This window comes from Microcaecilia unicolor, chromosome 3, assembly GCF_901765095.1.
Source record: "Microcaecilia unicolor chromosome 3, aMicUni1.1, whole genome shotgun sequence".
In the NCBI taxonomy this organism is placed as follows: Eukaryota; Metazoa; Chordata; class Amphibia; order Gymnophiona; family Siphonopidae; genus Microcaecilia; species Microcaecilia unicolor.
The window spans coordinates 343,958,187-344,203,833 of NC_044033.1; the positions used below are offsets into that span (position 1 = coordinate 343,958,187).

The window sequence follows — 245,647 nt, forward strand, 5'->3', positions numbered from 1 at the left end:
CTCCAATCCCCCCAAAATGTGATGAAAAACATTACTTGCCAACCTAAGATATTATACTCAGGTCCATTAGAACAGCATGCAGGTCCCTGGAGTAGTCTAGTGGTGGGTGCAGTGCACTGCAGACAGGTGGACCCAGGCTCCTACCTCCCCCTAGCTGTTACACTTGTGGAGGAAACTGAGCACTCCAAAACTCCCCAGAAACCCAGTGTACCCACATATAGGTAAGCCCTTCACCTGTAAGGGCCATGGTAGTTGTGTACAGTTGGGGGTAGTGGGTTTTGGGGGGCTCAGCACACAAGGTAAGGGAGCAGTGGTGAGATGTGTACCTGGGAGCATGTTATGAAGTCCACTGCAGTGCCCCCAAGGGTGCCCTATTACTGTCCTGGGATGTCAGGGGGACCAGTCTACTAAAAATTCTGGCTCCTCCTACATCCCAATGGGTTGATTTCGTGCATTTTGCACTTGTACTTTTTTTTCAAAAATGGACCAAAAAACAAAACGTCCAAATCAGAAAATCTTGTTTGCAATAGTATTTTCGAAAATAAAAGATAGACATTTTTCTTTTTTGAAAATAACCTTCTTTCCTATTCTAATTTGGGACGTTTTTCACAAAACGTCCAAAGTCGGACTTAGATGTCATATGGAAAATGCCCCTCCACGTAAATCTAAGTGCTTTCAAAGTACACCTCCAAGTGTCATTGGACAACCTGCCATTAGACCAATTTTCAGGGACCCCTTGCATGATGATGATTTCATTCCGTATATTGGTCTGCAATACAGATAAACTTCCTGGAGAACAGACCAGAGGACACCTCAGTCCTGAATTAGTGGGATGCATTTAAAGCAGTTTTTGAGGGCATGTCATGTTTTCTTTTCATCTGAAAGCATAAATCATTTTAATTTGGAGTTACAGCAACTTGAAGATGAGATACAATCATTAGAATAGCAGCATTGTGCTGCTAGAGACCCAGCTTTGACCTTGCATCTTCAGAACTTGTGATATCGTTATAATCAACTCTTTAGCAGTAAAGCCAGATCTTCTCTGTTCATGCAAGCAGCATCATATTATAAAGGCGCTAACAGGTCAGGTCTTCTGCTTATGAAATACTTACAGAACAGGAAAGATCACAAACATATACCTCATATTGTAACAGTGAACGGAAATGCCTTAACCCTGGAAAAAGACATTATTGTGCATTTTTAGACTTATTATGCTGACTTATATCAAGATAAGGCAACAGGCTTTGCTACAGACCTGGAGTCTTTATTGCAGTGGATACTGCACTCAGTCTTTCCAGAAGTTCAGCAGGAGGTGCTGGCGAAACCTATCACTATGGAAGAAATATTGACCACCATACAGAGAATGGCCTTACAGATATTGCCATGTCCTGATGACAACCCTGTGGAGTTTTACAGGTGACTCCCTAAAGATCTATTCCAAGGTACTGACTAATAGACTACTTACTCTAATAGGTGATCTTACTGAACCTGAGCAAACAGGGTTTCTATAGGGCACTTATCAGACAATACCAGGCTATTCTGTAATGTTGTTCAGGCAGCTTTTCTGCACCAGACCCCCAAAGTGGCATTATCTGTGGATATCAAAAGAGCCTTTGATAGTGTCAAGTGGCACTGTCTTTAACAGTCCTAGAATGCTTTGGATTTGGTCCTTGTTTAGTACAACATATTATAATTCTGTACACTAAACTGGTGGCTCAACATTTTATTAATAGATTTTTCTCTAATAACATCCAGCTGTATCAGGGTATGGGACAGGGTTGCCTCCAGTCGCCACTATTCCTTGGCTTGGGATTGGAACATTTTCTCTATTATCACAACCCCATGTGCCATTGTGTTGAATGTAAGTATTACTTTTGCTCCAGTCTGAGTCTATCTTCCCCAATGCAGCTTATCTAAAGGTTTAGCGTTCATTTGGGATATGCTGTCTACTGGCAAATATCTGAGATAATGCCTTTTAATATATTTAAGCTACTGACAGATCCTGTTTTGCATCCCTTTAGTAAAGTGACTCAGGGCTTCCAATACTTAGGAGTATGGTTTTATGCCAAGCTTAGATGATACAATCTCCAGTGCCATGATGAAACTGAAGAAAGGTTTGCAGGAACATGACTAAACTTGTACACCCTTGTATCTTTCTTGGTGGGGCACCTGGAGGTGATTTGCATGGTATTACTGCACAGGGGGTTATACATTCTCCAGCTGCTCTTGATCCCCTTTCCAGGTTTCTTTTATAAATCTTTGGAGAGGATCTTGCCCACTTTCAAATAGAAGGGCAAGCCACCATGCATTGCACTCCAAATGCTGTAATTGCCCAAGTGGTGTGGTGGAGTCAACTTTCCAGATTTGCAACAATATCACATGGCCTTCCTATTGCGATAAGGTGGGCAATGGCTTTGGGATTGACTGCATATCAAGGAGCAGTTGTTGACTACACTCCTGCTTGGTCATATCCTTAATGGAATCATATCTAATCAGGTGACAGAGTGCAATATGATTTGGGCAACATTCATTGCCTTTAGGGACTGGATTCACACATTTGATCTGGAGGACAGGGTGTCATTGCCCACGATACTCTGATGTAACCGTCATATCTGGATTGATAAAAAGGTTATCAAACTGGATGATGTGAAATCTGGTTTCTCTCCTAGATACTCCTTAATGGCATGGTTAACACAAGAACATGAAAATAGCCATATGGGGGTCAGACCAATGGTCCATCTAGACCAGCATTCTGTCACGGTGGTGACTGTTTCCTTGTCTGTGCTCACCTCACCCTCTGGTGGCCGGAACCGGTGGCTGCTATGGACTGTCACACGTTACAGATTTCAGCCCAATCTGGTCCAGATCTTCCGGGCTGCCAGACTTGCTTTCCTTGTTTGTGCCGGGAGAGCACCCGTAGTTGCCTTGTGATTCCTGCAGCTGATGGGCTTTATTAACCTGCTGGAAAGTTCTGTGTTGGCCTTTGCATTGCCTAAGGTCCCTGGTTTGTGGTGTGCTTTGTTGCACTTCTGCCTAGTCTGGTTTCTTGTTTGAGGTCCTTGTCTGGTTCTAGTTAGTCTGTAGTTTAGCTTAGGTTTATTGCTTGTTTCTTAGTCTTCTTTCTGGTTTGTATTCCTGGTCTAGTTTCTGTTTGTCTGTGTCTCTCTCTTAGTGGCTGCGTGGCAGCTTTCTGTTCTTGCTCTTTTGTCTGTCTATGCTTTTTCCCTAGTGGCTGCTTGGCAGCTTTTAGTCCTGGTCCTTTAGTCTGTCCACTTTCTGTCTTGCGTTGTATTGTTTGTCTGTGAGTCCTAGCCCACTTTCCTGCCTTGCTGCCCATGTATATTCCCTTCCCCTCTGACCCTCAGTCCCTGTTCAGCCTAGTTGGTATCCAGTTCCTGCCCTGTCCGGTAGTCCTGCCGGCTGCCTGCACCCAGGGGCTCAACTCCTAGGGAAGGGCGGTCAAGTGCAGATGAAGTCTAGCTCTTCCTGTCAGAGTTTTGCCTTGTCTCTGGAGTGGGGTGGTTTGCTTGCCACTGCCGCTCCTCGGCAGTGGCCCAAGGGCTCATGAACCTAATTTCTGCCTTGAAAACCTGACAATTCTGCTTCCAAAAGTGGCCAATCCAGGTCACAAGTACATGTCAGAAACCTGATTAGTAGCAACATTCCATGCAACCAATCCTGGGGCAAGCAGTGACTTCCCCATGCCCATCTCAATAGCAGACTATGGAATTGTTCAAACCTTTTTTTAAACCCAGATATGCTAAGCGCTGTTATCACAACCTCTGGAAGAGTTCCAGAGCTTAACTATACTTGAGTAAAAAAAATATCTCTGTTTTAAAAGTATTTCCATGTAATTTTATTGAGTGTCCCCTGGTCTTTGTACTTTTTGAAAGAATGAAAAATCAATGCACTTCTACCTGTTCTACATCAGTACTACAAGAGAAATACCATCTACCCCTACACAGTATTTTCATTGGGTTCAACTGCAACATTCCCTTTTATGTAGTGGGTTGGACTTACAGAACCTAGAACAGGAATGGCCCATTTTTAATGCACTCATACAAAGCACCTCTCTCCCTCATGCTGGTTCCCAACTACACAAATATTTACATTTTCCTAAAGGATTGCACCTGCGTGGTCTGAAGTGATTGTGGAAGATCTAGGGTATTCTGATGATTCCTTTTGTTTGGATAAACTCTGAAAGTTTTCTTCCAGATCTGCATTTCTCACACAAATCATGTATTTCCTACTCCACAGAAGCTTCTGGTCACCAATTAAACAATAAATTCACTATAACAAACTTGGGTTCAAAACAATTCCTCTTTTTTTGTTTATGCAATTTCAAATTGCATAAACAAAAAAGAGGAATTGTTTTGAACCCAAGTTTGTTATAGTGAATTTATGGTTTAACTTGGTTTGTTGTCTTTGTTCTTCCTGATATATTTCACCAATTAAACAAGCCAGGTGTTAAACTGAGGCTGCAAGTCACTGTTGGACTTGTGAAACTCAGCTGGGTACATTAGCCCATTTATTATATGAATGTGATTTTCTTTAGGATTATTGTGATACTGTGCGGACCCATATTTCAAGGGTTTTAGGGATTCAAGAGTTTCTCACCTATAAGGTTATCATATAGGACTAGATAACCCTATATTTCAGGGGGATAGGAAACTGTTTGACTTTTTGTTGACTGTTGCTGTGAAGTTAATTCTTGTTCATTGGAAGGACACGTCTACCTTAATTTCACAACACTGGTGTAATATTGTTTGCTTATACCGCAGAAATGAAGGTGCTGTAATGGATAAGTACCGCACCTGTAAGAATGTTTGGGGCAAACTAGATTCTTGTTATTGGTTGGTAATCTATAATTCTGTATAAGTCTGATGCATATGCATTTTGTTTTTGTTTCTGCTATTTTTGTTTTCACAAAAGAAATTTAACAAAAACTTTTAAACTGAAAATTGTATTCTTCTTTATGGCAATTTTCAGCCACTGAACACAATTAAGGCAATTTTATAAGCTGGCAGCTAAAGTTAGATGTCAATAGTGCACACAGTTTATAGACTAATAATGTGTATGCATGTGATTAGCACCAATAAAATGAAGATACATACCTGTATTCTCCGAGGACAGCAGGCTGATTGTTCTCACGACTGGGTGATGTCCACGGCAGCCCTGAAGAACAGAATTCTTCCTAGCAACAAAAGTTTGCTAGACCCTTCGAGTGAGCGCGGGTGCGCGGCCATCTTCCCACCCGTCGCGCGAAAGTCCCGTAACAAAGCAAAGAAGAAAAGACAACTCCTAAGGGGAGGTGGGTGGGTATGTGAGAACAATCAGCCTCCTGTCCTCGGAAAATACCTGTTATAGGTATGTATCTTCATTTTCTCCGAGGACAAGCAGGCTGCTTGTTCTCACGACTGGGGTACCCCTAGCCCCCAGGCTCACTGAAAACAACAAAGAAAGGTCAATTGGGCCACGCAACAGCGAGGACATAACAAAGATTGACCTATGAAAAAACATCTGAGAGTGCAGCCTGGAACAGAACCAAATGGGCCTGGGGGGAGGGGGGAGTTGGATTCTAAACCAAAAACAGATTCTGCAGCACCGACTGCCCAAACCAACTGTCGCGTCGGCTATCCTGCTGGAGGAAGTAGTGAGATGTGAATGTGTGGACTGATGTCCACATTGCAGCCTTGCAAATCTCTTCTCTAGTTGCTGACTTCAAGTGGGCCACTGACACCACCATGGCTCGAACACTATAAGCCGTGACATGACCCTCAAGAGTCAGGCCAGCTTGGGCATAAGTGAAGGAAATGCAATCTGCTAGCCAACTGGAAATGGTGCGTTTCCCGACAGCAACTCCCCTTCTGTTGGGATCGAAAGAAACAAACATTTGGCCGGACTGTCTGAAGGGGCTTGTCCGCTCCAAATAGAAGGCCAATACTCTCTTGCAGTCCAATGTATGCAACTGATGTTCAGCAGGGTGGGTATGAGGACGAGAAAAAATGTTGGCAAGACAATTGACTGGTTCAGATGGAACTCCGACACCACCTTCGGCAAGAACTTAGGGTGAGTGTGGAGGACTACTCTATTATGATGAAACTTAGTATAGGGAGCATGAGCTACCAAGGCTTGAAGCACACTGACTCTACAAGCTGAAGAAACTGCCACCAAGAAAATGACCTTCCAGGTCAAGTAGTTCAGATGGCAGGAATTCAGTGGCTCAAAAGGAAGTTTCATCAGCTGGGTGAGAACGACGTTGAGATCCCATGACACCGGAGGAGGTCTGACAGGGGGCTTTGACAAAAGCAAACCTCTCATGAATCGAACGACTAAAGGCTGTACAGAGATAGACTTACCCTCTACACAATAATGAAAAGCACTAACCGCACTAAGGTGAACTCTTATGGAGTTGGTCTTGAGACCAGACTCTGACAGGTGTAGAAGGTATTCAAGCAGGGTCTGTGTAGGACAAGAGCGAGGATCTAGGGCCTTGCTGTCACACCAGACGGCAAACCTCCTCCATTTAAAAGAGTAACATTTCTTCGTGGAATCTTTTCTGGAAGCAAGCAAGACTCGGGACACCCTCAGGAAGACCCAAGGAAGCAAAGTCTACACCCTCAACTTCCAAGCCGTGAAAGCCAGAGACTGGAGGTTGGGATGCAGAAGCGCCTCCTCGTTCTGAGTGATGAGGGTTGGGAAACACTCCAATCTCCACGGTTCTTCAGAGGACAACTCCAGAAATAGAGGGGAACCAAATCTGACGTGGCCAAAAAGGCGCAACCAGGATCATGGTCCCACCGTCATGCTTGAGTTTCAGCAAAGTCTTCCCCACCAGAGGTATGGAAGGATACGCATACAGAAGGCCCTTCCCCCAATGCAGGAGAAAGGCATCTGACGCTAGTCTGTCATGGGCCTCAAGTCTGGAACAGAACTGAGGGACCTTGTGATTGAGCTGAGTAGCAAAAAGATCCACCGAGGGGGTGCCCCACGCTCGGAAGATCTTACGGATTACGCACGAATTGAGCGACCACTCGTGAGGCTGCATTATCCTGCTCAATCTGTCGGCCAGACTGTTGTTTACACCTGCCAGATATTTGGCTTGGAGAAGCATGCCATGCTGGCGTGCCCAAAGTCACATCCTGACGGCTTCCCGACACAGGGGGCGAGATCCGGTGCCCTCCCCCTGTTGATGTAGAACATGGCAACCTGACTGAATAGCTGATCTCTGAAAGCCTTTAGAGCATTCCAGACCACTCGCAACTCCAGGAGATTGATCTGAAGACCCGATTCCTGGAGGGACCAAACTCCTTGAGTGTGAAGCCCATCTACATGCGCTCCTCACCCCAAGAGGGATGCATCCATTGTCAGCACTTTTTGCGGCTGAGGAATTTGGAAAGGACGTTCCAAGGTCAAATTGGACCGAATTGCCCACCACTGAAGGGAACAGTGAAAATCAGTGGAGAGCTGGATCACATCCTCTAGGTTCCATGCAGCTTGATACCACTGTGAAGCTAGGGTCCATTGAGCCGATCTCAAATGAAGACTCGTCATGGGAAACACATGCACTGTGGAGGCAATATGGCCTAGAAGCCTCAACATCTGCTGAGCTGTGATCTGCTGAGACGCTCTGGCCATGGAAACGAGAGACAGAAGGTTGTCTGCCCTCACCTTGGGGAGATAGGCATGAGCCGCCTGTGAGTCTAGCAGAGCTCCTATGAATTCTAGTTTTTGAACTGGAAGAAGATGGGACTTTGGATAATTTAGGACAAACCCCAATGGCTCCAGAAGTTGGATAGTCATCTGCATGGACTGCAGAGCTCCTGCCTCTGAGGTGTTCTTCAATAACTAATTGTCGAGATAAGGGAACACATGAACTCCCAGTCTGCTTAGCGACACTGCAACTACTGCCAGGCATTTTGTAAATACTCTGGGCGCAGATGCAAGACCAAAGGGCAGCACACAATACAGGAAGTGCTGTGTTCCCAGACTAAATCGAAGATACTTCCTGTGAGCTGGAAGAATCGGCATGTGTGTATAAGCATCCTTTAAGTCCAGAGAGCATAGCCAATCGTTTTCCTGAATCATGGGAAGAAGGGTGCCCAGGGAAAGTATCCTGAACTTTTCTCGGACCAGGAATCTGTTCAGGGTCCTTAGGTCTAGGATGGGACGCATCCCCCCTGTTTTCATTTGCACAAGAAAGTACCTGGAATAGAATCTCAGCTCTTCTTGCCCTGTTGGAATGGGCTCAACTGCCTTGGCGCTGAGAAGGGCAGAGAGCTCCTCTGCAAATATCTGCCTGTGCTGGAAGCTGAAAGACTGAGCTCCCGGTGGGCAATTTGGAGGTGTGAACATCAAATTGAGGGAGTACCCTAACTGGACTATTTGAAGAACTCACTGATCGGAAGTTATGAGAGGCCACCTTTGGTGAAAAAATGTTAACCTCCCCCCGACCGGTAGATCGTCCGGCACAGGTACTTTTATGGAGGCTATGCTCATCCAGAGCCAGTCAAAAGCCCGTCCCTTGCTTTTGCTGGGGAGCTGCAGGGGCTGATCTGGGCGCACGCTGTTGACGCGAATGAGCGCGCTGGGGCAGAGCCTGAGAAGGCTGTCGGGAAGGTAGAGTGTACCTACGCTTATTGTAAGTATAGGGAACACTCCTCCTTCCCAGGAAAAAACATCTACCTGTTGAGGTAGATGCTGAAGGCACCCGGTGGGAGAGCTTGTCGAGGGCGGTTTCCCGCTGGTGGAGCTGTTCTACCACCTGCTCAACCTTCTCGCCAAAAATATTATCCCCCTAGCAAGGAACATCCGCAAGCCGCTGCTGGGTCTGATTGTCCAGGTCAGATGCACGTAGCCATGAAAGTCTACGCATCACTACACCCTGAGCACCCCTGGACAGGAATTTATGACACGCCTTCAGCTGCCTGACCACCTCCTGAAAAGGCCTGGCGTGCTCCACAGGGAGCTTGTCCACCAAGTCCACCAGCTGCTTCACATTGTTCCGCATATGAATGGTCGTGTAGAGCTGGTAAGACTGAATTTTGGACATGAGCATAGAGGACTGGTAGGCCTTCCTCCCAAAAGAGTCCAGGGTTCTAGACTCTCGTCCAGGGGGCTCCGAGGCAAAAATCCCTAGAACTCCTGGCTCTCTTGAGAGAGGAATCCACAACCATAGAGTCGTGAGGTAGCTGCGTCCTCATCAATTCAGGTTCTCCGTGAATCCGATACTGGGACTCAGCTTTTTTGGGAATGGTGGGATTAGTTAATGGTTTCATCCAGTTCCTAAGCAATGTCTCCTTAAGGACATTATGCAAAGGAGCAGTGGATGACTCCTTAGGTGGCGAAGGATAGTCAAGGACCTCAAGCATCTCAGTCCTGGGCTCATCCTCAGTTACCACAGGGAAGGGAACAGCCACAGACATCTCCTGGACAAATGAAGAGAAAGAAAGACTCTCCGGGGGAGAAAGCTTTCTTTCTGGTGAAGGAGTGGGATCAGAGGGAAGACCACAAGACTCCTCAGACGAGAAATATCTGGGATCCTCCTCTTCCCCCCACGAGGCATCCTCCTTGGTGTCGGACAAAAGTTCACGAACTGCAGTCCGAAACCGGGCCCATCTCGACTCCAAGGAACCCCGTCCTCGATGATGACATCTAGAGGTCGACTCCCATGCCGGCGGCAATGAAGATCCCTCCAACGACGTCGACAGGGAGTCGATCTGGGTGGCAGCTGAAGCTGATGCCGCAAGCGGCACCGGTGACTGAGACCTCAGCACGGGCAGAGAACCAGCCGGCGCTTCCATCAACGGTATCGAGGGTGCAAGCACTCCCGGTACTGGCACAGACTGACGCAGCAGCCCTTCCAGAAGGCCTGGAAGGATGGCTCAGATGCGCTCATTCAGAGTATCTGCCGGGAAAGGCTGTGGGATTGGTGCAGGAGTTGGAGGCAGAATCTGCAAAGGGCGAGAAGGCAGTACCGGGCTGCCCGATGACCGACACCTCTTGAACGGAGGGTGAGCGGTCCTCCTGGTGTCGTTTCTCGGGTACCAAATCTTTCGACGCCCCTGAGCTCCCGGTACCATGTCCGGAAGGAGACCGATGTCGATGCTTCTTAGCCTTCGCTCGAGGCACGGCATCGGTACTCCTCAGTACCGACGATGAGGATGTGGAATCTATATGCCTCCTCAGGGTTGGGTCCGAAAGAGGTCGGTCCCGATGGGCCTGCACAGCAGGAGTCTTCGAGGCAGGTGGAAACCCACTCGACAGCTCACTACTCCCAGCGTGCAATGGTCTGCGGACAGCCATTACCTGCACTCCCGATGTCGATGCCATTTCTGGTGCCAACATCGACGCCGCCGACCTCGGTACCTCTGTCGACGTTGAAGTGCCGGCAAAGCTCCAAACAGACGGTTCTGCTAAGCTTGTCTCGACACCTGTGTCCGCTTTTTAAGGCTGAGATACAACTTACATGTGTCTGGGCGATGGTCGGGCCCAAGGCACTGGATACACCACACATGGGGATCGGTACCTGACATTGCCCGGCTGCACCGACCACTCTTCTTCAAGCCGCTGGAAATCCTCAATGTCATGGATGGAAAAATAGCGCGGGCAAAGTCAAAGTTCTCAATGGTGCCAAAAAAGAAGGGCACAAAAATGAGAAGCGCGCACGAGCGGCCTAAGAGAGCCGCGGCAGCAATAAAATGAAACTTAAGGGACAGAAACCTAAAAATATAAGGGATACTTTTTATTTTTTTGAAAACAGCTCAACCGTGCAAAAAAGAAAGAAATGAAGAAAAAAAGGCGGAAAAACTCGCGAAAAAATGAAGGCTCTTTCACAGGGGCACATAGAGAGACCCAAGAACAGCCACTCCCTACCGCGGAAAGAAAAAGACTAAACGGGACTCTCGCATGACAGGCAGGAAGATGGTCATGCATGTGCAGTGCGTGCACCTGCGCGCGCTCGAAGGCTCTAGCAAACTTTTGTTGCTAGGAAGAATTCCGTTCTTCAGGCCTGCCGTGGACATCACCCAGTCGTGAGAACAAGCAGCCTGCTTGTCAGCGGAGAATTGGCAGTTACATGCATAAGCATTAGGCATTATTCAATAAAAAATACATCTAAATCACTCAGCATACAACTGTCAGGGGGACACACATGTGGATGGAGCATGCATGCGATGTACAGAATACTGATAGTTGCATGCATTACATGGTGCATCTAAGCGTGCCCACTTAGACCAGCCATTGACTTGTTTTAACTGATGCAGCTTTGCACTAGTATTCTACAACAGCTTAGGTACGCCCATAAACTGTTATAGAATTATTATTATTACTACAGTCTTATAACCCACAAAATACCAAAGGTTCATTGCGGGTAACAACAGACAAAAGCCGAACAAGCATCAGGAATTGCAATATTTTAAACCAAAATATACAATAACTTTTTAAAAATACACCATTTCTTAAAAATAAATGTCTTAAGAGCTTTCCTAAACTAAAGATAACCACAAATTCTTAAAAGAAAGAACTCCAAAACTATGCAGCCTGATAGGAAAAAGTAGAGTAAAACATCTTCTTTGCTTTTACATGGTGAAATGAGGGAAATTTTAGTAAAACGTTTTGTAAGAATTGTGCTAAGCTCCCTTTGCTGATGCCTAAAATGAGGAGCAAATTTATATAAACTCCACTTATCCGGGTAGAAGCTGCTCCTACCTGAATAAGTCCCACTCACCAGGGCATTACCTGGATTTTCAGCATTAGTGTCAAGGCAGTCCAGGGGTGGATCCTGTGCAGAGCTGGATTTTAACTGAATACTAGGGGTATTCAGAGCTAGTACCCAAATGACCATTCAGTTAACTTAAAACAACTTTTTTAATTGGGTGTTTCAATACCTGGATTTTCAGCTTCGCTATCTGGATAGTGGCTAGTGCTAAAAATTCAGGTATATTTTTAAATATTGCATCCAGCATTTTGTACACACGCTTCCTGCAGAGTTTAAATATTGGGCTGATAATCTATATGTTTAGGTGGCTGGCACAAATAGCACATGTAATTTGAAATATCAATTTAAATATTCAGAGACTACACTTAAATGAATAGCACTGCTGAATTTATGTATGATATCAATCCTCAGGTGTATATGTATTAGGATTAATATCATACGTAGGGTAATATTCAAAGCAAAAATATAAGTACTAGTGAAGTCCAGAATAAAGAAAGTATGTAGTTTTTTTTGCTGTGTTCTCCAATTACTTTCATAAATGAACTATCAAGCATACAATTTGATACCAATTTCAAGTATTCTTACTACTGAGACTATTTGTAAAGAAGTAGCTTACTGATATTCAGTTGCTCAAATGTACACGGATGAATAGGCTATCTTGGCGAGCATGCCTGCCTGTTTCTGCAAACAAAACTTGATCCAGAACTAAAAAAAACAGTAATCTGGAAACTAGGTGGTTGTGCTGGATGATAATTACATGCAACCGACATAATTTTCAGAATCTGGTATGTATTTTTTTTCTTCAAAGTTTCTGGGCAGCTATGATAATTCTGAGGTTTCATTACCTGTTATCACTGGGGGGCAATTCTATAACCTAGATCAGTGTTCTTTATTGCAAGACCTGGGGGCTAGTGGCAGCCCTCACTGATCCTAGGCGTAGGTCCCTAGTTCTCTTCTCTCAATACATAATTTCCTCACCTTTTCCAGAGGCTTATTACTGGCACTGTCTCCAGAATAACTGCTGTTTCTTTCAGGACTCTGTGGTTCTTGGTGAGTTTGAGTTATACAGTATACAAATTCCCATGCTATTCTTGTGAGATTGTGTGAACAATGAAAACGTTTGGACACCCTGCAGATCAAGCTCAACGAGAGCCATGTGAAGAAGAAAACAGAACAGCTGCTCCAGTGGCAGTGCCTGTGGCAAACCTCTGGAAAATGTCAGAGAGGATTAACAAATCAGGGGAAAGATCTAGCTCGCAAGGATAGGGGACAAGGATGATAATGAGTGAAGGGGCGGAAAAGCTTGTGGGAGTTGAGGATTACTGACAGAGTTGGGGAGAGAGGATGTCTACTGGGGAAGAAAGGTTTGGGGAAATGTGCATGGGTGAGACAAAATGGGCTGAGGGAGAGTGAAAATCAAACGTTTTTATTTACATATATTCCCCCAAGGGCATCCAAGTTAGTTAATAAACTTAACAACCAATTATTAATTGGCACTAATTAGGACTTATGTATGTATCTGCCTATGCTCTATTCTATAACACTGGGTGCCTAAATTGTCTTGCGTGCAACTCAAAAGGGGGTGTTGCCAGGGGAGGGGGTATAGGCAGGTCAGGGGCATTCTCAAAATTTAAGCACAGTGTTATAGAATAGAGTCAATTATGCGCCCAACTTCCATTAGTTGCATGCCAGCATTCACACCAGGTTTCAGGAGGTTCTTTATAGAGATGGCACTTAGCGTGGATCTTTGTGGCACCTGAGTGCTATTTACTGAATCTGGCCCATTGTTGTGAGTGCGCCTGAGCAGCTGGATGGCTATATCATTAGAGAGGGATGTCCTCCTCTTTATCATCCAAGACTCTGGGCACTCTCTGCTCCATCCAGCACTGGTCCAATCTCTTGCATTGAAGTCTTTTGCCATTATGGCCCTTGTTTCAAAAATATGACCTAGGTGCTCACATTTATGCGTGTCATTCATCATGGATCCTTTAGCATCATTTTAGCATTTCAATTTGAGGATGTAATTTTCTCTTTAACTCTCATAGCTTAAGAAAGTCAGTCTCATTCTTCCTCTTATATTTTCTGATTCTATTTCCTTACATGCATTGTTGTAGTACTTCTCATTATATCATCCTAAAGCACGTTGGAAATTAAGGCTAAGTTCCTCTGGCTCTAGCTTCTCTACATTTTAGAACAATTTTTAGAGTTTCTTCAATTATTCATTTTGGATGTTTTTGCTATCTCACCTTTTGTAGGGACTTTTCATTTTCTTCTACTGCAACTTTCTTGGTATCTTCCCATAATTCTTCTGTTACTCTATCGTTAGTATCCAATGTAGTGAATCAATTTTACAGGTGGGTCTTTATATTCTGATAGTATATTTTCAAGTTCATACTTTATGATCATAACCAGAATGTCCTTTTTCAGCTTTATCTTAACTTTCTACACCAATAGCTGGTGATCGGTACCACAGTCAACTACTGGTTTTGTCTTTGTTGAAGTTATTGAGCTTTTCCATTGCTGACTTCTACAGTTTTTGTGCCGTCTGTTGAGTAAAGTCCATGTATATAGTCACTGCTTGTATGCTGGAATGAGCAGATTGTTGTTCTTGCAGAATTTGTTCAAATATTACCAAGTTTCATTCCTGTTGCTGACCCATATTTCCTACCATTTGGCCTTCTTTGTTACCAATGTTTCTGTTCCAGTCACTCATGGCTATCACTATATCTTGTTTGCATGTTCTGTCAATTTCAGCTTCTATTTGTTTGTACAACAGATCAACTTTATCTTCTTCTGCATCTATTATCAGCAGATACACCTACATAATAGTAGTAATAAGCATTCCTTATAGATATTAACTAGTCACTATTTAGTTGGAAGAAGGCAGGTTTGTTTTTTTAATGGTGACCAATGCAGGTGGAATTAGGCCCTGGTATCCAGTGCTGATACCTATGCAGATACTGGGACAGAATATCAGGCTCTGGCAGCTCTGTCATGACCAGAATGCAGTAACATAGTAAAGTGATGGCAGATAAAGACCTGAATGGTCCATTCAGTCTTCCCATCACTCATGATCAATTCATGATTAAATCAACAGAGAATGTGATTTTATATATTTGATCATGGTCTTTCTTTGGTGTTACTGGGACATAGTTTCCATCAAAGTCCACTCCAGCCTATCCATGTGGTCATTTGTGGGACCCAGACTGTAAAAGTCTACCCAGCACTGTCCTTGGTTCTGGCTACTGAAGTTGTCATTGAAGTCCTTTCCAGCCCATCCTAAACTGGATTGCAATATACAGAACAAAGTCTGCCGACAAAGTCTCCTGGCACCAGCTTTAGTTCTTCAGAGCCAGAGTCGCCATCCAAGTGTCACTCATACATCCACGTACCTACATATCTGCAGCCATTTAAGGGTTTTTTGTTTGTTTTTATATCATCCATTTTCTAAATAGACATCCTCTGTATTTATCCCATGCCTTTTTGAATTCTGTCATAATTTTTGTCTCTACCACCTCCCTCAGGAGGGCATGTCAGGCATCGACCACCCTCTCCAGGAAAAAGAATTTCCTGACATTACGCCCAAGTCTACCACCATGAAACCTCAGTTCATGTCCTCTAGTTTTAACATTTCCCATACTCTGGAAAAGATTTCTTTCTATATTAATACCTTTCAGGTATTTAAACATCTGTATCATATCTCCCCTGTCTCTTCTTTCCTCTAGGTTATACATATTCAGGTCTTTCAGTCTCTTCTCATACGTCTTATGGCATAAGTCCCATATCATGTTTGTTGCCTTCCTCTGGACCGCTTTTAGTCTTTTCAAATCCTTAGCAAGATACAGCCTCAAAAACTGAACGAAATACTCCAGGTGGGGCCTCACTACCGACTTGTACAGGGTCATCAACACCTCCTTTCTTCTGCTGGCTACTCCTCTCTCTGTGCAACCTAGCATCCTTCTGGTTATGGCCACAGCCTTGTCATACTGTTTTGTCGCTTTAAGATTCTCAGACACCATCACCCCAAGGTCCCCCTCCCAGTCTGTGCATATCACCTTCTAGGACATATGACTTTCTTGGATTTCTACTCCCCAAATGCAGGTGAGTGTATGCAGTATTTATCCCACTACCTAGTTAGCTAAACAGGTAGTAGGATGAATAGTAGGTTTTGTCTGGATACGCCTCCTGAATCTTCTCACCTCCAAGAGAATTCCCCACTTCCCCCACACCCACAAGGGTTTATCTCCTCCTGACCCCCAAACATGATCAGTCCCCCCCTTCCTGAATTCCCCTCCACCAGAAAACCTTCTCCAACCCTCCTTCCCCCTAAGAAGATCATTGCAGAAATTATTCAAAACACTGCAGCCAGATTGATTTTTAAACTTGACACAAAATGTAATTATTAATTAGAATTACAATATGTTCTAAGTAAACTCAAAGTTATTTTATATGAAGATATAGTGTTGGATTTCTTTGCTGCTTTTTTTCTGGTAGAATAACTTAATAATGTGGTACCTTCCAATTAGAATGAATGTGTAGCTATAACAAGAAGACATCCGAGTAGTTTAGATTCATGAGGGTTTAAAGCTATATTTAAAGCCATTGATCCACCAACAAGAAAAACAAAAGAAAATGGTGTTGATAAATGAAAAATGTTTGAAAATGTTTGATATTTTACCCCATTAGAGTCAAACTTGCAGACAACTATGTATCATATGTTCTCAAGATCCAATAGAGGCACTACATGTCCAGCACTTATTACTAATACTCAGATTAGTTTTTGATAACTTCAGGGGAGTCCAGAATGTGCGCTGAAAGGGTATGATACATACCTGTAGCAGGTGTTCTCAGAGGACAGCAGGCTGATTGTTCTCACGACTGGGTGACGTCCGCGGCAGCCCCCACCAACCGGAAAGAAGCTTCGCGGGACGGTCGGCACGCAGGGCACGCCCACCGCGCATGCGCGGCCGTCTTCCCGCCCGTGCGCGACCGCTCCCGCCAGTTGAATGACTAGCAAAAGATGAAACACACAACTCCAAAGGGGAGGAGGGAGGGTAGGTGAGAACAATCAGCCTGCTGTCCTCGGAGAACACCTGCTACAGGTATGTATCATACCCTTTCTCCGAGGACAAGCAGGCTGCTTGTTCTCACGACTGGGGTATCCCTAGCTCTCAGGCTCACTCAAAACAAGAACCCAGGTCAATGGAACCTCGCAACGGCGAGGAAACAACAGAAATTGACCTACGAAGAACAACTAACTGAGAGTGCAGCCTGACCAGAATAAATTCGGGTCCTGGAGGGTGGAGTTGGATTTACACCCCAAACAGATTCTGCAGCACCGACTGCCCGAACCGACTGTCGCGTCGGGTATCCTGCTGGAGGCAGTAATGTGATGTGAATGTGTGGACAGATGACCACGTCGCAGCCTTGCAAATCTCTTCAATAGTGGCTGACTTCAAGTGGGCCACTGACGCTGCCATGGCTCTAACACTATGAGCCGTGACATGACCCTCAAGAGTCAGCCCAGCCTGGGCGTAAGTGAAGGAAATGCAATCTGCTAGCCAATTAGAGATGGTGCGTTTCCCGACAGCGACCCCTAGCCTGTTAGGGTCGAAAGAAATAAACAATTGGGCGGACTGTCTGTTGGGCTGTGTCCGCTCCAAGTAGAAGGCCAATGCTCTCTTGCAGTCCAATGTGTGCAACTGACGTTCAGCAGGGCGGGTATGCGGCCTGGGGAAGAATGTTGGCAAGACAATTGACTGGTTAAGATGGAACTCCGACACCACCTTCGGCAGGAACTTTGGGTGGGTGCGGAGCACTACTCTGTTGTGATGAAATTTGGTATATGGAGCATGAGCTACTAGGGCTTGAAGCTCACTGACCCTACGAGCTGAAGTAACTGCCACCAAGAACATGACCTTCCAGGTCAAGTACTTCAGATGGCAGGTATTCAGTGGCTCAAAAGGAGGTTTCATCAGCTGGGTGAGGACGACGTTGAGATCCCATGACACAGTAGGAGGCTTGATAGGGGGCTTTGACAAAAGCAAGCCTCTCATGAATCGAACGACTAAAGGCTCTCCAGAGATGGCTTTACCTTCCACACGATAATGGTAAGCACTAATCGCACTAAGGTGATTCCTTACTGAGTTGGTCTTGAGGCCAGACTCTGATAAGTGCAGAAGGTATTCAAGCAGGTTCTGTGCAGGGCAAGAACGAGGTTCTAGGGCCTTGCTCTCACACCAAACGACAAACCTCCTCCACTTGAAAAAGTAACTCTTTTTAGTGGAATCCTTCCTAGAGGCAAGCAAGACCCGGGAGACACCCTCAGACAGACCCAACGCAGCGAAGTCTACGCCCTCAACATCTAGGCCGTGAGAGCCAGGGATTGAAGGTTGGGGTGCAGCAACGCTCCGTCGTTCTGCGAAATGAGAGTCGGAAAACACTCCAATCTCCACGGTTCTTCTGAGGACAACTCCAGAAGAAGAGGGAACCAGATCTGACGGGGCCAAAAGGGCGCTATCAGAATCATGGTGCCGCGGTCTTGCTTGAGCTTCAGTAAGGTCTTCCCCACCAAAGGTATGGGAGGATAAGCATACAGGAGGCCGGTCCCCCAATGAAGGAGAAAGGCATCTGACGCTAGCCTGCCGTGTGTCTGAAGTCTGGAACAGAACAGAGGCAGCTTGTGGTTGGTCTGAGAGGCGAAAAGATCCACCGAGGGGGTGCCCCACTCTCGGAAGATCTTGCGTACCACTCTGGAATGGAGCGACCACTCGTGCGGTTGCATGACTCTGCTCAGTCTGTCGGCCAGACTGTTGTTTACGCCTGCCAGGTATGTGGCTTGGAGGAGCATGCCGAACCGGCACGCCCAACGCCACATCCCAACGGCTTCCTGACACAGGGGGCGAGATCCGGTGCCCCCCTGCTTGTTGACGTAATACATTGCAACCTGATTGTCTGTCCGAATTTGGATAATTTGGTAGGACAGCCGATCTCTGAAAGCCTTCAGTGCGTTCCAGATCGCTCGGAGCTCCAGGAGGTTGATCTGTAGATCCTTTCCTGGAGGGACCACAGACCCTGGGTGTGAAGCCCATCGACGTGAGCTCCCCACCCCAGGCGAGATGCATCCGTCGTCAGCACTTTCGAGGGCTGCGGAATTTGGAATGGACGTCCCAGGGTCAAATTGGTCCGGATGGTCCACCACAGCAGTGAAGTGCGGCAACTGGTGGAGAGGCGGATGACATCTTCTAGATTCCCGGTGGCTTGGAACCACTGGGAAGCTAGGGTCCATTGAGCAGATCTCATGTGAAGACGAGCCATGGGAGTCACATGAACTGTGGAGGCCATATGACCCAGAAGTCTCAACATCTGCCGAGCTGTGACCTGCTGAGACGCTCTGGTCTGCGAAGCCAGGGCCAGGAGATTGGTGGCCCGCGCTTCGGGAAGGTAGGCCTGAGCCGTCTGGGTATTCAGCAGCGCTCCTATGAATTCCAGAGACTGGGATGGCTGGAGATGGGACTTTGGGTAATTTATCACAAACCCCAGCAGCTCCAGAAGTTGAATAGTGCACTGCATGGACCGGAGGGCTCCTGCCTCTGAGGTGTTCTTGACCAGCCAATCGTCGAGATATGGGAACACGTGCACTCCCAGCTTGCGTAGGTAGGCCGCTACCACCACGAGGCACTTGGTAAACACTCGTGGGGCAGAGGCGAGCCCAAAGGGCAGCACACAATACTGAAAGTGCCGTGCGCCCAGGCGGAATCTGAGATACTGTCTGTGAGCTGGCAGTATCGGTATGTGAGTATATGCGTCCTTTAAATCCAGGGAACATAGCCAATCGTTTTTCTGAATCATTGGCAGAAGGGTGCCCAAGGAAAGCATCCTGAACTTTTCTTTGACCAGGAATTTGTTCAGGCCTCTCAGGTCTAGGATGGGACGCATCCCCCCTGTTTTCTTTTCCACAAGGAAGTACCTGGAATAGAATCCCTGCCCTTCCTGCCCGGGTGGTACGGGCTCGACCGCATTGGCGCTGAGAAGGGCGGAGAGTTCCTCTGCAAGTACCTGCTTGTGATGGGAGCTGAAAGACTGAGCTCCCGGGGGACAATTTGGAGGCAGGGAGGCCAAATTCAGGGCGTATCCGCACCGCACTATTTGGAGAACCCACTGGTCGGAGGTTATGAGAGGCCACCTTTGGTGAAAGAATTTTAACCTCCCTCCGACCGGCAGATCGTCCGGTACGGACACTTGTAGGGCGGCTATGTTCCCGTGGATCCAGTCAAAAGCCCGTCCCCGGCTTTTGCTGTGGAGGCGCAGGGGGCTGCTTAGGCGCACGCTGTTGACGAGAACGAGCGCGCTGGGGCTGGCCCTGTGCCTGACGAGGCCTTCGGGCCGGCTGGTTGTACCTACGCTTCGCAAAAGAATAGGGTGCAGCCTGCCGGGCCCGGGAAAAACGTCCACCTGTGGAGGTGGATGCTGAAGGCGCCCGGTGGGAGAGCTTGTCGAGAGCGGTTTCCCGCTGATGCAGTTGGTCCACCATCTGCTCGACCTTCTCACCGAAAATGTTATCCCCCCGGCAAGGGACGTCAGCCAGTCTCTGCTGGGTGCGGTTGTCCAGGTCAGAGGCACGCAGCCATGAGAGCCTGCGCATCACTATACCTTGGGCCGCAGCACGAGATGCCACGTCACAGGTGTCAAAAATACCCCTGGACAGGAACTTTCTGCACGCCTTCAGCTGCCTGACCACCTCCTGATAAGGCCTGGACTGCTCCGGCGGGAGCTTCTCGACCAGGTCCGCCAGTTGTTGCACATAGGTCCGCATGTGAATGCTCATATAGAGCAGGTATGACTGGATGCGGGTCACGAGCATGGAGGATTGGTAGGCCTTCCTCCCAAACGAGTCCAGAGTGCGAGACTCCCGCCCCGGGGGCGCCGAGGCGGTATCCCTCGAACTCCGTGCCCTCTTGAGAGCAGAATCCACGACCGCTGAGTCATGGGGCAATTGGGGCCGCATGAGCTCTGGGTCAGAGTGGATCCTGTACTGGGACTCTGCTTTCTTGGGAATGGTGGGGTTAGTTAATGGTCGCACCCAGTTCCGGAGCAGCGTCTCCTTCAGGACATTGTGCAGCGGCACCGTGGAGGACTCTCTAGGTGGTGATGGATAGTCGAGGACCTCGAGCATCTCGGCCCTCGGCTCTTCCACAGAGACCACGGGGAAGGGAATGCTTATAGACATATCCCGCACAAAGGAGGCAAAGGAGAGACTCTCAGGAGGTGAGAGCTTCCTCTCCGGTGAAGGCGTGGGGTCCGAGGGAAGGCCCGTAGACTCCTCTGAGGAGAAATATCTAGGGTCCTCCTCTTCCCCCCACGAGTCCTCATCCTCGGTATCGGACATTAGCTCATGTAGCTGAGTCCTGTACCGGGCCCGGCTCGACGTCGAGGCACCGAGGTCTCGGTGTCGTCGAGCGGTGGACTCCCGCGCCGGCGGGGACGGAGCTCCCTCCATCGACGTCGACGGGGACTCCACCTGCGTGGCGGTCGAGACCGGCACCGCAAGCGGCGGCGGTGTCGACAGCCCCGGCGCCGGGCTAGAGCTCACCGGCGCCACAGTCATCGGCGCCGAGGGCGCAAGCACCCCCGGCGCCGGCACAGCCTGGCGCATCAGCCCTTCCAGGATCCCCGGAAGGATGGCTCTGAGGCACTCGTCCTGGCCCGCTGCCGGGAAAGGCGGTGGGGCCGGTAAGGGTGTCGGTGCCGGAAGCTGCTGGGGGCCAGGAGATGGCACCGAGGTGCCGGAACCCCGACACGTCGGTACCTCCACAACCGACGGAGACCTCTCCTCACGACGATGACGCTTCGGCGTCGTCTCCTCTCCGACATCGGGATGCACCGAAGGCGACCGGTGACGACGCTTCTTGTCTTTCTTCCGATGCACGTCACCGGCGCCGGAGGGCATGGAGGAGGAGGAGGTCGATCCCCCTCGGTCTCGAGGTACCGGGTCAGACAGGGTTCGGTCCCGCGGCCCACGAGCTGAGGGCGTGACCGGGGCCGACTGCCCACGCGCCCTCTCACCCCCACTCTCACCGGAAGACCGGCGGGCCGACGGGACCTGTTCTCCTGGGGTCGCTGCCATCGGTGCCGATGTCTCGGGCATCGATACCGGTACCGAAGGGCCGGGCGTCGATACCGATGCCTTCGAGGTCGACGTCGAGGGGCCGGCGCAAGTTCCAAAAAGACGGTCCCGCAGAACTTGCCTCGCAACCTGGGTCCGTTTCCGGAGACTGAGACACAAAGAACACGACTTGAGATTGTGCTCCGGCCCGAGGCACTGGAGGCACCAAGCGTGGGTGTCGGTCTGCGAGATCGGCCGGCCGCAGCGACCACACTTTTTAAATCCACTCGGGACCTTCGAGGACATCGACGGAAAAATCGCGTCGGCGAAGTCAAAGTCGTCAATGCTGGCTAAAATCACACCACGAAAAACAAACGACCGAGCGGCCACTAGGCCGCAATGTGGCGTCCCCGCTGGAAGCGAGGGAAAAAAAGGGAGCGCGTGTCCCACACGCGCAGGGTTTCTTTTTTTTTTTTTTTTAAAAGGAAACCGGGCGGTAACTAAAACCGAAAAACAAAGTTAGAAAAAAACACGATCAGCGTATACGCGATCGAACGATCCGGCGGCTGAACAGAGAGAGCGCAAAACACGACTCTCCCCAGGCGCGGAAAAAAGGAACTGGCGGGAGCGGTCGCGCACGGGCGGGAAGACGGCCGCGCATGCGCGGTGGGCATGCCCTGCGTGCCGACCGTCCCGCGAAGCTTCTTTCCGGTTGGTGGGGGCTGCCGCGGACGTCACCCAGTCGTGAGAAGAAGCAGCCTGCTTGTCCTCGGAGAATGAGGAAATATAGTGATTGGGTAAGAGTAGCAGATCTTAAAGCTTTATGAATATTAAGTCAGATATCTTCCAGTTGATTATCTGTGAACTTATCTAGGTCTTTGTGCCAGACATCTTGTATCGCTTTGGAATATCCATATTTTTCCATTTGAATCAGTTTATACCAATTAGATGCTTCCTTTTTTTATTAATGATATGCTTATACTATTCATATAAAGTTGGTTCAGATGAAATTGTGGTAATATTATAGTTAACCATGATTAAATGTACTAATTGAAGCCAGCTGTAATAGTGAGTCATTGGAATATAAAATGAAGTTTGTAACTCCTGTAATGAAAGCCATTGAGTGCCATTCATTAACTGGGCAATGTACCAAACACCTAATTTTTAACATGCACCTAACCAGGCAGTGCTTCTAAATATCAGCACTAATGTGTCATGTCAAAACTGGGCAGTGGAGGAGTGGTGAAGGGGCAGAGTTCAGGAGGAGCCTAGTAGTTAGAGCACCGGTCTTGCAATCCAGAGGTGGCTGGTTCAAAACCTTCTGCTGCTCCTTGTGATCTTGGGCAAGTCACTTAACCCTCCATTGCCTCAGGTACAAACTTAGATTGTGAGCCCTCCTGGGACACAGTAATATCCAGTGTACCTGAATGTAACTCACCTTGAGCTACTACTGAAAAAGGTGTGAGCAAAATCTAAATAAATATATTCATATATTGGAATTAGTTTTCTCCTGAATTGTCTCTACTGAAACTCCAATATTAAGGTAGATTTCAAAACTTGCTTAGAGATACACACATGTCAATCACTAATGAGCCTGGCAGCCACTGTTTACTTGTCTCAACAGGCAACTTAATTAAACCCCTTTCAGGGATGAAGAACTCAGACTCCTCTAAGTATCATCACTGCTCCAAGTCCAATTCAATTGTTTTGTTTTTATGGTGCATAAAACCTAATTTGAGGTATCCATCTGCTCAACTGACACCCAGTTCCAACTGAGTCATGAGCTGCCTCATTAATCAGTCCAGAAGATACCCCTCTTCTCAAATGATGCTCAGTTCACCAACTGGGTCAGGGATTTCTCAGAGAGTGCAGGAGCTACATGGTTAACTCATCCCCATCTTCAGGAACAGAGAAATCCTGTGTATTCTAAAGCTACACAGTGCCTTTAAGAAGCTATCCATGCAGAACTACTTTGTATCTCTGTCTCCAACTGCTGGTCAATGGACATAACCCACATGCTCTAGCCCAACCTGGTATGGATGTTAAGGAAAGTGGGGGATTTTCCACCTTCAGTGAAGAGATGTTTGTCAAGCTCTGACAATCCTTAAAATAGGTTTGCCAAAATTGAGCGCTCTGTTGGACACATCGGGCTACATTTTGAGATGTGGCTTTTAAAACTTGATTAATTTTGGCTTAGGCTATCTACTTTGAAATATTCCTTTGACATTTATGGTGGACTAGGGACTGAAAACTAGCAGGCTCCACAAGCACATTTCATTATTTTCACATTTCGATTTAAGTGCATGTATGGGAGAACATAAATGATGTTATTGGAACCGTTTTGATCAGCCATGACTATGGCACTTTCATAAATATTGGTTCCTAGAACCATGGGAGTGGCGTATAAACCATGTTGTGGTGTCCTCTGTTGTGGTTTTCAGATAGCTTTACTTGTATCAAATTATCTTTTGTGGCAGTTCTTTCAGAATCAGATATTGATATCATATCAATACCATTACAATGCTTATAAATTGCTACAGCCCTGATATGGGTTCAAAGCGGAGTAAAATAAAATCTACAAATTAAGATATCACAGGATTTCAACATCATGAGATATTCATAAAAAAAATCAGCAGAAAAAACTCATAATAAAGAATACAGCATCCAAATTACCAAAAAGAAATGTTTTAATTTTTTTCCTAAATTTCCAGTAGGTCCCCTCAAGTCATAGTAACGTAGGAAACGAATTCCAAAGACTGATACAGATGAAAACATAGTCTTAGCCACGCTGACAAAACCCAGATTGCTACATGAAGGTGGACAAAGAATAAGCCTGTCAAGCAGGTGCGAGGATATAAAGGAATAATAAAAGCATTACTCAATAAAGCAGATGTCATACCATACGCCATCTAATAAAAATTACAGGTTACTTTAAATAAGATTCTCTCTCTAACTGGAAGCCAGTATAATTGAATATACAACATAGCAACATATAGTAAATAATGGAGGATAAAGACTTATACGATCCATCTGGTATGTCCAAAAAGATAAACTAGTTTTACATGGTATGTGATACTTTATATGTATACCCGAGTTTGATTTGTCATTGCCATTCTCAGGGCACAGACCATAGAAATCTGCCCAGCACTTTTCTTGTACTAAAAGTTCTGAAGCCAACGTCAAAGCTCCTTAAAATTTACATTCCAGCCCATCCATATCTATTCAGTCACGATCATGGCACAGACCGTAGATGTTTGCCCAGAACTGGTTTTGCTTCTCAATTACCAGTGTTGCCACCTAATCTCTGGATACACTAGGAAACCCAGAAATTCAAAAAAATCAGTTGCGCTGCAGTATTTTGTATTAATTGTAACTTCCTTAAATGTCTAGCAGATAAGCCTGCATAAAAGACATTACAATAATCTAGATGAGGTGATGGAGATGAAAACAGTAACAGAATTTAAAAGTGTGTGCGATAAACTTAAAGGAATCCTGTATAGAAGGCTTGGAACCAAACAAGCTTAGTGGTGATTAGATGCCAACACCAGTAACTGGGAAGTGAAGCCAGTGCTGAGCAGATTTCTATGGTCTGTGCCCTGAAAATGGCAAGGACTCCTGCCCAGAAAAAGGATCTAGGTATCATCGTTGATGATAAATTGAAACCTTCTTCTCAATGTGCAGCGGTGGCTAAAAAGGCAAATAGAATGTTAGGAATTATTAGGAAAGGAATGGAAAATAAAAGTGAGAATGTTATAATGCCTTTGTATCGCTCCATGGAGTGACCACACCTCAATTACTGTGTGCAGTTCTGTTATCGCATCTCAGAAAAGATACAATGGAATTAGAAAAGATACAGAGAAGGGCAACGAAAATGATACAGTGCCCTGCATGTCACAAAGGACTATATTTAGATTGTAAGCTCTTTTGAGCAGGGACTGTCTCTTTGTATCAGGTGTTCAGCGCTGCGTGCGTCTGGTAGCGCTATACAAATGCTAATAATCTATAATAGCTCCCCCTCTTATTGGAAGGAGAAACACATGGATGGTAGGGAGGGGAGTTGAAATGCTGGACATGAATGGAGAGGAGGAAAGAGAGAGGAAGTGAGATGAACATGGATGGAGGAGAGGGGGCAAGGAGAAATGCTGTACATGAATGGAGGGGAGGGAAGACAGAGGAGGAGATGCACATGGATTTAGGGGAGACGAGAAATTCTGGACATGGGAGGAGAGAATTGAAATGCTGGACATGGAGAGGGGAGAGGATCATGGATGGAGGAGAGGGAAGAGAGGAAGTGAGATGAACATGGATGGAGGGGAGGAGAGAGGAGAAATGCTGGACATGGATGGATGAGAGGGAAGAGAGAGGAGATTAATATAGATGGAGGGGAGAGGAGGGAAGAATAGGAAGGAGATGCATACTGACGGAGATGAGGGAAAGGGAACAGAGGAGAAAGCTGCACATGGATGGAGAAAATAGGCAAAAACTGGATCCACTCTATACCTCCTCCAGTCAAGGAATCCCTGGAAACGGAGTTAAGGGAACAGAGAGAGCATCAGAATTAGAGACTGGGATCGACATGATCAGAAAAACAAAGTCACCAGACAACAAAGGTAGAAAAAATCATTTTATTTTCATTTTAGTGTTTGGAATATGTCCAATTTGAGAATTTACATCTGCTATCTTATTTTGAACTGGGTATACTGGAGCTGTAACATCTTACAGAAATTATTTATAATGAAAAAATTCAAGTTATTTTTTCTCCTATACTACTACTACTTATCATTTCTAAAGCGCTACTAAACGTGCGCAGCGCTGTACACTTGAACATGAAGAGACAGTCCCTGCTCGACAGAGTTTACAATCTAATTAGGACAGACAGAACAAACAAGAGATAAGGGAATATTAAAGTGAGTATGATAAAATAATGGTTCTGAACAAAGTGGTATAATATTTTCAATCATGCCTGTTTATATGCACCATGGTTGGTATAAGGGGTGTGGCTATAAAGGGTGGAGCCATAGGTGGTGGCCCCGCCCATGAGTACCAGTACCTTTTTTTCCTACAAAAAAGCAGATCATACATGTGACACTCAGTGCAAAAGACTGGATAGCAGCACATCTCTTGCTGCTGGATTGCTATCTGCATCTTAGTATTATTGAGTTGTTTAATTACAACTTCTTAAGGTACTAGGGATATTAGATTAATATAAAAGAGCCTTAAGATTATGTGGTATATTGTGTGATTTATTGAGTGTTTGCTTCTTAGAAAGTAATTAAAGCTCTGCAAAGAAACATCCCCTCTTGTTATCCTCATTAGAATAACTGACTATAAGTTAAGACTATAAATGAGAGATGTGCTAGGAGTGGGTAGGAGTTCGGGTAGGTGGGTATGAAGACTAAACTAGGTCCTGCTGTGCCTTCTAGAAGCTAACTGTTAATGCTGTAGGCTGTGGCAGAAAACTAGACCTGTGTTTCTAATGAATAAGCCAAAAAAGCTAACCTAAATGAACAGCGTAGGCCAAAGGCAGATTAGAGCTCTGCACTCCTGTTTTCAAAAAGGCAGAAGAAGGGTGGAGCAAGATGGCAACAGATGCAAAGCAGACACTGAGGTGTGGCTCTTCTGCTTAATATTGATTTTATTTGTGAGAAAGATGGGGAAAAAATGAAAGGGTTCTTCCCATCCTGTTTTGGACTGAATCATGACTCTCAGGTGAGAGACCTGGCACTTTTGTGACTCAAACCCAAGCACCAGTTCATGCCTCAGAAGAGAAGTCACATGGGGAAATCTCTGGTAGTTGGAACACTGGCATCGCCTTTAGCTTGTGAGTTAGCATTATCTCAAAAGGAGAACAGAACCCATGATGCAGCTGGGTGTTTGACACTGGGATCTGAGCAGGATGAAAATTGAGACATAGAGAATAATCCTGGTCCTGCTGGGTTACCCATAATGGTAAGCACCAAACACACCAAGAAGTGTTCCCAATGAAGGAAGATGTTCTCCAAGAAGCAGTGAAGGGATGTGAGGCACAAATGAGGGTGGAACACCAAAAGCTGAGATCGTGGGGCAACCATAATCAGGGCCACTTTTACCAATGGTCAAAAGGGTCAGCTGCCCTGGACCCTTGCATAAAGGGGGCCCAGCCACACAATTGCCCATTGGTACATTAAAGCCCTGACTCTCTCTCTCTCTCTTCCATGGCAAGTCCTACATCTATCCCTCTCCCCTCCTCCTGACCCCCCTTCCCCATGGCCCTCTGTACTTTTTCTAGCATCTTCTGCGACTCAGCCATGGCAATGATTAAGACAGGCTCATTGCTGGCATCTGGGCCTTTCCTCTGCGAGTCCTGCCTACCTTGTTTCAACTTCCTGTTTCCATGTAGGCGGGACTCACAGAGGGAAGGCCCCGACGCCAGCAGCCTGTCTTAATCACTGCCGAGGTCAAGTCACCTAAATGTCTTTGCACAAGTTTGTGCATAATGTTTTGCAGTGGAAGATTTGTGTGTTGGCCTTATTAAGGGAACATCAAAACTTTAATATTGTTTTAGTGTGTTGTAACACCAGATGGGGTTTTAGAATATTTTGCAGGATCTGATGTGTGTTGAGGTGGTTGTCGATAACAGAATTGTGTGTGATCAGGTTTAAATTATGATACACTGCCTCTTGAGGGATCTTTAAATACAATTGAATTGTTTCCATAGATGTGTGTGTAGTTTAGTGTTAATTGCTTTAAATAATTAAGGAGCCCTTTTACAAAGGTGCGCTGTAAAATGGATTGCGGTAGTATAGACGTGTTTTGGGTGCGCACAGAATCATTTTTCAGCACACCTGTAAAAAATGTCTTTTTAAAATTTTTGCCGAAAATGGACATGATTGCTGCACATCCATTTCGGGTCTGAGACCTTACTGCCAGCCATTGACCTAGCAGTAAGGTCTCACACAGTAACCGGGCGATAAAGATCTACGTGTGTAAATTGACGATTACTGCCCGCACACCAGAAAATAAAAATATTTTCCGGCACGCGTAGCGGATGCATGTCGAAAATGAAATTACTGCAAGGGCCACGCGGTAGTCAGGTGGTAACTCAAAATTGGTGCAAGTTGGGCACGCATAGAGGCATATTTTCAAAGCACTTTGGGAGGCTAAGTTCCATAGGTTTCTATGGAACTTTGGGAGGCTAAGTGCTTTGAAAATGAGCCTCATAGGCACCTAAGCGGCTTAGTAAAAGGGCCCCTGAATTTAAAATATCTAGCATTTCACCTGTGACACAGAAACCAATTTTTATATTCACATAAAGGCATTGTTTGTCGATAAAAAAATCAAGTTAACTGTTTAGACTCTATGGAACAATGTTAATAAGCGTCTTTGGAAGTAGCTCTAACAAAAGATAATTCACTTATCCAGAGGAAATTGGAGTCTTTTGGAAACACGCCCAGGGAGAGAAATCATTGATTCATAAACTTTCCAAGATAAACTGGCTGAATGTAGAAGTTGTACTGAAGAAATATATGACTGAAATTTTGGGCATTTCTTCTGATGTCCTCCCTATTTTGCTTAGAGTTTTTATACTTATATATCATCCCAAAATGGAAAAAAATGATTTTTCTATTGGAACAGAATTATCTCAAGATAGTTTGAATGAAAGCATTTTTTGGTGGCAACATTTGTTTCAGAGTCAATAAGATCAGATTTCAGACACAGAACAAAAAGCTTTCTGGCACATCCATATGTGGCTAAGACCACACAGAAAAGATGGAGACAATAAGTGCTAAGACATAGGGTGCTCCACCTGGGAGTGTATTTTCTTTTAACATTTCCTTGTAAATGCTTTTTATGGTACAATAATTGTAAATATATGTTTGCTGAGCCATCACAGTTGGTTTCTTTTCTTAGTAATAAGGAGACATGTCATCTAGTGAAGGCAACCCATCAGCGCAGACACCTGTTTCTTCTTCATAGAAAATCTGCCAAAGATAGTACTGAGTTTGGGTGGTCTGTTTTTGCAGTTTGCTTTATTTCTTCATTTGCATTGTTTAAAAATGTTTTCCCTATTATTCCCTCCTTTATTATAGACTTAATTTTAGGCCTCTATTAGAACATGTTCTTGCTACATAATTACCTTTTTGTTATAAATGTTTATGTTAATATTGCCCTACTTTTTCCTGTACAAGTATTGAGCTTGTTTAATTTGTTGAGATAATGAATAAAAAATAAAAGTTAAAAAAATAAAAATGATTTTTTTTTAGATATGTGCAGCAAAATCACAATAACAGAACAGTGCGGGTAACAGAATATTTCAAAGCAAAACCAAATTTAGACAGAGAAAAATATAAAAGAAGCCAGAAATCTTCAGCTGTTAAATCTATCTGCTGATAGCCAAACTACATGTAAGAACAAGCTTGCTGAAATATTTTCAAAGGATATAGAGCAATTTCCCATGATGTAGTGTGTATGTGTGGGGGGGGGGGGGGGGGTCTCCATTGGAAAACAGTATGTTATTTTTATTAGGAATTATTAATAAAATGTATGTTATAAAATGCACTAATGAATAGTTCTCAAAGTTGGTGAATAGGTTCTATTAAAAGAGGACTTTGAAGTCAATAGTATAGAGCTATGACATTTCTGAGGTCTTTTCTCCTTTGAGTGAATGAGCTACTGATTTATGACAAATGACATAGTTGGAGAAGTTCATCACACATTATTTACCCATACAGTCTTGGAAAAGATTCAAAGAGCAACACAAATGATACTACTTACCTCTGGGTGTGAGAAATAAGGAATACAGCTACTCCTTGGGATCTTGCCAGGTACTCATAACCTGGATTGGTTGCTTTCTGAGATAGGATGCTGGACCTTCGGTGAGACCCAGCATGGCATGTTTTATATTCCTGCAAATCCATTTGATAACATCTATTAAACTACTACCTTCTTAACTGAAAACTCTGGTGTTTGACTGTTTTTCCCACATAAGACTATCAGAGGGTTTCTAGGCAGTCTCTATCCTGAGCATGTTATTTACATATAATACCTAACCTCGACAAGTCTAACACTAGATGCAGTTTACTTCAAAAACAGCCTCATAGTGGAGGATATCTACAGTCATTACAGATACTCTCCCACTCCTTCAGACTAAGTTAAATTTGGAAAAAAAGGATCTACCATAGTGCTGTGGATGGACCTCTTCATGGAATATATAAGGCCTGTCTTTTTCCGCTAGGACCGGTTTCATCATCTGGTTGTTCACCTCTTCTTTCTCGATGAGCCAAAGGAGCCAGTTCTGTGGATGCAAACCACCACCAATACCGAGCAAGCTCCTTCACTGTACAAGCAACCCCTTCCTTAGATACTGTGTTTGACACTTCCAATCATTTTGAAATATGGCCATGAGCAACTCACTTTGCCCTAGGGATTAACGTAAAGTTTACTTTGGGGCTTATTTCAAAACAGAAAAATGCTTTAATAGTAGTATTTGGAAGGTTTGCTTGACAAAATGTTCAAATCACTATTTTTGAAACCCATTTTCTAAACATTTTTCTATGCTGTTCATCCACAGTATATTCAAATCACAAGGGGATCTGTTAAGGGTGAGATATGGGTGTTCCTAAAACTTGGATATTATTCTGCCATAATGGAACAAAACAAAAACGTCCAGGACTAAAACGATGACGTCTTGAGTTAGACCGGTTTTAATAATGACTAAGCCACAAAAAAGTGCCTAAATGACCAGATTCCACTGGATAAATAAAAGAATGACTCTCCTTATGCCCCTAGTGGTCACTGACCCTTCCCACTCCATAAAACGAGGAAGAAACTGTACATACCAGCTTCTATGACAGAACTGGCTATAACATCTGAGGCTATCAAATCAGCAAGCAGGTCCCTGGAGTAGCATAGTGGCCGTTGCAGTGCACTGTAGAGAAGGGGACCCAGGCACATAATCCACTCTAGCTGTTTCAATTGTGATGGAAAGTATGAGACCCCCCCTACCCAAAAAAAACCCTACTGTACCCTACATAGATGACACCTACAGCCATAAGGGATATTGTAATGGTGTACAGTAGGTTTTTGGTGGGTTTTTTTTTTTGGTGTGTGTGTGTGGGGGGGGGGGGGGTCACTATACAATATAAAGGAGCAACAGTTGAGATGTATACCTGGGACATTTTATGTGCAGTCCACTGCAGTGCCCCCTATGGTGCCCCACTGCTCTGCTGGAACAGAAATATAAAAACATGATGGCAGATAAAGGCTGAATGGCCTATCCTGTCTGCCCATCCTCTGTAACCACTAACTCTTCCTTTTCCAAAGGGATCCCATGTGCTTTTCCCATGCTTTCTTAAATTTTGACACAGTCCTGATCTCCACGACCTCCATTGGGAGGCCATTCCATGCTTCCACCACCCTTTCCGTGAATGAATACTTTCTTAGATTCCTCCTAAGCCTATCTCCTCTTAACTTCATCGTATGCCCCCTCATTCCAGAGTTTTCCTTCATTTGAAAAAGGCTCACTTCCTGTACATTAATGCCCCTGAGATATTTAAATGCCTATATCACATCTCCTCTCTCCCTCCTCTCTTCCAGCGTATACATGTTGAGGTTCATAAGCCTGTACCTATATGTTTTATGTCCAAGACCGCTTACCAATTTTGTAGCTGCCCTCTGGACCAACTCTATCCTGTCTACATCTTTCTGGAGGTTTGGTCTCCAGAATTGCACACAGTACTCTAAATGGGGCCTCACCATATACAAGGGCACTATCACCTCTTTGTTCCCGCTGGCCATCCCTCTCCCTCTGCACCCAAGCATCCTTCTGGCTATGACCGTTACTTTTTCTGTTTGGAAACTTTAAGGTCATCACATACAATCACTCTCAAGACCCGCCCTTCCGTTGTACACAGAAGTACCTCACCCCCTATACAGAACACAAAATATAGGGATGTCTGTGTGGCCAGACTACTAAGAATGCTGGCTCCTCCTAAATCCCAACCAGTTGATTTTGTACATTTTTCACTTGGACTTTTTTTTTTTTTTTTTTTGAAAATGGACCAAAAAGGTAAATACACCAAGTGCAGCAATTTCTAGAAAAAGGCCATTTTTGAAACAAAAAGATAAACATTTTTGAAAATTGTTATATTTGCCACTTGAATTGTAGACATTTTGAGCAAAATGTCCAAAGTCGGATTTAAACATCATATCGAAAATGCCCTCCATGTCTTCTAAACCAGAGTTAAAACCAGGTTGAGCGTCCCTTTCTCTCGGAGGGCTCAATCTCTGATTTCCACTCACTACTACTTTAGAAGTACTGCTACTTTTTCTCTACATACCCCTTGTAACCAGGCACCTCTCTTGTGCAGCCAGGGATAGAACAATCTCCTCTAACCACAGGCTCCTGGTACAATGAAGAAACAGATATCCACCAGTAACTTCAAACTCAAGGACTTTATTCCATGCAGGTTTCTAGTACACAGTTCCAACAGCAGCATTCACCTTCAATCCTAAGCACCTATAAGCCACCTGAAAGTGTGTGGCTCGTAGTCCCCTTTAAGCAGAAGGCTCTTAGCACATGTCAGGATTCAATATAGGCTACAGTTGGCTTCAGTCTAGGCTCTTTATCCAGTGCACCATAAACATTAGTTCAATTCCAAACAGCAGCAGTCCATTCAATTCATCATCATAGTTAAATCACAAAGCAGCAGTTATACTTCTATTCTCTTCACCCTCATAATGAGCTCCATATTTTAGGGACTTCTCACACCCAAGGGATTCCCCCTGCAACAGCTTCACTAGTAAGGTCAATACTTTAGGGACTTCTTCTTACTCAAGGATTTTCAGCCTGCAAATACTTCCAAGACTTCAGTACTTTAGGGACCTCCCTGCCCAAGGGTTTTCAGCCTGCAACTGCTTCTCGCCTTCCTTGCTGCTCTCCCTGAACTGAACTGCTGAGACTCCTTCCCACCTGCCTAATCAATCCCTGGCTTCTGCCTTCACAACCAATCATTCTCCACTCATTAGCTTCTCTACACACCCATACCAGCTGAGTTGAGCATGAGCCTAATGAGGAGCTCCTGCACACAGGGTTTCCTAGCTCTCTTTCCCCCATACCAGCTGAGTTGAGCATGAGCCTAATGAGGAGCTCCTGCACACAGGGTTTCCTAGCTCTCTTTCCCCCTAGGGGCAGCCAATCTACACATCCTGTCAGCTTATTCCCTTGTCTTCCCTTATTGCAGCTAGAAGTCCAGTCTGGGTTCCTCATCTCACCCCCTGGCTCCTTGCCTGCAATGCCTTATGGGACTTGTAGTTCAGACTGAAACTGCCTTAACCCAACTATTCTGGATGTGACTTTATCACACCCTGAACCCTGTGTTTCCACAGGCTTGTGCTATTTTTAGAATACGGATTTCCCACATGCTGAGGCCACTTTTAGCATGGCAGTAAAACGGCTGCAATTTCTTTTTTTTGCATTAATGGCCACACACTAATTTCCCAATTAGGATGGGGGCACTTACCGCCACCTATTTACTAGGCAGTAAAGGCTCCCACACTAAACCCATGCTAATTGGCAGTATATGGCGATTTGACAATTAATGCAGGACATGCCAACACTCCGCACCAAAACACGTCCCCTGCGCTAAAAAAATATTTAATATTTTTTAGAGCAGGATTGGATATCAAATTTTTAAAAGGGTTCTAGGGGTAATCTGGGAAATTATAGACCGGGAAGCCTGATGTCGGTGCCGGGCAAAATAGTGGAAACTATTATAAAGAATAAAATTACAGAATACGTAGACAAACATGGTTTAATGGGACAGAGTAAGCATGGGTTCAGCCAAGGGAAATCTTGCCTCACCAATTTGCTTCATTTCTTTGAAGGCATGAATAAAGATGTGGATAAAGGTGAGCTGGTTGATGTAGTATATCTCAATTTTCAGAAAGCTTTTGATAAAATTCCTCATGAGAGATTCCTGAGAAAACTAGAGAGTCATGGGACAGGAGGCAAGGTTCTGTTGTGGATTAGGAATTGGTTATTGGACACACAAAAAAGGGAAGGGTTAAATGGTCATTTTTCTCAATGGAGGAGGGTGAACATTGGAGTGTCGAAGGGATCTGTACTGGGAAAAGTATCATTTAACATATTTATAAATGATATGGAAATTGGAACGAGTGAGATGATCAAATTTGCAGATGATACAAAACTATTCAAGGTTGTTAAAACACGTGCAGACTGTGAAATATTGCAGGAAGACTGGGCATCCAAATGGCAGATGAAATTTAATGTGGACAAATGCAAGGTGATGCACATTGGAAGGAATAATTTGAATCACAGTTACCTGATGCTAGGGTCTACCTTGGGGGGGGTCAGCGCTCAAGAAAAATATCTGGGTGTCGTTGTAGATAATATGCTTACGCTGAAATCTTCTGGTCAGTGTGCGGCGGCAGCCAAAAAAGCAAACAGGATGCTAGGAATTATTAGGAAAGGGATGGTGAATTAGACCAAAAATACTACAATGACTTTGTATCATTGCATAGTGAGTACTGAATTCAGTTCTGGTTGCCATATCTCAAAAAAGATGGTAAAATTGTGCCTTACCTCATAATTTCCTTTCCTTTAGTCGCAGCAGATGAATCCAGGAACTGGTGGGTTGTATCCACCTACCAGCAGGTGGAGATAGAGAACACTGAACACTAAACAGTGACCTTGGACGGCCAGCCCCTTACCACTTCAGTATAGGACTCATCCACAAAGCAGAAGAGAGGCAAAAAGAAGTGGAACAAAAGCCCTCCTCACAACAATGCGGCAACAGCCAAACAACAAGAAATTTCAAGGAAAACTATAATACACCTACTTCCATATCTCTTCTAGTTTCTCTTCGTAAATCTTTTCTTCCTCTTTTTTTTTTTTACGTGACAGAAATTACTGACTCAAAAAAGAAAAAGGAGCATGCGGCCACAGCAAAAATGGGTAGAGATCCTGGATTAATCCTGGATTAATCTGCTGTGACTAAAGGAAAGAAGATTATCAGGTAAGGCATAATTTTACCTTCCTTAGCCTCAGCAGCAGATGAATCCAGGAACTGGTGGGATGTATAAAAGCAATCCCCTAAACAGGGTGGGAAACTGCCTCTCCCTGAGAGAGCACCGTCACCCCAAAATGAGCTTCCGCACGTGCAGCAACATCAAACGTGTAGTGTTTAACAAAGGAATGCCACAAAGCCCAAGTCGCCGCCTGACAAATGTCATCCAAAGAAAGGAAGCCTGATTCAGCCCAAGAGGTAGCTTGTGCCCGAGTCGAATGAGCACGCAACTCAGATGGAAGAGCCCGACCTTTGACAATGTAAGCCGAGCAAATGGCTTCTTTAAGCCACCGAGCAATGGTTGCTTTGGAAGCAGCATAACCTAGTCTAGGACCAGACAGAAGCATAAAGAGATGGTCCGAGCACCGGAATTCTTTCGTCATCTGGAAATACCGAAGAAGAGCACAACGCACATCCAAACAATGAAGAAGAGAAAAGTTGTCTGGAAAATCAGACTTCTGAAAGGAACAGAGGCTGATTCAAATGAAAGGCTGACACAAGCTTAGGTAAAAAAGACGGCATCGTACGAAGAGTAACCCCCAAATCGGAAAGTTGTAGGATGGGCTCTCAACAAGACAACGCCTGGAGTTCAGTTATCCGACATGCTGAGGAAATGGCTACCAAAAACACCATCTTCAGAGTAAGATCTTTATCAGAGGCCAAACGCAGGGGCTCAAACAGAGCAGCCTGAAAGGCACTCAACATGAGGTTGAGCTTCCAAGAAGAACACGGATGCCTCACCGGAGGTCGAAGGTGAAGAGCACACTTCACAAAAACTGGGTCACACCAGAATGAACTGCAAGAGATGAGCCCGACACCTGGCCTCGGAAACAGGCCAAAGCCGCAACTTGAACTCGGAGAGAATTATATGCCAAACCCTTCTGCAAACCCTCTTGGAGGAATGTCAAAATCTGGGAAACAGAAGCCTTAAAGGGAGACCATGCTCGCTCTGCGCACCACGATTCAAAAGTGCGCCACACCCTGTCATAAGCAATAGTAGTGGAACATTTTTCCGGGCTCGAAACAAGGTTGCAATGACTGGATCAGCAAAGCCCTTCTTCCTCAGCTTCGCCCTCTCAAGAGCCAAGCCCGTAAGACCAAAGCGGGAGACGTCCTCCATCTGCACTGGCCCCTGGTGAAGAAGTCCGGGTGAGGGCGGAAGACGCAGAGGAGGCTCCACCAGCAGACGAATCAAATCTGCATACCACGGACAGCGTGGTCAGTCCATAGCAATCAATTCTACCGGACCGGGATGAAGAGAGATTCGATGCAGAAGACGTCCTATTAGGAGCCACGGCAGGAAAACTTAGAGGAGACAGCACTTTGGCCAGGGTTGTAAGAGAGCATCCAGCCTTGCAGACCCGGCCTCCTTTCTTCTGCTGAAGAACTTCAGAACTTTGGCGTTTTTTCTAGTCGCCATCAGATCTATTACTGGTGTGCCCCACCGCCGACAGATCAGATGAAACGCTTCCGATGAAAGTTCCCATTCAGCTGCATCCAGGAGATGACGGCTGAGAAAATCTGCCTGAATGTTGTCCTGGCCTGCAATGTGAGCTGCCGACAAGAAGAGAAGATGAGTCTCTGCCCAATGCAACAGGAAGCCAAGGCAGATGATAATTCTGGGACACGGGAGACCAGCGACTCAACAAGGCGTGCTGAAGTGGACGCATAAGAGCCCTCACCCATGACACCACCTCCGAGGTGGCAGTCATTGATCCTAGAACCTGAACGTAATCCCAGATTCGAGGGCGGGGAGAGCTCAACAGAGTGCGAATCTGAGAACAAAGCTTGATCCTTCTGGTCTACGGCAAGGAGATACGTCCCTGAGCCATGTCAAAAAAACACTCCCAAATATTCCAAAGACTGGGAAGGAACCAGATGGCTCTTGGGCAGGTTGAATACCCAACCCAGAGACTGCAGGAACTCTAAAACCCACGAAGTGACCAAGCGACTCTCCTGCTCCGAGTCCGCCCAAATCAACCAATCGTCGAAGTACAGATACACCTTGATCCCCTCTTTCCGGAGGAAAGCCGCAGCAACCACCATCACTTTGAAAAAGGTGCGAGGAGCCGTAGCCAGGCCAAAGGGTAGAGCTCGAAACTGAAAATGACAGCCTAGAATCGAAAACCGAAGAAACTTCTGGTGGAGGGGCCAAATGGGAACATGTAAGTATGCCTCTTTCAAGTACAAGGCAGTGAGAAACTCGCCCGGCTGGACAGATGCTATCACCAACCGCACGGTCTCCATGTGAAAATGACGCACCGGCAGACACTCATTTACTTTCCTGAGGTCGAGAATAGGCCTCAAAGAACCCCTTTTTTGAGTGACCACAAAGTAAATTGAATACCGGTCGGTGCGAACTTCGTCCGGCAGCACAGAAACTACGGCCCTGAGATCCAGTAGCATTTGTAACATGGATTCTACGGCCGCCTTTCTGGCCACCGTGGCACTGCAAGATTTTTTAAAAAACATCTGCGACGGGCCAAGCAAATTCTAACTTGTAACAGTCTCTGACGAGATCTAAGACCCACTGGTCTGAAGTAATCTTGGCCCACTCTTCGAAAAAAAGGGTCAGACGACCTCCAATCGAAATGTTTGAAGGGTGGACCTGCGCCCCATCATTGGGAGCACGACCTGGAGCCTGAGATCTGGCTGTAGCTCCTGACACCCGCTTGCCACTCCGAAACAAGGACTTTTGCTGGAATCATGGGCACTGGAAAGAAGAACCACGACCCGACAATAGCGGAGAGAGTCACGGAAATGCACTCTAGAAGAACCAAACCTCACAGAAGGTCTGGGTTTGTCTTCCGGAAGCCGCTAGGTTTTTGAATCACCCAAATCCTTCACAATCTTTTCAAGACCTTCGCCGAAATGTAACTTTCCTCTAAAAGGGAAGTCTGGTAAGTTAATGCTTGGAAGGCATGTCAGCAGACCAATTGCGTAACCACAACAGGCGGCGAGCTGACACCGCCAGGGCCATTTGCTTAGTCGACGCCCTAACCAGATCATAAAGGGCATCTGCCAAATAGGCAAGAGCTGTCTCCATAGAAGCTCCAGCCATCGGGGAGGAAGTTGACTCTCGGTCGAGTTCTTTTTTTTAAATATTCTTTATTTATACATTTTCCATTTACATCCAATGACATAAATAGCAGAAATTCAGAAATTAAAATACAAGGAAAATACAATCCTCAAAACCAAAAATGGTTTAAAAGAAAAACAATTTAGATTTGTCCACAAAGAAGATGAATCAAGCTACTAGGAAAAAAGAAAAAAAAAAAAAAAGGAAAATAAAACAAGTTATATTAACGTAAGGGTCAAAGCAGGCTTCCGCAGCCAGCGTTACAGCGTTCCTATACTTAGGTCAGTTCTTCAGGAGTTTTAACACTCTCCTTCATTTTAAGAAATTCTAACAATTTTTCAGGAGTAAAGAATATATAATTAACTGTTTCAAAAGTAACATGACACTTGCAAGGAAACTTTAAAAAAAAAGTAGCACCAATATTTAAAACTCTAGATTTATATAACAAAAATTCTTTTCTCCTTTTTTTAGTACTCCTTGCCATGTCAGGAAAAATCTTTATCTTTTGTCCAAGAAATAAATCATTTAAGTGACGGAAACAAAGTCTCATAATGTTATTTCTGTCCATTTCAAGGGCAAATGAGACAATCAATGTAGTCCTCTCTGTGATCAATTCCAAGGAACTCTCAAGGAATTCCATCAAATTCAATGTTGAAGTAGCCTGAGGTTGATCATTAATTGGTTTCCTTACTCCTGAGATGTATTGGGTCCTAGTGATAGGAGGATATCCTTCCTTAGGAATACCCAATACCTCTCCCATATATTTTCTAAACATATCTAAAGCTGGTATTAAAGATGATTTAGGAAAGTTCAATATTCTCAGGTTATTCTTTTGTCCATTGTTTTCCAGATATTCCAACTTCCTATCTTGAGTTTCTTTTTCTTTGATCAATGTTGCAGTTAAAGTTTGTAACTTATTAACCTCACTTTCCATTGTTACCATTTTCTCTTGTTGTTCATGGACACTTTGAGTCAGATTTTCACTATTTTGTTTAAGTTCCTTTATTTCGTCCTTAATAGATACATTAATCTGAAGTAGAGTGTTATTTACCTCTTGAATCGCATCCCAAAGCGAATTCATTGTCACCTGCTTAGGTTTTGTCAATCCTCCGCTCTCGAAAGTGGACCCACGGGTAGCAGGGACATCGACCAGCAATTTTCCCTGATTTGGTGTTTCTCTAACCGGGGTTGAGGTAGTCGGAGGTCCTTCCACAACCTCGGAGGATTCTGCCTCATACTGTTGCGCACCCACCGATACCAGCACATTTACAGGTTGCGGAGGAGCGGTGTGGGATGGGGGCTTAACGAAGCTCCCTCAATGCTGCGCTGTTCTCCAAGAAGGGGCGAGCCCGTTGAAGCAGGCGTCTGCTCACCAACAATCCTGATTCCGAAGCTCTCCAACGTTCCTTGGCGAGTGCCCGACAAAGACACTGGGCCCATGGAGGTAGGAACCTGTATTTTTGCCTTTCTTTTCCCCATCGAAAACGGGGACAGATATGCTCTCGCTGGTTCGCTGTCGGATCTCAGGATTGAACGACCGTTATAGGCGCCATCTTGATTCGTCCTCGGTCGAGTTCTAAACCTTGCTGAAACCAAGAAAGACACGCTCTGACTGCATAGGAGCTACATATGGAGGCCTGTAAATCCAAGGCCGCCACTTCAAAGGAACGTTTAAGGGTAGTCTCCAGACGTCTATCATGCATGTCTTTCAGCTCAACTCCCCCTTCCTCTGGTAATCTTCTTAGTGACGGCAGTAACTAAAGCGTCCACCTTAGGTAAAGAAAAGGTATCCAGTATAGAAGCAGCCACTGGATAGAGACGGGCCATAGCCCTAGCCATTTTTAAACCGCTCTCAGGATCAGACCACTGTACTGAGATGAGTTCCTGAATGGAATCATGCATAGGAAAAGCCTTAGACGGCTTCAGCGTACTAGCCATCCTAAGATTAACCAATGCCGACACTTGGTCTTCCGGGTCTGAAATATTTACCCCCTCCAAAGCCTGTGAGATGAGGGAAGGAAACTCGTCCCGATGAAAAATCCAGACGGCCGTTGGATCATCTTGCTCCGCAGGGAGCTCACTATCCTCAATGTCCTCCAGCCCAGGAGGAAGGCCCAAGTCCCCAGAACCCGCCAAAATGGAAAATTGAGAAGAATGAGGGCCCACAGAGCCTCCCTCAGGCGAGGACGCCAGTCTCCTATGCTTAACAGCAGGATCTTCAAACTGGAGCTGAGACCCAAAATTCCCCTGACCAGAAACAGCATCTCTGTTCTCCAAGCAGGCTGGCTGAGAGGTAGAGGGAGAGGGCAGAGAAGCCGATCCTTTCTTCATTAAATAAGCCTGATGCAACAGTAAAATAATCTCTGGAGAAAACTCCACATCTGACCTGACAGGAGAAACATCAGAAAGAGAAGTCGCAGCAACCCCCGCAGAAAAACCACTTACGGGAATCAAAGGAGAAAGGCAGGAAGCATCAGAGCTACAAAATGGTGCTGAATCCACAACCGCTTCAGACGCTGCAACAGTGACGTGCGTGGCACCCTCAGAAGTGAGGGAAGATTCCCCTGACCGACTCTAGGGCTGCCTCAGTGCCAGCGATGGAATCCGAACATTTTGCAATGCACACTCCCACTGCGGAACATCGGGACCCACAGCGGGAGCACCTTTTCACACCTTCCACCGCCATCGTGTGATCCGCCCCTCTGGAGCCAAACCCACACACCGCGCAAAGCATAAGTACTCACCGGAGCCTAGAAGAAGCTCCCGATAGCGGTAGCAGCTCTCAAAGGGAGTCTAAGCAGCACTCCCACTCCCTACAGCTCAGCAGTAGCAAGGCAGGCAGAGCACCACATTCTCTTTCTGGTTTTTTTTTTTTTTTTTTTTTTTGCTGGCTGTAAGCTGCAATGTTGTGAGGAAAGCACTGGCTTTTTTTTTTTTTTTTGCAGCAGAGAAGGAACCGGGAGCAGACAGCAGGGGTAGGACAGGGACCTGCCAAACAAGTATGTCCTCAAGGTGGGCACCCTCAGCCACACACCCCCAAGCTCAACTGGCTGACAGCCCAGGAGCCCCCCGAAGCAAAATCCAGGAGCTGGAAGGAATCTGTCCACCACCTGCTGGAGATAGAGATATACTGGACGTCCAAAGGTCACTGTTTAGTCTTCAGTGTTTTCTATCTCCACCTGATGGTAGGCGGATTCAAACCAACAGTTCCTGGATTCATCTGCTAATGAGGCTAACGAAAGAGTGGATTTAGAAAAGGTTCAAAGTAGAGCGACCGAAATGATAAAGGGGATGGAACTCCTTTCATATGAGGAAAGGCTAAAGCGGTTAGGGCTCTTCAGCTTGGAAAACACAATCCAGGAACCTCGAATGAGCATGGAGAAAAACAAAAGATGAACACACACAACACATGGAAACAATCACAAAGAAAATACAAATACGCAATAAGACAGACCAAAAGATCATACTATAAAACTAAAATAGGGACAGATTACAAAGACACGAAGAAATTATACCAACTTGTGAACAAACTCCTAGACACCAACTTGGTCACTACATCGAATACAGACATCCCATCTGCAGACAAACTTGATAAGTATTTCAATGAGAAAATTGCAAACCTATGCAACATGCTACCTCAGGACAACACTGACATCGAAATCTTCCTTAATGAGTTGAACCCAAACACTGGAGAATACCCGGCTGACCGGACCTGGTTAAAATTCGCCCTCCTTACCGTCGATGCAGTTGCACAGTTGATCAACAGGTTCTCCAACACTCACTGTAAACTAGATACCTGTCCCAACTACCTAATGAAATCCGCCCCGACCGCTTCATAGCAGACCTCACATCCCACCTAAACTACATGCTTCAGTAAGGTCTCTTCCCTAAGGAAAATGGCAATATCCTACTCGCTCCAATACCAAAAGACACCAAGAAAAAAAAACAAATGAAATCACTAACTACCGTCCAGTAGCATCTATTCTGTTGTCAGTCAACCTGATGGAAAGCATGGTAGCCAAACAACTTACAGATTAAATAAACAAATTCTCAATATTACACGAATCACAGTCAGGTTTTCACCCCTTCCACAGTACAGAAAGAGTACTACTCACTCTCCTAGCCAAATTCAAGCAGGAAATAGCAATAGGCAAAAACATTCTCTTCCTCCAATTCGACATGTCTAGTGCATTCGACATGGTAAACCATAATATATTAATAAGATTACTAGATAAGTTCGGGATTGGTGGAAACATACTTAGCTGGATCAAGGGTTTCCTAACCACAAGAACATATCAAGTAAAATCAAACTCAAACATATCATCACCATGGAAAGCAGACTGCGGAGTACCACAAGGATCACCACTATCACCGATCCTCTTCAACCTAATGATGACCCCACTAGCCAAGTCCTTATCCAACCAAGGCCTTAACCCTTTGATCTATGCAGACGATGTCACAATATTCATTCCTTACAAATCTATACAGGCAGAAATCAAAAACGAAATCAAGATCAGCTTGAACATCATGGACTCTTGGGCAAATGCATTTCAACTAAAACTAAACAAAGAAAAAACACACTGTCTCATCCTCTCATCCCTACACAGCGCGGATAACCCCACAATTATCAACACCCCAGATTACACCCTCCCTATCTCAGACAGCCTGAAAACCTTCGGCGTTACAATGGACCACAACTTAACACTAGAGAGCCAAGTGACATCCACAACAAAGAAAATGTTCCACTCAATGTGGAAACTCAAACGCGTGAAACAATTCTTCCTGAGGGGAACATTTCGCAACCTGATACAATCAATGGTACTAAGGCATGTAGACTACTGCAATGGAATTTATGCGGGATGCAAAGAACAAACCTTAAAGAAACTTCAGACCGCTCAAAGCACGGCAGCTAGGCTTATCTTCGGAAAAATGTTAATTTGAAAGTGCAAAACCCCTTCGCGAAAAACTATACTGGAATCAAAACGCATGGTTTTCAAAATCTGCACTCTGGTTCACAAAATTATCTATGGTGAAGCTCCGGGATACATGACAGACTTGATTGACCTACCAACTAGAAACACATCCGAATCAACACGAACGTACCTAAATCTGCACTACCCAAGCTGCAAAGGACTCAAATACAAATCAACTTACGCGTCCAGTTTTTCCTATATAAGCACACAACTGTGGGACGCATTACCAAAAGCCTTGAAAACTATGAATGACCACCTAAACTTCCAGAAAGCACTAAAATCTAACCTGTTTAAAAAGGCATACCCTACCAATCCAACATAAATGCCTGATCTCTGCAACACAACAAAACTAAAGAACATAATGGACATAACACAACTCTTCAGTTGTACAATTCCCTAGTGTGGCTGTGCCACATGAACTTTATCTTACCACAACATCACTTTGTATTTGTTTACACCAGAGTCTAACCTTCGCCGGTACTATGTCACTGAGCCTACAAATAGGTGGGGAAATGTGGGATATAAATGTAACAAATAAAAAAAAAGAGAGACGGATGAGGGGAGATATGATTGAGGTCTACAAAATCAATTTTTTGCTCGTTCCAAAAGTACAAAGACTAGGGGACACTCGAGGAAGTTACATGGAAATACTTTTCAAATAAATAGAAGGAAATATTTTTTCACTCAACGAACAGTTAAGCTCTGCAACTCTTTGCCAGAGGATGTGGTAACAGTGGTTAGTGTATCTGGGTTTAAAAGAGGTTTGGACAAATTCTTGGAAGAAAAGTCCATAGTCTGCTATTTAGACAGGAAGCAACTGCTTGCCCTGGGATTTGTAGTATGGAGTGCTGCCACGATTTGGGTTCCTGCCAGGTATTTGTGACCTGGCTTGGCTACAGTTTGAAAAACAGGCTCTGGGCTACATGGACCATTGGTCTGACCCAATATGGCTACTCTTATGCTTCTTATTTTCTTTTGTGTCCACTGATTCCAGAACTGCCGTGAGATGCCTGAGCAAGTCCTGCGGTAGCACCTTTTAGCATGCGGCAATCAAGCGACATTGCTTACCTCCACTTAATAAAAGTGCTCCTAAATCTTCCATGCCTCAGGTACGAATATAGATTGCAAACCCTCTGGGACAAAAAAAATACCTACTGACCCTGAATGTAACTCAACTTGAGCTACTACTGAAAATGTATGAGTTAAGTGTTTAAACTCCCTCCACTGGCTCAATACAAAACTGCACATTCACAACAGTGAACATGTAAAATATATATGCATCACTCACAGGGGCATTTTCGAAAGAGAAGGGCGCCCATCTTCCGACACAAATCGGGAGATGGGCGTCTTTCTCTCTGGGTCACCCAAATTGGCATAATCGAAAGCCAATTTTGGGCGGCCTCAACTGCAGTCTGTCGCTGGGATGACCAAAGTTCATGGGGGCGTGTCGGAGGTGTAGCGAAGGCGGGACTTGGGCATGCTTAAGAGATGGGCGTCCTCGGCTGATAATGGAAAAAAGAAGGGCCTCCCCGATGAGCATTTGGTCGACTTTACTTGGTCCATTTTTTTTTCACGACCAAGCCTCAAAAAGGTGTCCAAACTGACCAGATGACCACCGGAGGGAATCAGGAATGACCTCCCCTTACTCCCCCAGTGGTCACCCCCTCCCACCCTAAAAATTATTAATTTTTTTTTTTTTGCCAGCCTCAAATGTCATTCCCAGCTCTATGACAGAAGTATGCAGGTCCCTGGAGCAGTTTTAGTAGGTGCAGTGAACTTCAGGCAGGCGGACACTGGCTCATTCCCCCCCCCCCCCCCCCTACAAAATAAGTACCTGAATATATGTAAACCGCTTTGAATGTAGCTGTAAAAACCTCAGAAAGGCGGTATATCAAGTCCCATTTCCTTTTTACACTTGTGTTGGTAAATGTGAGCCCTTCAAAACCCACCCGAAACCCACTGTACCCACATGTAGGTGCCCCCCTTCACCCCTTAGGGCTATGGTAGTGGTGTACAGTTGTGGGGAGTGGGTTTTGGGGGAGGGGTTGAGGGGCTCATCCCCAAAGGTAAGGGAGCTATGCACCTGGGAGCAATTTGTGAAGTCCACTGCAGTGCCCCCTAGGGTTCCCGGTTGGTGTCCTGGCATGTCAGGAGGGACCAGTGCACTACGAATGCTGGCTCCTCCCACAACCAAATGCCTTGGATTTGGTCGTTTTTGAGATGGGCGTCATCGGTTTCCATTATTGCCAAAAACCGGGGACGACCATCTCAAAGGTTGACCTAAATGTTGAGATTTGGGCGTCCCCGACCGTATTATCAAACGAAAGATGGACACCCATCTTGTTTTGATAATAGCGGTTTCCCCGCCCCTTCACTGGGCCATCCTGCGGGGATGCCCTCAGGAAAACTTGGGTTCGATTATGCCCCTCTCAGTGTACTGTCACTTTGTGCTTATATACTTATTTCTTGGTCCACACAATTCAAGATGGTTTAAAAGTACTACAATCATTAGTAGTTTTCAATAACTAAACAATAGAACAAATAAATAATTATATATTAAGCAAACACAACAAAACGTAACAATACTTCTGGAAGCCTAAATTGACCATACCTAAATTATTATTGGCGCTCCAAATAGTTTCTGTTCCATTAAAGTCACACTCAAGAGCCAGGAGCAGCAGACCATCTTTTCGAATGGAGGGTAAAAAAAATCTCTGGCTCACCCTCAAGATCTATTTTTTGTTGCTGTGTTGGCCAAAATAATGTTTAGGATGTGACCCTAGGGCTCATCCCATTCTGTTGTGGATGATCACAGGGTTAATCTAGAAAAAAAACGGGGGAGGGGGAGAGAAAAGTCTTAAGCTCCCCAAATATTAAATTAAGGAAATTAAAAAATGAATACAAACGTCTGACAAGGGGTGGAGGGTACATTATTGGTGAAGGAAGAGTTGTAGTTTCCTAACAGGGAGGAAAAGTTAAAAATTGGTAAAATAAAACGTGAAAAACAAACAAACCTGAAGTAGCATTTCCAAGAGGTGGAGGGAGGGGGAAGAAGAAAACATTCACTAATAAAGGATACTTTCCACAGAAACACAACGTATCTCCTAGCTACCGTCCCTTTTCTTTCGATCACTTTCCGGCCTTTGAGCCCTAAGACCACATGTGAACTAAACATGCTGACCACGGAGGTGCGGGAATCGATTAATTTCTGAGCCATGGATTTGTTCCAGACAGGTTTGTGGAAGAAGGTAATAAACGGGCAAGCAGCCTGTTACCATCCATTTCCCGCATGCACTCCCTCGCGTCCCGCGCCTCCCTGACACAGAGGTGCGCGACACGTTGGTCAGCCAGGTGCCTCCAGCAGCGCGAGCCCCAAACAGGGGGGTCCTCACCGAGCGCGCTGCTTTCTAGCGCCTGTCCCGCACAGCGGTGCGCATGCTTACACTTGTTCCCGCCTCCACTCCATCTCCCCCCCCCCCTATTTCTCGCCTGCCGAAAGTTGGGCGGATGGCTGGTCTGCGGTTCCGCTAGAAACACCAGCGCAGGCTTTCCCGGACCCGTGTAACCCGGGTGAGTAACACAGAATGCTTTTACTTTGCTGCGCGTGAATAGCATCAATATGTCAGCCGATTTTTTTTTCTATTTTTGAACCCGATGATTCTAAGTATAGGGTAGGGGAATAAGGAGGGAGTGGAGTATTATTGCAAATGTGTCCTCACGTAATCTGCTTTCTTGTTAGGGAAAAAAAAGGGGGGGGGGGGGCTGGGGAGTGAGGTTGTTGGGGATTAAAATGCCGTTGTGCATTCTATATATCTGTATCTCCACTCCGATTGGTTTTATAAACAGATACATTTGGGATAGGTGTTGGGTTTACTGTTGTAGATGTGCCTGATGACATTTCCTCAAAATTCTTCAGTACTATGTGTGTAGGTAAATACAATGAGATGATGTTTAATTGGGAGCTGAAGAACAACTCCCCTTCGCTTTATTAATTAATTAAAGAATCGGGAAGCTTGGTAAAACGTGATGGGAGGTAGATGAGGCTAAAAGGGCTCATGAAAATGACAAGCGATATAGCAATGATTTACAAGTCTAAGTTTTATGATGTGAAATATTTATTGATAAGATTTTGTTTTGGGGCTGGGGGACAAGGTGGCTAAAGGCTCATTCATTAATGTTTTGTAATGGTAAAATTAAATAATCAGGTCGTTTGTATCAGTATTCAGTTAAAGGGAAACGAGTTGGGTTACAACAGCCTGCAGTTGCTTTTAGTAACAGTATTATACGATTAAGGAACGCCCACTAAATCCATATTGACAGATTATGTCCAACTATGCTTTACATCTTATGTACGCTATTATCTTCCTTAAAGTACAGGTTTTCTAGCATCTATGGACCATCATCGTTCATTGTCAGGTATTTCCAGTTCATTCTCCCCACTCGATCTCTTAAAATGTCGGAGGAATTGATGTTAGAAATACAAAGTAATGCTGCAGATTACTGTATTGCAGTTGAAAACCAGCGATTGCAAGATCCCACTATTAAAATAAATAGCATATCGCCCATCGGAGACTGTGCCAGATTTATTTAGACTTGTCATAATTGCAGCTCGTCTCCCCTGGTGGCTGTCCTTTATCCAGAGGCCAGGGGCAGAGTATACGGCGGAGAAATTTTCGGTTTGTTCTTTCTTGTGGGGGGGAGGATGAACTAGTTTTTAATGCTGATAGATTTTAAAAATTATGAGTGAGAAAGATATTAAGACATTTTTTCCTACCTAAGAAGTTCATTTTTCTTAAAAAAAAAAAAAAAAAAAGCAAGCCTGATTTATGCCATTTGAGAGAAGAAAATGACAAATTAAACCTGTTAGGGAATATTGTTGCACAAATTGAACACCTGGGGCTGTATTTACTAAGCCCCTCCCCACACCCCATAGATACTGAATGGGAAAAAGCCTTTAAAAAAACCAATTTATCAGTTCATCTCCTATGCCCAAATGAGGAAAACATGTTTCAAAAATGACACTTTCTAAGATAGATACATGTGTTATCATGTGGGACACCAAAGGGACAAAACTCCCTACTTTTTAGTACTACTTTGGTTTCCTTTTTGCAGTTTTATTTGAATGTTTTACCACATACTTGACGAATTAAAATTAGAAAAGTAGCAAGCAGATGTGAAGGAATAATTACTTTTTTTTTCTAGGAACATTTAATTGTATTAATGGAATACTTTATTCAGATGCCTGTGGAGATAGTAGTACTGTTTACCTCAGGGATGTCAACCTCTATACACAGAGGGCCATATGAATTTCAGTAATATCCTTGGTGGTCTACAATTTTATGTAATGTCAGAACCGGAAATGCATAGGGCTCCACAGACCTTTATAATTTAAAAATAAGTCAAAAGTGAACTAAAAACAATGGAAAGAAACTGCTAGAATGGCTATTTTAAAAATACACTTTTAAAATTCACTAATGTAGTTAATAGCATTTTCTGTGTATATTTCTCATGGACCATATAAAATTAAATGATAAGCTGGATTTGGGCTGCAGGTTGCCCACCCCTAGTTTACCTGAATGTAAAATTAATTGTGTAGCTTCTTTTATAGGAGATGTACTACAGAAATTGTTGCAGTTTCTTTTGAAACCAAATAGATATTAGGTACCAAATTCTATAAATAGCACTGAAAAATCAGTGCTGAAAAAAGCATTAAGTGCTATTCTATAAAGTACACTGAAATTAAGCGTCATTTATAGAATACGCTTAGCTCTGGGATTGGTTCCTAATTTCAACATGAGGATTTACATCAAGTAAATCCTTCATCTAAATTAGGTGCAGATCCCCCTTATTCTATAACTGCGTGCATAATTTGTAGGGACGCCCCTGACCTCCCCATGACCCTCCCATAGTTGCACTCTCTTCATGCGCAGATCTACACAACCAAAAAAAGTTTGTAAATTTCAGTTCATACCAATTAGTGCTGATAATTGTTGGTGCTAATTGGCTTGTTTAATCAAATTGCTCACACAATTTTAAAGTGCCATTTATACAATTTCAGGGCAAATGGTTAAACAAGTTCTTATTCCCATAGTTTGCAAGTTAAAGAAGGGTTGCCTTGATTCTATGCAGTTGTCTTTTGCGCTTACTGCGCCGTATTTTTGCCTGGAAAAGGCTTTCTGAGTTAGTATGTCACTCTGTCTCTGGCCATATTCCAATCTAGGCTAATTGAAGCTGCTTTATACTCTTGACCCCTATTCACCTGTTCAGTACCCATATCTGTTTTATCATTCCCAGATAACTCACCAATCCCTGTAGGTCTTGAATAGATTGTAAGTTCTGTTGAGCAGGGCTGTTTCATACATGTTTTGTGTACAGCACTGCGTACGTCTAGGACAGGGGTGAGCAACCTCGGTCCTTGAGGGCCACAACCCAGTTGGAGTTTCAGGATTTTCTCAATGAATATGCATAAGATCTATTTGAATGCACTGCCTCCATTGTATGCAAATAGATCTCGTGCATATCCATTGAGGAAATCATGAAAACCCAACTGGGTTGCAGCCCTTTAGGACTGAGGTTGTCCACCCCCTGGTCTAGTAGCACTATAGAAATTAGTAGTGGTCAAGAACATTAAGGGGCATGTTAAAGTAAGGTGCAGTAAGTGCAAAATCCTACCACAAGTGCAACGCCTATGTGGAGAATGCAAAGGTTATGTTTGGCATCTGCCCTGCATTTTGCTGCGCAAGTCAGATAGCTATTACATGGTGCTGTTATATACCCCAGTAAATAAACATGAGTGTGCCCACCACATGTAATACAGGCTCCAGCACTGGCCCAACTGTACAAAAATTGAGAAAGATGCAGTGGCAGCAGATCAACATCCAGCAACAGGTTCTAACACCCCCCCCCCCCCCCAAGACACCCCTGGGGCTTCATAGTAGTCTAGTGGCACAGGATGTTAGTGGTTCCCCTCTGCTCTTGCCCTGTCTTGCGCCAGAATTCAAAATGGCACCAATAACCTTTACTGCTAGGGGTCATCCTTCCATATAATGTTACAAAGCTACTTTTAGGGGTCATATGGCACCATTTTGAAACTGTGAGCCAGACAGGACAAGAGTAGAGGGGAGCTGCTATTGCCCATTGCCATTGGACCACCAGAGAATCCCCAGGTGAGTGAGGGGAGGGTCAGGGTCTGCTTTGGAGGAGTTTTGCTGTTTTGGGGTGCTGATGATAGGGGGCATGTGTTGGGAGAGGTTGTGGCACCAGGTGGGATTGGGAATGGGTTGACCTACTACCACTGCTGTAGCAGTATGGCTTTCTCCGAGGACAAGCAGGCTGCTTGTTTTCACGAATGGTGGCGTCCACGGCAGCCCCCGAGATCGGAAATCTCCCTAGCAACAAAAGTTTGCTTGAGCCTTCGATTGCGCGTGGGCATGGCCATTAGCTTCCCGCCCGTTGCGCGAGAGTCCCGTCGAGTGGATCTCCACCTGTCTCGAAGGCTCCTACTGCAAAGGCCCATCGGGACCAACCACTTTCGGACCCGACCCCGAGGAGGCGTGTGGATTCCACGTCCTCCTCGTCGGTACCGAGGAGTACCGATGCCATGCATCGAGCGAAGGCTAAGAAGCATCGGCATCGATCTCCTTCTACACACGGTACCGGGAGCTCCGGGGCATCGAGGGACTCGGCACCCGAGAAGCGTTGACGCCGGGAGGTCCGCTCACCCTCCATCCAAGAGGTGTCGGTGCGTCGGTCTTTGGACAGTCCGGTACCGCCTCCTTCCTCTGCACAGGTTCTGTCTCTGGCTCCTGCACCCACAGCCTTTCTTGGCAGACACTCTTGACGAGCGCCTCAGGGCCATTCTTCCAGGTCTCCTGGAGGGGCTGCTGCACCAGTCTGTTCCAGTACCGGGGGTGTTTGTGCCTTCGGTACCATTGATGGAAGCGGCAGTGAACTCTGTGCCTGTGGTGCGGTCACTGACGCCGATGCCACTTGCGGCCTCGGCTGCCACCCAGGTCGACTCCCCATCGACATAGCTGAAGGGAGCTTCATCGCCGCTGGGACGGGAGTCGACTTCTCGACGTCGTCATCGAGGACATGGTTCCTCAGAGTCGAGACGGGCCCGGTTTTGGACTGCAGTTGGTGAACTCTTGTCCGACATCAAGGAGGATGCTTCGTGGGGAGAAGAGGAGGATCCAAGATATTTCTCTTCTGAGGAGTCTTGTGGTCTTCCCTCTGTTCCCACTCCTTCGCCTGAAAGGAAGCTTTCTCCCTCGGAGAGTCTTTCTTTCTTCTCTTTTTTTGTGCAGGAAATGTCTGTGGCTATTCCCTTCCCCGTGGTATCTGAGGATGTTCGAGGTCCTTGACTATCCTTCACCACCTAAGGAGTCATCCACTGTTCCTCTGCATAATGGCCTTTATCAGACATTGCTGAAGAACTGGACGAAACCACTATCTAATCCCATCATCCCCCAAAAAGCTGAGTCCCAGTATCGAAACCATGGGGAGCCTGAGTTGATGAAGTCGCAGTTACCTCACGACTCTATGGTTGTGGATTCTGCTCTCAAGAGAGCCAAATTTCTAGAGATTTTGCCTCGGCGCCCCCAGGGCGGGAATCTAGAACTCTTGGACTCTTTTGGGAGGAAGGCCTATCAGTCCTCCATGCTCGTGTCCAAGATTCAGTCCTACCAGCTCTACACGAGCATCCACTTGCGGAACAATGTCAAGCAACTGGCGGACTTGGTGGATAAGCTCCCTCCAGAGCACACCAGGCCTTTTCAGGAGGTGGTCAGGCAGCTGAAGGCGTGTCGCAAATTCCTATCTAGGGGTGCTTATGACTCTTTTGATGTTGCATCCAGAGCCGCTGCACAAGGTATAGTGATGCGCAGACTCTCATGGCTGCGTGCCTCTGACCTGAACAATAGGGTCCAGCAGCGGCTGGCGGATGTCCCTTGCCGGGGGATAATATTTTTGGTAAGAAAGTCGAGCAAGTGGTTGAACAGCTCAACCAGCGGGAAACCGCTATGGACAATCTCTCCCACCGGGCGCCTTCAGCATCTACCTCATCAGGTAGACGTTTTTTCCGGGGAAGGCGGAATGCTCCCTATGCTTACAATAAGCATAGGTACAATCCACCTTCTTGACAGCCTTCTCAGGCTCAACCCCAGCGCGCTCGTTCTCGTCAACAGCATGCGCCTAGACAGGCCCCCGCAGCTCCCCAGCAAAAGCAAGGGACGGGCTTTTGACTGGCTCCTGCTGAGCATAGCCACTGTAAAAGTGTCCGTGCCGGACGATCTGCCGGTCGGATGGAGGTTTAAAATTTTTTCACCAAAGGTGGCCTCTATTAACCTCCGATCGGTGGGTTCTCCAAATAGTTCGGTTAGGATACTCCCTAAATTTGATCTCTATACCTCCAAATTGCCCACCGGGAGCGCAGTCCTTCAGCTTCCAGCACAGGCAGGTACTTGCAGAGGAACTCTCCGCCCTTCTCAGCGCCAGTGCGGTCGAGCCCGTTCCACCAGGGCAAGAAGGGCTGGGATTCTATTCCAGGTACTTCCTTGTGCAAAAGAAAAGAGGGGGGATGCGTCCCATCCTAGACCTAAGGGCCCTGAACAAATACCTGGTCCGAGAAAAGTTCAGTATGCTTTCCCTGGGCACCCTTCTTCCCATGATTCAGAAAAACGACTGGCTATGCTGTCTGGACTTAAAGGATGCTTATATGCACATCCCGATACTACCAGCTCACAGGCAGTATCTACGATTCCGTCTGGGAACACAGCATGTTCAGTATTGTGTGCTGCCCTTTGGGCTCGCGTCTGTGCCCAGGGTGTTTACCAAATGCCTGGCAGTAGTTGCAGCATCGCTACGCAGACTAGGAGTGCATGTGTTCCCTTATCTCGACGATTGGCTGGTGAAGAACACTTCAGAGGCAGGAGCTCTGCGGTCCTTGCAGATGACTAGTCAACTCCTGGAGCTACTGGGGTTTGTCATAAATTATCCAAAGTCCCATCTTCTTCCAGTTCAGAAACTAGAATTCATAGGAGCGCTGCTGGATTCACGGACTGCTCATGCCTATCTTCCAGAGGCAAGGGCGGACAATCTTCTGTCTCTTGTTTCCTTGGCCAGAGCATCTCAGCAGGTCACAGCTCGGCAGATGTTAAGACTACTAGGCCATATGGCCTCCACAGTCCATGTGACTCCCATGGCCCGTCTTCACATGCGATCAGCTCAATGGACCCTAGCTTCCCAGTGGTTTCAGGCCACAGGGGATTTAGAGGATGCAATCCAGCTACCCACCGAATTTCGCAATTCCCTTCAATGGTGGGCAGTTCGATCCAATTTGACTTTGGGACATCCCTTCCAAATTCCTCAGCCGCAAAAAGTGCTGACCACGGATGCATCTCTCCTGGGGTGGGTAGCCCATGTAGACAGGCTTCACACTCAATGAGCTTGGTCCCTCCAGGAATTAGGTCTTCAGATCAATCTCCTGGAGTTGCGAGCGATCTGGAACGCTCTAGAGGCTGTTTGTCTGAATTTGAATAATTTGATTGGACAGCTGATCTCTGAAAATCAGGTTGCCATGTATTACGTCAACAAGCAGGGGGACACCGGATCTCACTGCCTGTGTCGGGAAGCCGTCCAGATGTGGCTATGGGATCGTGCTCACGGTATGCTTCTCCAAGACATGAATCTGGCAGGCGTAAACAACAGTCTGGCCGACAGCTTGAGCAGGATAATGCAACCTCACAAGTGGTCGCTCAACTCGGGCATAGTATGCAAGATCTTCCGAGCGTGGGGCACCCCCTCGGTGGATCTTTTTGCCACTCAGACCAATCACAAGGTCCCTCAGTTCTGTTCCAGACTTTAGGCCCATGGCAGGCTAATCTCGGATGCTTTTCTCCTTCATTGGGGGAGAGGCCTCCTGTATGCATATGCTCCCATACCTCTGGTGGGGAAGACTTTGCTGAAACTCAAGCAAGAGTGCGGAACCATGATTCTGATAGCTCCTTTCTGGCCGCATCAGATCTGGTTCCCTCTTCTTCTGGAGTTGTCCTCCGAAGAACCGTGGAGATTGGAGTGTTTTCCAATCCTCATTACTCAGAACGAGGGGGTGCTTCTGCATCCCAACCTTCAGTCTCTGGCTCTCACGGCCTTGATGTTGAGGGCGTAGAGTTTGCCTCCTTGGGTCTTTCTGAGGGTGTCTCCCAAGTTTTGCTTGCTTCCAGGAAAGATTCCACTAAGAGGAGTTATTCTTTCAAATGGAGGAGGTTTGCCATCTGGTGTGACAACAAGGCCCTAGATCCTCGCTCTTGTCCTATACAGACCCTGCTTGAATACCTTCTACACTTCGTAAGGGTTCACCTTAGTGTGATTAGTGCTTATTATCAATGTGTAGAGGATAAGCCAATCTCTGGACAGGCTTTAGTTGTTCGCTTCATGAGAGGTTTGCTTTTGTCAAAGCCCCCTGTCAAACCTCCGCCAGTGTCATGGGATCTCAACGTCGTTCTCACCCAGCTGAAGAAACCTCCTTTTGAGCCACTGAATTCCTGCCATCTGAAGTATTTTTGACCTGGAAGGTTATTTTCTTGGTGGCTGTCACTTCAGCTCGTAGAGTCAGTGAGCTTCAAGCCTTGGTAGCGCATGCTCCTTTATACTAATTTCATAACAGAGTAGTTCTCTGTTCTCACCCTAAGTTCTTGCCAAAGGTGGTGTCAGAGTTCCATCTGAACCAGTCAGTTGTCTTGCCAACATTTTTTCCCCGTCCTCATACCTGCCCTGCTGAACGTCAGTTGCATACATTGGACAGCAAGAGATCATTGGCCTTCTATGCTAAAATCTGTCATTTCTTTCTCTATAATATCATCAAAATTTGCCCTTTCCTTGCTGAGCACACTACCAGAACCCTCATCCACACTCTTATCACCTCTCGCTTAGACTATTGCAACTTGCTTCTTACAGGTCTCCCACTTAGCCATCTCTCTCCTCTTTAATCTGTTCAAAATTCTGCTGCACGACTAATATTCTGCCAGTGTCGTTATGCTCATATTAGCCCTCTCCTCAAGTCACTTCACTTGCTGCATCATATGCCTGGAATAGACTTCCTGAGCCGGTACGTCAAGCTCCATCTCTGGCCATCTTCAAATCTAAGCTAAAAGCCCACCTTTTTGATGCTGCTTTTAACTCCTAACCCTTATTCACTTTGTTCAGAACCCTTATTTTATCATCTTCACTTTAATATTTCCTTATCTCTTCTGTCTGTCTGTCCTAAGTAAATTGTAAGCTCTGTCGAGCAGGGACTGTCTCTTCATGTTCAAGTGTACAGCGCTGCGTACTTCTAGTAGCACTTTAGAAATAAGTAGTAATAGTAGTACTATGTGGAGCGGACAAGCCCCTTCAGACAGTCCGCCCAAATGTTTGTTTCGACCCCAACAGAAAGGAAGTTGCTGTCGGGGAAACGCAGCATTTCAAATTGGTTAGCAGATTGCATTTCCTTCACTTACGCCCAAGCTGGGCTGACTCTTGAGGGTCATGTCAAGGCTCATAGTGTTAGAGCCATGGCAGCGTCGGTGGCCCACTTGAAGTCAGCCACTATTGAAGAGATTTGCAAGGCTGCGACGTGGTCTTCAGTCCACATATTCACACCTCATTACTGCCTTCAGCAGGACACCCAGCGCGACAGTTGGTTTGGGCAGTCGGTGCTGCAGAATCTGTTCCGGGTTTAGAATCCAACTCCACCCCCCTAGGCCCATTTTTGTTCTGTTCCAGTCTGCACTCTGTTAGTTTTCTTCGTAGGTCAATCCTTGTTATGTCCTCACCGTTGCGAGGCCCAATTGTCCTTTCTTTGTTGTTTTGAGTGAGCCTGGGAGCTAGGGATACCCCATTCGTGAGAACAAGCAGCCTGCTTGTCCTCGGAGAAAATGAAGCTACATACCTGTAGCAGGTATTCTCAGAGGACAGCAGGCTGATTGTGTTCAATTGTGGTCGCCGCATCTCAGGAAAGATATAGTGGAATTGGAGAGGGTGCAGCGGAGGGCGACTAAAATTATAGCGGGGATGGGATGACTTCCCTATGAAGAAAGACTAAGGAGGTTAGGGCTTTTCAGCTTGGAGATGAGACGGCTGAGGGGAGACGTGATAGAGGTATATAAAATAATGAGTGGAGTGGAATGGGTGGATGTGACACGTCTGTTCACGCTTTCCAAAAATACTAGGAGTAGGGGGCATGCGATGAAACTACAGTGTAGTAAATTTGGAACAAATTGGAGAAAAGGTTTCTTCACCCAATGCATAATTAAACTCTGGAATTTGTTGCCCGAGAACGTGGTGAAGGCGGTTAGCTTAGCGGAGTTTAAAAAGGGGTTAGACGGTTTCCCAAAGGACAAGTCCATAAACCACTACTAAATGGACTTGGGGAAAAATCCACAATTCTAGGAATAACATGTATAGAATATTTGTACGTTTGGGAAGCTTGCCAGGTGCCCTTGGCCTGGATTGGCCGCTGTCATGGACAGGATGCTGGGCTCGATTGACCCTTGGTCTTTTCCCAGTGTGGCATTACTTATGTACTTATCCAGCTTATAATCGAAAGTGATCGCCGGCCATCTTCCGACACAAATCGGGAGATGACCGGTGATCTTAAAAGCGGCGAAATCGGTATAATCGAAAGCGGCATTTTTGACAGCATAGCTGCTTTCCAGTCGCTTCGCTGGCAAAATTTCAAGGGGGCGTGTCAGTAGATTAGCGAAGGCGGGACATGGGCGGGCATGGACGTGGCTACCAGATGGCCAGCTTTCGCTGAAAATAGAAAAAAAAAGCGGCGTTAAGCAGTATTTCGCCGGGTTTACTTGGTCCTTTTATTTTCACGACCAAGCCTCAAAAAGGTGCCCCAACTGACCAGATGACCCCTGGAGGGAATGGGGGATGACCTCCCCATACTCCCCCAGTGGTCACCAACCCCCTTCCATACTAAAAAATTAAAACTAAAAATCTTTTTTGCCAGTCTGTATGCCAGCCTCAAATGCCGTACCCACCTCCATGACAGCAGAATGTGTTGTATCCTCCGACAGCCTTTCCCTGGTTGCGATGTGGCTCTCGGGTGAGTGTGACACCTTTTCTGTTAGGTGCCCTGCAGAGTCACATTAGCAATGCATTGTGGTGGGTGTAGGGTACTGGGCTCTATTCCCATGGTGCTTTTCCCCCCTGCTAACTGAGTCAGAGTGTACCCTGTTTTGTTTCCTGTTGTAGTCCATGCGGTAGTGGCCATTTTTGTAAGCCAGTTTTAGTTCCCTTTCCTGTGTTACCCACATTAGAGAATGTAGTTCTTACCTTGAATGGTGCTGAAAGAGGGCATTGTACACCATTGTGCCAGCTCTGACCTACTGCTAATCTTAGTACCAGGGGACTCTTTGCCAGTGGGGCACAACTTCTGATCAGCAGTTAACTGTGAGTAAACGTGCTTATTTCAAGAAAGGACTTTTTCAGAGAGATTAGTCTTCAGGTGTGAACTGGTGTGCCAAAGTTATACAGCAGTAATAAGTCCTAGAGGCTGTATGCAGGTCCTTGGAGCAAGTTTAGTGGGTGCAGTACATTTGTGGGTAGTGGGTTTGGGGGGCTCAGCTCCCAAAGTCAGGGAGCTATGCACATGGGAGCTTTTCTGAAGTCCACCGCAGTGACCCCTAGGGTGTCTGGTTGGTGTCCTGGCATGTCAGGGGGGCCAGTGCACTAAAAATGCTGGCTCCTCCCACGGCCAAATGCCTTGAATTTGGCCGGGGTTTGAGATGGCTGACATAACTTTCCATTATCGCTGAAAAACAAACCTGGCCATCTCAAACCCGGCGAACTCCAGGGCATTTGGCCGGGCTAAACCATATTATCGACAAAAAAGATGGCCGGCCATCTTTTTCGATAATACGGTTCCGGCCAGCTGTAGCACCGCTGCCAACATAGATCGCCGGTGATCTATTTGGCCGGCAACGTTCAATTATGCCCCTCTATGTGAACTATTCAGTAACTAGTAAAAAAAGGCTCGTTTCTGAGACCAATGAAACGGGCGCTAGTAAGGTGATGACTTTCTGCCATTAATGTTGTAAATGGAAGTGTTTTGATCTTACCACACTGCAAATACAGGAAAATGAGTACACTGGAAATACAGAGAAATAAACCAGTCAATCTTGTATTTCCAGTGATGTTCCTGTCCTGCGTGGTACACATAAAATGACCCCTTCTCCGTCCTGACACTCCTCACTTCCTTCTGATAGGTCCCTCAACGTCGCATACCAATGCGTGGCAACTATGCACCATTGACTTGACTCAGAGAAATTGAGCCTTTCTCTTGACGCTACGCCCTTCTTCCCATACACGTCCCTCTGATTGGTCCCTGGACATCGTGTACTGTTGCCTGAGGCTCCTCCCTTCTTCCCATACATTTCCCTCTGATAGGTCCGTCGACGTTGCGTACCGTTGCCTGGCAACTGTGCACCGTTGCCTTCGCTAACTGAAAATGAACCCTTCTCCTGACGCTCCCCCCTTCTTTCCATACAGTTCCATGTGATACGTCCCTCGACATTGTAAGTGTGCACCGTTTCCTTCACTCTAACTGTTCCGCCCTCGACGTCATCATGTTTTTACGCGAGGGCGGGGCAGAGAGAGATGTGACAGACTTACGAATGTTACGATGTTACAAACCCTGTAACGCTGTTACGAACCCTTCACTGAAGCCACGGAGTCAGCTTCAGAACGTTGGAGGTGTGCCCCCGGGAACTTTGGTCATCCCCGCGACGGAAAGCAGTTGGGGATGTCCAAAATCGGCTTGCCGATTTGGCCGACCCTGGAAAAAGGACGCCCATCTCCCGATTTGTGTCGAAAGATGGGTGCCCTTCTCTTTCGAAAATAAGCCTGATAATATACTGCCACAACTATGAATTATTCCAAAATCTTTATTACATCAAAATGTATATTAAATACTATGAGGGTATAAAATTACATCCTTATAGTGCTGCTTTCCACACAACATAAACATATACCACCATTGTCCTATATATTATACCAAATACTACCCGCAACCCTATATCTGTACTTTAATTGAAAGTCTGGCAAAAGCAGCTGAATAAATATAACATGCATATAGGGTGTATTTTGAAGGAATCTCTCTTCATAAAGAGCGTAATTCTATAATGTCACTGTGCACATGTGGCACAACATCCATGTAAAATGACTTTTATAAAATAGCTCTAACTAACAGCTGTATTGCAGAAAATGCAGTGAGCTTAACAATGCAATCATTAATCCCAGCAAACGTTTTCTTCTATAGGCACCAAAACCATAGATTAATTATTTCAAACAATAGCAAGTCATAAAAGATTGTGGACCTTCAGAAAACAGCATCTTTTTTTTCAACTGATATCAGTTAAGCAGATCAGCGCTTTCAGTTGTGATTGGTTACATTATCTCTGGGATTCTATAAATCACGCCTTAATTTCCACATGGAAATGAAGTGTGTTCTATAACATTGCATATAACTTCGTTAACTAGCTAATTAGTGTGGACAATTGAATATTAACATGCAATTGTCAGCACTAATTGGCATTAAGATTTATGCACACAGCTCGCTAAACATATTCTGTATGTGGTAGGCTTAAATTGTAAGTCACGTGGAGGGGCATAATCGAACGCGAATGCCCATCTCCATGGGTGCCTATCTCAGAGGATGGATATGCGAAGGGGCGGGACAGACCGTATTTTCGAAAAAGATGGGCGTCCATCTTTTGTTTCGATAATACGGTTTGTGCCGGGCAAATGCATCGCATTTGGGCAGATTTGAGCTGGGTGGTATCGGTTTTCAGCGATAATGGAAACCGAAGGCGCCCAGCTCAAAAACGAACAAATCCAAAGCATTTGGTCGTGGGAGGGGCCAGGATTCGTAGTGCATTGGTCCCCCTCACATGCCAGGACACCAACCGGGTACCCTAGGGGGCACTTGTAACAATTAAAAATTAAAATACTTCCCAAGTCCATAGCTCCCTTACCTTGGGTGCTGAGCCCCCCAAATCCCCCCCAAAACCCACTGCTCACAACTCTACACCATTACCATAGCAGTTATGGCTGAAGGGGGGCACCTAGATGTGGGTACAGTGGGTTTTGGGGGCGGTTTGGAGCACTTCCATTTAGTAGCACAAGTGTAACAGGTAGGGGGGGGATGGGCCTGGGTCCACCTGCCTGAAGTCCACTGCACCCACTAACAACTGCTCCAGGGACCTGCATACTGCTGTGATGGAGCTGGGTATGACATTTGAGGGTGGCATAGAGGTTGGAAAAAAGTTTTTAAAGTTCTTTTTTTTTTTTTTTGGTGGGAGGGGGTTAGTGACCACTGGGGGAGTCAGGGGAGGTCATCCCCGATTCCCTCCGGTGGTCATCTGGGCAGTTGGGGCACTTTTTGGGGACTTTGGGGAAAAAAGTGTCCAAAAAAAGTGACCCAAATTCTCGCTTGGTGCAGGGCTCTTGGTCTCCAAGGAGAGCATTGGCCCTCTATCCTTTGGAGCTGCGTGCAGTGAGCCAAGCTCTGGAGGCCTTGCCCCACTGTTGGGAATGCCGCCTTTTGGTCTTGCCTGCGGCGGTTGCCTTTTTTTTCGCCTCGCAGGGGGACTCCTAGCAGTCTGCTGACGGGGGAGTCCAGCTTGTTAATGGATGAGGCAGTGAGACTTCAGTTGTGCCTTCGGCTGGTTTGCGGGGTCCCTCAGTATGGAGACTGACTTGCTCAGTCGATACACTCGGGTTTCCAGCAGAGGGAGCGGTTGGTCGAGCCGTTTTCAAGTGGTGGCCTAGTCCTATGTCTAGGTTCCTCGGTGCTTCAGCCACCGCCGGGCATAGGACTCTAGGGATCTATTCACTCTGTGACGGTTGTGTCTGAGCGAGAGGCCACCATATACCTTCCTCCATGCCGATTTTAGGCCGGCTATGGGGGAGAGTGGCAGACCTTTTGGGCAGGGTGATCCTGGTCTCCAGCCTGGCCATGGCTTCCATGGTATGCAGATCTCGTGAGGCTCCTGGTTAGGGAGCCATTGTGATTTCCTCAGTGTCGAGGTCTTTCTGTCGGGGCCTAGTGGCCATGGAGGTTCCCTCCCCGCTTTCCTTTGGTCCTGCGGCCTGGCCCTGGAGAGGGCTCGGCTGAGGAAGAAAGGTTATTTGCTTTCAGTGGTGGCTTCCCTGCTTCGGGCCAGGAAGCACTCATCGGCGTCTGCCAGAGTGTGTTTAAGTCTGGCATGCTGTGAGGTTTTGGGTCGCCATTGTGTCCTCTCTGGGCCACTTTCTGGCTTTTTGGCAGGAGGGAAATTCAAGGGGCTAGTGCTGTAGGTCTAGTGGAGGTCCTGGCTTGCTTTCAGGGCTGCTTGCAGGAGTCTTCTTTAGCTGCTCCTTCTGGACTGAGTTATTTTTCTGGTCCTTCGGGTGCTTCAACACTCCCCCCGTTTGAGCCTGTTGTTAGGTGGCTCTCGTTCTATGGCACCATGGCTTAGTTGGCTAAAGCACCTGTCTATTGCTCTCTTTATCCGTTTTTCGGAGGCAGGGGTCTCACTTGGGTCAGTACCTTGCTTCTTGCCGTAGTGTTTGTTGGTCTTTTTCCGTAGTTAGCAGTCTGTTTTTTGGAAGCTTCTGATCTTAGCAGGGCGTTCTTGCATTTCATGGTTCCTGATGTTTTTTCGCCATTCGTTTGGTCCTATTGAGCTGTTTGGTAAACAGCAGGGGGGTCTCATGTTGCTCAAGGCTTTCTTTGCCCAGTGGGTGAAGGTGGCTGTGGTCTCAGCCTGTATCCTGGGAAGCGCTTCTCAGGTTGAAGGCTCTCCTGGACGTGTGGCTATGTCTTGGGCGGAGGCTTCTTTGTCTTCTCTGATGGCTACCTGTAGGTCAGCGGCGTACACTTCGCTGCATACCTTCAGTAAGTATGGTAGAATGGCTGGTGCCACTCAGGCAGCAGCTACATTTGGGGCGTCTGTTCTGCGTATGGCAGATTCGGCTTCCCACCCTCATAGGGATAGCTTTTTAACATCCCACTTGTCCTGGAATAGTGGGAATGAACATAATGGGAGGAGAAATTAGGTCTTACCTGATAATTTTCTTTCCATTAATTCTTCACGCTATTCCAGGAGCCCTCCCGTGGTGTGACACCTTTGTTGGTGGCTTTATGTACTGTCTGTTTTCCAGGGGCCTTATCTTTGAATGGTTCTTGGGACTGGATATGTTGATTTCTGACCATGCTCCTGATTGGGTGCGTTTTCTTCCTTGCTTGAGGATGGATACTGAGGAGCTGAGCTGCTAGCCTCAGCTAGCAGGGAGCTATGTAGTGGTGCTCAGTTCTGTATTCTCTATCTCCACCTGCTGGTCGATGGCCATAACTACCCACTTGTCCTGGAATAGTGTGAAGAACTAATGAAAAGAAAATTATCAGGTAAGACCTAATTTCTCCTTTAAAGTGTGTGTGTGTTGTATGTTTTTTTTCCCCCAAAACATTTTCATAATATATCAGTTAGTGCAGTGGACTTTGATCCTGGGGAACTGAGTTTGATTCCCACTGCAGTTCCTTGTGACTCTGGGCAAGTCGCTTAACTCTCCATTGCCCCTGGTACAAAATAAGTACCTGAATATATGTAAACCGCTTTGAATATAGTTGCAAAAGCCTCAGAAAGGCGGTATATCAAGTCCCATTTCCCTTTTCATAAACTTTAGCTTTTTCACATCATAATTCCATCACAATAGTATAAATAACCAAGGTACTTAACTTTTCTGACGGACTCACTGCCAACAACATGGCCAGTGTTTTGGAGCCTTCCTCAGGGTAGCGGTCCATGCATAATTAAAGAATTATCACATAATGTGCCTCTTTAACATATGAAGAGACACATTGTGAGAGAATTCAAATTATGAAAAGGCTGTGTAAAATGGCCCCTTGGTTATTTACACTATTGTGATTTTGAAAATATGAATTATGATTTGTGAAATTTTTTTTTACAAAAGACTGATTATAAAGAAAATTTTTGAAAAAACACTTTAAAAAGTATATAATGGGACCCATGATGATTGAAAGCGCTGAACTGCTCAACTGATAGAGGTTGGGTAAAAAAGACTCTTGTTTTCTGAAGGTTCACAAAAATCTTTTATGTGACTTGTTGTTGGTAGTTATTTCTATGGTTTTGGTGCCTAGAGAAGAAAGAGGTTGCTGGGATTAATGACTGCATTTTATAAAATAGTACCAGGTGTAAAAATACATGCAATAACCTGAACATGCATACCTTTTCAGTTCCAAAATGAATCTTTATTAGATCTAAATGTACAGAGAGCGACAAGCAAGCAGTAATGTGTATGGAATATGCAGTACAATGCAACACAATTAGTATGAAGTGAAATTCATGAATTCTTCACTGGAACCCGTAGCTTTTTCTTTTTTTGAAGAGCCCCTCTCCCCCTATTTCTCTGCCATTCCTCATTCATATTTGAAGGGTGTTGTACAAAAACCTGAAGTCCATTTACAGACAAACTGACATTTTCTTACTGATGTATTCTTTCATATGGTTGTTCATCTATTTACTGATTTATTTATTTTTCCTGAGAAACATGTCAAGTTCTTGTAGCCATTGAAAAAGTTTGTGTGTTTGGCTTTGTGCAAAATCCTGTTACGTCTTTAAGATGTAGTCCCACAGGAAAACTAAAACAAAGGTTAATTTCCTGATAATTACTTTGCATGCAAAATATATATTTTTATATCTGCTAACCACTGCTACAATTAACTATAAGAGCTAATTTAGGTCAATTTAATTAATTTGTAGTGATAATTTTGCATAGTATTTGGCCCTTGCTTTATTAAGCATGCTTGTGTAGCCTAGCTGATCATTCAGTGCTGAGAGGCAAAGAAATCCTTCATGTCTTCAAGCATGGTGGCCGTAAGTAAAATTTTTGAATTATCCTTTTAAGAACCCCTAAAGTATAATGACATAACTAGAAACAAATGATGTAAGTATTGCCATACTGGGACAAACTGAAGGTCCATCAAGCCCAGCATCCTGTTTCCAACAGTAGCCAATCCAGGTTACAAGTACCTGGCAAGATACATTTTATGCTGCTTATCTTAGAAATAAGCAGTGGATTTTCCCCAAGTCCATTTTAATAATTGCTTATGCACTTTTCTTTTAGGAAGCTATTCAAACCTTTTTTTAAACCCCGCTCAGCTAAGTGTTTTTACTACATTCTCTGGCAACGAATTCCAGAGTTTAGTTACACCTTGAGTGAAGAAATATTTTCTTTGATTCATTTTAAAATTACTACTTTATAGCTTCATTGAGTGCTCCAGAATCCTAGTATTTTTGGAAAGGGTAAATGAGTGATTCACGTCTACCCGTTCCAATCCATTCATTATTTTATAGACCTCTTATATTTCCCCTCAGCCATCTTTTCTCCAAGCTGAAGAGCCCTAGCAGTTTTAGCCTTTCCTCATAGGGAAGTCATCCATTCCCATTTATCATTTTCCTCGCCCTTCTCTGTACCTTTTCTAATTCCACTATCCAGCTTATAATTGAAAAAGAAAAACGCCTATATTGCGACCATAGGAGCCGACTCTGTGGGTGCTGTGGGTGCTTGAGCACCCCCAATATAGAGAATATTCATTGAATGTGTCCAGGGAGAGGTTATTTCCACTGGGCTTAGCACCCCCAATAATTTTGAAACGTTGGCTCCTATGATTGCAACCCAAATCGGGAGATAGACGTTTATCTCACAAAAACGAATAAAGCGGTATAATCGAAAGCCGAATTTGGACGTTTTCAACTGCACTCCGTCGCGGATGCGGACAAAGTTGATGGGGGCATGTCGAAGGCGTGGTGAAGGCGGAACTGGGGCGTGGTTATCGGGCGATCAGAGATGGGCGCCTTTCGCCGATAATGGAAGAAAAATATGCTTTTTTAGCGAGAATTTAGGGCACTTTTCTTGGACCCTGTTTTTCCACGAATAAGGCCCCAAAAAGTACCCTAAATGACCAGATGACCACTGGAGGGAATCGGGGATGACCTCCCCTGACTCCCCCAGTGGTCACAAACCCCCTCCCACCACAAAATATGCCGTTTCACAACTTTTTATTTTCACCCTCAAATGTCATACCCACCTCCCTGGCAGCAGTATGCAGGTCACTGGAGCAGTTATTAGGGGGTGCAGTGGACTTCAGGCAGGTGGACCCAGGCCCATCCCCCCCCCACCTGTTACACTTGTGCTGGTAAATGGGAGCCCTCCAAACCGCCCCCAAACCCACTGTACCCACATGTAGGTGCCCCCCTTCACCCCTTAGGGCTATAGTAATGGTGTAGACTTGTGGGCGGTGGGTTTTGAGGGGGATTTGGGGGGCTCAACACCCAAGGGAAGGGTGCTATGCACCTGGGAGCTCTTTTACCTTTTTTTTTGTTTTTGTAAAAGTGCCCCCTAGGGTGCCCGGTTGGTGTCCTGGCATGTGAGGGGGACCAGTGCACTATGACTCCTGGCCCCTCCCACGAACAAATGCCTTGGAGTTATTCGTTTTTGAGCTGGGCGCTTTCATTTTCCATTATCACTGAAAAACAAAAACGCCCAGCTCACCAATTGTCGAATAAAACATGGACGTCTATTTTTTTCGAAAATATGGTTCGGTCCACCCCTTCACGGACCCGTTCTCGGAGATAAACGCCCATGGAGATAGACGTTTTTGTTCAATTATGCCCCTCCACATCTTTTTTGAGATGCATTAACCAGAATTGCACACTATTTCGGGTGTGGTCACACCATGAAGCAATACAAAAGCATTATAATGTCTTCATTTTTGTTTTCCATTCTTTCTTAATAATACCTAACATTCTATTTGCTTTATTAGCTGCTGCCACACAGTAAGCAGAGGGTTTCAATGTATCATCAACGATGACGCCTAGATTCCTTTCCTGGTCGGTGACTCCTAATGTGGAACCTTGCATTATGTAGCTATATTTCAGGTTCCTCTTTCCCACATGCATCACTTTGCACTTGCTCTCATTAAACGTCATCTTCCATTTGGATGCTCAGTTTCCCAGTCTCGTAAGGTAATTTTTCACAATCCTCTAGCGATTTTAACAACTTTGAAAAGCTTTGTGTTGTCAGGAAATTTAATTACCTCACTAGTTACTCCCATCTCTAGATCATTTATAAATATGTTTAAAAGCAGCAGTCCTAGCACAGACCCCTGGGAACCCCACTATCTACCCTTCTCCATTGAGAATACTGACAATTTAACCCTACTTTCTGTTTTCTTTTTAACCAGTTTTTAATCCACAATAGAACACTTCCGCCTATCCAATGACTCTCCAATTTCCTCTGGAGTCTTTTATGAGGGACTTTGTCAAATGCCTTTTGAAAATCCAGATACATAATTCGACTGGCTCACCTTTATTCACATGTTTGTTCACCCCTTCAAAAAATGTAATAGATTGGGAGGCAAGATTTCCTTTCACTAAATTCATGTTGCCTTTGTTTCAATAATCCATGCTTTTGAATATGCTATGTAATTTTGTTCTTTATAGTAGTCTCTACCATTTTGCCCAGCACCGATGTCAGGCTTACCGGCCTATAATTTCCCAGATCACCTCTGGAACCTTTTTAAAATATTGGCGTTACATTAGCCACCCTCCAATCTTCCAGTACCATGTTTGATTTTAAAGATAAATTACATCTTACTACATGACCATTTTTGTTTTGTTTTGTTTTGTTTTTTTTTTTGGGGGGGGGGGGGGGGGGAGAGGTTTTTTTTACCCACTGCAGTAAAAAGGGCCCTGGTGCATGGGAAAAACATTTCCCTGCAACTACAGCGGGGCCATTTTTACCGAAGCTTGGTAAAAGGACCCCCTAATTAACTAAGTATATCCCACACATGGGAGTATCTTTCTAAAATTGATGCTCCCTCTAAAAGGCCCCAATCCCTCCCAAGGCATGTTACTCTCAACTGCACCAACCTTCCCCCCCCCCCCCCCCCCCCATAGTTGCAACCAAACCATTGGCTGCCACTCTGGTCATACCTTTCCCCCACAGCAGCCCCCATGCCATTCCTACCCCTCATGGTGCCTCCTTGCATTACACTTTCTCCCTTGAGAGTGATATTACTATAGGTCTCAGTGGCCATAATAAGGGAGCTTATCATTGCAGTGAGTGGACCTCATTGCTACCCACTAGACCCTAGGGATCCCTGATAAATCTGGGGATTGGTTTGGGGGTGGGGGTAGACTGAGAAGATCTTCCTGAGGATATATTTTTCTCTGTTTTGACTCTTGGAAGGGGAATCAACTTCAGGGCAGAGTACAACATGGTGGATGATTAATTATGGGATGGGAATTTGCCATGGTGTGATAACATTGTGGGGGGGTCTGATATGGGGTGGAAAACATGTGAAATTGGAGAGCTGCTATGGTGGAGAGATGTGATGTGGGGAGGCTGCCATCAGGGTGGTTGTGGCCGTGGGGGGGGGGGGGAGGGGAGGCAAGCTGGTGCCCAACCCACTGCCTGATTACTGCCAAGTTAGTGACATGGTAAAAATTCCAAAAATATTTCCAGCATGCCAGAAATGGTGTACACTTGAGCCAGAAATCTTATCGGTGCTTGCGTTGAGCCAGCAGTAATTCCGAGTTGCCATGCAACAACCCTTTTGTAAAATGGCCCCTTAGTTTGTTGTTAGGATTTATGTACCATCTTTTTGAAGGAATTCACTTAAGATGGTGTACAACAAGAATATGTCAGACATGGGCAATAGACAATTACAGCAGTAAATTATTCAAACAACAATACAAGATATGGCATGAAGGAGCATTTTTAATATGATGTCTAAGTCCAACTTTGGACGTTTTGCTCAAAACATTCAGAATCCAAGTGCAAAACATCTTATTTTCCCCCCGTAAATGGACACTTGCTAGATGTTTTTGTGCTATGTGCCTTTATCTTTTTTTGATCCATTAAAAAAAAAGTCCAATTGAAAAATGCACAAAATGAAACCATTGGGATGTAGGAGGACACAGCTTTCTTAGTAGACTGGCCACACAGGCATCCCAGTAGAGCAGTGGGATACCCTGAGGGCACTGCAGTATATTTCACATAAAAGCTCCCAGGTACTGTCGAGGGCAACCCAAATGATTAAGGGGATGGAGTGACTCCCCTATAAAGAAAGGCTAAAAAGGCTAGGGCTCTTCAACTTGTAGAAGAGAGATATGATAGAGGACTATAAAATCATGTGTGTAGTAGAACTGATAGATGTGAATCGCTTGTTTACTCTTTCCGAAAGTATGAAGGCTAGGGGGGCACACAATAGAGTTACCAAGTAGTATGTTTACAACAAATCAGAGAAAATATTTATTCACTCGATGTGTAATTAAGCTCTGGAATTTGTTGCCAGAGGATGTGGTAAAAAAAAAAAACAGTTAGTATAAGAGGGTTTGAAAAGGTTTGGACAATTTCCTAAAATAAGTCCATAAACCATAATTAATGTGGACTTGGGAAGATCCACTACTTATCTATTTTACTCTTTTTGGGATCATTCCAGGTACTTGTGACCTGGATTGGCCACTGTTGGAAATAGGTTACTGAGCTTGATGGACCTTTGGTCTGTCCTAGTATGGCGATGCTTATGTGGTAGCAGCACATTCTAATTCTTGCATTAACTGCTTAATGCACTTTAGAAAAAGGGACAACGTAATGCCCCCAGTCCGAAAATATTGAAGATAAGTACTTTGAACGTATTAATATAAAAGTATTTATACCGATGAAGAAGTTAGTGCTGTTAGTATTGCCCAAAAATTATTGTGGGACAATTATGCACTACTGAGGCAAGAGTTTAATAATTATTTTTGACAATTGTGAAGTTTTTGGAAAATTGTGATGATTGAAGTAGTGGAGAAAATCTGGGACTGATAAAGTGGATGTGATTTTGATGTGTGGTCCTCAGCAAGAGATATGTATAATAATGCCTGTAAAAGAACTGGCTTTAGAAAAAGGTGTCATGTAATATCATTTGTTGTCATTATTTTTACTCGGTAATCTTGTTTATCTGGTTAGTGTGCAGTACATGTGTCTCACTTAAAAGACAATCTTCTTATATGAAATTATTATTCAAATACACTCTTCCTTAGCGTCCCTCCGGACCGGACCAGGATTGGACTGATGGGTTGTGCTCGCCTACCAGCAGGTGGAGACTGAGAAAAAACTCTGACTCTAGAGAGCCAACAGGAGCCCTGGCCATGTGACCTTAGCCTCAGTATTTTCTCAGTCTCCCAGCAGGTAGGAAGTGAGCCCATTAGTCTCTCTCCTTTTCTCTTTAGATATTACAGATATTTGTGATAATTCTTCTGTGCCTGGAATCTTATTTAGAGGCTTGACAGGGTTTCCTTTCTCTTCTTTCTTTGACAGCCTCGGGGGTGTTAAACTCGGGTGTCTCGAGTCCACCCCCCTTCTTCCCCATCTCCCTGGCTTAGCAGGGAAGGGCCGTCCCTTTCTCTGGAAAGGTGTACCGTCTTTGGGAGAGGCAGCCACTTTTAACAGGCAGCTGCTTTAAAAGAATTAAATCAAATAAAAGGAAATTCAAAGAAGCAGCCTTTCTTTCCCCAGACTTCTAACGAGCAGGCAGCTCCAGTGTTTTATTATGATTGAGGGGTTATAAAAAAAAAAAAAAAAAAACAGAAGAAAATAATTCAGTGTCTGTGACTTTAAACAGCGATTTTTCTCGTCAGATTTAATTTCCTCCATTTTCTTGCGTTTTGGCGGCGGCAGTTTAAACAAATGAAAAAAAAAAAAAAAAAGAAAGTTGCAAACCGCGTAAGCGCGGCCACCTGTTTTTTCCGATATGGCTTAAAAGTTCAAACAGCTGCATTCGGTCAGCGTCGCGCAGTTCACGCAGCCGGAACGTGTAAATTTTGCTCTCCCTTCAAGGTTTCTTCGGGTCCGGTGCTGCCTCCGGTTTTTTCGGGGCCTTTTTCGCCGGCTGTTGTTTCTTCGCCATTCCACTGGGCTCCGCTTGTTCGGAGGTGTCGGGCGCGCTGTCGACGATCGCCACGGGGCCAGTGGTGCGAACGGCGGCCATTTTGTTTCTCCCTCCATCTTATCAGTCAGGGATCTCTCTGCTGAAGGTAAGGCTGCAGTTCATAGAGCAGTTCGGCTCCAAGATGTGTACACTTTTGTATGTGCTGAACGGCGTATTCTAAAATGCTCTTCACATCAGCAGGCAATATTTGGTTGAAAGGGGGCTCCTTTCATATATGGATATATAACAAGCTTTTCTTCTTTTAAATTTCTATGTATCACGGGGCTGTTAACACTAGTTTTTTCTGGTGTTCAGTCATTTTTCATTGCCTGGTGGAAAATCTACATCTTATCATAATATCATAATTCATTTCAAGCATTTTCCTCAATAGCTGTAGTATTATACAGTGTTTTAAGAACTTTAGAAACTTTCTCTATAGGCATAGAGTAAATTTCTGTCTGTCTCATTCCCTGGTGAATAGGACTACATTGTCTAAGAGTCAATTGATTGATACTTTGCAATTCTGACCATAATATCTTAGTTCCTTTCAAGCATTTTACTCCATGCCTATGATGTTATATAGTGTTTTAAGAACTTAACAGACAATCACTCTCAATGGCTGTAGTGTTATACAGTGCTTTCTTTTTCCGACTTTAAGAAGCCTTCTCTAGAGGCATACAGTATATTGTTCAGATGCCATAGGGATATATCAGCTCTTTCATATTCTCTGAGGGACAGTCCTGTCTACCAAGCTCCCAATCACTCAGCTGCCTTAGCAGGCATGCTTTATTCATGTCTTCCCTTCTTTTCCAACTGCCTTGAAGCCTCTCATATTTCATTTTAGCTTTCTTCTGGTTTTTACAGGACATATGGTCACTTAGAGAATAAAGTCATCCTTTCACTTAAAGATAGTGGACGGTCCTCAAACCATCTACTCGTGTTTGTCTCTACTCTATCAGTTCAGCATTGGCAGATTATAAACATCCTGGTTTGGTCCAGTATGCCTATACATACCATCTGCTATTTCTTCCTCTTCCTTAGAGACCTGATGTTACATCAAGCTTTCTTGAATTCAGATACAGTCTTGTCTACACTGCCTTCACCAAGTGGCTGTGGCACAACTTCACTTTTTTCGTTACAGGTAATTTCCAAGTTTGTCCTTTTTCATTTTCATTCTATGCGCCTTCACTCCAGAGTGTTCTTTCAATTGGAAGGGGATTCACTCACTTCCTGTGTATTTATGCCATAGGTACATAAGTATGGTTATGCTGGGTAAGGCCTAAAGTCCATCAAGTCCAGCATTCATATCTAATGGGCATAGGTACATAAGTTTTGCCATTCTGGGGAAGCTCAAATGTCCACCTTTCTACAGCCAGAACAGCATTAAAGGAAAAAAAAAAAAAACCTCTCACGAGAGTATCGAACAGAAATCTCTGCTCCAAAAGCAAGGCTTTGCAGTAATTCTGCAAACTAACGCATACAATATTTGCCATGGCTGTTCACCACTAGGAACACTGGGGACCCTGGGCCTAGGTTCGGTGTTTTAACCTTAAAAACATGCTCAACATTCATATCTATTGGGTGTGAGTCTGGTACTACTACTACTACTTAACATTTCTAGAGCGCTACTAGGGTTACGCAGCGCTGTACAAATTAACAAAGAAGGACGTTCCCTGCTCAAAGGAGCTTACAATCTACATCTCAGTGAGGGAGGACGCATGACCGTGGTACGTGGATTAGTGGTATGTGGATTAGGGAGATCCAAGAAATTACAGGCCGGTGAATCAGACGTTCATACTGGGACAATTTTTTTCTGTTCGGAGCGTACTACCATAGCTGGTGGACTCCTATATTCAGAACTTTCTATATTCAGAACTTACCCAACTATGGAACGCCATAGAGAGAGGGTTGGAGTTTGTAGCCCTATTTAACTGGTGTCCTTGGTCACCCTTCCTCTTCTCCTCAGGATCCAGAGAATGGCTAGTTTTTTGCTTATGCATTAACCGGTCATTTTCAGCAGTACTCTCTCTTCCGTTCTTTTATAGATCTAAGAGGATGTTCATTGCGCTCTTAGGGTCATTTCATTCTTACCTAGACGACTGCCTAATTGGAGAAAGTCTTATCAGCAGAGTTCTCAGGTCACGCACCGGGTGTTGCATTTCTTACAGTCTCTAGGTTGGGTGGTGATTGTAGCCAGGCCTCTCATTTGATCTCTCATTTGATCTCTCATCAGATATCTCTGATTTTCTCTTTGTTTAGTCAGGTTGGCGCACAGTCTTTTGTCTCCTCTGCAAACATCCCAGTTTATATTTTTCTTGGTGACCTTGGGCCTTCGGCCATTTCCTCGCTCTATTCTGCAGAATGCAATTTTACTTTCTAATGCCCAAGAAGGAATTTTCCTTCATCCTATTGCGAATCTCAGGGTCATCAATCGCGCTATTTAAGTGTCATCTAGTTATCTCAAGAACCTTAGTTCTGTCATTGGGATGCTTCGTGCAGTACACTTTTTGGCAGAAGCTTGTTTGTATATATTTTTTTTCTGGGGGACCTCAGCAATTCGTTTTACCTTCGGGTGAATTTTGTTTTCCCTACTGACAAACAAGGCGGAGAGAGCTATGTTGGTCCTTGCCATGGCAATGGGTTATGTCATCCGCCAAGGAGGAGTTAAGAGTATACTCTTGAGTTTGTACTCATTTTTTCTTAGTTGTGTCACCCTGCATTTAGGTGAATGGACTCTCATTTTTTCAGCCTTACTTCCTCACTGCGACACTTCAGGGCTATCTCTTTTTGCCTTCAGGCTCACGAACATTTCTTGCTTCTTCCGTTCAGCAGCAGTCTTGACGGAGACAGGGACAGATGCCAACGTCCAGCAGGGGTTTTTCAACCTTCTTTATGCGTTTCTTCCGTTATCTCACTAGGTGTTTACGCAGAACCAAGGCATCCTTCTACATCCGGACCCCCAGTCACTCAAACTTATGGCGTGGTTACTGGGTCCGCAACATCTTTGATATTTTCGCAGGAAGTACTTCAAGTTTTAATTGCTTCCAGACAGAAATCTACATTAAAGTCCTATGAATCAAAGTGGCGACAGTTCACTCTGTGGTGCTCCTCTCGCCACTTCATTCCACAAACAGTATCCATTTTGCATGTTTTGGAATGTCTTCTGCATCTTGCGAAATCTTGTCTGTCTTGCTTATCCATTAGAGTTCATTTGGCAGCTCTATCAGTGATGCATGATACTGTTGACAACCACACGCTTATGCAGCATCCACTGTCAAAGCGGTTTCTTAAAGGAGTCCTGCACCTGTACCCCCCGCTTCGTCCACCAGCTAGGTGAACTAGGTGAACAGACTCTTAAAGTTCTGTTTTCTAGTAGCCATAACTTTTTCTATAAAGTTTTCCTCTTCAAGCAGTGTTTCCTAGTAACCATTGCAGCAAGTAGATCTATGTGTGGAATACTTCTACGGTTGGTAACTTCTTTTCGGTCTGCTGTAGTTTAAAGTTTTCACCTTTCCCAATCGGTTTTTTCTTATTGGTTTTGTCCTTCTAGCCAGTAGGCGGAAAAGTTTTTCATTGTTTCTAACCCGCTATATCGCGAAGGATCAAGGAAATGAGAATGTCTATTTCTCTTCTCGCTGAGAGGGCAGTTCCACAGCGTATTACAACATATTCCACAACTTCAGAAGCGGGCTCTATTCTTACTACGGCGATTTTTGGTGCTCTCGGTGCACATTGGTAAGTTGGCAACTTAGTCCTAGTTTCATTTTATTTTGCTCATTGGGACACACTACATGTTAGTTGTCGCCAGGTGGCCTATGCAGCATGAACATTTCTCTGCAGTTTTCATAGGGTCCCTCCCTTCAGATTACTGCTTTGGTACTTCCCATCAGTCCAATCCTGGTCCGGTCCGGAGGGACGCTAAGGAAGGAGAAATTAGATCTTACCTGCTAATTTGCTTTCCTTTAGTCCCTCCGGACCGGACCAGGCCCCTCCCACGTTCTCTCTACTCTTTAGCTTCTTTTATTAAGTAGGAAGTGTATTCAGTAGGAAGTGTATTCATTCCTTTACGATTCGTGGAACAATACTATATATATACAGAACTTTACGTGGTCTATATCACTTCTCTGGTGGTTGCTGGTGAGCTCAATTGCTGGAATCTATCTATAAAACCTTAAATACGCCATACCACTTCTCTGGTGAGAGTTGTGGCTGAGCTCAGTTGCTGAAATATCTATAAAACCTTAAATATGATTTACCACTTTTCTGGTGAGAGTTGCTGGTAAGCTCAGTTGATGGAATATATATAAAATCTTAAGTGGGCCATACCACTTCTCTGGTGAGAGTTGCTGGTGAGCTATAAGACAAGTGAGCCATACCACTTCTCTGGTGAGAGTTGCGGGTGAGCCATACCACTTCTCTGGGGAGAGTTGCTGGTGAGCTATATTACATGTGAGCCATATCGCTTCTCTGGTGAGAGTTGCTGGTGAGCTATAGTACAAGTGAGCCATACCACTTCTCTGGTGAGAGTTGCTGGTGAGCTGTAATACATATCGGGCCATACCACTTCTCTGGTGAGAGTTGCTGGTGAGCTCTGATACTTGGCATTGCCGAGTGCTTTGTGGCTGCTAGGATTCCATACGGCACAGAAGGTCTTTCTTTCTTTCCTGCTTTGTTATTCAAATACTGAGGCTAAGGTCACATGGCCAGGGCTCCTATTGGCTCTCTAGAGTCAGAGTTTTTTCTCAGTCTCCACCTGCTGGTAGGCGAGCACAACCCATCAGTCCAATCCTGGTCCGGTCCGGAGGGACTAAAGGAAAGCAAATTAGCAGGTAAGATCTAATTTCTCCTTATCCACTCACATTGACTCACCACATGAGAGGAGGGAAAGACCTCAATGACTGAATTGGCTTATATAGCAATAATTGCCAAATAGCCTCATACCTGACACATTCTTAGTCTGATAAACCTTCCTTCATTTAGTTTGAAACCCCCAACGTTTTCTTTTTCTTTCTGTTCTTTACATTCCGAATATTATAGAGTTCAATGACTCAATTCATATACAATGTCCACAGAAGTGTATATTACTTAGTTCAAGAGGTTTTCAGTGCTAAATAATGTAGTGCCAAGGTTTCTCAATGATTATCTTTGAAGCTATTCTCATCTGCTGTGCTCATAAGACAATTGTGTCTGAGCATCTTGAGGCATTGTCCTTCCAATATTCTAGAAGAGGTTGTTTGAATGAAGGTCATGCATTCTATATATTGAGTGGAGAACAAAACTAATTATTTAGGTTGTGTTTATAAGAACTTGCTTTCATGCTCCTATATTGTGACTATTAGAGCATAATTTAATAACAAGGTGCTTAGGTTTAGTGGGCAAAAAGGCATCTATTTTGGCACTATTTTTTTAAAATACATTGGAGACCTGTTACTAAAATTTGCTAGATTCTGGGCTTAATGAGCAGTAATCTGGGACTTTACTGCCTGCTAAGCCCATATTTAGCACAGCACTTTTGGGGGATTTAAAAAATATATTTTATTGCAGGTCAATCATAGATTTATACAGGTGCATTTACTACCTCCTATTTAGGAGGCACTAACTGCTCCCATATTAACTCTGCATTAGCCAGTTAGAGCGTGTTAAGTATAACGTGGTAGCTGCAGGGCTGCTGAGAGACAGAGCTTGGCCCAGGACAGGGTCATTGCAGCTGCCCCCCCCCCATTTGGGATGAAGCAGCTGCCGCCACCCCTCACTCGCCGCAATGCCTCCCACCCTCTGTTTGCTTCTCACCAGCCTCCAAGGGGGGCCCGGTGCCAGGGTCTGTCTCTTTCCCCAGCCTCCAAGGGGAGCCCGGGGCCAGGGTCTGTCTCTTTCCCCAGCCTCCAAGGGGGGCCAGGGTCTGTCTCTTTCCCCAGCCTCCAAGGGGGGCCAGGGTCTGTCTCTTTCCCCAGCCTCCAAGGGGGGCCCGGGGCCAGGGTCTATCTCTTTCCTATTCCTGTGTGCTGAGTCCAAGTCATCGCATTAATTCAATCATCTGGGTCCCAACAGGAGCAGGAAAGAGACAGACCCTGGAGCCGGGCCCCCCCATGGAGACCGGGCCCGGGGAATATTGCTCCCCCCTCTTGGGTGGCCCTGGCTAACTAACTCTCCTCCCATGATATGCCCTGTCCTAAAAATAATCTGCAAAAGAAGAAAATCTGAAAACTTGTGGGTTAGCACACGCAAACAGGCAAAACACTGCAAAATGCTTTAATGCATTCCTGTGGTAGACTGTTTGATGAACTTAAGTGTTAAGGGCTTTGGGCTAGATTCTATATTTGGCACCTGGAGAAAAAAATATACCTAGGCTTATTCTCTAAAGTACATCTAAATTTTATAGAGGAGGCTTAAATTTCCACGCAGAATATAGAATACACCGAGTGCCTCTTCACATGACTATAGATTCTATATATGGCACCTAAATATTATAGAGGAGGCTGATTTAACAAGTTAACCAATTAAGTTACATTGTTATAGAATATGATTCAATTTCCACGTGGAAATTAAGGCGTGATGTATTAGAATTTGGGGGTTAATGCCTACAGACTTGATTCAGTAAATGGCACCACAAAGTAAGCGACGGTAAAAATTCACGGTCATTGCTATTCTGTAAAGGGCATTCCAGGTTGAGTTCGCTCTGTAGAATACAGCATAGTGCATATTCTAGCTCCCAACTTTGGCTGAGAGCTTACACCAACTGAAACCTGGTATAAATCCTGGCGGGCAACCCCTTAATTCTATAACACTGCACATAATTCTTTGCAACACCCTAACCCACCCATTCCCTTCCCATAGCAAATCTTTATAGAATCACCCACACTCAGATCCATGCACAAATCAAAGAAGAGCCAAATACTATCAATAATTGATTAACAACAAATTATTGATTATTAATGGTTCATTGACTTATTTGCATGCAAACCTCAGGATCATGTGCAATTTTGGGTGCCCAAATTTGGGCGTCGTCATAGGATCCAGGGTTATGTGACTTCATAAAATACTAACACAAATCCAGCAGCAGTTGTTCCTACATGGAAGGCACAGACATTAGTATATTTTTACCATTTTACTTGTCAATTTTAACGTTTGCTTTGCATTTAACAAAGTTGTGTTAGGCTGAACATAATACTCTCTTCTTGGAAACATACCTGAAATATATAATCTTAAAACAATTGGTTCACCACATGTCATTCAGAAAGAGTTCTGTTTTGCATGGTTTGGGTTTTTTTTTGTATTTCCAACTGAAAATTATTTTTTGTTGCCTTCTCTGAATCAAAAGTAGTGAAAACCTGTGTGTATAGAATGCAGTTCAATAGCCCTTCATATCACTCGAAAAAAAATGCAACATTTTAAAATGGAGCCTGCTCAAACTAGTGTAATCCATTATCAACTTTATTTATAAAAACTTATTATACCATTTTTAGATATGAATATATACCTTTATGAACGTAGCCATCTGGAGTAAGATGAGTGAATCCCAGGCATCCACATATCAGCTAACGCAATTCAGCTCTTTTTGATTTCTTCTGTCTAGAAATTTCAGAATGCTCTTCTATCTCTATTCTTCTTATAGCCACGTGAGTACTGAAGCAGCTGAAATGAGAAAGAGGCAGCAGTCACAAAATGAAGAAACATCTGCTGTGTCTCAAGCGCCTGAAAACCAAAGGCCCAACACATGTTGCTTTTGCTGGTGTTGTTGTTGCAGCTGCTCATGGTATGTCTTTTGGTCATTTCCAATTATATCATCAGGGCCAACTTAAGAGGCGAGCCAGTGAGGCACTACTTCAGGGTGCCAAAGCCTGCCGCAGTAGATTGCCCCATCTTTCACTCCTCATATCTGTGCTCTGTAGTTGCTGCCAAACATCACGCCATTTTCAAAAAGCAAAACCAAGACCAGTTCAGAGCTATGAGTTATATCCTCTTACTAGCAGAGACTTGAGGATTCTGATAACACCACTGATATAAGGAGTGGTGTAGCTAGGAACCATGCAGTATTTCACTGTCTCTAGTGAATGATACAGGTAGAATGGTGCAGCAAAATCTGTATTGTAGATTTTTTTTTCCATCTGTGTTTGGGCCAGTCTCCCTGATCATTGGGCTATGGCCCTTGGCTCGGTAGTAGAAGTCTTCTACTGGAGGACACCTTCCAGGGTTTGAGCTATGACCAGATTAGTGATTGAGGTAAAGTAGAGTTTTGGCTCCATGTGCTGAGCTGCTTCAGGGCCTAGAGGGCCAAGCAGCATGGGTAAGTCCCACTCCCCACCTCAACCTTATCTCCAGGCCTCTGAAAAAAATGTTTTGGCTGTGAGAGCTGGTGCTGTTCCTCCCCTCACAGGGAAGATGGCTAAAAAAAAAAAATGCAAGGAGGGCAGAGTGACAGGCTATGGCTCATCAATCTTGTCTACCCTTGCTCAGGCTGGTAGCAGGCCTTTTGTAATCAGACCCAGGGCAGAAATAACTACTCTTTCAGGGGTGGAGGAGGGTCTGCATGTACAATCGCACTAGAGCAGCGTAATCCAGAATTTCTTTGATGTCATTTGGCTGGTGCTGTGAGGCCTGTGGGTCATGGTGCACAAGCTGATAGTTCTGTTGCCCGTGCCTGATGGGCATAACATTGCATTGAATGGGAAAGCTGCAGGAAGTCCTCGGATCTCATTCTTTGGGTCAGAGCACACTCTTGAAAAGGGTTCCGTCCCACTATGAGTTAATTTTGCCAGGAACAGCAGTCATTTTATCCCTTGGACTGCGAGGTCCAAGATAAGTAAGCTTACCCAGTTCCAGGGGTGGGGGGCCGCAGGGGAGGCGAGCTGGCTGAGGAACCTCACTCTCTGCTTGACTTGGCAAAATAGAGGGACTCCAGTTATCAGTCCTTCTGAATTAGTTCCTTAGGCAAGCATTCTTGGAGCTCTAGAGGCATGGCCAATGGGGAGCTGTCCCAAGGATGGGGGGGGGGGTCAACGGGGGTCGCTAGTCCCAACACAAAGTGGCCACAGTCCCTATAGTGGCCTGTTGTGGTTAGTCTGCCCAGGATTCTTCTGTTCTCTTTGTTGAGGATATTTGGAGGCGGTTCCTCTCTTGCAACTTCATTCTGGAGTCTGAAGAGGTCTTTTCTGACAAGGTCTCAGCATCACCGGTAGGGTTCTTGTTTCATTGGGACGAACTGTGCTCCCTCATAGATCTTATGTTGGAAATGTATAATTCCTTCGACCATGGTAAAGTCTGCCTTAGAGGAAGACTCCATTTTGGAGGGTGTAAAGAGGTTTCAAAGGTTTTTCCCCTCCACAGGGCTCTGTCATAGTTGGTGTTGGTAGAGTTGGAGACTCTAGACCTTGGGATGACCTGGAGAAGTTCTTCAAGATCCCTAAGTTAGACACTCGGGGGACAGCAGTGACCAAGAAGACTACCATTCTGGTGGAGGGTGTTATGGCCCTGTAAGAGACCATAAAATCAAGTTTCTTCTTAAAGCAGCTCTTTACCTCCTTGGCATTGGGGGTTCAAGCTGTGGTTTGCAGTGGCATTATAGCCTGGGAAGTCCTGCATTGGGTCCAACATCTTCCAGAAACTGTTATAAAAACAACAGTTGTATAATAAGTCACTTGCTAAGAAAAAAAATTACTATTTCCTAAATGAATATACTTGTACATGCATTTTTATTCCAACATTGGTCTTAAAAAAAAAAAAAAGAAACTTCAGATAAGTTCTCAATATTTTTGTATGTACATACAGCAATGCATCTTCATAGTACCAAAAAATAAGAAGATAAGGATGTCTTTCCTTCTCTTTTGTGACTGAATGTTTGCTACATCTTATTTTTGACTGTTGTATTCCTGTGCAGAGTGCATCCTTACCTCGCTGATTTGGAGCAGGAGGCCTAGAGGGCATTGGCTTGGGTAGTCTCCTTCCTGCGGGGCCTTGACTGAGTGGAAACGTTTTCCAAGAGTCACTTGGAATCAGCTTGGGTCCTCATGTACTTGGATGTTTGATTCAGTACCCCTGTAAGGTCTGTCCTCCTTCCACAGGCCTGAGTAAGCAAACTGATCTCAGTGCCAGGTACAGTCCTACTACAAAGAACTTGGGATTGCCTGCAGCTACTGAGGTCCATGGGTGCAGGCCTGGAGATTATTCCATGGGCAAAGGCCCACATTCTGTCTCTGCAGTGGGCTGTGATATCCTGTTGGTCCCTACAGTTTCAAAGTTTCTCTTCCCTTGCTGGCAGAACATTGGGGTCAGCTACAGTGGTGGTTGATACCAACTACCTCTTGCAGAGGGAGGGGTCCCTTGGATCTTCCAGATTGGCATCTGTGGTTACTACAGTCCATTCTCAGGAGCTGGGCAACTCACTGTCATGACAGGGTGGTTCAAGAGTGTCGGTTGGTCAAAGAGGCTGAGTGGCTCATAAGTCACTTGGAAGTGAGAGCTATTTGTCTAGCATGTGTTGTAAGACAATTTCCCTGGCTGTAGCATATATCAACAAACTTAGATGTACCAAGTGTATAGGTGTTTCCCTGGAGATGAACAAGTTGCATGCATGGGCAAAGTTGCACCTGCTTGCATTCTGTGGCCCAGATAATGAAGGTGGGCAGAGTATAGCAGACTTTCTCAGCCAAAGGATAATGGACCTGGGTGAACAGGAGCTTAGTCTGTTGGCTTTCCACCTGGTGGTGGAATGCTGGGAGTGACCCAATGGCATCTTGCCAGATTTCCAAATGCCTTCAGCTCCTCAGTCAGAGAAGAGATTTCAGAGCATCTTTCCAAGGCTGTACCAGAGCTTGGAAGGAATCTCTGGTGCAGCCTTGGCCCCAGCTTCAGTCCCTGTATGTCTTTCATCCATGGCCCCTGGTAAGTTAGGTGATTCACAGGATTTGGAGGCACCCATTTCTGGTCATTCTCTTTGTGCCAGATTGGCCTCACTTCCCTTGGTGTGCAGATCTGATTCAGCTTCTGTTGGGTCCTCCACTACCCTTACAAAAAAGGCCAGGACATCTTTCCCAAGTCCAGTTCTTATGGAGGATCCAGATCCCTTCTGGCTTATGGCACGGCATGGCCCTTGAAAGAGGGTGCCTGAGAAGCAAGGAGTTTTCTCCTTTGGTTATGGCCACTCTCTCAAAGGCACAGAAATTGTCCACATCTCTGGCTTATGTCATGCTCTGGAGGGTGTTTGAAGCCTGGTGCTCTTATGCCTGCTGACCCCCTAGTGGGCAGACATTTCAGTTATCTTGTCATTCTTACAAGGCATTCTGGATTAAGGTTTGGTGCTTAATTATTTCAATATCCAAATGGATCGGCTCATCTACTTCAGAAGCAAAGCTGGTGAGACCTCTTTTGCAGCTCAGCCGGATGCAGTGCCTTTTTGAAGGTGGTTAAGTTGATTAACCTCTCTACTTCAGGAAGTGATGTCCTAGTAGGACATCTGGTGGTGTCAGCCGTTTCTGGATCCTCTTTGAACCCATTTGTCAGGCTTCCATGAAGGAAATTGCCCTCATGGTTTTCCCTATGACCATCTCTTTGGCTAAAGGATCTTGGAGCTACAGGCACTTTCTTGTAGGGACCATTGTTTGTCCATTTTTTTCTGGTGCTGTTTCTCTGCCTACTGCCTCTTCATTTCTGCCAAAGGAGGTTTCTCCTTTTCATTTGAACTGGACATTTTTCTCCCTGCTTTTCAGAGGTCCTTATTGTTGGAAACATCACAGATACTCCATAAGCTTGATGTTCATAGGGTGCTTCCTAGTAACATTACTTGACTGTCACGAATCCTTTTCAGATGTGGGACATCTTTTTGTTCTGTTTCATGGGCCTTGCAAGGATGACACAGTTTTGAAGTGCGTGATTGCACATTAGATTAAGGGACATTGTTAACAGTGTGAGCTATCGTTAAGATGTGTTATTTTACCTCTAACTCATATTATTTTACCACAGGTCCCATTTTATGCAGAGACCTCATTATTAATAACTAGTTACTAATGGTAGCCCATGTTGATAACTTCTCCCCCCCCCCCCCCCCCCCACCTCAAGTCAGCTATTGATTCAGCCTACATTTTTTCAGAGTATAGAAGTTCCTTGGGCCCTTAGCATTCACTATACCAGGTTGCAGGTTGTATCCTGGGCTGAAGCAGGGTTTATTGCCTTAGAAGACATTTGCTGGTCCACAGCAGTGTTATTCCTACGTTCTTTGTCAAACATTACAAACTTGATGATTGGGGGTAGGTAGGGCAGTGTGTTTAGTAGGGTAGTCTTGGAAGGTGTTGTCTTTCTCCCACCCTGTGGGATAGAAGCTTTGGTACATCCCATAGGTCTAGACTGATCTAGTAGAATGATAAAGACCCACCCTTATCATTCAGTATATTTGTTATTTTGGGTTTAGCTCAAGATATATTCAAGTACACTAGGTATTTCCCTGTCCCTGGAGATTTTACAATCTATGTTTATACCTGAGACAATGGAGGATTAAGTGATTTGCCCTAGTTGACAAGGAGCAGTGGTGGGATTTGAGCTGGACTTCCTTGATTGTCAGCCTGATGCTCTAACGATTAGACTATTCCTCTACTTCCTGGATCCTAGATTTGTCAGCTGCCTGTGTATAGTCAGTTCTATAGAGATAGCCCTAAGGGGCCTTTGATCTGGGTGAGATTTGATTTCCTTGGTTCTCTTATTTTTTTACCCTTAATTGATTTGGTCTCCATGTTGGGTGGCTTTGTCATTAACATCCTGGAAGGTTCCTGGCTGCACCACGCATATCAGTGATACCATTGGAATCTTCAAGTTTCTTCCCCCATCGGCTGGGAAGGTAACGTAATATATAGGTCTGGACTCTTTCTTAACGGGTACAAATAAATGTTACCTCTTTATCTCTTGCAAGACGTGGAAAGTGATTGTTTTGGCCTTTAAAAAAAAAAAAAGCTATAGTGCAGCAGAAGCAGAGTACAACAGAAGGACGCTAGGACTGGTGCTGGAGCTAGAAGGGGACTGATGCTAGGGATAGGACAGGAAATTATCTAATGCTGAGACTGGAAATAGGCTGAGAACTGGAGTGATTGGTACTCAAAGAAGACTGTAGCTAATGCTAGGGATGGAACAGGAAATGGGCTGATGCTGGGACTGGAAGGTTTAAAAAAAGGTTTGGACAAGTTCCTGGAAGAAAAGTCCATAGTCTGCTATTGAAACAGATATGGGGAAGCAGCTGCTTGCCCTGGGATTTGTGGCATGGAATGTTGCCATGATTTTGGTTTCTGCCAGGTACTTGTAACCTGGCTTGGTCACGGTTTGGAAACGAGATACTGGGCTATCTGGACCATTGGTTTGACCCAGTATGGCTACTCTTATGTTCTTATGATCCTGGAACTGGGGCTATGATAGGGGGCTGGGATTGAAAAAGGGCTTATGCTGGAGGCAGTGTGAGAGCGGTGCAGATGCTGGGGGAGTAAGAAGGGAGAAGAGGACAGATTATGTGAGGAAATGAAAAAGCAAGGGCATGTACAAAGAAGGCTGAAAAGGAGGGGAATAGGGATTGATGCTGGGGTAAGGATGAGGAAAAGCAGGGTAAATGAATATTGAAAAAGGAAGTTAAAGGGTGGGTGCTGGAGAAGGAGGCAGGATGGGAAAAGTACTGGGGACATGAGAATGCAGAACAGTAAGGATTTAGACTTAAGTGGAGTGTAAGATTGGGTAAGAGACCAGAAGAAGACGCTCTAAGATTGGCTAGGTATTAGAAGTATAAGTGAGCTGTCATGGCTTGGGTGAGATTGTGAGTAACAACTCAGGAATAGGATGGAAGAGTGGGAATTTAGGAATTAGCTGAGAAAATAGGGGAGACTACGAAATTGACCAGAGATTAGGAGGACAGTGGGGTCTGGTTGATTGGGTGAGGTGTATGAGTAGGGCTCTGATATTGAGTGCAGTAATATGGGGAAGGTAGATGGTTTGAAAGACTTGAAATATTTGAGGAGGGGTTAGGAGGCAGTTGAAATAGACAGAGGGTTATGGAGTGGGTGAGACACAAAGGTAGGGGACAGATCTTTTGAAGGAGGTGAGAGGGTAGAAATGGGGGAGAAGTAAAAGGGGAAATGAGAACCTAGATAGAGGATAAAATAGAAAGGGACTGGAGTTGGCAAAGGGATAACATAGAGAAAAAGCTGGGACTGATTAGGGGATAAGAGGCAAAAGGTAAATGGGGCTCAAGGTAAATTTATGCTGGGAAGGAGATTAGTATATGTGGTGGAAATGGGTGACTGAAAATGAGTGAAAGATGAGGAAATAGGAGTCTGTAGAAGGAATGAGACAGTTGTGAAATAGAACTGCTGAGTTAAGTACAGAGAGAGGAAGGAGTAAAATCCAACTATAGATTAAAAAAAGCGAGAGACATGGAGAAAAAAGATGACACAGAAGGATCAACATCAGAGAGATTTAGGAAAGGAAAACAAAATGGAAATGAGATCCTGGAAAATAACTTAGGAAACAAATCAACCAGAGAAAGTGGTAGAGAAAGATCAACACATTGTGTAATCAAGATGAAGGATTCTTTAGTTTGTTGATTCAGTGAAGGAACCTCTAGCAATCTTGCTTGTTCTCTTTTTCTACCTGGAAGTGCACTGGTGTTCTAGAATACTTGCAGTACAAACTTTTCATAGGTAAGGTTGGTGCAGTTTGAGTTCTTGGACTTGATGCTGCTATTTATTTCTATTCAGGGTATTTATATCCCTCTGATATCAATAAAGAGTCTAAGTGGGTTACTTAAATTCAAAACATATACTGAAAAGTTAAGAAGGCTTACAAACGTATGCGTTCAGATAATTACCAAAAAAATAAAATTTCTATACCTTATAGAATGGTAGATAACCTGAAATCACATGAATTTGTGCAGGTATAGAGTTACACAATTTACTGGCCTGGAAAGAAAAAGAGCCCTTATTAACCCTCTGATAATGAACTTTCCTAGCAGATGGAAACCCCAACAACAGAGTAGAATAGAAACGAGAATTTTCTCGAAGTGCTGGATAAGCTATTAACCGTGGAAGGAGAGAAAACTATCAGAGCAGATATTGGTAACCAATGTAGCTTTCTAAGCAATGGTATTTCATAATCATAACACAAACAGTCGTAGATCAATTTGGCTGCAGTATTTTGCAATAATTGCAACTTAAGTAATTTTGAGTTTAATCCACCATATAAAACACTACAATAATCCAATTGAGGTAACACAACATTTGAAAATGTTCAATAAAAATTGCAGAGTTTTTTTGTTACTTCACATAGTGTCTGGCAGTGGAGGGAGTTTATATATTGCAGTACCAGAATATGAATATAATCATTTTTGTATGATGGGTTGTAAAGTGAAGAAACAGTCTTAACAAGGGTGACAAAGGAAAGGGCATCAGACGATGTCCAAAATAACACCTTTATTGAAACATCCAGAGACTCGGCCCACAAAGGCTCATGTCGAGTCTCTGGATGTTTCAATAAAGGTGTTATTTTGGACAACGTCTGCTGCCCCTTCCTTTTGTCACCCTTGTTGTGACTGTTTCTTCTTTGTGTCTACAAGGGTTACTGTTCTGTTTTCCTGCCGAGTTGTAAAGTGAAACATTCTACTTCTGTTTTGTACTATTGCTGGAAGAGTTTTATTGACTAGACTGGGAATAGTCCATATGAAAGAATTATAGTCTATTGGACCAATTTTCAAATGCAATTATGCATACACTGGCATTATCTGACAATATTCAGTTATATGTTTAGTTTAGCCTTGTTGACTGTCTTTAAAACTGAGTGATGTTTGGAGGTATAAGTGAGGCAAAATGAGTCTGAGCCAGGCTGTAAACTTTTGTGTGGACAGAGGGCAAGGAGGAAAACCTGCTGATGCTATCAGCATGACTGAAGAGACCTTTAAGACTAAGCTAGCTGTGTTTGTGGTATGCAAGCATTTTCCCTTAGGAGCCCCTTCAGAGTCATGGAGAGACTTGGGGAAGATTCTGCTGTTTTGGTGGTGCCTTTGGAATTTTTCAACATCCTTCTCATGACTGTTTGCTTAGTCTTGTATTGGGAGTATTGTACCTTGTATGTATGGCAAAAGGATCTGTGGTGTCTACTCTAGTGGTTAAAGGCCCTATGGATAAACATTTTAGAAGTGGTGCTAATGGAAACAGTGGTCAGGGGACTCCAATCAAAAAGAGGCACTTGGGGCCAGATGCACTAAACTTAACGAGCATATAGTAAACCGTGGCATGCACTAAATGCTTCTCCGAGCCCTTTTCCGATCATGGTAGCAGATAAGGAAAACAGAATGTAGATGAGCAAATTAGTACCCCAATGTGTATAAATCGTATCGTAATGAGATGCACTACCGTTTTCTGATTTTAACGGTGGAAAATCTAACGGGAGGTCTGTACCTCTCATTGGGGCCGCGCAGCCTCTAAAAACTTCTATAAATGTAACAAAAAAAAAATTGGGGGGGAAAAAACGTCCAAGTGCTCATCAGGGCCGTCCTTTTATGGACGTCCTTCACTGCCTAGCCACGTTCAAGTGCTCAAAGCGCCTAACATGGATGTCCTTCACTGAAACCTTTAAAAAAACAAAACGGCCCCGACGAGTAATTGGACATTTTTCCCCAGATTTTTTTGTGATGGGTGTTCTTCTGCGAGGATGTCCAAATAAAAAAACTATTTGGACGTCCCTTTCGATTATGCCCCCTCCAGGTCTCTCTCCGCCAATCACAGCGTGTTTAGCTGTCACTGGGGAAAAACGTCCAATTGCTTGTCAGGGCCGTCCCTTTTTTTTTTTTTAATGTTAGGACGTCATTGCCCATTTTTTTAAAGCAACAAAGCATGTTTCCTTCTTAGGCCAGAAGGTGTGGGTTTATCCTGATTTAAGAAAGGGAACTCAGGATAAGCACAGTTTTTTCAGGACTTTTGTCAAAAGCCATTAGAAATGGAGGCTGATTTTGTTATAAAAATTTCCTGTTAAATAACTTATAAAATTCAAAGAAGTCCATCATGTTTTTATGACCCTTTGCAGATGAAGGGATGTAGTTATCAATATGGGCTACCGTTAAAATGTGTTGTTTTACCGTTAACGTGTGCTGTTTTATCACAGGTCCTGTATTATGCAGTAAGGTTACTACTAAATGGGTTTTAAAATAAAATAACATTTCTTAACAGTAGCCCAAGTTGATAACTCCCCTTTTAAGAGATTTATAGAAGGGAAGACAAGTGCATTGGCTAATCTTTCATAGTTGAAGTCAGAGGGTTTTTGATTTATGTTGTTATACTTTTATTTCTGTTGACAGGTTTTGTAACTTTTTTTCTTTTCCATCCTTTCCCATGCTATCTATTGGGATTTGAAAATTGTTAATTCGTATAACTTTGGTTCCTTCTGATTATATTTCAATGTTAGGAAGATTTCCTATATGGAATTATGTTGTATGTTTATATTGTAAATTTCTATAAAGAAATGTAGGAAAAAAAGAAAGCTAGTCAAAAAGAGGCTGATATCAGACCGCGGGAGTTAGACTGGCTAACTCCTGAGGTCAGTGCTGAGCCCGGATAGTCAATTCTGGGCCATTTCTGGTGACCAACATTGACGATCCATTTTATTTTTGGCTGGTTTCAAGATAACCGGCTACATAGATATTCAGATTTAGCCAGTTATCTTGAAACAGGCAAGAAATATTCTGTGGTTTTGCATGACCAATTATGGCCACTAAGCTTGCTTTAAAAATTGGTGGGTAGCTAGTTATATATATATATTTTTTTTTGAAGTTGTTTTTATTAACATTTTCCATACAAAAACAAAAAGGCAGGCAGACATAATACAAGAGTCAAGTCACACCTCAACGATACAGCATCAACAATACCCACCCCACCCTCTCCCCCCCCCCCCCCCCGGAGTAACTCAAATATATATGACCATCACTAGACGCTAAGAACCCCCTCCGTTATCCATCTGTCACACTGAAAGTCCACGCCACTCCAAATATGGAGTCCATGTTTTAAGAAACTTCATCACTCCTCCCCGCCTCAAAGCAGTAAGTTTATCCATTAAACAGCAATAATCCACCTTATCAAGTACTTGGATAGCTGGTTATATTATGTGGTATAATGGGAAATCTGCTAGCCTCTAACTGGGGATATTCAGTGGGGGGATAGCTGGTTATCCCTCACTGAATATCGGTGGATAGCCGGTTAAGTTCTATTTAAACAGTCAGCAGCCGTTCTGGCTGGTTGAATAACCCTGAATATCAGGGGGAAAATGTACTACATTTTAATATTTACTTTTAGTTATTTCTTTTTAGAACATGAGAACCTAAGCATTGCCATATTGGGACAGATTGAAGGTCCTTCAAGCCCAGCATCCTGTTTCCAACAGTGGCCAATCCAGGTTACAAGTACCTGGCAAGATCCCCAAACAGTACAATACATTTTATGCTGCTTATCCTAGAAATACTCTCAAACAATAAATGGCCAGGTACCACCTATATGCAATTGAATAACACACAACCTAGTAGTGGTGGAACCTGTAATGCAGTGCTGTCAGTTAATGAAGGGGATGTCTCATACAGTCACTTGGGCAATCTTTTGTCACCAGAACGGTGAGCCCATATTTCGTGACACTGTATAATCATTGACTGCCCCCAACCTCCTTTCGTGCAAAATATCATTCAAAACAAACATTTCTTTCCAGTGTTTAAGTGTCTATATATTATTTCTTTGTTTTAATTTTTCTTTTGCTAACTGGTCAATTGCAGCACTCGTGCTCCAACTGCTATTGATTGCAGGACATACTAAAAATGTCTACAAACTCAATACAGCCACAGTCTATGCTATATCAGGCACATCTCTTCCAATACTTTGCCTTGCAATTCACTCTCTGCAGCTGTATATCCATACTATAGGAAGAAAACGGAGCTGTGTCACTTATCTGTGTTTAATCCCAGGTATACTCATGAAACCTCATGATCCCAGAAATAGAAATAAGCAGTGGAATGTTCCCAAGTCCATCTTAATAATGGCTTATGGACTTCTTCTTTTAGGAAATGAGCCAAACCTTTTTTTAAACCCCGCTAAGCTAACTGCTTTTACTACATTCTTTGCTAATGAATTCCAGAGTTTAATTACACGTTGAGTGAAGAAATATTTTCTCCAATTTGTTTTAAATTTACTACTATGTAGCTTCATTGCATGCATCCTAGTCTACCCATTCCACTCCACTCATTATTTTATAAACCTCTTATCATACTTTCCTCCGCTGTCTTTTCTCTAAGCTAAAGAGCCCTAGCCACCTTAAACTTTCCTCAAAGGAAAGTCATCCCATCCCCATTATCATTTTCGTTGCCATTCTCTGTACCTTTTCTAAATCCACTATATCTTTTTTTTTGAGATGCGGAGACCAGAATTGCACACAATATTTGAGATGTGGTCACACCATGAAACAATACAAAAGCATTATAACATCCTGATTTTTGTTTTCAAATCCTTTCCTAATAATACCTAACATTCTATTTGCTATCTTAGCTGCCGCTGCACACTAAGCAAAGGGTTTCAGCGTATCATCAACGATGACACAGATCCCTTTCATGGTTGGTGACTCCTAATGTGGAACCTTGCATCATGTATCTATAGTTCGTGTTCCTCTTTCCCACATGCATCACTTTGCACTTGCTCACATTAAACGTCATCTGCCATTTGAATGCCCAGTCTCATAAGGTCCTCTTGTAATTTTACAAAATCCTCTTACGATTTAACAACTTTGAATAACTTTTGTGTCATCAGCAAATTTAATTACCTCACTAGTTACTCCCATCTCTAGATCATTTATAAATTGTTAAAAAGCAGAGGTCCCAGCACAGACCCTGGGGAACCCCACTATCTACCCTTCTCCATTGAGAATACTGACCATTTAACCCTACTCTCTGTTTTCTATCTATTAACCAGTTTTTAGTCCACAATAGAACACTACCTCCTATCCCATGACTCTCCAGTTTTTCCTTCCTGAGCACTCCTATTATTCCTTAGTCATCTAGTGGTTCAGTCAATTCCTTCACAGGCTTTTTCCTTAAGATGTACTTGTATTAATGCTACAGCAGACTTATTTTCAAAGTCTCTTTTAGCCTACCGTATTACTTATTCACATTAAATCTTTCAACATGTTTGTGCTCATCCCTATTTTCTTTAAGTATCTGCTTTCTATTTCCTAAAAAAAAAAAAGGCATTTTGGCTTTCCCATTGCTTCCTCCTCACCATTAAACCACATTAGCTATCGTGTGGCATGCATTTAATCTGGGCTTCCAAAATGGTCTCTTAAATACTGTTCATGCCTAGTGCGACTTTTGACACTTGCAACTACTCTTTTTAGTTTTTTTCTAACTAATTTCATTATTTATCAATCTCCTTTTATAAAATTAAGTGCTACAGCAGTAGTTTTTATTGATCTTCCTTCCAGTGATAGCAAATGTGATGACTTTTGGCCCCACCACTCTTACTTATTGCACCAGGTCCTGTATACCAGTAAGGACTGGATCTGAAAACCATTTTCCCCTCTGGTCAGTTCCTGTTCAAATGTACCATGAAGTAGTCATTTATCTCTTGCACATCCTGATGAGACATTTATCTAATCAGTGTTGGGGTAATTCAGATCTGTCTAGATACACTTAGTGCTGAAAAAGCATATAATAACAATATATAAATCCAAAACGTGACCTCGGCGCTAAACATCTCCAAACATGTTCTAACCTGTGGCTACAGCAAAATAGTAATCATCGGTCCCAAGCAAACTTATACAAGGCGGAGAAAAAGGCCTCACAGCAAAAAAAATCTCTATCCATTATTACAATTCAGCAAAAAGGGTAGCAAAACAAATATCTTACACACGTCTTCAAAGTTTTTGCATATGCAACAAAATATGTTTTAAAATGTAGTTGGGATTTTTCTACTGTGTCCCCATATGTCTCATTTATATACTTCTCCATCTGAATCAGTTCCTTTATGTCTGCTACACTACCTTCCAGAGATTATCCTTTTTCTCTGAGAACCAGGAGCTCTTTACACCAAGTGCTCACATACAATCTCTCACCAACTGAGATATAAGCATTCATGTGGCACTCAGGCACAGATGCTCAAAACTCTGGTGCTGTACTGTTCAGCACCGGATCAGCACATCTGAATAACTCCCTAATGCTCAATGCTAATGAGATGCAAATATAGGCATACTCATAGTGTTGAGCATTAGGGAGTTGTTTGGAAGTTAGGAGGAGGATGGTGCCTAGAACATACGCTCAAGAGCTGTGCATTAAGCACAGCTCTTCAGCATATGTCTAGAACGCTAGAGGGAAGGAGGCGGAGTAGGAGCCAGCCATGGACAGAAGCTGAAATAAACCTCAAGGACCCCCACTCTCTCTACCTCTTCCAGGAATTCCACCTTGGGATCCAAGTGAGAAAGATGGTTGATCCTCAGACTTTTTAAAAATCTGAATCGCCAAACAAATCTCAAAAAGCAATTACCTCATAGAGACAGGCACAATACTTGAGTTCTGAAGCCACAATTCCTGATTTTTACTTTCATGTTTGTTTTGCATTGTATTTTCTGAAAAAGCCAGACTATGAAGGGAGCCTGCCCAAGATGCAATAGCTTGGCCACAAGCAATGGGCATCTTTATTCCTCTGATAGACCATGGCTTGGCACAACCCTAATGCCGAGCTGGCGTAGGGTTGACAGAAAGAGCACCCTTGTTTGACTCACTGACCTCTGAGAATTGGAGAGGAATAGGGAATAACCTCCATAAGAATGCATTTGCATGCTCATTGTGCTGTAAGCTCATTGGTTCATGCATGCATCGCCTCTGAGCATTTGGCGCTAGCAAATCCCGGTGCTAGTCCAGTGTTAATGGCCTCTAGCGCCCACATTTGCTTCTGATCATTTGGTCCTATGTGTAGTGTAGTGGACTGGATAGTTCCTAACTTGCTGCTGTCTGCATCTTATTACTGGTAATTTGTTTTATGTAAAGTTGCTAAGGGAGTAGAGATACTTAACCAAAAGTCCCTTAAGTTTGTTAGGTATATTTTATCTATTATTTTAATGTTTGCTTCTCACTGAACTTCAAAGAATTGAGAATTAATCTATTATTAATCACTTACTGATGAAAATCCCAATTAAACTCTTTAGTGAGAATTTTCTCTCTCCTTTTTTTTATTAAAAGTTTATAAATTAAAAATTGAGCTTAAGTTGGATGAGAATCAAATACAAACAGGGGGTAATTTTCTACAGGTTGCCTAAAGTTAGGTGCCAAGAAGCTGCATATTAAGCACAAATTTTATATTGGCAATTATGTGTGTAATTGCAGTTATAGAATATCAGACTACATCAGCATTTACACACCAACATTTAGGTGCATGCGTAACTATGGGTATTCTGTAACCTTAGAGCAGGGGCCACATTTTATACTTTGTAAGATTTGGAGGACCAAAACATGCGTGGGCAAACACACTCACTTTTCTCTTTCTGAGAATCACATATGTGCCCCTCTGCCATCACCCATTCCCTCTCTCTCTCATATGTGCCCTCCTGCCATCACCCGTTCATAGTAACATAGTAACATAGTAGATGAAGGCATAAAAAGACCTGCACGGTCTATCTAGTCTGCCCAACAAGATAAACTCATGTGCTACTTCTTGTGTATACCTTACCTTGATTTGTATCTGCCGTTTTCAGGACACAGACCGTAGAAGTCTTGCCCAGAACTAGCCCCATTTTCAGGACACAGACCATAGTCGTCTTGCCCAGAACTAGCCCCACCACCCAAACACCAGCCCCGCCTCCCAATCTCGGCTAAGCTTCTGAGGATCCATTCCTTCTGCACAGGATTCCTTTATGTTTATCCCACGCATGCTTGAATTCCGCTACCGTTTTCATCTCCACCATCTCCCGCAGGAGGGCATTCCAAGTATCTACCACTCTCTCCATGAAAAAATACTTCCTGACATTTTTCTTGAGTCTGCCCCACTTCACTCTCTCATATCATGTCCTCTCGTTCTTCCGCCCTCCCATCTCCGGAAAAGGTTCGTTTGCGGATTAATACCTTTCAAATATTTGAACGTCTGTATCATATCACCCCTGTTTCTCCTTTCCTCCAGGGTATACATGTTCAGGTCTGCAAGTCTCTCCTCATACGTCTTGTAACGCAAATCTCATACCATAGCTTTTCTTTGCACCGCTTCCATTTTTTTTACATCCTTAGCAAGGTACGGCCTCCAGAACTGAACACAATACTCCAGGTGGTGCCTCACCAACGACTTATACATTCTTTCTCTTAAGTGCCCCTCTGCCTTCACCCATTTTTTTTGAAGAGTTTTATTGAGTGCAGTAAGTAACAAATTGGACAATTACAACTGGCAAGCCAAAAGGAACAAATGGAAATACACACATTAATGAACAAATAATCAAAATTCCAGAAAATCCCACCCCTTTACACAACTGTACCCACACTACCCCCTCCCCCAGTTATGAGAGCCAATGAGGGAACAGGCACTAGCAAGAGGTAAGTTAGACAAAATTACCTACTCAATGATCATCTAAATGCATTTAAGACAAGAGGCTCCACCCCATCTATAAAGTGCCCTAACACTCAAAAAGAACCCCATAGAATCCTTAAGAAGTGCCGTGAACTTCTTCACTGGATGTATATGGTAGATTTTCAATAAAAGCTGTTCCTTAGTGGGAATGTCCCTTCGTTTCCAATATAAGACTAAGCATGGTCAGGCATTTGTGGTAACCAAAGCCACCAGTCTCTAAGCATATTCCTCCAACCCAGGAGAAGGAACATTTAGGAGAAACTTATGCAGATCCCTGGGTAAGGAGACGTGCAATACGTCCTTCAGCAGCTGGATCACAGCAGACCAATAAGCCTGTGCTTTACAACAGTCCCACCAAACATGTAGAAAAGTCCCTATATGTCCACATGCCTTCCAACACAACCCAGTGCCCATGCCATAGAACATCTGAAGACCCTCTGGAGTGTAATGCCATTGAAACATCTTATAGCCATGTTTCACTAAATTAGTTGTGATCAGGACTTTCAAAAGATTCATATACACGGTTTCCCACTGCGCTTTCAACAAGGAATGACCCAAAAAATCTTCCCTCTTCCTTTCATATTTTAATTCTAATGGCCTATAAAGAAGAACAGAAATAAGCCCCACTCCCATCCCCATATGAAACACTTTCAGTAGGGCATAACTCTCCCTGCTCCAGGGAGGCAACACTTTCTGACGTAATAAGTCTGTAAGTTTTTGAAAGAATCATGAGAGACCAGGCCATATTCATCCTAGAGACCTTCAGAGAGAATCGGTATCCCTGCAGAAATTAACTGAAACACAACTTGAAGCGCCCTTTCCAGGGCCGGTCTTAGGCAGGGACGACAGGGGCGGTCAAACAGGGCCTCAGGCTTCCAGCTGAAACCCCCCAAAAAACGGATTCCAGCATGGAGGACACCACCAGAAAAACAAAAATATTTTCCCCCTGTACTACTATAAAGATAGTAGAAGTAAATTTCAGAAACTGACATGTTCCATTCACTACATAAAAATTAACAACGACGAATAAAACAAAAAAAAAACTGACACAGCTACCACACTGCTTTATCGTAAAATAAAATTATTTTTTCTACCTTTGTTGTCTGAGCATTTTTGTTCTCGTTCACTTTGGTCCCAGGACCTCTCTTCTGCTTTCCTCTGTTTTTTTTTTCCTTTCTTTGCAGAGTGGCCTAGTGGTTAGGGTGGTGGACTTTGGTCCTGGGGAACTGAGGAACTGAGTTCGATTCCCGGCACAGGCAGCTCCTTGTGACTCTGGACAAGTCACTTAACCCGCCATTGCCTGCCGCATTAAGCCTGCCATGAGTGGGAAAGCGCGGGGTACAAATGTAACAAAAATAAAATAAATAAAAATCTGTCTTCCCTCTGCATCCCTGTTTGTCCTGTCCAGCATTTCCCTTCTGTGTTTTCACTGTCAGCATTCTACCTCTTTTCCAGTATCACCCTTTTGTGTTCCCTTCGCCCCCCTCCTTTTCTAGCATCACCCCTCTGGGTGCCTATCGGGCTCATTTTCGAAAGAGAAGGACGCCCATCTTTCGACCTAAATCGGAAGGTGGGCGTCCTTCTCACATGGTCGTCCAAATCGATATAATCGAAAGCCGGTTTTGGGACGTCTCCAATTGCTTTCCATCGCAGGGACAGCCAAAGTTCAAGGGGGCTTATCGGAGGCGTAGTGACGGCGGGACATGGGCGTGCCTTACAAGTCCATGACAAACACTTGGATGACTTTACCTGGTCATTTTTTTCTTATGACCAAGTCACAAAAAGGTGCCCAAAATGACCAGATGACCAGCGAAGAGAATAGGGGATGGCCTCCCCATACTCCCCCAGTGGTCACTAACCCCCTCCCACCCTCAAAAAATATCTTTAAAATTATTTTGTGCCAGCCTCTATGCCAGCCTCAGATGTCATACTCTGGTCCATGACAGCAGTTTTAGTGGCTGCAGTGCACTTCAGGCAGGCGGACCCAGGCCCATCCCCCCCTACCTGTATGTTTTGTGGAGGAAACACCGAACCCTCTAAAATGCACCAGAAACCCACTGTACCCACATCTAGGTGCCCCGCTTCACCCATAAGGGATATGGTAGTAATGTACAGTTGTGGGTAGTGGGTTTATGGGGACTCAGCACACAAGGTAAGGGAGCTATGTACCTGGGAGCTTTTTCTGAAGTCCACTGCAGTGCCCCCTAGGGTGCCCGGTTGGTGTCCTGGCATGTCAGGGGGAGCCAGTGCTGGCTCCTCCCATGACCAAATGGCTTGCATTTGGTCGTTTCTGAGATGATGTCCTTGGTTTCGATTATTGACGAAAATCAGAAACGACCAAGTCTAGGGACGACCAAATTTAAGGATTTGGACATCCCTGACCGGTATTTTCAAAACGAAAGATGGATGTCCATCTTGTTTCGAAAATACGGGTTTCCCCGCCCCTAGATTGGGATGTTTTGCGGGGACGTCCATATCAAAACATGGACGTCCCTTTCAAAAATGCCCCTCTGTGTCCTTCTCTCACCTCTTTTCCAGCATCTCCAGCTGTATCCCTGGCCCTCCCCTCCCCCCATGTTCACTATCTGCCCTCCCAGTATCCTTATCTCCCTCTCCTTTTTCAGCATTGCCTCCTATGTATGCCTCTCTACCCCCATTCAGCATGCTCCCTGTGTCCCTAGCTACCTCTTTCAGCATTGCCCCCCTCTGTGTGCCTATCTACCCCCATTCACTTCCAAAAAATGTATGGCTATATACCCCCAATAAGCTCTACACTTCAACATACACTCCAAAACAATAGTTTTATATACCACCACGGACTCTGTATTTACTAGAAGGGGGAACAGTCTCATAATGTCAACTCTCTTCTGTCCTCAAATTTATCTCGGTACTTTTAAGCTTACGTGACTACTTGTAATCACTGACTTGAACCCCCCACCACCTTTGTATCTTACAAAAAGGTGGCATTATACGAACCCTGTGGCTCGTTTTACAGTTTTATATCAATTTAGTTTCTCTTTTTATGTTTTTTTGTTTTTTTTTTCTTTTTGTTATTATACAAGCACAGTCCTTATATTTGCATCACACTCGTATGCTGAAAGACAATCGAACACTTACCTGCACATTTTCATTCATCCACCGGAGCCCGACAGGTTCCTGTTTTGCCTCGGCTTTGTCGAGGGGTCTGGATTTATCTGCAGGTCTGAATCATAAGGACAATAGATTAATTTTTTCAGCCTCTTAGACAAGTGGTATATATAATCATACAATCATGCTCTGGCGCTTACTTGCGTCTTTCTCTCCTTGAACACCAGCCATAACTGTTCAACATGGTGCTCATGCCTTTTAATGGCTCTGTTCCCGGCTATCTACTGGAACTCACGGGAAACTGTCATTTGTTTATAAATAAATCCCCAGTGTAAGTGGGTATTTAGTCCTGTGGGTTCCACTGACTTAAGCTGATACGTCCAAAAGACTTCCCGCTGTAGTAGTAGTGCAATAGAACCAATTGCACTACCTGAACTATCACGTTGCAGATTGATCAGTTCACCAATCATTTGGACAAGAAAACATATAAACTACGACAACATACTACCTGCCAATCACTGAATGTTATCTATGCGGTGACACAGGGCCGCCGAGAGACTGGGCCGGGCCCGGGACAAGGCCGCCCCTGGGCCCCCCCCCACCCCCACCCCCACTGCCGGGCCCTTGCACTATATGTAGATCCTTCAAGAGGTAGTGTGTCATGATTTAGGCTCTACACCTTTTCTGATGTTTTGGTGCCACCTCAGTAAAGCCAAAACACAATCTCTCCACTGCAAAACACTATACACAAACTTGTGCAAAAACCCACTCATAACCTTACCAAACCATAACAGCACTAATTCCAAGGACAGGACGAACTACAACCTTATGCGTGGAAAGGCAGCACTATAATTACACCGGGCTCTAAAACACCAGTACACAACCTAATAAAAAACAAAACAAAAAGGGCTGCAAATACTACACACTAGCAGAATACTGTACCTTGATCACACATGAAAAACACATGGCAACAGATATGACATAAGGAACTAGAAATAAAAAAATATGAAGGCAAAATACTGAACTAGAAAGTTACCTCAAGAAGTCAGACTCAGCATGCAGCAATACTAGAAAAATTGAAACCTGCATGAAAAATATCACAGATACACATTTCCAAAAGCTGACATATTCCAATTAATAAATTCTGAATCAAATACTTTTTTCTACCTTTGTTGTCTGATCATAATTTTTCTATTCGCTTTGGTCCCAACTTCTGTTTTATGCAGTGTCTTCTTTCCATTTGATATTTTTTCTCTCACCATCCTCCTGTGTCCTTATGCGTCCTGTCTACCATCTGTAGCCCTGTCCCTATCCTTCCTCAAGTTTCGGCATCTGTCCTGAAAGTGTTCCGATCCAGCCCTTAAATTGAGCATTTCTCCTCACTCTCCTCCCCTCCATCCATGTGCATGTATTTCCTGTCTTCCCTCCCCTCCATCCATATCCAGCATTTCTCCTCTCTTCCTTTTCCCTCCATCCGTGTGCATCTCCTTCCTTTGTCTTTCCTTCCCTTCGTCCTTGTCCATCATTTCTTCTCTGTTCCCTGCCCTCCACTCCATCCATCCATGTTCAGCTTTTCTTCTCTCTTCCCTTCCCTCCATCCATGTGCATCTCCTTCCTGACTTCCCTCCCCTCCATCTATCCATGTCCAGCAACTCCTCATTCTCTCCTGGCCTCTCCTCCATCCAACCATATCCAGTAAATTTCCTCTCTCCCCTGCCCCCTCCAATCATCCATCCATGTTCAGCAGTTCTTCTCTCCCCTCTGCCCTGCCCAGCAATCTCTTCTCTCTCCCCCCTGCCCTTTTGTCCAGCAATCTCTTCTCTCTCCCCAATGCCTTCTTGTCCAGCAATCTCTTCTCTCTCCCCAATGCCTTCTTGTCCAGCGATCTCTTCTCTCTCCCCAATGCCCTCTTGTCCAGCGATCTCTTCTCTCTCCCCAATGCCCTCTTGTCCAGCGATCTCTTCTCTCTCCCCAATGCCCTCTTGTCCAGCGATCTCTTCTCTCTCCCCAATGCCCTCTTGTCCAGTGATCTCTTCTCTCTCCCCAATGCCCTCTTGTCCAGCGATCTCTTCTCTCTCCCCAATGCCCTCTTGTCCAGCGATCTCTTCTCTCTCCCCAATGCCCTCTTGTCCAGCGATCTCTTCTCTCTCCCCAATGCCCTCTTGTCCAGCGATCTCTTCTCTCTCCCCAATGCCCTCTTGTCCAGCGATCTCTTCTCTCTCCCCCCAATGCCCTCTTGTCCAGCGATCTCTTCTCTCTCCCCCCAATGCCCTCTTGTCCAGCGATCTCTTCTCTCTCCCCCCAATGCCCTCTTGTCCAGCGATCTCTTCTCTCTCCCCCCTGCCCTCTTGTCCAGCAATCTCTTCTCTCTCCCCCTGCCCTCTTGTCCAGCAATCTCTTCTCTCTCCCCCCTGCCCTCTTGTCCAGCAATCTCTTCTCTCTCCCCCTGCCCTCTTGTCCAGCAATCTCTTCTCTCTCTCCCCCTGCCCTCTTGTCCAGCAATCTCTTCTCTCTCTCCCCCTGCCCTCTTGTCCAGCAATCTCTTCTTTCTCCCCCCTCTGAGATCCAAGGCCTGCCCCCCCCCCTCCGAGATCCAAGGCCTCCCCCCTCCCTCCAAGATCCAAGGCCCTTCTACTACTGCTTATCATTTCTATAGCGCTACTAAACTCCCTCCCTCCCTCCCAGATCCAAGGCCCCCCTCTCCTTCCGTCCATCCGACTGAATTCCAAGGCCCCCCTCCGTCCCTCCCTCCGAATTGCAAAAGCGATCTTGTTCTTACTTCGTTGGGGGTTGGCGAGAGCAGCATGCAGAAGAGAACGCAGGGAAAAGCGTACAGGCTCCCGCTTCAGCCTTCCCTCGTTGTCTGTGGTCCCGCCCTCAAAGGCGGGACCAGAGCTGAGAGACAGACAACGAGGGAAGGCTGAAGCGGGAGCCTGCACGCTTTTTACTGCGTCTGCGTGCTGCTCTCGCCGTAACCCCCGACGAAGTAAGAACTGAACAAGATCGCTTTTGCAATTCGGAGGGACCTAGGAGTCGGACGGAGGGGCGACCACCCACGGACTCGGCGCCGGGCCCCCCTGGAGGCCCGGGCCCGGGGACTTTTGTCCCCCCTGTCCCCCCCTCTCGGCGGCCCTGCGGTGACATGCCCATGTGGCAGGGTGTATGTGGGCAAGACAAGCAGAGTCCTGCATACACGGATGAGGGAACATCGCTCAAGGATCACAACTAGAACACCTGGGGCACATTTAGTACAGCATTGTGTCATTCAAGCTCATGAATATACGGATCTAAAGTGTGTAGTGCTTGAGTAGGTACAATTGGGCATCCGAGGGGGGGATGTGAACAAAAAAACTATTACAGCATTTTCTTTTGGCATATGAGTGTGATGCAAATATAAGGACTGTGCTTGTATAGTAACAAAGAAAAAAAACATAAAAGAGAAACTAAAAATTGATATAAAACTGTAAAACGAGCCATAGGGTTCATATAATACCACCTTTTTGTAAGATACAAAGGTGGTGGGGTTTGAAGTCAGTGATTACAAGCAGTCACGTAAGCTTAAAAGTCCCGAGATAAATTTGAGGACAGAAGAGAGTTGACATTGAGACTGTACCCCTTCTAGTAAATACAGAGTCCATGGTGGTATATAAAACTGTTGTTTTGGAGTATCTACCCCCATTCAGCATGCTCCTCTGTGCCCCTATATACCCCCTTTCAACATTGCCCCCCCTCTATGTCCCTCTCTCCCCCTCTTTTCAACATTGCCCCTCTGCATCCCTGTCCTTATAGTTCCTGCCTGCCCCTTCTCTTCATTGTGTCACTGTTTATCCCCTCTCTTCCCTTATTCCCTCACCCTGTAGCCAGCATCTTTCCACTCCCTGCACCCCCCATCTTTCCCTCCTCTGAGCTGTGCCCCCTCCTGATATGGCATCTTTCCCTCCTCTGTGACACCCTCCCCCCTGCTATGCCATCTTTTCTTCCTCTGTGCCCTCCCCTGCTTTGGCATCTTGCCCCCCCTCCAAGTATGGCATCAATGATCTTCCCCTCCTCTGTGCCCCCCCCCCCCCCAGTATGGCATCTACACCTCTATTCTTGTCCTTCACTCTTTACCTTTCTTCTGCCGCTTCCTGTCGAGTCCTGCAGCTGGCCTGCCCACTTCCTCTCACTCCCCTCTTCCCCACAACTCTCCTTACTTTTCTTTAGCGGCTCAGCAGTGCAGTGATTAAGAGGCTGCCTACGTCTGGGCCTTCCCTCTGCGAGTCCCACCTACTTTGTTTCAACTTCCTGTTTCCGCTTAGGCGGGACTCGCAGAGGGAAGGCCCCGACACCGGCAGCCTCTCTTAATTGCTGTACTTCGCTACCGAGTTGTTAAAGAAAATTGAGGATCACGGGAAAGAGGAGAAGTAAGAGGAAGGGAGTGGGCCAGATGCAGGACTCGCCACAGAGTAGGGGAAGGACTGCTGTTGCTTGCTTTGGCTGCCACTGCTGTTTGTTGTGGGAGCTGCTGTAGATTGGATGAGCAGCAAGGAAAAAAAGGTGCCATACCGGTGCATACTGGCACAAAAAAAGCCCTGGCTCTTGTGCCCATGCCCCAGGCAAAACCTGTTTTGTTCTTTTTTTTCTCCTCCTTCCTTTTGCTATGGTGCAGCTTGGAATTGTGGTGTTTGGTTTCAAGATTTGCTTGCTGCCTGTAAAGAGGGAGAGGAAGGCTCCAGCGCTGTTTCCCCATTTGAATTAAGTGTTACTTCGGTTGGAGGAGCACTTTGTGACCAAAGGAATCCTTCTGTCTGCTATTTACATTGAAAAAATTTGAGAAATCCTCTCTTCAGCCTCCTTAGCGCCACCTTGGAACTGGTGGTAGTTTCTAGCATTAGGGCAGGGTTTTTTGTGTGCTGTTTCTCTGAGCATTGGGAGGGAATAGGTAGTGAACCAATTTACATCAGTTTGACTGCATCTAAATACTATGGGCAGCTATCTTTGGTGCACGCTGTTCTCTGCGCTAGTGCCCTCTGAACATTCTGTGCACCCTAATGCCAGCGCTAGTCCAGTGCTAATTGCCTCTAGTGCCAGTGCTAGCTTTTGAGCATTGGCCTGCCAGTTAGAAAGATAGGGCAGGAAGATAAAAGCCCTATTTGGTGCCTGAAGATGGCTGATAATATAGGCTTGACACTGAAGCTCTGTATTCAAAAGTTTATACATCCTTCTCCTGTTAAAAAAAAAAACCCAAAACTTCTAATTTAATAGTTCAGTTTAATTTAACAACTTATATGCCACTGATCTGGTATTGGGGGACTATTGTTATATTTACAAATTAGCATATTACATCTGAAACATATACTCAAAGACGATGTATAAGTCATACTAAATATCATATAGAACATAAGCATTGCCATACTGGGACAGACCAAAGATCTATCAAGCCCAGTATAAAATATTTAATGATATTTAAGCTTCAATCAATGAATCAAATTTATCCCAAACATCCAAGTACAATGAACATTTGGCTCAATTGTTTCGCCTTATGTTCCAAGGTGACAAAATACACAGCAGAAACTCACTGGATAAATGTCAAGTTCACATTGGTCATTAAAAAACCCCAACCACACCAATAGATATGTGTTTGCACCAATAATAATTTTTTACAAAGAAATATCTATTGGTGTGGTTGGGGGTTTTTTTGACCGATGATAGAAGCTGTGAACTGTGGTTTGGTTGCCGTGACAATACATCATAACAGCATTCTAAGGATACCACAGTCAACTGACATCTTTTCCCCCACCATTCCTTTATGGTGTTAAATTACAGAGAGTTTATACCTCACTCTACATTTTGTATTGGTCTTATGTTCTCCATTAAGGGGGGGGGGGGGGAATTATCAACGTGGGCTACCGTTAAGATGGGTTGTTTTACTAGGTGTTATTGTGTAAAATGGGACCTGTGCCAAAATAACACAAGTTGGTGGTAAAATAATCCATCTGAACAGTACTCCATGTTGATAACTTCATCTCTTAGGGATAAGTAGCGCAAGACTACCACTTCGGTGCAATTTTGGATATGGTGCTAGACAGGGCATGAATGACCAGGGATCGCTCCTGCCCAATCACCACTTGACCATCAGGTAATTCATATGCTAGGTCCTGTAAGAAGGTGGGGGTCTTGGATCAGGGGGTGGGGATTGGCTCGATGGGGTGAGAATATGCTTCGGGGAAGTGGGGGAAGGCTCAGACAACCCTCAGTCTCTGGCCTTGGAGCATCGAGCCATGGCTTTGAGGCTCAATGCTCCTGGGCTATTGGAATAATGCTGCTTGCGATGTGGCTTGCAAGCAGCATTTTTTTCTTTTATCATAGAGTTCAACAAGTTGTGGGATTGTTATTGCACAGGTTGCTGAATCCCACTGTAAAATCAAGCTGCAGCAAAAGCTTAGCTTTTACTGAACCTTGATAACTACCCCCCCTCTTTAATGTGCCTATGTTCCTAATAGAATGTTTGGTTTAAGGCATCTGTCATGCTGTCTTTTAATCATGGTAGTAGCATAAATATTTTAAAAATTAATGAACTATTTTTCTCTTGACAAAATAAAGTTTTGTACTACATTGCAGCCTCACTGTTAGGAATGAAGAAAGAAGTGATCATGCAGGAAGACAAATTCATACAACCAAAATGGAGAGTATTCAAGTCATAGAAGAATGGTGAGTATTTGTTCCATATAGATTAAAATGTTATTTTGCCGAGTATAGGTAAATATAAGGACTAAGTAAAAATTCTGTAGTGCTATGTGCACATCCTTTAGTGGTCTCAATTTTTCTCTGTGCAAGTTTGAGCTTAGGGTCAAGTGTATCCTTCAGAAAATATGAACTATTTCAAAATTGCATGAGGATATGTTTCGACTTATTTTCATATAGTTGCACAATATTTTCTTTGCATAATGGTGCAGTTTACCTACTGACACACATACACAATTAATTAATAGAACATGTAAGATGCTTGGTATTTTGTTGAAGGGGGTTGCAATTTTGTTCCAATACTTAAATCTAGCTCTAATTCTTTTAGCTTCCTGTTAACCTTCTTTCCTTCTTTTATTATTGTTGGTTTTGTGAACCACTTTGATCTTGCATATGTAAAGGCAGCATATCAAGGGAAGAATAAACATAAACCTAGATGTTTTTTTTTTTCTTTTACCTCCAAAGGGAAAATAGAGCCAAAATCCCAAGTAACTGTTGTAAAAGTAGTTATAAAGCATATATCTAGCAAAAATTGTTGTTGTCTATAAACACATACTTCCAGTATTTTGGAGAAAAAGTCATTATACGTGTTCAATTATACCTGTTTTGCTATGGTTTGTGCTGTTCATTTTCCACTGCCAATAAAAATATATTTTAAAAAAACCTCTATTGCAGACATGCCCTAAAGTATCTATTTATCCATATATACAATATATGACCCTCTAATTAGCCTCTAGCAGCTCTCAATCACAAATATATTTAGCTGGAAGGAAGAATACATTTCAGTTGTAGTCTGTGACATAAGTTTAAACTTTTTTGGCAGGGTTTAAACTTGGGCTTTCAAGCAAAATCTTGCTTACGGCAACCCATAGCTAGGGATGGGCTGTAGTTCGTAACAACTCGGAAAATGTCAATGACTTATCCCATGTTGTTGCATGTCATTAACATAACAAAAATGGGCAGAATAAAATGGCATTTCATTGTACACAGTACTCATTCTTCTATTGCAAGGAGTGAGCACTCTTTGCTAGTAGTGTGTACTCTTTAGAAGGAGTGTGCCTGCTTGCCAAATAGTGTGACCCTTTAGGAAGAATGTGCATTCCTGATTACATTTGTCTTTGAAAGAACAAAACAGAAACAAATGAACATTCCCTTAAACAACATGGGAAATGACACGACACAGATATTATCCAACTGCCCAGCCTTACCCATAGCTTATGGATGGACATACTCCCCCTTACCCCTAAAAGCTTTGATTTAGTAGGTGGTGAGCACAGCAGGCATTATATTTACCTTTAAAAATGCAAAAGCCTAGACTCTTCTCCCAAGCCTTTAATGGATGTGGTGTGCAGCAGCAGCTCTTTCCCCGGCTGGTGGTGCAAGCTCGCAGCAGAGTCAATAGACAGCACTGGTGAAGGCCTTGCTTAGTTCCCATTTGAGGGAAGCGTGGGGTGGTTTTCCTCATGGTGCTAGCAGGGCTTCGGCTGCCATCTTGCTATTGCGTGAGCCAGGGCTGGCAAGGCTGTCTGTTTCTCACCCGTTTTTATTTTTGGTGCTTCTATCTTCCGTGCAGCTGATTCGGGGGCTCTGCTTCTATTGACAAAAAAAAGAGAAAAGACGCGAGACAGGAAACCTGCTGGGTTGCTTCTGTCATCCTGCCTCTTTGGCCGGCTCCTGACTCACAGCAGGGACAGAGGTGGTAAGGCTCTGCTGAGGGGGTCTTTGGCCCTCTTTTGCCACCTTGTGCTACAGGGTCCTGTATGGGCAGTTAGTGGCTCACTGGCACCTATGTCATGCCTATCCCCCTTTCTGCACCATGCATTGGGACAGCTGCATTTGTCCAAATATGGATTTGGTGGTGGCAGCAGTCCCCAGAAGACCATGCTTCCTGGGGTGAGTTACTGATTTTACTTATGTTCCAGGGTTGGTTCTCTGCATTCCTGAGGTGGGAGCCAGAGTCTGGAGTTGGGGCATCGCACAAGGGGTGTTAAGCCATTCGTTAGGGCCTATTTTGTGTTCCCTCTCCTTTTTATGCCTTTTTGTTTGAGGGAGCTTGGGGTCCCCTCACTTTTTTTTTGTCAGGTTCAGTTGCTTTAAAAAAAGAGAAAAGACTGTTTAAGTGCCTCCGTAAATACAATAAAAGCTCCCTGACAGTTTTCCCTTCCCTCGAGCACCATTTTTATTATTTATTTATTTATTTTCAGTAGGTGCTTCCTACTATAGAGTGTGGGATACACTGAGGCTTGGGGCTATTGGCATCCTGTTTCTGTGTGAGATTTTCATCTTGAGTTTTGTTTTCAGAGGTTAGTGCACTGATTCCAGCTCTCCCATGGACTCCATAGTACTCCTGGAACCTCAGTATTTCCATGCTGGAAATTTCTCCAGGTGCAGTGTCTGCAGTGTTTTGATTATCAATAGAAATCAAACAAAATAAAACATGGAAAAGAAAATAAGATGATACCTTTTTTATTGGACATAATTTAATACATTTCTTGATTAGCTAAGTTCGAAGGTTGCCCTTCTTCGTTAGATCGGAAATAAGCAAATGTGCTAGCTGACAGTGTATATAAGTGAAAACATTCAAGCATTACTATGACAGTCTGACAGGGTGGGAGGATGGGGGTGGGTAGGAGGTATGTATGGGGACATCAAACCATATCATTGATATTCTAACAGGATGGGTGTGGATAGGTGAGGGGTGGGGTGATCAACAGAGACATACAGCTTTATGGTTTATAATGGGCTAGGAACCCCAGATCCTTGTTAAGTCCTTTCTGTTGGGTGTTAAAATATTCAATCATTCTGACTTCAAAGGTCTTACTTCTTGTATGGTTTTATAGTTACCTTTCAGGATTCTCACTGTGAAGTCACCGGTACAGTGTCCTGGTCCTGTAAAATGCTGACCAACAGGCTGGGAACCCTACTGGCACCAGTATTGTTCATGTGATGTCTATGTAAATTGAATCTTGTCTTAAGCATCTGACCTGTTTCTCCAATATAGCATCCTTCGTTACATTTTTTACACTGAATGATATATACCACATTGGAAGATGAGCAAGTGAAAGATCCCTTTATGTTGAATATCTTTCCTTTGTGGATGACTTTGGGGTCCTGTGAAATATTTTGGCATAGTTTGCAACTGGATAAATTACAGGGAAGTGTGCCCTTCTGTTCCTTTTCAGTCTGTGATAGAAGTTTACTTCTGATTAGCTTGTGTTTTAAGTTGGGTGGCTGTCGGAAGGCCAGTACTGGTGGGCATAGGAGCCAACTTTTCAAATTTATTGGGGGTGCTAAGCCCAATGGAAATAATCACTCCCTGGACACATACAAGGAAATTTTCCAATATTGGGGGTGCTCAAGCACCCACAGCACCCACAGAGTCTGCTCCAATGCTGGTGGGGATGGGAATATCTCTTTCAGTGTTTTTTTTTTTTCCATATCATTTTATTGATAACACTGAACATATCATATCAAATAATGCAAACAATACATATAAAAATGTCATCAAGTTTATATATTTTCTCCCTCCTCCCCCCCCCCCCTCTCCGTTCCCACCCTCAACTATTCCGCTACAAGTTCTGTTAACAATTCAATATCCTGCTTCTCACAACGGGTGTCAGGGTATCCCAAAACGGGAGCCAGGTTTTACAGAACTGGTCTCCCTTCTTTGAAGCTAAGTCTCCCACTTTTTTTTTTTCCAACATACAGCATTGCATCATAGCACCGCGCCATTGCGGTGTTTCGGGTGGGTCTGGTTGTAACCATAGTTGTAATATGGTACGTTTGCCCATCAAGATTACTCTTTTCAAGAACTCTTTAAGTCTCTCTGGTGGCTTGCCATAAATTTTATAGACATCAAATAATTGTCCCGGTGTTGGTTGCCAATGTATGTTCCACATTTGTGATACTTGTTGTCCAAGTTTTATCCAGAAGGGCTTTACCCTTGGGCAGTACCAGAACATATGTCCCAAAGATGCCCCCACTGTTCCACATTTTGGGCAGTCATCTGTTGCTCTCAAAGTCGCTTTGTAGGCCCTGTGTGGTGATATATACAATCTCATGAGAAATTTGTAATGCATTTCCTGCCAGGTTACATTCTCCGTCACACTGTACACACCCTTTAAGCTCAGTTTTATCTGTTCTGGATCCGGTTTCCATCGGAGTTCCTGATGCCATTGTTGTGACACCTGCGCGTAGTCAAGTATTTCCTGTAAATCTCTTAAATGATGATTGGCACTTTTAATTGTGCTTCCAGGCCCAGCATCTCACTCATTGATTCCCATATTTGTTGGGTAAGAGCCATTGCCGGCAACGTTCGTATATAGTGTTTAAGTTGCAAATATTGAAAATAGTCTTTTTGTTCAAGTCCAAATTCTGTACACAGGGCCTGAAATGTTTTAATAATCCCTGTCTCCGACACTACTTGGAATAGATATTTGATACCACACATCTCCCATTTCCTAAACAACGCAGAATTCCCTCCCTCTGGGAATGCTGAGTTACCCTTAATGGGTAGTAATGGGGATACCATATTATTCCATTTGTTTTTTTTACTCAACCATTTCCATGTTTTCCGCAGGGGGTTCAATAGAAATCTATATGAGCCTAGGTTTGGGAGTGCCTCCGGAGGGGCATGTAGCCAATAAGCAAATCCCATTGGGGCCATCAGCATGGTTTCCACTTTCGTACAGGAGAAAAACTCTCTGGAACGAAACCAATCTGATAAATGTCTCAGGTTACAAGCAATTGAAATAAGTTTTAAATCAAGCAGCCCCAGCCCTCCTTTTAGGCAAGGTCTCATAAGTTTATGTAATCCAATGCGTGCGCGTTTTCCTTGCCACAGAAATGTTGTGAGGGTTTTTTTTAGCCACCTCTCCTCTTTATATCCCAGTACAGCAGGAATCATCTGGAAGGTACATATATGTCCATTTGGGAAAAATAAACATGTTATACATGGTGATTCTTCCCCTCAAAGACAAAGGTAAGCCCTGCCACCCCTGTAGAGCCTCCCTTGTATGCCTCATTAGGGGGTCCATATTTTCCTTATACAGCTTTGTTAGATCCCTCGGTACCTTGATCCCTAGGTATTTAAGTGAGCCCCGGGCCCATTGAAAGGGAAAGGGACCCTCCCACTCCTCTTGCACTGTTTCTTGTACTGAAAGGGCCATTGATTTTTGCAAGTTTAATTGCAATCCTGAGTAGAACCCAGATTCGTCTATGACTTCTAGTAGGCGTTGGGCTGAAGTTTTTGGTTGAGTAAGTGTGAGAAGCATATCGTCAGCAAAAGCCAGGATTTTAATTAGTGTCCCATGAAGCGTAACTCCCTGTATGTCTGTGTCTAAAAGCATGGTACGCAATAGCGGTTCTAAATATATGAGGAACAGCAAAGGGGATAGTGGACATCCTTGTCTAGTACCACGCTCTACTCCAAATGGCTTAGATCTGGTACCATTTATTAGTAGTTGTGCTGTGGTATTTTTGTACAGTGTTTTTGTAGCTTTTAAAAACCAGCCATCTAAGCCCGTATATTCAAGTACTTGGAACATATAGTCCCAGTTAACTTTGTCGAATGCTTTGGCTGCATCTAGGCTAACCAATATGAGGGGGTCTCCTGTAGCTTGCCCATATGCCACTGCCAATAGGGCTTTCCGTACCTGTTGAACTGCTTGACGGCCCTTAACAAACCCCACCTGGTGTTCTCCAATTAATACTGGCAAGTAGTGCATCAGTCTATTTGCCAAGATTCGGGATAGAATCTTTACATCAACGTTAATGAGGGAGATGGGCCTATAGGATTCTACTTGATCTTTAGGTTTGCCTGGTTTAGGTATTAGGGTGATCAACGCCTCATTCTCTCTGGGTGAAAAGGTGCCCCTGGCAACCACAGCTTCTAAATAGTCTGTTAACGCTCCACATAGTTGTGGCGTTAGCATTTTGTAATACTCATTGGAGAAGCCATCCAATCCTGGTGCCGACCCTATTTGTAAATTTTTTATTACTTTGGATACTTCTTGTGTTTGTAGGGGTTTAGATAGTATTTGACTGGCTTCCTCTGGCAATCGTGGCATTTTTGCATCCTCTAAGTAATCTTTAGTCAGAGGGCCTTGGACCCTATTTTGGGAAGTGTACATCTGTGTAAAGTGCTCATGGAATGCGTTTACTATGTCCTGTAGTTGATTAAACTTGTCTCCCTTGGCATTTTCAATCGAAGGGATAAATCGCTGTGTAGTAGTTGCTTTTGCCACCCTTGTCAATAATTTCCCAGACTTGTTCCCAAATCTTTGAAAATTCAGACGTCGCGCTATTAACTGTTTCTTTGTTTGCTCATGTATCAGGGAGTTCAGTGCTACTAGGGCTGCAGACATTGAGTCTCTGTTAATTGTTGTTGGGTTACCCAAGTATTTCCTCTTGGCCTTTATATATGTTGTTTCTAGTTGTAGTATTCCGGCTGCCAAGCGTTTTTTCCTAGCACACTGAAATGCTATTATTTCTCCCCTCATAACTGCCTTAGAGGCTTCCCAATATATTGTAGGAGAATCACATGATATCGAGTTTGTGTCTTCATATAATTGCCATTTTTCTTGCATGTGTTCTAACAGTTGTTTATCTTGGTATAAATATGTAGGGAATCTCCATTTATTGCTTCCTCCACTCCCCCCACCTATATTAATTTCCACCCATATCATGCTATGGTCTGATATTTCCATCGGGCCAATAGTGGCTTTCTGGACTTTAAAGAACCAGGGTTGTGATATTAGTATGTAGTCAATTCTGGACCAGGAGGAATGTACTTTAGACTGATGTGTATAGTCTTTTGTTGTGGGGTGGAGAGTGCGCCACGGATCAATTAATTGGAGGTGTTTACAAAGCATTGGTGTCCCCTTCCCCTTACCTGACCCAGGAATAGTTGTAGGTGTGGATCTATCTAGACTCGGGTCTAGTACTTGATTGAAATCTCCCGCCCATATCCAGGGAGCATCACTGTACTGCAGTCCTAATGTTATAAGGGACTGGAAGAAATTTGAACTATAGGTGTTTGGGGCATATATTGCACAAATGTAAAACTTTTGTCCTTGGTAGTTTATTTGTAATAGTACAAGTCGTCCCTCAGTGTCTCTATGTATTAGTTTTGTTGTGCAGGGTAATCCCTTACGAATAAGTATTGCCACCCCACTCCTCCTATTACCCGAAGAGGAGAAGTGGCTTTCACCCACCCATCGCTGACATAGTTTTTTGTGTTCTGAGTCAGATAACTTTGTTTCCTGTAAGCATGCAATATCTATACCTTGTCTCTTTATCTGTGTTAGTATTTTATATCGTTTTACAGGTGATGTGACTCCTGAAACATTCCATGATAATATCTTAAGACCAGTTCGACTAAGTTTCCCTGTGTTTCATTGAAACTATTATAGATAACATCAAAATATTCCTCCGGGAGCCCAGCCTCCCCCGGGGGGTATGTGGTTCACCTTGTGGGAAATTGTTTATTATCCCAAGCACTCCATTTGTGAGAATAAACATTATTAAGAACTTCTTCGCTATTTTATAACATGACTCCACTCCTGTCTCATCCCTCCCATCCTTACCCACCCCCCTCCCTCCCTCCCTCCCTGTGTCTAACCCCCTTGTCCCCCCCCTTTGCTCCCAGTTTGACCCCGAGATGAAAAATCCCATCTAGGCAGAGTCACAGCATGCCGGTTCCCCATTCACCCCCAGGTCCAACAATGCAATAATACAACATATAAACTATGACCTCTATGTGAAAGGCTTTACAGTGCTGTTTGTCCCATCAAGACATTTCAATCAATTGCAGAATGTGCTCACCACCTTGTGCTCAAAACTGGTTCAAGCCGGTGTTTCCTGGCTTTTCAGCTCTTGGTTAATGTATTGCCGTGCTGAGTGTTCTGATGTAAATGTTATCCACTTCCCGTTTTCCATAATTTTTAGCGTGGCAGGGTAAAGCAGCATAAACCTGGTATTTTGTTCAATCAAAGTTGTACACACCGGGTGAAATTTCCTTCTCCTTTCTTGTATGCTGGCTGAGTAGTCTTGAAATATGCGGATCTGGGCACCTGCGTAGTTAAGCAAGTCTCTTTTCTGACGGAATCCCTGTAAGATTTCTTCTTTGTGAATATAGTTGTGAATTTTTATAATTACCACTCTGGGTTTAGCTCCATTTAGGCGTGGTTTCCCCAGCCTATGTGCTCTTTCAATGCATAGTGGACCTCTGCTGTCCGAGATAGCAAATTCTTTAGAAATCCAACTTTCAAGCAGCGTGCCTAGGTTTTTATCAGGAATTGTTTCAGGCAGACCCACCAGCCTAAGATTACATCGTCTGGCTCTATTTTCTAGTTCATCCAACTTCTCCTCTTGGGCGGTCAGGCGTTTTTTTAGGATGGAAAGTTCTGGCTCATGTTGTTGCCAGGTTTCTTCGATTTCAGAGACTCTCCTTTCCACCTCCGCGGTTCTGCTATTGATTTCTCCAGCTTCCCCTCTAGTGTGAGGAATCGAGGCTCTAGCGCTGTGCTCACCGCCGCTACTAGTTGTGAGAGCTGTCTGGCGGTAAATTCAGCCTCGCCTCGCGGCGACGCGGCCGCCATCTTGGATTCGCCGCTCATTACCAAGGTCTTTTCTTTTTCGTTTTTTGAGCTCTTCCTCGTGCTTCCAAGCGGCATGGGTACGAGAAATGGGTCCATGCACCTTCCACCACACTTTAACGGGACGAAGTTAGTATATTTTGAGGTCAATCAGTTTGTAGGACGCCGGGAGCGAGCGGGGTCCGCGGAGCAGCACCAAGACGTTGCTATCGCTCCAACTGCATCACGTGACTCCTCCTCTTTCAGTGTTTTGAGAAGCACAATAGTCTATTCTGGAATGCTCCTGGAGCTCAACCTGAAGGTCACAGGTTCTAGGATGGTTTGTGATGATGTTAGAAGCTATGGATCTCAGCTCATATTCATACGGGGCATATTTTACTTCACTCTCCCGTATTCCTTGTCTGACAGGTGGTCTCTTGCATGGCTAGGGGCAGCTGTCTCTACGCAACCATGCGTTAGGTTAGCAGTGTTAATTTTCTACCGCAACTCTACTCTTTGGTGTTGCATACTGACATGGACACAACTTTTTGCGTACCTACCACAGCCACCACTGTTTCAGCAGCTCCACATAGTGTCTCTACAGGCTTCTATTACACTTTTGCACTTTTCATTGTATTGGACAGCTGGTGATCTTTTAGAGCTGCTTCAATGTAGAGACATAGCTTCTTGGTTAAAGCCTCCCATTGAGAGTGGGCATAGAGATCCAGAGATGGCTGGTTCAAGCCCTACTACAGCTTACCATGAATCATGTACAATACTGCCACTAGCCATATTCAGCTACACCTTCTAACTCTGCCTCTCAGCTCCACTATTTAGCTCCAATGCACAGCCATTCCAGCCTGTGCTAGGGCACAGTCACACCAGCCAATTCTTGACACTCTCCACAAGTAGATAGCTCTGGGTTACACATTGGACAGCTGCCATGACCTCTAAGTCATAAAAACATAAGAATAGCCATACTGGGTCAGACCAATGGGCCATCTAGCCCAGTATCCTGTTTCCAACAGTGGGCAAGCCAGGTCACTATAGCTGGCAGAAAAACAAATAGTAACAACATTCTATGCTATCAATTCCAGGGCAAAGCAGTCTTTCTATCTTTTGAAAGAGTAAAAAATGGATTCACTTTTACCCATTCTACACCACTCAGAATTTTGTAGACCTCAATCATATCTCCAGTCTCTTTTCCAAGCTGAAGAGCCCTAATCTCTTGAGCCTTTCCTCATATGAGAAGAGTTCCATCCCCTTTATCATTTTGTTGGTTTTGATAGTTGTGTGAGTTTCTCTTTGGGGGGGGGGGGGGGGGAGGTTTAAAATTGCATTCTACTTGAAGCATGTCTATAAGGTGGTGGTTGATTTTAAAACTGAAAATGAGGGATTTCTTTAGGATAATTTTGACTGTTTTAACTGTGTTTGAGCTGTGCAGGGCTGAGTTTGGCAAGCAGTCTCCAAAGAAAGTTGTATAGCTTGAATCTGATTGGCTACACAGCTCACTACAGGAACCTATTTCTGGGGAATTTTCTCTAGCCTCCAGGGAGAAGCAGGGTGGACTCTGAAGAGACAGGATTGTGTGTGAGAGTCTGTTAAAGTTTGGATCTGAAGTTAATAAGGAGCAAGTTTTGACTGGGATATCTGGTGAGAATCCCATCTAATAAATGTTTGGAAAGAGAGAAAGCAGTGTTTAAGAGCATTTAAAATTTACTTGTGTGATAATTTGCAGGACCTTTATGTGGACTTGTGAAAGTGAGGTTGTGTTAGATTTTGGTATAAGGATTTAGATACTTTTCTTGCTCCGATTCTGTCTACATTCTGCAAGCTCCTACTTTTGATTTATTAAGATCTATTCAAATATTGACACAGGAAGCTCTCTGATTGGGATATCTTACGAAGAAAGAGTCTGTTTTTGTGTCATTGGCATCCTATTATTCCTGTGTTGTATACAGTTCCTAACATACATAAAAGTTTGGAGACTCCCTCGGGAAGACCTATTGTTTCTTCCAGGAACTCATTATTGGAAAGAGTGAGTAAATACACTGATTTCTTCTTACATCCTCTTGTTCAATTGATTCCCTCATATATAATGGATACGTCTCACTTTTTGCAAATATTATCCAGGCAATATGTAGATGAAACAACATTGCTGTTAACCTTGGATGTATGTTCTTTGTACACCTCCATCCCTCAGCATGAGGCACTCTATGCAGTGGAAAGAGCTTTGGAAACATGTCCGTGTCCCTTTGTTGTTCCTACTGAATTTTTGATTGAATTAAACTGGCCTTGTTTAACAATCACTTCATTTTTGATTATTAATTGTATCTCCAAACATCAGGTCCTGCAATGGGAGCTTTGTTTGCTCCCTCTATTGCCAATATTTTTATGGGTCAGTTTGAAGAATGCCATGTATATTCTGCCCCCAGTTTTTGTAAAATTAAGTATTGGGGGAGATATATAGATGATATTTTTGTGCTGTGGGATGGGAATGTTGAAGAACTGAATGAGTTTGTCCAGCTTCTTAATGGTTGTCATTCTACTATAAAATTTGAATGTGCATGTGTTTTTATAAGGTTCATCTGTTATTCAATGATAAAGGATTTCTTTAAAAAAAAGAAAAATAAGTTTTCTAGGAATCACAATATTATCTATATTGAGTGCTGTTACCTTTGTGGAAAAATATACTGCATCTCACCAGTACATTGCCTAAGATGATGATGTTCTTTTCAAGAAGGCATACCGTAAACAACCATCTTAAATACTAAATAACAACACTTGCACGAGCTATACAAAACCGAACTCCTATCACATGACTGTTTAACCTCTTTGATATTAATGATCAAGCAATACCACTTTAAACCTTATGTTCAATAGGGTCTCTCTATAGTCAATGACCTAATGTATGTTATAATCCAATTTATTACTCAGGAACCTTCATGCATTACCATAATCTATTCTTCCTTACCATGTATGTATGCACATGGCGCATATTTATACCTTGATCTGTTCCACATATGTTTTGTTCCATATCGCTACCATGCATGTATGCACCTTAACACAATACCATTTGTAATTCTGTTACCCGAAAATGGCAACCGCCATTACGGCAAATGTTAAGCCACATTGAGCCTGCAAATTGGTGGGAAAATGTGGGATACAAATGCTACAAATAATAATAATATTTGCCCTTTGCTTGAAGAGTTTCTCAGTTGTATGCTTAAATATGTTTTAAATAATAAAAAAAAACTGTGGAATAAATTAGTATTTGGGCTCAATCATAATGATATCCATTGACTACTTGTCAACTCTGAGTGGCATTTTGTAGTTTTGGTAGAGTTGGTAGGGGAAACCACTAGATATAATCAGGGGCGTATCTGCTATGGGGCCACAGGGGCCTGGCCCCCGCAGATTTGCCCCTGGACCCCCTTACCAATGACACTCTCAACCCCCCTCCTCCTGCCGTCACTCCGCTGTTGCACCTCACCTCCCTTTGCTGGCGGGGGACCCCAACCCCCGCCAGCCGAAGTCTCCGTCCTTCCTTCCTTCCTTTGTTTGAGATTGGTGGTTTCTGACGTCCTGCACACACGCACGTGCAGCGTGCAGGACGTCAGAAACCACCAAACCCAAACGAAGGAAGGACGGAGACTTCAGCTGGCGGGGGTTGGGGTCCCCCGCCAGCAAAGGGAAGTGAGGCGCGACGGCGGGAGGAGGGGGGGTTCAAAGTAGTTGGAGCTGTCTTCCGCGAGAGGGGGGGGTTTAAAGTAGTCGGGCGGGGGGGCAGTGGTGGCGTCGTCGTCTTTGTCTTCAGCGGGGGGGGGGGGTCAGTGCCGCCGGGGTGGGGGGGCTAAAATGTGCCCCCTCTCCTCGGCTCTGGCCCCCCCTACCGTTGAAGTTCAGATACGCCCCTGGATATAATACCCCATGGTCAAAGACCACCTACAGAAAAGTGAATTGGCTGTGGCTATTGGTTGCAGCTGAGCTGCTGGTCATCCCTCCTCTGTAGGGATAGGGATAGTCAAATGATAGAGCTTGATTGTGCAGTGTATGCATTTTCATATTGTGTCTAGCACCACCACAAGGGTGGTTTATTTCCACTATTTGTAGGGCTACATCTATCTGTGGTACCTATAAGAGTTAAGAGGTATCATGTACTCTTTGTGTGTGTATATACCAGGGCTTTTTTGAGGGGGTACTTGGGGGTACTGAGTACTGGCACCTTTTCCATTGTCTGCTAAAATTGACCCATGGACCCCAAGTTTTATTGAAAGAGCTCAGGCTCTACACACCAATTTTGCCTTGTCAGAGATTCTGTGACTGGTTGCAGGGGGCCTGGCTATTGTGGGGTGGGACCCTCAGAGATCATCCCACCCCTAAAGGGTGGCCTAGCAGTTGAGTGCCGGCTCCTTTTTTGCTAGAAAAAACGCACTGGTATGTATATATATATATATATATATATATATATATATATATATATAATATATATATATATATACACACACACAGAGGCACTGTGTGTGTGTGTATATATATATATATGTATATATGTATGTATATATATATATATATAATGACTGTGCTATAGAAAGTGGCAGGATGCATGCAGAAATGTGTTAGGGAAGGGCAGCATTGTTTATATTAGAACATGAGTTCTGGAAATTCAGAGCGGGTAATGTATTGGAGCCATTGCCTGTGAGTGATGAGGCCTCAATATCCAATTTCCATAACATTTCTAGCCTCTTTGAAAGGTGTTCCTTACTTAATTGTGACTGTATATCATATAATTTCAGTATCAAAGTTTAATGGGTAGAAGTAATTACAGAAAAGTTAGGAACTTCAGGAAGAGACATCAGTACAGTTGTTGCTTGATACCAATGAAAATAGATACTTGTAAGCATACTAAAGAGACCTTTCTACCAGTACCAGGGGTACCTGAGGGTGCTGGGGGGAGGGGATGGCTTCATTTCATTTGACCAAATCAAGCATGCATGAAATATCTCCAATAGGTACCTGCTCTCTTATTTATAGATAAGGGACTACCTTCCCTGTGTTTGGGGGCTACATTAGAGTTTACCAAATCAGGTCAGATTGTTGTAACACTCCCACCTGCTCTGAATAAGTTGTCCCAGTGGTATCAGCTAGCTCGGGATGGTAAGTGGATTCCTTATGTTAGAGCACCTGGCTCAGGTGTGGGGCTCTGAGATGGTGAATGAAGTATCCTGTAGGAAGCTACAGAAAGCGTTTTGAGCATATTCCCTTGACAACGCCTAATGCTGCTCTGCAGGATATTCAGCATAGGATTTTACACAGGGTCCACATTAGTAATCAGCAAGGTAAACAGATAGGCCTCTGGGAAGATTATACATGTGTAAAGCTGTTTCTCAGAGGACAAGCAGGCTCAGTATTCTTAAGTATGGGTCATCGTCTTCGACGGCCCAGGAGACCGGAACTTTGAAAAACAAAAAGAAGACTCCAGAACGCGCCGTCGCGCAGGCCGAACGCACTGAGCATTTGCGAACAGCTTCCCGCGACGGGAGCGTGCCCTAACTAGTTTTTTCTTCTTCGCGTTTCTGAACAGTCAGGTTTTCCCCGCTGTCCAGGTTTTTTGCTCAGGAGACGGACTTTTAGCGTTTATTTTATTTCTTTCTTAGCTTTTACTTTCAGTAAAATAATATATTTTAAAAAATTGTTTTTCCTTCATTTTTTCTTAGTTTTTCTCATCTTTTTAAGTTTCCTTTAGTTTTCGTTGCGGCCTACCTTTTTGGAGAAAAAGTAGAGGACATGGTCGAACAGATAAAAAAGCATCATGACACCATGGATTCTCCTGCCAGACGTCTTCTGCTATGGCCTCCTCTTCTAGGAGATTTTTTTGGAGGGAAGAGGAGTGTTCCCTATTGCTATAACAGGCTTAGGTACACTCCTGCTTCCCGGCAGCCGGTTCAGGCTCAGCCCCAGCATGCGCGTTCCCGTTAACGCTGTGTGCCTAAGGCCCCTAGGGCTCCCCAGCAAAAGCAAGGGACGGGTTTTGACTGGCTCCAGTGCAGCATAGCCTCGGGAAAAGTGTCCGTGCCAGACGGCTTGCCCATCAGGGGGAGGTTGATATTTTTTCACCAAAGATGGCCTCTTATAACCTCCGACAGGTGGGTTCTTCAAATATTCCGGCTAGGATACACTCTCAATCTGGTTTCCAAGCCTCTAAATTGCCCACCGGGAGCTCAGTCCTTCAGCTCCCAGCAGAAGCAGGTACTTGCAGAAGAACTCTCTGCCCTTCTAAAGGTCAATGCGGTCGAACCCCGTTCCACCAGGGGAAGAAGGGCTGGGATTCTATTCCAGGTACTTCCTTGTGCAAAAGAAAACGGGGAGGATGCGTCCCATCCTAGACCTAAGGGCCCTGAACAAATTCCTTCTCTGAGAGAAGTTCAGGATGGTTTCCCTGGGCACCCTTCTTTCCATGATTCAGGAGAACGATTGGCTATGCTCTCTGGACTTAAAGAAGATTTTCCAGTGAAGGGCTGAATCTGAATATTTCGGAAAGTCTTTAGTCACAAAGACCTGCAACAGGAATTGAGTAGAAGAGGCTTGTAGGTCTGCATTCCACTGAGATACTAACTTAGCATAGTCTATGTCCTCAGGTGAATATTGTAAATACATTAAAGGCTCTTGTAATTGAAAGCCCGAAGTGTAAGCTTCTGCAGTAATGTACATTTATTTATTTATTTGCTGCATTTGTACCCCACATTTTCCCACCTATTTGCAGGCTCAATGTGGCTTACACTGTGTTGCAAAAGGTATAATCATAAACAGAGTAAGAGGTATGGTCTAATTTAACATATTACTATGTAAGAAATTAGGTAGATAGGTCAGTAGAATTATTTACATAACACAAAATAAAGCAGGTAAGATATAATGGAGATTGGATGGCAGAGGTGGGATTAGTGCTGGGCAGACTTATACGGTCTGTGCCCTGAAAAAGACAGATACAAATCAAGGGGCTGGTGGTTGGGAGGCGGGGCTAGTGCTGGGCAGACTTATACGGTCTGTACCCTGAAAAAGACAGATACAAATCAAGGGGCTGGTGGTTGGGAGGTGGGGCTAGTGCTGGGCAGACTTATACGGTCTGTGCCCTGAAAAAGACAGATACAAATCAAGGTAAGGTATACAGAAAAAGTAGCACATATGAGTTATCTTGTTGGGTAGACTGGATGGACCGTGCAGGTCTTTTTCTGCTTTCATCTACTATGTTACTATGTTATAATGACCAATAGTGATAATGTGATTAACATAATCAAATTAGAAGGGATCAGTATTAGTTGGTTTTATGTAAGTACCTTCCAAGGCAATGAGCGCACATAATGTCTAAGTTGTATATATGCAAATCTAGCTATGGAGGCAATGGAAACGTTCTGCTGCAAGGAATCAAGACTTCATCTGTCCTTTCTTATTATTACGTGCCGCAAGTATTTAACTCCCTTACAAGCCCAAATCGAGAACACACTATGATCCTCCCCTGACGGAAAATCAAGGTTATTGCATATGGGCAGAAATGGTGTTACCCATGAGGAAAAATTAAGTCTTGTAAGCACCCAGCTCCAAATGGCCCTATTCAGCTCCAACACTGGTTGAGACCTAAGAAAACATGGGGGCATCCCTTCGGTCGCATGTAAAAATAACTCAGGTGCATTGGTGATCAAGTGCTTCTCTAAGTTGGTAACAGAGAAATAATGCATCCCCCCTAAACCAATCATTAACAAGAAGCATCCTGCTGGCAACTGTCAAATAGTTAATACTTAAGAGGCCCATCCCGCCATGTAACTTAAGGTTTGCAACACCGACGTGGAGAGATGATGCCTCTTACCATGCCACAAATACAGTTGTAATGCTTAATGTAAAGCCTGTTCATCTTTTCACGTTAACAGTGGTAACATCTGACATGTGCAGAGCTAGGGGGACTAGGGCAAGTACCATATTAAAGAAATGAATTCTACCCCAAAGGGAGAGTGGGTATGTGCACCATATGTGTAATTCTAGTTTCGTATCCTCAAGCAAGGGACAAATATTGTGAGAATATAAGTCATTAAAATCTACTGGAATTAAGATACCCAGATATTTAATGGTCTGATCTTTCTAGGTCAGAGGAAATGCTCCCATACAGTTGACTCTCACCCTGGGCAGAACGGGCAAAGTTTTTTGATTTAGTGAGGTTAAGTGTAAACCCAGACAAATGGCCATACTCACCATTCAGCTTTAGCAGATTAGAAAAGGCACCCTAAGGATCTGTTAACATTATAAATAAATCATTTGCGAAGGCCAAGGTTTTTATTTGATAGTCCAAAATATTCACCCCTCTGATATAAGGGTCACTATTAATGGTTCTGATCAAAGGCTCTAACACTAACACCAAAAAATGAGAAGATAAAGGTCAACCCTGCCTCATACCTCTAAATATGGGAAAGGGTGGTGAACATACTCCATTCACTAGAAGTTGAGCTAATGGGCTATCTATACCAAACCCACAGCCCAACCCAGTGAAGGACCTCAAACAAAAAGGCCTAACTCACTTTGTCAACTGCCTTTTCAACATCAAGACTGACTGCAAGGTCCAGGATCCCAAGTGACTGACAAATGTGGTATTGCTAAAAGTACTTCCCTCACATTAATCACTGACTGATTTGATTTAACAAAGCCTACTTGAGCCTCATCGGTCAAGGTCGGGAGATGGTCAGCTAAGCTAGGCACCAAAATTTTAGATAATAATTTAATATCTATATTTATAGGTTGATAAGTCTGTGAACTCTTGTTGTTTATTAGGTTTGGGCAACAAGATTATCAGGGCTGCATTTTCATGTTTAGGAAAATGACTAGCTGCTATGACGTCTGTGTAATAATCCAGTAGTGGGCCAATTAACTGTTGCTGCATAGATTATAGAAATTCTCCTGAGTAGCCATCGACTCCTGGAGATGAAAATCTCTTAAGAGATTTGATGGCCTGTTGAACGTTCCTTTCCCTGTATATATTTGTTAGGGGCCTTAACCACCTCAGGGGCTAACTTGAGAACACCAGCTCAATCCAAAAATGAGCAAACCTCTGAGGAAGCAACAGAATACCCCACTGCATAGAGAGTTTTAAGGTGATCTGGGCAGTCTCATCATTACAGCCAGTCACCTGACCTGTTGAGCGCAGAGAAGAAACCATTCGACACCCCCCCCCCCCCCCACACACACACACACACATCTTGACCCCAGAGGCCAACAGCTTTCCTGACTTATTACCACACCAGTGAAACATATTTCTGGTATAGCAAGTGACATGTGGTCTTTGCATGAATGAGTGAGTTAAGGGCGGCTTGAGTAGCGAGAAAATTATCCCTGGTGGTTTGCAAAGGGAATTTCAAATAAATCCTTTTGTCTCTGCGTAACTGGGATTCAGAATGGATAATACTGGAGGCTAGTCTCTTATTATGACTGCATGTATGCGCCATAATATCCCCCTTTATGACTACTGTAGCAGTATTCCAAATTAAGGCAGGGTGATCAGCATGGGGTCCATTTTAGGCCAGGAAAGACTTTCAGTGCTCATCTAAATATTTATGAAAGTCCAAGTCATTCACTAGTAATGCTGGAAAGCACCATCCATTACAAGGTTTGACATTCCAGGGCTTCTAAATTCACCAACGTGATAAAGTGGTCAGACATCCCCCCCCCCCCCCTCAGGCCTATAGTCACCCCGACACATGCTGAAACACTGCACGCCTGACCAATATATATATAGTCTAATCTAGCTGAGGTACCATAAGCCCTAAAGAGGTAGGTGATATCCCGCTCCGATAGATGTAGCAGCCTCTAGGGAGCTACCAAATCCAACACTGTTGCAAAAGAGTGAAGTGCCCCTCTATCAGGACCTCATCTACCCTCCCCTTCACCTCTCTGGGGTACAGTCTAATTGAACATCCATGACCTGATTCACCCACCACCATTAACTCAGTTTCAGAATAGGGAAGGAGTTTGCGCAGAGTAGGGTTGGATAAAACAGGGAGCCATAAATAACCAATAACAAGACCTACTATGCACCCTTATTTTTAATAACAAAGAATGGTCCCCATCATCTTTAAGAACCAGGTCCGCTAGATAGCTAAGAGACTTCCTGAATAAAACTACAATGCCATCTTTCTGGCTTCCTGAGGAGTAGTGAAAAAAGCCTCACCCACGCAATGGCGCTCTGATGCTCAGAGTCATCAGACATGTTTCTTGATAGCAGGCAAAATCTGCACCTTGGTGTTTTAAGGACAACATTTTAGTGCACTTGGTGGATGTTACCCCTTATGTTGGGCCCAAGGAAATGAGGCAAAATGAGGAACCCACTATGGTGGTTGGAAAATTAAGAATTGACAAGAACAGAAGAACAAAACCCCTCGCACAGGTCGAACAAGCAGGCAAAACACAGCGAAGATGATACGAAAGTGAAAGCGAAACATCCAGTGGACTCAGGTAGTTCACATCAGAGGTTTTATTCAAAATATGCAAAGGACTCAACACGAATCATGTTTCAGCCGCAAAGGCCTGCCTTAGGAGTCCCTGTAGTGTGAAAGTATTCAATTCTTTAGCGCTCTATAATGTCTGAAATCAACACACCTAATTACGGAGGTGCCAAAATTGCTAAAAAGTTGAATACTTCCACACTACAGGGACTCCTCAGGCAGGCCATTGTGGCCGAAACATGATTTGTGTTGAGTCCATCTTTGCTGTGTTTTGCCTATTTGGAAAATCAGGAACCCAAACTATAAGCATTTTTAACAATAACAGAGATCTAGGATGCCCAGCCTCCACCCCAGACTTCAATCCACATATGGAAATCATCTCTCCCTATGAAAAGAAAGCAAAATGAGTGGCATTTTCGAAAGGGATGTCCAAGTTCCAATTTGGACGTCTTTGGAAAACGGCAAAATCCAGGGGCGGGGAAAATCCGTATTTTCGAAACAAGATGGACGTCCATCTTTCATTTCAAAAATACCGTCATGGACGTCCCTAGATTTGGTCATCCCTAGACATGGATGTTTCTGACTTTCGACGATTTTCGAAACCAAAGACGTCCATATCAAAAATGGCCAAATGCAAGCCATTTGGTTGTGGGAGGAGCCAGCATTTGTAGAGCCGTGAGAGCCAGAGACTGAAGGTTGGGGTGCAGAAGCACTCCGTCGTTCTGCGAAATGAGGGTCGGAAAACACTCCAATCTCCACAGTTCTTCGGAGGACAACTCCAGAAGTAGAGGGAACCAGATCTGACGGGGCCAAAAAGGCGCTATCAGAATCATGGTGCCGTGGTCCTGCTTGAGCTTCAGTAAGGTCTTCCCCACCAAAGGTATGGGAGGATAAGCATACAGGAGGCCGGTCCCCCAATGGAGGAGAAAGGCATCCGACGCTAGTCTGCCGTGTGCCTGTAGTCTGGAACAGAACAGAGGCAGCTTGTGGTTGGTCTGAGAGGCGAAAAGGTCCACCGAGGGAGTGCCCCACTCTCGGAAGATCTTGCGTACCACTCTGGAATGGAGCGACCACTCGTGCGGTTGCATGACTTTGCTGAGTCTGTCGGCCAGACTGTTGTTTACACCTGCCAGGTATGTGGCTTGAAGAAGCATGCTGAACTGGCAGGCCCAATGCCACATCCCGACGGCTTCCTGACACAGGGGGCGAGATCCGGTGCCCCCCTGCTAGTTGATGTAATACATTGCAACCTGATTGTCTGTCCGAATTTGGATAATTTGATAGGACAGCCAATCTCTGAAGGCCTTCAGTGCGTTCCAGACCGCTCGGAGCTCCAGGAGGTTGATCTGAAGATCTTGTTCCTGGAGGGACCACAGTCCCTGGGTGTGAAGCCCATCGACATGAGCTCCCCACCCCAGGCAAGATGCATCCGTCGTCAGCACCTTCGTGGGCTGCGGAATTTGGAATGGATGTCCCAGGGTCAAATTGGTCCGAAATGTCCACCAGTGCAGCGAATTGCGGCAACTTAGGGACAGGCGGATGACATCTTCTAGATTCCTGGTGGCTTGGCACCACTGGGAAGCTAGGGTTCATTGAGCAGATCTCAAGTGAAGACGAGCCATGGGAGTCACATGAACTGTAGAGGCCATATGACCGAGGAGTCTCAACATCTGCCGAGCTGTGACCTGCTGAGACGCTCTGGTCTGGGAAGCGAGGGACAGGAGGTTGTGGGCCCTCGCCTCGGGAAGAAAGGCCTGAGCCGTCTGTGAATTCAGCAGAGCTCCTATGAATTCCAGAGATTGGAGTGGTTGGAGATGGGACTTTGGGTAATTTATCACAAACCCCAGCAGCTCCAGGAGGTGAATAGTGCACTGCATGGACCGGAGAGCCCCTGCCTCCGAGGTGTTCTTGACCAGCCAATCGTCGAGATACGGGAACACGTGCACTCCCAGCTTGCGTAGATACGCCGCGACCACCACGAGGCACTTCGTGAACACCCGTGGGGCAGAGGCCAGCCCAAAGGGCAGCACACAATACTGAAAGTGCCGTGTCCCCAGGCGGAATCTGAGATACTGTCTGTGGGCTGGCAGTATCGGGATGTGAGTATAAGTGTCCTTTAAATCCAGGGAACATAGCCAATCGTCTTTCTGAATCATTGGTAGAAGGGTGCGTAAGGAAAGCATCCTGAACTTCTCTTTGATCAGGTATTTGTTCAGGCCTCTCAGGTCTAGGATGGGGCGCATCCCCCCTGTTTTCTTTTCCACAAGGAAGTACCTGGAATAGAATCCCTGCCCTTCCTGCCCTGGTGGCATGGGCTCGACCGCATTGGCGCTGAGAAGGGCGGAGAGTTCCTCTGCAAGTACCTGCCTGTGATGGGAGCTGAAGGATTGAGCTCCCGGTGGGCAATTTGGTGGAGTGGAGGCCAAATTCAGGGCGTATCCGCACCGCACTATTTGGAGAACCCACTGGTCGGAGGTTATCAGAGGCCACCTTTGGTGAAAAACTTTCAACCTCCCCCCGACTGGCAGGTCGTCCGGTACGGACACTTTGATGGCGGCTATGTTCCCATGGATCCAGTCAAAAGCCCGTCCCCGGCTTTTGCTGTGGAGGCGCAGGGGGCTGCTTAGGCGCACGCTGTTGACGGGAACGAGCGTGCTGGGACTGTCCCTGTGCCTGAGGAAGCCTTCGAACCGGCTGGGTGTACCTACGCTTGTTGTAAGCGTAGGGTGCAGCCTGCCTGGCCCGGGGAAAACGTCCACCTGCTGAGGTGGATGCTGAAGGCGCCCGGTGGGAGAGCTTGTCGAGAGCGGTTTCCCGCTGGTGTAGTTGGTCCACCAACTGCTCGACCTTCTCGCCAAAGATATTATCCCCCCGGCAAGGGACATCCGCCAGTCGTTGCTGGGTGCGGTTGTCCAGGTCAGAGGCACGCAGCCAGGAGAGTCTGCGCATCACTATACCTTGGGCCGCAGCTCGAGATGCCACATCACAGGTGTCCTAGATACCCCTGGACAGGAACTTTCTACACGCCTTCAGCTGCCTGACCACCTCCTGAAAAGGCCTGGACTGCTCCGGAGGGAGCTTGCCGACCAGGTCCGCCAGTTGCTTCACATTGTTCTGCATGTGAATGCTCGTGTAGAGCTGGTACGACTGGATGCGGGTCACGAGCATGGAAGCTTGGTAGGCCTTCCTCCCAAACGAGTCCAGAGTGCGAGACTCCCGCCCCGGGGGCACCGAGGCGGTATTCTTCAAACTCCGTGCCCTCTTGAGAGCAGAGTCCACGACCGCCGAGTCATGAGGCAATTGGGGCTGCATCAACTCTCTGGATCAGAGTGGATTCTGTATTGGGACTCCGCTTTCCTGGGGATGGTGGGGTTAGATAAGGGCTTCAGCCAGTTCCGAAGCAGTGTCTCTTTGAGGACATTGTGCAACAGCACCATGGAAGACTCTCTAGGTGGTGATGGATAGTCGAGGACCTCGAGCATCTACAGAGACCATGGGGAAGGGAATGCAAATAGACACGTCCCTGATGAAGGAGGCAAAGGAGAGGCTCTCAGGGGGCGAGAGCTTCCTCTCCGGTGAAGGAGTGGGGTCGGAGGGAAGTCCCTCAGACTCCTCTGAGGAGAAATATCTGGGGTCCTCCTCCTCCCCCCACGAGGCCTCTTCCTTGGTGTCGGACATGAGCTCTTGCAGCTCAGACCTGAACCGGGCCCGTCTCGACTGCGAGGAACCATGTCCTCGATGGTGGCGTCGAGCGGTGGACTCCCGTACCGGCGGGGATGAAGCTCCCTCCATCGACGTCGACAGGGATTCCACCTGCGTGGCTGTCGACACCGGCACCGCAAGCGGCGTCGGCGTCGGAGGCCTCTGCATCGGGCTAGAGCACGCCGGCGCCTCCATCAACGGCACTGGGGGCGCAAGCACCCCCAGTGCCGGCAAAGCCTGGTGCATCAGCCATTCCAGAATCCCTGGAAGGATGGCTCGGAGGCACTCGTCAAGGCCCGCTGTCGGGAAAGGCAGGGGGGCCGGTGCGGGTGCCGGAAGCTGCTCGGGTCCAGGAGGCGGTACCGAAGCACCCATGGACGGACGCAGCGACACCTCTTCGACCGAGGGGGAACGCTCTTCTCGGCACTGCCACTTCTTCAGCGTCGAGTCATCTCTGGAGGCGCCGGAACTGGTAGTCCCGTGCGCCGTGGGCGACCGATGACTATGTTTTTTAGTCTTCTTTCGGTGCCCATCATTGGCGCTCGGTGGCAGAGATGAAGAGGAGGTAGAACCCCCCCGGCCTCGAGGGATCGGGTCTGACAGGGTTCGGTCCCGGTGGCCCTGGGTAGAGGGAGTGGCCGGGGCCGACTGCCCGCGCGGTCGCTCACCCCCACCGTCACCGGTGGTCCGGCGGGCCAACGGTACCTGGGGTCGGTGCCGATTTCGTCGACATCAGTACCGGTACCGAAGATCCGGCCGTCGACACCGATGCTGTCGACGTCGAAGGGCCGGCGCAAGTTCCAAAAAGCCGGTCCCGAAGAACTTGCCTCGCCACCTGTGTCCGCTTCCGCAAGCCGAGACACAAGGTGCACGTCTTGGTATTATGCTCCGGGCCAAGGCACTGGAGGCACCAAGCGTGGGTATCGGTTTGCGAGATCTGCCGGCCGCACTGACCACACGTTTTGAATCCGCTCGGGACCTTCGAGGACATCGACGGAAAAATCGTGTCGGCGAAGTCAAAGTCGTCGATGGTGGCGGTGAAAAGCACACCCGAAAAGAAACGACCGCGCGGCCACAAGGCCGCAACGAGGCGCCACCGCGGCTGAAGACGATGAGGGGACAAACTACTTTTTTTTTTTTTTTTTAACACAGAAAATAAAGAAAAGAAGAAAGAGAAAAAAGCTCGCGACTAGGCCGCGATCCGGTTTCCGGGACTGACAAAGAGAGAGACGATAACACGTCTCTCTCCAGCGCGGAATCGAAAAAAATTGAGCGGGAACGGTCGCGCACGGGCGGGAAGACGGCCGCGCATGCGTGGTGGGCGTGCCCTGCGTGCGGGACCGCCCTGCTTGCGGGACCGCCCGTGAAGTTTTTGTTCCGGTTGGTGGGTGCTGCCGTGGACGTCAACCCAGGCGTGAGAACAAGCAGCCTGCTTGTCCTCGGAGAAATATATATATATATTCCCGTAGTTACTTTTAGTATTTTTTTCTCTATTTTAAGTTTACTTTCTTTTCGACATGGCCGGCCTTTAGGCTGCGCGGTCGGGTTTTCTCCCTTTTTGTTCCCTTCTTTTTTTGGCACAATCGTGTTGTTTGATTTCGCTGAAGCTGTTTTTCCTTCCATGTCATCGAAGACACCCAGCGGCTTCAAACGTTGTACTCGGTGCAACCGGACCATCTCAGGTACTGATACCCACATCTGGTGTATCCAGTGCCTTGGGCCACACCATAGCCCAGCCGCTTGTAGTCTGTGTCTTCATATGAAGAAACGGACACAAGTGTCTTGAGAAGCCCAACGAGAAAAGCTTTTTGGGGCTTGTTCTGGTCCTTCGACATCGATACCGAGGTGGGTGACGTCGAATGGAGCATCGATGTCGGGAAGAGAGGTAATGGCTGGTGAGAGACCAGCTTGCGCTGGGAGCAGTGAGGCATCGACTGGATCTCCACCTGCCTCGAGGCCTCCTGTTATGCAGGCCTCCCAGGACCGACCTTCGGTGAACCTGGCCCCGAGGAGATGTGAGGATTCCATGTCCTCCTCATCGGTACCGAGGAGTCTCAATGACGGGCGTCAAGCGAAGGCGAAGAAGCACCGTCATCATTCTCCTTCGACACACGGTACCGGGAGCTCCAGGGCGTCGAGAGAGTCGGCACCCGAGAAGCGTCAGCACCGAGAGGATCGCTCCCCCTCGATACAGGAGGTGCCGATGCGTCGGTCTCCTAGCAGCCCGGTACCTGCTCCTGAGCCTCCACAGATTCTGACACCACCTATTCCACTGACCATGCAGCCTTCTCTGTTGGCGGCTCTCGAGTGCACCCGGACCTTGTTCCCAGAGCTTCTGGAGGGACTGCTATGACAGTCAGCTTCGGTGTCAGGGGTGCTTGCGCCTTCTGTTCCGTCTGCTGCAACGGTGTCTGGCCCTTCTCCTGCGGTGATGTCCCCAACCACGGTGCCGCCTGCGGCATCGGCGTCAGCTGCCACCCAGGTTGACTCTCCTTTGACGTCGGTGGAGGGAGCTTCGCCACAGTCGGACCTGGCGTCGGCCTCTCAACATCGCCATAGGGGACATTGTTCCTCTGCGTCGAAGCAGGTTCAGTGTCGAAGTACCTTAATACAGGTTTTATCCGACACTGAGCAGGAAGATCCCAGGTACTTTTCTTCTGATGAGTCCTTTGGGATTCCCTCTGATCCTTCTCCTCCGCCAGAGGGGACATCGACCCATGTGTGAGAACAATCAGCCTGCTGTCCTCGGAGAATACCTGCTACAGGTAAGTATCTTCGCTTTACTTTATGCTGAATTGATCTATTAGTGATTTTGTAATTCATGGGACCATGCCCTTTTTCTTTCTATATTTATTGTATTCCGCTTTGACTCATGTCCAAGTTAGATGGAATATAAATACCTAGATTAAATATTATTGGGAGATTTTTACATCAGTACATGAGTTGAAAAGTGTATAGTGATTGGAAGAGAAGGCTACATGTCTGGGCTGCACTTAAGTGTATACAGCGACGCCTGGAAAAATAGTAGCTATCAGGTATAGTGCACATGCCCGACAGCACTGAGATAAGTGTGCCTTTCTACATTACATACACATTTCACATGATCTTTTATATAACTTGTATGTGCCTCTCATAGTATTAGTCTTATTTGTATTGGATAACACTGATACTAGACTATTTGCAGTGGATATCACTGATGTTAGACTTAAATTATATCAGTGCGAGTCACTATAGTTATTTATATTGTTTGAGGTAGTTTGAAGCTTATTATCTAGCACTGGCATTTATATGTGAACAAAAGCTAGTATTTATTATATCTTTAAGATATAAATGTGAACAGAAGTCAGCATTGTTATCTATATCTTCTAGATATAAACGTAAATAAATGTATGAGAGAATGAGTGGATGAGTGAGACATATAAATGAATGTGTATGAATGAGTGAATATTTTTCACGTATGAGGACATGAATAGCTTCAGTTTGTTAATGGTAAAAAGTAATTCATATTATTTGTTGTTTGTCACTTTATTTGGATTGGGAGCACTGAAGATTGCTCACTGATGTTTACGTTAACACATGGGAGATTTTCAATGATAGAGAAACAGCCTTTAATCCTAGGGTGGCATTCCGCTTGGGTGAGTCTTTACTCTGAGAATTTCTCCTTTTTGTACAAAAAACTTTTGTTTATTAATTTGATTGTGTGTAAAGCTTTCTACCCAAGACCTTTTAGATAGTTCAAAGAAACCCTGATTTACATTATTGATTGATTTATATACCAGTGGTATAGTGGGGAATTATATTATTAGTATTTGGTTTACCCTTTCACCTCCTGCATACTACTTACCACCATATCCAGTCAACCCTGTGATAAACTTGGGGTTCACCTCAGCGGAAGTCACTGCTTCAGAAGCCCCTATCGGGGGTAAGATTGCTGCATGAGTCAGCAGTGAAAGTATTAACACTGGAGCCCAGGTTGGAGTGGTGGTTTCAAACGAGCCTCTCATGGGGATGTCTTTGGAGAGCATATGGACGGCTCTTCAAAAATTGGATTCTTCAGTTGCTAAGTCCACTGAGGAAGTCACCATACTGCTCATGAGTAAGGTAAATGATTTGTTTAAAAGTTTGGGTGGTACAAGAAAAGAATTCTCAGCACAGATTTTGAATATTAAAGAAGAGGGTAGAATTTTGCAAGACTTGACAAAATCAATAGTAAATTAAAAACTGCAATCCATAGAAGAATTGAGCAAATTAAAAATTATAAAGCAAAATTTAATCTTTGTCCCTTGAACTTCTCTAAGTCTCCAGGAATTTCTCCTGGAGATAGATACCTTTAAGAAATATTTAATTGAGGTTCTTGAGGGGTTTGGGTGGAGAGGGTTAGGCTGTTAGGTAAAGGGGGAGAGTTGGGAGGAAATTAAATAAAAGGGCACAGATTTCTTAAATGTTAACTGGAATTTCTATTGTGATAACCACATGTTGAATATGTATATGACTGTGCTGATTGGTATGCCAATAAACATGAGTCATAAAAAAATTTTTCTTCTGAAACTATTCCTCTTTTAAATAGGATCTATTATATTCCCTCTTAAGAATGTTCCAGGAGATCAGCTAGGGACTGCAGTTTAAGAAGTAAAAGTTGATGAGTTAAATATATTTGCGATACTTGAAACATTGACTGAGGAATCTCTAGAGGAGGGCAGTTATTATATCTTTAATTTTTGAACAAGATTTGAATGCTGTTATGAAATTTTTAAGAATTCTCAAACTTTGTTCTGTGGAAAGAGGGTCTGGAATTAAGAAAAACTTTTTTTTGGCTTTGAGACAAAAAGTATTATCGTTGGCCCATCCTTCAAATGTATGAAAACAAAAACATTTAGATAAAGTATGTTTATTTTCTACCTGAGCAACTAAGGCTTTTCTTGGACTTAAAAAAAAAAAAGGTCATAGCCAGAGATATCCAATTTGCATGAGCTGTAATATAAAATTGATGTGGAGGGATTATTCACATTAATGGCCTGTTTGATTTATTGTATTCCTTAACTATGTTACTATGTTATGTTAGACCTCCTTGGCGTTATAGTTCTACTTTATTATTATGTTGTCCTTCAATAATTTATATCCATGTTGCTTTAACAAATGTTTAACTTGTGTATTGTTTAAAATTAGAAATAAAGAACAAAAAAAAACACACAATAGTTAACTATACTGGGTTCGACCAAAAGTCCATCTAGGCCAGTATGCTGTTTCTAGCAGTGGCCAATCCAGGTCACGAGTACCTGGCAGCATCCCAACAAGTAGCAAGATTCAATTCTATTTACCCACAGGGAACAGCAGTGACTTTCCCCAGATCTATCTTTTAAAAAGTTTGTAGACTGTGGGGCTTATTTTCAAAATGTGAGCATCAACAGTAGTTCCAGCCCCAGCACACACTAATTCCCGCGTTGGGGAAAATAAGGCTGTATTTTTTTAGTGCAGCAGTAACCTGGCAATAATTGGGCAGTGCCACTTCCTACCCAGTTACCACCGGGTTAGTGTGGGAGCCTTTACCGCAACTTCAGGCGGCAGTGGTAAGTGCTCCCTTCACATGGCCATACTGCATGGCCACGGCTAATTTCAGTCTTTTTGCCCACTGCGTTAAAAAGGGTGGCTGCGTGTGGCAAAAACGGCCCTTTTTATCGCTGCGTGGTAAATGTACTACAAATGCTTAATTTAAGATAATGTCTAGGACAGCAACACTGAAAAACAACTTTTAATGCCACTGTACTGGTCATCACTTATACACAAAAAGAAAACTTCACTTGAAAAAAAAAATAGTATGAATTTATCAAAGCAAGTTAAATACTGTCCAATGCTACAGTTATGCTTTTCAAAAAAAATCCAATGTTTAAATTAGTTCAATAAGAATCTCCCTTTTCTTATTTCCTCCTTCCTCCTTTGCTGCAGTTAAGGAAGTTCAAAGCAAGATTATAACAGATATTAAATGAATTCTATAACATTTAATCACAGTTACAATTACCTAAACCCAAAGTATTCTTCTTTGATCTCGGTCTTATCATAAAATAAATAACTTAAATCTGCTCCAAGTTAGATGGTAAAATAAAACTTCATTCACTTACAGCACAGGCAAAGCAGATTTAAATTTGGGAAAAGATTATAGATTAGACAATACTATAACAAAACTGCATCTCATTGGTAATTCCACTCGGTAAGTAAATGCAAAAATACAATTTCAAGTTCATAATCCCAGTTATTGAGTCTTAAATGTCTCAATAACTGGGATTATGAAAGAAGATGCCTTTTTTTCAAGTAATTTCCTGTTAGAGCAATCTCTGCAATTTTACTTTTCTCTATGGGACTCATTTTTGAAAGAGAAAAGCATCCAAAAAAATGGCATAAACCAGCAAATGGACATTTTTCTCACAAAAACGTCCAAATTGCTATTTTCCAAACCCATTTTTAGATGCTTTTAAATGCTGTTCATCTGCAGTGCAGCCAAATCAAAAGTGGGCGTATGGGTTTGTGTTAAGGATGTGATTTGGGCATTTCTAACACTTGAGTGTTTTCGCATTTCAAACACTTATGTTTTCCTGCCATAATGGAACAAACAAAAACGTTCAGGGCTAAAAATTGGATGTTTTGGTCTAGACCTGTTTTAATAAAGTAATTTAGTGCCCTAAATGACCAGATGGACCACTGGAGGAATAAAGGAATGACACCCCCTTACTCCACCAGTTGTCAGTGACCCCCTCCCACCCCCAAAAATATGAAAGACATACTAGCCTCTATGACAGCTTCAGATGTTATGGCTAGTCCAATTAGAGCAGGTACCTGGAGTAGCCTAGTGGCCAGTGCAGTGCACTATGGAGCAGGGGAGATAGGCCCATAAAACACTCTGTTACACTTGTGGTGTAAAGTATCAGACCACCAAAAACCTACTGTACCCACATATAGGTGACACCTGCTGCCATAAGGGCTATTGTAATAATGTATAGTTGGGTACAGTAAGTTTTTTTTTGTTTGTTTGGTTTTTTTTTTTTTTTTTTTTTTTTTTTTTTTTTTTTTGGTGGGTTTTAGAGGACTCACTTGTGACCTGGCTTGGACGCTGTTTGGAAAACAGGATACTGGGCTAGATGGACCATTGGTCTGACCCAGTATGTCTACTCTTATGTTCTTATGTAATATAAGGGGGTAAGGATGAGATGTGTACCTAAGACCTTTTCTGTGATGTGCACTGCAGTGCCCCACTACTTTGCTCTTATGTCTGTGTGGCCGGTCTGCTAAGAATGCTAGCTCATCCTACATCCCAGTGGCTTGATTTTGTGCATTTTTCACTTGGATGTGTTTTTTTTCCCCAGAATGGTCCAAAAAGATAAATACACTAAGCACAAAACATCTAGGAAATGGCCATTCTCAGTATAAAAAGGTAGACATTTTTCAGGTTTGAACATGGCCACTTCACCTCTTGATTTTTGGACATTTTTTAGCAGAATGTCCGAAGTCAGATTTAGATGATATATCAAAAATGCCCCTCCATAGCCTCAAAAAACAGACAAAAGGCCCTGCTTTTCAAGACAAATTAGAAATAGTGAAGGCAACTACATTTCCCAGAAATCTAGGAAGCTAACATTACTCAAAAGAACATAAGAATAGCTATAGTAGGTCAGACCAATGGTCTATCTTGCCCAATATCCTTCTGCCAGGTACTTGTGACCTGGATTGGCCCCTGTTGGAAGTCTCAACCCTTTAGCACATTCCCTTAACAGGCAGATTCAGTAAAGATACACACTGGATTTTATATATTATGCCTTTCATCCTACGCCAAAATCCAAGCGTACTCTATAACAACATGTATAACTTAATTGGTTTAACAAGCCAATCAGCATTTTTAACAGCACTTAACAAGCAATAATGAGCACTAAATGGCAATAATTAGAGTTTATGTGCATAACTCACTAAGCGTATTCTGTAATGCACAGCACCTAAATTCTAATGCATGGAGCCAAAAAGTGGTGCGACTATGGACAAGGAAATGGGTGTTTCATGGGTATTACAAAATTTATGAGCATTGTTATACAATATGCCCCTCTGCACAGGTATTTATGTCAAGTTTCCCCTGGTGTAAATGGATGTGCATAGTTTTAAGCATTGTGATATCAACTAAGCTTATTCTATACACCACACCTAAATATAGGCACTGCTTACAGAATACGCTTATGTGGAAATTTATTCCACGCTGATTTTTAAGGCACCATATATAGAATCTAGCCGTATTTGTAACTTGAGTTACCTACACACAAATACAATATTCTAAATTATGAAGTTCTGGGTTGCTATCCTGTATAACTATAATAGAAACAGGGGATAATGTTAGAGGAAGAACATTTTAAACCAGAAGGTTTCATGCCTAACAGTTCATGAGCAGCAACACTGATTTGTAAAGTTTAAATGCAGCTTGCATTCGTTTTCCTGAATATTGAATAAGCATCATAGCAAAACAAAGCATTAACAGAACAAAATAATAGCATTACTCTTACCCGTTCATTCTGTTTTGCTGTGAAGGATTGAAAGCACATGAGTGTAAGCAGTCCAGACAAGATACAGTTGTGGGGCACTGTAAGGGGGAAAGGAAAGCAGGCTGCCAGCCTTTCTTTTTCAGTTCTTCCTGCAAGTATGACTGGAAATAGGGAAGGAGACCAGTGATACTTTTCAGAACTGTGAACCCGCAGCCCAAAGAGGCATGGCTACTGCAGAAAGGCCATAGGAAGCTGGGCAGGGGAAGTGGTAGGTCTCCATTTCTCTGAGGTCTGTGAGAGAGGAGTAGGTGACATGGAGGAAGAATACCTGACAATTTAGCTTGAGTACTCAAGGATATTGTCACTATCAGGGGATTTTTAATTCTGCAGCCTCTGCCCACAGATATCCATTAGACAAGAATCCTCCAGTTTTCCCTTTTAAAGTGCACAATTCGATCAAAAGATCCCAATCGGGGTCAACTGATTTTCAGTACAATACATTGTTTTATCTGGAGCATACATACTAGTTGATGAAGCCTCCTCTTTTTGTTTAGTTCCACCACAGTAGCACCTGACAAAATGGCAATTACAGTGTGCACCTCTTCCTCATAAGCAGGTAGGGCACTGGGCATTGACATTGGTGGAAGTGAACCATCCCCGGGACTGAATTTTCTTTTTCACTTAGCAACATATTGAGCTGCTGAATTTTTATCTTCTAAATTTTTAACCTTGGTGCCTTCCTTAGACTGGCACTTATCCTTTCTTATTCTAGATTTTGAGTGGTTTCTTGCCCCTAGCACAAAATCAGCCAGTCATGGCACTTCCAGTCCCTCGCATGGCACTAAGACTGTAGCTGGTTCTGACAGATAAGATGGTTTCTATATGGAAAAAGTTCTACTCTGAGGAAACTGTGACTGCTTAATCCCCTTAGTTATTCTATGCCACCAAGGGATTAGCATGAGAGCTTTCCTGTCATGAATCTTTAACATTACCAGTCGGTCGGGCCACTCTTATTCGTGACCTCTCTTAATATATCCTGCAGCAGTTCCTAAAAATGTTCCTTTGAGCAACCAGAACCCATGGTCCTACCTGAGTGGATGTGTGTGTGTGTGTGTCTGTCGACATCTCCCAGAGAGAGATCCGAATCACATGCACAAGCTGTTTGCTCATGGCACCTGTTCAGCTCTTTGCCTCCCATCCCTGGAAGAGGCCAAGAGAGAGAAATAATATCACATACATAGACAACTATTTAGTTAACTGGCAAAAACGTTTGGAAAGAGGATCACGGTGTTCTCACAATTAGAGAGATGTTCACCTGAGCTACTCAGCTAGATGAAAGAAATGTGTTTTACTGGACGTAATTCTAAAGAACTGTATATTCATCCTGTCTTGAATCTTATGTCTGTTCAATATTTTTTTTTTGCACACTTTAAGAGACACTCTCTCTGTTCTCCTTGCTGCCCAGCTGAAGTGAGACCTGGCACAAGTACAGTGAAGAAAATGAAGTACCACCTGCTGATAGATGGTGGCCATAGCTACTGCAACAGATTCTGTCGCATGACTGAAACTCAACCACTTTCCTCATCCAGAAGTGGAAGTTTCTAGATTTAGGGAGTAGAATGCTGAATGTGAGACCATAATAGATTCTGGTATAGTCAACCCAGACCCAACACCTCTACTTGTGAGCACAGCCTAAAGATGTTCAGAATAACATAGTCTGCACTGGTCAAAGCCTTTTTAGGAGAGCATGTGGACAGTAGTTCTTGAAGTAAAGGGTTTATTGAATTCTTAGAAAATGGTGTAATAGAACAGTATGAGCTGTTCCCCTTACTTTCGTAATCTAATACCACAATACTGGTGAACAGCAAAAAATAGACCCAAAGGGTAAAATAGTTTACAGTTCTTAGTCTGTGGGTATAGCCCTCAGAGACCGAGGATTAACAGATTCTAGGACCTGTTGAGAATCGGTCCCTGCATTTGCGCCGTTGTATGGTTAAGTGATACCCCGGTCTAATGTTTATATTGGAAAAGCCTGAAGAAGCCTGTAAGAAGGCGAAACGATATGGGCCCCGTTGTTTATTCAACCAGAGGGGTTATTGCGCTACTTCAGTGAAAGCTAAGTGTTGTTTTGAAGTTTTCACTGTCGTCTTTTCAGATTGCAATATTCAGCAAAAAGAATTAATGTTTTGATACAAACTATAAAAATGATTTTTTGTATATAAGCAAATTAATATGGGTATAAGTCAGCCCTATGAAAGAGAGAGGACCGCAGACACTATAATCTCGTGTAGATACTGGGGTCTTGCAGGTCAGACCTTGGTTAATCCTCGGTCTCTGAGGGCTATACCCATAGACTAAGAACTGTAAACTATTTTACCCTTTGGGTCTATTTTTTATTGAATTCTTCCCTTAGGTGTGGTAAGCCCTTGACAGGATGAAACCTTAAAGTATATATGAATGTATAAGGAAGAGCAGTATTTTATGAGGATAGGATGCTTCAATAAGAAATTATTTCACCTTCATTAATGTAATCTATACAGTTAAGTGCCACTGAATACAACTGGTTAGCCCCAAACAAGCAATCTAACCAGCCAGGAGTCATTTCTAGACAGTTAATTTTTGAATATCAACCCCTAAGTAAGTAAATAAAAGACATAGCACAGATGAGGAATGCGGTTAATGAATGGATCATGAAAGCAACACTGAACTCATCCTGAGACTGATAACTTCAGCTGTCTAGGCTAGCTCTGGAAGAGACCAGTCGGGACAAGTCACTCCAAAGATAGGAGATACAGGAAGGCATATACCCATTCAACAAAGATAGGGGAGATAGTAACTCAAATGTCATTTAATCAAAAAAAGGAAGGAACATAACTGTTCCCAAAAAGCGGAGACAAATGGCCAAATGCATTTAGCCAAGATCAGACTGGATACCTTTCCAGGTTTACACCGACAAAAGAGGTGATACAGGTAATGGAATATAACACTGAAAATGTTCATGACCATGTGTTAAAAACCAAGTGCAAAACACCTTCCATTTACATGTGCAGATATATTTGATAGAAGGCTTTGTTGTTGAGATCAAGGTGTCTTTAATCAACGTTGGTAAACTTAGGGCAGAAATGAAATGATGTCTAGGCTAGTGATTTAAGATCTGCTGTAGAAGGGACCCCATGGTCTGTGTTATCAAACATGGAAAGATTTGAAGCTTGCACAATGAAAGAACTGCAAGTATTTTGAGAAAATGGAAACAGTTCTGATGGGGGCCAGTACAGTACTGTGAGAATCATTACATCAGACTTCTACTGAGCATGGTTTTTGCTATAAGAGGGATAGGCCCAGTTCAATTTATGGCCTGCACATCCCTTGTCAGCCTGTCAAGAATGGACACACTGAGAGGGTAGAAGGGTAGCTCAATAGAGGGATAGTTTTTGCATTTTCACTGCTGGCAAACTGCTATATGTGAGTAGTTTTCCAGTCCATAAAAATGTCCTGTGTGACTTGATAGTCCAGAGACTACTCACAGGGCTGAAGAACCTTGCTGAATCTGTCAGCCGTGTGGTTCTGACTTGGATTGGAAATCACAAAGTCCCTTATTCATGCTACTTCCTGAAATAAACAAAGGGAACTTGTGCCTCCTTGTTTGTTGACATAAAACATGGTAACTCGATTGCCTCAATTAAAACTGAGTGGTACTGAAGAAGGGCTTAAACACTTGGATGGAGTGAAATATCACTCGAAGCTCTCAATTAATATGGAGCAGTCATTTGGCTATTAACCATGTTAAGTACATAAGCATCGCCATGCTGGAACAGACCAAGGGTCCATCAAGCCCAGCACCCTGTCACCGACAGCAGCCAAAAGAACAAGCAATTTGTCCTGCCCATCCTATAAATACTGTATTATTCCCTCGTCCATTCAATAACATTCTATGGCTTTTTCCTCCAGGAAGCCACCTAACCCTTTTTTGAAGTCCTCTAAGTTAACCGCCTTAACCACCTTTTCCGGCAGCGAATTCCAGAGTTTAACTACGCGTTGAATGAAGAAAAAGTTCCTCCAATTCGTTTTAAATTTACCACACCGCAGCTTCATCGCATGCCCCCTTGTCCTAGTATTTTTGGGAAGCGTAAACAGATGCTCCACATCGACCCGTTCCATTCCACTCATTATCTTATAGATCTATATCATATCTCTCCTCAGCCGCCTTTTCTCCAAGCTGAAGAGCCCCAGCCTCTTCAGCCTATCCTGATAGAGAAGTCGTCCCATCCCCTGTATCATCTTTGTCGCCCTTCTCTGCACCTTTTCCAATTCCACTATGTCTTTTTTGAGGTACGGCGACCAGAATTGAACACAATACTCGAGGTACGGTCGCACCATGGAGCGATACAACGGCAGAATAATATCCTTATTTTTGTTTTCAATCCCTTTCCTAATGATACCCAACATTCTATTTGCTTTCCTAGCCAGAGCAGCATATTGAGCAGAAGGTTTCAACGTATCATCAATGATGACACCTAGGTCCCTTTCTCGGTCCGTGACTCTCAACACTGAACCTTGCATGACGTAGTTATAGTTTGGGTTCCTCTTTCCCACATGCATCACTTTGCACTTGTTCACATTAAACGTCATCTGCCATTTAGACGCCCAGTCTCGTAAGGTCGTCTTGTAGTTTTTCACAATCTTCCTGCGATTTGACTACTTTGAATAACTTTGTGTCATCGGCAATTACGTGGGCTAGTAAATTGAAGCATATCACTCCACATTTACAGAGACTATATTGGTTGCCTATAGTTTTGCAGGTTGAGGTTAAGCTGCTGGTGTTGGTTTTTAGAGCTTTACATGTTCCCTAAGTAAGTTGAGAACTGAGGTGGGCTCCCCAACTGATGCTGAAAGCATCTGTTTTGAGAATGACGTAACATTGTAATGGTGCAAGGGGTAATATCCCTGGTTAGGTTGAATTTGGACATCTGCTACCATAGCATGATCCAAACTGAAAGTGCTGGACAAATTTTGGCAGAAAAATGTTGGGTATGTTGACTCCTATTAAAGTGTGAGATCTCATTGTGGCCTGGGATGTCAGGGGAACCAATCGGGCACCCTAGGGGACACTGCAGTGGACTTCATAAAATGCTCGCAGGTACACATCTCACCATTGCTCCCTTACCTTGTTTGCTGAGCCCCCCAACCCTCCCCCCTCCAAAAAAAAAAAACCTACTACCCCCAACTGTACACCACTACCTCAGCCCTTACGTGTGACGGGGGCACCTATATGTGGGTTCAGTGGGTTTCTGGTGGGTTTTAGAGGGCTCACAGTTTCCTCCACAAGTGTAACAGGTAGTGGGGGTATGGGCCTCGGTCCATCTGTCTGAAGTATACTGCACTTACTACTAAACTACTCCAGGGACCTGCATGCTGCTGTCATGGACCTGAGTATGACATCTGAGGCTACCTTATGTGTAAGAAAAACAAGTCTAGCGCAAAACGTCTAAATTTTAGTGCTGGACGTTTTTGCTTTGTTCCATTATGGCTGAAAGACGTCCAAGTCTTAGGGACACCCAAGTCCCGCCTTGAACAATGCCCCCTTGAGATTTGGACGTCCTTCTGACGGAGTTCGGAGAAAGACGTCCAAAATGAGGTTTCGATTATACCAATTTGGACGTTTCTGTAAGATGGACATCCAAATGCCAACTTATGTCACTTTTTGGACGTCCATCTCTTTCGAATATGAGCCTGCAGGTGGCTTAACATCTGTTTGTATGTCGTGACCATGACCATCATGGAGTCTGTTCTGAGGAAGAAAATCCTTTGTTTGATATGCTTCCTGAATAGTTACTATTAATGAAATCTTGTTTATAGTTTGTTATATCTATTATACCATTTAGCTAACATAAAAGGTGGAAGTGTTGACTTTCTTAATTTGATGATAAACTTTAGAGTTTAAAGGAGATACAGTTTGCCTTTGAGGAAGAGGTCCCAATCTTTTCAGGAAACTGCTTGAAACCAGTCATTGTGATGTGGAAAGCTTAGATGTCCCTGCTCATAAAAGTGAATAGCCACTACCACAAAGCATTTGATGAACACTCTGGGAGCAGATGGGAGGCCGTAGGGAAGGACTTTGTACTGGTAATGATCAATGTGCAGAAGGAATGATGGGTATTTTCTTCATGTTGGATGAATTAGGATGTATGCATAGGTTGCTTTGATATCCAGCAAGCACAGCCACTCTTCTATCATCAAGACGGGGAGGATGAGAGGAAGAGTGTTTATTTTGACCATTTCTTTGCATAGGAACAAACTGGAGGTCCCTGAGGTAATATATGACATAATCCTCCTGTCTTCTTGGAAATCAATAGGTTTTGGGGATTGTAGCTTTGATTCCTCTCCTGAGTTGGAATATATTCTATTGCATTTGACTGGAGGAGGAGTACAACTTCTTTTTTAATTCAATGGGTGTAGGTATGAGATATTTGAGAACACGTCAGAGGGTGATCTAGTGGCAGACAGTGAAATCTGAGATCGATAGCCCATTTTGATGATCTTAAGACTGCTGGAATCAGTTGTGATCTTTTTCCTTTGCCAAAGAAGGAACTTCACCCAACTCTAATAGACAAAGTAGATGTGGGTTCAACCAAGAGGTATTGTAAATTAGAATAATAGTCCTTAAAAAGGAAGTCACCAGTAGATAGCATGTCTGCTGAATTAGTATGGATAGCCTCACAGAGGCTGGATGCATGCAGCCATGTCATCTAGTGGAATGGCAGAAACTAATGTTCTGGGTGATGCAGGGTTATTCCAGCAGGTGGGGGTTCTTTAGTGGGGAAGGGGGCAATGGAACATTTGGTGTTGGGGGGAGGGCTCTGATTAGGGGATTTGTTCTTTGTTAGTGGGGGGGGGGGGGGGGGGGGATCCAGGGGCTAGTGCAACAATTAAAAAAAAAAACACCAGCCCCTATAAGATGACCCCCTCAAAGTATCAGACTGTGCCTTTGCTGCCTCATACTCCCAGGAAGTAAAAATAATGCCAGCTCAAATCTGGCATTATTTTCCCATAAATAACATAGCTTGTGAAGTTAAACACAAGCTGCTTTATTCAATTCAATCTCATTATTATTTAGCTCAGTTTGTGCTGCCAAAACTTGCATTAAGGGCAAATAATGCATGATTTTGCCATTTAATATACATTAAATGGGAAAAATATTGCTTTATTCCCTTAACACTGCTTAGTAATTTCCCTCCTTTGTAATAAGTACATAAGTATTGCCATACTGGTACAGAACGAAGGTCCATCAAGCCCAGCATCCTGCTTCCAATAGTGGCCAATCCAGGTCACAGGTACCTGGCATTAATGCACATTATTTATTCCAGGTCCTTTTTGTATGCAATTAAAACATATTTACTAATAACACACATTAAGAATGATAGTGCACTTTACTATATTTAGCATTTACCCCCCCCCCCCCCCCCCATTTACTAAGCTGCGCACTAATGCCAACACAGCTCATTCATCGCGCCTTAGTAAATAGGGGGGGTTAGTTTCAAAATTGTCCCATAAGTTGTAAGAACAACCACATAACGCCATCTGTTTTCTGTATGTACATAAGAAATTATATGCATGTTTTAAGGCTATTATGCTCAAATAGCCAGCTTATATTTACAATTTCTTATTTGCATATCTAACCCCAAATTTACCTTTTAAACTTTTGCACGTGTATACCTGAATAAATACCTCTTAATATTTGTTTGCATATTCAAGTTACAGCTGAAAAGTGGCTTCAATAGTTTTTGTTAATGGGTTATCTGTGACATTCTGAATCAAAAACATTTACCTCCACAACAGCCAGTTATTATCAAATGCCAAGAAAAACATAATAAGCGTTATATACACATTTCACATATATTGATATTTTATTTATTTATGTACTGCCATATTGACCATAGCTATTCATGGTGTTTCACAATTTATCTCAAGTGCCAAAGTAAGACCCATAAGCAAGATAAATCATGCAATTAAGAATGCATATTTGACACAACCTCATGAAGTAAATGATGATATAATCATCACGAGATTCGTTCACAAATCAGCTTTACTGTTGTCCTGGTGATTCATTATATGATAATCAGATACAGCATTCATGTACCATTTATACCAACTGCCAATTAAAACCATTGAAAAGTTGTTCTTCAAACCCCAAATAGTCATTAACAGAAGAGGTATTTATTCTGCAACTACATGCTATCTTGATGAGTCCTGTGTCGGAACTAACACACCGGCACATAAGTGGCATGTAATAATAAATATATATTTTTATATTTAGAGTTTCAAGAATTGTTTCATCTTTGAGAATGCAGCTCATTTATGGAATTTGTCAGCCTTGAAGCCAGAACACCCAAACAAGGAGAATTTTGTGAATAAGTTAAGTACTTTACAATTGCTGTATGTTCTTGGACTTCTACTTATCCTTCCTTATGGTGATGGGAAATTAGATTCTCATCAGTTAGTCCTTTGTCTCCATATATCAACTCCTCTTTGAATGCCATGGTTATCTACAGTGTCTGAGTTTATCTAGTCTGCAATGGTGTGTAATACATTAAAAGTTCTATAGAGCTTTTATGAAATGACTTACCTGCCCAATATTTTTTTAACCTTAGATTGCCTTTCAACAATGCTTTATTTAATGATAATTACAGTAACGCAGAAAAACTGATATACGTTAGTTTCATATCATCCTCTTTTCTATAATTAACCTTGCTATCACTAAAAGATATACTTCTGCAAAAGAACGCTTACCCCCCCCCCCCCATATTCAAAACCATTTAACTTCCAGGAACAGCACCTGGCTGGTTAAATGGTACATAGCAGACAGCCAGTTGTATTGCCTGATGCAGCTATTGCTGGTAGCAGCTAGCATATAGCCAATTATATTGCCTGATATAACCAGTTATCCACCAATTTTTTAAAGCCAGTTTAGCAGCCATATTTGGCCACATGAAAACATGGGATATCTTTGACTGGTTTAAATATAACCAGCTAGCGCTGAATATCAGCTTAGCCAGCTATCTTTAAACCAGATATTCAATGCCAATCACTGGAAATGACTCAGCAGTGGATATCCGGGCTTAGCACCGACTGCAGAGGAGTTAGCCGGTCTAGCTCCTGCGGTCTGAATACCAGTTCCTTATTTTCTAAGAATACATGTAATATTAACTTATAGAACTGACAGTCTGTTGGCGTGCTCTATCAGAAAGAACTACCCTGCAAAATGGAACACCTGCCTACCCAGACAATTCAGTACATATTGTGGGAATTCTCTATATGGCACTCTAAATTCAGTGCTGGAAAAAATCAGCACTAAGCACATTTCTATAAAGGGCGTGTGCCCTTTATAGAATCACTATTGGTGTCAATTTCCGTGCCTGACTTAACACCTGCTGAAACCTGGTGTAAATGCTGAAGTTAGGCATGCTGAGGCCCTATTCTGTAACAATGCACATAATTTTTCGGAATGCCCATAACCATACCCCCCTTTTTGAGTTAGTAGAGTTAAGCGCCATGCCTTATAGAATAGCTTGCAGCCAGATAAATGCGCAAATAGGTGTTATTTAACATAAATAATTGGTTGTTAGCACAAATTATTGATGTTAATTGGCTCAGCCAATTAATTTGTGTGTGCATCTTGGGAGCATACCCAAATTTTTGTGCTTAAATCTAGGCACCATATATAGAATCTGGGGATAGTTCTTAGTCCTTTATAGTTTGTTTATTATTCTGGTTCAGGGATGGTGTTGTGCTGGTGGCCTTCTGTACTTCATCTGCTGTTTTGTTTTTCAAGGTCTCAGGTTTCAGGTTCACTGGAGGCCAGAGGTTGCAAGGTGGTAGGCTTAGGCAGTGTCATGATTGTGGCTGTGGTTGACCTTCCTATTTCTCTGGTAGCTCTGAGTAATTTTTACTGAACATAATAGTTGTATACAGTATTTGGCCAACTACTGGATCTGGGACATCTTTGACTCCATAGTAGGCTTTGGCTTTGTGACAATGCTGTGTGAGTTGGTCAACTGTTCTCCCTGAGAAGAGGAAGCTTTCTGATAGTCATAAGCTTCCTATGTGTCTTTATAAAATAACATCTACTTGCCCTCATAAACTAGGTGACCCCTTATAAAATTACTTTACACCAGTTGAACAGGGTTAGTAGTTGCACCATCTATAGCTGTGTTTCTCCAGTCTAAGATGTCTTTTCTGGGACCTTTCTCACACTTTACTTTGTTTATGTCTTCTGGCTATTTATTAATTTTAAACATCAAAACGTGTCTACAGAGTAACAGAATTACTTCAAACCCCTCAAAAACTATGGAACTATATATATGTTGCTCATAGGCTTTTCATTCTCTTAAAAACAAAATAGAAGGAAGAGACCTCAAAGGACCTCATTGCTGCAGTGAACTTTTCACCGACATACTTTTAGCACTGGGTGGACCATCATCTCATCATTGGCCAAAAACCTCCAATAATATTTTTGCACTTTTTCATATAAATTTCAAAATTCAAAGTATACTCATAAATATTAGTGAAACACAAATCAGTGCAAATCACAATAGCAAAATAGGGCAACTTAGGTTCAATTTTCAGCTCCAAACTCCCCGTCAGGGACCCGTTTCGCCCACCAGTTTCTTCAAGGGAGATTTCAGAAGCATTCCCTTTAATCAGCTGATGCCCTTTCCAAAACAAATGTGACAAGTACCAAAAACCCATCTGTCAGCAACCAAAGAACGAATGGGTCTAGGTCATTGCAAACTTACTTGATATTCTCTTTAGGACATATTCAAAACATACCTGATTCAAAATGGCATCTGATTATATACTGAACACCATCAAAAAAATGTTCCAATCAGCGAGAGAGATTTCTTGTTACGGACCAGCCATAGAACAAACCAACAGACCCTAAAGTGTATTAAAGGAATGCTGCCCATTCAACTATTGTATTTAAACCTCTGGGCTCCAGGGTTTGAAGCCGGTGAATCCAGTGCTGCTCACACTGTCTCAACAAGCGATCATAATCACATCCCCAATGCGGTGCTCTAACTTGTGGCAAAACAAAACACTTAATTCAGAAAATATATGTTTTATCTTAGTTCAATGTGTGACAAGTGATGCTGCTCCCTTTCAACGGGAAATGCATGATTTTATGTCGTAGATTCGAATCTGCAGCCTCCTAGTGGGCTTCCTCACAGTTTGTTGCAGAGGCATCTTAAAAGGTACACTACAAAAGCTGATTGACGGTTTGCTTTAGATTTCAGCTGGTAACTCGTTAAGTCTGTAGAGTTGACAAATTCCATAAATTCCAAAATGATGTCACAAATCCCACAATGTCCGCTGTCAGTTTCTACAGTTTCTGTTGTCATTTCTGGTAAATCCACAGGGCGCAAGATTGTGTCCTCTAGAGAATGCAATTCTCAGCTGATGTTGACAAAAAATTGGATGTGTTTGCATAATATCCCAGTTCTTTGAAATTAGCCATAAAAAGGTTTGCAATTGTAGGCGCAAACGTTGCTCCCATGGCTACTCCCATCATCTGGAGAAAATATGTATCTTGGAATTGAAAAAAATTCTCATGTATTGCTATTTCTGTAAGGTTTACCAAACATTTAGGGGTCTTTTTACTAAGCCGCATTAAGTGGCTTGCGGTAGTGTAGGTTTGGGTTTTTGGCACATGCAGAAATATTTTTCAGCGCACGTACAAAAAAATGCCTTTTTAAAAAAAAATGTTTGCCGAAAATGGACATGCGGCAAAATCAAAATTGCCACGCATCTATTTTGGGTGTCTGACCTTACAACCAGCCATAGACCTAGTGGTAAAAAATACGCACAGTAACGACCTACGTGCATCAGATGCCACTTGGTGCGCGTCCACAAATAAAAAATACTTTTCAGGCCCGCGTAGCGGGCGTGCACCAAAAATGAAATTACCGCAAGAGGCACTTGTAGTCGGTCAGTAAGTTCATTTTGGCACGCATTGGGCGTGTGTAGATGCTTACGCAGCTTAGTAAAAGGGGACCTAAGTCGGTACTTCTACTGGTTTAGGTCTCAACTCTAGTGCTTCATGCACTGCATGTAATGCTTGGTCTGTGGAATTGAGATGTATAACTATTTTATATCCAGGGTAACCAACAAGATCTGCACATTGTCCAGAATAGTAATTTCTTTTAACATATTAAGGAAATGTTTGGTATCCTGTAGATAAGACCATGCAAGAGAAATCAGAGGTTTCAAAATGTAATCCACAAAAATACACAAAGGTTCTAACACAGAACCCCTTGAAGATAAAATGGAGTGTCCTGGAAGTTTCATTGAATTTTTTGCACATTAGGCATAAACTGGTACCACAGGAAATTTCAAATTCAGGAATCTAAACGCACTGGTTGTCAAAAAACCTTCTTCTAAACCACTCATAGTGACATCCTGTATGATTCCCTATAATCGTGGTGTCGGGAGTTTGGAGCTGAAAATTGAAGCCAAGTTGCCTTCTTATTTTGCTATTGTGATTTGCACTGATTTGTATTTCACTAATATTTATGAGCACACTTTGAATTTTGAAGATTTATATGAAAAACTGCAAAAATATTATTGGAGGTTTTTGGCCAATGATGGTCCACACAGTGCTAGAAGCATGTCAGTGAAAAGTTCACTGTAGTCCTCCAATTTTGTTTTTAAAAAATTGAACAGCCTATGAGCAACATATATATATCATTCCACAGTTTTTTGGGGGGTTTGAAGTATTTTTTTTAAATTCTGCTTTCCCATTAGACTGTCTATGATTTGGTAATGAAGTAATAGATTCAGACTCCCAGTTACTGGTAGACTGAGAAAACTCACTTGCAAATCATGGCCCATTATCTGTAATAATAAAGGCAGACAGGAAAATCATACACCAATAAAAATCAGTAAAATAAATGTGCTCAAAACTAAGAGCCCTGTTTACTAAGCCGTGCTAGAGGCGCATTAGTGCTTTTTTAGCGCGCACTAACCATTAGTGCACGCTAACTGTGTAGGCGCCCACAATATTCCTATACCACCTACACACTTAGCACGCCCTAATTTTGTGCAAACGCTAAAAACACTAGAGCACCTTAGTAAACAGAGCCCTAAAACACTAAGGGGACAGTATTCAACCAGCAGGAGGCAGCCTGCATAAGTGCTGCAGTCGGTGCTGACCTTAGATATTCAGTGCAAAACTTTGGGCTCAATACAGTTCTAGCTGGTGTAAGAAATTAATGATATCTACAATTTCACCAGTATTTTGCTACTTGGATGTGTATATATATATATATATTTTTTATATGCAGTGCTCAGCTTTCGTATGGTATAAGGCACTTGAGCAAATGCTGAGCACTGCATATAAAAATATATATACACATCCAAGTAGCAAAATACTGGTGAAATTGTAGATATCTTAGATATTCAATGCCAGGCCATTTCCGGTGACCAGCAATGAATATTTTTTTTTTTTTTGGGGGGGGGGGGGGGGGGGGGTTGGCTGGCACTAACAACTGGCTAAGCAAATATTCAGAACTTGCCAGTTAATAGCAAGCAAAGTTAGGACTGCTATTTACCGCTAAACTTAACCAGTCAGCATCACTGAATATTGCCAGTTATTGCCCAATATACCTGGTTAACCTTTTTGCACCAACTGTGACTATTCAGCAGAGATAACTGGCTATCATGCAATGAATATTTGCAGTTAGGCATTGAAATGCTGTTTAATTGGTCAGCTGCCGCTTCTAGCCGGTTAAATAGCTTTGAATATTGGGGGGGGTAAAAAATCAACCCAAAATAAAACCACAAATGGCCATGTTTTGAAATGAACCTTCTTCAGGAGTATACAATACTAAAAGAAAACAAAATAAAAATGTAATCATTATCTACGTGTTAACAAACTAAGGGCTCCTTTTACAAAGCGCGCTACTGATTAGTGGCACGTTGAATGTGAAGAAGTAACTTTTCTAAATTATTACATGAATCATACATACTAATAACTGATTTTTTATGGCTATGTGTCCAACACTATCCACTAATACATAACTAAATAATATATATATATATATATATATATATATATATATATATATATATATATATAATAGCTTTGTCAGCATTCATTTCCCAAAATAAATATAAATGATAAACTGGTAATCCACTCTACAACTCTAGAACAGGAATACCAGCCAAAACTAAATCAAATTAATATGTTGTTATCCAAATATACACAACTTCAGAGATCATCAGCATTATATCTCCTTTTTTTATTTATTTCTGAGAAACGTTTCCCAATAAAATTTGCCATTAGCGTGTTTCATGTTAAACTGCCAGCCATTAAGATTTTTCATGGAACTGCTCTGTAATTTTTTTAAGAAAGATTCCAGTTTATGGGGGTCCCTTCAGCAAACTAGGATAAGCAGTACCATGGCTTAAAAGGACTTATCACGGGATACACTGAGGCATCCTGTGGTAAGTTCTTAATACGCTTAAGTTAACTGCACGCAAAAAAAAAAATATATATATATATATATATAATTTTTTTTTTTTAAGGGGGAGCATGTTTGAGGGTGGAGAATGGGTTGTGCACTAATCAGTTAGCGCATGTATATTACCATGTGTTGATTAGCACAGGACTAGCACATGAATCCTTACTACCTACAAAATAGGTGGCGGAAAGTGCTCGTGTTTCTAATTTCTATTAATAGCTGCATGCTAATGGCATCTTAACCACTCAAAAAATCTTTTTTGCAAACACTAATCCACATGAATAGGCTGTATATTGCTCACAAAAATTATATGTAATTAAAGGATATAACTTTTTTTTAAATGTAAACTACAGAATCTTGATATAGTTTCTTCTAATATCATACTAGTCGCTATGGATGTTCTTTATATACAACTACTGGAACCAAGCCCGTTTCGTCAAAAATGAAATGGGCCCTAGGAAGGCTCTCGTCTAAGCGGTTTTTCCTCTCTCCCCTGCCTTCCCCTCCATGTCCAGCGATTCTCCTCTGCCCTGCCCTCCCCTCATCTTGATGTCTTGCGGTTCTGTCCTCCCATCCAGCGTTCCGTTGCCTTCACTTGCTTGCATTCGTAACATCCTGACGACAGTTCGCCTCCAGCGTTCCCTTCCCTCTCACTGTTCCACCCTCCTCTGACATAATTTCTTCTTTACGCGAGGGCGGGACAGTGAGAAGGAAGGGAACGCTGGAGGCTTGCTAATGTCAGGATGTTACGAACCCAGCCAGCCAGCCAGCCATAGATTGTTGAGGTACAAATTATCCTATATATAATAATTCTCACCTCCAACATTCTATCTTGCTGCCTGTGTCCGTGGCTTTCTTCACAGTTGGTTTGCTAGGCTCCGTAGATCAGGCTGACGTCACACGCAGCACTGACCAACCGCACGACTGCAGCATGAGGGCCCGCCCTGCTGCCATCGCCGCCCTGCCCCTCCCCCAAGGTCGCCATCGCTACCCCTCTCCACCCCCCCCCCCCCCCCGAGGTCACCGCAGCCATTGCTCCCCCCGAGGTTGCCACCCAGGCCAAGCCACTTTCCCTCCAGGCCCGCCCACCCAACACATACCTGCCAAGTCTCCCACGAAACACGCGGCGCCAGCTTCCATTTCCGGCCACTGCTGCTTCTCCTGTTGAGCAGCAGCAGCCGCTACAAAAACAAAACGAGCTATTTAAAGCACCAAAAATGCTTTTAAAATGCAAGCACGGCACCGCAGGCAGCCATCAGGCATTGGCTGGCTCCTCTCGCCTCTCATGTCACTGCCTCTGGAGCAGATTCCGGAGGAGCGCAGCGACGTGAGAGGCGAGAGGAGCGGCTGCAGAGCCGACAGTCAATGCCTGATGGCTGCCTGCGGTGCCGTGCTTGCTTTTTAAAAACATTTTTGGTGCTTTAAATAGCTCTCTTTGTTTTTGTACTGGCCGCTGCTGCTCAACAGGAGAAGCAGCAGTGACTGGAAATGGGAGCTGGCGCCGCGTGTTTCATGGGAGACTTGGCAGGTCTGTGTTGGGTGGGCGGGCCTGGATGGAAAGAAGGGGATAGAGAGAGAGAGAGACACGGGATGGAAGAATCGGGAGAGGGGGGTAGATGGATGGAAGGATGGGGAGAGAAAGAGGGAAAAGGATGGGAGAGAGACACGATGGAAGGATGGAGAGAGAAAGGGGGAGATGGATGGAAGGATGCCGAAAGAAAGAGGGGAGACATTGGGAGGGGGTCCTGAGACCAGAGAGGGGGAGGGGGTCCTGAGACCAGAGGGGGAGGTAACTGTCACACACACACACACACACTCTCTCTCTCTCTCTCTCTCTCTCTCTCTCACACACTCTGTCTCACACTGTATCACATTCACTCTCTGTGTCACACAGAGGCTTATTTTCAAAGCACTTAGCCTCCCAAAGTTCCATAGAAACATATGGAACTTAGCCTCCCAAAGTGCTTTGAAAATATGCCTCACAGTCACTCCCAAACACTCTCTCTTGATCTCATACACTCTCTCGATCTCACAGAGAGTCTGTGTTTTGCACATATACTGTCACACTCTGTCTGTCTCACAGACTCTCTCACAGACACACACACACACACTCACACATTCACCCTCTCTCACACAGTCACCCTCTCTCTCACACAGAGTCACTCTCACACACACTCTCTCTCAAACATACATGTTCTGAGGAAAACCTCGCTAGCGCCCGTTTCATTTGTGTCAAAAACGGGCCTTTTTTACTAGTATAGGATGATTCCCCAACATGAGGCGATTGATGTGCTGACAGAAGTGCTTGATGTTCGTCTGAGATTGTGGACTGTCTCAACAGATTTTCTGACTCAATTAGCTGCCCTAGTCTTACAGACAACTATTTTACTTTTGACAGTGAGAGCTATTTGTCTGGGGTGGCTGTGGGGCCCTCATGACACATTTTGAATGGTCTAAGGTTTACAACAAGGGAAGACTTAAATCGGCCCTATGTTGGTGGTGTTTCATTGATGATGTATTTTTAATCTGGACTGATACTTTACAATCTTTGCAGGAGTTTGTAGAAGATTTAAATAGCTGTCATCCTATAATTAAATTTGATTATATGACTCGGTGTAATGGATTCAAGGGTTCTTTCAGACTTCAATATTTTCCAAACCTACAGATCGAAATACTCTTTTGGAATTTAGCAGTATGTTATCCATACCAAACTAAAAACAGTCTTCTCTTTTCTGAATTTTCGAGATATTGACGAGTGTGTGATTCAACTACATTACGTAAAACAGAAGCAATCAAGTTAAAAACTAAAATTATTGGATAGTGGTTATCCCAGTAAGACAGTGAAAGGGCATTTAAATGGGCCCTGTATAATCAAGTTCTTCTGCAACCAAAATTGCCCTCGCCTCCGGATAATGTGGTATCATTCATCTTGAAGTACACTAATTTTCTCCTATAGTGTCTAAAATTATTAAGAAGCATTGGAATGTGTTATCAGTGCATGAAGCTTTTCCAGCAGACTAAATGCATGATTTCTCACTCCCGGACTGCTAATTTGGCAGATTGACATTGCAGATCTGCTATTTGGACTGTTATAGGTCAGAAGGCCACAAGAAATGTGACTGATGAAGGTGTAGAGCTTTTATGGGCATATGGACAGAAAAAGGTTACCATTCACTCTTTTACATCTTGTGTTTCTACTAATGTTATTTATAGTATATGTTGTCCATGTTATCTCCCGTATATAGAGCAAACAAAATGCATGTAAAAAACCAGACTGATCGAGCACAAATACTGTATCAATGGGAGTAGAATTGAAGCATCTATAGTTAGACATGGTCTTGAGCCAACGGCATCAGTTTCAGGATTTATGATGCATTGCTATGGATCAAATTTTGCCTTCAGTTAGTTTCGATAAATCGCCTCCTATCGGCAAGAACAAAAATGGATCTTCAAATTACAAATTATGAAGTCTTTTGGTCTTAGTGGCCCTATAGAATGGGAAACTTTCTTTTGAAGTTCTTAAAAATAGTTGGAATGTTTGATTTGAGTCTGATCCCCTTTAATTCCAAGGCTGGCATTGATTGGTGGGAGTATTTCTCGTAATCTTTCCCAGTCCAGTTGCCATCTTGAAACAGTTTTCTTTGGATTACAGTTCTTCCTCCTGGAAAACAAGTGTCCTTTGTCAGGGATTTAAAGATTGTGCCTTATAATTGTGTGGATTTCTTTGTCATCTCAGAGAAGATGGCAGAGTTTTTATTAATCTGAAGACGAGTTCTGAGAAAGATAAGTGTTTTGTTTTTCTGTGCACAGTTTTTTTTTTCTAGAACTGATTTTTTTTAACTATTCTGTATATTAGCATATTCATTATATTTAAATCTTGTTTATTCAATACATCACTAACTACAGCAATCAGTACAAAGCATGCAAGTCAAAACTATGAAATACAACAGTATCTTCCTAACCTCCCACACCCACCCCTTCCCTCTCCCACTGCAGGCAGACCATATAAGTAGTAACTAAATACAAATATCAGTTAAGGATCCTGCTATGGGCAGCAGGCTGCGGGGTAGCCCAAAAACATTCCCATACCTGCTGAAAAGATTCTCCCCTGGAGGACAGATCCTATGTGCCCCTCAACTCCATGGTCATAGACATCGGTACTCTTCAAGTCTCATAGGTGGGTGCACAGGAGTCGCGCCAACAGTGTAAAATAGTTTTCTTGCCCATCAGCACTACACGACAGATCAAACCAGACAGTCCCATCAGGACTGAGTGCGTAAGCTGGTGCCGATTAAACAGAAGCAGTGGAGACAGCACCACCCATCGTCCCCACTGCTGATAGATGGAATGAAAAATGCATGACCAAAATGTGCAGATCCGGGGACACAGCTAGAATATATGACTGAGATGTACAGGAGAGTGGTGGTATTTTGAACTGAATGCTGCTTTAAACGCTCTGCTTGCGCAATGTGGATAATGGATCCTAAGGAGCTCAGAAGGAATGGATCCTAAGGAGCTTAGCCGAGATTGGGTGGCAGAGCCGGTGGTGGGAGGCGGGGATGGTGCTGGGCAGACTTATACTGTCTGTGCCAGAGCCAGTGGTGGGAGGCGGGACTGGTGGTTGAGAGGCGGGGATAGTGCTGGGCAGACTTATACGATCTGTGCCAGAACCGGTGGTGGGAGGCGGGGCTGGTGGTTGGGAGGCGGGGATAGTGCTGGGCAGACTTATACGGTCTGTGCCCTGAAAAGCACAGGTACAAATCAAGGTAAGGTATACACATAAAGTAGCACATATGAGTTTATCTTGTTGGGCAGACTGGATGGACCGTGCAGGTCTTTTTCTGCCGTCATCTACTATGTTACTATGTATTAAAGTTCCCATAGTTGAGTACTTGAAAAATGGCATAGAGTGCCCCACCCACATTGCCTGATCAGTGTAGCAGTAACCTCTATTCCAAGTTCCACAAACCACTGCGACATAAGCTGTGGTGAAAAGTTCAGCAGCACTCTATTTTGGGAGTCCAAAGTAAGAGGTAAGTTAAACGTGTCCTGTATATCTTCACCTAAATTTTTCCATCCTAAATTTCATACATATTAATGTATTTGCATGTATGCCAAGAGATCAGAAGTAGGACGTGTATAGTCTGACTGTAAATCCACAAAAGGCCACAGTGTTCCCTCATCAGTCAACACTTGATAAAGATAACAAAATCCTTTGTGTCCCCAATAATGGAATACTGCGTAGTCCACCCAGGGTGAAATATGGGTTATGCTCTAAGGCTAAAAATGGGGTCACCATGGCACTATAATGATGTCGCTTAAAAAGCGATGCCATGTTGCTCTGGCAGATCTCAGCAAAAAAATGTCCCCAAATAACAAGGTGCAGATCCAGGAACTGTATGGAGTAACCAACTGAAATGTTCTGGATAAGGAAATCAATCTCTAACGTGATTGCCGAGAAATCTGTAGAGGCTCTGTACCAGTCATTGATGTGTCTCATAGACCATTGATTTATTAAGTAATGCACATTCAACAAGCCTCCAATACTCCTGTAGTTTCTGTAGAACAGAGATTGGCAACCTGGCGCAGCATCCCCTCCAAAGAAATGTTGCAGCTGTCTACTCAGTGCCCGTTCATCACGCTGTTTCAAGTATAAAGGGTGCATCTGAAAGAGATAAAGCCAACATCATATTAAATAACTCAATTCTTCCTAAAAGGAAAATGGGGTAGCTGCGCCAGGCCACAAATAAGCCCCTCATAGCCTGAAGAAGAGAAGGGACATTACACCTGTATAATGATGACAGGTCTGATGGAATACAAACCCCAAAATATCATATGGACCCATCTGCCCAACTCATAAGAACATGCCATACTGCGTCAGACCAATGGTCCAGCCAGCCCAGTATCCTGCTTCGAGCAGTGGACAATCCAAGTCACAAGTATGGAGAAACACAATTAGTAGCACCATTCCATGCTACCAGTCCCAGGGCAAGCAGTGGCTTCCCCTATGTCCATCTCAATAACAGGCTATGGACTTTTCCTCCAGGAACTTGTCCAAACCTTTTTTAAAACCAGATACACTAACCGCCATTACCACATCCTCTGACATTGAGTTCCAGAGCTTAACTATTTTTTGAGTGAAAAAATATTTCCTCCTATTTGTTTTAAAAGTATTCCCAAGCAGTTTTCATTGAGTGTCCCCTATTTTTGTACTTTTTGAATGAGAGAAAAAACGATTCGCCTGTGCATGCCACGTCCTTCACGGAGAGGAGGTAACTTCAACCAACATCTTTTACAGACTGAACAGAGATTGACTTTTCAGTATTTCTGTGATGATTTTGTAAGTTCCTGCTCTTTTGTGTTCTTGATGCTGTTTCAGTATTCCCTTTAGCTATTACACTGCATATGACAGTCTCCTTTTAAGTATTTTTGTGTTTTTATGAAGCTTTTAGTCCAAGATTGTGTTTAATCACTCATTTTAGATTTGCTACAGAGGTATTCTGAACCCTTTTTTATGCATGCCAAAGGAGTGGCTTACCTGTTTTTTTTAATTGCAATTTTTATTTCATCAATTTTTATTTTTGGGGGGGCTTGAGGAATCTATATTTGCTTCAAAACCCTCAGTTTTAATGTTGTATGATGATTTGAGATGTTTTTAAGGTGTTCAAGCTTTTTTCTTATCTAATATAATAAAACGCACCGTGAACGTTCTAATGAGGACAACGTTCTGTGAAGCCCTGAAGCCATCTGACGTCACTGAAGCTGTAGGGTTCGTGGATTCGTGGTGTGAAGCCTCCCTTCAAGCCAGCCAGCCAGCCGTCTCTGCCCCGCCCTCGCGACAAAACAAACAAATCCGGAAGCGAAACGTCAGGGAAGGAGGCGGCGCTCCCGACGTCTAGCCTTCCCTTCGCTGTGTTCCGCCTTCAAAATAAGGCGGAACACAGCGAAGGGAAAGCTACACGTCGGGAGCGCCGCCTCCTTCCCTGACGCTTCGCTGCCGGAAACGCCACGGAGGTAAATTGAAAAAGAAGAAAAAAAAAACCAAAACGATGCATGGATGCGAAGGGGGGGAGGAGAAGAGGGCGGGCCAGGCAGGGACATGGGATAGAGAGGAGCATGGATGCGAGGGGGGGGGGTCATGGAAGGGAGAGAGGGGACTTGCTGGAAAAGGATGAATGGAGGCGGCAGGGGACAGAGGAGCATGGATGGGCATGGATTGCGAGGGCAGGACTCAGGGAGAGAGGGGAATTGCTGGAAAGGGATGAATGGAGGGGGCAGGGGACAGAGGAGCATGGATTGGAAGGGCAGGACTCAGGGAGAGAGGGAAATTGCTGGATAGGGATGAATAGAGGAGACAGATGGGCATGGATGGATATGGATTGCAGGGCAGGCCTCAGGGAGAGAGGGCAATTGCTGGATAGGGATGAATGGAGGGGCCAGGTGACAAAGGGGCATGGATTGGAAGGGCAGGACTCAGGGAGAGGGGAATTGCTGGATAGGGATGAATGGAGGGGACAGATGGGCATGGATGGATATGGATTGCAGGGCAGGCCTCAGGGAGAGAGCGCAATTGCTGGATAGGGAAAAATGGAGGGCCCAGGTGACAGAGGAGCATGGATGGCCATGGATTGGAAGGGCAGGACTCAGGGAGAGGGGAATTGCTGGATAGGGATGAATGGAGGGGACAGATGGGCATGGATGGATATGGATTGCAGGGCAGGCCTCAGGCAGAGAGGGGAAATGCTGGATAGGGAAAAATGGAGGGGCCAGGTGACAGAGGAGCATGGATGGGCATGGATTGGAAGGGCAGGACTCAGGGAGAGGGGAATTGCTGGATAGGGATGAATGGAGGGGACAGATGGGCATGGATGGATATGGATTGCAGGGCAGGCCTCAGGCAGAGAGGGGAAATGTTGGATAGGGAAAAATGGAGGGGCCAGGTGACAGAGAAACATGGATGGCCATGGATTGGGAGGGCAGGGCTCAGGGAGAGAGGGGAATTGCTGGAAAGGGATGAATGGAGGGGGCAGGGGACAGAGGAGCATGGATGGGCATTGATTGGGAGGGCAGGGCTCAGGGAGAGAGGGGAATTGCTGGAAAAGGATGAATGGAGGGGCCAGGGGACAGATGGCCATGGATTGGGAGGGCACGGCTCACACTCTCTCTCTGATATACAATGTCTTTCTGACTCTCACTCTCACACACTCTGTCTCACACTGTATCACATTCACTCTCTATGTGCCACACAGTCACTCACACACTCGCTTGGTCTCATACACTCACTCAAACAGAATCTGTGTCTCACACATACTCTCTCTCTCGCCCACACACACACACTCTCTCTCACACTGTGTCTCACATACACACTTGCACACACTCTCATTCTCACACACACACTCTCTCACAAACATACTCACACCCAGACTCACTCTCTCTCACACACACTCACACTTTCACTCTGACTCTCAAACAGTCACTCTCACATACACTCTCCCAAACATACACACTCCGAGGAAAACCTTGCTAGCGCCCGTTTCATTTGTGTCAGAAACGGGCCTTTTTTACTAGTGTGTTTATAATTACAGGCACCTTCCGCTGCTGGAACGCATTGATGACATTACTGGAATGCACTGACATAACTGATATGCACAGCATCGTCTTCAATGCATTCCACTACTATTTTAAAAAACATTTTAAGGACTTTTGAGGGGATTTTGAAGCATTTTTGATAGTTACAGATTGTAGAAGATCTTACGTTACTTGTCCAGCACTTTTTTTGTTAGGAATTTTAACGTTTTATTTCCATTTTATCCAGTACCTCTTTATTTTAAAACAAATCATTTTAAAGATATTGGCACAGTCTATTTTACATTTCCCATTTGGTTTTTAAAGTTGCTCACCTAGATTTTTAGTTTTTAAAGCTTTTTTTTTTATTATCGATTTATAGTAATTACGCATGAATGGCACCCACAATGTATATATGATAGGTTGTCATAGCAAGTTCGTTTTAAACTGAACTACAAGCCTTCAGGTTCAAGAAACTGTAAGTTTGTCTCCTTTTCAAGCTCTTTCTTTCTATTTTAAGATGGTTTTTAGTAGCTGTGGTTTTTACACATGCAGCTTTGTTCACTTTGTTTTAACATTGGCTATATCACTTTTAAGCTGGACCAGACTAGGTGAAGTGTGCTGTGTACACTAGCTGGGTAAGTCTCTCTATTTCCCCTCCACCATCCTTCCTACACTGGGAAACAATCAGTGCTGTAAGTTCACTCACTTGTAAACAATGTTGATGTTCAACCAACCTGCTAAAGAACGAGAAGTTGACTTATGTAGATCAATCCACAATTGATATTTAATTAAATACATTACATTAGCTAATTGGTAAGTTGTGTGAGATCTCAAAATACATTTTTTCTGCATACATTGTACAATCCATCATCACAACATATACCACATACAGAACAGTGGCCACAGCTGTGATGGCTACTGCCACTCTCCAAACATGTATCACATTGAGTCATCCTGGAGTATGGAAACAATCTATCTCCTAAATTCCAGTTTCTCTGAAGAAAAAAAAAGTAAATTTACATTCATCTAACTAGGAAGAAGTTTTAATAATTGCAGATGAGTCTAACCACATTTTTTGTAACTTGTCAGACATAGTTGTATACTTCATCACAAAAGCTAATATTCCAATGTCCAAATTTTTGTCCCTATAAGTCAATAGATTATCCCAGGGCTTTCTTCGCTGCTTTACAAATAACACCATCAGGATATCCACGTTCTTGACATTTTTTCTTTAATATCTTTGCCTTACTCCTGTATTCCCTAAATAGAGCACATATATGATGAAACCAAAGAAATTGAGAAAATGGCAAACCGGTGCACATTTGATGAGTATGCATACTCAAAAAATGTAATAACGAATTTCTGTCAGTAGGTTTTTTGAAAGCCATTGTAAAATAAAAACCTGCCCCGATCATACTGTATCTCAACATCCAAAAAGTAATTATTGAAGGATGAAATTTACATTCACAATGATCGAAGGATGACATATATTAAATATCTCACAAAATCTTCCAATTCCACAATCTCTCCTTGTTATACAAAAAAAGATTTCATCAACATGAGATCCAAGATGGTATTGTAGAGGAGAGATGCACCTCCCGGAGCTCTGTTGCTGTTGGCTTCACTAACCTCATTTGGTTCCCTGCCCATGATCACTATGGATAAGAGGAGAGAGAAGGTGAGGGAGCTTCCCTCGACCCCCACCATTGTTCCCCCAATGAGGCAAACAGTGCTGCATCAGTTCGGAGTTGCTGGAGTACTGCTGATTTCCTCCCCTTCTTTTGGTACCACAGCATCAGCGTCGGCCAGAAGCGTAGACCGGGCTTCCTTGAATTTATCGCTCATGAACATGCTTTCCACACCGCAGTGATGGTAGATGGGAGTTAGCAGAGAGGGCGTTCGCCTTTGACTGATTGCTTCAAGTCCTGGAGGAGACATATATTGCAATCTGCTTTAAAACTTGTTCTTGCTGATACTGTAAGTACTCTGGTTCAGGCCAGAAGCCATCCCACTCCTGCTATTAAAATCTGGAATATTAAAAAAAAAAAACAGCCATTGTGACATTAGAAGCTCTATGGGATATTGTACTTTACAATCTTTAATGATGGAAAACTGTAAAGATATTAGGACTATTTCTGAAGCGGTGCTGGTTCAGGCACAAACCACTGTTCAGCAATCGTCTAAACTAAATATTCTGGAAATTAAAAGTTCAGACTTTAGAAGGTTTGAGTTCAGTCTCTGTAAAAGAAGAATGTTCTTCATCGGCATTTGGAATACCTGGAAAACCAGTTTAGAAGGTGAATTTGAGACTGCTTAATTTCCCTAAGGCACCTTTCATTGCTTTCCTTCATATGGTAAAGTACTTGGTGGAGGTTCTGGGGATGGCTAGCGATTCTTTACCTCCTATTACTCGGGCACAATACATCTTAGCCCCAGAAAGAACTTCAGGTGAGCCTTCTAGTGCTCCAAGGGAGGAAAATTTTTAACTTTGCCTGTCTTTCTGGAATCCTTATTGGAAGTTGTTACCCAGAGGTCGACGATGGTGGTTACTTTTGCTTTGGAACCTTACAGAATGCTTTCCTTTAGGCATTAGGACTCACTGTTTTGGGGGTCAAATGTTCTAATTTTTCTGATGAGAATTGTCTTGTCTGTCTGTATTATTTTTAGATTGCAAGCTCTATTGAGCAGGGACTGTCTCTCTATGTCAGGTGTTCAGCACTGCGTGCGTCTGGTAGCGCTATACAAATGTTCCCTCGCGGAAACAGGAAACTGCGTCACAGGAAGGTGGGACAATGAGAGGGAATGAAGGGAAGGCAGGAGGAGGCAAACCTAGTCCTCTTACTAACGCCGGCACTGCGACTTCACGTAAAAAAAATTAAAGATTTAAACGCGTCATGTGGGGGTGGGGCTGTCGGGAAGCTAAGGGCGGGCAAGTGGGGCTGGGGCGCTAAAACTCGACGGAGGCTTAAAAGGGAGGGCAGGTGTAGGCCTGGAGTGAGTTACTGGACATGGAGGGGAGGATAGGGGGCAAAGGAGAATCGCTGAACATGGAGGGCAGGGGAGAGAGGAGAAATCGCTGAACATAGATGGGAGAGGAGGGCAGAGGAGAATTGCTGGACAGGGAGGGGAGGGCAGTGCAGAGTCACTGGACATGGAGGGCAGAGGAGAGAGGAGAATCGCTGGACACAGATGGGAGGGCAGAGGAGAATCTGGATATGGATGGGAAAAGAGGGCAGGGGAGAGAGCAGAGTTTCTGGACGTGGATGGATGGAGGAAAGGGCAGGAGAAATACTGACATGGATGGAGGGGAGGGAAGACAGAGGACGCAGATGCACATGGATGGAGTGGAGGGGGAGAGGAGAAATGCTGGACATGGATGGAGGGGAGGGAAGACAGGAGGAGATGCACATGGATTTAGGGGTGAGAGGAGAAATTTTGGACATGGATGGAGGGGAGGAGAGAAAGTTGAAATGCTGGACATGGATGGAGGGAGAGAGGAAAAATTCTGGACATGATGGCGAGAGGAGGGAGATGCATACTGACAAGGTGAGGGAAAGGGAAAAGAGGAGAAAATCTGCACATGAATGATAGGCAAAAGCTGGATCCACTCTATACCTCCTCCAGTCAAGTCCACAGAGGACCCAGCTTTTACCTATGGATGTAGGGCACAAAATTGAGGAGGAAAGTAAAGAAATAAATGGAAAGAAAGCCCTGGAAACGGCGTTAAGGGATCAGATAAAGAGCCTCAGAATCAGAGACTGGGACCAACATGTTCAAAAAAACAGTCATCAGACAACAAAGGTAGAAAAAATCATTTTATTTTCATTTTAGTGTTTGGAAGATCCAATTTGAGAATTTACATCTGCTGTCTTATTTTGCACTGGATATACTAGAGCTGTAACAGCTTATTGAAATTATTTATAATGGAAAAAAAATCACAAGTTATTTTTTGCTCCTATACTGGTATAGTATTTTTAATGATACTGCTTATTTGCGCCACGGCTGATATAAGGGGTGTGGCTACCATAGGGGCAGAGCCATGGATGGTGACCCCACCCATAATGAGTACTGATACCTTTTTTCCTACAAAAAAAGCACTGATTATGCCCCTTCCACCTTTCCAGGCAAGACATGGACCTTGCTCAGATTGCAAGTAGTGTGTGTGCTCATGTAGAAAGTCCCTGGTTCAGTCCCTGCACTAGAATCTTTGCTTCCTGAGTCATACTACAGAAGAAATGGGATCTTAGCCCCTGAGGCATTTGGGGAGTCATGATCATTTCTTAAGAATGAAGCCTGGTGGTTAAATTCATGGCTAATGATATAAAAGAAGCCCTGGTACATGACCTTTGACCCAGGACATCTCTTCAAAAGAACAGACTAGATATGTTAGGGTGATTACAAATACGTTGGAGGCCATTATAAACTAGGGGTAGAGGAGCAGCAAGCTGGAAAACAGGGAGACCAGGGTTCAAATACCAATGATACTTGTATCGTTGATGAGTCCACTCAACCATCTGTTTCCTCAGGTACAAACATAGGGGCCCTTTTATCAAACTGTGATAGAAAGTGGCCTCAGCGGGTCATTCCCTTGCACAAAGGTCATTTTACCACAAGGGTAAAATAGCCTATTTTCCCATTTCTCTTATTAATGGCTGTGTGCTAATTTTCCCGTTAGCACATGGCCATTAGCACGTGAGCCTTCTACCACCACCCATTATGTAGGCAGTAAGGCTCACACGCTAACCCTGCACTAATCAGCAGGGCAATGTAGCTATGCTAGCCAATTAACGCAGAAAATGTCCGCTGTCCGCCCCAGACCCACCGTAACCACTTAAAAAAAGAGGTTTTACTTTTTAGCGTGTGGGTAGCACATGCCGAACCCCAAAATAATTGTGGGATGCCAGAGCACACTCCCGCAGTAAGTCATTTTTTGCTTCAGTAAGCAGGCATTAGTGCTTACTGCAGGTTGGTAAAAGGGCCCCTTAGATTGTTAGACCTCTGGAGATAGGAAAATACAAAATGAAACTTGCTTGAACCAGACCTGAGAGAGGACATACTACCCCCCCCCCTCCCCCCGATATTCAGCGCTATTTAACCGATCAGAACAGCTGTTGAATGGTTAAATAACACTTAATCAGCAATCCACAGATATTCAGCGGGGGATAACTAGTTAGCAACTACCAGATAGCAGTTATATTACCCAATATAACTGGCTATCCACCGATTTTTTTTTTTTTTTTTTAAATCATTTATTTATAATTTTTCATTTTACAAGGGTCACTTGCAAACAGTAATACAGAGATGACTGCACATTAATACAAGATAAGAAGAAAACAATCCCAACTAGATATATGGATTATATACAATCTTTCTCTTTCTTAGACCACAAAGTGAAGAAAAATAGGGAGAGTGAAATAAGACAAGGAGATCAATTAAACAGTAAACAGAAAAAAGAAAACATGGTATTAACCTGATTATCCACAGATATTACTCATCTAATTCATTATTCCACATTGATCATCTGGTTGGCTTCTTCAAGACCAAATACGGTGTATAGTCAATTCATTTCAATGAGAACATACTTATTGTCCAGATTTTAGTTAGAAATAATACATCTGATTACATTCTCTCTCTTTTAAAAACCAGAAATTATTTAACAACTAGTAAAAATGGCCCGTTTCTGGCGCCGATGAAACAGGCGCTAGCGGGCACGGGACTCCCTTCCCCTCCCCTTCCGGTACCTGTTCCGTCGGCCCAGGAAAGAAAGAGCCCCCTATTTCCTCTCGTAGCGGTGGCTTCCTTGCTGCATGGTGTGGGAGTCCGGCTCTCGGCATTTCAAAATGGCCGCCGAGAGTTGAAGTCTCGCGAGGCAGCTTGAACTCTCGGTGGCCATTTTGAAACGCCAAGAGCCGGTCTCCCACACCATGCAGCAAGGAAGCCACTGCTACGGGAGGAAAGAGGGGGCTCTTTCTTTCCTGGGCCGACGGAACAGGTACCTCTAAACCACCATGGAGACACGCATAAGGGGAGGGGAAGTGACAGGGAGGGAGGGAGGGAGGTTGGTGAGGTTAAGCGTGTGCTACCATGGGCGGGGCTATGTGGCGAAAGGGGCGGGGTTCATGTGCACGTCAGCGGCGGCTAGGATTTGTTGGAAGGGGAGGAGTAGTTTCCCTATTGCTCCCCGTGCGTAAATTTGTTTTCGTATTCCGCCCTCGACGTCATCACGTGTGGCGCGAGGGCGGGGCATGAAGATGTTGTGGTGGCTTCACCACCATGAAACCACGAACCGGTGTGTGAGTGACTTCAGTGACGTCAGTGTCCTCAGAACGTTGAGGCTGCGTTTTATTATAGTAGATACATATACTTAAGTCTCTAATTCAAATCCCACTGGTAAAGCAATCCCAGTTTTCACAGGCTTCACTCCTTTCGAAGTAATAATTAAGGAAATATTTCTGACGAAAACTTTAGGAGTCATACCTGGAACAATGGGAAAAACAATAATATCGACATTAATCATCCACAATAACATCCACCTTATCATTCAAAGTTTCTGGTCCATTATCAATTTCAAGATCATAACCGGGTTTTGCAGCCAAATGAAAACCTGGTATATCTTTGGTCAGTTTAAAGATAACCAGCTAAGTCTGAATATTGACTTAGCTAGTTATCTTTAAACTGGCCAAAAATAAACCGTATATTCAATGCCGGTCACCAGAAAAGGCCCAGCATTGAATATCCAGGCTTAGCGACTACCATGGGAGTTAGCCGGTTTAACTCTTGTGGTCTGAATATCCGCCCCATAATAAATAAGGGGCTCGGGTCCAATCTCTAGAGGTTGCTTTGATAAGGAGACAGGGTCTGCACTTGAAGATACTCCCTTAAGATGGGCTGGGGGTTTGTATCAAGGAGGAAATTGCCTTGAAGGGGAGGTCCAAGGTTACATTGCCTATTGTCACTAGCTCTAGAATAGGCTGAAGAAACTTAGGCTTGTCCAGCTAACTTTGTAAGCTAGTCACACAGATATGCACGGATCCTTTTTCCCCACCCTCCAGATAACTTTCTCACTAAGCAGTTTTTTTGAATGTGGATCTCTTAGTGAGCATATTCATTTGATTGTATTCATATATCTTCCAAATTTAAAAATAATATGCTGCAAATATGCAAATACATTTGAACAGAAGCATTTATATGACTCAACAGGTCCGAAGATGTGTTTAAACTGTTGCGTAAATGTGTGTAAATGTTACAAAGTGCCCATTACGGATTTTTTTATTATTATTTCTCATGTTCAAATTTAAAAAGTACTGTGAATAATTTCAGTAAGAGTGTAATTTTATCCAAGCATTTTCTGAAATGTAACACCTACTTTTATGCAATTTGATGCAGGCATGGTTTGAGCAGAGCAGATATAGAGTGATATATAAATACTTTATAAAATGCATTCATATATGCATATACCATCCATCTGCCTCATTGTAGCTGTAAATGTGTGCAAGAGAATTTGTGACCATTTCTGGAAAAAGGTGACTAAAGTATAATCCAAAATTTTGAGACTGGCCAATTTTTCATGTCATGGATCCATAAGCAATCTGTAAAAGTTACATATTTGAATTTCTGTTGTTTTTTTTTTGTGGGGGGGGGGGGGGGGGTTTCACATAAACATATGATGTTTGAACCATTGTATTACAAATTGTTTGCTCTAACAGAATTCATTAAAACCTCATTTTTTGTTTTTGGAGGTTTTAGTCTTTTCCCAGAGATGGTCACATTTGTGCTCTATGGGGAGGTTATTTTAGGATCCTATTTTATAAAGGCAAATGGGTGTCTAGGTTGCCTTTATTAAAAAGACAAGAAATAAGTGTATTTACATAGGCACTTTGTTATACAATTTATCCCTAATGGTGAAACAGGAGAAAATATTTTTTTTCACTCAACTGGCCACTGTTAGAATCACAATACTGGGCTAGAGGGACCTAAGAACATAGGACTTGCTGTACTGGGTCAAAAGAACATAAGCATTGCCATACAGGGACAGACCAAAGGTCCATCAAGCCCAGTATCCTGTTTCCAACAGTGGCAAAATCAGGTCACAAGTACCCGTTTTGGGATCTTGTCAGGTACTTGCGACCTGGATTGGCCACTGTTGGAAACAGGATACTGGGCTTGATGGACCTTCAGTCTGTGGGAATGCATATGTTCTTATGACTCAGTACAGCAAGTCTTAGGTCCTTAGGTACTTGAAATCATTGAGAAGCTTTGCCATTTCTGTAATGTCCCTCTCATAGCAGAAGGAGAGTTTTATGGTTCCTGTGTTAACACAATTTGATTTTGTTTTTTCTTTTTGAACAGTGAGTTATAAGGCAAAAGACTTGTTGAGAAATGTGGAGTGTTTTACAGAACTGGAGGTGCAGGTTTTAAACTGAGATTCTATACAATTTTGTTTAAAATCCAGATTTATTTCACTCTCATGTAGAACAATCAATGCTATCAATTATAGTAGTAGTTTTACTAGATGGCTTGATAATGCCTGGGGGTGGAGGTTTTGTAGGTTTTAAATTGAGATTCTGTACAGTCTTATAAGGATAAATGTGATAGGTGTATATCATCTCAAATAGTTCCATCAGTAATTTAAAATATTTGAAATTTAAATTTCTCTATGTAAACAGTCCCATTCTGAACTATAACAGTAATGTACAACAAATGGCAGTAGATAAAGACTCACATGGTCCATCCAGTCTACCCAACAAGGTGGCCAGAGCCACACCACTGGTTGTCAAGTCTCCACCATAACATGATGCAGTCTTGGTTACAACCATGTATCAACCCCAGTGGCGTACCTAGGGTAGTTGACACCCGGGGCCGGTCATTTTTTAACACCCCACCCCCCAAAAAAAATCCAGTACTAGGCATGCCGAGAATACAAAACACTCAGGACCTTTAGAGCAATTCTACCATACCATAAGCAGTCATTTCTACGAGTCACACAAGGAAAAGGAAAGCATCTTAAGCACTACAGTGAGCACTAGAACATCAATTCACCTATTGTAAAACGAAACCAGACAAAATAGTACAGATCGTCGATCCTGTACAGTCAATGCCAACTGAAAGCCATGTCTTTTTCACAAACACAGATACACCCTAATCCACTATTGAATAAGTAATCATAAACTTTCTATTTAGACAAAAATTAAACTGAACCCCCGATGCCAGACTCTGCATACAATGCAACACCACAGAAACAGAAAATGTCTCCTAGTACTGTGCAAAATATAAAGACAGCAGATGTAAATTTGAAAAAACTAACAAATACCAATCACCACTTTACAAATTAACAAATAGAAATAAAACAAATATAGAAAGTAAAATAATACCATTTTATTGGACTAATACATTTAGCTTTCAGAGGCCAAAACCTCCGTCCTTGGGTCAGTACAGTATAGTGCTGTTACAGTATCCTATCCTGACCTGAGGAAGGGGGTTTTGTTCTCCGAAAGTTAGTCAAAATGTATTAAAATTAGTCCAATAAAAAGATTACCTTGTTTACATGTTCTATTATAAACATTTATTAACACAGCTACAATACTACTTTATCCTAAAGCAAAAAACAAAAATATATATTTTATTTACAGTTTGTTTTCTCTGGTTTCTGCTTTCCTCATCTTCTTTTCACCATTTTCCTTCCATCCAGCATCTGTCTTCGTTCTCTGCCATCCAGTGTCAGCCCTCTCTGCTGTCCCCTCCATCCAATGTCTGCCCTCTCACCCAGCTCCTTCCATCCACATCTGCCCTCTATCTCTGCCCCTTCCATTCACTGTCTGCCCTTTCCCTTCCATCCACTCCACTGTCTGCCCTTTCTCTCTGCCCCTTCAATCCACCATTTGCCCCCCTTCCATCTAGGATCTGCCCCCTCTCTAACTGCCCCTTTTTTCAGCCCCCAGTTCCAGTCCCCTTCTCCTGTCTGTGACCCCCACCCCAGTCCTCTTCTCCCCTCTGAACACCCCCACCCCAGTCCCCTTCTCCCCTCCCCTTCTCCTGCCTGTGACCACCACCCCAGTCCTCTTCTCCCCTCTGAACACCCCCACCCCAGTCCCCTTCTCCCCTCCCCTTTTCCCCTCTGAACACCCCCACCCCAGTCCCCTTCTCCCCTCCCCTTTTCCCCTCTGAACACCCCCACCCCAGTCCCCTTCTCCCCTCCCCTTCTCCTGTCTGTGACCACCACCCCAGTCATCTTCTCCCCTCTGAACACCCCCACCCCAGTCCCCTTCTCCCCTCCCCTTCCTTCTCCCGTCTGAGATCCCCGTCTCCCATCTGAGATCCCCAACCCAGTCCCCTTCTCCCCTCCCTTTCCCTTCTCCCGTCTGAGATCCCCACTCCAGTCCCCTTCTCCCCTCCCCTTTTCCCCTCTCCCGTCTGAGATCCCCACTCCAGTCCCTTTCGCCCCTCTCCTTCCCCACCTCAGTCCCGTTCTCACTACTGTCTGAATCGGCGAAGCAGCATCGCAGGCAGCGCCTCGTCTGCCCTGCTTGTAAAAATCAAATCTCCTTCTCCTCGTCTTGACGTCGACTCAGGCCTTCCAATCAATCACTATGTCCCGCCCGCCCTCGCAGAATTTACCTTAGAGGAGGGCGGGACATAGTGATTGATTGGAAGGCCCGAGTCGACGTCAAGACGAGGAGAAGGAGATTTGATTTTTTTCACAAGCAGGGCAGGCGAGGCGCTGCCTGCGACGCTGCTTCACCGATTTTTGTTTAAAGGAGGCGGCGGGAGCGGAGCACCCCCCACCCACTGGCACCCGGGGCGGACCGCCCCCACCGCCCCCCCCCCCCCTTGATACGCCACTGATCAACCCCAAGCATTGCTGACAGTATTCAACTTACCAGTCAAGATGCTTTTCCTTCTCCCCTGAGCTGCACAGCACTCTCACTTGCAGCAGGTGGCAAAGTGATTTCAACATTGGAGTTGTTGAAGTTTCACCTGTCTTTTGTCCATTCATGGGACACAGACCATAGAAGTCTGTCTTTGGCCTTGGTTTCCCCAGTGCTGGAGTTGTCAAATCTTCACCAGTCTTTTTCCATTTGCAGGACACAGACTATAGAAGTCTATCTGGCATTGACCTTGCCAATGCTGGAGTTGCTGAATCTTCACCAGTCCTATTTATGCGGTTAGCCTAGCTGGTTAAGTGTTGACTCTGCCATCAGAATGCCTATAAAATAGCTGGTTTTGGCTTGGGCAATAACCCCCAAATTCTTTAAATGGCACTTAAAATTGTGCATGCAAATGTAGGTGCTCACCCAATTTGCACACACAATTTAATTGAATAATGAGCCAATTAGTGCCAATTGGGTGTTAATAATTGCCACAACTTGGCCTAAATTGAAATTTGTGTGCACATTTTTAGTCACATGGCTCTGAAAATGGGGTTCAGACATGGAAGGGTTATGGGCAGATTAGGGGCATTTCTAAACTTTATGTGCTTTCTTATAAAGTAAGGGGGATCCATGCCTAATTTAGATGCAAGGATTTACACAAGGGTTTACTTGGAGGCATATTTTCAAAGCACTTCGCCTCCCAAAGTTCCATAGAAACCTATGGAACTTAGCCTCCCAAAGTGCTTTGAAAATATGCCTCTTGGTGTAAATTCTCACATCTGAAGTTAGACACTAAAGCCTATTCTATAAATGGCACCTAACTTTCAGCACCATTTATAGAATAGCAATTAGCATGTTATTTTTTGGCGCTGTTTATAGAATTGTGTCTTAACTGGACATTTTCAACGGCACTATTCAATTTGCCCTGGAGAAGCGATTTAAATGGCCAAGAGCTATTTTTGGCCGTTTAAATTGCTTTAAATATCGACCACTCAGCATTTTCTGAATATTGGTGCCTAATGTTCTCATGGGAGCATTAACCCACTAATACAGAGGCTCCCAAGGAGCAGCTTGCTCTACTTAAAAGTTTTTGCTGAATGACATGACCTCCTCTCCCCACATGTCCATGAGGTATAGAAACATATAAAGTTAAAATATTAACTGAAGCCCTATTCCTTTGCTCAAAAAATTACATGGTCCTTCAGTATCCACTCCAGTATTTACTAGTTGTCCCTGGGGTTGTAGGGGGCAGGATTTCCTTTTTTTTTTTTTTTTTTTTTAAATGATGCCACATAAGCTCCTGATCTTCTGTACTACTGGCTTGAACCTTAGCTGTCATACTATAAGACTACTGCTAGGGGCTCCTGCCCTCCCCCCCCCCCCCCCCCCCCCACACCAGCACCACACACACACACTAGATCCCCAGAGGGATCTGGTGAGAGACATGGGGGAGCTTTTAAATTTTTGTACAAATGGGTGGGGTTTGGAGGTAGCAATTTAACCTTACACCCTCCTAACAGAGTGAAGTGGAGATGCCCTTCACCACTACCCCCATCACTGATTTCAGGGGTAGGAGGCCTCTTGATTTGTTTCTCAGCTGCTAAGAAATATAGCAGGCCAGTTGGGCATTGCTGTCACACATGGCTGTAGCTGGAAATGCAGACTGCTCCCAGCCACAGCAGAGCAGAAAGTATTATCATGGTATTCACTAGCCAGTAAAATACTTTTTTCTATTTTACTGTAGCAAGCACGCTAATCAGTTATCATGCAATGATGTAGCTGCACTAACCGATTAGCACTGGGCATGCCTGGTGTCCACCCCAAACACACCCCCAACACTAAAAAATAAAATGTATTATTTAGCACGTGGGAAATATGCAACAATCCAAAAACTACCGTGGGATGTCTGAGCATGCCCCTATAGAAGTGCTTTTTAGCTTGTGGTAAGTACATGTTAGTACTTGTTCTGTGGAACCCTTGTGTTCAGCTACCACATAAGATAGAAAGTCGAGCAAATTATTCTCTAAGTGAGCCACATGGGTAAGGTCAGTCAGCGTGTCATCTAAGTGCCAATATCTGCAATTGGTGTTATGCAGTGCTATGGCCAAGGTCATTATCATAGGGATGGTCAGACCATGATAGAGAATGAATGGTAATCTCCTCCACTTGACCTAAAAGCTCTGGATTCCCCCACATACTAGTGCTTGACTGAATAATATATGTAATCCTTATCCCCCAAATGGGCTTCCCTCCATAAATCTAGCAGTCGCCGTTTTGGAAAAATGGTCAAAGAAATCTCCTTGATCGTGATTGGGAGCCTAAATATTCAATAGAGTAAATGTGCTGTGATACAGTTGTATTATCAGTAGAAGGTAGCAACCTTCTTCATCAGCTAGTTTTGTCTTTACTCACCATGGCTGAGTTTAGGCCAGCAAAATTCCCATCCCTTTGGTCTTCATACTTAAGGGCCCTTTTACTAATCCGCTTGCCCAACACGTGCCAAAATGGAGTTATTGCCCGGCTACCATGTGGCTCTTACGATAATTTCATTTTTGGTGCACGTCCGAAAAAAAATTTTTTCAGACGCGTGCAGGTCATTACTGCTTGATTACCATGTGAGACTTTACCGCTAGGTCAATGGCTGGCTGTAATGTCTCAGAGCCAAAATGGATGCGTGGTAATTTTCAGTTTGCTGCACATCCATTTTTGGCAAAAATAAAAAAAGGCATTTTTTACAGGTGCACTGAAAAATGATTCTGTGCACACCCAAAACACACATCTGCGCTACCGCAGGCCATTTTTCAGCATGCCTTTGTAAAAGGGCCCCTAAACTTGTTACAGGCTAAGTGTATTTCAGCATAGCTGAAAAACAAGAGGACTCGCTCTTGCCTAGGAAGCAAATGGGTCTCTTCTATAAAAAGAGCATCAGCTTTCAGTTGTTTTGCCTATTTAAATAGCACATGATACTTGACAGGAATATTCAAATCCCTAGCATTGAGAGACATAAAGGCAATTAATATCACTCATGGAAAATTACACTATAACAATGATTCTTCCCCAAACATATGCTTTAAAAACAAAAAAACAAAGGCAAACCCTTGGTCTTGACATGAACCTCTAATGTACCCCCTCCACCCACCCATCTCCCCACCCCTTCCCATCTGATCTTTGTGAAACAGTAATGATGGTAAAGCACACTGAAAACATGGTACATCTTAGAGGGAGGAGAGCATCACAAATATAGCCTGGACAAAAATATTAAACAAAGACCAGGCATATGTTTACAAGCGTCTCCATCAAAACAGATGGTTGATCTAACAACATTCATACTAGGCCATCATTTAAAAAAATCAGTAGGTGTTAAATGTTGGTCCTTGCCAAACCAGGACCTCAGAGACAGAGATATACTAAGGAGCAGCAAAGTTCCACCTGCCACTAAAGCCAGTCAGTCACATTGGATTGGCACCTGAAAGTTATGTTTGTTTATTTCAGGCTTGACATACCGTCATTACTTCAAGCAAGATCAAAGTGGTTTACAATTTTAAAATTTTGAAAACATAATAAAACACCAATAATTAATAGGAAAGAAAATAGCGTACATTCCGAAAAATAAATCTAATTTAGGCATTAACATTAAACAATAAAATAACCTAAAAAATTAAAAATATAGATGCAAGCCTTCCGAACCTATCACAGGAGACCTTCTCAGCAATCCAATAAGACCCAAATGTTTTCAATTTCATTTTAAAATTGGTCAAAGATAATTTGTTCCAAATCTCCAGGGGGAGCCCATTCCATAATTTTGGTGACAAAATGAAAAAAGCGGACGATCTAGTAGACTCCAAATAAGCATATCTGGGTGGAGGCACAGTAAGGCGGTTAGAGTCTAAATATCGTAAATTATGAGTAGGAGTGTGAGGAATTACAACATTTGACAAGTAAGATGGTTCTCCAGCAGAAAGAACATTATGGTTTATTAAGATGATCTTATACTGGACACGAAACGTTAATGGAAGCTAATGGAGTGTAACGATAAGAGGAGTAACAGGATCAAAATGACTAGCCCTAAGAAGCATTCTAGCAGAATTATTTTGACGCGTTTGTTTGCACACCTGAGGTCTGGTGGATCAAGCACTCTGTATCCTGGGTCACCCACCTTCCACTTTGGTCAAGCCTGAAAAAGCTGTGTTGCTCTGGATTTTGCAGAGGATGAAATAACAGGCCTCTGCGAGGTAGGAGCCATGTCGGGAAATTCTTGGCAACCTCTAAAGTTCTGATCTGTAGTAATTTCCCTTCTAGATAAAAAGTGAGAGCAAAGGGATATTGCCATCTATATTTAATGCCCTTTTCAAAATGATGTCTGGTATAGGGCTTCAGCTCACTCCTCCTGCGCAACAGAGTTGCAGCCAGATCCAAATATATTTCTATAGCATAGGTATCCCATCAAAGATCCTCGACTTTCCGTGCTTCGGCTAGAATTGCTTCTTTTGTTTTGTGGTCCGCAAAATATACAACAATGTCTCATGGAAAGTTGGCCCTTGGGCACCCTAGAGCTCTGTGCACCCATTTGATTTTTATACTGTCTGGAGCAATGGGCTGCACAGGTTGTGAAAGCACCGAGCTTGCAAGGTATTGACTTATATTCCACCATTTCTGGGAGTCCCTAGATGTGCAGATTGCACCTCCTGTGATTTTCTAGGTCCTCTACCTTGTCAACAGGTAGGACCCAGAATATTTGTGTTCTTGCAGAGATGCATTAGGGATGTGATTGCCTCTTGATGCTCATTGAGGCATGTTTCAGTGTCCACCATTCTATGACCCAGTTCGGCTATTTCACCGCCGCATGTCTGCTGACAACATGATAAGCTCAGACTGAACTACCTACAAGTCTGTCTTGATTTCTTCAAGTAACTGATGAAACTCCATCATAGATTCCGCTAATGCCAAGACTGTTAGGGACCTGCTTTCCTGGAGTTGGGGTGATTCTGGGCCTAGCATTGCCTCTGTGGTTGCCATCTTGCTCAGCATGCGATGTGTGGAGGCTGCTGGTTGATAGGCAAATTCAGCCAAGCCCTTGTGCAGAGGGTGCCCACTTTCCATATCAGGCTGATCCTGGTCAGTTTTAAGGTAAGCCACCTGCATTGATGGCTAAATATTAGAGATACTCACAAAGATTATATCAGGCTATGCAAAGCTCACTGCTCAGAGGATCATTTTGGTAAATGATGTCACTTCCTCCTTGTGCATGCTAATTCTAATGCAGAGTAAATATCTTTTATTAAAACAAATGTTTGAAACAGAAAAAATGTGAAAATCATGAAGTCTAAAAACCTAAGACAAGTGTTTTTTGTCTGTGCATATCTCTACCAAATATAAGTATAATAACAGCATTTAATAATGTCTGATTGCTGCTTCAATACCAAGACAGCATGTTCATCTAATCAAGCGCTGATTAGGTAATTAACACCAGGCTAATTATGTATGAATGGTACATAGTAAACTAAATGTGTCTTTCTAGTTTGTGGATTTTTTTGTTTGTTTGTTTGTTTTTCCAGCCAAAATCCAACTGCAGATGAAATTCTTTCGTGGTCTCAGAACTTTGATAAGATGATGAAAAACCCAGCTGGAAGAAACCTCTTCAGAGAATTCCTACGAACTGAATATAGTGAAGAAAACTTACTTTTCTGGCTGGCGTGTGAAGACTTAAAGAATGAGCAGAACAAGAAAGTTATTGAAGAAAAGACTAGGCTTATTTATGAAGATTACATTTCTATACTTTCACCAAAAGAGGTAAAACTGAAAACACTGTAATGGCAGTAACTGTGGTCAGGGATGATTGGGCGCACAGACCATGTTAAGGGACTTTGGAGCATTTTTTGCAGTTAGTACTTTCCCCTGGATTCTATATAGCACGACTTAAGTTGTGTGTGCAAATTCGGTCATATACTGGATTTGCACATGAAATTATTTAATTATCAAGCCAATCAGCATTGATAACTGCCAAATAAGCTATTATTGATGCTAATTGGCCTTAATTAGCAAATTGAAAAGTCCCCCGTTAAGCTGTGGAATCTGCAAATTATACTGCAGCTTAAAAAAAAGGCCTCAAAGTTGGGTCATGTGGAAATATTTGCATGTCCAGAAAGAAAATGGTAGGTGTTCTACAAGACAGACACTGAAGGATAAACAATAAGATGTAAGCTCAGTAATGATCAGATAAAATAAATACACTTTCTACTTCATACATTTGCAGTTGGGAGAAGAGGAAGGGTTGAGAAAAGTCTGGTTGGCTAAGAGTTATGACACCTGTAGCAGAGGAGAAATTAGGGATCATGCTAGGTTATTATTAAGTGAAGGAAAAAATGTCTTATTACTTCAGTTTGACTTGTCATCGGCCTTTGATTTGGTGGATCATGCATTACTATATGAGTTGGAGGATTTAGAGGTTTCAGGTGTGGTGTTCAATTGGTTCAGAGGCTTTTTGACTAACAGGTTATATAGGGTTAAGTCACAAGGGGACCTGTCCTTCAGCTGGAGTCTCTGTAGAGTACCACAGGGTCTGCCCTCTCGCCGATTTTGTTTAATATGTTTGAGATCTCTAAGCCTTTTATTTCAGAGCCATGGGCTTCTTAATTATATCTATGTAGATGATATCTCAGTATTAATTCATACTCAATCCATTTCTAACTTGATAGTACAAAAACTAATTTTTCTATGAACTTGTTAGAAAAATGGATGCAGGATCACAAGCTAAATTATAGGCAGAGAAAACAAATTTGTTTTTGTTTCAATTTCAATCCAGAATTGAATCATTGGTCGATCACCATTGATAATGTAGCTTTTATACTTTCTCCAATTATAAGGATATTGGGAGTTTATTTAGATTGTTCCATCTCACTATGCTTTCTTCATGAGATTATTATAATGTAATTTACCTAGGTTGCACTAAGAGATCTCACAGAAGGCTTCAGATGGTGCAGAACACAACAGATTGATATTTAGTCAATAATGTTTCCCCTTATTACTTTGTTTCATTGGCTGCCCATGGAGGCTAGAGTTATTTTTAAACTAGTATGCTTTCTTTTTAAAATCCTACATGGGCAGATTCATAGTAATTTGCTTCCTCATTTCTGATTTGTATCTTCTCAAAGAACACAAAGATATGATGATAATGGTTTTTTTTAAACTTTCCTGTCAATTAAGCAGCGTCTTTATTGAGGGATGTAGTTGGGAAATTTTCTCTTTACCAATCATATCTCTCCTTCAGGAAGAAATGAAGACCTTTTTATTTAGAAATTCTGTTACATAGTTTGTTATCCATGACTAATTTGACATCCCAGGAGTATGTTCTGGTCCTCTTGACGTTTGTAACCCACTTAGAACTCGTCCTTCTCTTTTCCAAGCTGAAGAGCTCTAACCTCTTTAGCCTTTCTCCATATGGGAGCAGATCCATCCCCTTATCATTTTGATCACTCTTCTTTGAACCTTTTTTAATTCCGTTATATCTTTTCTGAGATCAGGCGACCAGAATTGAACACACGATGGAGCGATATAGAGGCATTATAATATTTTTGGTCTTATTTTGCATTCTTCTTCTAATCATTCCTAGCATCCTGTTTGCTTTATTGGCCACCACCACACACTAAGCAGAAGATTGCAGCATATTGTCTGCAATGACACCTAGGTCTTTTTCTTGAGTGCTGGCTCCTAAAGTGGACCCTAGCATCAGATAACTATGATTGTATTATTTTTCCCAATGTGCATCACTTTTCATTTGTCTACATTAAATCTCATTTGCCATTTGGATGCCCAATATTCCAGTTTCCTAAGGTCTTCCTGCAATTTTTCACAATCCGCATGCGTTATGACAACTTTGAATAGTTTTGTGTCATCTCCAAAGTTAATCACTTCACTTTGATTTCCAGATAATTTTATAAATATGCTAAATAGCACCAGTTTCTGTACAGATTCCTGCAGCACTCCACCATTCACCCTCCGCCATTCAGTAAAATGGCCATTTAATCCTACCCTCTATTTTCTGTCCAATAACCGATTCTTAATCCACAGAAGGACATTGCCTCTTATCCCATGACTCGTAAATTTACTCAGGAGTCTCTCAAAGTACTTTGTCAAAAGCTTTCTGAAAATCTAGATATACTACATCAACTGGCTCACCTTTATCGACATGTTTATTCATGCCTTCAAAGAAATGAATCAAATTGAGAGGCAAGACCTCCCTTGGCTGAATCCATGCTGACACTGTCCCATTAAACCATGTTTGTCTACATGTTCTGTAATTTTATTCTTTATAATATTTTCCACTGTTTTGCCCATCAGCGAAGTCAGGCTTATCGGTCTGTAATTTCACAGATCACTCCTGGAATCCTTTTTACAAATCGGTGTCCCATTGGCCACCCTCCAGTCTTCAGGTACTATGGACAGTTATAACAGGTTACAGATTATTAGAGATAGATCAGTAATTTCATGTTTGAGTTCTTTCAATACCCTGGGGTGCCTACTGTCCGGTCCAAGTGATTTATCACTCTTTAACTTGTCAATTTCATTCACTAATCTTCCAGCTTCACTCAGATTTCTTTCAGTTCCTCTGCATCATCACCCCTGAAAACCATTTCTGGTATAGATAGATCTCTTACATCTTCTATAAAGACCAAAGCAAAAAAATCATTCATTCTCTCCGCTATGACCTTGTCCTCCCTGAGTGCTCCTTTTGCTGCTTCCTGATCTAACAGTCCCATAGATTCCCTCACAGGCTTCGTGCTTCTGATATGCCATGTGATAACGCTGACATCTCATTCACTTTGAATGAGCTGTGTTGGCATTGCCACACTGCTTAGTAAACAAGGGGGTATGAGTTTTCATCTTTGCGGCAAGTTTTTCTTCATATTCTTTTTTTAGCTTTCTTTTTATCAGTTGTTTGCATCTGGCTTTATAAAGGCTTACCTCTTTTTCCTTACTTTTTCAGCTGCTACTTTTGAGAACCAAAGTGGCCTCTTATTTGTATTTACTTTCCTTACAGAAAGGTTTGTTGCCTTTACAATAGCTCCTTTCAGCTTTGCCTACTGCTTTCCAACAACTTTGAATAGTTCTAGATGTTCCCATCCAGACAACAATTTCTTGAGGTAATTCCCCCATCTGAACAATCCAAGTCTAGCATGTCACCCTTTTTGTGGGTTGGAAAATTGATATCTGTGTGAATCTTAGTGCTGTCATTATGTGCGGGAAGACATCTGAACTGATATATTGGGCTTTGATATCTAAACTAAAGTCGCCAATGATCCTCAGCCTAGGGAAACTATCATCTCTGTAATCAGACTGAGGAGTTCATGCTGTTAAAAGGTAGCCAGATTGCTTTCTCTTCTTCTAGTTGGATTAAAATGAATTCTGATACAATTAGATATGGGTGGTGATTCTGCACAGTTTGATTGTGTCCTGACTTAGAACTGCTACTCCTCCCAGTTCTTGGTTGATGTTAGATGTCTGAACCATGATCCATAAGTTTCAACAATGGTAATTCCTTGGTTTCATATAGCCACTTTTCAGTTTATCCCTAAAATGTCTAGATGCTGTTCACAGTTAATATCACATATGTCATTCTCAAAAACCAACGTGGAGGGGCATTTTCGAAAGGGACGTCCAAGTTGCGACTTGGACGTCCTTGCAAAACGGCAAAATCCAGGGGCGGGGAAACACGTATTTTCGAAACAAGATGGATGTCCATCTTTCATTTCGAAAATACTATCAGGGACATCCAAATCAAATCCTTAAATTTTGCTGTCCCTAGATTTGGACGTTTCTGACTTTCGGCAATTTTCGAAATCAAAGATGTCTATGTCAAAAATGACCAAATGCAAGCCATTTGGTCATGGGAGGAGCCAGCATTTGTAGTGCACTGATCCCCCTGACATGCCAGGACACCAACCGGGCACTCTAGGGGGGCAGTGGCGTTCATAAAATGCTCCCAGGTACATAGCTCCCTTACCTTGTGTGCTATGCCCCCCAAAACCCACTACCCACATCTGTACACCACTACCATAGCCCTTATGGGTGAAGGGAGGCACCTAGATGTGCATACAGTGGGTTTTGGAGGGCTCGCTGTTTTCTCCACAAATGTAACAGGTAGGGGGGGATGGGCCTGGGTCCCCCTGTCTGAAGTGCACTGCAGTACCCACTAAAACTGCTCCAGGGACCTACATGCACTATCATGGACCCGAGAATGACATCTGAGGCTGGCATGACATATTTTGAAAGATGTTTTTTGAGGGTGGGAGGGGGTTAGTGACCACTGGGGGAGTAACAGGAGGTCATCCCCGATTCTCTCTGGTGGTCTCTGGTCTTTTCAGGCACCTTTTTGTGCCTTAGTCATAAAAAAAACAGGTCCAGGTGAAAACATCCAAGTGTTCATCAGGGACATCCTTGTTTTTTTCGATTATGGGTCAAAGATGTCCAAGTGTTAGGCACACCCAAGTCCCGCCTTCGCTACGCCTCAGACACGTCCCCTTGAACTTTGGCTGTCCTTGCAACGGAGTGCAGTTGGAGACGTCCTATATCGGGTTTTGATTATACCGATTTGGACGTCCCTGGGAGAAGGACATCCATCTTCCGATTTATGTCGAAAGATGGACGTCCTCTTTCGAAAATGAGCCCAATAGTATCCAAAATCCTGGGAACTGGCACTAAAGCAATGTGCCACCAAAAATTGCAAGATGATGCCAGGTAATTTGAAAAGTGACTTTTCTCTATACATACTCTTTAGACTTTCAAGTAGTTGTAGATGTGGAAGTAAATCATAGGGAGACCCCTTCAAAGGGATATGCACTGAGACCACCTTTTGCCTTGACTGGAAAATGGCAGATTTTCTATTTTCCGCATTAATGGCCATACACTAATGTTGCAGTTAGCTCATGGACCTCTTACCGTTACCCATTTTGTAGGTGGTAATGGCTCACATACTAATCAGCGTGCAGCAGGGTGGCTGTACCAACTGATTAGCACAGACACGCTCACTCTCCAAAACAGACACGCCCCCTTGGCCAAAAATTAAAATTTATTTTATAGCACATGCACATTGGAATTTTTTTTTGTGGGATACCTCAGTGCACCCTACGATAAGCCTTTTCAAGCTGTGGTAAGCACACATTAGTGCTTACCGCAACTTGGAAAAGGAGCCCTAAACATATGCATTCATTAGTGTGTATTTGGTTTATTACGCCACCTTAAAAAAATTGATGCATATTTATCTACAAATGAATATAGATGAAGTTGATCAATGGATGTAATAAAGTACTAATGCATGTTACAATTTTTTTATTATTAAAAAAGTGTGTGAAACAAATTTTAAAAGTCTGAAAAATGAAAGAAAAGCCCAAAAGCTGAAAATGAACTAAATGTTTTTGTTGGTTAGATAGAAATTTATGATCAATGGATTAGGGCTTACAGATTGTACCAGGGGTTGGTTAGGTGCATTTGACTAGGATCTAGGATAGGACTTTCTCAGTTGCAGCAACTACATAGTGGAATAAACTGCAAATCAACATTAGTGGCTGTACTGTTTGACAATTCCATTAAGCTGTAAAGATGTGGTTCTTTTGCCAAGCATGTGAAGAGGTATAAATTGGTGGTTTGCAGTCCTGATTTTATGGTCTTATTGAAGGCTTTTATTAGGTAGAGTTGAGTTGTTGTTTTATGATTTTTAGGAATCTGTAGTGGATCATAGAGTTGGTGGAATCACTGTATACATTCTGAGGGCAAGAGGGAGGGTTGGATGGGGGTTGTAGGGGCTATTATGTAATAGGTATTCTCCGAGGACAAGCAGGCTGCTTGTTCTCACGACTGGGTTGACGTCCGCGGCAGCCCCCACCAACCGGAAGAAGCTTCGCGGGACGGTCGGCACGCAGGCCACGCCCACCGCGCATGCGCGGCCGCCTTCCCGCCCGTGCGCGACCGCTCCCGCCAGTTCCTTTTTTTCCGCGCCTGGAGAGAGTCGTGCTTTGCCGCTCTCTCTACTTCAGCCGCCGGATTCTTGCGATCGCGTATACGCGGATCGCGCTTCGTTAATTTAATTTAATTTCCTTTAGTATCTTTTCTTCTACAAAAAAAAAAAAAAAAAAAAAGACTGCGCGTGTGGAGCACGCGCTCCCCTTTTCCCTCGCTTCCAGCGGGGACGCCTCGTTGCGGCCTAGTGGCCGCTCGGTCGGCTAGTTTTTTCGTGGTGTGATTTTAGCCACCATTGCCGACTTTGACTTCGCCGACGCGATTTTTCCGTCGATGTCCTCGAAGGTCCCGAGTGGATTTAAAAAGTGTGGTCGCTGCGGCCGGCCGATCTCGCAGACCGACACCCACGCTTGGTGCCTCCAGTGCCTCGGGCCGGAGCACAATCTCAAGTCGTGCGCGCTGTGTCTCGGTCTCCGGAAACGGACTCAGGTTGCGAGGCAAGTTCTGCGGGACCGTCTTTTTGGAACTTGCGCCGGCCCCTCGACGTCGACCTCGACGGCATCGGTATCGAAGGCCGGATCTTCGGTACCGGTATCGATGCCCGAGACATCGGCACCGATGGCAGCGACCCAGGAGAACAGGTCCCGTCGGCCCGCCGGTCCGCCGGTGAGAGTGGGGTTGAGAGGCCGCGTGGGCTGTCGGCCCCGGTCACTCCCTCAGCTCGTGAGCCACGGGACCGAACCCTGTCGGACCCGGTACCTCGAGACCGAGGGGGATCGACCTCCTCCTCCTCCATGCCCTCCGGCGCCGGTGACGTGCACCGGAAAAAAGATAAGAAGCGCCGTCACCGGGAGCCCTCGGTGCACCCTGAAGGGGAGTCGACGCCGAAGCGTCATCGCAGAGAGGAGAGATCTCCGTCGGTGGTGGAGGTACCGACGCGTCGGGGTTCCGGCACCTCGGTGCCGTCTCCTGGCCCCCAGCAGCTTCTGGCACCGACACCCTTACCGGCCCCACCGCCTTTCCCGGCAGCGGGCCTGGACGAGTGCCTCAGAGCCATCCTTCCGGGGATCCTGGAAGGGCTGATGCGCCAGGCTGTGCCGGCGTCGGGGGTGCTTGCGCCCCCGGCGCCGATGACTGTGGCGCCGGCGAGCTCTAGCCCGGCGCCGGGGCTGTCGACACCGCCGCCGCTTGCGGTGCCGGTCGCGGCCGCCACGCAGGTGGAGTCCCCGTCGACGTCGATGGAGGGAGCTCCGTCCCCGCCGGCGCGGGAGTCCACCGCTCGACGACACCGAGGCCTCGGTGCCTCGACGTCGAGCCGGGCCCGGTACCGGACTCAGCTACATGAGCTAATGTCCGATACCGAGGATGAGGACTCGTGGGGGGAAGAGGAAGACCCGAGATATTTCTCCTCAGAGGAGTCTACGGGCCTTCCCTCGGACCCCACGCCGTCACCGGAGAGGAAGCTCTCACCTCCTGAGAGTCTCTCCTTTGCCTCCTTTGTGCGGGATATGTCTATAAGCATTCCCTTTCCCGTGGTCTCTGTGGAAGAGCCGAGGGCCGAGATGCTCGAGGTCCTCGACTATCCATCACCACCTAGCGAGTCCTCCACGGCACCCGCTGCACAATGTCCTGAAGGAGACGCTGCTTCGGAACTGGGTGCGACCACTAACTAACCCCACCATTCCCAAGAAAGCAGAGTCCCAGTACAGGATCCACTCTGACCCAGAGCTCATGCGGCCCCAGTTGCCCCATGACTCAGCGGTCGTGGATTCTGCTCTCAAGAGGGCACGGAGTTCGAGGGATACCGCCTCGGCGCCCCCGGGGCGGGAGTCTCGCACTCTGGACTCATTTGGGAGGAAGGCCTACCAATCCTCCATGCTCGTGACCCGCATCCAATCTTACCTGCTCTATATGAGCATCCACATGCGGACCAATGTGCAACAGCTGGCGGACCTGGTCGATAAGCTCCCGCCGGAGCAGTCCAGGCCATATCAGGAGGTGGTCAGGCAGCTGAAGGCGTGCAGAAAGTTCCTGTCCAGGGGGATTTTTGACACCTGTGACGTGGCATCTCGTGCTGCGGCCCAAGGTATAGTGATGCGCAGGCTCTCATGGCTGCGTGCCTCTGACCTGGACAACCGCACCCAGCAGAGACTGGCTGACGTCCCTTGCCGGGGGGATAATATTTTTGGCGAGAAGGTCGAGCAGATGGTTGACCAACTGCATCAGCGGGAAACCGCTCTCGACAAGCTCTCCCACCGGGCGCCTTCAGCACCCGCCCCCGCGGGCGGGCGTTTTTCCCGGGCTCGGCAGGCTGCACCCTATTCTTTTGCGAAGCGTAGGTACAACCAGCCGGCCCGAAGGCCTCGTCAGGCACAGGGACAGCCCCAGCGCGCTCGTTCCCGTCAACAGCGTGCGCCTAAGCAGCCCCCTGCGCCTCCACAGCAAAAGCCGGGGACGGGCTTTTGACTGGATCCACGGGAACATAGCCGCCCTACAAGTGTCCGTACCGGACGACCTGCCGGTCGGAGGGAGGTTAAAATTCTTTCACCAAAGGTGGCCTCTCATAACCTCCGACCAGTGGGTTCTCCAAATAGTGCGGTGCGGATACGCCCTGAATTTGACCTCCCTGCCTCCAAATTGTCCTCCGGGAGCTCAGTCTTTCAGCTCCCATCACAAGCAGGTACTTGCAGAGGAACTCTCCGCCCTTCTCAGCGCCAATGCGGTCGAGCCCGTACCACCCGGGCAGGAAGGGCAGGGATTCTATTCCAGGTACTTCCTTGTGGAAAAGAAAACAGGGGGTATGCGTCCCATCCTAGACCTGAGAGGCCTGAACAAATTCCTGGTCAAAGAAAAGTTCAGGATGCTTTCCTTGGGCACCCTTCTGCCAATGATTCAGAAAAACGATTGGCTATGTTCCCTGGATTTAAAGGACGCATACACTCACATCCCGATACTGCCAGCTCACAGACAGTATCTCAGATTCCGCCTGGGCGCACGGCACTTTCAGTATTGTGTGCTGCCATTTGGGCTCGCCTCTGCCCCACGAGTGTTTACCAAGTGCCTCGTGGTGGTAGCGGCCTACCTACGCAAGCTGGGAGTGCACGTGTTCCCATATCTCGACGATTGGCTGGTCAAGAACACCTCGGAGGCAGGAGCCCTCCGGTCCATGCAGTGCACTATTCAACTTCTGGAGCTGCTGGGGTTTGTGATAAATTACCCAAAGTCCAATCTCCAGCCAACTCAGTCTCTGGAATTCATAGGAGCGCTGCTGAATTCCCAGACGGCTCAGGCCTACCTTCCCGAAGCGAGGGCCACCAATCTCTTGGCCCTGGCTTCGCAGACCAGAGCGTCTCAGCAGATCACAGCTCGGCAGATGTTGAGACTTCTGGGTCATATGGCCTCCACAGTTCATGTGACTCCCATGGCCCGTCTTCACATGAGATCTGCTCAATGGACCCTAGCTTCCCAGTGGTTCCAAGCCACCGGGAATCTAGAGGATGTCATCCGCCTCTCCACCAGTTGCCGCACTTCACTGCTCTGGTGGACCATACGGACCAATTTGACCCTGGGACGTCCATTCCAAATTCCGCAGCCCACGAAAGTGCTGACGACGGATGCATCTCGCCTGGGGTGGGGAGCCCATGTCGATGGGCTTCACACCCAGGGTCTGTGGTCCCTCCAGGAAAAGGATCTGCAGATCAACCTCCTGGAGCTCCGAGCGATCTGGAACGCACTGAAGGCTTTCAGAGATCGGCTGTCCTGCCAAATTATCCAAATTCGGACAGACAATCAGGTTGCAATGTATTACGTCAACAAGCAGGGGGGCACCGGATCTCGCCCCCTGTGTCAGGAAGCCGTCGGTATGTGGCGTTGGGCGTGTCGGTTCGGCATGCTTCTCCAAGCCACGTACCTGGCAGGCGTAAACAACAGTCTGGCCGACAGACTGAGCAGAGTCATGCAACCGCACGAGTGGTCGCTCCATTCCAGAGTGGTACGCAAGATCTTCCGAGAGTGGGGCACCCCCTCGGTGGATCTTTTCGCCTCTCAGACCAACCACAAGCTGCCTCTGTTCTGTTCCAGACTTCAGACACACGGCAGGCTAGCGTCAGATGCCTTTCTCCTTCATTGGGGGACCGGCCTCCTGTATGCTTATCCTCCCATACCTTTGGTGGGGAAGACCTTACTGAAGCTCAAGCAAGACCGCGGCACCATGATTCTGATAGCGCCCTTTTGGCCCCGTCAGATCTGGTTCCCTCTTCTTCTGGAGTTGTCCTCCGAAGAACCGTGGAGATTGGAGTGTTTTCCGACTCTCATTTCGCAGAACGACGGAGCATTGCTGCACCCCAACCTTCAATCCCTGGCTCTCACGGCCTGGATGTTGAGGGCGTAGACTTCGCTGCGTTGGGTCTGTCTGAGGGTGTCTCCCGGGTCTTGCTTGCCTCTAGGAAGGATTCCACTAAAAAGAGTTACTTTTTCAAGTGGAAGAGGTTTGTCGTTTGGTGTGAGAGCAAGGCCCTAGAACCTCGTTCTTGCCCTGCACAGAACCTGCTTGAATACCTTCTGCACTTATCAGAGTCTGGCCTCAAGACCAACTCAGTAAGGAATCACCTTAGTGCGATTAGTGCTTACCATTATCGTGTGGAAGGTAAAGCCATCTCTGGAGAGCCTTTAGTCGTTCGATTCATGAGAGGCTTGCTTTTGTCAAAGCCCCCTATCAAGCCTCCTACTGTGTCATGGGATCTCAACGTCGTCCTCACCCAGCTGATGAAACCTCCTTTTGAGCCACTGAATACCTGCCATCTGAAGTACTTGACCTGGAAGGTCATTTTCTTGGTGGCAGTTACTTCAGCTCGTAGGGTCAGTGAGCTTCAAGCCCTGGTAGCTCATGCTCCATATACTAAATTTCATCACAACAGAGTAGTGCTCCGCACTCACCCAAAGTTCCTGCCGAAGGTGGTGTCGGAGTTCCATCTTAACCAGTCAATTGTCTTGCCAACATTCTTCCCCAGGCCGCATACCCGCCCTGCTGAACGTCAGTTGCACACATTGGACTGCAAGAGAGCATTGGCCTTCTACTTGGAGCGGACGCAGCCCAACAGACAGTCCGTCCAATTGTTTATTTCTTTCGACCCTAACAGGCTAGGGGTCGCTGTCGGGAAACGCACCATCTCCAATTGGCTAGCAGATTGCATTTCCTTCACTTACGCCCAGGCTGGGCTGGCTCTTGAGGGTCATGTCACGGCTCATAGTGTCAGAGCCATGGCAGCGTCGGTGGCCCACTTGAAGTCAGCCACTATTGAAGAGATCTGCAAGGCTGCGACGTGGTCATCTGTCCACACATTCACATCTCATTACTGCCTCCAGCAGGATACCCGACGCGACAGTCGGTTCGGGCAGTCGGTGTTGCAGAATCTGTTTGGGGTGTAAATCCAACTCCACCCTCCAGGACCCGAATTTATTCTGGTCAGGCTGCACTCTCAGTTAGTTGTTCTTCGTAGGTCAATTTCTGTTGTACCCTCGCCGTTGCGAGGTTCAATTGACCTGGGTTATTGTTTTGAGTGAGCCTGAGAGCTAGGGATACCCCAGTCGTGAGAACAAGCAGCCTGCTTGTCCTCGGAGAAAGGGTATGATACATACCTGTAGCAGTTGTTCTCCGAGGACAGCAGGCTGATTGTTCTCACCTACCCTCCCTCCTCCCCTTTGGAGTTGTGTGTTTCATATTTTATTGCTTGTCATTCAACTGGCGGGAGCGGTCGCGCACGGGCGGGAAGGCGGCCGCGCATGCGCGGTGGGCGTGGCCTGCGTGCCGACCGTCCCGCGAAGCTTCTTCCGGTTGGTGGGGGCTGCCGCGGACGTCAACCCAGTCGTGAGAACAATCAGCCTGCTGTCCTCGGAGAACAACTGCTACAGGTATGTATCATACCCTTTACTGCATTGTTATAAATCACTTCAGATCATATGACAGAAGTGAGTAACAGGTATAAATTTATAAATACCTGTCTGAGGTAGGTTTACAGCCAGTAGGCTTTAATTGAACTCAGAAAAGACATTTCTCTGGCCAAATAGGTTAAAAGACTGTTGGAGTGTTTGCTTGTTCTGAGTGGGTCATCATTGACTTAAAAGAAGGGTTTGAAAAACCCTAAGAGTGCTGATGCAGAAGTCACAGATTGCAGCTGTGATTCAAGCAGCATTTGCTGGATGCAGCTTCTGAGAAAGGTAAGATATTTCTATAGCAGGCAGTTTTGAAGTCTCTCATACATGCTTTTATAATAAGTAGAGTAAATTGCTATAATATCCCATATAAGGACTTAGCTAAGAAGCAGCTGAGGCGACTTCACTATTACAGAGTACCACTTACATGCTTGCTTCTCAGGAAGAAGGAAAGGGATCTTATTATGACCATGTTGTTCAACCTTCATTGGTTGCAGACTGAGGCCAAAATTTGCTTCAGAATGTTATACCTCATCTTCAAGCTTTATATCAGGAGGGACCAAGATACTTGAAAAAGTCTACCTGTACTGTATATGACAAAAAAGTATCTGTAGTCCTCACAACAGTAATTTCTGAGTATGCTAGATGGGATCCAATTCCAGCATATAAAGGATTTGAACATTTATGTACACAGGACCTATGTTGCAGATCCAGTGCATTTGCAGTTTCAACAGGACAGACATGACATGGCTGTTTGAGAATGTTTTGAAAGTGAAAATAGATGGAGAATTGACTAGCACATAGATTTGGGGCAGTTACCACGATTTGGGTTTCTGCCAGGTACTTGTATCCTGGCTTGGCCACTGTTGGAAACAGGATACTGGGCTAGATGGACCATTAGCCTGACCCAGTATGGCTACTCTAAGTGTTCTTAGAGGTGTGTGGATGTGTTATACGGATTGAGTGGGTTGAGAATTAGATGGCTAAAGGAGGAGATGCAAGCAAAAGTTGTTAAGGGTTTGAGGAAAGGAGGGGTGAAGGACAAGAATGGGGTGAAGGAAGGGATGTATTTTAAGTATATATATATTATATTAGTTTTTAACTTGCTTCAAATTTGTACTTGATGAGGTGTGCAATCAAGTTGTAATAAACAAAATTTCATTTTTCTATGCATGGACTCCTTCTATAATCTATAATCCAAACCAATCTATCCACAATATCAGTAGAATCATATGAGTACATTTCTGTTCTTTCAGCAACTATACATATGCTACAATGTTTGTGTACTGTAATGCTGTTTAGTGTACATTATACATTTGAACCCTAGGCATGTGCTTAGTTTATCTATGCCTTCAAGCTCTGGAGACAGGCAGCTTTGCAATCTAAAAATGGAGGTTTTCATGGACTTTTACTGAAACGCCTGAGTGCTGTTGCTTCTGCCAGTATCAAGAGAGAGACCCCATGGCAGCAAAAAAGAGGTGCTCGAAGTATATGGACATCCCAAAATTTCAAAACAGACGTCCATGTGTTTGAAACATCCAAACCCCAATTTTGCAAAGACAGAATTTGGACATCTAACACTGCCACCTTTTTCTAGCCCCCCACATTCCATCCACCTTTTTTTCAGCCCCCTCCCTGCATCCACACTCCATACACTTTTCCAGTCCCTCCTCCACCCGCACACACACCCCATCCATATTTTTTCCAGCCCCTGCAGCACCCACACATATCCATATTTTTTCCAGCCCATCTCCCTGCACCCATACTCCATCCACTTTTTTCCAGTCCCCTCTGCACCTACACTCCACATTTTTCTAAAGCACCCTCCCTCCTCCTCCTCCTGCACACTCACCAGTCCAACACTGTAGGAGGAGAAGCAACTGCAGAGCCGCAGATCGGGCTGCTTTCTTCTCCTCTGCCATTCCTGGCCTGACTTTTCCTTTGAGCCATGTGGACCTCCATGCAGCTGCATGCCTTAAAGGAACTGCAGAAGCAGCCCTCCTCCAGACCGGTGAGTGTGGAGGGAGGGATGGATGAAGTCACAGAGCAGGGGCGTAGCCAGAAAACAGATTTTGGGTGGGCCTAGGCAAGAAGTGGGTGGGCACCAAGTGTTCTCCCCCCCCCTCACCCAACCATCACCAAAATAAAATCTCAGCTGGCAGGAAAACGCTTCTTTCCACCTTGGCAGTCTGCAGCACGCATGCGCTGAAAACTAATATGCAAGTGCTGGTATCGTGGAGAGTAGAATTTTCATTTCTATCAGGTGGAAGTCTTCAGCTGGTGGAGCTTTGGATCCCCCCCAGCTACCGCTAAATGTGTGCTACTGTTGGGTGGGCCCTGGCCCATCCAGGCCCACCTGTGGCTACGCCACTGTCACAGAGTCACTTTCCAGCTGCCAGTATCTGTGCCGCTGTGCCTGCAAAAGCAGACTGCACATAATTCTGCACGGGAAAGGCAGAATTCTATGCAGTCTGTATAGTGCAATAGCGCAGAATTCCCCCAAGAGTAATAGATATAGATATATTTAAGTGAATAAAGAATACATGCATGAGCTGATCTGAAAACATTGGTTATGTGTCTGTGGTGACCCCTTCTCTGATGTTTTGCAAAATTCTGTTTTGGAGTTTTGCAAAACTTATTTCATGTCTGATGAATATTTTCTTTTACAGTAAATATTGATGAGCACTTGAATATTTTTAGCTGTTTTCTGTTTTTAGGAAAATATATGTCTAATATAAGGCAGAGAAAATTGTATGTTTACTATACGCCCCAAATGTTTCTAAATATTTATTTTGAAAATCTTCAGCAAGTCCATATTCACTTATAATCATATTAAAGGCCTTATTTACTAAGCTGCAGTAAGTTTTTGCATTTACCTCACAGGTAATTGCCAAAATTAATGCATGGCAGTGGCAGTACCCAACATTTTGTCATGCAGTTATTTCAGAAAAAAATGTATCCTGTGTTAATTGCATAGCAGGTAATGCAGTACAGATAGCTATACCTCTTAAGCTGGCACTAACTTCAGCATGTTATGTTGCTGTTAATTGTTAATGGGGCTCTTTTACTAAAGTGTACTGAGATCTGGGCTTAACGTGCTCTAAACCCAGATTTAAAGTGGCACTTTTTATGACTCCTTTCATTTTTTGCAGGTATTGAGCTAATGTTGTCATTAGTGCATGAGACCTGCAAAGAATTAACACAGGAGCACTTATTACATCTTATTTAGGAGGCATTAAGAGGTAGATTTCTACAAAGGACACCAAAAATTAAGTGCCAAAAATATAGGCTCTAACCCTCGGATTATATATAGAGCGACTTTTGCATGAGCAACTTAATTACTTAAACCAATCAATGCTGATAATTGCCACTTAACAAGTAATTATTGACACTAATTGCTATTAGAATTTGCATGCACAACTGTCTAAGCATGATGATGTGTGAAAGTTCTAAGTCGCATATTTGAAAAGGGAACGTGTCATGGGTGGGTTGAGAGTGTTTATACAATCAATGGGCATTGTTACAGAATGCACCCACTCCATTCTTAATTTAGGCGTCTGCATTTACACCAGGTTTTACTTGGTATAACTGCCTGCTACTAAATTTAGTCGCTCGGATGGGACTCGCTGTAATCTATAAGCCAAGTGGAATATTAGGCACATTCTATAAAATTCAGGCATTCTTTATAGAATACACCTAGGTGTAATTTTTTTTTCTGCATGGAAATTTTAGGCACTATATCTATATTAATAAATCCCACCTTGAACGTTCTGAAGCTCACTCCAAGGCAGAGAAGCACAAAAATCCTGTAGTCTTCATAGGCTAGGACCAGTCACCCTCACTCATAGACCCGCCCTCAGCCACGCCCCATCTGTACATAAAACGCTACCTCAACATTCTGAAGACAACCTGCTGAAGCCATCTGCAAAATCCCTAAACAGTTCGTAAGTTCATGGTGGTGAAGCCATCCAACTCACCATCAAGCTCATTTTCAAAGCACTTAGCCTCCCAAAGTTCCATAGAAACCTATGGAACTTAGCCTCCCAAAGTGCTTTGAAAATATGCCTCCTAGTATGTCTCTCTGCCCCGCCCTCGAGGGCGGAACACAGAGAGTAAAGGGATCCATAAAGGCACCCCTACCAACTGGCAACCCCCTCCAACAAACAACGACCCAGGCAGGGGGAGTGTTTCCGTACTCCTCCCCCTGCCTAGGAATCGCTACAGACTGCTGGCAAACTCCCCAACCACACGACCACAAAAGCCACCCGCAACCCCCCCCCCCCCCACATACACACAGACAAACACCACACAAACACACACACACATAAGCAAACACACACAAACACACACATAAACAAACACACACACACACAAACAAACACATAAACAAACACACACACAAACAAACACATAAACAAACACACGCAAACACATAAACGCACGCAAACGCACACACACAAACGCACACACACACAAACAGCCTCGACGGTGCACCTCTAAGTGCCCCCCCGCCGCATCGCCACAACAACCCGTGCAACGGGGCATCAGAAAGCCCCTACCCCCTTCCCTCCGCGCCGCATCACCCAACCCCTCCCCTGCCGCTTCACCAAGCCCCTCCCCCCACATCGACTGCCTCGCCACCCACGACCGCTAATACAAACTCTGTCCGGCGGCTGCTGCTGCTTCTATTCAGCAGCCCGTACATAAAGAAAACAAAAAAACAACCTCCTAAAACGCACCTCCGTGGAGAACCATCTCACATTGGCTGACGTCTCTGCAGCCGCTCCTCCTCTCCCTTCAACGTCAGTGCCCCTGCCGGAAGACCTCGGAGAAACGCCGAGACGTCAGAGGGGAGAGGAGGAGCGGCTGCAGAGACGTCAGCCAATGTGAGATGGTTCTCCACGGAGGTGCATTTTAGGAGGTTGTTTTTTTGTTTTCTTTATGTACGGGCTGCTGCTGCTGAATAGCAGTAGCAGCAGCCGCCGGACAGAGTTTGTATTAGCGGTTGCGGGTGGCGAGGGGGTTGATGAGGGGCTTGGTGATGTGCCACAGTGGGGGGGTTGGATGATGCGCGAAGGGGGGGACAAGGGGCTTTCTTTGGGTGCTGCACCGGTTGGGGGGGGAAGGGGGGGGCTCGCTGGACATGGGTGGCTGGAAGGAAGCAGGGGGAGGGGAGGGGAGGGTCGCTGCACATGGGTGGCTGCAGGGGGGCAGGGAACAGGGAGATAGGGATGGGGCTCCACACACCACATGGGTGCCTGCAAGGGGGACAGGGGATACAGGACGGACACTGCAGGGCGGGCAGGGGGACAGAAGGGTTGGTGGTCATCAGGGGGGACAGGTGGGTTGATGGGCATGGCTGGCCACAGGGGAGGAACAGGGAAAAAGGAGAGGAGTGTCCTCAGACATGGGTGGCTGCACAGGAGAGGAGGGTCGCTGGACTTGGGTAGCTGCAGGGGGACAGGAGGGATGCTGAGGGGGGGGCCTGAGACCACATGGGTGGCTGCAGGGGGAGCAGGGGAGACAGGAAGGACGCAGCAGGGGGAGAGGAGGGTTGATGGGCATGGGTGGCTGCAGGGGGATGCTGGACATGGGTGGCTGCAGGGGGAACACGGGGAGAGGAGGGTCGCTGCACATGCCTGGCTGCAAGGGGGCAGGGGAGAGGGAGGGGGTTCCTCACACCACACACGCAGTCACTCATTCTCTGTCTGCCACATACTCTCTCACTCACACACTCACTGTCTTTGTCCCTCTCTCTCGCAGAGTGTCACACAGAAACACAAACACTCTCTCACACACTCTCTCTCTCGCACAAACACATACACTCTGTCTCTCTCTCACACACACTCTCTCTCTGACACACACGCTCCATCTCTCACACATGCTCTTTCTGAAACATACACTCCAAGGAAAACCTTGCTAGCGCCCGTTTCATTTCTAACAGAAACGGGCCTTTTTTACTAGTATGTATGTATATATATATATATATATATATATATATATCAAGCCCTAAGCACCAATTCTGTAATGGCAATTGCATGTGAAATTATCATTATACATTAAAGTATGAGTTGGCATGTGTGCGCCTAACTTTAAGCATGAGCACTCATATCATGTCAAAGGCTGGTGTAAATACTGGCGCCTAAAGTTGGGCAGTTGTGCACGTAAGTGATGGTATTCTGTAACTCTCACGTGCACCTTCAAAACGTGCCCCTGACCTGCCCATGAGCATGCCCCCTTTGTAGTTATTTATTTAGGCATTTATATCCCACACTTTCCCGCCCATGGGCAGGCTCAATGTGGCTTACATTAGTTCAAAAAAGGCTAACAGCAGTATAAAAGGACACTTCAATCTAGTAATAGACAGACACAGTAAGGGCGAGGTAGTTGGTGGGGAGAGACAGAGGGAGAGAAGTAAGAGAGGAGGTAAGGAATGGTCGCACAACATAATGGGTCAGAAAACATTAAGGCAGTGCTGAGCTGCAGGGTAAGCTGTCCTGAATAAAGCGGTCTTCAGGGAGATTCTGAAAGCCTGTCACTGATGTAGGGAAAGGTAGATGCGTGGCTGGTTTTATACTTGAGGCCATTGCACGAGGGGTAGTGGAGACGTAAATAGGATCGCAGGGCCATGCCTAGGGTCTCTGGCGCCCCCCTGCAGACTATCAGTTGGCGGCGGCAGTGACGCCCCTCCCCCCCCATGAAAATTATTGCTCACTACTTGCCACACTGACAGGAATTGTCAGCAATAGTCTTAGAAACAAATTGCTATACATTGCAAAATAAGATAGCAGATGTAAATTCTCAAAGTGGACATATTCCAAACACTAAAATGAAAATAAAATGATTTTTTTCTACCTTTGTTGTCTGGTGACTTTTTCTGATCATGCTGGCCCAGTATCTGATTCTGCTGCTATCTGTCCTCTTAACTCCGTTTCCAGGGCTTCCTTTCCATTTATTTCTTTCCTTTCCTCCTTTCTTCTTCATTTCTGGTCCTCAGCTTCTGCCTATTTTTTTCATCCATGTGCAGTTTTTCTCTTCTCTTCCTTTTCCCTCATTTCATCTCCTTCATCTCTCTTCCCTCCCCTCTATGTCCAGCAATTTCTCCTCTCTCCCTGAGCCCTGCCCTCCCATCCATGCTCCTCTGTCCCCCTCCATTAATCCCTATCCAGCAATTCCCCTCTCTCCCTGAGCCCTGCACTCCCATCCATGCTCCTCTGTCCCCTCCATTCATCCCTAATTCCCTATCCAGCAATTCCCCTCTCTCCCTGAGCCCTGCCCCTCCCATCCATGCTCCTCTGTCACCCTCCATTAATCCCTATCCAGCAATTCCCCTCTCTCCCTTCCATGTCCCCCCCCCTCGCATCCTTGCTCCTCTCTCCCCTGTCCTCCCGCTCCCATGTCCCAGTTAGCCTGGCCCGCCCTCTTCTCCCCTCCCCCTTCGCATCCATGCTTGTCTCTCCCCTGCCCTCCCGCTCCCATGTCCCAGTTGGCCTGGCCTGCCCTCTTCTCTCCCCAAACATCCCTTTTCTTTTTTTTTCTTTTTAAATTTACCTCCGTGGCGGTCCAGCAGCGCAGCGTCATGAAGGAGGCGGCGCTCCCGACGTCTCTAGCCTTCCCTTCGCTGTGTTCCGCCTTCTTCTGACGTCAAGGAAATGACATCAGAAGAAGGCGGAACATAGCGAAGGGAAGGCTAGAGACGTCGGGAGCGCCGCCTCCTTCACTGACGCTGCGCTGCTGGACCGCCACGGAGGTAAATTTAAAAAGAAAAAAAAAGGGATGTTGGGGGGGAGAAGAGGGCGGGCAGTTGAACAATGGGAGCGGGAGGGCGAGCGAGGTGAGCATGGTGCGGCGGTGCCCCCCAGAGGGCGGCGCCCCCCTGCCATGCTTACCCCGCTTACCTTGTTGGTACGGCCCTGTAGGATCGGGAAGATTTGCTCAAGTTCCTTGGTGGCAAGATAAGATTATCCATATAAGCTGGAGCTTCGCGGTGAAGGATTTTGTGCACCAGGGCACAAATTTTGAATGTTATATGTTCCTTGACAGGTAGCCAGTGCAGTTTTTCTCGCAGTGGCCTGGAGCTGACGAACTTCGATTTACCGTAGATCAATCTTGCAGCGGTATTTTGGGCAGTCTGTAATTTTTTAAGAAGCAGTTCCATGCACCCATGCATTGCAGTAATCAAGATGACTCAAAACAAGAGACCGCACTAAATTGCAAAACACTTCTCTAGGGAAGAAAGGTTTTATACGCTTCAGTTTCCAAAGAGAGAAGAATGCTTTTTTTCACGGCTGCATTAGTGTGATCAACTAGAGTTAGATTTCTGTCAAGTATTACTCCTAGAATTTTCAGAGACGTAGAGATTGGCAGGTCAAGCCCAGGTGCAGTTAAGGTGGTAGGATTGTACTTGTTGTAAGGTGATGCGAGTAGAAGACAATGAGTTTTCTCTGTGTTGAGCTTCAATTTAAAGGAATTCACCCAGGCACGTACAGTTTGTAACCCAATGCTGATGTTGGCAGCTATTTCAGCTAAGTCTTTTTTTGAAAGGAATGTTGATGATGATGTAGGCACTAAGGGCCCAATTCTATATATAGTAGTAGAACATAGTAACATAGTAGATGACGGCAGAAAAAGACCTGCACGGTCCATCCAGTCTGCCCAACAAGATAAACTCACATGTGCCACTTTTTGTGTATACCTTACCTTGATTTGTACCTGTCTTTTTCAGGGCACAGACCGTATAAGTCTGCCCAGCACTATCCCCGCCCCCTAACCACCCGCCCTGCCTCCCACCACCAGCTCTGGCACAGACCGTATAAGTTTGCCCTGCCTCCCACCACCGGCTCTGGCACAGACCGTATAAGTCTGCCCAGCACTATCCCACCTCCCAACCACCAGCCCTGCCTCCCACCACCAGCTAAGCTTCTGGGGATTCCTTCCTTCAAAGCAGGATTCCTTTGTTTATCCCATGCATGTTTGAATTCCGTTACTGTTTTCCTCTCCACCACCTCCTGCGGGAGGGCATTCCAAGCATCCACCACTCTCTCCGTGAAAAAATACTTCCTGACATTTTTCTTGAGTCTGCCCCCCTTCAATCTCATTTCATGTCCTCTAGTTCTACCTCCTTCCCATCTCCGGAAAAGGTTCGTTTGCGGGTTAATACCTTTCAAATATTTGAACGTCTGTATCATATCACCCCTGTTTCTCCTTTCCTCCAGGGTATACATGTTCAGGTCAACAAGTCTCTCCTCATACGTCTTGCAACGCAAATCCCATAACATTCTCGTAGCTTTTCTTTGCACTGCTTCCATTTTTTTAACATCCTTCGCAAGATATAGCCTCCAAAATTGAACACAATACTCCAGGTGGGGCCTCACCAACGTCTTATACAGGGGTATTAAAACCTCTTTTCTTCTGCTGGTCACACCTCTCTCTATACAGCCTAGCAACCTTCTAGCTACGGCCACCGCCTTGTCACGCTGTTTCGTCGCCTTCAGGTCCTCAGATACTATCACCCTAAGATCCCTCTCCCCGTCCGTACTTATCAGACTCTCACCGCCTAACACATACATCTCCCGTGGATTTCTGCTCCCTAAGTGCATCACTTTGCATTTCTTCGCATTGAACTTTAATTGCCAAACGTTTGACCATTCTTCTAGCTTTCGCAGATCTTTTTTCATGCTTTCCACTCCCTCCGGGTGCCTAAAATTAATGCGTGTCTGCACCTTGAGTATTGTGTTCAGTTCTGGTCGCTGTATCTCAAAAAAGATATAGCGGAATTAGAAAAGATTCAAAGAAGAGTGACCAAAATGATAAAGGAGATGGAACTCCTCTTGTATGAGGAAAGGCTAAAGAGGTTAGGGTTCTTCAGCTTGAATGAGGGGAGAAATAATTGAGGTTTACAAAATCCTGAGTGGTGTAGAACAAGTAGAAGTAAATCAATTTTTTTACTCATTCCAAAAGTACAAAACTAGGGGACACTCAAAGTTACATGGAAATACTTTTAAAACAAATAGGAGGAAATATTTTTTCACTCAATGAATAATTGGAGGATGTAGTAAAAGCGGGTAGCATATCTGGGTTTTAAAAAGATTTTTTTAAAAGTTCATAGTCTGCTATTGAGACAGACATGGGAAGCAACTGCTTGCCCTGGGATTTGTAGAATGGAGTGTTGTCACGGTTTGGGTTTCTGCCAGGTACTTGTGACCTGGCTTGGCCACTGTTTGAAAAACAGGTTACTGGGTTAGATGGACCATTGGTCTGACCCAGTATGGCTACTCGTATGTTATAAATACCACACGTAAACCTACGTGCAGTATTTAGAGTACGCTTAGGCGTAGTTTATGTGACTGAATCTATGTGTGTCCATTTACACCAGTGAAAAGATTTACGTGTACTAGCCCATATTTTATAACAACGCACGTAGATTTTGAAATGCCCCTGTTTGCCTGTGTGTATTAGAATTTATGCGCAGTACATTACAGAATACGCTTAGCAATGTACATGCGTAAATTCTAATTTTTGCTAATTAGTGATCATTATTGCTTAAGAGCTGTTAACACTTAACAGTTTGTTAAAAGAATTGATCTACACGCGTAGTTATAAAATACGCCTGTGTAAATCTAGGCGCTCTATATAGAATCTGTGGTAAGTTTATAGAATAGCACCTAAGTGCAGTTCCATATGTAACTACAAATTAGTGCTAATTATCACCAATTAATGCCACTTAAGGGCTATTGGTACTTAAAGCCAATTGACGGCTAATTTGACAATTGTTAGGAGTGCAACTAGCACTGTTTTCTCTAAGCTGAGTGTAAGTCCTCCAACTGCATTGGTGTCAGTAGGGGGTGGTGATTCACTATTGTGTTTTCACTCACTAGGGACAAGCAGGTTTCCTGGAGTCCTACAGAACTTGCCTGTCCCTCACTATTGAAAATGTGATAGTGAAACAGCACCTCCCTTTGGCAGGACTGTAGGTAGAGGACTCACACTCAGCTTAGAGGGAACAGTGGCAACTAGCACTATTTTATAACTTGCACAACAAAATTGGCAAACTAGTTGGAAATTTGAGTGCCCAACTTTAGAGAATCCGGGGGTAAGATCTCCCACATTGTCTGCATTCTCCAGTTAGTGCATGCTCACCAGAACACACTAGCTGGATAGCACAGGAATGCCCACTCTCTGCCCATGACACATCCTCTATAAAGGTATTTAAAAAAAATTATTAACATATTTTAACACCTTTTGCGGTAACCTATTTTTCTGTGCTAACACCACATAGGGCTGAACTCAGTAAATGGAACTCAAAATTTGTCGTTAAAAAAAAAATCAGCAGTGAATAGTATTTTATAACGTACATTCTAGGATCAACGCTCTTGATAAAATAGTGCATAGCACTGGGATCCAGGTCCAACTTTGGATGCGACGAGTTACACCAATTGTAAATCCTAGTGTGCAAGTTGGGTGCAGATCCACACTATTTTATATCACTGCACCCATTTTAAGGGAACGTCCTGACCCACCTATGCCCCTATCATGGCCACACCCCCTTGCAGATCCGTGAGGAAACACTTAGGTGCTATTCTATAAATAGTTGCATGTATTTTTGCACAGATCGGCCATGTCTGCCTTGTTTTAGCACCTTTCATCTATTAGAATGCTTTTCCACACCAAACCTTTGGTGCAGAAGTGGCATCTAATATTCAGTGCCATATATAGAGCTCCTCTTTAGTAAAAGGACCGTAATGTTTGCTAATGAGTTCTTTTTCTATTCTATGTCTCTTTGTGCATTACATGTTTAATGTGAGATTTACCACTCGTTAACTGTTAGGTGCTGTGGTAACTCTTAGAATGGGCCTACACTGCTTCCATTTGGCAATTCCCACATTAAATAGCTAATGCAGCTTAGTAACTAGGCTCCTAAGAAAATAATCCTTCTAGGCAGCACAGAAACTGAGGGGCCCTTTTTTACTAAAATGTACTCAAATTTGCAGTTGCTGCAACTTAATGCGGAACTGTACCGTATGGTAGCTTCAAATGTTAAGGGTCCTTTACTAAACTGCGGTAAAAGGGGGCCTGTTCTAGCATCAGCATGTATGTTTGATGTGTGCCGAGGCCCTCTTTTACCGCAGCGGGTAAAAGGCTATTCTTTTCTGAAGTCAAGAAATGGCTGTGCGGTAAGTAAACCACTTGCCACGTGGCCGTTTTGGTGGGGAGTACTTACCGCCACCCATTGAGGTGGCAGTAAGTGCTCCCGCACTAACCCAGTGTGGAGCTGCTCGATTACTGCCGGGTAAGCACTGGCACTACGACATTGAAAATATCTTGTAGCGCTGGAAATGGCACACGCTGGGGGTGGAAAGTACTGCAGGGCTCCTGAGGTAGTTCTGGATTGGGGCATGAGCCTGTTGCGTGCTCTAGTCCTTTAGTAAAAGGACCCCTTATTGTGGCATCTTTTAGAGGTGTTCCCACTATTTTTATTGTAGGCCTATGTAGGAGGCACTTAAGAAATCCCAGGTTAAATTTGTATTGGCTAGTTAGCACATGGTAAGTGTAATGCGCTGGCTGGGTGGCTAACCCTTCCATGCCCACTCACTACCCATGCCATGCCCCTAAAGGCAAAAAAATTGAAAAATACAGTAATGTGCAGTTTAATGCATGGAAACAGGCAAACTACCACAAAACCCCTTAATGCGGTTGCACAGTATCTTGTTTCCGCAAGTTACCCAAATGCTAAGGGCGTAGGGCCAGATTCAGTAAATGTTGCTTAAATTTAGGCGTTGGGGAAAAAATCTATGCCAAGCGCTATTCAATAAAGGGCACTCTAGGCTGAGCACCCCTTATAGAGTAACAAAGTGGATTCCCACACCCAGCTTTTAAGCCAGCTGATACCGGGAGTAAATCCTGGTGCACAAGTTGAGCATGTAGCCACAGTATTCCATAACACTGCACCTAAATATCTGAAATACCCCTGACCTGCCTTTGCCCCTCCCATGACCATGCCCCATTTGGGTTGTTCACGAAACACTTTCGGCATGCAGCATTATAGAATAGTGCATTGGCAAATGTGCACATAAAACCAAATTAGTCCCGATGAACTTCAATTTGCATCACTAATTAGATGTTAGCTCCCAAGTGACTAGTTTACATGTGCTTCAGTTCTCAGCTTTGGGTAACCTACATAGAATCTGGGGGTTAATGCCCTATAGTAAAAGGGCCCCTGAGTGACATGATTTACTCATTTTAAATTAGCGAGATGTAGGTGCTTGTAGAGCAGTTTTTACCTTAAAGCATACTGCTAAAAGGACATGCACAGAATTTGCAAACAGGAAAATAAAACTTTCATATTTACTGTTATAGAAAACCATTCTCCTAGGTATGTGTGTAAAATTTATTTATTTATTTTTATTTATTTATACATTTATATCCCACTTTTTTCCACAGGTATGCAGACTCAAAGTGGCTTACAATGTACTGATAAGGCTAAAGCCAGACCAGTTGTTTTACAATTACATGAATTAGGATAGAAGGAACAGAATAATTCAGTACCCCAGACTTGTTCACAGTACCTTCCTTAATGTGACGTCTAACATCTTCCATATTGTCTTCAGGTCAGTCTAGATTCTCGAGTGCGAGAAGTGATCAACAGGAATTTGTTGGACCCCAGCCCTCATATGTATGAAGACGCCCAGCTTCAGATATATACCCTCATGCACAGAGATTCTTTTCCAAGATTTTTGAACTCTACTATTTACAAAGCTCTGGTTGAGAGCACTGTGGGCTCAACTTCTGAAACTTAGCTACATCTTTAGGATTTTCTTTGTGGAAAAACAAAGTAGTTAACACCTGAAACTGAGTTCCTGGAGAACTTCAGTATAGCACTACTCAGGCTACTGTGAAAGAGAGAAATAATATATATTGTCTTTATTGACATTATTATCCAAGTTCTTTCAGGCTCTGATATAAAGAAAGATCATGATATTGCCAAAATATATTTCTTTGCTGTTGCTTAACTGCAAGCAAGAAACTGATTATATATTCATAGTTATATGAAGTACGAACAGTCTATTTCCTCGGAATGCATGTGCAAGACAAGACTGATACAAATTCCACTTGGTTGTTGCAATATAATATCCAATAACATAAAGTCTATCTGCATTTAAAGAACAAACTTTTTTGTGTGCAATATTCTTACACTGAAATGATTGAAACAAACCGCAGTTTTGGTTTGTAGTATTTTGTTTTTATTTTTTGCATAAAATAGCAGAAAGAAAATTTCTGTTATGAAAGGGTGAGAGCAGCATTGTGTGTATGCAATACTGCAACAGATACACTGTTTATGAAGCCAATATATCTGTACAGAAATAAAAGAGCTATTTATCTTTGTTTATTGAAAACAGGCAAAAATATATTGAACTGGGGATTCCTCGGGTTGTCCACTGCCAAAACTGTGGCAGCTATTGTTACAGAATTTTGTCGGAAAAGCACAAACCATTTAAAGGGATCCATGTCTGAACAACAACCTTTAAAGCGCTGATATCATTTTTACTTATTATAAGAACAAAGACTCTTTATGTACAATTCAGATGTCATATATTGTAATTGATTTATTAAACACTGGTTTTCCAGTTGTGATACTGCTGTGTAATGATATGTATTTTAGGAAACAAAGACGTATAAAGCTTGATACTTTACTTTTTTGAATACGAAAAGATTTAATAAAATAAAAGTTTACATATATGTAGCATTTAAGACATTTTGATAACCTAGCACTTGTCTTGTATGATATTTTCTCTGGCTGGGAACACCCAGGTTAATGCTGTGCTTTTTAAATTGATGAAAATGCTGTACTTATCAACAGTAAAACAGAATGCACAGTTCTCATATTCAGAGCTTATTGACATTTTTTTGTACAACTCCTTGAAGGCAAGGAATTGAAGACATGATGTCTTGTTGAAACCAAACATTTTATCATTTTGGTAAATGTGAGCAGGCAGTACAGTGCTCCCTTCTCCTTGCTGCCTTACTTATTCCTTATACTACTGTTTTCCTAATGGACTTTAACCGTAATTGCCAGATGTTGGTCTTCACTTTCCAATTTGTTAAAAAAAAATATGGAAACTAAGTCGTCTTCATGTGTTTGGAAGATGTGTTGTGATTATTAACATTCCTTGCCAAATTAGCGTAAAAGATCAAAACACAGGGCTTGATTCACACAACATCTTGTGTAAAATAATGTCGAAAAGCATGGCTCTGAGGTTCTACGTATCACAGGGAGAATGAATAAGCACCTTTTCCTCAGGCTTTTGAACCAACCTTAATCAGAATCGGTTATCCATTTCATTACAGCTAGCTACAAGGCCTCATGAGAACTGATGGACAAAAAGAACATTTCTGCAATACCATTGACATGGAGGCTAATTTTGTATAGGGATTCTAAGTTACTAAGGGATCGTTTCACTAAGGCGTGCTAACAGATTTAGGGCTCCTTATACAAAGGTGCGGGCTAAAAAATAGTGGAGCCCTTTTACTAAGCCGCGGTAGGCTCTACATGCATGTAGAGCGTGCACAAATGAGACTACCGTCAGGCCAGCACACTACCTGGTGGTAATTTCAGATTTGGTGTCTGCCCATAGATGATTTATTTATTTCCTCCTATGGCGGAACAAGTAATCAGTACTTGGCGCACACCGACCGGTCACCGCACTTGAGCCCCTACTGCTAGAACAATGGATGGTGTTTTGGGAATGCATTGGTTTCAGTTTTAACGCAGGCCCTTTACCCGTCCCATTAAAAAAAGCCCTTTCTTGCAGGTTTGGTAAAAACTGGCCTGGCACACACCCAATACATGCGCCTACACTACCGGAGGCCACTTTTTAGCATGGCTTAGTAAAAGGACCCCAGTGTGCACTAACCAAGTAGATGCTCACAGGAATTTTATGGGCGTCTATGGTTAGTGCACGCTAATTGTTAGCATGCGCTAAAAACACTAGTGCACCTTCGTAAAAGACCATCTTAGAGTGCACTATTAGCATGTACTAAATGATGATGCCCATTATATTCCTATGGGTGCCATATTTAGTGCACACTAATCGTTAGCACACCTTAGTGAAAGGACCTCTAAATGAATATTTAGGTCTGTGCATTTAAAAGCATGTTAGTATTTTATAAAACGTTAGGTGAGTGCTGAGCCTTTTGTAAAGTATGTGTAGTATACTGATAGAAACATGTATGAGATGCATGGCATAACTGGAAAACTCATTTTAAAATTACCGTGTTCAAAAACAGTGGCATTGGGGTGGGAGGGGTTGCATATTTAAGAAGCGCTACATAAGATGTGATTTTGCTGCGCATAAGTGTAAAGGGCCTTCACTCACTTTATGAAGTTCTTAACAGCATTGTTGATTGGTCCCTGTAGCAGGCTATCCCAGATCATCTGCCTACACCTTGCCCATGATTGCCGTTCTGTAAATTATCACATTATCAAATTACATATGTACATAAGTATTGCCATACTGGGACAGACCAAAGGTCCATCAAGCCCAGCATCCTGATTCCAACAGTGGCCAATCCAGGTCACAAATACCTGGCAAGATCCCAAAAAAGTACAAAACATTTTATACTGCTTATCCCATAAATAGTGGATTTTCCCCAAGTCCAATTTAATAATGGTCTATGGACTTTTCCTTTAGGAAGCCGTCCAAACCTTTTTAAAACTCTGCTAAGCTAACTGCCTTTACCGCATTCTCTGGCAATAAATTACAGAGTTTAATTACACGTTGAGTGAAAGGTTTTCACCGATTCATTTTAAATTTACTTCATCGCATGCCCCCTAGTCCTAGTATTTTTGGAAAGCGTAAACAGACGCTTCACATCTACCCGTTCAACTCCACTCATTATTTTATAGACCTCTATCATAGCTCCCCTCAGCCGCCTTTTCTCCAAGCTGAAGAGCCCTAGCCGCTTTAGCCTTTCCTCATAGGGAAGTCGTCCCATCCCCTTTATCATTTTTGTCGCCCTTCTCTGCACCTTTTCTAATTCCACTACATCTTTTTTGAGATGTGGCAACCAGAATTGAACACAATATTCAAGGTGCGGTCGCACCATGGAGCGATACAAAGGCATTATAACGTCCTCATTTTTGTTTTCCATTCCTTTCCTAATAATACCTAACATTCTATTAGCTTTCTTAGCCGCAGCAGCACACTGAACAGAAGGTTTCATCGTATCATCAACGACGACACCTAGATCCCTTTCTTGGTCTTTGACTCCTAACGTGGAACCTTGCATGACGTAGCTATAATACGGGTTCCTCTTTCCTACATGCATCACTTTGCACTTGCTTACATTAAATGTCATCTGCCATTTAGACGCCCAGTCTCGTAAGGTCCTCTTGTCATTTTTCACAATCCTCTCACGATTTAACGACTTTGAATAACTTTGTGTCATCAGCAAATTTTAATTACCTCACTAGTTACTCCCATCTCTAGGTAATTTAACCAGTTTTTAATCCACAATAGAACACTATCTCGTATCCCATGTCTCTCCAATTTCCTCTAGAGTCTTTCAAGAGGTACTTTGTCAAATGCCTTCTGAAAATCCAGATACACAATATCAAACGGCTCACCTTTATCCACGTGTTTGTTCAAAGAAATGTAATAGATTATTGAGGCAAGATTTCCCTTCACTAAATCCATGTTGACTTTAGTCTCATTAATCCATGCTTTTGAATATGCTCTGTAATTTTCTTCTTTATAATAGTCTCTACCATTTTGCCCGGCACTGATGTCAGACTCACCGGTCTATAATTTCCCAGATCTCCTCTGGAATCTTTTTTTTTTTTTAATCGGTGTTACATTGGCCACCCTCCAATCTTCCGGTACCATGCTGGATTTTAAGGATAAATTACATATTACTAACAATAGCTCCGCAAGTTCATTTTTCAGTTCTATCAGTACTCTGGGATAAATACCATCCGGTCCAGGAGATTTGCTGCTCTTCAATTTGTAAAACTGCCCCATTACATCCTCCAGGTTTATAGAGAATTCATTCAGTTTCTCCAACTCGTTGGCTTCACCATTTCTGGCACTTGTATCTCTCCCAAATCTTCCTTGGTGAAGACCGAAGCAAAGAATTCATTTAATCTCTCCGCTATGGCTTTGTCTTCCCTGATCGCCCCTTTTACCCCTCGGTCATCTAGCGGTCCAATCAATTCTTTTGCCGGCTTCCTGCTTTTAATATACCTAAAAACTTTTACTATGTGTGTTTGCCTCTAGCGCAATCTTTTTTTTGAAGTCCCTCTTAGCCTTCCTTATCAGCGCTTTGCATTTGACTTGACATTACTTATGCTGTTTCGTATTATTTTCAGTCGGTTCCTTCTTCCATTTTCTGAAGGATTTTCTTTTAGCTCTAATAGCTTCTTTCACCTCACTTTTTAACCATGCCGGCTTTCGTTTGGTCTTCCATCCTCCTTTTTTATATTTGGCCTGGGCATCCAGGATGATGTTTTTGAACAGCCTCCACACCTGATGTAAATTATAAATTATTCAAATTGTTTACAAAGGTCTGTCACTGTGACAACATTAACAGTAAGCTGGTACCCCATTTTTTTCTTCTAATAATGGTAGTTTTAGAGTGCATACAATCACAATGAAGCGGAAGAAACCTCTATTTTTAATCTATATTGTGCACTCATATCAAATTCCCAAAACTATTAAAAACAAAAATTTTAAATATAGAAAAGCCCTTAGCTTTATATTCTCAAAAAAAAAATTGAGAGAAAAATTACAGCTAAGTGCTTCTTTAAGAATATATTTTAAAGATTGTGACATATTTGAGAATTTGATATGAGTGCACAATATGGATAAAAAAAATAAAGAGGAGGTGTTTTTAGACCAATGAGAAAAATGGAGTCTGTTTTACAGTGGCATAAAACTCAGCATAAAATGCCAATGTTGGGACAGTTGAGGTCTTTTCCTCCTTTTATAAATAATTTTTGGTGAAATAAGTGGTATGCAAATGCATATAAAGTTGTTTGTATATTTAGTTTTGTAGAACTTAGGGCCCATTTTTAGTGCGTGCTAAAAATTAGCATGCACTTACATTAGAGACACCCATAGGAATATATGGGTGTCTCTAGCATTAGCACACACTAAAAACACTAGCGTGCCTTAGTAAACAGGGCCCTTATTTCTTCAGCTTCTACTGTGATTTTGTTGATTTTTTTTTTTTTTGCTTAAGTTTTACAGTGCAAACATTTTTGAATGTGTGAAAATCGCTGAGTGGTCACACTTAAAAGTCTCTAACTTTGCCATGTTTAAAGATAATCTTGTTCCACTCAGCACATAAACGTAGATAGTAGCAGCAAATAAAGCTGTAAAATTTCACTTTAAAATTCCAAGTGGTTGCTGAGAAAACAGCAAAAAACTGTAGAGGGTTACTTTTTTTTTTTTTTTGCCTCATTCTGTACTTTGAAGGACCACCCAAGTCACAACTGGAACATACCTCCTCTAAATCCCTGTAGTGTCTCTTCTACTTAAATGTATAGTTTATGTACATGTGTAAACCTAGCACATGTCAATGACACCTAACCCTTAAATTTGTTCCTTTCTGTCCAATTTTCTATGAGATTGTGAATTAGAAATAAGAAAACATTTACTTAAGAAAGAGGGGAAGTTGTGTGTATTTTTCTTACACTGAGTATCAGAGAGATACTATGAGAGTAACTATGCATTACAGTGTGTGTATATCTCTGACAGTGAATTTGAGAAATAGAGGGGCCCTTTTACTAAGCTGCGGTAGGCTCTACATTCGTGCAGTGCGCACTCAAGTGAGACTACTGCCAGGCCAACATACCCTCCTGGCAGTAATTTCAGATTTGGTGTGTGCCCATAACATGTTGATGAATATTTCCTCCGCATGACAGTTCTGGCGGTAATTGTTACTTGGCACGCACCGACTGGTCACTGTGCGTGTTGCGTATGAGCCTTCACCGCTAGATCAATGGGTGACGTTGAGGGCTCAAGCCAGTTTTGGGCACGTGCTAGTTTCATTTTTACCACAGACCTTTTTCTCATCCCATTAAAAAAAAAAAAAGCCATTTTTTTTTGTAGATGCGATAAAACCTGGCCTGGTGTGCACCCAATACATGCGCCTACAGTACCGCAGGCCACATTTTTTACTGCTGCTTAGGAAAAGGGCCCTAGAGTGTTTTGAGAGAATGAGTACATGTACACAAAGCAGAATAGGAGATAGGATGGGTGTGTGTGAGTGAGCAATATGATACATATGGAGAGAACTGGGAAGAAAAAAAGACAACAGAAAGAAAACAAATATTTACCACCTTCCATCCTGCACCACAATCCAGACTAAAATTATTTAGAAAATGCCAAGAGCCAGCTCTAGCTTCTCGTTCTTTATACTGCTGCGTAGCCTAAAACCCATGGGAACTGAGTTCAATTCCCACTGCAGTTTCCTATGACTCTGGGCAAGTTACTTAACCCTTTGTTGCCCCAGGTACAAAATAAGTACCTGTATATAATATGTAACCAGCTTTGATTATAATAACAGAAAGGTGGTATATCAAATCCCATCCCTTTTCCCTTACCACTGCAATATGAGAATGCTATTTACAATTAGGGCATGGAGTAGCTCTGTGATTGGAGGCGTGGACCCTGAATCAGAGAAGCCAGGATTCAAATCCTGCTTCTCCTAGCAATGTGTTCACTTTCAGCAGTCACTTTATTCTCTATTACCTCAGGTACACAACTGGATTATAATTCAGTTTGGGCAGAGAAATTGCATATGTACCTGAACATGTAACAAACCTTGAGTTCAGATTTGGAAAAGATGATAAAAAATCTAAAGCCCAAGTCTATATTTAATCCTTAGTGCTGTTTGAACCTATGAAAAATGCACTAATTGCTGAAACTTTTAAGTATCATGTTCTTGCCTAATTTAAATTCCCACAGCCCCTTTTGGGGTGAAAAATCATCAGATGAAACTAAGAACCCATTTGCAATCACCAAATACTCCTCCAAAGTCATGAGAAATAGAGTGAGAGTAGCAACACAAAAACACTATCAAACTACCTCATTAACCTTTTCCTAATATACCCATCCCCTTTTATACAAAGCCACGTGGTAATGCCAACACAGCCCATTCAAAGAAGACCAGCAGATCAATACAAAATATCCATCAATAAAAAGCAGCAGGGCACAGAAGATTGCCCGTTACCAAAAACATTTATTCATCACATAAAACACATTAAAAGTCTGACATGGCCATGTTTTACTCACTTCTGGGCTGCGTCAGGGCCTCAATAATAACAATAAAAATGTAAAAACAAGTTAATAAAATCATACAAATATCAATTAAACAATGATGGTAGCACTTTACAGAATTTCTCACATATATATATATATATATATATATATATATATATATATATATATATATATATATATCAGAAGACTAAGGGGCTCATTTTCAAAACAGAAGAACATCCAAAAAGAAGCACAAAGCAGCAGATGGATGTTTTGTTTGTGAAAATGTTCAAATTGCTATTTTTGAAAACCATTTTTAAGATGGTTTTCTATGCAATTTGTATGTAGTGCATTCCAATCCCAAGTGGCATGTTGGGGATGGGATTTGTGCGTTCCTAAAACTTAGACATTTTTCTGCCATATTGGAACTAAAACAAAAATGTCCAGGGCTAAAGGATAGATGGTTTGATCTAGACCTGTTTCAATCATGACTAAGTCACAAAAAGGTGCCTCATATGACCAAATGGCCACTAGAGTGATTAAGACATGACTCCCCCCTTACTCCACCAGTGGTCACTGACCCCTTCCCCCCCCCCCCCCCCCCCCAAGATGTGAATGAAACAGTACATATCAGCTTCTGTGACAGCTTCAGATGTTATAGCCAATCCTGAAGGGGACCTAGGCCCATATTCCACTCTAACTGGTACACTTGTGGAAAGTGGGAGTCCTCCAAACCCCATCAAAAAAATGACTGTACTCACATATAGGTGACACCTGCAAACAATAAGGGCTATTGTAATAGTGTACAGTTGGGTAACGTAGGCTTTTGATGGGGTTTAGAGGGCTCACCATACAGTATTAGGAAGTAACAGTAAGATGTGTACCTAGGATCTTTTATGTGAAGTCCACTAGGGTGCTCCACTGCTCTGCTGGGATGTCTGTGTGACCAGTCTACTAAAACTGCAGGTCCCCTATACATCCCAATGGCTTGTTTTTCTGTGTTTTTCCCTTGGACTTTTTTTATGACCATTTTTGAAAATAAAAATAACAGCACTGAGCACAAAAACATGTGGCAAATGGTTTGAAAATGGCCATGTTCACTACTGGATTTTTGTACATTTTCCACAAAACATCCAAAATCGGATTTAGACGTCATATCGAAAAGGACCCTCCACATGTAAGAGCAGTACAGATACCACGCCTCCTGTAGAGGACGGGCAATTAGGGAACATCAGTATTTCTAATAAGACTTCAATTATACATTCCCCTTATCTACAAATTCAAATGTAAAACTCCAAATATACTTATAAGTAACAGACTCAAGGCTCAAATATTTAAAAAAATAGAAAGCTTGATTATTTATTGGTAGCAGAGAAAGTAATATAAAAGTGGGGAAAATGTTTAAACACTAGGAACTCTTTTACTAAGCCATGCTAGTGTTTGTAGCACATGCTAAACACTAGAGTCACCCATGGGCAACTTAGCGTTTAGTGCGTACTAATCATTCTTCGAGGACAAGCAGGCTGCTTGTTCTCACTGATAGGGTGACGTCCACGGCAGCCCCTCCAATCGGAAACTTCACAAGCAAAGGCCTTTGCTAGCTCTTGCGCGCCCATGCGCGGCCGTCTTCCCGCCTGAACCGGCTCGTGTTCGTCAGTCTTCTTTTGTCCGCGCTCGGGACGGTCGTGTTTTGCCGCCGTTTCGTGCCCCTCAAGTTGACCCTCGCGCGTCTTCGCGATTTCGCTAAAAAAAAAAAAAAAAAGAGACCTTTGGTCTTTGTCCCTTCCCGTGTGTCCAGCTTTTCCCCCGGCGTAAGTTTCCTTTCGCTTTCGGGATAGGCCCTTTTGGCCTCGGTACGGGTTTTCTCTCCCTTATTTTTGGTGCCTTTCATCATCATCGCGAATTTTGATTTCGCTGGCGTGATATTTCCGCCCATGTCATCGAAGTCTCCCAGCGGCTTCAAGAAGTGCACCCAGTGCGCCCGGGTAATCTCGCTCACTGATAGGCACGCTTCGTGTCTTCAGTGTCTGGGGGCTGGGCACCGCCCGCAGGCCTGCAGTCTTTGTGCTCTTTTACAAAAGAGGACTCGGGTAGCGAGATTGGCCCAGTGGAACGTGTTGTTCTCAGGCTCTTCGTCGACAACAGCACAGGACGCATCGAGTGCATCGACATCGACAGCATTGAAGTCTTCGACCTCGGTATCGAGGCCTCGACCCTCTGCATCGTCGGTACCGAGACATCGGAAGGCTGCGTCGACGTCGGTGGTACCGGGGCCTCCGCTGGTGCTGATGTCGTCGGACGGTGGTGCTTCGACTGGAGTGCAGGTGAGGGCTGTCCATTCCCCTGCTGTGGCGGTGAGCCTTTGGGTGGGTCTCCTCCTGCCCTGAGGGCTCCTGCGGTACAGCCCCCCCCCCCCCCCGAGCCCGATCTTCTTCGGCCTTGGCCCCGAGGAAGAGACGGTTGGATTCTATGTCCTCCTCGTCAGTACCGGGAAGCTCTGGTGACATGCTTCGTTTGAAGAAATCAAAGAAGCATCGACACCGGTCTCCTTCCCGCCTCGGTACCGAGAGCTCTGGGTCGCCGAGGGAGTCGGCACCTAGTAGGCATCGGCACCGGGAGGATCGCTCACCCTCTGTTCAGGAGGTGTCGATGCACTCCACCTTGGACAGCCCGGAACCGCCTCCACGCCCGGAACAGACTCTGACATCAATGCCTGCATCGGCTTCCCAGTCTTTCTCCACAGCCGCTCTGCACGAGAGTCTCCGGGACGTTCTTCCAGAGATTCTGGGAGAGCTGTTGCACCCTTCTCCGGTACTGGGGGTGCTTGCGCCACCGGTACCGTCGAGCTAGGCGACGGTTGGCCCTTTGCCCGGTGTGAGGTCTCCGACATCGGTACCGCTTGTGGTACCGGCTGCGGCCGCCTCCCAGGAAGACTCCTCGACGACGTTGGTGGAGGGAGCTTCGCCGGTGCTGGCGAGGGAGTCTACCTCTCGGTGTTTCCACGGAGTCGAGTCGGGCACGGCTTCAGACGCAGGTTCATGAACTTGTGTCTGATACCGATGGTGAGGCCTCATGGGAGGAGGAGGAGGACATCAGATATTTCTCTGATGAGGAGTCTGATGGCCTTCTTTCTGATCCCACTCCCTCCCCTGAAAGGCAGCTTTCTCCTCCCGAGAGTCTGTCTTTCGCGGCCTTTGTCCGGGAGATGTCTACGGCCATCCCCTTCCCGGTGGTCGTGGAGGATGAGCCCAGGGCTGAGATGTTTGAGCTCCTGGACTACCCTTCTCCACCTAAGGAAGCGTCCACAGTACCCATGCATCATGTCCTAAAAAAGACATTGCTGGCGAACTGGACCAAGCCTCTAAGTAATCCCCACATTCCCAAGAAGATCGAATCCCAGTACCGGATCCATGGGGACCCAGAGCTGATGCGCACTCAGTTGCCTCACGACTCTGGTGTGGTGAATTTGGCCCTAAAGAAGGCTAAGAGTTCTAGGGAGCATGCTTCGGCGCCCCCGGGCAAGGACTCTAGAACCTTAGACTCCTTTGGGAGGAAGGCCTACCATTCTTCTATGCTCGTGGCCAAGATTCAGTCCTACCAGTTCTACACGAGCATCCATATGCGGAACAATGTGCGGCAGCTGGCGGGCTTGGTGGACAAGCTCCCTTCTGAGCAAGCCAAGCCATTTCAGGAGGTGGTCAGGCAGCTTAAGGCGTGCAGAAAATTCCTGGCCAGAGGGGGGTATATGATACCTTTGATGTTGCGTCCAGGGCCGCTGCTCAAGGTGTGGTGATGCACAGACTCTCATGGCTGCGTGCCTCCAATCTGGAGAATAGATTCCAGCAGCGGATTGCGGACTCCCCTTGCTGAGCGGACAACATTTTTGGAGAAAAAGTCGAACAGGTGGTAGAACAGCTCCACCAGCGGGATAACGCCTTCGACAAATTCTCCTGCCGGCAGCCTTCAGCATCTACCTCTTCAAGTAGACGTTTTTATGGGGGAAGGAGGACTGTTCCCTACTCTTCTGGTAAGCGTAGGTACAATCCTCCCTCTCGACAGCCTGCGGCCCAGGCTAAGCCCCAGCGCGCTCGCTCTCGTCAGCAGCGTGCGCCTCAGCAAGGCCCCACAGCTCCCCAGCAAAAGCAGGGGGCGAGCTTTTGACTGGCTCCAGAAGAACATAGCCGATGTCAAGGTGTCCGTGCCGGGCGATCTGCCGGTCGGAGGGAGGTTGAAAGTTTTTCACCAAAGGTGGCCTCTCATAACCTCCGACCAGTGGGTTCTCCAAATAGTCCGACAAGGATACACCCTCAATTTGACCTCGAAGCCTCCAAATTTCCCACCGGGAGCTCAGTCCTTCAGCTTCCAGCACAAGCAGGTACTTGCAGAGGAACTCTCCGCCCTTCTCAGCGCCAATGCGGTCGAGCCCGTGCCACCCGGGCAAGACGGGCTGGGATTCTATTACAGGTACTTCCTTGTGGAAAAGAAAACAGGGGGATGCGTCCCATCCTAGACCTAAGGGCCCTGAACAAATATTTCATCAAGGAAAAGTTCAGGATGCTTTCCCTGGGCACCCTTCTTCCCATGATTCAGCAAAACGATTGGCTATGCTCTCTGGACTTAAAGGATGCTTATACACACATCCCGATACTGCCAGCTCACAGACAGTATCTTCGATTTCGTCTGGGATCACGTCACTTCCAGTACTGTGTGCTACCCTTTGGGCTCGCCTCTGCGCCCAGAGTGTTCACGAAGTGCCTAGCTGTGGTAGCAGCAGCGCTTCGCAGGCTCGGAGTGCACGTGTTCCCTTATCTCGACGATTGGCTGGTGAAGAACACTTCTGAGGCAGGAGCTCTACAGTCCATGCAGATGACTATTCAACTCCTGGAGCTACTGGGGTTTGTGATAAATTAACCAAAGTCCCACCTTCTCCCAGTACAGAGACTCGAATTCATAGGAGCTCTGCTGGATTCTCGGACAGCTCGTGCCTATCTCCCGGAGACGAGGGCCAACAACGTGCTGTCCCTCGTCTCCCGAGTACGAGTGTCCCAGCAGATCACAGCTCGGCAGATGTTGAGATTGCTTGGCCACATGGCCTCCACAGTCCATGTGACTCCCATGGCTCATCTTCACATGCGCTCAATGGACCCTTGCTTCCCAGTGGTTTCAGGCTGCTGGGGATCTAGAGGACGTGATCCACCTGTCCACGAGTTTTCTCAAATCCCTGTTCTGGTGGACGATTTGGGCCAATTTGACTCTGGGACGCCCCTTCCAAATTCCTCAGCCACAAAAGGTGCTGACTACGGATGCGTCTCTTCTGGGGTGGGGAGCTCATGTCGATGGACTTCACACCCAAGGAAGCTGGTCCCTCCAGGAACGCGATCTGCAGATCAATCTCCTGGAGTTACGAGCGGTCTGGAATGCTCTGAAGGCTTTCAGAGATTGGCTGTCCCATCAAATTATCCAAATTCAGACAGACAACCAGGTTGCCATGTATTACATCAACAAGCAGGGGGGCACCGAATCTCGCCCCCTGTGTCAGGAAGCTGTCAGCATGTGGCTCTGGGCTCGCCGTTATGGCATGTGGCTCCAAGCCACATATCTGGCAGGCGTAAACAACAGTCTGGCCGACAGGGTGAGCAGGATTATGCAACCTCACGAGTGGTCGCTCAATTCCGGAGTAGTGCGCCAGATCTTCCAAGTGTGGGGCACCCCCTTGGTAGATCTCTTCGCATCTCGAGCCAACCACAAGGTCCCTCAGTTCTGTTCCAGACTTCAGGCCCACGGTTGTCTGGCATCGGATGCCTTCCTCCTGGATTGGGAGGAAGGTCTGCTGTATGCTTATCCTCCCATACCTCTGGTGGGGAAGACTTTGTTGAAACTCAAGCAAGACCGGGGCACCATGATTCTGATTGCTCCCTTTTGGCCGCGTCAGATCTGGTTCCCTCTTCTGCTGGAGTTGTCCTCCGAAGAACCGTGGAGATTGGAGTGTTTTCTGACCCTCATCACACAGGACGAAGGGGCGCTTCTGCATCCCAACCTCCAGTCTCTGGCTCTCACGGCCTGGATGTTGAGAGCGTAGACTTTGCCTCTTTGGGTCTGTCGGAGGGTGTCTCCCGTGTCTTGCTTGCTTCCAAGAAAGATTCCACTAAGAGGAGTTACTTCTTTTTATGGAGGAGGTTTGCCATCTGGTGTGACAGCAAGGCCTTAGATTCTCGCTCTTGTCCTACACAGACCCTGCTTGACTACCTTCTGCACTTGTCTGAGTCTGGCCTCAAGACCAACTCTGTAAGGGTTCACCTTAGCGCAATCAGTGCATACCATTACCGTGTGGAAGGTAAGCCGATCTCAGGACAGCCTTTAGTAGTTCACTTCATGAGAGGTTTGCTTTTGTCAAAGCCCCCTGTCAAACCTCCTACAGTGTCATGGGATCTCAATGTCGTTCTCACCCAGCTGATGAAACCTCCTTTTGAGCCACTGAACTCCTGCCATCTGAAGTACTTGACCTGGAAGGTCATTTTCTTGGTGGCAGTTACTTCAGCTCGTAGAGTCAGTGAGCTTCAGGCCCTGGTAGCCCAGGCCCCTTACACCAGATTTCATCATAATAGATTAGTCCTCCACACTCACCCTAAGTTCTTGCCGAAGGTAGTGTCGGAGTTCCATCTGAACCAGCCAATTGTCTTGCCAACATTTTTCCCCGTCCTCATTCCTGCCCTGCTGAACGTCAGCTGCACACATTGGACTGCAAAAGAGCATTGGCCTTCTATCTGGAGCGGACACAGCCCAACAGACAGTCCGCCCAATTGTTTGTTTCTTTTGATCCCAACAGGAGGGGAGTGGCTGTGGGGAAACGCACCATATCCAATTGGCTAGCAGATTGCATTTCCTTCACTTACGCCCAGGCTGGCCTGGCTCTTGAGTGTCATGTCACGGCTCACAATGTCAGAGCCATGGCTGCGTCAGTGGCCCACTTGAAGTCAGCCACTATTGAAGAGATCTGCAAAGCTGCGACGTGGTCATCTGTCCACACATTCACATCTCATTACTGCCTGCAGCAGGATACCCGACGCGACAGTCGGTTCGGGCAGTCAGTGCTTCAGAATCTGTTCGGGGTTTAGAATCCAACTCCATCCCCCTAGGCCCATGTTTTATTCTGTTCCAGGCTACACTCTCTGTTAGTTGGCTAAGTTTTTAGGTCAATCTCAGTTATGTCCTCGCCGTTGCGAGGCCCAATTGACCATGTTTGTTGTTTTGAGTGAGCCTGGGGGCTAGGGATACCCCATCAGTGAGAACAAGCAGCCTGCTTGTCCTCGGAGAAAGTGAATGCTACATACCTGTAGAAGGTATTCTCTGAGGACAGCAGGCTGATTGTTTTCACAAACCCGCCCGCCTCCCCTTTGGAGTTGTGTCTTCCCTTGTCTTTGTCTTGCTACTTACGGGACTGACGAACACGAGCCGGTTCGGGCGGGAAGACGGCCGCGCGAGAGCTAGCAAAGGCCTTTGCTAGTGAAGTTTCCGATTGGAGGGGCTGCCGTGCACGTCACCCTATCAGTGAGAACAATCAGCCTGCTGTCCTCGGAGAATACCTTCTACAGGTATGTAGCATTCGCTGTGCGGCTTAGTAAACAGAATAATCCAAATAATAGTTACCTGATGCTAGGGTCCACCTTGGGGGTCAGTGCTAAAGAAAAATATCTGGGTGTTGTAGATAATACGCTGAAATCTTCTGCTCAGCCAATAAAGCAAACAGGATGCTAGGAATTATTAGGAAAGGGATGGTGAATAAGACCGAAAATACTATAATACCTTTGTATCACTCCATGGTGCATCCACACCTTCAGTATTGCATTCAGTTCTGGCCACTGTAAGATATAGCAGAATTAGAAACGGTTCAAAGAAGAGCGACCAAAATAATAAAGGGGATGGAACTTCTCTTATATGAGGAAAGATTAAAGAGGTTAGGTCTCTTCAGCTTGGAAAAGAGACAGATGAGGGGAGATATGATTGAGGTCTACAAAATCCTGAATGGTGTAGAACGAGTAGAAGCAAATTGATTTTTTACTCATTTCAAAAGTACTCAAGGAAGTTATATGGAAATATTTTTTAAACAAATAGGAGGAAATATTTTTTCACTCAACGAATAGCTAAACTTTGGAACTCTTTGCTGGAAGATGTGATAACAGCAGTTAACATATCTGGGTTTAAAAAAGGGTTTTAAAAGAAGTCCATAGTCTGCTATTGAGACAGACGTGGGAAGCAACTGCTTGCCCTGGGCTATGTAGTATGGAATGTTGCCATAATTTGGGTTTCTGCCAGGTACTTGCGACCTGGCTTGGCCACTGTTTGGAAAACAGGATACTGAGCTAGATGGACCATTGGTCTGACCCAATATATGGCTATTCTTATGTTCCTCTGAAAAAAAAAAACATTGTCTCATCTGCGTCATGCTAGAGGATCAGCTGCCTTTTCTGGCCGATTAAATTATTTGAATATCGACCAGAACATGCTTTCAGCTTGTATTCATGCAAGTTCACTCAATAGTTGAAGAAGAGTTTCTGAGGGTGGAGTCAAGAACTTATACTTGAAAATTTGAGCATGTATATTGTTTAACCCAGCAAAACTGTGCACTCCTCAAACAGCAGGCATAAATGTAAGCACATGGTTTTCCTGTGGTAATTATCTGTGAACATATACTTCTGCTTTCAAAATCTGCAGTCTAGACAGAGAAAAGGATGGTCGGTTGGTTGGAGTTTTTTTTTAATTCATGTTCACAGTTATTCACTTATCCCCTCACTGTAGATGTCTTGAAAACTTAACTGGCTAGGTGTATCTGAGGACTGGGTTAAGGTGGACCACTGGTTTAAAGCGCAGTTCACTGTGATTCCAGGGTAAGGCAGTCTTGAGAGTTGTGTTCTTGCAGGCTGAGTCACTAGCATTAGTCTGCTTCTCTGCCTACAGCAATTGCACCTGGCTTACCACAGTCGCATTATGGCCGCATTATGGCAGCCTCTGCTTTTCCAATGGTCTTATTATAAGGCTGCAGGCCGCTGCCTCTCTGGCCAAGCCTAGCCTCCTACTCATCTTACAGCTTCCCGAGCCTTTCCTTTTTCTGCCTTCATTCTTTCTTGGAGGTTTTCTCATCCTGCTCTGCCCTGATTGTCTTCTGCTGACCACCTCAGTTAAACTCCCCTGAGACGACAGTCCTCATAATTCTTGCTCTCAAAGCAACATCACATCCTCTCCTTATGTTTTATTTTACTTTCTGCTCCACTCGGCTAACTGTTCTGGGTGGAGCTCTCACTTCATCACGATAGCAGAACATTACGCGTGGTAAGGATTACATGTGCCTATTGTATCCCAGTAGTATAAGAATAGTGGTAATAGAATTATCTGAACTTCGGAAGATGAATGTGGACTTGCCTGCATGTGCAGAGTACAAATATGAATATGTAATATGTGAGTGACTGAGTGCTTGAAAGTTAAAAGACAGGATGTAAAGTTATGAATACTTGAAAAGTAAGATACAGAGAGGTCCTTTTGTCAAGCTACGGGAAAAAGGGCCCGGCATTAGCAGTGGGGGTTGTTTTCCCCACGCGCCAGGGCCCTTTTTACCACGTGCCAGGTACCTTGTTACTACAGCTGGTAAAAAGCCTCCAGATACACATGACCATGCGGTAAGAGAACTCTTACCACATGGCCATGTCATGGGGAGCCCTTACCGCCACCCACTGAGGTGGTGATAAGGGCTCCCACATTAATCTGGCGGTAACTGGGCAGCACGCAGTGATACCCGATTATCACCGGGTTACCGCCATGTAAGCTATTTCCGGGGGGGGGGGGGGGGGAGTTCTTTTTTTCCTGGAAATGGTGCGCGCTCAGAGCGGGACTACCACCAGCGGCCACATTGGGCCAGAGGTAGTCCCAGAACAGCGAGCAGTAAGCTTGCGTTGGGCTTTCCGCTGCTCTGTAAAAGGGCCCAAGAATAAGAAGCACGCTGTAAATGTTGTAGATTATAGATGATACAGCAAGCCAAATCAGGTATTCAGATTTCACAATTGCTTACCTAGGAAGTAAAATGAGCTTCATGGTTACTGCAAAACTTTATTGCAAAGTTAGGAGAATATTAGAAATATATCTACATACCAGAGCTGTTAGAGATGACTAACATGACGGCAGATAAGGGCCAAATGGCCCAACCAGTCTGCCCTTCCTCGGTAGCCACTAACTCCTCTATGTATTTGGGGAAATAGGTGTTATCAGTGTTCTGGAAAGCATTAAGGGGCAAGTCTGAATAGTTTACATTGTTTGTGGTGTACTCAGACACATACTGCAACAAATTTCCAAAGGAAACAACACACATTGCCTTTGAAATTAGCAGCTGAGAAACAGGCATGCATAACTGGAGAGATAACTTTGTACCTCCCATTTATGCAGGCAGTCAAGGTGAGAGAGACACAAAATATCATACAGACATTTGAAAACTGAACATTTGTGCACTAATTTCCTTTCCTGAAAATGCCTCTTTAATCTGGTTAAATATATACATGCTGTGGAAGCCTGGATTAGCATTCATCAGAAAAGGGCAATTTTAAGCCAAGCCATTTTAGAGGGGTAGTTATTAACGTGTGTTAAGAGGATGTTTGCCATTTAATATGCTTTAGTGGTAAAATCATGCATTTTTTGCCCTTAATGCACATTTTTTGCATATGAACTACATAATAATGAGATGCAGAGCATGCAAATTCATGCAAAACAACTCAGTATTATACAACTCAAACGAAGCAGCTTGCATTTAGCTTTGCAAACTGCATTATTCCTGGAAAAATAATGACATCTTTGAGCTGGCATTATTTTCCCTCCCTAGGAGTATTGAGCTGCCAACATGCAGCCTGATACTCATGGAGAGCCTTGGGGCGTACACCAAAGAGAAACCTTCTACCCCCAATAGACATCCCTCCTCCCCATCTGAGATCCTCACGCTCTAGATCACACCTCCAATGTCTACCCCTCATTCCCATGGCCTTGTGACCTAGTTGGAGTTTCCCTGGTGTCTACTGAATGGGGCAGTTGCTCCTGCCCTGTCAAACACTCGTGTTCAAAATGGCACCAGTTGCCCCTAGTAGTGATTTCACAGTACTACTTCTGTGGGTCAAGTTGTCAAATAAGGGTGTATGAACCTCAACTATGTCTTGCGATTTGGCTTTAAAAGAGCAAGATGATTTTGCGTGAATCAAGTCCTAGGTAAAATTAATAAAAAAGGAAGTTCAATGAAGAGCTGAAACACATGAATAACTGCTCAAAAATGGCCTTATACTTCAAGGGATTTTAACATTTTTGTTCACTACCTCCATTTTCTTTGTTTAAAATGATGTTATACCAATTAGCATATTTTACAAGTTTAGAACTTGAAGCCTGCCATTGTATAATTCTTGCATGAACCTAGGTATTCAAAAACCTTTTTTTTAAACCTATTACTCTTTTGTAACGTGTACAGAATTCAGGAGAAAACATTATAAGGGCTATTCTCTGTTCCCTATGCAAATATTTTCACTGTTGTAATGCTTGAAAGCATAAGGATGAACATTTAAAAAAAATGGCAAATGTGTTGTTTGCACTGGTACTCCTGACTATCCTACTGCATCTAGCAGTCTTGAATACATTGTTGTTTTTGAAAATGTAAATAAATTGCAAGGTATACAAATATTTTACAATCATCTCTTTCATAAATACCTGTTTTGTCTTAAAATGTTAAAACATAGAGGACAGTTTCAATGATATTTGCATAAATCAAACATACCTACTCGTATGTATTTTCTAAAAGAATTAGAACGTGTGTGTGTGCCATGCCAAATGAAAGGCAATATGGCAAGTGACTAAAATTGGGCCTGATATTAAAAAAGAAAAAGAAAAAAAGCTAAATTTGTGCCCAATTTTCAGCCATACTTAAGATTTTTCAGTTGAAAATTCATCTCAATTTGAAAGCTTTGAAGTTATGCATTTGAATTTAGGATTGCTATTATTTTGCCTAGATTTATGCCTTTTTTTCCGTGACCAGAATCTGTCCCTGTTGCCACCTACTTTTTATGCTGCTAAATTTAGGAGTTTAGTGGAATTTTGAATATATATTTCAGCACTCAGCCCTAGTAGATTTTTAAAGAAGACAAGTTAGGAGTATAAATCCTTTGAATATCGGATCCAATAACTAGAAATGTTCACTTCAAAGATTTGTCTTTAGTAGAAATTCTGGTAAGACTGAAACAAAATTGATACATTTTCTACATTTAAAATATATTTATTGTATTTTTGCTGTAAGTTTAAATGTGTTGGGGGTCATTTACTATCAGCATGTGCTAACACCATTAAAGTTTGCTATTTCATGTAGGGCCTATTGCATAAAGAAAGCCCTATAGCAAATACTTGAACTGTTAGGAAATGACCTTTTTACTATTTAAGGCACAATTTTAAGATGCAGAAATTTAGACCATCTACATAACAGAAGAAAACAACCATGATTAAAATGTATATGTACTGAAGATCATTATTAAGAAATACACACAGATGTGCACACACATATATATTGCCATTGTTATATTTCTGATGGTAATGTTATGCTAAGACTCAATATTTGCTTGCTTGGAGATTTTCCAAAATAAAACTTTTTCTGAAACTTGGTAAAGAGGAGTGGCGTAATTGTCCTTTCCAGTCTATCAAATTATATATATGATGGATATATATTGTTTTATAAGAGCAAGAAAAGAGATATGCACCCCTATTTTAGACAGAATATAGAAATCGTACTTGAGATATATCCAAGTCAGGACATCTCAAGTTTCACTAGTATTTTAGGACACAATCTGCTGATGATGAGGCCGTTCTGAAATGCAGGGGAAAGAGACGTTTATATGCCAAGTGTGGGTAGCATAAACATCTATTTTAGAAAACAAAATGTTGACAATATTGACAGGTTGAAAACCAGCACAAAAACGTATCTGTGTGTATATATACACGTTTGTTGTAGTGTGAGTGTGTCGCATGTACACACTTATTTTTGTCATTTTATAAATATGTGTATTTTTTTAGCATTGTCACAGAGAATGATATTCCTTACCAGTTTGACTTTTGGGGGGGGGGGGAGTGGGGCACCAAACCCACTGGGGGATTAAAGTGACAATCTCCCCTAACCCATATAGTGGAATGCTGCTCAATAAAAGCTGTTTACCAAAACCTAAATAGGCTTGGTAGCAGGTGTAACTCCTATTCATGCTCATCTTCAAATGTAGTGTTTATTATACAATGCAAAAAATGGGAAGAAGCTATGTTGGAGAGACAGGCCAAATGCTTAAGACTAGGCTCAGTTTACATCAGCACCACATTGAACACCATAGAGCTAAGCAGGGTGACACCTCTTTAGGACGGTATTTTGCTAGACCAGAGCATTGTATTAATTACTTTATGGGGAGAATACTAAAAAGAAATTTCAAAATCATCCAGGAACGTACAACCTTTGAAGTTAGAATGCTGAAATATTTTGACACCCACCAGACAGGACTTAACAAAGATCTGGGTTTCCTATCACATTATAAACCATAAAATTATACTGCTTTGTCACCCTCTGATCACCTGCCCAAATCTCCCTGTCTCTCACTCCCACCTCCCCCTACCTTTTCCCATGAGAATATCATTAGAATGCTTTTATGTTTCATATATAGTGGTTAGGGTGGTGGACTTTGGTCCTAGGGAACTGAGGAACTGAGTTTGATTCCCATTTCAGGCACAGGTAGCTCCTTGTGACTCTGGGCAAGTCACTTAACCATCCATTGCCCCATGTAAGCCGCATTGAGCCTGCCATGAGTGGGAAAGTGCGGGGTACAAATGTAATAAATATATATTCTGATATGTCATCATTTGTTCATTTCTGATCTGAAGAAGAAGGTATTGACTTCAAAAGCTAATCAAAAATGTATTGTTATTACAATAAAAAAGGTGATCACCTTATTTTATTTTATTTGTTTTATTTCTGTTTGTTACCTTTAAAAGTGCACTAAAACGGCTACCACACCACTGTACTCAAGAAAGAACAAATTAGAATTAAGATGTCTAGATCAGGATGTGTTAAATTCCGTTAGTATTTTAGAAAAGGATCTGCTGACAAAGAGCCTATTGTAAATTACATGCAGGAATAGACATTTATGCACAACAACCATTTTACAAATGTCAACGTTTAAAATATCAATGGGGCCAACACAGCAAAGTTCGTATTTCAGCCCATACACATGTATCTCTGCCATTTTTGAAACCTACACAACTATATTTCCCCAAAGTGTCATAGAACCAGATACCAGTTGCCAGATTAATTTTTTTGTCCAGGTGACCAGATAGTTGAATTGTGGGAGGGCTCTAGATGTGATGTACTTGGATTTTAGCAAAGCCTTTGACATGATTCTGCATAGATGACTAATAAATAAACTGAGTTCCCTCAGTATGGGCCCTAAACTGACTGACTGGGTTAGGAAATGGTTGAATGGAAGGCAATAGAGAGTAGTAATAAAGGGAGTGCCCTCTGAGGAAAGGGACATTACAAGTGGTGTGACACAAGATTCAGTTCTAGATCCAGTTCTATTTAACTACCTATGCACTAAGAGCTAGAATGCAATCCCTAAAGCATAAAGGAGCCTAGATACTTACTCAATCTTTTGTAAACGACTCAAGGCACACTTCTTCAAAAAAAATCCTTCGATGAAACTCCACTGTGAATCAGCTATGAATAATTGTCGCTGTTACACAGTAACGTCCCCTCCATCCCTTGCCTGGTCACAACCCTGCATTAGCTTCCACTAATAGATCCACCTCTCCACCCTGCTGCCCTTCCCCTGTCCTTCATATTTCCTTCTGCCTTATTTCTCCCCCTATCCCTCTTCTAGCCACTTTGATTCTATGTAATTCAGATCCCCTATCTTATTGTATTTCTTAGTTCCATGTAAGCCACATTGAAACAACAGTAATTGGAAAATGTGGGATAGAAATGCTGTAAATAAATTATTTTTGTAAGTGATATTGCTGAAGGGCTGTCTGGTGAGGTTTGCCTCTTTGTGGATGATACCAAAATCTGCAAAAGGATAGACACCCCTGATGGTGTGAGAACATGAGGAGGGACCTAGTGAAGCTTGAAGAATGGTCCAGAACTTGGCAGCTAAGAAAATGCAGGGCTGCAAAAACCCAAGGAACTAGTACAGGTTACGGAGTGAAGTACTTTTGTGTATGAAATATGTGTGATCGTATGTGATAATCTTAAGGTGAAGCAAACACAGCAAAGATGACACCAAAGAAAATTGAGCTAGATAATGTGTGAATCAAACAGGAATTGTATTCAAACATCCAATAGACTCGACATAAATTGTGTTTCAGCCACAGCAGCCTAACTCAGGAGTCTATAAACAATAAAAATTATAAAATAAACATTCTAAACCAAAAAAAATGACAGTTACAAAACAAATATCTGATATTTTTATTTATAATAATATATATTACAATAATATAAGCAATACATAAATATTAAAATCAATTAATTAAAATCAAATACAGCTAAGAACTTACAAAAATTAAGAACATATAAGATATAACAATAAAACAATCAAATTCTAAAGGGGGGAGGGGTTCCAAAACACATCATTAAAAAGTGGGCAAAGAACATTCAAAGACCATTCAAAGTATTGTCAACAACATCCAGACCTATAAACTATTACTGAAAGGCATCCTTAAATCAAAAGGCAAAGAAAAAACTGTATAGAATCATTTATTTTATTTATTTATAACTATTTATATATCACATTATCCAGAGAAGTCTGGTTCTATGTGGCTTACAAAGATATAGGGTTAGAAGTCTAGAGATGGCAGTTTCATGAAAAGATGGTTACAAAGTTGTAGTGTTGACAGTGGGTTGTTTTATAGAAAGTGTGATGAGAAGAAAATCTTATACGAGAGATGGAGTGCATAAGAGAAGATTTAGGTGTGGAAGGCAACAACGTGAGTGTTTGATGGGGTAGAGGGGTGGCTTGTCCCAGGCTTGGGATGAGTGAGTATTGGTCAGTGAGTGTGAACATTGTGGTGCATTGATTGAGGTCATTATCCCTTTTCCTCCCCATGGTAGAAATGTTGGAACAGATAGGTCTTGTGTTTTTGTGTGGAAGTTGGTGTAAGTGGAGAGAGCTGTGAAGGTTTGGGGTAGAAAGTTCCACCATTTTGTGCTTTGGTATTGAAAGCTTGATATATATGCCAATTTTTGGCATCTAGGGTAATGGAGTGTCATGAAGTTTCTGGTTCCAATTTGTGTGCTTCTGGATGGGAGATTGATCAGGTCGGTCGTGTATGCTGGGACGTCTCCTGAAATTATTTGGTAAACTGTTATACATAATTTGAAGGGCAGCAGTGACCATCAAACAGTTTGATTTGATATAACAGCTGAAGTGGAGGGCAGCCCCTCAAAACTCCTGGATTTCAAGCATGCTGACTTTAGTAAAATGGGGGAATACCTGAGGAAGGAGCTGATGGGCTGGGAGGACATATGAGAAGTGGAAGAGCAGTGGTCCAGGCTGAAAGAAGCTATAAATATGGCTACAAACCTTTATGTAAGGAGAGTAAATAAAAGCAAGAGAAAAATGAAACCATTATGGTTCTCCAAACAAGTGGCTGAGAAAATAAAGGCTAAAGAGTTGGCATTCATGAAATACAGAAAAACTCAAGAAGAACACAGAGAGGAATACCATATGAAACTGAAAGAAGCCAAAAGAGAGAGAGAGTCTGCCGAAAGCGGAAGAATAAATGGCTAGACATGTAAAGAGGAGCGACAAAAATTTCTCCAGGAATATTAGTGAAAGGAAGAAGACTAAAAATGGAATTGTGAGACCGAAAGATGATCCGCTATGTGGATAATGATGAAGAAAAAGCAAGTGTGCTAAACAAATACTTCTATTCTGTTTTCACTGAAGAAAATCCTGGAGAAGGACCACATTTGACTGGTAAAAGTACATATGAGAACAGAGCGGATATAGCACCATTCATGGAAAAGAGTGTTTATGAACAACTTGAAAATCTAAAGGTGGACAAAGCCATGGGATCGGACGGGATCCATTCAAGGATATTGACGGAGCTCAGACAGGTTCTGGCGGATCCTCTTAAAGATTTGTTTAATAAATCCTTGGAGACAGGAGAGGTTCCATTGGATTGGAGAACAGCGGATGTGGTCCTTCTTCACAAAAGTGGAGATAGGGAAGAAGCTGGAAACTACAGGCCGGTAAGCCTCACTTCGGTTATTGGAAAAGTAATGGAAGTGATGCTGAAGGAAAGGATAGTTAATTTCCTGGAAGCCAATAAGTTGCAAGATCCGAGACAACATGGTTTTACCAAAGGTAAATTGTGCCAAACGAATCTCATTGAATTCTTTGACTGGGTGACCGGAGAACTGAATCAAGGACATGCTAAAGATGTAATCTTAGATTTCAGCAAAGCTTTTGACACGGTTCCCCACAGGAGGCTCTTGAATAAACTTGACAGGCTGAAGATAGGACCCAACACGGTGAACTGGATTAGGAACTGGTTTACAGACAGATGCCAGAAGGTGGTGGTTAATGGAATTCGCTCGGATGAGGGAAAGGAGAGTAGTGGAGTGTCTCAGGGATCGGTGCTGGGGCCGATTCTGTTCAATATATTTGTGAGTGACATTGCCGAAGGGTTAGAAGGTAAAGTTTGCCTTTTTGCGGATGATACTAAGATTTGTAACAGAGTAGACATCCAGGAGGGAGTGGAAAACATGAAAAAGGATCTGCAGAAGCTAGAAGAATAGTCTAAGGTTTGGCAATTAAAATTCAATGTAAAGAAATGCAAAGTGATGCACTTAGGGAGTAGAAATCCACGGGAGACTTATGTGTTAGGCGGTGAGAGTCTGATATGTACAGATGGGAGGGGGATCTTGGGGTAATAGTATCTGAGGATCTGAAGTTGACAAAACAGTGTGAGAAGACGGTGGCCGTAGCTAGAAGGTTGCTAGGCTGTATAGAGAGAGGTGTGACCAGCAGAAGAAAGGAGGTGTTGATGCCCCTGTATAAGTCATTGGTGAGGCCCCACCTGGAGTATTGTGTTCAGTTTTGGAGGCCATACCTTTGCTAAGGATGCAAAAAGAATTGAAGCGGTGCAAAGAAAAGCTACAAAAATGGTATGGGATTTGCGTTACAAGATGTATGAGGAGTGACTTGCTGACCTGAATATGTATACCCTGGAGGAAAGGAGAAACAGGGGTGATATGATACAGACGTTCAAATATTTGAAAGGTATTAATCCGCAAACGAACCTTTTCCGTAGATGGGAAGGCAGTAGAACTAGAGGACATGAAATGAGATTGAAGTGAGGCAGACTCAAGAAAAATGTCAGGAAGTATTTTTTCACAGAGAGAGTGGTGGATACTTGGAATGCCCTCCCGCGGGAGGTGGTGGAGATGAAAACGGTAAGGGAATTCAAAAATGTGTGGGATAAACCATAAAGGAATCCTGTTCATAAGGAATGGATCCTCAGAAGCTTAGCGGAGATTGGGTGGCAGAGCTGGTGGTGGGAGGCGGGGCTTGTGCTGGGCAGACTTCTACAGTCTGTGCCCTGAATATCAAGGTCAGGTATACACAAAGTAGCACATATGAGTTTATCTTGTTGGGCAGACTGGATGGACCGTACAGGTCTTTCTCTGCCATCATCTACTATGTTACGATCCTGCTTATTTTCGAAGAAGGGTGGCTATCTTCCGACACAAATCAGGAGATGGCCGGCCTTCTCCTAATGCCAGCCAAATCGGTATAATCGAAAGCCTATTTTGGCCGGCTTCAACTGCTTTCCATCGCAGGGCCGGCCAAAGTTCAAGGGGGCGTGTTGGCAGTGTACCGAAGGCGGGACCGGGGCATGGTTAACAGATGGCCGGCCTCGGCCGATAATGGAAAAAAGGCCGGCCTTGACGAGCATTTGGCCGACTTTACTTGGTCCCTTTTTGTTCACAACCAAGCCTCGAAAAGGTGCCCGAACTGACCAGCTGACCATCAAAGGGAATCGGAGATCACCTCCCCTTACTCCCCCAGTGGTCACCAAACCCCTCCCACCCAAAAACAAAAATTAAAACACATTTTTTTTGCCAGCCTCTATGCCTGCCTCAAATTTCATACCCAGCTCCATCACAGCACTATGCAGGTCCCTGGAGCAGTTTTTAGTGGGTACTGCAGTGCACTTCAGGCACGTGGACCCAGGCCCTTCCCCCCCTACCTGTTACACTTGTGGTGGTAAATGGGAGCCCTCCAAAGCCCACCCGAAACCCACTGTACCCACATGTAGGTGCCCCCCGTTACCCTTTAAGGGCTATGGTAGTGTTGTACAGTTGTGAGTAGTGGGTTTTGGGGGACTCAGCACCCAAGGTAAGGGAGCTATGCACCTGGGATCAATTTGTGAAGTCCACTGCATTGCCCCCTAGGGTGCCCTGTTGGTGTCCTGGCATGTGAGGGGGACCAGTGCACAACAAATGCTGGCTCCTCCCATGAACAAAGGGCTTGGATTTGGCCGGGTTTCAGATGGCCGCTATTAGTTTCCATTATCGGCGAAAACCAATGGCGGCCATCTCTAACGCCGGCGATCTCTAAGGGTGGCCCAAATGTTGAGATCTGGCCGGCCCCGACCGTATTACCGAAACGAAAGATGGCGTACGCCTTTTAGCGCTATAGAAATGCTAAATAGTAGTAGTAGTAGTTTCGATAAAAGTCGGGTACGCCGTTTGACGAGGCCATCATTACAGATGGCCGCCCTTATAGATGGCTAGCCCCGTTCGATTATGCCCCTCCACGTTACTTCAGGATATTTGAAAACCTCCTTAATAAATTTATAAAAAGTATCTTAAGGAGAGATAAGCTTAACAGATGGAAAGTTCAAAAGTCTCAAATTCAAAGCTCTAGCTCCATTTTCCAAGTTTTCAAGCTTGTGATGAATTAAATTGGTGTCACAGTGGTCAGGAAACGTGAGCCCTTGGGCCACTACCGATAACCGGCAGGAGAATCACCCAAACTGGCAGCAAGGCGGACCACAGACAGACGGGCACCGGCCGGACTGGAGCAGCTGGACAGGAGCAGAAGCAATAAGCAGTAAGCAGGAGAATAGTCCACGAAACAAGCAGAGTCTTGGGCCAGCAGCAGACAGTAGAATAAACCAGGAAACAAGCAGAGTCTTGGGCCGGCAGCAGACCGTAGAATAAACCAGGAAACAAGCAGAGTCTTGGGCAGGCAGCAGACAGTAGAATAAACCAGGAAACAAGCAGAATCTAGCTGAAACAGAAAATAGCAAGGTTAGCACTGCAACAAACTCTCACAGATGAACACTCCTCTGAGGACCTCTGTTGCAAAGGCAAACCAGAAAGTTCCCAGGTGCTAGATAAAGGCAATCCCAGCTGAGGTCACGAATAAGGGTGAGGCTTGATTGCAGGAACAGCAGAGCACGGCTTGGCAAGAACAGGATCCAGGAACGGATCTGGCCTGACTGGAATGGGATTCAGGATTTTCACCCAGGCTTCAGGATTTTCAAGCCAGCTTGGCTTGGCTGGAGGAACCCCAAAGCAAGTCCAGCATGGAAAATAGTCACAATCGTGATAATTGGCCCCTCGAAGCAGCATAGTTTCCACCTCCTTTACTTGGGAGATTGTAGTTTTAACCACCTTAAGGTGATTTTCTTGGTGGGTTAGGGCCAGACTGGGTTCGGACAAACTCTTTGCCACCTCTCCCAACGTTGTACCAGATGAACCAACTCCTCTAAGCAGAGCCTCTACAGGTATCACTGGAACTGATAAAAGACCCCAGTACACCCAGGGAACTTTCCCTGAGCTGTGCAGCAAGGTCAGGATTCTGCCCCTCTGGGACCACTACAGCAACCCTGACTTCTGACATTCTGGCGGCTGCATCTCCCAGCATGCAAATCACTCCCAGGTCTTGCAAAGGACTGTGTGAGCTAAGCGGCACATTGCCTTCCAGGCCAGAATACTTCTCTCTGTCCCAGCAACAGCAGATACACCCAAAGGTGCCAAAGAACAAGAGTCTCAGGGGTTAAGGAGCACAACACGACCGGCTAAAATGCCATCTTGATCACACCTCGAGAAAGATAGTTTTAAACTTATGGAAACACATCCATATATGATAAACAAGGAGCATAAATCCTGCATCTGACGGACAAGCAGGGGCATTAACATCAACAATGATCCATCCTAAACACCAGAAACAAAACTTATACCAGAACTGGACAAAACTGAACTCTCTATACTTGACTGCTTCAGTTACTCTGTCACGAATGAACTCTAACACAATACCACTCTATTTCTCATTCCGAATATGAATTCCCTACACTTGACTGCTTAATCTACTCTGTCACTTATGAACTTTATGCAATACCTCCTGTATTTCTCATTCCAGAAATGGCAATCGCCATTACGGAATAATGTAAGCCACATTGAGCCTGCAAATAGGTGGGAAAATGTGGGATACAAATGCAACAAATAATAATAATAAATAATAACAAAGTCGGCAGATAATGTCCACTGCATCCTGTCTACCTGAGAGTAACCACCTTACAGGTCACACTCAGTGTCTAGTTATTAACTTGATGTTTCACTTAGGATCCACAGTCTCTAAGGGGTCTTTTTACAAAGGCGCACTAGCATTTTTAGCACGCACTAAACGTTAGAGATGCCCATATACAGTGGGGGAAATAAGTATTTGATCCCTTGCTGATTTTGTAAGTTTGCCCACTGACAAAGACATGAGCAGCCCATAATTGAAGGGTAGGTTATTGGTAACAGTGAGAGATAGCACATCACAAATTAAATCCGGAAAATCACATTGTGGAAAGTATATGAATTTATTTGCATTCTGCAGAGGGAAATAAGTATTTAATCCCTCTGGCAAACAAGACCTAATACTTGGTGGCAAAACCCTTGTTGGCAAGCACAGCGGTCAGACGTCTTCTGTAGTTGATGATGAGGTTTGCACACATGTCAGGAGGAATTTTGGTCCACTCCTCTTTGCAGATCATCTCTAAATCATTAAGAGTTCTGGGCTGTCGCTTGGCAACTCGCAGCTTCAGCTCCCTCCATAAGTTTTCAATGGGATTAAGGTCTGGTGACTGGCTAGGCCACTCCATGACCCTAATGTGCTTCTTCCTGAGCCACTCCTTTGTTGCCTTGGCTGTATGTTTTGGGTCATTGTCGTGCTGGAAGACCCAGCCACGACCCATTTTTAAGGCCCTGGCGGAGGGAAGGAGGTTGTCACTCAGAATTGTACGGTACATGGCCCCATCCATTCTCCCATTGATGCGGTGAAGTAGTCCTGTGCCCTTAGCAGAGAAACACCCCCAAAACATAACATTTCCACCTCCATGCTTGACAGTGGGGACGGTGTTCTTTGGGTCATAGGCAGCATTTCTCTTCCTCCAAACACGGCGAGTTGAGTTCATGCCAAAGAGCTCAATTTTTGTCTCATCTGACCACAGCACCTTCTCCCAATCACTCTCAGCATCATCCAGGTGTTCACTGGCAAACTTCAGACGGGCCGTCACATCTGCCTTCCGGAGCAGGGGGACCTTGCGGGCACTGCAGGATTGCAATCCGTTATGTCGTAATGTGTTACCAATGGTTTTCGTGGTGACAGTGGTCCCAGCTGCCTTGAGATCATTGACAAGTTCCCCCCTTGTAGTTGTAGGCTGATTTCTAACCTTCCTCATGATCAAGGATACCCCACGAGGTGAGATTTTGCGTGGAGCCCCAGATCTTTGTCGATTGACAGTCATTTTGTACTTCTTCCATTTTCTTACTATGGCACCAACAGTTGTCTCCTTCTCGCCCAGCGTCTTACTGATGGTTTTGTAGCCCATTCCAGCCTTGTGCAGGTGTATGATCTTGTCCCTGACATCCTTAGACAGCTCCTTGCTCTTGGCCATTTTGTAGAGGTTAGAGTCTGACTGATTCACTGAGTCTGTGGACAGGTGTCTTTCATACAGGTGACCATTGCCGACAGCTGTCTGTCATGCAGGTAACGAGTTGATTTGGAGCATCTACCTGGTCTGTAGGGGCCAGATCTCTTACTGGTTGGTGGGGGATCAAATACTTATTTCCCTCTGCAGAATGCAAATAAATTCATATACTTTCCACAATGTGATTTTCCGGATTTAATTTGTGATGTGCTATCTCTCACTGTTACCAATAACCTACCCTTCAATTATGGGCTGCTCATGTCTTTGTCAGTGGGCAAACTTACAAAATCAGCAAGGGATCAAATACTTATTTCCCCCACTGTATTTCTATGGGCGTTGCTAGGTGCCTTTGTAAAAGGACCCCAAAGTGAATTGCATATAATGGGATGTAAGGGATGGAGAGTCTTCTTCATTCCTTGCCCTACCACTAAGATCCTTTGTGTCTACCATGAATGTGGGAGTCTGTCCAGGTGCCATCTCAATGAAAAATATTTTCTTTTGGGTCTACATCTTACCACTTCTTATGATGGCTATGCATTCTGTTAATGTTTTTTCCTTGGAAAAAATGTTGGTTCCTAAGGTAGATATTTTAGGCTGTAACTGTGAAAATGCTTTCTAGTACTTATTGTCCATTGTGAATGCAATTCAGTAGCATCATTCATGTCTGACTAGCTTCACTACCTTTCAATTGTACAGTAGGGGTTCTTTTTCTAAAAACACATGCATGCAGTGTTTCCTGGAAATCTATTTAAATGCTAGCTAAGAAAAGGATTTTGCGGGTTGTTATGGTTTCCCCACAAATATGGCATAAAGCTGGTATCATTTCCAATAGAGGAGCTCCATCTAGTGGAAGGATGAATATGATTTACAAGCTGCACAGCATGTTTTTTTTTATTGTGCTTTGGAAATATTTTTCCAGTACTACATGTATTTGTTTTTACACAAACGTTAATACATAAAAACGAAGTAACAAAACAAATAGAAGGCAATTGCTTTATTACTTACTAAAGTAATACATTTCTTGACTCATTTTTGAGAGCTAATGCTACCTTCAGGTCAGAACAGAGGGGCTGTTGCAGATAGCCATAGACTAGAGCTGCATGCTGATGGCTTAGCATGTGGCTTCTACCCAAAATGTAACAAAACATACACACACACACATATTTTCTCTCTCTCTCTCTCATATATATATACACACACACACACACACACACTCTTCTACAGTAAGCAATCAGCATGCAAATTACTGCCAAGTTAAAAACATGCAGTAATCTACAGTTCATTGTCAAAATGTCTTCCTTGCTGTAAGTAGTGATGATTGCTCACATATTGACAGGAAGGGGCAAATTAAATTTTTTTAAAAGTTGCCACAACAGTATCATCAAGATGGAGGCATAGACACAGGAACAAGTGGGCATTGCTTCTGCCTCTTTAAAGGGCAGGGTGACCAGGCTGATTTGCAAGAGGTGGGGTGGGTGCTACTAGATACCAGGGATATTTGTTTGGGGTTGGGGCGGATGATACCACTAGACACCAGGAATATTTGGGGGGGGGGGGGTTGAGGTGGGAGGGTAACCATATATTTGGGTGGGATTGCAGGGATTAAGGGTTATCTTGTGGTGTGTGAGGGCTCAGGTTGCAGGAATTTTGCAGCAATTCAGGGGGTCATATTGGGGATGTTGAAATTTTGAGGGGGGGCACTTGGGGCGCTATTAGCTTTCTTCCCCAATGCAGAAGGGCAAGCTAACTCTTGTACACTACCTTAGACTTGGCAGTAAAATTCTCATGCTGTGCTAACCTTAAAATCAGTACTATACTTCTCTGCATCAGGGTGGAATAGATAATAGCTTGATTGTAATACAATGTGCATAGATATCTAACACATCGACTGACTCTCGTGCTGAATCCATTCCCTACATTGTGTGGCTGGTAACATATGTGCATACCTCACGTTTACTGTATACTTCTACCTACAGTAGCTCTCTGCATTGGCCCCAGAATAAGCAACTTTTTTTGCAGCTGCCTGGAACACTACTACTACTACTTAACGTTTCTACAGCGCTACTAGGGTTACGCAGCGCTGTACAATTTAACATAAAAGGACAGTCCCTGCTCAAAGAGCTTACAGTCTAAAGGACAAATGTACAGTCAGTCAAGTAGGGGCAGTCAAATTGGGGCAGTCTAGATTTCCTGAAAGGTATAAAGGTTAGGTGCCGAAAGCAACATTGAAGAGGTGGGCTTTGAGCAAGGATTTGAAGATGGGTAGGGAGGGGGCTTGGCGTAAGGGATCAGGAAGTTTATTCCAAGCATAGGGTGAGGTGAGGCAGAATGGGCGGAGCCTGGAGTTGGCGGTGGTGGAGAAGGGTACTGAGAGGAGGGATTTGTCCTGTGAGCGGAGGTTTCGGGAGGGAATGTAAGGGGAGATGAGGGTAGAGAGGTAATGAGGGCCTGCAGACTGAGTTCATTTGTAGGTAAGAAGGAGAAGCTTGAACTGTATGCGGTATCTGATCGGAAGCCAGTGAAGTGACCAGAGGAGAGGGGTGATATGAGTATATCGGTTCAGGCGGAATATAAGACATGCAGCAGAGTTCTGAACGGATTGAAGGGGGGACAGATGGTTAAGTGGGAGGCCAGTGAGGAGTAGGTTGCAGTAGTCAAGGCGAGAGGTAATGAGAGCGTGGATGAGAATTTGGGTGGTATGCTCAGAGAGGAAAGGGCGAATTTTGCTGATGTTAAAGAGGAAGAAGCGACAGGTCTTGGCTGTCTGCTGGATATGCGCAGAGAAGGAGAGGGAGGAGTCGAAGATGACTCCGAGGTTGCGGGCGGATGAGACGGGGAGGATGAGGGTGTTATCAACTGAGATCGAGAGAGGAGGAATAGGAGAAGTGGGTTTTTGGTGGAAAGACGATAAGCTCGGTCTTGGCCATGTTCAGTTTCAGGTGGCAGTTGGACATACATGCAGCAATGTCAGATAAGCAGGCTGATACCTTGGTCTGGGTCTCTGCGGTGATGTCTGGTGTGGAGAGATACAGCTGGGTGTCAACAGCATAAAGATGATACTGGAAACCATGAGATGAGAACAGTGAGCCCAGGAAACAGGTGTAGATTGAAAAAAGAAGGGGTCCAAGGACAGATCCCTGGGGAACTCCAACAGAGAGTGGGATGGGGGTGGAGGAAGATCCATGAGAGTGTACTCTGAAGGTGCAGTGGGAGAGATAGGAGAGAACCAGGAGAGGACAGAGCCCTGGAACCCAAATGAGGACAGTGTGGCAAGAAGTAAATCATGATTGACAGTGTCAAAAGCGGCAGATAGATCAAGGAGGATGAGGATGGAGTAGTGTCCTCTGGATTTGGCAAGGAACAGGTCATTACAGACTTTAGAGAGTGCTGTTTCTGTCGAGTGTAGAGAGCGAAAACTGGATTGAAGCGGATCAAGGATGGCCTGAGAGGAGAGGAAATCAAGGCAGCGGCTGTGAACGGCGCGCTCAAGTATTTTGGAGAGGAAGGGTAGGAGGGAGATGGGGCGGTAGTTGGAGGGACAGGTAGGGTCGAGTGATGGTTTTTTGAGGAGAGGTGTGACTACGGCGTGCTTGAAGGTGTCAGGGACAGTTGCAGTGCAGAGAGCGAGGTTGAGGATATGACAGATGGAGGGGGTGACAGTATGAGAGATGGTGTTAAGTAAGTTGGTGGGGATGGGATCAGAGGAACAAGTGGTGCATTTCGAGGAGGAAAGAAGGCGGACGGTTTCGTCCTCGGTGATATCAGGAAAGGAGGAGAAAGACGCCTGGGTTGGTTGGTTGAGGGAGAGGGTTGAAGGGTGAAGAGGAGGAGGTGGCTTGGTAGTGAACTCAAGGTTGATCTTTTGCGCCTTGTCGTGGAAGTAGTCAGCCAGTGATTGAGGAGAGAGTGAGCGGGGGGTGGGAGTGGAGGGCACTTTGAGGAGGGAGTTAAGGGTGGCAAAGAGATGACGAGGGTTGGTGCTGAGAGAATTGGTCAACTGGGAGTAGTAGTCCTGTTTGGCAAGGAATAGGGAGGACTGGAAGGAGGATAGCATGAATTTGTAATGAAGGAAATCTGAATGGGTGCGAGATTTCCTCCAGAGGCGTTCAGCAGATCGGGCGCAGGAGCAAAGGTAATGGATGCAAGGGGTCAACCAGGGCTGGGGATTAGTACGCCTTGTGGGACGGGAGATGGATGGTGCGAGGGTGTCCAGAGCAGAGGAGAGAGTGGCATTGTAAGCAGAGACAGCCTTGTCGACAGACCCGGAGGACATGATGAGGGGAGGAGATTAGAAATACTAGAGGATAAGGTGGGAGGGTCAATAGCCTGGAGATTCCTGGAAGTAGTGGCTAATGTTGGGCGGGGCTGAGGGGGGCTGTGAAGGTGATCAGGTGATGATCAGAGAGAGAGGAAGAGCTGAGGCGTGGAAATTGGAGGGTGAGCCGGAAGAGGAGAGGACGAGGTCCAGACAATGGCCATTTTGGTGAGTAGGGGTGGTGGAGCACAGCTGGAGGTTGAAGGAGGATGTTAGAGTGAGGAACTGAGAAGCGTGAGAGTCGGATGGGTCATCAGCGTGTATGTTAAAGTCTCCGAGAATGAGGGACGGAGATGAGGGATCAAGAAAAACAGAAAGCCAGGCATCGAAGTCAGTGAGGAAGGAAGAGAGGGATTTATCAGGGGGGCGGTAAATGACTGCCACTATGAGTGGCAATGGGTTGAATAAACGGATGGAGTGGGCTTCAAAGGATGAGAAGCAGTGAGATTGCGGTAAGAGGAGGGGTTGGAAACTACAGGAGGGCGAGAGTAGTAACCCGATGCCTCCACCGTGGCCAACTGGGCGAGGAGTGTGGGAGAAAAGATAACCTCCGTGGCAAAGTGCCGCGACTGAGGCAGAGTCGTCGGGGGTGAGCCAGGTTTCAGTTAGGGCGAGCAGTTGAAGGGAACGGGAGATGAAGAGATCATGGGTGAAGGAAAGTTTATTGCATACCTGTCAGGTTCTCAGGTTCAGAGCCCGTGGGGCCGGGCTCTGGAGCAAACGTGAGCCCTTGGGCTGCTGCCGAGGAGCGACAGCAGCAGGCAAAACCCACCAACCAACACTGGGTTAGCACACCGGCAGGGACTGCAGGCACTGCCCAGCGAACCGGAACACATGGACTGGAATCCCCCGGACTGAAGGACACAGGACTGGAACACACACTAGACTGGAACACACTGGACTGGAGCACACCAGACTGGAACACACACCAGACCGGAACACACTGGACTGGTCCGCACAGCTTCACCTGCGCTTAGCTACTAAGCCCCCCAGGAGTTGAGCTCCTGGGTTCGAGTAGCCGACAGGACTTACTGGATACCGGATGACATAGGGACCAGGACTGGAAACAGAAGTGCTCCTAACCCTAAACTGATCTACGTGCTCCCAAGCCCTAAACCAGCAGAAGTGTTCCTAACAGTAAACTGACAAAAAGGACTTCCTAAGCCCTATACTAAACAGGAGCTCCTAAGCCCTGCTCAAGAAAGGGACTTCCTAAGCCCTAAACTAACAGAGCAGGGAACTAAACACAAAGCTAACACAGGTGCTACTAAGCACCAAGCTACAAGTAGAGCTCTACACTAATAAGCTAAACACAAAACTAACAAGCTACCTAAACACTGTTCTAGCAAGCTAGATACAACTAACACGGTGCTTCCCAAGCACTACTCTGGCAAGCAACCAGAAGAGCTCCTAGCACTAAAAGGGAAGACAGGGGAGCCACAAGGAAAAAGAAGGGAAGCTAACACATAAGCCAAAAGTGATTCTAAATCACCAAACACCAACAGCAAAGACTGCAATGCTCCCAATAGCACAAACACCAGAAGTACTTCTAACAGTGAACTCTGCAGTGTTCCTAACAACACCAAACCCTGAAGTACTTCTATCAGCAACAGAGCTTCCAAAGCCCTACACATAGCAATGCTTCCAACACCAAGAGGGAAAAGCAGGGGAACCATAAGGGAAAAGCAGGAAAGCTAAACACACAGTCACCAGTGCACACTGCACTAACACTAACCTGGCCCTTAGCAAAAGCAAGCAGGGAAACTAGACACAAAGTCAGAAGTGCACACTGCACCACCCTACCTAAAGCAAACACAACCGTTGCAAAGGCTCTGAAGGAAACAACACCACTTCCTTATCAAGGCCCTCCCTGATGATGTCACACTCCCTAGACCTAGGCAAAAGCACACTGACCCAGAGAGGCCCAACCCACACCAATGCAACACTGTGAAGCACTTGAAGCCAGTACACCCAAAGAGAGGTAGAGCAACTCAGGCAACACACACACAGGTGCAGTAAAGTGAAACAAGTAGAGCCATGCTGCTGGAAGCTGCCAGCACAGAGAGACAGAGCCAGCTCAGAAAGGACAGAGAAAAGAAACAGAAGCCAGCTAAGAAGCTGACCCCCAGGAAAGAGGTAAGTTTGAGAGGGGTTCAGACCCCAATCATAACAATACCGAGCGGGCAGTCCACAGGGCACACGAGAAGGGGAGGGAAGAGGGGGGGAGGAGGGGAATAGAGATGAGATTGGCCCTTATGTTACACCCCCTATTCATATTTAATATGTGTGCAAACTGGTATTTAAAGGGGGTTTGGACAGATTCCTGAGGGAAAAATCCATTGAACATTATCAATTTTTGGGGGGGGGGCGTGGTTTTGCCGGGTTTTTGGAGCCTGGATTGACTGCTGTCGGGGACGGGATGCTGGGCTTGGTGGACCCTTGGTCTTTCCCAGTGTGGCGGTACTTATGTACTAAGTCCCCATTTTATACAGCTAGGAGATGCATGAATCAAACCTAACTGCATGCAAATAGCAAGGGGGTATGGCCTGGATGTGTGTTGGGTGGGAGAAGGGCATAGCATAGTCTAGACGCTTATAAGACAATGCTTCACCAAGCGTACGACCACAGCTTTTTTAACAATACTCGGATGACATTTTTTTTTTTTTTTTGAATGGAATGGAACAACAGCTTCAGGAATTTTCTCTTTGGCTCAATTCTCTACAGTCCAATTTACACTTTACCATGCGTTTTGATAATCAAGGGTTAGAATTTCTTGATGTGTGGTTATATCATGTGTGTCATGGAATTCGAATCACATTATATCAGAAAGCTACGGCTCGTAATACTCTTTTGCATTTTTCCAGGTTTCCACCCTTACCATTTGCAGGCAAGCTTACTTATTAGTCGGTTTTTGCATATAAGATGGATTTGTTCCTCTACAGCTGATTTTGAAATACAAGATGCATCAATATTTACTCGGTTTTTGGAGCAGGGGTATCCATATAAAATTGTTAAAAAATCATATTTAAGAGCAAAATATGCTGAAAGGGACCTCCTACTTTGATACAATGCCACTACAGAAGAAGACAGATTAGTTGCTGTCTTACCATACAATTCTGGCAGTTGTTTGTTGTTCACCTGTTCCATAAATAATGGACTGTATTGCAAATTCATGATTGCTTTAAGGATCATCCAATTTGTGCATTTTGCCGTGGTGGTATGCTTCTTGAATCATTGTCCTATAAGAGTATAGACTATGCCAGTATATCCACTGTAGATTTGGGGCATTTTAAATGTGGTTAATGTCAATGGTGCTCTTTGACAATGGAAGGAGCTGATTGGGTATGCCCTGCTACCTCACGGCGGATAACATCTCAAGCACACACTACCTGTAACTCTAAGAATGTAGTATATATGATTGTGTAAACCTGTTCCCCTTCCGGAAAGCACTAAAAATCCATTTATTCAAGCAAGCCTATCCAAACGATCCAGATTAATCTTATGAACCATCTACCTAACACATACCCACATGATAACGACATTGACCCAGACTACATCTCCCACCTTACTCCCCTTTCCATTGCCTATTTCTACATACTCATCTCATCTAGTATTCTGGTATACTTAACTTTTACCCTCTCTAACAATATTCTGTATTCCTTTTACTGTGTAAGCCGCATTGAACCTGCCTTGAGTGGGAAAGCGCGGGATACAAATGTAATAAATAAATAAATATACATTGGACATTCCAGTCATCCTACAAAAATAAGATTAAATGAATACAAATCCCGCATAAAAATATGAATATTTCAGCCCTACTAGTGAAACATTGGTTTGACTGTCATCATCAACTAACTGACATAAAATGGCATATTCTTGGTGAAGTTCAACTAGGGAGGGAGGGTGGGAATATTGAACAACTTTTAAATTACAGAGAAAATGCAGGATTTTTCTCTTACAAACTGTGCTGCCCAAAGGGCTGAATGCAGAGTTGGAGTGGTGGCCACTTACTTGATTGGCTGAGGCTGTCTGGTTTCAGCCAATCATTGTCATGTTTGTCTAATCAACTGTTGTTATTCTCAACCTATTAAGGCTGTTCTTCAGCTTTTTGCTAACTGGATTGGCTGAGGCTGTCTGGTTGCAGCCAGTCATTGCTGTGTTTGCCCTATCAGCTGTTGTGCTGCATCAACCAATCATTGTTGCAGTTGTCTAATCAGTTGTTTGCTATTTTCAGCAGCGGTAAAAGATGACGCCATCTTCTTTGAAGTTGAGTATGAAGTGAAAAAAATTAAATGTGAGTTGCTACTGTCTATTTTGCTTTGTGACATTTTTTTCACTGGACATTAATATGCTTTTTTTTTTCTAGTGAAACTCTTCCATGCATGGGACCAATTATTCTTTTTTCATCCACGGAGAGGGGAAGACGTGTCTTTCGTGGTGCTTCTCAGCATTAATTTTCTTCAAGTGTTTCTGTGCCTCCCCTCAGGGGGGTATAGAGAGTTTTATTATTTCTTTCCTCTTTGGGATTTGTTTCGGCCCCCCCCCCTTATTTTCTTAGTCATTTTTGTCCTGTTTTTTCTTTTTCTGGGGAGGGGGGATCAAGGGACTTTATAGAGCAGGGAAGAGAGTTGGACACAATCAAAGCTGAGATTGAAGCAAAGCTGTGATTAACAGAGACATAGGAATAGTTAGATTAGGTCTTCTTTCTTTGAGTTATTCAAGTTAGGAAGTAGGTGCAGTGGGAGCGGAGCATCTCAGCTAAAGATGAAGGATGATGGATGCCAGATCTGGAGGAAAGAAAGCTAGCCAATTCAAGAGAACATTGAGCCAACAAAGCCAAGTAACTTCCAGAGACCGTATTCGTGGGGAGGGAAAACAGAGTACAAAGACTGACACAATCACACACAGAGAACCGACAGAAACTTATACTTACCTGGGTGGATTGGGTTCTGTCCCTGGGTGATCCCGAAGTTCTTTACCTGACAAAAGAAAACAAAATTTAAGAAAAGAATCATTCCTATATAGTTAGTGAGAAACTGAAGAAGGTGTGAGAAAATAAAGACTGAAACTTATCTGATAGGTCAGGCACTTGAGTGCATAGGAGCCAACTCTGTGGGTGCTTGAGCACCTCCAGTATTGAGAAAATTCCTTGTATGTGTCCAGGGAGGGGTTATTTCCACTGGGCTTAGAACTCCCAATAATTTTGAAAAGTTGGCTCCTATGCTCGAGTGGTAACTGAGAAGACATCTGTGAAAAGAGATTCAAGGAACATTAGTCATTTGAGTCATGAAAGTTGGTATATTTTGTGATAACACTGACATAGCTGTTTATATATTAATGTTAGAAATAATTGTTAGGAAACTCTTTTACTTAGAGATCTCTGTAGTTTAAATTTTATTAACAACTAAATAAATAATTCTTAACCCTTTAGTGTCCAATGTTTCCATCAATCTGTTCCCATATGGCTTATTAAGGGAACATTGGACACTAACATGAAAACTGTTGCACTTCCTCCCACCAACTAATAATTGGGATTGGAAAACCACATAACTAACTACAACACGAATATTCTCTAAGAGAGCATCTAGCTTGTGTGAACTAACTTCAAACCTGAACCACTCCAGCCGTGAAAAAAACAGTAAAAATAAGCAACTGTACAATTCCTTCTTCCACCACTAGGGGCTCACAAATAGACTCCTGAGCACTTTCCTTCAACATGCTCTTTACCAGCCAATCGTCCAGGTAGGGAAACACATGGATTCCCAGTCTATATTGCAACACTGTGACTACAGCTAGACATTTGGTAAATACCCTGGGAGCTGACATGAGGCTAAATGGCAGAATGTGGTACTGGAAGTGATGCGACCCCACTCGAAATCTGAGATACTTCCTGTGGCCTGGATCATCCCTAGACACTCATGAGCAGTTCGTCTCAGAATCAGCAAAAAAACTCCTCATAGGAGGACTGAGACTATGCCTGCCTGGAATGGTGCTGAGATGCAGGCTCTACTCTTGACTTTGGTGAAGCTTCCTCCACTGACGTTAAGGGAGAACTTGCATGAGAGGCGGTCAATGCCTATACCACACTGATGTCATTGAACTTACCTGAGGGCCCTGCATGGCAGGTGGTAGAGTCATTGCTGACGCAAGCACCCCCAATGCCAATGAATTCTGCTGTAAAAGCCCCACCAAGTTCTCTTGAAACATGGCCTTGATCCGTCCATCAAGGGTTGACATTGATAAAGACTGGGGCATCAGTTCAGAAACAGTCTGCTGAATTCTCAGTGTTGACTCAGGTACCAGGTCCCAGCTACTTGGAGACCTGAGTGAAGGCGCCTCTTCAATAGAGGAGGAATGTTCCTCCTGGTGCCAACACTTCTTGGGTACCGCTTCTCTCAATGCCCTGGTGCTCCCAGCACCATGCGTCAAGGGGTATCAATGCTTATTCTTCTTGGCCTTCGCCCAGTGCTCAGCATCAACACCCCTTGGTGCTGACGAATCCTCCCATCTCTTCGGTTTTAGTTCCAATGCTGGCTGGTCCCAGGGACCCTGTAGCCATAGGGACTAATGTTCCTGAAGCTAGTGCAAGTGCTGACATCGATGCTGATGCCAATGTTGACGATTTGGACCTAGATCCGAAAATCTTATCTTTCTGAGCCTCTCTGGATTTCTGTGTTCTTTTTTGAATACACAAATAATACAGCTAGAAGAATTATGATCTGGCCCCAAACACTGGATACACCAGGAATGGTTATCAGCCCCAGAGATGGTCCAATGCACTGAGAACAGTGCTTAAAGACACTGGGAAACCTTTGATGACATGGAAGGGAAAACAGCTGTGGCTAATTCAAATTACTCTATGGTGATGGAAAAAAAGGGGGAAATCACCAAAAAAGCTGAGAGGCACAATGAAAGACGTGTCTTCCCCTCATCGTGGATGAAAAAAGACTAATTGGTCCAACGCCGTGAGTCGGGTGGGAAGGAATTTGTACATTCATGGTGGGAGCGCTGCCTCGATCTTTAAAAAAAACAGTATGCTAGGCAGCATTTCTGCATCGGCTCCGTTCTCTTCTCTCAGGCCCCAGCTCTAGCATAACTGGCAGCTCCTTTTTCCCAATGCCGAGCCCCTGGATTGGCCTCCATCTCCTCTTTCCACCCCGCCACCCTTATAGCCCAACATCCTTCCCTCTTTCTCCACATGCCTTTCTTGTAGTCAAACATCTTCTCCCTCTCTCTCCCACATTTTGTAGCCTAGCATCTCCTTCTCCCATAATAAGCATCCCCCCAACATTGCAGCTTCTCCCCCCTCATAATCAGCATCCTTCACTCTATTTCTTTCTTCTCCTTCCTCCCATAGACAGTATGTCCCTCATTATCCTTTTCATCTCTTTCTTCCAGTCAGCATCCCTTCCCTCCCCAATGGTTTAGCATTTCTCCTTCTCTTTCCCTTCCCCAATGGTCCAGCATTCCTTCTTCTCCCTTCCATTTTGCCCCCTCCCTAATGGTCCAGCATTTCTCCAACCTTCCTACCCCAATGGTCTAGCATGTCTCCCTCTCCCTTCCCTCCCTAATGGTCCAACATTTCTCCCTCTCCCTTCCCTCCCCAATGGTCTAGCATTTATCTGTCCCCCCCCCCCCCACATGACCAACATTCTCCTCTCTCCCTCTCCCACTGGGCCAGCATCTGCATCTCTACTTCCTGTTCCCTCCCCAGCCAGTGAACCGGCATCTCCTTTGACCTCTCAAGCCCGGGTGTACCTTTTAAAAGTTTCTTTATGCTTGTAGTGGCAGCCAGAGCACCAATGCAAATGTGCTACCTGTGTTCTCCCTATTTCACTCTGATAGTTCCCGCCTATGCAGAAATAGGAAGATGGGTCAGAGAGAGGGGATGAATAGCATACATGCATTACTGCTCAATTCTGGCTGATGCCCAAAGTAATAAAAAAACACTTTTAAAAGTTACACTCAGGGAGGGAGGACTTGAGAGGCCAAGGAAGGTGTCAGATTGCGGGGGGGGGGGGGGGGGGGGGTCAAGAAAGGGTGATGCTTGAGGGGAAGGAGAGGTTTAGATAACTGGACCACATGGGGGTGGAGGGACAGGGAGGCACTTCATCCGGTGGTGTTTGGAGGCAATGCCCCCCTCGCTTCCCCAAACTACACTCATGGAAGAAACTCTTACCAAATGGGGTTAGGTTAGAGCTGAGTCCAAGGCATACTGCAGCTGAGCTGCGATGCAGAAGGGAGTGACAATAGCCTTTCTGCAGGGTTGTTCTTTCTTCTTGATGCTAGCTCCTCCACTGCTTCCAAGACACCCGATTTGATTTGAATGGCCCAATAGGACCACAAGTGAGTCAGGTGATGAATGACATCATCCCCTTTTTCAAGTAATCAGATGTAGCCATGCGTCTTGACTGTGTGAACTCCAGAAGTGCCACTGGGAAGGAGATGATATGCCAATCACAATGAGGAAGTAGAAGGTAACTCGACTCCTCCTAGATTCTGGTATCAACATTGAAAAGAGGAGATAGAACTGAAAGCACCCGTCAGTGGTGTGTCATCACAGAAGTCTCCCTTTTTTCCCCAAGCAGGTACACAGCTTGGTTAAAGCTATCACATTTGGTTCAGGTCCTGTTTAATAATGATGGAGAGTAAATATCTCTAGATTAGTCTTTATCAAGCTAGTCCTGGAGATTCCCTCCAGCCATCTGGTTTTCAGAATATTCACAAGGACTATGTATGAGATCTGCATGCACTGGCTCTATTACATGCAAAACTCTCATGCATATTTATTGTGGCAATCCTGAAAACCAGCCTGGCTGGGTCAGGGGTTCTTAACCAGTAGTGCTTGCACCCCTTAGTCAAACAGAGTGCGGAGAAAGGCAGTTGTTAGGACAGTTATTGGTAGAATAACTATGTGGTACTGTAATTTTAACGTTAGCAGTTTGTACTGTTAATGGCTAACAGTTAGTGACATGTGTAGCTGTGAGTAATTGCTAGTGGAAATGTGGTGTATGTAGGAAGTGGGTGCTAGGGTTTCATTGATCAGTTAAAGGGATGTAGGAACCAAAAAAAATTAAAAACCCCTGGGCTAGGGGGTACTGCAAGATCAACTTCAGAAAGATTGAACATCCACGAGGTCAATTTTCAATAAAAAGCTCAGTATTTCATTTAGATTCCTAGGATTTAGGAATCTAAATTTGGGAAAAGTATTCAGCTGAATACACACCTATAGTTTCAGTAGCACATTTACCTAAAATTAGGATACTGTTCAGTTTCCTATTAAAATTTAAGGGACCATTTACTAGAAGGTATTAAGTCCTAATGCACACTTAGACTTAGCATGCGAGAAAAGGCTTACCACAAAATGCATTAAAGCATTTTGCAGTATTTTTCTTGTTAGCACATACTAAAACCACATATTAGTGCCTCCTAAATAGGAGGCAGTATGTGGCCGCTTTAATTTTTTGCAACCTGCAAAAAAAGAAAAAGGTTTAAAAATAAGCCATGGTAAATCTGGGTTTAGCGTGTAACAGAGGACTTTGCTGTGCGCTAAGCCCAGATAGCAGTGTACC

General features: G+C 44.4%; 1 protein-coding gene across 1 annotated transcript; it reads left to right on the top strand.

Moving 5' to 3' along the window:
- Positions 1-47,460: 47,460 nt before the first annotated feature.
- RGS17 (regulator of G protein signaling 17) lies at positions 47,461-201,271 on the top strand. The gene is made up of 5 exons (XM_030195505.1): positions 47,461-47,512; positions 78,583-78,723; positions 104,246-104,335; positions 175,148-175,382; positions 201,083-201,271. Exons 2-5 carry the CDS (start codon positions 78,608-78,610, stop codon positions 201,269-201,271), a joined length of 630 nt encoding a protein of 209 aa, XP_030051365.1. The 5' UTR covers positions 47,461-47,512; positions 78,583-78,607.
- The last annotated feature ends 44,376 nt before the right edge of the window (positions 201,272-245,647 follow it).

Bases quoted from the DNA above. Each gene is read 5' to 3' on its own strand.
- RGS17 (XM_030195505.1), top strand. From the start codon at position 78,608: ATGAGAAAGAGGCAGCAGTCACAAAATGAAGAAACATCTGCTGTGTCT. The intron at 78,724-104,245 runs GTATGTCTTTTG...ACTACATTGCAG, and splicing joins TGTTGTTGCAGCTGCTCATG to CCTCACTGTTAGGAATGAAG. The intron at 175,383-201,082 runs GTAAAACTGAAA...TATTGTCTTCAG, and splicing joins CTATACTTTCACCAAAAGAG to GTCAGTCTAGATTCTCGAGT.